The sequence below is a fragment of the Hypanus sabinus genome, chromosome 4, assembly GCF_030144855.1.
Source record: "Hypanus sabinus isolate sHypSab1 chromosome 4, sHypSab1.hap1, whole genome shotgun sequence".
NCBI classification, from domain to species: domain Eukaryota; kingdom Metazoa; phylum Chordata; class Chondrichthyes; order Myliobatiformes; family Dasyatidae; genus Hypanus; species Hypanus sabinus.
Genome location: NC_082709.1, coordinates 95,183,629 through 95,471,986, shown reverse-complemented (window position 1 = coordinate 95,471,986; position 288,358 = coordinate 95,183,629).

Below are 288,358 nucleotides of genomic sequence, written 5' to 3'. Positions count from 1 at the left end.
AGAAGGTAATGTAACTGAAAGTAATTTCTGGAGAATAGGTAGCACACTCATAAAATTGGATGCAGACAACTCTAAATCATATGGTTAGTGTGCTAACAATGTTTACATCATGTTAGCATATAGTAGTTATTAGCAAAATTGAACTGAACACTCCATTGTGTTGAATGCATTACTTTCTATTCAGTGCATTCTGTGGTAAGGGTGCTTACATAACTACTCTGGGTGGTTTGGAACTGTATAGATATTGCATGTAGAGTGCTCAGTGCCATGGAATACTCCAATGCAAGCTGAATTCAGTCACCTACCTGGTACCATTTACAGTGAAACAGCCATTGACGTGTTTCAATTCTGCAAAGGCTAAAGTTCCACTGTGTAGAGAAGGTAATGTTACTGAAAGTAATTTCTGGAGAATAGGTAGCACACTCATAAAATTGGATGCAGACAACACTAAATCATATGGGTAGTATAATAACAATGTTTACATCATGTTAGCACATAGTAGTTATCAGCAAAATTGAACTTAACACTCCTTTGTGTTGACTGCATTACTTTCTATTTAATGCATTCTGTGGTAAGTGTGCGTACATAACTACTCTGGGTGGTTTGGAACTGTATAGATATTGCATGTAGAGTGCTCAGTGCCATGGAATACTCCAATGCAAGCTGAATTCAGTAACCTACCTGGTACCATTTAGAGTGGAACAGCCATTGACTTGGTTTATTTCTGCAAAGGCTAAAGTTCCACTGTGTAGAGAAGGTAATGTAACTGAAAGTAATTTCTGGAGAATAGGTAGCACACTCATAAAATTGGATGCAGACATCTCTAATTCATATGTTTAGAGTGCTAACAATGTTTACATCATGTTAGCACATAGCAGGTATCAGCAAAATTGAACTGTACACTCCATTGAGTTGAATGCATTACTTTCTATTCAATGCATTCTGTGGTAAGGTTGCGTACATAACTACTCTGGGTGGTTTGGAACTGTATAGATATTGCATGTAGAGTGCTCAGTGCCATGGAATACTCCAATGCACGCTGAATTCAGTAACCTACCTGTTACCATTTAGAGTGGAACAGCCATTGACTTGGTTTACTTCTGCAAAGGCTAAAGTTCCTCTGTGTAGAGAAGGTAATGATACTGAAAGTAACTTCTGGAGAATAGGTAGCACACTCATAAAATTGGATGCAGACAACTCTAAATCATATTGTTAGTGTGCTTACAATGTTTACATCATGTTAGCACATAGTAGTTATCAGCAAAATTGATCTGTACACTCCATTGAGTTGAATGCATTACTTTCTATTCAATGCATTCTGTGGTAAGGGTGCGTACATAACTAGTCTGTGTGGTTTGGAACTGTATAGATATTGCATGTAGAGTGCTCAGGGCCATGGAATACTCAAATGCAAGCTGAATTCAGTAACCTACCTCGTACCATTTACAGTGAAACAGCCATTGACGTGTTTCAATTCTGCAAAGGCTAAAGTTCCACTGTGTAGAGAAGGTAATGTAACTGAAAGTAATTTCTGGAGAATAGGTAGCACACTCATAAAATTGGATGCAGACAACTCTAAATCATATGGTTAGTGTGCTAACAATGTTTACATCATGTTAGCATATAGTAGTTATTAGCAAAATTGAACTGAACACTCCATTGTGTTGAATGCATTACTTTCTATTCAGTGCATTCTGTGGTAAGGGTGCTTACATAACTACTCTGGGTGGTTTGGAACTGTATAGATATTGCATGTAGAGTGCTCAGTGCCATGGAATACTCCAATGCAAGCTGAATTCAGTCACCTACCTGGTACCATTTACAGTGAAACAGCCATTGACGTGTTTCAATTCTGCAAAGGCTAAAGTTCCACTGTGTAGAGAAGGTAATGTTACTGAAAGTAATTTCTGGAGAATAGGTAGCACACTCATAAAATTGGATGCAGACAACACTAAATCATATGGGTAGTATAATAACAATGTTTACATCATGTTAGCACATAGTAGTTATCAGCAAAATTGAACTTAACACTCCTTTGTGTTGACTGCATTACTTTCTATTTAATGCATTCTGTGGTAAGTGTGCGTACATAACTACTCTGGGTGGTTTGGAACTGTATAGATATTGCATGTAGAGTGCTCAGTGCCATGGAATACTCCAATGCAAGCTGAATTCAGTAACCTACCTGGTACCATTTAGAGTGGAACAGCCATTGACTTGGTTTATTTCTGCAAAGGCTAAAGTTCCACTGTGTAGAGAAGGTAATGTAACTGAAAGTAATTTCTGGAGAATAGGTAGCACACTCATAAAATTGGATGCAGACATCTCTAATTCATATGTTTAGAGTGCTAACAATGTTTACATCATGTTAGCACATAGCAGGTATCAGCAAAATTGAACTGTACACTCCATTGAGTTGAATGCATTACTTTCTATTCAATGCATTCTGTGGTAAGGTTGCGTACATAACTACTCTGGGTGGTTTGGAACTGTATAGATATTGCATGTAGAGTGCTTAGTGCCATGGAATACTCCAATGCAAGCTGAATTCAGTAACCTACCTGTTAACATTTAGAGTGTACAAACCATTTACTTGGTTTACTTCTGCAAAGGCTAAAGTTCCACTGTGTAGAGAAGGGAATGATACTGAAGGTAACTTCTGGAGAATAGGTAGCACACTCATAAAATTGGTTGCAGACATCTCTGAATCATACGGTTAGTGTTCTAACAATGTTTACATCATGTTAGCACAAAGTACCTATCAGCAAAATTGAACTGTACACTCCATTGACTTGAATGCATTACTTTCTTTTCAATGCATTCAATGGTAAGGTTGTGTACATAACAACTGTGGGTGGTTTGGAACTGTATAGATATTGCATGTAGAGTGCTCAGTGCCATGAAATACTCCAATGCAAGCTGAATTCAGTAACCTACCTGGTACCATTTAGAGTGGAACAGCCATTGACTTGGTTTACTTCTGCAAAGGCTAAAGTTCCACTGTGTAGAGAAGGTAATGATACTGAAGGTAACTTCTGGAGAATAGGTAGCACACTCATAAAATTGGTTGCAGACATCTCTGAATCATATGGTTAGTGTTCTAACAATGTTTACATCATGTTAGCACATAGTAGGTATCAGCAAAATTGAACTGTACACTAAATTGAGTTGAATGCATTACTTTGTATTCAAAGCATTCCGTGGTAAGGTTGTGTACATAACTACTCTGGGTGATTTGGAACTGTATAGATATTGCATGTAGAGTGCTGAGGGCCATGGAATACTCAAATGCAAGCTGAATTCAGTAACCGAACTGGTACCATTTACAGTGAAACAGCCATTGACGTGTTTCAATTCTGCAAAGGCTAACGTTCCACTGTGTAGAGGTAATGTTACTGAACGTAATTTCTGGAGGATAGGTAGCACACTCATAGAATTCGGTGCATACAACTCTAAATCATATGGGTAGTATAATAACAATACTTACATCATGTTAGCACATAGTAGGTATCAGCAAAATTGAACTGAACACTCCATTGTGTTGAATGCATTACTTTCGATTCAATGCATTCAATGGGAAGGTTGTGTACATAACAACTCTGGGTGGTTTGGAACTGTATAGATATTGCATGTAGTGTGCTCAGTGCCATGGAATACTCCAATGCAAGCTGAATTCAGTAACCTACCTGTTAACATTTAGAGTGTACAAACCATTTACTTGGTTTACTTCTGCAAAGGCTAAAGTTCCACTGTGTAGAGAAGGGAATGATACTGAAGGTAACTTCTGGAGAATAGGTAGCACACTCATAAAATTGGTTGCAGACATCTCTGAATCATATGGTTAGTGTTCTAACAATGTTTACATCATGTTAGCACAAAGTACCTATCAGCAAAATTGAACTGTACACTCCATTGACTTGAATGCATTACTTTCTTTTCAATGCATTCAATGGTAAGGTTGTGTACATAACAACTGTGGGTGGTTTGGAACTGTATAGATATTGCATGTAGAGTGCTCAGTGCCATGAAATACTCCAATGCAAGCTGAATTCAGTAACCTACCTGGTACCATTTAGAGTGGAACAGCCATTGACGTGTTTCACTTCTGCAAAGGCTAACGTTCCACTGTGTACAGAAGGTAATGTTACTGAAGGTAACTTCTGGAGAATAGGTAGCACACTCATAAAATTGGTTGCAGACATCTCTGAATCATATGGTTAGTGTTCTAACAATGTTTACATCATGTTAGCACATAGTAGGTATCAGCAAAATTGAACTGTACACTAAATTGAGTTGAATGCATTACTTTGTATTCAAAGCATTCCGTGGTAAGGTTGTGTACATAACAACTCTGGGTGGTTTGGAACTGTATAGATATTGCATGTAGTGTGCTCAGTGCCATGGAATACTCCAATGCAAGCTGAATTCAGTAACCTACCTGTTACCATTTAGAGTGGAACAGCCATTGACTTGGTTACTTCTGCAAAGGCTAAAGTTCCACTGTGTAGAGAAGGTAGTGATACTGAAAGTAACTTCTGGAGCACAGGTAGCACACTCATAAAATTGGATGGAGATAACTCTAAATCATATGTTTAGTGTGCTAACAATGTTTACATCATGTTAGCACATAGCAGTTATCAGCAAAATTGAACTGAACACTCCACTGAGTTGAATGCATTACTTTCTATTCAATGCATTCTGAGGTAAGGTTGTGTACATAACTACTCTGGGTGATTTGGAACTGTATAGATATTGCATGTAGAGTGCTGAGGGCCATGGAATACTCCAATGCAAGCTGAATTCAGTAACCTACCTGTTACCATTTAGAGTGGAACAGCCATTGACTTGGTTTACTTCTGCAAAGGCTAAAGTTCCTCTGTGTAGAGAAGGTAATGATACTGAAAGTAACTTCTGGAGAATAGGTAGCACACTCATAAAATTGGATGCAGACAACTCTAAATCATATTGTTAGTGTGCTTACAATGTTTACATCATGTTAGCACATAGTAGTTATCAGCAAAATTGATCTGTACACTCCATTGAGTTGAATGCATTACTTTCTATTCAATGCATTCTGTGGTAAGGGTGCGTACATAACTAGTCTGTGTGGTTTGGAACTGTATAGATATTGCATGTAGAGTGCTCAGGGCCATGGAATACTCAAATGCAAGCTGAATTCAGTAACCTACCTCGTACCATTTACAGTGAAACAGCCATTGACGTGTTTCAATTCTGCAAAGGCTAAAGTTCCACTGTGTAGAGAAGGTAATGTAACTGAATGTAATTTCTGGAGAATAGGTAGCACACTCATAAAATTGGATGCAGACAACTCTAATTCATATGTTTAGTGTGCTAACAATGTTTACATCATGTTAGCACATAGCAGGTATCAGCAAAATTGAACTGTACACTCCATTGAGTTGAATGCATTACTTTCTATTCAATGCATTCTGTGGTAAGGTTGCGTACATAACTACTCTGGGTGGTTTGGAACTGTATAGATATTGCATGTAGAGTGCTCAGTGCCATGGAATACTCCAATGCAAGCTGAATTCAGTAACCTACCTGTTAACATTTAGAGTGTACAAACCATTTACTTGGTTTACTTCTGCAAAGGCTAAAGTTCCACTGTGTAGAGAAGGGAATGATACTGAAGGTAACTTCTGGAGAATAGGTAGCACACTCATAAAATTGGTTGCAGACATCTCTGAATCATATGGTTAGTGTTCTAACAATGTTTACATCATGTTAGCACAAAGTACCTATCAGCAAAATTGAACTGTACACTCCATTGACTTGAATGCATTACTTTCTTTTCAATGCATTCAATGGTAAGGTTGTGTACATAACAACTGTGGGTGGTTTGGAACTGTATAGATATTGCATGTAGAGTGCTCAGTGCCATGAAATACTCCAATGCAAGCTGAATTCAGTAACCTACCTGGTACCATTTAGAGTGGAACAGCCATTGACTTGGTTTACTTCTGCAAAGGCTAAAGTTCCTCTGTGTAGAGAAGGTAATGATACTGAAAGTAACTTCTGGAGAATAGGTAGCACACTCATAAAATTGGATGCAGACATCTCTGAATCATATGGTTAGTGTTCTAACAATGTTTACATCATGTTAGCACATAGTACCTATCAGCAAAATTGAACTGTACACTAAATTGAGTTGAATGCATTACTTTGTATTCAAAGCATTCCGTGGTAAGGTTGTGTACATAACTACTCTGGGTGATTTGGAACTGTATAGATATTGCATGTAGAGTGCTGAGGGCCATGGAATACTCAAATGCAAGCTGAATTCAGTAACCGAACTGGTACCATTTACAGTGAAACAGCCATTGACGTGTTTCAATTCTGCAAAGGCTAACGTTCCACTGTGTAGAGGTAATGTTACTGAACGTAATTTCTGGAGGATAGGTAGCACACTCATAGAATTCGGTGCATACAACTCTAAATCATATGGGTAGTATAATAACAATAATTACATCATGTTAGCACATAGTAGGTATCAGCAAAATTGAACTGAACACTCCATTGTGTTGAATGCATTACTTTCGATTCAATGCATTCAATGGGAAGGTTGTGTACATAACAACTCTGGGTGGTTTGGAACTGTATAGATATTGCATGTAGTGTGCTCAGTGCCATGGAATACTCCAATGCAAGCTGAATTCAGTAACCTACCTGTTACCATTTAGAGTGGAACAGCCATTGACTTGGTTTACTTCTGCAAAGGCTAAAGTTCCACTGTGTAGAGAAGGTAATGATACTGAAAGTAACTTCAGGAGCATAGGTAGCACACTCATAAAATTGGATGCAGATAACTCTAAATCATATGTTTAGTGTGCTAACAATGTTTACATCATGTTAGCACATAGCAGTTATCAGCAAAATTGAACTGAACACTCCACTGAGTTGAATGCATTACTTTCTATTCAATGCATTCTGAGGTAAGGTTGTGTACATAACTACTCTGGGTGATTTGGAACTGTATAGATATTGCATGTAGAGTGCTGAGGGCCATGGAATACTCCAATGCAAGCTGAATTCAGTAACCTACCTGTTACCATTTAGAGTGGAACAGCCATTGACTTGGTTTACTTCTGCAAAGGCTAAAGTTCCTCTGTGTAGAGAAGGTAATGATACTGAAAGTAACTTCTGGAGAATAGGTAGCACACTCATAAAATTGGATGCAGACAACTCTAAATCATATTGTTAGTGTGCTTACAATGTTTACATCATGTTAGCACATAGTAGTTATCAGCAAAATTGATCTGTACACTCCATTGAGTTGAATGCATTACTTTCTATTCAATGCATTCTGTGGTAAGGGTGCGTACATAACTAGTCTGTGTGGTTTGGAACTGTATAGATATTGCATGTAGAGTGCTCAGGGCCATGGAATACTCAAATGCAAGCTGAATTCAGTAACCTACCTCGTACCATTTACAGTGAAACAGCCATTGACGTGTTTCAATTCTGCAAAGGCTAAAGTTCCACTGTGTAGAGAAGGTAATGTAACTGAAAGTAATTTCTGGAGAATAGGTAGCACACTCATAAAATTGGATGCAGACAACTCTAAATCATATGGTTAGTGTGCTAACAATGTTTACATCATGTTAGCATATAGTAGTTATTAGCAAAATTGAACTGAACACTCCATTGTGTTGAATGCATTACTTTCTATTCAGTGCATTCTGTGGTAAGGGTGCTTACATAACTACTCTGGGTGGTTTGGAACTGTATAGATATTGCATGTAGAGTGCTCAGTGCCATGGAATACTCCAATGCAAGCTGAATTCAGTAACCTACCTGTTAACATTTACAGTGAAACAGCCATTGACGTGTTTCAATTCTGCAAAGGCTAAAGTTCCACTGTGTAGAGAAGGTAATGTTACTGAAAGTAATTTCTGGAGAATAGGTAGCACACTCATAAAATTGGATGCAGACAACACTAAATCATATGGTTAGTGTTCTAACAATGTTTACATCATGTTAGCACAAAGTACCTATCAGCAAAATTGAACTGTACACTCCATTGACTTGAATGCATTACTTTCTTTTCAATGCATTCAATGGTAAGGTTGTGTACATAACAACTGTGGGTGGTTTGGAACTGTATAGATATTGCATGTAGAGTGCTCAGTGCCATGAAATACTCCAATGCAAGCTGAATTCAGTAACCTACCTGGTACCATTTAGACTCGAACAGCCATTGACTTGGTTTACTTCTGCAAAGGCTAAAGTTCCACTGTGTAGAGAAGGTAATGATACTGAAGGTAACTTCTGGAGAATAGGTAGCACACTCATAAAATTGGTTGCAGACATCTCTGAATCATATGGTTAGTGTTCTAACAATGTTTACATCATGTTAGCACATAGTACCTATCAGCAAAATTGAACTGTACACTAAATTGAGTTGAATGCATTACTTTGTATTCAAAGCATTCCGTGGTAAGGTTGTGTACATAACTACTCTGGGTGATTTGGAACTGTATAGATATTGCATGTAGAGTGCTGAGGGCCATGGAATACTCAAATGCAAGCTGAATTCAGTAACCGAACTGGTACCATTTACAGTGAAACAGCCATTGACGTGTTTCAATTCTGCAAAGGCTAACGTTCCACTGTGTAGAGGTAATGTTACTGAACGTAATTTCTGGAGGATAGGTAGCACACTCATAGAATTCGGTGCATACAACTCTAAATCATATGGATAGTATAATAACAATAATTACATCATGTTAGCACATAGTAGGTATCAGCAAAATTGAACTGAACACTCCATTGTGTTGAATGCATTACTTTCTATTCAATGCATTCTGTGGTAAGGATGCGTACATAACTACTCTGGGTGGTTTGGAACTGTATAGATATTGCATGTAGAGTGCTCAGTGCCATGGAATACTCCAATCCAAGCTGAATTCAGTCACCTACCTGGTACCATTTAGAGTGGAACAGCCATTGACTTGGTTTACTTCTGCAAAGGCTAAAGTTCCACTGTGTAGAAAAGGTAATGATACTGAAAGTAACTTCTGGAGCATAGGTAGCACACTCATAAAATTGGTTGCAGACAACTCTAAATCATATGGTTAGTGTGCTTACAATGTTTACATCATGTTAGCACATAGTAGTTATCAGCAGAATTGAACTGTACACTCCATTGAGTTGAATGCATTACTTTCTATTCAATGCATTCTGAGGTACGTTTGCGTACATAACTACTCTGGGTGGTTTGGAACTGTATAGATATTGCATGTAGAGTGCTCAGTGCCATGGAATACTCCAATGCACGCTGAATTCAGTAACCTACCTGTTACCATTTAGAGTGGAACAGCCATTGACTTGGTTTACTTCTGCAAAGGCTAAAGTTCCTCTGTGTAGAGAAGGTAATGATACTGAAAGTAACTTCTGGAGAATAGGTAGCACACTCATGAAATTGGATGCTGACAACTCTAAATCATATTGTTAGTGTGCTTACAATGTTTACATCATGTTAGCACATAGTAGTTATCAGCAAAATTGATCTGTACACTCCATTGAGTTGAATGCATTACTTTCTATTCAATGCATTCTGTGGTAAGGGTGCGTACATAACTAGTCTGTGTGGTTTGGAACTGTATAGATATTGCATGTAGAGTGCTCAGGGCCATGGAATACTCAAATGCAAGCTGAATTCAGTAACCTACCTCGTACCATTTACAGTGAAACAGCCATTGACGTGTTTCAATTCTGCAAAGGCTAAAGTTCCACTGTGTAGAGAAGGTAATGTAACTGAAAGTAATTTCTGGAGAATAGGTAGCACACTCATAAAATTGGATGCAGACAACTCTAAATCATATGGTTAGTGTGCTAACAATGTTTACATCATGTTAGCATATAGTAGTTATTAGCAAAATTGAACTGAACACTCCATTGTGTTGAATGCATTACTTTCTATTCAGTGCATTCTGTGGTAAGGGTGCTTACATAACTACTCTGGGTGGTTTGGAACTGTATAGATATTGCATGTAGAGTGCTCAGTGCCATGGAATACTCCAATGCAAGCTGAATTCAGTCACCTACCTGGTACCATTTACAGTGAAACAGCCATTGACGTGTTTCAATTCTGCAAAGGCTAAAGTTCCACTGTGTAGAGAAGGTAATGTTACTGAAAGTAATTTCTGGAGAATAGGTAGCACACTCATAAAATTGGATGCAGACAACACTAAATCATATGGGTAGTATAATAACAATGTTTACATCATGTTAGCACATAGTAGTTATCAGCAAAATTGAACTTAACACTCCTTTGTGTTGACTGCATTACTTTCTATTTAATGCATTCTGTGGTAAGTGTGCGTACATAACTACTCTGGGTGGTTTGGAACTGTATAGATATTGCATGTAGAGTGCTCAGTGCCATGGAATACTCCAATGCAAGCTGAATTCAGTAACCTACCTGGTACCATTTAGAGTGGAACAGCCATTGACTTGGTTTATTTCTGCAAAGGCTAAAGTTCCACTGTGTAGAGAAGGTAATGTAACTGAAAGTAATTTCTGGAGAATAGGTAGCACACTCATAAAATTGGATGCAGACAACTCTAATTCATATGTTTAGAGTGCTAACAATGTTTACATCATGTTAGCACATAGCAGGTATCAGCAAAATTGAACTGTACACTCCATTGAGTTGAATGCATTACTTTCTATTCAATGCATTCTGTGGTAAGGTTGCGTACATAACTACTCTGGGTGGTTTGGAACTGTATAGATATTGCATGTAGAGTGCTTAGTGCCATGGAATACTCCAATGCAAGCTGAATTCAGTAACCTACCTGTTAACATTTAGAGTGTACAAACCATTTACTTGGTTTACTTCTGCAAAGGCTAAAGTTCCACTGTGTAGAGAAGGGAATGATACTGAAGGTAACTTCTGGAGAATAGGTAGCACACTCATAAAATTGGTTGCAGACATCTCTGAATCATATGGTTAGTGTTCTAACAATGTTTACATCATGTTAGCACAAAGTACCTATCAGCAAAATTGAACTGTACACTCCATTGACTTGAATGCATTACTTTCTTTTCAATGCATTCAATGGTAAGGTTGTGTACATAACAACTGTGGGTGGTTTGGAACTGTATAGATATTGCATGTAGAGTGCTCAGTGCCATGAAATACTCCAATGCAAGCTGAATTCAGTAACCTACCTGGTACCATTTAGAGTGGAACAGCCATTGACTTGGTTTACTTCTGCAAAGGCTAAAGTTCCACTGTGTAGAGAAGGTAATGATACTGAAGGTAACTTCTGGAGAATAGGTAGCACACTCATAAAATTGGTTGCAGACATCTCTGAATCATATGGTTAGTGTTCTAACAATGTTTACATCATGTTAGCACATAGTACCTATCAGCAAAATTGAACTGTACACTAAATTGAGTTGAATGCATTACTTTGTATTCAAAGCATTCCGTGGTAAGGTTGTGTACATAACTACTCTGGGTGATTTGGAACTGTATAGATATTGCATGTAGAGTGCTGAGGGCCATGGAATACTCAAATGCAAGCTGAATTCAGTAACCGAACTGGTACCATTTACAGTGAAACAGCCATTGACGTGTTTCAATTCTGCAAAGGCTAACGTTCCACTGTGTAGAGGTAATGTTACTGAACGTAATTTCTGGAGAATAGGTAGCACACTCATAAAATTGGATGCAGACAACTCTAAATCATATGGTTAGTGTGCTAACAATGTTTACATCATGTTAGCATATAGTAGTTATTAGCAAAATTGAACTGAACACTCCATTGTGTTGAATGCATTACTTTCTATTCAGTGCATTCTGTGGTAAGGGTGCTTACATAACTACTCTGGGTGGTTTGGAACTGTATAGATATTGCATGTAGAGTGCTCAGTGCCATGGAATACTCCAATGCAAGCTGAATTCAGTCACCTACCTGGTACCATTTACAGTGAAACAGCCATTGACGTGTTTCAATTCTGCAAAGGCTAAAGTTCCACTGTGTAGAGAAGGTAATGTTACTGAAAGTAATTTCTGGAGAATAGGTAGCACACTGATAAAATTGGATGCAGACAACACTAAATCATATGGGTAGTATAATAACAATGTTTACATCATGTTAGCACATAGTCGTTATCAGCAAAATTGAACTTAACACTCCTTTGTGTTGACTGCATTACTTTCTATTTAATGCATTCTGTGGTAAGTGTGCGTACATAACTACTCTGGGTGGTTTGGAACTGTATAGATATTGCATGTAGAGTACTCAGTGCCATGGAATACTCCAATGCAAGCTGAATTCAGTAACCTACCTGGTACCATTTAGAGTGGAACAGCCATTGACTTGGTTTATTTCTGCAAAGGCTAAAGTTCCACTGTGTAGAGAAGGTAATGATACTGAAAGTAACTTCTGAAGCATAGGTAGCACACTCATAAAATTGGTTGCAGACAACTCTAAATCATATGTTTAGTGTGCTAACAATGTTTACATCATGTTAGCACATAGCAGTTATCAGCAAAATTGAACTGAACACTCCTTTGAGTTGAATGCATTACTTTCTATTCAATGCATTCTGAGGTAAGGTTGTGTACATAACTACTCTGGGTGATTTGGAACTGTATAGATATTGCATGTAGAGTGCTCAGGGCAATGGAATACTCAAATGCAAGCTGAATTCAGTAACCTACCTGGTACCATTTACAGTGAAACAGCCATTGACGTGTTTCAATTCTGCAAAGGCTAAAGTTCCACTGTGTAGAGAAGGTAATGATACTGAAAGTAACTTCTGGAGCATAGGTAGCACACTCATAAAATTGGTTGCAGACAACTGTAAATCATATGGTTAGTGTACTAACAATGTTTACATCATGTTAGCACATAGTAGTTATCAGCAAAATTGAACTGAACACTCCATTGTGTTGACTGCATTACTTTCTATTCAATGCATTCTGAGGTAAGGTTGTGTACATAACTACTCTGGGTGATTTGGATATAGATATTGCATGTAGAGCGCTCAGGGCCATGGAATACTCAAATGCAAGCTGAATTCAGTAACCTACCTGGTACCATTTACAGTGAAACAGCCATTGACGTGTTTCAATTCTGCAAAGGCTAAAGTTCCACTGTGTAGAGAAGGTAATGTTACTGAAAGTAATTTCTGGAGAATAGGTAGCACACTCATAAAATTGAATGCAGACAACTCCAAATCATATGGTTAGTGTGCTAACAATGTTTACATCATGTTAGCACATAGTAGTTATCAGCAAAATTGAACTTAACACTCCATTGTGTTGACTGCATTACTTTCTATTCAATGCATTCTGAGGTAAGGTTGTGTACATAACTACTCTGGGTGATTTGGAACTGTATAGATATTGCATGTAGAGCGCTCAGGGCCATGGAATACTCAAATGCAAGCTGAATTCAGTAACCTACCTGGTACCATTTACAGTGAAACAGCCATTGACGTGTTTCAATTCTGCAAAGGCTAAAGTTCCACTGTGTAGAGAAGGTAATGTAACTGAAAGTAATTTCTGGAGAATAGGTAGCACACTCATAAAATTGGATGCAGACAACTCTAATTCATATGTTTAGTGTGCTAACAATGTTTACATCATGTTAGCACATAGCAGTTATCAGCAAAATTGAACTGTACACTCCATTGAGTTGAATGCATTACTTTCTATTCAGTGCATTCTGTGTTAAGGGTGCTTACATAACTACTCTGGGTGGTTTGGAACTGTATAGATATTGCATGTAGAGTGCTCAGTGCCATGGAATACTCCAATGCAAGCTGAATTCAGTCACCTACCTGGTACCATTTACAGTGAAACAGCCATTGACGTGTTTCAATTCTGCAAAGGCTAAAGTTCCACTGTGTAGAGAAGGTAATGTTACTGAAAGTAATTTCTGGAGAATAGGTAGCACACTCATAAAATTGGATGCAGACAACTCTAAATCATATGGGTAGTATAATAACAATGTTTACATCATGTTAGCACATAGTAGTTATCAGCAAAATTGAACTTAACACTCCATTGTGTTGACTGCATTACTTTCTATTTAATGCATTCTGTGGTAAGTGTGCGTACATAACTACTCTGGGTGGTTTGGAACTGTATAGATATTGCATGTAGAGTGCTCAGTGCCATGGAATACTCCAATGCAAGCTGAATTCAGTAACCTACCTGGTACCATTTAGAGTGGAACAGCCATTGACTTGGTTTATTTCTGCAAAGGCTAAAGTTCCACTGTGTAGAGAAGGTAATGATACTGAAAGTAACTTCTGAAGCATAGGTAGCACACTCATAAAATTGGTTGCAGACAACTCTAAATCATATGTTTAGTGTGCTAACAATGTTTACATCATGTTAGCACATAGCAGTTATCAGCAAAATTGAACTGAACACTCCTTTGAGTTGAATGCATTACTTTCTATTCAATGCATTCTGAGGTAAGGTTGTGTACATAACTACTCTGGGTGATTTGGAACTGTATAGATATTGCATGTAGAGTGCTCAGGGCAATGGAATACTCAAATGCAAGCTGAATTCAGTAACCTACCTGGTACCATTTACAGTGAAACAGCCATTGACGTGTTTCAATTCTGCAAAGGCTAAAGTTCCACTGTGTAGAGAAGGTAATGATACTGAAAGTAACTTCTGGAGCATAGGTAGCACACTCATAAAATTGGTTGCAGACAACTGTAAATCATATGGTTAGTGTACTAACAATGTTTACATCATGTTAGCACATAGTAGTTATCAGCAAAATTGAACTGAACACTCCATTGTGTTGACTGCATTACTTTCTATTCAATGCATTCTGAGGTAAGGTTGTGTACATAACTACTCTGGGTGATTTGGATATAGATATTGCATGTAGAGCGCTCAGGGCCATGGAATACTCAAATGCAAGCTGAATTCAGTAACCTACCTGGTACCATTTACAGTGAAACAGCCATTGACGTGTTTCAATTCTGCAAAGGCTAAAGTTCCACTGTGTAGAGAAGGTAATGTTACTGAAAGTAATTTCTGGAGAATAGGTAGCACACTCATAAAATTGAATGCAGACAACTCCAAATCATATGGTTAGTGTGCTAACAATGTTTACATCATGTTAGCACATAGTAGTTATCAGCAAAATTGAACTTAACACTCCATTGTGTTGACTGCATTACTTTCTATTCAATGCATTCTGAGGTAAGGTTGTGTACATAACTACTCTGGGTGATTTGGAACTGTATAGATATTGCATGTAGAGCGCTCAGGGCCATGGAATACTCAAATGCAAGCTGAATTCAGTAACCTACCTGGTACCATTTACAGTGAAACAGCCATTGACGTGTTTCAATTCTGCAAAGGCTAAAGTTCCACTGTGTAGAGAAGGTAATGTAACTGAAAGTAATTTCTGGAGAATAGGTAGCACACTCATAAAATTGGATGCAGACAACTCTAATTCATATGTTTAGTGTGCTAACAATGTTTACATCATGTTAGCACATAGCAGTTATCAGCAAAATTGAACTGTACACTCCATTGAGTTGAATGCATTACTTTCTATTCAGTGCATTCTGTGTTAAGGGTGCTTACATAACTACTCTGGGTGGTTTGGAACTGTATAGATATTGCATGTAGAGTGCTCAGTGCCATGGAATACTCCAATGCAAGCTGAATTCAGTCACCTACCTGGTACCATTTACAGTGAAACAGCCATTGACGTGTTTCAATTCTGCAAAGGCTAAAGTTCCACTGTGTAGAGAAGGTAATGTTACTGAAAGTAATTTCTGGAGAATAGGTAGCACACTCATAAAATTGGATGCAGACAACTCTAAATCATATGGGTAGTATAATAACAATGTTTACATCATGTTAGCACATAGTAGTTATCAGCAAAATTGAACTTAACACTCCATTGTGTTGACTGCATTACTTTCTATTTAATGCATTCTGTGGTAAGTGTGCGTACATAACTACTCTGGGTGGTTTGGAACTGTATAGATATTGCATGTAGAGTGCTCAGTGCCATGGAATACTCCAATGCAAGCTGAATTCAGTAACCTACCTGGTACCATTTAGAGTGGAACAGCCATTGACTTGGTTTATTTCTGCAAAGGCTAAAGTTCCACTGTGTAGAGAAGGTAATGATACTGAAAGTAACTTCTGAAGCATAGGTAGCACACTCATAAAATTGGTTGCAGACAACTCTAAATCATATGGGTAGTATAATAACAATGTTTACATCATGTTAGCACATAGTAGGTATCAGCAAAATTGAACTTAACACTCCATTGTGTTGACTGCATTACTTTCTATTCAATGCATTCTGAGGTAAGGTTGTGTACATAACTACTCTGGGTGATTTGGAACTGTATAGATATTGCATGTAGAGCGCTCAGGGCCATGGAATACTCAAATGCAAGCTGAATTCAGTAACCTACCTGGTACCATTTACAGTGAAACAGCCATTGACGTGTTTCAATTCTGCAAAGGCTAACGTTACACTGTGTAGAGAAGGTAATGTTACTGAAAGTAATTTCTGGAGGATAGGTAGCACACTCATAGAATTCGGTGCATACAACTCTAAATCATATGGGTAGTATAATAACAATAATTACATCATGTTAGCACATAGTAGGTATCAGCAAAATTGAACTGAACACTCCATTGTGTTGAATGCATTACTTTCGATTCAATGCATTCAATGGTAAGGTTGTGTACATAACAACTCTGGGTGGTTTGGAACTGTATAGATATTGCATGTAGTGTGCTCAGTGCCATGGAATACTCCAATGCAAGCTGAATTCAGTAACCTACATGTTACCATTTAGAGTGGAACAGCCATTGACTTGGTTTACTTCTGCAAAGGCTAAAGTTCCACTGTGTAGAGAAGGTAATGATACTGAAAGTAACTTCTGGAGCTTAGGTAGCACACTCATAAAATTGGATGCAGATAACTCTAAATCATATGTTTAGTGTGCTAACAATGTTTACATCATGTTAGCACATAGCGGTTATCAGCAAAATTGAACTGAACACTCCACTGAGTTGAATGCAGTACTTTCTATTCAATGCATTCTGAGGTAAGGTTGTGTACATAACTACTCTGGGTGATTTGGAACTGTATAGATATTGCATGTAGAGTGCTGAGGGCCATGGAATACTCCAATGCAAGCTGAATTCAGTAACCTACCTGTTACCATTTAGAGTGGAACAGCCATTGACTTGGTTTACTTCTGCAAAGGCTAAAGTTCCTCTGTGTAGAGAAGGTAATGATACTGAAAGTAACTTCTGGAGAATAGGTAGCACACTCATAAAATTGGATGCAGACAACTCTAAATCATATTGGTAGTGTGCTTACAATGTTTACATCATGTTAGCACATAGTAGTTATCAGCAAAATTGATCTGTACACTCCATTGAGTTGAATGCATTACTTTCTATACAATGCATTCTGTGGTAAGGGTGCGTACATAACTAGTCTATGTGGTTTGGAACTGTATAGATATTGCATGTAGAGTGCTCAGGGCCATGGAATACTCAAATGCAAGCTGAATTCAGTAACCTACCTCGTACCATTTACAGTGAAACAGCCATTGACGTGTTTCAATTCTGCAAAGGCTAAAGTTCCACTGTGTAGAGAAGGTAATGTAACTGAAAGTAATTTCTGGAGAATAGGTAGCACACTCATAAAATTGGATGCAGACAACTCTAAATCATATGGTTAGTGTGCTAACAATGTTTACATCATGATAGCACATAGTAGTTATTAGCAAAATTGAACTGAACACTCCATTGTGTTCAATGCATTACTTTCTATTGTGCATTCGGTGGTAAGGGTGCTTACATAACTACTCTGGGTGGTTTGGAACTGTATAGATATTGCATGTAGAGTGCTCACTGCCATGGAATACTCCAATGCAAGCTGAATTCAGTAACCTACCTGGTAGCATTTAGAGTGGAACAGCCATTGACTTGGTTTACTTCTGCAAAGGCTTAAGTTCCACTGTGTCGAGAAGGTAATGATACTGAAAGTAACTTCTGGAGCATAGGTAGCACACTCATAAAATTGGTTGCAGACAACTCTAAATCATATGGTTAGTGTACTAACAATGTTTAAATTATGTTAGCACATAGTAGTTATCTGCAAAATTGAACTGAACACTCGATTGAGTTGAATGCATTACTTTCTATTCAATGCATTCTGAGGTAAGGTTGTGTACATAACTACTCTGGGTGATTTGGAACTGTATAGATATTGCATGTAGAGTGCTCAGTGCCATGGAATACAATGCAAGCTGAATTCAGTAACCTACCTGGTACCATTTAGAGTGGAACAGCCATTGACTTGGTTTACTTCTGCAAAGGCTAAAGTTCCACTGTTTAGAGAAGGTAATGATACTGAAAGTAACTTCTGGAGCATAGGTAGCACACTCATAAAATTGGTTGCAGACAACTCTAAATCATATGGTTAGTGTACTAACAATGTTTACATCATGTTAGCACATAGTAGTTATCAGCAAAATTGAACTGAACACTCCATTGTGTTGACTGCATTACTTTCTATTCAATGCATTCTGTGGTAAGGATGCGTACATAACTACTCTGGGTGGTTTGGAACTGTATAGATATTGCATGTAGAGTGCTCAGTGCCATGGAATACTCTAATGCAAGCTGAATTCAGTAACCTACCTGGTACCATTTAGAGTGGAACAGCCATTGACGTGTTTCAATTCTGCAAAGGCTAAAGTTCCACTGTGTAGAGAAGGTAATGTTACTGAAAGTAATTTCTGGAGAATAGGTAGCACACTCATAAAATTGGATGCAGACAACTCCAAATCATATGGGTTGTATAATAACAATGTTTACATCATGTTAGCACATAGTAGGTATCAGCAAAATTCAACTGAACACTACATTGTGTTGAATGCATTACTTTCTATTCAATGCATTCTGAGGTAAGGTTGTGTACATAACTACTCTGGGTGATTTGGAACTGTATAGATATTGCATGTAGAGTGCTCAGTGCCATGGAATACTCCAATGCAAGCTGAATTCAGTAACCTACCTGGTACCATTTAGAGTGGAACAGCCATTGACTTGGTTTACTTCTGCAAAGGCTAAAGTTCCACTGTTTAGAGAAGGCAATGATACTGAAAGTAACTTCTGGAGCATAGGTAGCACACTCATAAAATTGGTTGCAGACAACTCTAAATCATATGTTTAGTGTGCTAACAATTTTACATCATGTTAGCACATAGCAGTTATCAGCAAAATTGAACTGAACACTCCATTGAGTTGAATGCATTACTTTCTATTCAATGCATTCTGAGGTAAGGTTGTGTACATAACTACTCTGGGTGATTTGGAACTGTATAGATATTGCATGTAGAGTGCTCAGGGCAATGGAATACTCAAATGCAAGCTGAATTCAGTAACCTACCTGGTACCATTTACAGTGAAACAGCCATTGACGTGTTTCAATTCTGCAAAGGCTAAAGTTCCACTGTGTAGAGAAGGTAATGATACTGAAAGTAACTTCTGGAGCATAGGTAGCACACTCATAAAATTGGTTGCAGACAACTCTAAATCATATGGTTAGTGTACTAACAATGTTTACATCATGTTAGCACATAGTAGTTATCAGCAAAATTGAACTGAACACTCCATTGTGTTGACTGCATTACTTTCTATTCAATGCATTCTGTGGTAAGGATGCGTACATAACTACTCTGGGTGGTTTGGAACTGTATAGATATTGCATGTAGAGTGCTCAGTGCCATGGAATACTCCAATGCAAGCTGAATTCAGTAACCTACCTGGTACCATTTAGAGTGGAACAGCCATTGACTTGGTTTACTTCTGCAAAGGCTAAAGTTCCACGTGTAGAGAAGGTAATGATACTGAAAGTAACTTCTGGAGCATAGGTAGCACACTCATAAAATTGGTTGCAGACAACTCTAAATCATATGGTTAGTGTACTAACAATGTTTACATTATGTTAGCACATAGTAGTTATCAGCAAAATTGAACTGAACACTCCATTGAGTTGAATGCATTACTTTCTATTCAATGCATTCTGAGGTAAGGTTGTGTACATAACTACTCTGGGTGATTTGGAACTGTATAGATATTGCATGTAGAGCGCTCAGGGCCATGGAATACTCAAATGCAAGCTGAATTCAGTAACCTACCTGGTACCATTTACAGTGAAACAGCCATTGACGTGTTTCAATTCTGCAAAGGCTAAAGTTCCACTGTGTAGAGAAGGTAATGTTACTGAAAGTAATTTCTGGAGAATAGGTAGCACACTCATAAAATTGGATGCAGACAACTCTAAATCATATGGTTAGTGTGCTAACAATGTTTACATCATGATAGCACATAGTAGTTATTAGCAAAATTGAACTGAACACTCCATTGTGTTGAATGCATTACTTTCTATTGTGCATTCGGTGGTAAGGGTGCTTACATAACTACTCTGGGTGGTTTGGAACTGTATAGATATTGCATGTAGAGTGCTCACTGCCATGGAATACTCCAATGCAAGCTGAATTCAGTAACCTACCTGGTAGCATTTAGAGTGGAACAGCCATTGACTTGGTTTACTTCTGCAAAGGCTTAAGTTCCACTGTGTCGAGAAGGTAATGATACTGAAAGTAACTTCTGGAGCATAGGTAGCACACTCATAAAATTGGTTGCAGACAACTCTAAATCATATGGTTAGTGTACTAACAATGTTTAAATTATGTTAGCACATAGTAGTTATCTGCAAAATTGAACTGAACACTCGATTGAGTTGAATGCATTACTTTCTATTCAATGCATTCTGAGGTAAGGTTGTGTACATAACTACTCTGGGTGATTTGGAACTGTATAGATATTGCATGTAGAGGGCTCAGTGCCATGGAATACAATGCAAGCTGAATTCAGTAACCTACCTGGTACCATTTAGAGTGGAACAGCCATTGACTTGGTTTACTTCTGCAAAGGCTAAAGTTCCACTGTTTAGAGAAGGTAATGATACTGAAAGTATTTCTGGAGCATAGGTAGCACACTCATAAAATTGGTTGCAGACAACTCTAAATCATATGGTTAGTGTACTAACAATGTTTACATCATGTTAGCACATAGTAGTTATCAGCAAAATTGAACTGAACACTCCATTGTGTTGACTGCATTACTTTCTATTCAATGCATTCTGTGGTAAGGATGCGTACATAACTACTCTGGGTGGTTTGGAACTGTATAGATATTGCATGTAGAGTGCTCAGTGCCATGGAATACTCCAATGCAAGCTGAATTCAGTAACCTACCTGGTACCATTTAGAGTGGAACAGCCATTGACTTGGTTTATTTCTGCAAAGGCTAAAGTTCCACTGTGTAGAGAAGGTAATGATACTGAAAGTAACTTCTGAAGCATAGGTAGCACACTCATAAAATTGGTTGCAGACAACTCTAAATCATATGGGTAGTATAATAACAATGTTTACATCATGTTAGCACATAGTAGGTATCAGCAAAATTGAACTTAACACTCCATTGTGTTGACTGCATTACTTTCTATTCAATGCATTCTGAGGTAAGGTTGTGTACATAACTACTCTGGGTGATTTGGAACTGTATAGATATTGCATGTAGAGCGCTCAGGGCCATGGAATACTCAAATGCAAGCTGAATTCAGTAACCTACCTGGTACCATTTACAGTGAAACAGCCATTGACGTGTTTCAATTCTGCAAAGGCTAACGTTACACTGTGTAGAGAAGGTAATGTTACTGAAAGTAATTTCTGGAGGATAGGTAGCACACTCATAGAATTCGGTGCATACAACTCTAAATCATATGGGTAGTATAATAACAATAATTACATCATGTTAGCACATAGTAGGTATCAGCAAAATTGAACTGAACACTCCATTGTGTTGAATGCATTACTTTCGATTCAATGCATTCAATGGTAAGGTTGTGTACATAACAACTCTGGGTGGTTTGGAACTGTATAGATATTGCATGTAGTGTGCTCAGTGCCATGGAATACTCCAATGCAAGCTGAATTCAGTAACCTACCTGTTACCATTTAGAGTGGAACAGCCATTGACTTGGTTTACTTCTGCAAAGGCTAAAGTTCCACTGTGTAGAGAAGGTAATGATACTGAAAGTAACTTCTGGAGCTTAGGTAGCACACTCATAAAATTGGATGCAGATAACTCTAAATCATATGTTTAGTGTGCTAACAATGTTTACATCATGTTAGCACATAGCGGTTATCAGCAAAATTGAACTGAACACTCCACTGAGTTGAATGCAGTACTTTCTATTCAATGCATTCTGAGGTAAGGTTGTGTACATAACTACTCTGGGTGATTTGGAACTGTATAGATATTGCATGTAGAGTGCTGAGGGCCATGGAATACTCCAATGCAAGCTGAATTCAGTAACCTACCTGTTACCATTTAGAGTGGAACAGCCATTGACTTGGTTTACTTCTGCAAAGGCTAAAGTTCCTCTGTGTAGAGAAGGTAATGATACTGAAAGTAACTTCTGGAGAATAGGTAGCACACTCATAAAATTGGATGCAGACAACTCTAAATCATATTGGTAGTGTGCTTACAATGTTTACATCATGTTAGCACATAGTAGTTATCAGCAAAATTGATCTGTACACTCCATTGAGTTGAATGCATTACTTTCTATACAATGCATTCTGTGGTAAGGGTGCGTACATAACTAGTCTATGTGGTTTGGAACTGTATAGATATTGCATGTAGAGTGCTCAGGGCCATGGAATACTCAAATGCAAGCTGAATTCAGTAACCTACCTGGTACCATTTAGAGTGGAACAGCCATTGACTTGGTTTACTTCTGCAAAGGCTAAAGTTCCACTGTTTAGAGAAGGTAATGATACTGAAAGTATTTCTGGAGCATAGGTAGCACACTCATAAAATTGGTTGCAGACAACTCTAAATCATATGGTTAGTGTACTAACAATGTTTACATCATGTTAGCACATAGTAGTTATCAGCAAAATTGAACTGAACACTCCATTGTGTTGACTGCATTACTTTCTATTCAATGCATTCTGTGGTAAGGATGCGTACATAACTACTCTGGGTGGTTTGGAACTGTATAGATATTGCATGTAGAGTGCTCAGTGCCATGGAATACTCCAATGCAAGCTGAATTCAGTAACCTACCTGGTACCATTTAGAGTGGAACAGCCATTGACTTGGTTTATTTCTGCAAAGGCTAAAGTTCCACTGTGTAGAGAAGGTAATGATACTGAAAGTAACTTCTGAAGCATAGGTAGCACACTCATAAAATTGGTTGCAGACAACTCTAAATCATATGGGTAGTATAATAACAATGTTTACATCATGTTAGCACATAGTAGGTATCAGCAAAATTGAACTTAACACTCCATTGTGTTGACTGCATTACTTTCTATTCAATGCATTCTGAGGTAAGGTTGTGTACATAACTACTCTGGGTGATTTGGAACTGTATAGATATTGCATGTAGAGCGCTCAGGGCCATGGAATACTCAAATGCAAGCTGAATTCAGTAACCTACCTGGTACCATTTACAGTGAAACAGCCATTGACGTGTTTCAATTCTGCAAAGGCTAACGTTACACTGTGTAGAGAAGGTAATGTTACTGAAAGTAATTTCTGGAGGATAGGTAGCACACTCATAGAATTCGGTGCATACAACTCTAAATCATATGGGTAGTATAATAACAATAATTACATCATGTTAGCACATAGTAGGTATCAGCAAAATTGAACTGAACACTCCATTGTGTTGAATGCATTACTTTCGATTCAATGCATTCAATGGTAAGGTTGTGTACATAACAACTCTGGGTGGTTTGGAACTGTATAGATATTGCATGTAGTGTGCTCAGTGCCATGGAATACTCCAATGCAAGCTGAATTCAGTAACCTACCTGTTACCATTTAGAGTGGAACAGCCATTGACTTGGTTTACTTCTGCAAAGGCTAAAGTTCCACTGTGTAGAGAAGGTAATGATACTGAAAGTAACTTCTGGAGCTTAGGTAGCACACTCATAAAATTGGATGCAGATAACTCTAAATCATATGTTTAGTGTGCTAACAATGTTTACATCATGTTAGCACATAGCGGTTATCAGCAAAATTGAACTGAACACTCCACTGAGTTGAATGCAGTACTTTCTATTCAATGCATTCTGAGGTAAGGTTGTGTACATAACTACTCTGGGTGATTTGGAACTGTATAGATATTGCATGTAGAGTGCTGAGGGCCATGGAATACTCCAATGCAAGCTGAATTCAGTAACCTACCTGTTACCATTTAGAGTGGAACAGCCATTGACTTGGTTTACTTCTGCAAAGGCTAAAGTTCCTCTGTGTAGAGAAGGTAATGATACTGAAAGTAACTTCTGGAGAATAGGTAGCACACTCATAAAATTGGATGCAGACAACTCTAAATCATATTGGTAGTGTGCTTACAATGTTTACATCATGTTAGCACATAGTAGTTATCAGCAAAATTGATCTGTACACTCCATTGAGTTGAATGCATTACTTTCTATACAATGCATTCTGTGGTAAGGGTGCGTACATAACTAGTCTATGTGGTTTGGAACTGTATAGATATTGCATGTAGAGTGCTCAGGGCCATGGAATACTCAAATGCAAGCTGAATTCAGTAACCTACCTCGTACCATTTACAGTGAAACAGCCATTGACGTGTTTCAATTCTGCAAAGGCTAAAGTTCCACTGTGTAGAGAAGGTAATGTAACTGAAAGTAATTTCTGGAGAATAGGTAGCACACTCATAAAATTGGATGCAGACAACTCTAAATCATATGGTTAGTGTGCTAACAATGTTTACATCATGATAGCACATAGTAGTTATTAGCAAAATTGAACTGAACACTCCATTGTGTTGAATGCATTACTTTCTATTGTGCATTCGGTGGTAAGGGTGCTTACATAACTACTCTGGGTGGTTTGGAACTGTATAGATATTGCATGTAGAGTGCTCACTGCCATGGAATACTCCAATGCAAGCTGAATTCAGTAACCTACCTGGTAGCATTTAGAGTGGAACAGCCATTGACTTGGTTTACTTCTGCAAAGGCTTAAGTTCCACTGTGTCGAGAAGGTAATGATACTGAAAGTAACTTCTGGAGCATAGGTAGCACACTCATAAAATTGGTTGCAGACAACTCTAAATCATATGGTTAGTGTACTAACAATGTTTAAATTATGTTAGCACATAGTAGTTATCTGCAAAATTGAACTGAACACTCGATTGAGTTGAATGCATTACTTTCTATTCAATGCATTCTGAGGTAAGGTTGTGTACATAACTACTCTGGGTGATTTGGAACTGTATAGATATTGCATGTAGAGTGCTCAGTGCCATGGAATACAATGCAAGCTGAATTCAGTAACCTACCTGGTACCATTTAGAGTGGAACAGCCATTGACTTGGTTTACTTCTGCAAAGGCTAAAGTTCCACTGTTTAGAGAAGGTAATGATACTGAAAGTAACTTCTGGAGCATAGGTAGCACACTCATAAAATTGGTTGCAGACAACTCTAAATCATATGGTTAGTGTACTAACAATGTTTACATCATGTTAGCACATAGTAGTTATCAGCAAAATTGAACTGAACACTCCATTGTGTTGACTGCATTACTTTCTATTCAATGCATTCTGTGGTAAGGATGCGTACATAACTACTCTGGGTGGTTTGGAACTGTATAGATATTGCATGTAGAGTGCTCAGTGCCATGGAATACTCTAATGCAAGCTGAATTCAGTAACCTACCTGGTACCATTTAGAGTGGAACAGCCATTGACGTGTTTCAATTCTGCAAAGGCTAAAGTTCCACTGTGTAGAGAAGGTAATGTTACTGAAAGTAATTTCTGGAGAATAGGTAGCACACTCATAAAATTGGATGCAGACAACTCCAAATCATATGGGTAGTATAATAACAATGTTTACATCATGTTAGCACATAGTAGGTATCAGCAAAATTCAACTGAACACTACATTGTGTTGAATGCATTACTTTCTATTCAATGCATTCTGAGGTAAGGTTGTGTACATAACTACTCTGGGTGATTTGGAACTGTATAGATATTGCATGTAGAGTGCTCAGTGCCATGGAATACTCCAATGCAAGCTGAATTCAGTAACCTACCTGGTACCATTTAGAGTGGAACAGCCATTGACTTGGTTTACTTCTGCAAAGGCTAAAGTTCCACTGTTTAGAGAAGGCAATGATACTGAAAGTAACTTCTGGAGCATAGGTAGCACACTCATAAAATTGGTTGCAGACAACTCTAAATCATATGTTTAGTGTGCTAACAATCTTTACATCATGTTAGCACATAGCAGTTATCAGCAAAATTGAACTGAACACTCCATTGAGTTGAATGCATTACTTTCTATTCAATGCATTCTGAGGTAAGGTTGTGTACATAACTACTCTGGGTGATTTGGAACTGTTTAGATATTGCATGTAGAGTGCTCAGGGCAATGGAATACTCAAATGCAAGCTGAATTCAGTAACCTACCTGGTACCATTTACAGTGAAACAGCCATTGACGTGTTTCAATTCTGCAAAGGCTAAAGTTCCACTGTGTAGAGAAGCTAATGATACTGAAAGTAACTTCTGGAGCATAGGTAGCACACTCATAAAATTGGTTGCAGACAACTCTAAATCATATGGTTAGTGTACTAACAATGTTTACATCATGTTAGCACATAGTAGTTATCAGCAAAATTGAACTGAACACTCCATTGTGTTGACTGCATTACTTTCTATTCAATGCATTCTGTGGTAAGGATGCGTACATAACTACTCTGGGTGGTTTGGAACTGTATAGATATTGCATGTAGAGTGCTCAGTGCCATGGAATACTCCAATGCAAGCTGAATTCAGTAACCTACCTGGTACCATTTAGAGTGGAACAGCCATTGACTTGGTTTACTTCTGCAAAGGCTAAAGTTCCACGTGTAGAGAAGGTAATGATACTGAAAGTAACTTCTGGAGCATAGGTAGCACACTCATAAAATTGGTTGCAGACAACTCTAAATCATATGGTTAGTGTACTAACAATGTTTACATTATGTTAGCACATAGTAGTTATCAGCAAAATTGAACTGAACACTCCATTGAGTTGAATGCATTACTTTCTATTCAATGCATTCTGAGGTAAGGTTGTGTACATAACTACTCTGGGTGATTTGGAACTGTATAGATATTGCATGTAGAGCGCTCAGGGCCATGGAATACTCAAATGCAAGCTGAATTCAGTAACCTACCTGGTACCATTTACAGTGAAACAGCCATTGACGTGTTTCAATTCTGCAAAGGCTAAAGTTCCACTGTGTAGAGAAGGTAATGTTACTGAAAGTAATTTCTGGAGAATAGGTAGCACACTCATAAAATTGGATGCAGACAACTCTAAATCATATGGTTAGTGTGCTAACAATGTTTACATCATGATAGCACATAGTAGTTATTAGCAAAATTGAACTGAACACTCCATTGTGTTGAATGCATTACTTTCTATTGTGCATTCGGTGGTAAGGGTGCTTACATAACTACTCTGGGTGGTTTGGAACTGTATAGATATTGCATGTAGAGTGCTCACTGCCATGGAATACTCCAATGCAAGCTGAATTCAGTAACCTACCTGGTAGCATTTAGAGTGGAACAGCCATTGACTTGGTTTACTTCTGCAAAGGCTTAAGTTCCACTGTGTCGAGAAGGTAATGATACTGAAAGTAACTTCTGGAGCATAGGTAGCACACTCATAAAATTGGTTGCAGACAACTCTAAATCATATGGTTAGTGTACTAACAATGTTTAAATTATGTTAGCACATAGTAGTTATCTGCAAAATTGAACTGAACACTCGATTGAGTTGAATGCATTACTTTCTATTCAATGCATTCTGAGGTAAGGTTGTGTACATAACTACTCTGGGTGATTTGGAACTGTATAGATATTGCATGTAGAGTGCTCAGTGCCATGGAATACAATGCAAGCTGAATTCAGTAACCTACCTGGTACCATTTAGAGTGGAACAGCCATTGACTTGGTTTACTTCTGCAAAGGCTAAAGTTCCACTGTTTAGAGAAGGTAATGATACTGAAAGTAACTTCTGGAGCATAGGTAGCACACTCATAAAATTGGTTGCAGACAACTCTAAATCATATGGTTAGTGTACTAACAATGTTTACATCATGTTAGCACATAGTAGTTATCAGCAAAATTGAACTGAACACTCCATTGTGTTGACTGCATTACTTTCTATTCAATGCATTCTGTGGTAAGGATGCGTACATAACTACTCTGGGTGGTTTGGAACTGTATAGATATTGCATGTAGAGTGCTCAGTGCCATGGAATACTCTAATGCAAGCTGAATTCAGTAACCTACCTGGTACCATTTAGAGTGGAACAGCCATTGACGTGTTTCAATTCTGCAAAGGCTAAAGTTCCACTGTGTAGTGAAGGTAATGTTACTGAAAGTAATTTCTGGAGAATAGGTAGCACACTCATAAAATTGGATGCAGACAACTCCAAATCATATGGGTAGTATAATAACAATGTTTACATCATGTTAGCACATAGTAGGTATCAGCAAAATTCAACTGAACACTACATTGTGTTGAATGCATTACTTTCTATTCAATGCATTCTGAGGTAAGGTTGTGTACATAACTACTCTGGGTGATTTGGAACTGTATAGATATTGCATGTAGAGTGCTCAGTGCCATGGAATACTCCAATGCAAGCTGAATTCAGTAACCTACCTGGTACCATTTAGAGTGGAACAGCCATTGACTTGGTTTACTTCTGCAAAGGCTAAAGTTCCACTGTTTAGAGAAGGCAATGATACTGAAAGTAACTTCTGGAGCATAGGTAGCACACTCATGAAATTGGTTGCAGACAACTCTAAATCATATGTTTAGTGTGCTAACAATCTTTACATCATGTTAGCACATAGCAGTTATCAGCAAAATTGAACTGAACACTCCATTGAGTTGAATGCATTACTTTCTATTCAATGCATTCTGAGGTAAGGTTGTGTACATAACTACTCTGGGTGATTTGGAACTGTATAGATATTGCATGTAGAGTGCTCAGGGCAATGGAATACTCAAATGCAAGCTGAATTCAGTAACCTACCTGGTACCATTTACAGTGAAACAGCCATTGACGTGTTTCAATTCTGCAAAGGCTAAAGTTCCACTGTGTAGAGAAGGTAATGATACTGAAAGTAACTTCTGGAGCATAGGTAGCACACTCATAAAATTGGTTGCAGACAACTCTAAATCATATGGTTAGTGTACTAACAATGTTTACATCATGTTAGCACATAGTAGTTATCAGCAAAATTGAACTGAACACTCCATTGTGTTGACTGCATTACTTTCTATTCAATGCATTCTGTGGTAAGGATGCGTACATAACTACTCTGGGTGGTTTGGAACTGTATAGATATTGCATGTAGAGTGCTCAGTGCCATGGAATACTCCACTGCAAGCTGAATTCAGTAACCTACCTGGTACCATTTAGAGTGGAACAGCCATTGACTTGGTTTACTTCTGCAAAGGCTAAAGTTCCACGTGTAGAGAAGGTAATGATACTGAAAGTAACTTCTGGAGCATAGGTAGCACACTCATAAAATTGGTTGCAGACAACTCTAAATCATATGGTTAGTGTACTAACAATGTTTACATTATGTTAGCACATAGTAGTTATCAGCAAAATTGAACTGAACACTCCATTGAGTTGAATGCATTACTTTCTATTCAATGCATTCTGAGGTAAGGTTGTGTACATAACTACTCTGGGTGATTTGGAACTGTATAGATATTGCATGTAGAGCGCTCAGGGCCATGGAATACTCAAATGCAAGCTGAATTCAGTAACCTACCTGGTACCATTTACAGTGAAACAGCCATTGACGTGTTTCAATTCTGCAAAGGCTAAAGTTCCACTGTGTAGAGAAGGTAATGTTACTGAAAGTAATTTCTGGAGAATAGGTAGCACACTCATAAAATTGGATGCAGACAACTCCAAATCATATGGTTAGTGTGCTAACAATGTTTACATCATGTTAGCACATAGTAGTTATCAGCAAAATTGAACTTAACACTCCATTGAGTTGAATGCATTACTTTCTATTCAATGCATTCTGTGGTAAGGTTGTGTACATAACTACTCTGGGTGATTTGGAACTGTATTGATATTGCATGTAGAGCGCTCAGGGCCATGGAATACTCAAATGCAAGCTGAATTCAGTAACCTACCTGGTACCATTTACAGTGAAAAAGCCATTGACGTGTTTCAATTCTGCAAAGGCTAAAGTTCCACTGTGCAGAGAAGGTAATGTTACTGAAAGTAATATCTGGAGAACAGGTAGCACACTCATAAAATTGGATGCAGACAACTCTAAATCATATGGTTAGTGTGCTAACAATGTTTACATCATGTTAGCACATAGTAGTTATCAGCAAAATTGAACTGAACACTCCATTGAGTTGAATGCATTACTTTCTATTCAATGCATTCTGAGGTAAGGTTGTGTACATAACTACTCTGGGTGATTAGGAACTGTATAGATATTGCATGTAGAATGCTGAGGGCCATGGAATACTCAAATGCAAGCTGAATTCAGTAACCTACCTGGTACCATTTACAGTGAAACAGCCATTGACGTGTTTCAATTCTGCAAAGGCTAAATTTCCACTGTGTAGAGAAGGTAATGATACTGAAAGTAACTTCTGAAGCATAGGTAGCACACTCATAAAATTGGTTGCAGACAACTCTAAATCATATGGGTAGTATAATAACAATGTTTACATCATGTTAGCACATAGTAGGTATCAGCAAAATTGAACTGAACACTACATTGTGTTGAATGCATTACTTTCTATTCAATGCATTCTGAGGTAAGGTTGTGTACATAACTACTCTGGGTGATTTGGAACTGTATAGATATTGCATGTAGAGTGCTCAGTGCCATGGAATACTCCAATGCAAGCTGAATTCAGTAACCTACCTGGTACCATTTAGAGTGGAACAGCCATTGACTTGGTTTACTTCTGCAAAGGCTAAAGTTCCACTGTTTAGAGAAGGCAACGATACTGAAAGTAACTTCTGGAGCATAGGTAGCACACTCATAAAATTGGTTGCAGACAACTCTAAATCATATGTTTAGTGTGCTAACAATGTTTACATCATGTTAGCACATAGCAGTTATCAGCAAAATTGAACTGAACACTCCATTGTGTTGATTGCATTACTTTCTATTCAATGCATTCTGTGGTAAGGATGCGTACATAACTACTCTGGGTGGTTTGGAACTGTATAGATATTGCATGTAGAGTGCTCAGTGCCATGGAATACTCCAATGCAAGCTGAATTCAGTAACCTACCTGGTACCATTTAGAGTGGAACAGCCATTGACTTGGTTTACTTCTGCAAAGGCTAAAGTTCCACGTGTAGAGAAGGTAATGATACTGAAAGTAACTTCTGGAGCATAGGTAGCACACTCATAAAATTGGATGCAGATAACTCTAAATCATATGTTTAGTGTGCTAACAATGTTTACATCATGTTAGCACATAGCAGTTATCAGCAAAATTGAACTGAACACTCCACTGAGTTGAATGCATTACTTTCTATTCAATGCATTCTGAGGTAAGGTTGTGTACATAACTACTCTGGGTGATTTGGAACTGTATAGATATTGCATGTAGAGTGCTGAGGGCCATGGAATACTCCAATGCAAGCTGAATTCAGTAACCTACCTGTTACCATTTAGAGTGGAACAGCCATTGACTTGGTTTACTTCTGCAAAGGCTAAAGTTCCTCTGTGTAGAGAAGGTAATGATACTGAAAGTAACTTCTGGAGAATAGGTAGCACACTCATAAAATTGGATGCAGACAACTCTAAATCATATTGGTAGTGTGCTTACAATGTTTACATCATGTTAGCACATAGTAGTTATCAGCAAAATTGATCTGTACACTCCATTGAGTTGAATGCATTACTTTCTATTCAATGCATTCTGTGGTAAGGGTGCGTACATAACTAGTCTGTGTGGTTTGGAACTGTATAGATATTGCATGTAGAGTGCTCACTGCCATGGAATACTCCAATGCAAGCTGAATTCAGTAACCTACCTGGTACTATTTAGAGTGGAACAGCCATTGACTTGGTTTACTTCTGCAAAGGCTTAAGTTCCACTGTGTAGAGAAGGTAATGATACTGAAAGTAACTTCTGGAGCATAGGTAGCACACTCATAAAATTGGTTGCAGACAACTCTAAATCATATGGTTAGTGTACTAACAATGTTTAAATTATGTTAGCACATAGTAGTTATCTGCAAAATTGAACTGAACACTCGATTGAGTTGAATGCATTACTTTCTATTCAATGCATTCTGAGGTAAGGTTGTGTACATAACTACTCTGGGTGATTTGGAACTGTATAGATATTGCATGTAGAGTGCTCAGTGCCATGGAATACAATGCAAGCTGAATTCAGTAACCTACCTGGTACCATTTAGAGTGGAACAGCCATTGACTTGGTTTACTTCTGCAAAGGCTAAAGTTCCACTGTTTAGAGAAGGTAATGATACTGAAAGTAACTTCTGGAGCATAGGTAGCACACTCATAAAATTGGTTGCAGACAACTCTAAATCATATGTTTAGTGTGCTAACAATGTTTACATCATGTTAGCACATAGCAGTTATCAGCAAAATTGAACTGAACACTCCATTGAGTTGAATGCATTACTTTCTATTCAATGCATTCTGAGGTAAGGTTCTGTACATAACTACTCTGGGTGATTTGGAACTGTATAGATATTGCATGTAGAGTGCTCAGGGCAATGGAATAATCAAATGCAAGCTGAATTCAGTAACCTACCTGGTACCATTTACAGTGAAACAGCCATTGACGTGTTTCAATTCTGCAAAGGCTAAAGTTCCACTGTGTAGAGAAGGTAATGATTCTGAAAGTAACTTCTGGAGCATAGGTAGCACACTCATAAAATTGGTTGCAGACAACTCTAAATCATATGGTTAGTGTACTAACAATGTTTACATCATGTTAGCACATAGTAGTTATCAGCAAAATTGAACTGAACACTCCATTGTGTTGACTGCATTACTTTCTATTCAATGCATTCTGTGGTAAGGATGCGTACATAACTACTCTGGGTGGTTTGGAACTGTATAGATATTGCATGTAGAGTGCTCAGTGCCATGGAATACTCTAATGCAAGCTGAATTCAGTAACCTACCTGGTACCATTTAGAGTGGAACAGCCATTGACGTGTTTCAATTCTGCAAAGGCTAAAGTTCCACTGTGTAGAGAAGGTAATGTTACTGAAAGTAATTTCTGGAGAATAGGTAGCACACTCATAAAATTGGATGCAGACAACTCCAAATCATATGGTTAGTGTGCTAACAATGTTTACATCATGTTAGCACATAGTAGGTATCAGCAAAATTGAACGTAACACTCCATTGTGTTGACTGCATTACTTTCTATTCAATGCATTCTGTGGTAAGGGTGCGTACATAACTACTCTGGGTGGTTTGGAACTGTATAGATATTGCATGTAGAGTGCTCAGTGCCATGGAATACTCCAATGCAAGCTGAATTCAGTAACCTACCTGGTACCATTTAGAGTGGAACAGCCATTGACTTGGTTTACTTCTGCAAAGGCTAAAGTTCCACTGTGTAGAGAAGGTAATGATACTGAAAGTAACTTCTGAAGCATAGGTAGCACACTCATAAAATTGGTTGCAGACAACTCTAAATCATATGGGTAGTATAATAACAATGTTTACATCATGTTAGCACATAGTAGGTATCAGCAAAATTGAACTGAACAGTACATTGTGTTGAATGCATTACTTTCTATTCAATGCATTCTGAGGTAAGGTTGTGTACATAACTACTCTGGGTGATTTGGAACTGTATAGATATTGCATGTAGAGTGCTCAGTGCCATGGAATACTCCAATGCAAGCTGAATTCAGTAACCTACCTGGTACCATTTAGAGTGGAACAGCCATTGACTTGGTTTACTTCTGCAAAGGCTAAAGTTCCACTGTTTAGAGAAGGCAACGATACTGAAAGTAACTTCTGGAGCATAGGTAGCACACGCATAAAATTGGTTGCAGACAACTCTAAATCATATGTTTAGTGTGCTAACAATGTTTACATCATGTTAGCACATAGCAGTTATCAGCAAAATTGAACTGAACACTCCATTGTGTTGATTGCATTACTTTCTATTCAATGCATTCTGTGGTAAGGATGCGTACATAACTACTCTGGGTGGTTTGGAACTGTATAGATATTGCATGTAGAGTGCTCAGTGCCATGGAATACTCCAATGCAAGCTGAATTCAGTAACCTACCTGGTACCATTTAGAGTGGAACAGCCATTGACTTGGTTTACTTCTGCAAAGGCTAAAGTTCCACGTGTAGAGAAGGTAATGATACTGAAAGTAACTTCTGGAGCATAGGTAGCACACTCATAAAATTGGATGCAGATAACTCTAAATCATATGTTTAGTGTGCTAACAATTTTTACATCATGTTAGCACATAGCAGTTATCAGCAAAATTGAACTGAACACTCCACTGAGTTGAATGCATTACTTTCTATTCAATGCATTCTGAGGTAAGGTTGTGTACATAACTACTCTGGGTGATTTGGAACTGTATAGATATTGCATGTAGAGTGCTGAGGGCCATGGAATACTCCAATGCAAGCTGAATTCAGTAACCTACCTGTTACCATTCAGAGTGGAACAGCCATTGACTTGGTTTACTTCTGCAAAGGCTAAAGTTCCTCTGTGTAGAGAAGGTAATGATACTGAAAGTAACTTCTGGAGAATAGGTAGCACACTCATAAAATTGGATGCAGACAACTCTAAATCATATTGGTAGTGTGCTTACAATGTTTACATCATGTTAGCACATAGTAGTTATCAGCAAAATTGATCTGTACACTCCATTGAGTTGAATGCATTACTTTCTATTCAATGCATTCTGTGGTAAGGGTGCGTACATAACTAGTCTGTGTGGTTTGGAACTGTATAGATATTGCATGTAGAGTGCTCACTGCCATGGAATACTCCAATGCAAGCTGAATTCAGTAACCTACCTGGTAGCATTTAGAGTGGAACAGCCATTGACTTGGTTTACTTCTGCAAAGGCTTAAGTTCCACTGTGTCGAGAAGGTAATGATACTGAAAGTAACTTCTGGAGCATAGGTAGCACACTCATAAAATTGGTTGCAGACAACTCTAAATCATATGGTTAGTGTACTAACAATGTTTAAATTATGTTAGCACATAGTAGTTATCTGCAAAATTGAACTGAACACTCGATTGAGTTGAATGCATTACTTTCTATTCAATGCATTCTGAGGTAAGGTTGTGTACATAACTACTCTGGGTGATTTGGAACTGTATAGATATTGCATGTAGAGTGCTCAGTGCCATGGAATACAATGCAAGCTGAATTCAGTAACCTACCTGGTACCATTTAGAGTGGAACAGCCATTGACTTGGTTTACTTCTGCAAAGGCTAAAGTTCCACTGTTTAGAGAAGGTAATGATACTGAAAGTAACTTCTGGAGCATAGGTAGCACACTCATAAAATTGGTTGCAGACAACTCTAAATCATATGTTTAGTGTGCTAACAATGTTTACATCATGTTAGCACATAGCAGTTATCAGCAAAATTGAACTGAACACTCCATTGAGTTGAATGCATTACTTTCTATTCAATGCATTCTGAGGTAAGGTTCTGTACATAACTACTCTGGGTGATTTGGAACTGTATAGATATTGCATGTAGAGTGCTCAGGGCAATGGAATAATCAAATGCAAGCTGAATTCAGTAACCTACCTGGTACCATTTACAGTGAAACAGCCATTGACGTGTTTCAATTCTGCAAAGGCTAAAGTTCCACTGTGTAGAGAAGGTAATCATTCTGAAAGTAACTTCTGGAGCATAGGTAGCACACTCATAAAATTGGTTGCAGACAACTCTAAATCATATGGTTAGTGTACTAACAATGTTTACATCATGTTAGCACATAGTAGTTATCAGCAAAATTGAACTGAACACTCCATTGTGTTGACTGCATTACTTTCTATTCAATGCATTCTGTGGTAAGGATGCGTACATAACTACTCTGGGTGGTTTGGAACTGTATAGATATTGCATGTAGAGTGCTCATTGCCATGGAATACTCTAATGCAAGCTGAATTCAGTAACCTACCTGGTACCATTTAGAGTGGAACAGCCATTGACGTGTTTCAATTCTGCAAAGGCTAAAGTTCCACTGTGTAGAGAAGGTAATGTTACTGAAAGTAATTTCTGGAGAATAGGTAGCACACTCATAAAATTGGATGCAGACAACTCCAAATCATATGGTTAGTGTGCTAACAATGTTTACATCATGTTAGCACATAGTAGGTATCAGCAAAATTGAACGTAACACTCCATTGTGTTGACTGCATTACTTTCTATTCAATGCATTCTGTGGTAAGGGTGCGTACATAACTACTCTGGGTGGTTTGGAACTGTATAGATATTGCATGTAGAGTGCTCAGCGCCATGGAATACTCCAATGCAAGCTGAATTCAGTAACCTACCTGGTACCATTTAGAGTGGAACAGCCATTGACTTGGTTTACTTCTGCAAAGGCTAAAGTTCCACTGTGTAGAGAAGGTAATGATACTGAAAGTAACTTCTGAAGCATAGGTAGCACACTCATAAAATTGGTTGCAGACAACTCTAAATCATATGGGTAGTATAATAACAATGTTTACATCATGTTAGCACATAGCAGTTATCAGCAAAATTGAACTGGAGACTACATTGTGTTGAATGCATTACTTTCTATTCAATGCATTCTGAGGTAAGGTTGTGTACATAACTACTATGGGTGATTTGGAACTGTATAGATATTGCATGTAGAGTGCTCAGGGCAATGGAATACTCAAATGCAAGCTGAATTCAGTAACCTACCTGGTACCATTTACAGTGAAACAGCCATTGACGTGTTTCAATTCTGCAAAGGCTAAAGTTCCACTGTGTAGAGAAGGTAATGATACTGAAAGTAACTTCTGGAGCATAGGTAGCACACTCATAAAATTGGTTGCAGACAACTCTAAATCATATGTTTAGTGTGCTAACAATGTTTACATCATGTTAGCACATAGCAGTTATCAGCAAAATTGAACTGAACACTCCATTGAGTTGAATGCATTACTTTCTATTCAATGCATTCTGTGGTAAGGATGCGTACATAACTACTCTGGGTGGTTTGGAACTGTATAGATATTGCATGTAGAGTGCTCAGAGCCATGGAATACTCCAATGCAAGCTGAATTCAGTAACCTACCTGGTACCATTTAGAGTGGAACAGCCATTGACTTGGTTTACTTCTGCAAAGGCTAAAGTTCCACGTGTAGAGAAGATAATGATACTGAAAGTAACTTCTGGAGCATAGGTAGCACACTCATAAAATTGGTTGCAGACAACTCTAAATCATATGGTTAGTGTACTAACAATGTTTACATTATGTTAGCACATAGTAGTTATCAGCAAAATTGAACTGAACACTCCATTGAGTTGAATGCATTACTTTCTATTCAATGCATTCTGAGGTAAGGTTGTGTACATAACTACTCTGGGTGATTTGGAACTGTATAGATATTGCATGTAGAGTGCTCAGTGCCATGGAATACTCCAATGCAAGCTGAATTCAGTAACCTACCTGGTACCATTTAGAGTGGAACAGCCATTGACTTGGTTTACTTCTGCAAAGGCTAAAGTTCCACTGTTTAGAGAAGGTAATGATACTGAAAGTAACTTCTGGAGCATAGGTAGCACACTCATAAAATTGTTTGCAGACAACTCTAAATCATATGTTTAGTGTGCTAACAATGTTTACATCATGTTAGCACATAGCAGTTATCAGCAAAATTGAACTGAACACTCCATTGAGTTGAATGCATTACTTTCTATTCAATGCATTCTGAGGTAAGGTTGTGTACATAACTACTCTGGGTGATTTGGAACTGTATAGATATTGCATGTAGAGTGCTCAGGGCAATGGAATACTCAAATGCAAGCTGAATTCAGTAACCTACCTGGTACCATTTACAGTGAAACAGCCATTGACGTGTTTCAATTCTGCAAAGGCTAAAGTTCCACTGTGTAGGGAAGGTAATGATACTGAAAGTAACTTCTGGAGCATAGGTAGCACACTCATAAAATTGGTTGCAGACAACTCTAAATCATATGGTTAGTGTACTAACAATGTTTACATTATGTTAGCACATAGTAGTTATCAGCAAAATTGAACTGAACACTCCATTGAGTTGAATGCATTACTTTCTATTCAATGCATTCTGAGGTAAGGTTGTGTACATAACTACTCTGGGTGATTTGGAACTGTATAGATATTGCATGTAGAGCGCTCAGGGCCATGGAATACTCAAATGCAAGCTGAATTCAGTAACCTACCTGGTACCATTTACAGTGAAACAGCCATTGACGTGTTTCAATTCTGCAAAGGCTAAAGTTCCACTGTGTAGAGAAGGTAATGTTACTGAAAGTAATTTCTGGAGAATAGGTAGCACACTCATAAAATTGGATGCAGACAACTCCAAATCATATGGTTATTGTGCTAACAATGTTTACATCATGTTAGCACATAGTAGTTATCAGCAAAACTGAACTTAACACTCCATTGTGTTGACTGCATTACTTTCTATTCAATGCATTCTGTGGTAAGGGTGCGTACATAACTACTCTGGGTGGTTTGGAACTGTATAGATATTGCATGTAGAGTGCTCAGTGCCATGGAATACTCCAATGCAAGCTGAATTCAGTAACCTACCTGGTACCATTTAGAGTGGAACAGCCATTGACTTGGTTTACTTCTGCAAAGGCTAAAGTTCCACTGTGTAGAGAAGGTAATGATACTGAAAGTAACTTCTGAAGCATAGGTAGCACACTCATAAAATTGGATGCAGACAACTCTAAATCATATGGTTAGTGTGCTAACAATGTTTACATCATGTTAGCACATAGTAGTTATCAGCAAAATTGAACTGAACACTCCATTGAGTTGAATGCATTACTTTCTATTCAATGCATTCTGAGGTAAGGTTGTGTACATAACTACTCTGGGTGATTTGGAACTGTATACATATTGCATGTAGAGTGCTGAGGGCCATGGAATACTCAAATGCAAGCTGAATTCAGTAACCTACCTGGTACCATTTACAGTGAAACAGCCATTGACGTTTTTCAATTCTGCAAAGGCTAAAGTTCCACTGTGTAGAGAAGGTAATGTTACTGAAAGTAATTTCTGGAGAATAGGTAGCAGACTCATAAAATTGGATGCAGACAACTCCAAACATATGGTTAGTGTGCTAACAATGTTTACATCATGTTAGCACATAGTAGTTATCAGCAAAATTGAACGGAACACTCCATTGTGTTGACTGCATTACTTTCTATTCAATGCATTCTGTGGTAAGGATGCGTACATAACTACTCTGGGTGGTTTGGAACTGTATAGATATTGCATGTAGAGTGCTCAGAGCCATGGAATACTCCAATGCAAGCTGAATTCAGTAACCTACCTGGTACCATTTAGAGTGGAACAGCCATTGACTTGGTTTACTTCTGCAAAGGCTAAAGTTCCACGTGTAGAGAAGGTAATGATACTGAAAGTAACTTCTGGAGCATAGGTAGCACACTCATAAAATTGGTTGCAGACAACTCTAAATCATATGGTTAGTGTACTAACAATGTTTACATTATGTTAGCACATAGTAGTTATCAGCAAAATTGAACTGAACACTCCATTGAGTTGAATGCATTACTTTCTATTCAATGCATTCTGAGGTAAGGTTGTGTACATAACTACTCTGGGTGATTTGGAACTGTATAGATATTGCATGTAGATTGCTCAGTGCCATGGAATACTCCAATGCAAGCTGAATTCAGTAACCTACCTGTTACCATTTAGAGTGGAACAGCCATTGACTTGGTTTACTTCTGCAAAGGCTAAAGTTCCTCAGTATAGAGAAGGTAATGATACTGAAAGTAACTTCTGGAGAATAGGTAGCACACTAATTAACTTGTTTGCAGACAACTCTAAATCATATGGTTAGTGCGCTTACAATGTTTACTTCATGTTAGCACATAGTAGTTATCAGTAAAATTGAACTTACACTCCATTGTGTTGACTTCATTACTTTCTATTCAATGCATTCTGTGTTAAGGTTCTGTACATAACTACTCTGGCTGATTTAGAACTGTATAGATATTGCATGTAGAGTGCTCAGGGCCATGGAATACTCAAATGCATCTGAATTCAGTAACCTAACTGGTACCATTTACAGTGAAACAGCCATTGACGTGTTTCAATTCTGCAAAGGCTAAAGTTCCACTGTGTAGAGAAGGTAATGATACTGAAAGTAACTTCTGGAGCATAGGTAGCACACTCATAAAATTGGTTGCAGACAACTCTAAATCATATGGTTAGTGTACTAACAATGTTTACATTAATTTAGCACATAGTAGTTATCAGCAAAATTGAACTGAACACTCCATTGAGTTGAATGCATTACTTTCTATTCAATGCATTCTGAGGTAAGGTTGTGTACATAACTACTCTGGGTGATTTGGAACTGTATAGATATTGCATGTAGAGTGCTGAGGGCCATGGTATACTCAAATGCAAGCTGAATTCAGTAACCTACCTGGTACCATTTACAGTGAAACAGCCATTGACGTGTTTCAATTCTGCAAAGGCTAAAGTTCCACTGTGTAGAGAAGGTAATGTTACTGAAAGTAATTTCTGGAGAATAGGTAGCACACTCATAAAATTGGATGCAGACAACTCCAAATCATATGGTTAGTGTGCTAACAATGTTTACATCATGTTAGCACATAGTAGTTATCAGCAAAATTGAACTTAACACTCCATTGTGTAGACTGCATTACTTTCTATTCAATGCATTCTGTGGTAAGGATGCGTACATAACTACTCTGGGTGGTTTGGAACTGTATAGATATTGCATGTAGAGTGCTCAGTGCCATGGAATACTCCAATGCAAGCTGAATTCAGTAACCTACCTGATACCATTTAGAGTGGAACAGCCATTGACTTGGTTTACTTCTGCAAAGGCAAACGTTCCACGTGTAGAGAAGGTAATGATACTGAAAGTAACTTCTGCAGCATAGGTAGCACACTCATAAAATTGGTTGCAGACAACTCTAAATCATATGGTTAGTGTACTAACAATGTTTACATTATGTTAGCACATAGTAGTTATCAGCAAAATTGAACTGAACACTCCATTGAGTTGAATGCATTACTTTCTATTCAATGCATTCTGAGGTAAGGTTGTGTACATAACTACTCTGGGTGATTTGGAACTGTATTGATATTGCATGTAGAGCGCTCAGGGCCATGGAATACTCAAATGCAAGCTGAATTCAGTAACCTACCTGGTACCATTCACAGTGAAAAAGCCATTGACGTGTTTTAATTCTGCAAAGGCTAAAGTTCCACTGTGTAGAGAAGGTAATGTTACTGAAAGTAATTTCTGGAGAACAGGTAGCACACTCATAAAATTGGATGCAGACAACTCTAAATCATATGGTTAGTGTGCTAACAATGTTTACATCATGTTAGCACATAGTAGTTATCAGCAAAATTGAACTGAACACTCCATTGAGTTGAATGCATTACTTTCTATTCAATGCATTCTGAGGTAAGGATGTGTACATAACTACTCTGGGTGATTTGGAACTGTATTGATATTGCATGTAGAGCGCTCAGGGCCATGGAATACTCAAAAGCAAGCATGAATTCAGTAACCTACCTGGTACCATTTACAGTGAAAAAGCCATTGACGTGTTTCAATTCTGCAAAGGCTAAAGTCCCACTGTGTAGAGAAGGTAGTGTTACTGAAAGTAATTTCTGGAGAACAGGTAGCACACTCATAAAATTGGATGCAGACAACTCTAAATCATATGGTTAGTGTGCTAACAATGTTTACATCATGTTAGCACATAGTAGTTATCAGCAAAGTTGAACTGAACACTCCATTGAGTTGAATGCATTACTTTCTATTCAATGCATTCTGAGGTAAGGTTGTGTACATAACTACTCTGGGTGATTAGGAACTGTTTAGATATTGCATGTAGAGTGCTGAGGGCCATGGAATACTCAAATGCAAGCTGAATTCAGTAACCTACCTGGTACCATTTACAGTGAAACAGCCATTGACGTGTTTCAATTCTGCAAAGGCGAAAGTTCCACTGTGTAGAGAAGGTAATGTTACTGAAAGTAATTTCTGGAGAATAGGTAGCACACTCATAAAATTGGATGCAGACAACTCCAAATCATATGGTTAGTGTGCTAACAATGTTTACATCACGTTAGCACATAGTAGTTATCAGCAAAATTGAACTTAACACTCCATTGTGTTGACTGCATAACTTTCTATTCAATGCATTCTGTGGTAAGGGTGCGTACATAACTACTCTGGGTGGTTTGGAACTGTATAGATATTGCATGTAGAGTGCTCAGTGCCATGGAATACTCCAATGCAAGCTGAATTCAGTAACCTACCTGGTACCATTTAGAGTGGAACAGCCATTGAATTGGTTTACTTCCGCAAAGGCTAAAGTTCCACTGTGTAGAGAAGGTAATGATACTGAAAGTAACTTCTGAAGCATAGGTAGCACACTCATAAAATTGGTTGCAGACAACTCTAAATCATATGGGTAGTATAATAACAATGTTTACATCATGTTAGCACATAGTAGGTATCAGCAAATTTGAACTGAACACTCCATTGTGTTGAATGCATTACTTTCTATTCAATGCATTCTGAGGTAAGGTTGTGTACATAACTACTCTGGGTGATTTGGAACTGTATAGATATTGCATGTAGATTGCTCAGTGCCATGGAATACTCCAATGCAAACTGAATTCAGTAACCTACCTGGTACCATTTAGAGTGGAACAGCCATTGACTTGGTTTACTTCTGCAAAGGCTAAAGTTCCACTGTTTAGAGAAGGTAATGATACTGAATGTAACTTCTGGAGCATAGGTAGCACACTCATAAAATTGTTTGCAGACAACTCTAAATCATATGTTTAGTGTGCTAACAATGTTTACATCATGTTAGCACATAGCAGTTATCAGCAAAATTGAACTGAACACTCCATTGAGTTGAATGCATTACTTTCTATTCAATGCATTCTGAGGTAAGGTTGTGTACATAACTACTCTGGGTGATTTGGAACTGTATAGATATTGCATGTAGAGTGCTCAGGGCAATTGAATACTCAAATGCAAGCTGAATTCAGTAACCTACCTGGTACAATTTACAGTGAAACAGCCATTGACGTGTTTCAATTCTGCAAAGGCTAAAGTTCCACTGTGTAGAGAAGGTAATGATACTGAAAGTAACTTCTGGAGCATAGGTAGCAGACTCATAAAATTGGTTGCAGACAACTCTAAATCATATGGTTAGTGTACTAACAATGTTTACATCATGTTAGCACATAGTAGTTATCAGCAAAATTGAACTGAACACTCCATTGTGTTGACTGCATTACTTTCTATACAATGCATTCTGTGGTAAGGATGCGTACATAACTACTCTGGGTGGTTTGGAACTGTATAGATATTGCATGTAGAGTGCTCAGTGCCATGGAATACTCCAATGCAAGCTGAATTCAGTAACCTACCTGGTACCATTTAGAGTGGAACAGCCATTGACTTGGTTTACTTCTGCAAAGGCTAAAGTTCCACGTGTAGAGAAGGTAATGATACTGAAAGTAACTTCTGAAGCATAGGTAGCACACTCATAAAATTGGTTGCAGACAACTCTAAATCATATGGGTAGTATAATAACAATGTTTACATCATGTTAGCACATAGTAGGTATCAGCAAATTTGAACTGAACACTCCATTGTGTTGAATGCATTACTTTCTATTCAATGCATTCTGAGGTAAGGTTGTGTACATAACTACTCTGGGTGATTTGGAACTGTATAGATATTGCATGTAGATTGCTCAGTGCCATGGAATACTCCAATGCAAACTGAATTGAGTAACCTACCTGGTACCATTTAGAGTGGAACAGCCATTGACTTGGTTTACTTCTGCAAAGGCTAAAGTTCCACTGTTTAGAGAAGGTAATGATACTGAATGTAACTTCTGGAGCATAGGTAGCACACATAAAATTGTTTGCAGACAACTCTAAATCATATGTTTAGTGTGCTAACAATGTTTACATCATGTTAGCACATAGCAGTTATCAGCAAAATTGAACTGAACACTCCATTGAGTTGAATGCATTACTTTCTATTCAATGCATTCTGAGGTAAGGTTGTGTACATAACTACTCTGGGTGATTTGGAACTGTATAGATATTGCATGTAGAGTGCTCAGGGCAATTGAATACTCAAATGCAAGCTGAATTCAGTAACCTACCTGGTACCATTTACAGTGAAACAGCCATTGACGTGTTTCAATTCTGCAAAGGCTAAAGTTCCACTGTGTAGAGAAGGTAATGATACTGAAAGTAACTTCTGGAGCATAGGTAGCAGACTCATAAAATTGGTTGCAGACAACTCTAAATCATATGGTTAGTGTACTAACAATGTTTACATCATGTTAGCACATAGTAGTTATCAGCAAAATTGAACTGAACACTCCATTGTGTTGACTGCATTACTTTCTATACAATGCATTCTGAGGTAAGGATGCGTACATAACTACTCTGGGTGGTTTGGAACTGTATAGATATTGCATGTAGAGTGCTCAGTGCCATGGAATACTCCAATGCAAGCTGAATTCAGTAACCTACCTGGTACCATTTAGAGTGGAACAGCCATTGACTTGGTTTACTTCTGCAAAGGCTAAAGTTCCACGTGTAGAGAAGGTAATGATACTGAAAGTAATTTCTGGAGAATAGGTAGCACACTCATAAAATTGGATGCAGACAACTCCGAATCATATGGTTAGTGTGCTAACAATGTTTACATCACGTTAGCACATAGTAGTTATCAGCAAAATTGAACTTAACACTCCATTGTGTTGACTGCATTACTTTCTATTCAATGCATTCTGTGGTAAGGGTGCGTACATAACTACTCTGGGTGGTTTGGAACTGTATAGATATTGCATGTAGAGTGCTCAGTGCCATGGAATACTCCAATGCAAGCTGAATTCAGTAACCTACCTGGTACCATTTAGAGTGGAACAGCCATTGAATTGGTTTACTTCTGCAAAGGCTAAAGTTCCACTGTGTAGAGAAGGTAATGATACTGAAAGTAACTTCTGAAGCATAGGTAGCACACTCATAAAATTGGTTGCAGACAACTCTAAATCATATGGGTAGTATAATAACAATGTTTACATCATGTTAGCACATAGTAGGTATCAGCAAATTTGAACTGAACACTCCATTGTGTTGAATGCATTACTTTCTATTCAATGCATTCTGAGGTAAGGTTGTGTACATAACTACTCTGGGTGATTTGGAACTGTATAGATATTGCATGTAGATTGCTCAGTGCCATGGAATACTCCAATGCAAACTGAATTCAGTAACCTACCTGGTACCATTTAGAGTGGAACAGCCATTGACTTGGTTTACTTCTGCAAAGGCTAAAGTTCCACTGTGTAGAGAAGGTAATGATACTGAATGTAACTTCTGGAGCATAGGTAGCACACTCATAAAATTGTTTGCAGACAACTCTAAATCATATGTTTAGTGTGCTAACAATGTTTACATCATGTTAGCACATAGCAGTTATCAGCAAAATTGAACTGAACACTCCATTGAGTTGAATGCATTACTTTCTATTCAATGCATTCTGAGGTAAGGTTGTGTACATAACTACTCTGGGTGATTTGGAACTGTATAGATATTGCATGTAGAGTGCTCAGTGCCATGGAATACTCCAATGCAAGCTGAATTCAGTAACCTACCTGGTACCATTTAGAGTGGAACAGCCATTGACTTGGTTTACTTCTGCAAAGGCTAAAGTTCCACGTGTAGAGAAGGTAATGATACTGAAAGTAACTTCTGGAGCATAGGTAGCACACTCATAAAATTGGTTGCAGACAACTCTAAATCATATGGTTAGTGTACTAACAATGTTTACATTATGTTAGCACATAGTAGTTATCAGCAAAATTGAACTTAACACTCCATTGTGTTGACTGCATTACTTTCTATTCAATGCATTCTGTGGTAAAGGTGATTACATAACTACTCTGGGTGGTTTGGAACTGTATAGATATTGCATGTAGAGTGCTCAGTGCCATGGAATACTCCAATGCAAGCTGAATTCAGTAACCTACCTGGTACCATTTAGAGTGGAACAGCCATTGACTTGGTTTACTTCTGCAAAGGCTAAAGTTCCACTGTGTAGAGAAGGTAATGATACTGAAAGTAACTTCTGAAGCATAAGTAGCACACTCATAAAATTGGTTGTAGACAACTCTAAATCATATGGGTAGTATAATAACAATGTTTACATCATGTTAGCACATAGTAGGTATCAGCAAAATTGAACTGAACACTACATTGTGTTGAATGCATTACTTTCTATTCAATGCATTCTGAGGTAAGGTTGTGTACATAACTACTCTGGGTGATTTGGAACTGTATAGATATTGCATGTAGAGTGCTCAGTGCCATGGAATACTCCAATGCAAATCGAATTCAGTAACCTACCTGGTACCATTTAGAGTGGAACAGCCATTGACTTGGTTTACTTCTGCAAAGGCTAAAGTTCCACTGTGTAGAGAAGGTAATGATACTGAAAGTAACTTCTGGAGCATAGGTAGCACACTCATAAAATTGGTTGCAGACAACTCTAAATCATATGGTTAGTGTACTAACAATGTTTAAATTATGTTAGCTCATAGTAGTTATCTGCAAAATTGAACTGAACACTCGATTGAGTTGAATGCATTACTTTCTATTCAATGCATTCTGAGGTAAGGTTGTGTAGATAACTACTCTGGGTGATTTGGAACTGTATAGATATTGCATGTAGAGTGCTCAGGGCCATGGAATACTCAAATGCAAACTGAATTCAGTAACCTATCTGGTACCATTTACAGTGAAACAGCCATTGACTTGGTTTACTTCTGCAAAGGCTAAAGTTCCACTGTTTAGAGAAGGTAATGATACTGAAAGTAACTTCTGGAGAATAGTTAGCACACTCATAAAATTGGTTGCAGACAACTCTAAATCATATGTTTAGTGTGCTAACAATGGTTACATCATGTTAGCACATAGCAGTTATCAGCAAAATTGAACTGAACACTCCATTGAGTTGAATGCATTACTTTCTATTCAATGCATTCTGAGGTAAGGTTGTGTACATAACTACTCTGGGTGATTTGGAACTGTATAGATATTGCATGTAGAGTGCTCAGGGCCATGGAATACTCAAATGCAAGCTGAATTCAGTAACCTACCTGGTTCCATTTACAGTGAAACAGCCATTGACGTGTTTCAATTCTGCAAAGGCTAAAGTTCCACTGTGTAGAGAAGGTAATGATACTGAAAGTAACTTCTGGAGCATAGGTAGCAGACTCATAAAATTGGTTGCAGACAACTCTAAATCATATGGTTAGTGTGCTAACAATGTTTACATCATGTTAGCACATAGCAGTTATCAGCAAAATTGAACTGAACACTCCATTGAGTTGAATGCATTACTTTCTATTCAATGCATTCTGAGGTAAGGTTGTGTACATAACTACTCTGGGTGATTTGGAACTGTATAGATATTGCATGTAGAGTGCTCAGGGGAATGGAATACTCAAATGCAAGCTGAATTCAGTAACCTACCTGGTTCCATTTACAGTGAAACAGCCATTGACGTGTTTCAATTCTGCAAAGGCTAAAGTTCCACTGTGTAGAGAAGGTAATGATACTGAAAGTAACTTCTGGAGCATAGGTAGCAGACTCATAAAATTGGTTGCAGACAACTCTAAATCATATGGTTAGTGTACTAACAATGTTTACATCATGTTAGCACATAGTAGTTATCAGCAAAATTGAACTGAACACTCCATTGTGTTGACTGCATTACTTTCTATACAATGCATTCTGTGGTAAGGATGCGTACATAACTACTCTGGGTGATTTGGAACTGTATAGATATTGCATGTAGATTGCTCAGTGCCATGGAATACTCCAATGCAAACTGAATTCAGTAACCTACCTGGTACCATTTAGAGTGGAACAGCCATTGACTTGGTTTACTTCTGCAAAGGCTAAAGTTCCACTGTTTAGAGAAGGTAATGATACTGAATGTAACTTCTGGAGCATAGGTAGCACACTCATAAAATTGGTTGCAGACAACTCTAAATCATATGTTTAGTGTGCTAACAATGTTTACATCATGTTAGCACATAGCAGTTATCAGCAAAATTGAACTGAACACTCCATTGAGTTGAATGCATTACTTTCTATTCAATGCATTCTGAGGTAAGGTTGTGTACATAACTACCCTGGGTGATTAGGAACTGTATAGATATTGCATGTAGAGTGCTGAGGGCCATGGAATACTCAAATGCAAGCTGAATTCAGTAACCTACCTGGTACCATTTACAGTGAAACAGCCATTGACGTGTTTCAATTCTGCAAAGGCTAAAGTTCCACTGTGTAGAGAAGGTAATGTTACTGAAAGTAATTTCTGGAGAATACGTAGCACACTCATAAAATTGGATGCAGACAACTCCAAATCATATGGTTAGTGTGCTAACAATGTTTACATCATGTTAGCACATAGTAGTTATCAGCAAAATTGAACTTAACACTCCATTGTGTTGACTGCATTACTTTCTATTCAATGCATTCTGTGGTAAGGGTGCGTACATAACTACTCTGGGTGGTTTGGAACTGTATAGATATTGCATGTAGAGTGCTCAGTGCCATGGAATACTCCAATGCAAGCTGAATTCAGTAACCTACCTGGTACCATTTAGAGTGGAACAGCCATTGAATTGGTTTACTTCTGCAAAGGCTAAAGTTCCACTGTGTAGAGAAGGTAATGATACTGAAAGTAACTTCTGAAGCATAGGTAGCACACTCATAAAATTGGTTGCAGACAACTCTAAATCATATGGGTAGTATAATAACAATGTTTACATCATGTTAGCACATAGTAGGTATCAGCAAATTTGAACTGAACACTCCATTGTGTTGAATGCATTACTTTCTATTCAATGCATTCTGAGGTAAGGTTGTGTAGATAACTACTCTGGGTGATTTGGAACTGTATAGATATTGCATGTAGAATGCTCAGGGCCATGGAATACTCAAATGCAAGCTGAATTCAGTAACCTATCTGGTACCATTTACAGTGAAACAGCCATTGACTTGGTTTACTTCTGCAAAGGCTAAAGTTCCACTGTTTAGAGAAGGTAATGATACTGAAAGTAACTTCTGGAGAATAGGTAGCACACTCATAAAATTGGTTGCAGACAACTCTAAATCATATGTTTAGTGTGCTAACAATGGTTACATCATGTTAGCACATAGCAGTTATCAGCAAAATTGAACTGAACACTCCATTGAGTTGAATGCATTACTTTCTATTCAATGCATTCTGTGGTAAGGGTGCGTACATAAGTACTCTGGGTGGTTTGGAACTGTATAGATATTGCATGTAGAGTGCTCAGTGCCATGGAATACTCCAATGCAAGCTGAATTCAGTAACCTACCTGGTACCATTTAGAGTGGAACAGCCATTGAATTGGTTTACTTCTGCAAAGGCTAAAGTTCCACTGTGTAGAGAAGGTAATGATACTGAAAGTAACTTCTGAAGCATAGGTAGCACACTCATAAAATTGGTTGCAGACAACTCTAAATCATATGGGTAGTATAATAACAATGTTTACATCATGTTAGCACATAGTAGGTATCAGCAAATTTGAACTGAACACTCCATTGTGTTGAATGCATTACTTTCTATTCAATGCATTCTGAGGTAAGGTTGTGTACATAACTACTCTGGGTGATTTGGAACTGTATAGATATTGCATGTAGATTGCTCAGTGCCATGGAATACTCCAATGCAAACTGAATTCAGTAACCTAACTGGTACCATTTAGAGTGGAACAGCCATTGACTTGGTTTACTTCTGCAAAGGCTAAAGTTCCACTGTTTAGAGAAGGTAATGATACTGAATGTAACTTCTGGAGCATAGGTAGCACACTCATAAAATTGGTTGCAGACAACTCTAAATCATATGTTTAGTGTGCTAACAATGTTTACATCATGTTAGCACATAGCAGTTATCAGCAAAATTGAACTGAACACTCCATTGAGTTGAATGCATTACTTTCTATTCAATGCATTCTGAGGTAAGGTTGTGTACATAACTACTCTGGGTGATTTGGAACTGTATAGATATTGCATGTAGAGTGCTCAGGGCAATGGAATACTCAAATGCAAGCTGAATTCAGTAACCTACCTGGTTCCATTTACAGTGAAACAGCCATTGACGTGTTTCAATTCTGCAAAGGCTAAAGTTCCACTGTGTAGAGAAGGTAATGATACTGAAAGTAACTTCTGGAGCATAGGTAGCAGACTCATAAAATTGGTTGCAGACAACTCTAAATCATATGGTTAGTGTACTAACAATGTTTACATCATGTTAGCACATAGTAGTTATCAGCAAAATTGAACTGAACACTCCATTGTGTTGACTGCATTACTTTCTATACAATGCATTCTGTGGTAAGGATGCGTACATAACTACTCTGGGTGATTTGGAACTGTATAGATATTGCATGTAGATTGCTCAGTGCCATGGAATACTCCAATGCAAACTGAATTCAGTAACCTACCTGGTACCATTTAGAGTGGAACAGCCATTGACTTGGTTTACTTCTGCAAAGGCTAAAGTTCCACTGTTTAGAGAAGGTAATGATACTGAATGTAACTTCTGGAGCATAGGTAGCACACTCATAAAATTGGTTGCAGACAACTCTAAATCATATGTTTAGTGTGCTAACAATGTTTACATCATGTTAGCACATAGCGGTTATCAGCAAAATTGAACTGAACACTCCATTGAGTTGAATGCATTACTTTCTATTCAATGCATTCTGAGGTAAGGTTGTGTACATAACTACTCTGGGTGATTTGGAACTGTATAGATATTGCATGTAGAGTGCTCAGGGGAATGGAATACTCAAATGCAAGCTGAATTCAGTAACCTACCTGGTTCCATTTACAGTGAAACAGCCATTGACGTGTTTCAATTCTGCAAATGCTAAAGTTCCACTGTGTAGAGAAGGTAATGATACTGAAAGTAACTTCTGGAGCATAGGTAGCAGACTCATAAAATTGGTTGCAGACAACTCTAAATCATATGGTTAGTGTACTAACAATGTTTACATCATGTTAGCACATAGTAGTTATCAGCAAAATTGAACTGAACACTCCATTGTGTTGACTGCATTACTTTCTATACAATGCATTGTGTGGTAAGGATGCGTACATAACTACTCTGGGTGGTTTGGAACTGTATAGATATTGCATGTAGAGTGCTCAGTGCCATGGAATACTCCAATGCAAGCTGAATTCAGTAACCTCCCTGGTACCATTTAGAGTGGAACAGCCATTGACTTGGTTTACTTCTGCAAAGGCTAAAGTTCCACGTGTAGAGAAGGTAATGATACTGAAAGTAACTTCTGGAGCATAGGTAGCACACTCATAAAATTGGTTGCAGACAACTCTAAATCATATGGTTAGTGTACTAACAATGTTTACATTATGTTAGCACATAGTAGTTATCAGCAACATTGAACTGAACACTCCATTGAGTTGAATGCTTTACTTTCTATTCAATGCATTCTGAGGTAAGGTTGTGTACATAACTACCCTGGGTGATTAGGAACTGTATAGATATTGCATGTAGAGTGCTCAGGGCCATGGAATACTCAAATGCAAGCTGAATTCAGTAACCTACCTGGTACCATTTACAGTGAAACAGCCATTGACGTGTTTCAATTCTGCAAAGGCTAAAGTTCCACTGTGTAGAGAAGGTAATGATACTGAAAGTAACTTCTGGAGCATAGGTAGCAGACTCATAAAATTGGTTGCAGACAACTCTAAATCATATGGTTAGTGTACTAACAATGTTTACATCATGTTAGCACATAGTAGTTATCAGCAAAACTGAACTGAACACTCCATTGTGTTGACTGCATTACTTTCTATACAATGCATTCTGTGGTAAGGATGCGTACATAACTACTCTGGGTGGTTTGGAACTGTATAGATATTGCATGTAGAGTGCTCAGTGCCATGGAATACTCCAATGCAAGCTGAATTCAGTAACCTACCTGGTACCATTTAGAGTGGAACAGCCATTGACTTGGTTTACTTCTGCAAAGGCTAAAGTTCCACGTGTAGAGAAGGTAATGATACTGAAAGTAACTTCTGGAGCATAGGTAGCACACTCATAAAATTGGTTGCAGACAACTCTAAATCATATGGTTAGTGTACTAACAATGTTTACATTATGTTAGCACATAGTAGTTATCAGCAAAATTGAACTGAACACTCCATTGAGTTGAATGCATTACTTTCTATTCAATGCATTCTGAGGTAAGGTTGTGTACATAACTACTCTGGGTGATTTGGAACTGTATAGATATTGCATGTAGAGCGCTCAGGGCCATGGAATACTCAAATGCAAGCTGAATTCAGTAACCTACCTGGTACCATTTACAGTGAAACAGCCATTGACGTGTTTCAATTCTGCAAAGGCTAAAGTTCCACTGTGTAGAGAAGGTAATGTTACTGAAAGTAATTTCTGGAGAATAGGTAGCACACTCATAAAATTGGATGCAGACAACTCTAAATCATATGGTTAGTGTGCTAACAATGTTTACATCATGTTAGCACATAGTAGTTATCAGCAAAATTGAACTTAACACCATTGTGTTGACTGCATTACTTTCTATTCAATGCATTCTGTGGTAAAGGTGCGTACATAACTACTCTGGGTGGTTTGGAACTGTATAGATATTGCATGTAGAGTGCTCAGTGCCATGGAATACTCCAATGCAAGCTGAATTCAGTAACCTACCTGGTACCATTTAGAGTGGAACAGCCATTGACTTGGTTTACTTCTGCAAAGGCTAAAGTTCCACTGTGTAGAGAAGGTAATGATACTGAAAGTAACTTCTGAAGCATAAGTAGCACACTCATAAAATTGGTTGTAGACAACTCTAAATCATATGGGTAGTATAATAACAATGTTTACATCATGTTAGCACATAGTAGGTATCAGCAAAATTGAACTGAACACTACATTGTGTTGAATGCATTACTTTCTGTTCAATGCATTCTGAGGTAAGGTTGTGTACATAACTACTCTGGGTGATTTGGAACTGTATAGATATTGCATGTAGAGTGCTCAGTGCCATGGCATACTCCAATGCAAATCGAATTCAGTAACCTACCTGGTACCATTTAGAGTGGAACAGCCATTGACTTGGTTTACTTCTGCAAAGGCTAAAGTTCCACTGTGTAGAGAAGGTAATGATACTGAAAGTAACTTCTGGAGCATAGGTAGCACACTCATAAAATTGGTTGCAGACAACTCTAAATCATATGGTTAGTGTACTAACAATGTTTAAATTATGTTAGCTCATAGTAGTTATCTGCAAAATTGAACTGAACACTCGATTGAGTTGAATGCATTACTTTCTATTCAATGCATTCTGAGGTAAGGTTGTGTAGATAACTACTCTGGGTGATTTGGAACTGTATAGATATTGCATGTAGAGTGCTCAGGGCCATGGAATACTCAAATGCAAGCTGAATTCAGTAACCTATCTGGTACCATTTACAGTGAAACAGCCATTGACTTGGTTTACTTCTGCAAAGGCTAAAGTTCCACTGTTTAGAGAAGGTAATGATACTGAAAGTAACTTCTGAAGCATAGGTAGCACACTCATAAAATTGGTTGCAGACAACTCTAAATCATATGGGTAGTGTGCTAACAATGCTTACATCATGTTAGCACATAGCAGTTATCAGCAAAATTGAACTGAACACTCCATTGAGTTGAATGCATTACTTTCTATTCAATGCATTCTGAGGTAAGGTTGTGTACATAACTACTCTGGGTGATTTGGAACTGTATAGATATTGCATGTAGAGTGCTCAGGGCCATGGAATACTCAAATGCAAGCTGAATTCAGTAACCTACCTGGTACCATTTAGAGTGGAACAGCCATTGAATTGGTTTACTTCTGCAAAGGCTAAAGTTCCACTGTGTAGAGAAGGTAATGATACTGAAAGTAACTTCTGAAGCATAGGTAGCACACTCATAAAATTGGTTGCAGACAACTCTAAATCATATGGGTAGTATAATAACAATGTTTACATCATGTTAGCACATAGTAGGTATCAGCAAATTTGAACTGAACACTCCATTGTGTTGAATGCATTACTTTCTATTCAATGCATTCTGAGGTAAGGTTGTGTACATAACTACTCTGGGTGATTTGGAACTGTATAGATATTGCATGTAGATTGCTCAGTGCCATGGAATACTCCAATTCAAACTGAATTCAGTAACCTACCTGGTACCATTTAGAGTGGAACAGCCATTGACTTGGTTTACTTCTGCAAAGGCTAAAGTTCCACTGTTTAGAGAAGGTAATGATACTGAATGTAACTTCTGGAGCATAGGTAGCACACTCATAAAATTGGTTGCAGACAACTCTAAATCATATGTTTAGTGTGCTAACAATGTTTACATCATGTTAGCACATAGCAGTTATCAGCAAAATTGAACTGAACACTCACTCCATTGAGTTGAATGCATTACTTTCTATTCAATGCATTCTGAGGTAAGGTTGTGTACATAACTACTCTGGGTGATTTGGAACTGTATAGATATTGCATGTAGAGCGCTCAGGGCCATGGAATACTCAAATGCAAGCTGAATTCAGTAACCTACCTGGTACCATTTACAGTGAAACAGCCATTGACGTGTTTCAATTCTGCAAAGGCTAAAGTTCCACTGTGTAGAGAAGGTAATGTTACTGAAAGTAATTTCTGGAGAATAGGTAGCACACTCATAAAATTGGATGCAGACAACTCTAAATCATATGGTTAGTGTGCTAACAATGTTTACATCATGTTAGCACATAGTAGTTATCAGCAAAATTGAACTTAACACCATTGTGTTGACTGCATTACTTTCTATTCAATGCATTCTGTGGTAAAGGTGCGTACATAACTACTCTGGGTGGTTTGGAACTGTATAGATATTGCATGTAGAGTGCTCAGTACCATGGAATACTCCAATGCAAGCTGAATTCAGTAACCTACCTGGTACCATTTAGAGTGGAACAGCCATTGACTTGGTTTACTTCTGCAAAGGCTAAAGTTCCACTGTGTAGAGAAGGTAATGATACTGAAAGTAACTTCTGAAGCATAAGTAGCACACTCATAAAATTGGTTGTAGACAACTCTAAATCATATGGGTAGTATAATAACAATGTTTACATCATGTTAGCACATAGTAGGTATCAGCAAAATTGAACTGAACACTACATTGTGTTGAATGCATTACTTTCTGTTCAATGCATTCTGAGGTAAGGTTGTGTACATAACTACTCTGGGTGATTTGGAACTGTATAGATATTGCATGTAGAGTGCTCAGTGCCATGGCATACTCCAATGCAAATCGAATTCAGTAACCTACCTGGTACCATTTAGAGTGGAACAGCCATTGACTTGGTTTACTTCTGCAAAGGCTAAAGTTCCACTGTTTAGAGAAGGTAATGATACTGAATGTAACTTCTGGAGCATAGGTAGCACACTCATAAAATTGGTTGCAGACAACTCTAAATCATATGTTTAGTGTGCTAACAATGTTTACATCATGTTAGCACATAGCAGTTATCAGCAAAATTGAACTGAACACTCACTCCATTGAGTTGAATGCATTACTTTCTATTCAATGCATTCTGAGGTAAGGTTGTGTACATAACTACTCTGGGTGATTTGGAACTGTATAGATATTGCATGTAGAGCGCTCAGGGCCATGGAATACTCAAATGCAAGCTGAATTCAGTAACCTACCTGGTACCATTTACAGTGAAACAGCCATTGAGGTGTTTCAATTCTGCAAAGGCTAAAGTTCCACTGTGTAGAGAAGGTAATGTTACTGAAAGTAATTTCTGGAGAATAGGTAGCACACTCATAAAATTGGATGCAGACAACTCTAAATCATATGGTTAGTGTGCTAACAATGTTTACATCATGTTAGCACATAGTAGTTATCAGCAAAATTGAACTTAACACCATTGTGTTGACTGCATTACTTTCTATTCAATGCATTCTGTGGTAAAGGTGCGTACATAACTACTCTGGGTGGTTTGGAACTGTATAGATATTGCATGTAGAGTGCTCAGTGCCATGGAATACTCCAATGCAAGCTGAATTCAGTAACCTACCTGGTACCATTTAGAGTGGAACAGCCATTGACTTGGTTTACTTCTGCAAAGGCTAAAGTTCCACTGTGTAGAGAAGGTAATGATACTGAAAGTAACTTCTGAAGCATAAGTAGCACACTCATAAAATTGGTTGTAGACAACTCTAAATCATATGGGTAGTATAATAACAATGTTTACATCATGTTAGCACATAGTAGGTATCAGCAAAATTGAACTGAACACTACATTGTGTTGAATGCATTACTTTCTGTTCAATGCATTCTGAGGTAAGGTTGTGTACATAACTACTCTGGGTGATTTGGAACTGTATAGATATTGCATGTAGAGTGCTCAGTGCCATGGCATACTCCAATGCAAATCGAATTCAGTAACCTACCTGGTACCATTTAGAGTGGAACAGCCATTGACTTGGTTTACTTCTGCAAAGGCTAAAGTTCCACTGTGTAGAGAAGGTAATGATACTGAAAGTAACTTCTGGAGCATAGGTAGCACACTCATAAAATTGGTTGCAGACAACTCTAAATCATATGGTTAGTGTACTAACAATGTTTAAATTATGTTAGCTCATAGTAGTTATCTGCAAAATTGAACTGAACACTCGATTGAGTTGAATGCATTACTTTCTATTCAATGCATTCTGAGGTAAGGTTGTGTAGATAACTACTCTGGGTGATTTGGAACTGTATAGATATTGCATGTAGAGTGCTCAGGGCCATGGAATACTCAAATGCAAGCTGAATTCAGTAACCTATCTGGTACCATTTACAGTGAAACAGCCATTGACTTGGTTTACTTCTGCAAAGGCTAAAGTTCCACTGTTTAGAGAAGGTAATGATACTGAAAGTAACTTCTGAAGCATAGGTAGCACACTCATAAAATTGGTTGCAGACAACTCTAAATCATATGGGTAGTGTGCTAACAATGCTTACATCATGTTAGCACATAGCAGTTATCAGCAAAATTGAACTGAACACTCCATTGAGTTGAATGCATTACTTTCTATTCAATGCATTCTGAGGTAAGGTTGTGTACATAACTACTCTGGGTGATTTGGAACTGTATAGATATTGCATGTAGAGTGCTCAGGGCCATGGAATACTCAAATGCAAGCTGAATTCAGTAACCTACCTGGTACCATTTAGAGTGGAACAGCCATTGAATTGGTTTACTTCTGCAAAGGCTAAAGTTCCACTGTGTAGAGAAGGTAATGATACTGAAAGTAACTTCTGAAGCATAGGTAGCACACTCATAAAATTGGTTGCAGACAACTCTAAATCATATGGGTAGTATAATAACAATGTTTACATCATGTTAGCACATAGTAGGTATCAGCAAATTTGAACTGAACACTCCATTGTGTTGAATGCATTACTTTCTATTCAATGCATTCTGAGGTAAGGTTGTGTACATAACTACTCTGGGTGATTTGGAACTGTATAGATATTGCATGTAGATTGCTCAGTGCCATGGAATACTCCAATTCAAACTGAATTCAGTAACCTACCTGGTACCATTTAGAGTGGAACAGCCATTGACTTGGTTTACTTCTGCAAAGGCTAAAGTTCCACTGTTTAGAGAAGGTAATGATACTGAATGTAACTTCTGGAGCATAGGTAGCACACTCATAAAATTGGTTGCAGACAACTCTAAATCATATGTTTAGTGTGCTAACAATGTTTACATCATGTTAGCACATAGCAGTTATCAGCAAAATTGAACTGAACACTCACTCCATTGAGTTGAATGCATTACTTTCTATTCAATGCATTCTGAGGTAAGGTTGTGTACATAACTACTCTGGGTGATTTGGAACTGTATAGATATTGCATGTAGAGCGCTCAGGGCCATGGAATACTCAAATGCAAGCTGAATTCAGTAACCTACCTGGTACCATTTACAGTGAAACAGCCATTGACGTGTTTCAATTCTGCAAAGGCTAAAGTTCCACTGTGTAGAGAAGGTAATGTTACTGAAAGTAATTTCTGGAGAATAGGTAGCACACTCATAAAATTGGATGCAGACAACTCTAAATCATATGGGTAGTATAATAACAATGTTTACATCATGTTAGCACATAGTAGGTATCAGCAAAATTGAACTGAACACTACATTGTGTTGAATGCATTACTTTCTGTTCAATGCATTCTGAGGTAAGGTTGTGTACATAACTACTCTGGGTGATTTGGAACTGTATAGATATTGCATGTAGAGTGCTCAGTGCCATGGCATACTCCAATGCAAATCGAATTCAGTAACCTACCTGGTACCATTTAGAGTGGAACAGCCATTGACTTGATTTACTTCTGCAAAGGCTAAAGTTCCACTGTGTAGAGAAGGTAATGATACTGAAAGTAACTTCTGGAGCATAGGTAGCACACTCATAAAATTGGTTGCAGACAACTCTAAATCATATGGTTAGTGTACTAACAATGTTTAAATTATGTTAGCTCATAGTAGTTATCTGCAAAATTGAACTGAACACTCGATTGAGTTGAATGCATTACTTTCTATTCAATGCATTCTGAGGTAAGGTTGTGTAGATAACTACTCTGGGTGATTTGGAACTGTATAGATATTGCATGTAGAGTGCTCAGGGCCATGGAATACTCAAATGCAAGCTGAATTCAGTAACCTATCTGGTACCATTTACAGTGAAACAGCCATTGACTTGGTTTACTTCTGCAAAGGCTAAAGTTCCACTGTTTAGAGAAGGTAATGATACTGAAAGTAACTTCTGAAGCATAGGTAGCACACTCATAAAATTGGTTGCAGACAACTCTAAATCATATGGGTAGTGTGCTAACAATGCTTACATCATGTTAGCACATAGCAGTTATCAGCAAAATTGAACTGAACACTCCATTGAGTTGAATGCATTACTTTCTATTCAATGCATTCTGAGGTAAGGTTGTGTACATAACTACTCTGGGTGATTTGGAACTGTATAGATATTGCATGTAGAGTGCTCAGGGCCATGGAATACTCAAATGCAAGCTGAATTCAGTAACCTACCTGGTACCATTTAGAGTGGAACAGCCATTGAATTGGTTTACTTCTGCAAAGGCTAAAGTTCCACTGTGTAGAGAAGGTAATGATACTGAAAGTAACTTCTGAAGCATAGGTAGCACACTCATAAAATTGGTTGCAGACAACTCTAAATCATATGGGTAGTATAATAACAATGTTTACATCATGTTAGCACATAGTAGGTATCAGCAAATTTGAACTGAACACTCCATTGTGTTGAATGCATTACTTTCTATTCAATGCATTCTGAGGTAAGGTTGTGTACATAACTACTCTGGGTGATTTGGAACTGTATAGATATTGCATGTAGATTGCTCAGTGCCATGGAATACTCCAATTCAAACTGAATTCAGTAACCTACCTGGTACCATTTAGAGTGGAACAGCCATTGACTTGGTTTACTTCTGCAAAGGCTAAAGTTCCACTGTTTAGAGAAGGTAATGATACTGAATGTAACTTCTGGAGCATAGGTAGCACACTCATAAAATTGGTTGCAGACAACTCTAAATCATATGTTTAGTGTGCTAACAATGTTTACATCATGTTAGCACATAGCAGTTATCAGCAAAATTGAACTGAACACTCACTCCATTGAGTTGAATGCATTACTTTCTATTCAATGCATTCTGAGGTAAGGTTGTGTACATAACTACTCTGGGTGATTTGGAACTGTATAGATATTGCATGTAGAGCGCTCAGGGCCATGGAATACTCAAATGCAAGCTGAATTCAGTAACCTACCTGGTACCATTTACAGTGAAACAGCCATTGACGTGTTTCAATTCTGCAAAGGCTAAAGTTCCACTGTGTAGAGAAGGTAATGTTACTGAAAGTAATTTCTGGAGAATAGGTAGCACACTTATAAAATTGGATGCAGACAACTCTAAATCATATGGTTAGTGTCCTAACAATGTTTACATCATGTTAGCACATAGTAGTTATCAGCAAAATTGAACTTAACACCATTGTGTTGACTGCATTACTTTCTATTCAATGCATTCTGTGGTAAAGGTGCGTACATAACTACTCTGGGTGGTTTGGAACTGTATAGATATTGCATGTAGAGTGCTCAGTACCATGGAATACTCCAATGCAAGCTGAATTCAGTAACCTACCTGGTACCATTTAGAGTGGAACAGCCATTGACTTGGTTTACTTCTGCAAAGGCTAAAGTTCCACTGTGTAGAGAAGGTAATGATACTGAAAGTAACTTCTGAAGCATAAGTAGCACACTCATAAAATTGGTTGTAGACAACTCTAAATCATATGGGTAGTATAATAACAATGTTTACATCATGTTAGCACATAGTAGGTATCAGCAAAATTGAACTGAACACTCCATTGTGTTGAATGCATTACTTTCTATTGTGCATTCGGTGGTAAGGGTGCTTACATAACTACTCTGGGTGGTTTGGAACTGTATAGATATTGCATGTAGAGTGCTCAGGGCAATGGAATACTCAAATGCAAGCTGAATTCAGTAACCTACCTGGTACCATTTAGAGTGGAACAGCCATTGACTTGGTTTACTTCTGCAAAGGCTAAAGTTCCACGTGTAGAGAAGGTAATGATACTGAAAGTAACTTCTGGAGCATAGGTAGCACACTCATAAAATTGGTTGCAGACAACTCTAAATCATATGGTTAGTGTACTAACAATGTTTACATTATGTTAGCACATAGTAGTTATCTGCAAAATTGAACTGAACACTCCATTGATTTGAATGCATTACTTTCTATTCAATGCATTCTGAGGTAGGGTTGTGTACATAACTACTCTGGGTGATTTGGAACTGTATAGATATTGCATGTAGAGCGCTCAGGGCCATGGAATACTCAAATGCAAGCTGAATTCAGTAACCTACCTGGTACCATTTACAGTGAAACAGCCATTGACGTGTTTCAATTCTGCAAAGGCTAAACTTCCACTGTGTAGAGAAGGTAATGTTACTGAAAGTAATTTCTGGAGAATAGGTAGCACACTGATAAAATTGGATGCAGACAACTCCAAATCATATGGTTAGTGTGCTAACAATGTTTACATCATGTTAGCACATAGTAGTTATCAGCAAAATTGAACTTAACACTCCATTGTGTTGACTGCATTACTTTCTATTCAATGCATTCTGTGGTAAGGGTGCGTACATAACTACTCTGGGTGGTTTGGAACTGTATAGATATTGCATGTAGAGTGCTCAGTGCCATGGAATACTCCAATGCAAGCTGAATTCAGTAACCTACCTGGTACCATTTAGAGTGGAACAGCCATTGACTTGGTTTACTTCTGCAAAGGCTAAAGTTCCACGTGTAGAGAAGGTAATGATACTGAAAGTAACTTCTGGAGCATAGGTAGCACACTCATAAAATTGGTTGCAGACAACTCTAAATCATATGGTTAGTGTACTAACAATGTTTACATCATGTTAGCACATAGTAGGTATCAGCAAAATTGAACTGAACACTCCATTGATTTGAATGCATTACTTTCTATTCAATGCATTCTGAGGTAGGGTTGTGTACATAACTACTCTGGGTGATTTGGAACTGTATAGATATTGCATGTAGAGCGCTCAGGGCCATGGAATACTCAAATGCAAGCTGAATTCAGTAACCTACCTGGTACCATTTACAGTGAAACAGCCATTGACGTGTTTCAATTCTGCAAAGGCTAAACTTCCACTGTGTAGAGAAGGTAATGTTACTGAAAGTAATTTCTGGAGAATAGGTAGCACACTCATAAAATTGGATGCAGACTACTCCAAATCATATGGTTAGTGTGCTAACAATGTTTACATCATGTTAGCACATAGTAGTTATCAGCAAAATTGAACTTAACACTCCATTGTGTTGACTGCATTACTTTCTATTCAATGCATTCTGTGGTAAGGGTGCGTACATAACTACTCTGGGTGGTTTGGAACTGTATAGATATTGCATGTAGAGTGCTCAGTGCCATGGAATACTCCAATGCAAGCTGAATTCAGTAACCTACCTGGTACCATTTAGAGTGGAACAGCCATTGACTTGGTTTACTTCTGCAAAGGCTAAAGTTCCACTGTGTAGAGAAGGTAATGATACTGAAAGTAACTTCTGAAGCATAAGTAGCACACTCATAAAATTGGTTGCAGACAACTCTAAATCATATGGGTAGTATAATAACAATGTTTACATCATGTTAGCACATAGTAGGTATCAGCAAATTTGAACTGAACACTCCATTGTGTTGAATGCATTACTTTCTATTCAATGCATTCTGAGGTAAGGTTGTGTACATAACTACTCTGGGTGATTTGGAACTGTATAGATATTGCATGTAGAGTGCTCAGGGCCATGGAATACTCAAATGCAAGCTGAATTCAGTAACCTTTCTGGTACCATTTACAGTGAAACAGCCATTGACTTGGTTTACTTCTGCAAAGGCTAAAGTTCCACTGTTTAGAGAAGGTAATGATACTGAAAGTAACTTCTGGAGCATAGGTAGCACACTCATAAAATTGGTTGCAGACAACTCTAAATCATATGGTTAGTGTACTAACAATGTTTACATTATGTTAGCAGATAGTAGTTATCAGCAAAATTGAACTGAACACTCCATTGATTTGAATGCATTACTTTCTATTCAATGCATTCTGAGGTAGGATTGTGTACATAACTACACTGGGTGATTTGGAACTGTATAGATATTGCATGTAGAGCGCTCAGGGCCATGGAATACTCAAATGCAAGCTGAATTCAGTAACCTACCTGGTACCATTTACAGTGAAACAGCCATTGACGTGTTTCAATTCTGCAAAGGCTAAACTTCCACTGTGTAGAGAAGGTAATGTTACTGAAAGTAATTTCTGGAGAATAGGTAGCACACTCATAAAATTGGATGCAGACAACTCCAAATCATATGGTTAGTGTGCTAACAATGTTTACATCATGTTAGCACATAGTAGTTATCAGCAAAATTGAACTTAACACTCCATTGTGTTGACTGCATTACTTTCTATTCAATGCATTCTGTGGTAAGGGTGCGTACATAACTACTCTGGGTGGTTTGGAACTGTATAGATATTGCATGTAGAGTGCTCAGTGCCATGGAATACTCCAATTCAAACTGAATTCAGTAACCTACCTGGTACCATTTAGAGTGGAACAGCCATTGACTTGGTTTACTTCTGCAAAGGCTAAAGTTCCACTGTTTAGAGAAGGTAATGATACTGAATGTAACTTCTGGAGCATAGGTAGCACACTCATAAAATTGGTTGCAGACAACTCTAAATCATATGTTTAGTGTGCTAACAATGTTTACATCATGTTAGCACATAGCAGTTATCAGCAAAATTGAACTGAACACTCCATTGAGTTGAATGCATTACTTTCTATTCAATGCATTCTGAGGTAAGGTTGTGTACATAACTACTCTGGGTGATTTGGAACTGTATAGATATTGCATGTAGAGTGCTCAGGGCAATGGAATACTCAAATGCAAGCTGAATTCAGTAACCTACCTGGTACCATTTACAGTGAAACAGCCATTGACGTGTTTCAATTCTGCAAAGGCTAAAGTTCCACAGTGTAAAGAAGGTAATGATACTGAAAGTAACTTCTGGAGCATAGGTAGCAGACTCATAAAATTGGTTGCAGACAACTCTAAATCATATGGTTAGTGTACTAACAATGTTTACATCATGTTAGCACATAGTAGTTATCAGCAAAACTGAACTGAACACTCCATTGTGTTGACTGCATTACTTTCTATACAATGCATTCTGTGGTAAGGATGCGTACATAACTACTCTGGGTGGTTTGGAACTGTATAGATATTGCATGTAGAGTGCTCAGTGCCATGGAATACTCCAATGCAAGCTGAATTCAGTAACCTACCTGGTACCATTTAGAGTGGAACAGCCATTGACTTGGTTTACTTCTGCAAAGGCTAAAGTTCCACGTGTAGAGAAGGTAATGATACTGAAAGTAACTTCTGGAGCATAGGTAGCACACTCATAAAATTGGTTGCAGACAACTCTAAATCATATGGTTAGTGTACTAACAATGTTTACATCATGTTAGCACATAGTAGTTATCAGCAAAACTGAACTGAACACTCCATTGTGTTGACTGCATTACTTTCTATACAATGCATTCTGTGGTAAGGATGCGTACATAACTACTCTGGGTGGTTTGGAACTGTATAGATATTGCATGTAGAGTGCTCAGTGCCATGGAATACTCCAATGCAAGCTGAATTCAGTAACCTACCAGGTACCATTTACAGTGAAACAGCCATTGACGTGTTTCAATTCTGCAAAGGCTAAAGTTCCACTGTGTAGAGAAGGTAATGTTACTGAAAGTAATTTCTGGAGAATAGGTAGCACACTCATAAAATTGGATGCAGACAACTCCAAATCATATGGTTAGTGTGCTAACAATGTTTACATCATGTTAGCACATAGTAGTTATCAGCAAAATTGAACTTAACACTCCATTGTGTTGACTGCATTACTTTCTATTCAATGCATTCTGTGGTAAAGGTGCGTACATAACTACTCTGGGTGGTTTGGAACTGTATAGATATTGCATGTAGAGTGCTCAGTGCCATGGAATACTCCAATGCAAGCTGAATTCAGTAACCTACCTGGTACCATTTACAGTGGAACAGCCATTGACTTGGTTTACTTCTGCAAAGGCTAAAGTTCCACTGTGTAGAGAAGGTAATGATACTGAAAGTAACTTCTGAAGCATAAGTAGCACACTCATAAAATTGGTTGTAGACAACTCTAAATCATATGGGCAGTATAGTAACAATGTTTACATCATGTTAGCACATAGTAGGTATCAGCAAAATTGAACTGAACACTACATTGTGTTGAATGCATTACTTTCTATTCAATGCATTCTGAGGTAAGGTTGTGTACATAACTACTCTGGGTGATTTGGAACTGTATAGATATTGCATGTAGAGTGCTCAGTGCCATGGAATACTCCAATGGAAGCTGAATTCAGTAACCTACCTGGTACCATTTAGAGTGGAACAGCCATTGACTTGGTTTACTTCTGCAAAGGCTTAAGTTCCACTGTTTAGAGAAGGTAATGATACTGAAAGTAACTTCTGGAGCATAGGTAGCACACTCATAAAATTGGTTGCAGACAACTCTAAATCATATGTTTAGTGTGCTAACAATGGTTACATCATGTTAGCACATAGCAGTTATCAGCAAAATTGAACTGAACACTCCATTGAGTTGAATGCATTACTTTCTATTCAATGCATTCTGAGGTAAGGTTGTGTACATAACTACTCTGGGTGATTTGGAACTGTATAGATATTGCATGTAGAGTGCTCAGGGCAATGGAATACTCAAATGCAAGCTGAATTCAGTAACCTACCTGGTACCATTTAGAGTGGAACAGCCATTGACTTGGTTTACTTCTGCAAAGGCTAAAGTTCCACGTGTAGAGAAGGTAATGATACTGAAAGTAACTTCTGGAGCATAGGTAGCACACTCATAAAATTGGTTGCAGACAACTCTAAATCATATGGTTAGTGTACTAACAATGTTTACATTATGTTAGCACATAGTAGTTATCAGCAAAATTGAACTGAACACTCCATTGATTTGAATGCATTACTTTCTATTCAATGCATTCTGAGGTAGGGTTGTGTACATAACTACTCTGGGTGATTTGGAACTGTATAGATATTGCATGTAGAGCGCTCAGGGCCATGGAATACTCAAATGCAAGCTGAATTCAGTAACCTACCTGGTACCATTTACAGTGAAACAGCCATTGACGTGTTTCAATTCTGCAAAGGCTAAAGTTCCACTGTGTAGAGAAGGTAATGTTACTGAAAGTAATTTCTGGAGAATAGGTAGCACACTCATAAAATTGGATGCAGACAACTCCAAATCATATGGTTAGTGTGCTAACAATGTTTACATCATGTTAGCACATAGTAGTTATCAGCAAAATTGAACTTAACACTCCATTGTGTTGACTGCATTACTTTCTATTCAATGCATTCTGTGGTAAGGGTGCGTACATAACTACTCTGGGTGGTTTGGAACTGTATAGATATTGCATGTAGAGTGCTCAGTGCCATGGAATACTCCAATGCAAGCTGAATTCAGTAACCTACCTGGTACCATTTAGAGTGGAACAGCCATTGACTTGGTTTACTTCTGCAAAGGCTAAAGTTCCACGTGTAGAGAAGGTAATGATACTGAAAGTAACTTCTGGAGCATAGGTAGCACACTCATAAAATTGGTTGCAGACAACTCTAAATCATATGGTTAGTGTACTAACAATGTTTACATTATGTTAGCACATAGTAGTTATCAGCAAAATTGAACTGAACACTCCATTGATTTGAATGCATTACTTTCTATTCTATGCATTCTGAGGTAGGGTTGTGTACATAACTACTCTGGGTGATTTGGAACTGTATAGATATTGCATGTAGAGCGCTCAGGGCCATGGAATACTCAAATGCAAGCTGAATTCAGTAACCTACCTGGTACCATTTACAGTGAAACAGCCATTGACGTGTTTCAATTCTGCAAAGGCTAAACTTCCACTGTGTAGAGAAGGTAATGTTACTGAAAGTAATTTCTGGAGAATAGGTAGCACACTCATAAAATTGGATGCAGACTACTCCAAATCATATGGTTAGTGTGCTAACAATGTTTACATCATGTTAGCACATAGTAGTTATCAGCAAAATTGAACTTAACACTCCATTGTGTTGACTGCATTACTTTCTATTCAATGCATTCTGTGGTAAGGGTGCGTACATAACTACTCTGGGTGGTTTGGAACTGTATAGATATTGCATGTAGAGTGCTCAGTGCCATGGAATACTCCAATGCAAGCTGAATTCAGTAACCTACCTGGTACCATTTAGAGTGGAACAGCCATTGACTTGGTTTACTTCTGCAAAGGCTAAAGTTCCACTGTGTAGAGAAGGTAATGATACTGAAAGTAACTTCTGAAGCATAAGTAGCACACTCATAAAATTGGTTGCAGACAACTCTAAATCATATGTTTAGTGTGCTAACAATGGTTACATCATGTTAGCACATAGCAGTTATCAGCAAAATTGAACTGAACACTCCATTGAGTTGAATGCATTACTTTCTATTCAATGCATTCTGTGGTAAGGGTGCGTACATAACTACTCTGGGTGGTTTGGAACTGTATAGATATTGCATGTAGAGTGCTCAGTGCCATGGAATACTCCAATGCAAGCTGAATTCAGTAACCTGCCTGGTACCATTTAGAGTGGAACAGCCATTGAATTGGTTTACTTCTGCAAAGGCTAAAGTTCCACTGTGTAGAGAAGGTAATGATACTGAAAGTAACTTCTGAAGCATAGGTAGCACACTCATAAAATTGGTTGCAGACAACTCTAAATCATATGGGTAGTATAATAACAATGTTTACATCATGTTAGCACATAGTAGGTATCAGCAAATTTGAACTGAACACTCCATTGTGTTGAATGCATTACTTTCTATTCAATGCATTCTGAGGTAAGGTTGTGTACATAACTACTCTGGGTGATTTGGAACTGTATAGATATTGCATGTAGAGTGCTCAGGGCCATGGAATACTCAAATGCAAGCTGAATTCAGTAACCTTTCTGGTACCATTTACAGTGAAACAGCCATTGACTTGGTTTACTTCTGCAAAGGCTAAAGTTCCACTGTTTAGAGAAGGTAATGTTACTGAAAGTAACTTCTGGAGCATAGGTAGCACACTCATAAAATTGGTTGCAGACAACTCTAAATCATATGGTTAGTGTACTAACAATGTTTACATTATGTTAGCAGATAGTAGTTATCAGCAAAATTGAACTGAACACTCCATTGATTTGAATGCATTACTTTCTATTCAATGCATTCTGAGGTAGGATTGTGTACATAACTACACTGGGTGATTTGGAACTGTATAGATATTGCATGTAGAGCGCTCAGGGCCATGGAATACTCAAATGCAAGCTGAATTCAGTAACCTACCTGGTACCATTTACAGTGAAACAGCCATTGACGTGTTTCAATTCTGCAAAGGCTAAACTTCCACTGTGTAGAGAAGGTAATGTTACTGAAAGTAATTTCTGGAGAATAGGTAGCACACTGATAAAATTGGATGCAGACAACTCCAAATCATATGGTTAGTGTGCTAACAATGTTTAATCATGTTAGCACATAGTAGTTATCAGCAAAATTGAACTTAACACTCCATTGTGTTGACTGCATTACTTTCTATTCAATGCATTCTGTGGTAAGGGTGCGTACATAACTACTCTGGGTGGTTTGGAACTGTATAGATATTGCATGTAGAGTGCTCAGTGCCATGGAATACTCCAATGCAAGCTGAATTCAGTAACCTACCTGGTACCATTTAGAGTGGAACAGCCATTGACTTGGTTTACTTCTGCAAAGGCTAAAGTTCCACTGTGTAGAGAAGGTAATGATACTGAAAGTAACTTCTGAAGCATAAGTAGCACACTCATAAAATTGGTTGCAGACAACTCTAAATCATATGTTTAGTGTGCTAACAATGGTTACATCATGTTAGCACATAGCAGTTATCAGCAAAATTGAACTGAACACTCCATTGAGTTGAATGCATTACTTTCTATTCAATGCATTCTGTGGTAAGGGTGCGTACATAACTACTCTGGGTGGTTTGGAACTGTATAGATATTGCATGTAGAGTGCTCAGTGCCATGGAATACTCCAATGCAAGCTGAATTCAGTAACCTGCCTGGTACCATTTAGAGTGGAACAGCCATTGAATTGGTTTACTTCTGCAAAGGCTAAAGTTCCACTGTGTAGAGAAGGTAATGTTACTGAAAGTAATTTCTGAAGCATAGGTAGCACACTCATAAAATTGGTTGCAGACAACTCTAAATCATATGGGTAGTATAATAACAATGTTTACATCATGTTAGCACATAGTAGGTATCAGCAAATTTGAACTGAACACTCCATTGTGTTGAATGCATTACTTTCTATTCAATGCATTCTGAGGTAAGGTTGTGTACATAACTACTCTGGGTGATTTGGAACTGTATAGATATTGCATGTAGAGTGCTCAGGGCCATGGAATACTCAAATGCAAGCTGAATTCAGTAACCTATCTGGTACCATTTACAGTGAAAAAGCCATTGACGTGTTTCAATTCTGCAAAGGCTAAAGTTCCACTGTGTAGAGAAGGTAATGTTACTGAAAGTAACTTCTGGAGAATAGGTAGCACACTCATAAAATTGGTTGCAGACAACTCTACATCATATGGTTAGTGTGCTAACAATGTTTACATCATGTTAGCACATAGCAGTTATCAGCAAAATTGAACTGTACACTCCATTGCGTTGAATGCATTACTTTCTATTCAATGCATTCTGTGGTAAGGTTGTGCATATAACTGTTCTGGGTGGTTTGGAACTGTATAGATATTGCATGTAGAGTGCTCAGTGCCATGGAATACTCCAATGCAAGCTGAATTCAGTAACCTACCTGTTACCATTTAGAGTGGAACAGCCATTGACTTGGTTTACTTCTGCAAAGGCTAAAGTTCCACTGTGTAGAGAAGGTAATGATACTGAAAGTAACTTCTGGAGAATAGGTAGGACACTCATAAAATTGGTTGCAGACATCTCTGAATCATATGGTTAGTGTTCTAACAATGTTTACGTCATTTCAGCACATAGTAGTTATCAGCAAAATTGAACTGAACACTCCATTGAGTTGAATGCATTACTTTCTATTCAATGCATTCTGAGGTAAGGCTGTGTACATAACTACTCCGGGTGATTTGGAACTATATAGTTATTGCATGTAGAGTGCTCAGTGCCATGGAATACTCCAATGCCAGCTGAATTCAGTAACCTACCTGGTACCATTTACATTGGAACAGCCATTGACTTGGTTTAATTCTGCAAACTCTAAAGTTCCACTCTGTAGAGAAGGTAATGTTACTGAAAGTAACTTCTGGAGAATAGGTAGCACACTCATAAAATTGGTGGCAGACAACTCTAAAGCATATGGTTAGTATAATAACAATGATTACATCATGTTAGCACATAGCATATATTAACAAAATTGAACTGAACACTCCATTGTGTTGAATGCATTACTTTCTATTCAATGCATTCTGTGGTAAGTTTGAGTACATAACTACTCTGGGTGGTTTGGTACTGTATAGATATTGCATGTGGAGTGCACAGTGCCATGGAATACTCCAATGCAAGCTGAATTCAGTAACCTACCTGTTACCATTTAGAGTGTAACAGCCATTGACTTGGTTTAATTCTGCAAACGCTAAAGTTCCACTCTGTAGAGAAGGTAATGTTACTGAAAGTAACTTCTGGAGAATAGGTAGCACACTCATAAAATTGGTGGCAGACAACTCTAAATCATATGGTTAGTATAATAACAATGATTACATCATGTTAGCACATAGCAGATATTAGCAAAATTGAACTGAACACTCCATTGTGTAGAAAGCATTACTTTCTATTCAATGCATTCTAAGTTTGAGTACATAACTACTCTGGGTGGTTTGGTACTGTATAGATATTGCATGTGGAGTGCACAGTGCCATGGAATACTCCAATGCAAGCTGAATTCAGTAACCTACCTGGTACCATTTACATTGGAACAGCCATTGACTTGGTTTACTTCTGCAAACGCTAAAGTTCCACTCTGTAGAGAAGGTAATGTTACTGAAAGTAACTTCTGGAGAATAGGTTGCACACTTATAAAATTGGTGGCAGACAACTCTAAAGCATATGGTTAGTATAATAACAATGATTACATCATGTTAGCACATAGCAGATATCAGCAAAATTGAACTGAACACTCCATTGTGTTGAATGCATTACTTTCTATTCAATGCATTCTGTGGTAAGTTTGAGTACATAACTACTCTGGGTGGTTTGGAACTGTATAGATATTGCATGTGGAGTGCTCAGTGCCATGGAATACTCCAATGCAAGCTGAATTCAGTAACCTACCTGTTACCATTTAGAGTGGAACAGCCATTGACTTGGTTTACTTCTGCAAAGGCTAAAGTTCCACTGTGTAGAGAAGGTAATGATATTGAAAGTAACTTCTGGATAATAGGTAGGACACTCATAAAATTGGTTGCAGACATCTCTGAATCATATGGTTAGTGTTCTAACAATGTTTACGTCATTTCAGCACATAGTACCTATCAGCAAAATTGAACTGTACACTCCATTGCGTTGAATGCATTACTTTGTATTCAAAGCATTCCGTGGTAAGGTTGTGTACATAACTACTCAGGGTGATTTGGAACTGTACAGATATTGCATGGAGAGTGCTCAGGGCCATGGAATACTCCAATGCAATCTGAATTCAGTAACCTACCTGTTACCATTTAGAGTGTAACAGCCATTGACTTGGTTTACTTCTGCAAAGGCTAAAGTTCCACTGTGTAGAGAAGGTAATGTTACTGAAAGTAACTCCTGGAGCATAGGTAGCACACTGATAAAATTGGTTGCAGACAACTCTAAATCATATGGTTAGTGTTCTAACAATGTTTACATTATGTTAGCACATAGTAGTTATCAGCAAAATGGAACTGAACACTCCATTGAGTTGAATGCATTACTTTCTATTCAAAGCATTCTGAGGTAAGGTTGTGTAAATAACTACTCTGGGTGATTTGGAACTATATAGATATTGCATGTAGAGTGCTCAGGGCCATGGAATACTCAAATCAAAACTGAATTCAGTAACCTACCTGGTACCATTTACACTGAAACAGCCATTGACGTGTTTCAATTCTGCAAAGGCTAAAGTTCCACTGTGTAGAGAAGGTAATGTTACTGAAAGTAACTCCTGGAGCATAGGTAGCACACTGATAAAATTGGTTGCAGACAACTCTAAATCATATGGTTAGTGTTCTAACAATGTTTACATTATGTTAGCACATAGTAGTTATCAGCAAAATGGAACTGAACACTCCATTGAGTTGAATGCATTACTTTCTATTCAAAGCATTCTGTGGTAAGGTTGTGTACATAACTAGTCTGGGTGATTTGGAACTGTATAGATATTGCATGTAGAGTGCTCAGTGCCATGGAATACTCCAATGCAAGCTGAATTCAGTAACCTATCTGGTAGCATTTACAGTGAAAAAGCCATTGACGTGTTTCAATTCTGCAAAGGCTAAAGTTCCACTGTGTAGAGAAGGTAATGTTACTGAAAGTAACTTCTGGAGAATAGGTAGCACACTCATAAAATTGGTTGCAGACAACTGTACATCATATGGTTAGTATAATAACAATGATTACATCATGTTAGCACATAGCAGTTATCAGCAAAATTGAACTGTACACTCCACTGCGTTGAATGCATTACTTTCTATTCAATGCATTCTCTGGTAAGGTTGTGCATATAACTGTTCTGGGTGGTTTGGAACTGTATAGATATTGCATGTAGAGTGCTCAGTGCCATGGAATACTCCAATGCAAGCTGATTTCAGTAACCTACCTGTTACCATTTAGAGTGGAACAGCCATTGACTTTGTTTACTTCTGCAAAGGCTAAAGTTCCACTGTGTAGAGAAGGTAATGATACTGAAAGTAACTACTGGAGAATAGGTAGGACATAAAATTGGTTGCAGACATCTCTGAATCATATGGTTAGTGTTCTAACAATGTTTACGTCATTTCAGCACATAGTAGTTATCAGCAAAATTGAACTGAACACTCCATTGAGTTGAATGCATTACTTTCTATTGAATGCATTCTGAGGTAAGGCTGTGTACATAACTACTCCGGGTGATTTGGAACTATATAGTTATTGCATGTAGAGTGCTCAGTGCCATGGAATACTCCAATGCAAGCTGAATTCAGTAACCTACCTGGTACCATTTACATTGGAACAGCCATTGACGTGGTTTACTTCTGCAAACGCTAAAGTTCCACTCTGTAGAGAAGGTAATGTTACTGAAAGTAACTTCTGGAGAATAGGTAGCACACTCATAAAATTGGTGGCAGACAACTCTAAATCATATAGTTAGTATAATAACAATGATTACATCATGTTAGCACATAGCAGATATCAGCAAAATTGAACTGAACACTCCATTGTGTTGAATGCATTACTTTCTATTCAATGCATTCTGTGGTAAGTTTGAGTACATAACTACTCTGGGTGGTTTGGAACTGTATAGATATTGCATGTGGAGTGCTCAGTGCCATGGAATACTCCAATGCAAGCTGAATTCAGTAACCTACCTGTTACCATTTAGAGTGGAACAGCCATTGACTTGGTTTACTTCTGCAAAGGCTAAAGTTCCACTGTGTAGAGAAAGTAATGATACTGAAAGTAACTTCTGGAGAATAGGTAGGACACTCATAAAATTGGTTGCAGACATCTCTGAATCATATGGTTAGTGTTCTAACAATGTTTACGTCATTTCAGCACATAGTACCTATCAGCAAAATTGAACTGTACACTCCATTGCGTTGAATGCATTACTTTGTATTCAAAGCATTCCGTGGTAAGGTTGTGTACATAACTACTCAGGGTGATTTGGAACTGTACAGATATTGCATGGAGAGAGTGCTCAGGGCCATGGAATACTCCAATGCAATCTGAATTCAGTAACCTACCTGTTATCATTTAGAGTGTAACAGCCATTGACTTGGTTTACTTCTGCAAAGGCTAAAGTTCCACTGTGTAGAGAAGGTAATGTTACTGAAAGTAACTCCTGGAGCATAGGTAGCACACTGATAAAATTGGTTGCAGACAACTCTAAATCATATGGTTAGTGTTCTAACAATGTTTACATTATGTTAGCACATAGTAGTTATCAGCAAAATGGAACTGAACACTCCATTGAGTTGAATGCATTACTTTCTATTCAAAGCATTCTGAGGTAAGGTTGTGTAAATAACTACTCTGGGTGATTTGGAACTGTATAGATATTGCATGTAGAGTGCTCAGGGCCATGGAATACTCAAATCCAAACTGAATTCAGTAACCTACCTGGTACCATTGACACTGAAACAGCCATTGACGTGTTTCAATTCTGCAAAGGCTAAAGTTCCACTGTGTAGAGAAGGTAATGTTACTGAAAGTAACTTCTGGAGCATAGGTAGCAGTCTCATAAAATTGGTTGCAGACAACTCTAAATCATATGTTTAGTGTACTAACAATGTTTACATCATGTTAGCACATAGTAGTTATCAGCAAAACTGAACTGAACACTCCATTGTGTTGACTGCATTACTTTCTATACAATGCATTCTGTGGTAAGGATGCGTACATAACTACTCTGGGTGGTTTGGAACTGTATAGATATTGCATGTAGAGTGCTCAGTGCCATGGAATACTCCAATGCAAGCTGAATTCAGTAACCTACCTGGTACCATTTAGAGTGGAACAGCCATTGACTTGGTTTACTTCTGCAAAGGCTAAAGTTCCACGTGTAGAGAAGGTAATGATACTGAAAGTAACTTCTGGAGCATAGGTAGCACACTCATAAAATTGGTTGCAGACAACTCTAAATCATATGGTTAGTGTACTAACAATGTTTACATTATGTTAGCACATAGTAGTTATCAGCAAAATTGAACTGAACACTCCATTGATTTGAATGCATTACTTTCTATTCAATGCATTCTGAGGTAGGGTTGTGTACATAACTACTCTGGGTGATTTGGAACTGTATAGATATTGCATGTAGAGCGCTCAGGGCCATGGAATACTCAAATGCAAGCTGAATTCAGTAACCTACCTGGTACCATTTACAGTGAAACAGCCATTGACGTGTTTCAATTCTGCAAAGGCTAAACTTCCACTGTGCAGAGAAGGTAATGTTACTGAAAGTAATTTCTGGAGAATAGGTAGCACACTCATAAAATTGGATGCAGACTACTCCAAATCATATGGTTAGTGTGCTAACAATGTTTACATCATGTTAGCACATAGTAGTTATCAGCAAAATTGAACTTAACACTCCATTGTGTTGACTGCATTACTTTCTATTCAATGCATTCTGTGGTAAGGGTGCGTACATAACTACTCTGGGTGGTTTGGAACTGTATAGATATTGCATGTAGAGTGCTCAGTGCCATGGAATACTCCAATGCAAGCTGAATTCAGTAACCTACCTGGTACCATTTAGAGTGGAACAGCCATTGACTTGGTTTACTTCTGCAAAGGCTAAAGTTCCACTGTGTAGAGAAGGTAATGATACTGAAAGTAACTTCTGAAGCATAAGTAGCACACTCATAAAATTGGTTGCAGACAACTCTAAATCATATGTTTAGTGTGCTAACAATGGTTACATCATGTTAGCACATAGCAGTTATCAGCAAAATTGAACTGAACACTCCATTGAGTTGAATGCATTACTTTCTATTCAATGCATTCTGTGGTAAGGGTGCGTACATAACTACTCTGGGTGGTTTGGAACTGTATAGATATTGCATGTAGAGTGCTCAGTGCCATGGAATACTCCAATGCAAGCTGAATTCAGTAACCTGCCTGGTACCATTTAGAGTGGAACAGCCATTGAATTGGTTTACTTCTGCAAAGGCTAAAGTTCCACTGTGTAGAGAAGGTAATGATACTGAAAGTAACTTCTGAAGCATAGGTAGCACACTCATAAAATTGGTTGCAGACAACTCTAAATCATATGGGTAGTATAATAACAATGTTTACATCATGTTAGCACATAGTAGGTATCAGCAAATTTGAACTGAACACTCCATTGTGTTGAATGCATTACTTTCTATTCAATGCATTCTGAGGTAAGGTTGTGTACATAACTACTCTGGGTGATTTGGAACTGTATAGATATTGCATGTAGAGTGCTCAGGGCCATGGAATACTCAAATGCAAGCTGAATTCAGTAACCTTTCTGGTACCATTTACAGTGAAACAGCCATTGACTTGGTTTACTTCTGCAAAGGCTAAAGTTCCACTGTTTAGAGAAGGTAATGATACTGAAAGTAACTTCTGGAGCATAGGTAGCACACTCATAAAATTGGTTGCAGACAACTCTAAATCATATGGTTAGTGTACTAACAATGTTTACATTATGTTAGCAGATAGTAGTTATCAGCAAAATTGAACTGAACACTCCATTGATTTGAATGCATTACTTTCTATTCAATGCATTCTGAGGTAGGATTGTGTACATAACTACACTGGGTGATTTGGAACTGTATAGATATTGCATGTAGAGCGCTCAGGGCCATGGAATACTCAAATGCAAGCTGAATTCAGTAACCTACCTGGTACCATTTACAGTGAAACAGCCATTGACGTGTTTCAATTCTGCAAAGGCTAAACTTCCACTGTGTAGAGAAGGTAATGTTACTGAAAGTAATTTCTGGAGAATAGGTAGCACACTGATAAAATTGGATGCAGACAACTCCAAATCATATGGTTAGTGTGCTAACAATGTTTACATCATGTTAGCACATAGTAGTTATCAGCAAAATTGAACTTAACACTCCATTGTGTTGACTGCATTACTTTCTATTCAATGCATTCTGTGGTAAGGGTGCGTACATAACTACTCTGGGTGGTTTGGAACTGTATAGATATTGCATGTAGAGTGCTCAGTGCCATGGAATACTCCAATGCAAGCTGAATTCAGTAACCTACCTGGTACCATTTAGAGTGGAACAGCCATTGACTTGGTTTACTTCTGCAAAGGCTAAAGTTCCACTGTGTAGAGAAGGTAATGATACTGAAAGTAACTTCTGAAGCATAAGTAGCACACTCATAAAATTGGTTGCAGACAACTCTAAATCATATGTTTAGTGTGCTAACAATGGTTACATCATGTTAGCAGATAGCAGTTATCAGCAAAATTGAACTGAACACTCCATTGAGTTGAATGCATTACTTTCTATTCAATGCATTCTGTGGTAAGGCTGTGTACATAACTACTCCGGGTGATTTGGAACTATATAGTTATTGCATGTAGAGTGCTCAGTGCCATGGAATACTCCAATGCAAGCTGAATTCAGTAACCTACCTGGTACCATTTACATTGGAACAGCCATTGACTTGGTTTAATTCTGCAAACTCTAAAGTTCCACTCTGTAGAGAAGGTAATGTTACTGAAAGTAACTTCTGGAGAATAGGTAGCACACTCATAAAATTGGTGGCAGACAACTCTAAATCATATGGTTAGTATAATAACAATGATTACATCATGTTAGCACATAGCATATATTAACAAAATTGAACTGAACACTCCATTGTGTTGAATGCATTACTTTCTATTCAATGCATTCTGTGGTAAGTTTGAGTACATAACTACTCTGGGTGGTTTGGTACTGTATAGATATTGCATGTGGAGTGCACAGTGCCATGGAATACTCCAATGCAAGCTGAATTCAGTAACCTACCTGTTACCATTTAGAGTGGAACAGCCATTGACTTGGTTTACTTCTGCAAAGGCTAAAGTTCCACTGTGTAGAGAAGGTAATGATACTGAAAGTAACTTCTGGAGAATAGGTAGGACACTCATAAAATTGGTTGCAGACATCTCTGAATCATATGGTTAGTGTTCTAACAATGTTTACGTCATTTCAGCACATAGTACCTATCAGCAAAATTGAACTGTACACTCCATTGCGTTGAATGCATTACTTTGTATTCAAAGCATTCCGTGGTAAGGTTGTGTACATAACTACTCAGGGTGATTTGGAACTGTACAGATATTGCATGGAGAGTGCTCAGGGCCATGGAATACTCCAATGCAATCTGAATTCAGTAACCTACCTGTTACCATTTAGAGTGTAACAGCCATTGACTTGGTTTAATTCTGCAAACGCTAAAGTTCCACTCTGTAGAGAAGGTAATGTTACTGAAAGTAACTTCTGGAGAATAGGTAGCACACTCATAAAATTGGTGGCAGACAACTCTAAATCATATGGTTAGTATAATAACAATGATTACATCATGTTAGCACATAGCAGATATTAGCAAAATTGAACTGAACACTCCATTGTGTAGAACGCATTACTTTCTATTCAATGCATTCTAAGTTTGAGTACATAACTACTCTGGGTGGTTTGGTACTGTATAGATATTGCATGTGGAGTGCACAGTGCCATGGAATACTCCAATGCAAGCTGAATTCAGTAACCTACCTGGTACCATTTACATTGGAACAGCCATTGACTTGGTTTACTTCTGCAAACGCTAAAGTTCCACTCTGTAGAGAAGGTAATGTTACTGAAAGTAACTTCTGGAGAATAGGTTGCACACTTATAAAATTGGTGACAGACAACTCTAAAGCATATGGTTAGTATAATAACAATGATTACATCATGTTAGCACATAGCAGATATCAGCAAAATTGAACTGAACACTCCATTGTGTTGAATGCATTACTTTCTATTCAATGCATTCTGTGGTAAGTTTGAGTACATAACTACTCTGGGTGGTTTGGAACTGTATAGATATTGCATGTAGAGTGCTCAGTGCCATGGAATACTCCAATGCAAGCTGAATTCAGTAACCTATCTGGTAGCATTTACAGTGAAAAAGCCATTGACGTGTTTCAATTCTGCAAAGGCTAAAGTTCCACTGTGTAGAGAAGGTAATGTTACTGAAAGTAACTTCTGGAGAATAGGTAGCACACTCATAAAATTGGTTGCAGACAACTGTACATCATATGGTTAGTGTGCTAACAATGTTTACATCATGTTAGCACATAGCAGTTATCAGCAAAATTGAACTGTACACTCCATTGCGTTGAATGCATTACTTTCTATTCAATGCATTCTCTGGTAAGGTTGTGCATATAACTGTTCTGGGTGGTTTGGAACTGTATAGATATTGCATGTAGAGTGCTCAGTGCCATGGAATACTCCAATGCAAGCTGAATTCAGTAACCTACCTGTTACCATTTAGAGTGGAACAGCCATTGACTTTGTTTACTTCTGCAAAGGCTAAAGTTCCACTGTGTAGAGAAGGTAATGATACTGAAAGTAACTACTGGAGAATAGGTAGGACATAAAATTGGTTGCAGACATCTCTGAATCATATGGTTAGTGTTCTAACAATGTTTACGTCATTTCAGCACATAGTAGTTATCAGCAAAATTGAACTGAACACTCCATTGAGTTGAATGCATTACTTTCTATTGAATGCATTCTGAGGTAAGGCTGTGTACATAACTACTCCGGGTGATTTGGAACTATATAGTTATTGCATGTAGAGTGCTCAGTGCCATGGAATACTCCAATGCAAGCTGAATTCAGTAACCTACCTGGTACCATTTACATTGGAACAGCCATTGACGTGGTTTACTTCTGCAAACGCTAAAGTTCCACTCTGTAGAGAAGGTAATGTTACTGAAAGTAACTTCTGGAGAATAGGTAGCACACTCATAAAATTGGTGGCAGACAACTCTAAATCATATTGTTAGTATAATAACAATGATTACATCATGTTAGCACATAGCAGATATCAGCAAAATTGAACTGAACACTCCATTGTGTTGAATGCATTACTTTCTATTCAATGCATTCTGTGGTAAGTTTGAGTACATAACTACTCTGGGTGGTTTGGAACTGTATAGATATTGCATGTGGAGTGCTCAGTGCCATGGAATACTCCAATGCAAGCTGAATTCAGTAACCTACCTGTTACCATTTAGAGTGGAACAGCCATTGACTTGGTTTACTTCTGCAAAGGCTAAAGTTCCACTGTGTAGAGAAGGTAATGATACTGAAAGTAACTTCTGGAGAATAGGTAGGACACTCATAAAATTGGTTGCAGACATCTCTGAATCATATGGTTAGTGTTCTAACAATGTTTACGTCATTTCAGCACATAGTACCTATCAGCAAAATTGAACTGTACACTCCATTGCGTTGAATGCATTACTTTGTATTCAAAGCATTCCGTGGTAAGGTTGTGTACATAACTACTCAGGGTGATTTGGAACTGTACAGATATTGCATGGAGAGTGCTCAGGGCCATGGAATACTCCAATGCAATCTGAATTCAGTAACCTACCTGTTACCATTTAGAGTGTAACAGCCATTGACTTGGTTTAATTCTGCAAACGCTAAAGTTCCACTCTGTAGAGAAGGTAATGTTACTGAAAGTAACTTCTGGAGAATAGGTAGCACACTCATAAAATTGGTGGCAGACAACTCTAAATCATATGGTTAGTATAATAACAATGATTACATCATGTTAGCACATAGCAGATATTAGCAAAATTGAACTGAACACTCCATTGTGTAGAACGCATTACTTTCTATTCAATGCATTCTAAGTTTGAGTACATAACTACTCTGGGTGGTTTGGTACTGTATAGATATTGCATGTGGAGTGCACAGTGCCATGGAATACTCCAATGCAAGCTGAATTCAGTAACCTACCTGGTACCATTTACATTGGAACAGCCATTGACTTGGTTTACTTCTGCAAACGCTAAAGTTCCACTCTGTAGAGAAGGTAATGTTACTGAAAGTAACTTCTGGAGAATAGGTTGCACACTTATAAAATTGGTGACAGACAACTCTAAAGCATATGGTTAGTATAATAACAATGATTACATCATGTTAGCACATAGCAGATATCAGCAAAATTGAACTGAACACTCCATTGTGTTGAATGCATTACTTTCTATTCAATGCATTCTGTGGTAAGTTTGAGTACATAACTACTCTGGGTGGTTTGGAACTGTATAGATATTGCATGTAGAGTGCTCAGTGCCATGGAATACTCCAATGCAAGCTGAATTCAGTAACCTATCTGGTAGCATTTACAGTGAAAAAGCCATTGACGTGTTTCAATTCTGCAAAGGCTAAAGTTCCACTGTGTAGAGAAGGTAATGTTACTGAAAGTAACTTCTGGAGAATAGGTAGCACACTCATAAAATTGGTTGCAGACAACTGTACATCATATGGTTAGTGTGCTAACAATGTTTACATCATGTTAGCACATAGCAGTTATCAGCAAAATTGAACTGTACACTCCATTGCGTTGAATGCATTACTTTCTATTCAATGCATTCTCTGGTAAGGTTGTGCATATAACTGTTCTGGGTGGTTTGGAACTGTATAGATATTGCATGTAGAGTGCTCAGTGCCATGGAATACTCCAATGCAAGCTGAATTCAGTAACCTACCTGTTACCATTTAGAGTGGAACAGCCATTGACTTTGTTTACTTCTGCAAAGGCTAAAGTTCCACTGTGTAGAGAAGGTAATGATACTGAAAGTAACTACTGGAGAATAGGTAGGACATAAAATTGGTTGCAGACATCTCTGAATCATATGGTTAGTGTTCTAACAATGTTTACGTCATTTCAGCACATAGTAGTTATCAGCAAAATTGAACTGAACACTCCATTGAGTTGAATGCATTACTTTCTATTGAATGCATTCTGAGGTAAGGCTGTGTACATAACTACTCCGGGTGATTTGGAACTATATAGTTATTGCATGTAGAGTGCTCAGTGCCATGGAATACTCCAATGCAAGCTGAATTCAGTAACCTACCTGGTACCATTTACATTGGAACAGCCATTGACGTGGTTTACTTCTGCAAACGCTAAAGTTCCACTCTGTAGAGAAGGTAATGTTACTGAAAGTAACTTCTGGAGAATAGGTAGCACACTCATAAAATTGGTGGCAGACAACTCTAAATCATATTGTTAGTATAATAACAATGATTACATCATGTTAGCACATAGCAGATATCAGCAAAATTGAACTGAACACTCCATTGTGTTGAATGCATTACTTTCTATTCAATGCATTCTGTGGTAAGTTTGAGTACATAACTACTCTGGGTGGTTTGGAACTGTATAGATATTGCATGTGGAGTGCTCAGTGCCATGGAATACTCCAATGCAAGCTGAATTCAGTAACCTACCTGTTACCATTTAGAGTGGAACAGCCATTGACTTGGTTTACTTCTGCAAAGGCTAAAGTTCCACTGTGTAGAGAAAGTAATGATACTGAAAGTAACTTCTGGAGAATAGGTAGGACACTCATAAAATTGGTTGCAGACATCTCTGAATCATATGGTTAGTGTTCTAACAATGTTTACGTCATTTCAGCACATAGTACCTATCAGCAAAATTGAACTGTACACTCCATTGCGTTGAATGCATTACTTTGTATTCAAAGCATTCCGTGGTAAGGTTGTGTACATAACTACTCAGGGTGATTTGGAACTATATAGTTATTGCATGTAGAGTGCTCAGTGCCATGGAATACTCCAATGCAAGCTGAATTCAGTAACCTACCTGGTACCATTTACATTGGAACAGCCATTGACGTGGTTTACTTCTGCAAACGCTAAAGTTCCACTCTGTAGAGAAGGTAATGTTACTGAAAGTAACTTCTGGAGAATAGGTAGCACACTCATAAAATTGGTGGCAGACAACTCTAAATCATATAGTTAGTATAATAACAATGATTACATCATGTTAGCACATAGCAGATATCAGCAAAATTGAACTGAACACTCCATTGTGTTGAATGCATTACTTTCTATTCAATGCATTCTGTGGTAAGTTTGAGTACATAACTACTCTGGGTGGTTTGGAACTGTATAGATATTGCATGTGGAGTGCTCAGTGCCATGGAATACTCCAATGCAAGCTGAATTCAGTAACCTACCTGTTACCATTTAGAGTGGAACAGCCATTGACTTGGTTTACTTCTGCAAAGGCTAAAGTTCCACTGTGTAGAGAAAGTAATGATACTGAAAGTAACTTCTGGAGAATAGGTAGGACACTCATAAAATTGGTTGCAGACATCTCTGAATCATATGGTTAGTGTTCTAACAATGTTTACGTCATTTCAGCACATAGTACCTATCAGCAAAATTGAACTGTACACTCCATTGCGTTGAATGCATTACTTTGTATTCAAAGCATTCCGTGGTAAGGTTGTGTACATAACTACTCAGGGTGATTTGGAACTGTACAGATATTGCATGGAGAGAGTGCTCAGGGCCATGGAATACTCCAATGCAATCTGAATTCAGTAACCTACCTGTTATCATTTAGAGTGTAACAGCCATTGACTTGGTTTACTTCTGCAAAGGCTAAAGTTCCACTGTGTAGAGAAGGTAATGTTACTGAAAGTAACTCCTGGAGCATAGGTAGCACACTGATAAAATTGGTTGCAGACAACTCTAAATCATATGGTTAGTGTTCTAACAATGTTTACATTATGTTAGCACATAGTAGTTATCAGCAAAATGGAACTGAACACTCCATTGAGTTGAATGCATTACTTTCTATTCAAAGCATTCTGAGGTAAGGTTGTGTAAATAACTACTCTGGGTGATTTGGAACTGTATAGATATTGCATGTAGAGTGCTCAGGGCCATGGAATACTCAAATCCAAACTGAATTCAGTAACCTACCTGGTACCATTGACACTGAAACAGCCATTGACGTGTTTCAATTCTGCAAAGGCTAAAGTTCCACTGTGTAGAGAAGGTAATGTTACTGAAAGTAACTCCTGGAGCATAGGTAACACACTGATAAAATTGGTTGCAGACAACTCTAAATCATATGGTTAGTGTTCTAACAATGTTTACATTATGTTAGCACATAGTAGTTATCAGCAAAATGGAACTGAACACTCCATTGAGTTGAATGCATTACTTTCTATTCAAAGCATTCTGTGGTAAGTTTGTGTACATAACTAGTCTGGGTGATTTGGAACTGTATAGATATTGCATGTAGAGTGCTCAGTGCCATGGAATACTCCAATGCAAGCTGAATTCAGTAACCTATCTGGTAGCATTTACAGTGAAAAAGCCATTGACGTGTTTCAATTCTGCAAAGGCTAAAGTTCCACTGTGTAGAGAAGGTAATGTTACTGAAAGTAACTTCTGGAGAATAGGTAGCACACTCATAAAATTGGTTGCAGACAACTCTACATCATATGGTTAGTGTGCTAACAATGTTTACATCATGTTAGCACATAGCAGTTATCAGCAAAATTGAACTGTACACTCCATTGCGTTGAATGCATTACTTTCTATTCAATGCATTCTGTGGTAAGGTTGTGCATATAACTGTTCTGGGTGGTTTGGAACTGTATAGATATTGCATGTAGAGTGCTCAGTGCCATGGAATACTCCAATGCAAGCTGAATTCAGTAACCTACCAGTTACCATTTAGAGTAGAACAGCCATTGACTTGGTTTAATTCTGCAAAGGCTAAAGTTCCACTGTGTAGAGAAGGTAATGTTACTGAAAGTAATTTCTGGAGTATAGGTAGCACACTCATAGAATTGGGTGCAGACAACTCTAAATCATATGGGTAGTATAATAACAATGATTACATCATGTTAGCACATAGCAGATATCAGCAAAATTGAACTGAACACTCCATTGTGTTGAATGCATTACTTTTTATTCAATGCATTCTGTGGTAAGTTTGAGTACATAACTACTCTGGGTGGTTTGGAAATGTATAGATATTGCATGTGGAGTGCTCAGTGCCATGGAATACTCCAATGCAAGCTGAATTCAGTAACCTACCTGTTACCATTTAGGGTGGAACAGCCATTGACTTGGTTTACTTCTGCAAAGGCTAAAGTTCCACTGTGTAGAGAAGGTAATGATACTGAAAGTAACTTCTGGAGAATAGGTAGGACACTCATAAAATTGGTTGCAGACATCTCTGAATCATATGGTTAGTGTTCTAACAATGTTTACGTCATTTCAGCACATAGTACCTATCAGCAAAATTGAACTGTACACTCCATTGCGTTGAATGCATTACTTTGTATTCAAAGCATTCCGTGGTAAGGTTGTGTACATAACTACTCAGGGTGATTTGGAACTGTACAGATATTGCATGGAGAGTGCTCAGGGCCATGGAATACTCCAATGCAATCTGAATTCAGTAAACTACCTGTTACCATTTAGAGTGTAACAGCCATTGACTTGGTTTACTTCTGCAAAGGCTAAAGTTCCACTGTGTAGAGAAGGTAATGTTACTGAAAGTAACTCCTGGAGCATAGGTAGCACACTGATAAAATTGGTTGCAGACAACTCTAAATCATATGGTTAGTGTTCTAACAATGTTTACATTATGTTAGCACATAGTAGTTATCAGCAAAATGGAACTGAACACTCCATTGAGTTGAATGCATTACTTTCTATTCAAAGCATTCTGAGGTAAGGTTGTGTACATAACTACTCAGGCTGGTTTGGAACGGTATAGATATTGCATGTAGGGTGCTCAGTGCCATGGAATACTCCAATGCAAGCTGAATTCAGTAACCTACCTGGTACCATTTACACTGGAACAGCCATTGACTTGGTTTACTTCTGCAAAGGCTAAAGTTCCACTGTGTAGAGAAGGTAATGTTACTGAAAGTAACTCCTGGAGCATAGTTAGCACACTGATAAAATTGGTTGCAGACAACTCTAAATCATATGGTTAGTGTTCTAACAATGTTTACATTATGTTAGCACATAGTAGTTATCAGCAAAATGGAACTGAACACTCCATTGAGTTGAATGCATTACTTTCTATTCAAAGCATTCTGTGGTAAGGTTGTGTACATAACTAGTCTGGGTGATTTGGAACGGTATAGATATTGCATGTAGAGTGCTCAGTGCCATGGAATACTCCAATGCAAGCTGAATTCAGTAACCTATCTGGTAGCATTTACAGTGAAACAGCCATTGACGTGTTTCAATTCTGCAAAGGCTAAAGTTCCACTGTGTAGAGAAGGTAATGTTACTGAAAGTAACTTCTGGAGAATAGGTAGCACACTCATAAAATTGGTTGCAGACAACTCTACATCATATGGTTAGTGTGCTAACAATGTTTACATCATGTTAGCACATAGCAGTTATCAGCAAAATTGAACTGTACACTCCATTGCGTTGAATGCATTACTTTCTATTCAATGCATTCTGTGGTAAGGTTGTGCATATAACTATTCTGGGTGGTTTGGAACTGTATAGATATTGCATGTAGAGTGCTCAGTGCCATGGAATACTCCAATGCAAGCTGAATTCAGTAACCTACCTGTTACCATTTAGAGTGGAACAGCCATTGACTTGGTTTACTTCTGCAAAGGCTAAAGTTCCACTGTGTAGAGAAGGTAATGATACTGAAAGTAACTTCTGGAGAATAGGTAGGACACTCATAAAATTGGTTGCAGACATCTCTGAATCATATGGTTAGTGTTCTAACAATGTTTACGTCATTTCAGCACATAGTACCTATCAGCAAAATTGAACTGAACACTCCATTGAGTTGAATGCATTACTTTCTATTCAATGCATTCTGAGGTAAGGCTGTGTACATAACTACTCCGGGTGATTTGGAACTATATAGTTATTGCATGTAGAGTGCTCAGTGCCATGGAATACTCCAATGCAAGCTGAATTCAGTAACCTACCTGGTACCATTTACATTGGAACAGCCATTGACTTGGTTTAATTCTGCAAACGCTAAAGTTCCACTCTGTAGAGAAGGTAATGTTACTGAAAGTAACTTCTGGAGAATAGGTAGCACACTCATAAAATTGGTGGCAGACAACTCTAAATCATATGGTTAGTATAATAACAATGATTACATCATGTTAGCACATTGCAGATATTAGCAAAATTGAACTGAACACTCCATTGTGTTGAATGCATTACTTTCTATTCAATGCATTCTCTGGTAAGTTTGATTACATAACTACTCTGGGTGGTTTGGTACTGTATAGATATTGCATGTGGAGTGCACAGTGCCATGGAATACTCCAATGCAAGCTGAATTCAGTAACCTACCTGGTACCATTTACATTGGAACAGCCATTGACTTGGTTTACTTCTGCAAACGCTAAAGTTCCACTCTGTAGAGAAGGTAATGTTACTGAAAGTAACTTCTGGAGAATAGGTAGCACACTCATAAAATTGGTGGCAGACAACTCTAAATCATATGGTTAGTATAATAACAATGATTACATCATGTTAGCACATAGCAGATATCAGCAAAATTGAACTGAACACTCCATTGTGTTGAATGCATTACTTTCTATTCAATGCATTCTGTGGTAAGTTTGAGTACATAACTACTACTCTGGGTGGTTTGGAACTGTATAGATATTGCATGTGGAGTGCTCAGTGCCATGGAATACTCCAATCCAAACTGAATTCAGTAACCTACCTGGTACCATTTACACTGAAACAGCCATTGACGTGTTTCAATTCTGCAAAGGCTAAAGTTCCACTGTGTAGAGAAGGTAATGTTACTGAAAGTAACTCCTGGAGCATAGGTAGCACACTGATAAAATTGGTTGCAGACAACTCTAAATCATATGGTTAGTGTTCTAACAATGTTTACATTATGTTAGCACATAGTAGTTATCAGCAAAATGGAACTGAACACTCCATTGAGTTGAATGCATTACTTTCTATTCAAAGCATTCTGTGGTAAGGTTGTGTACATAACTAGTCTGGGTGATTTGGAACTGTATAGATATTGCATGTAGAGTGCTCAGTGCCATGGAATACTCCAATGCAAGCTGAATTCAGTAACCTATCTGGTAGCATTTACAGTGAAAAAGCCATTGACGTGTTTCAATTCTGCAAAGGCTAAAGTTCCACTGTGTAGAGAAGGTACTGTTACTGAAAGTAACTTCTGGAGAATAGGTAGCACACTCATAAAATTGGTTGCAGACAACTCTACATCATATGGTTAGTGTGCTAACAATGTTTACATCATGTTAGCACATAGCAGTTATCAGCAAAATTGAACTGTACACTCCATTGCGTTGAATGCATTACTTTCTATTCAATGCATTCTGTGGTAAGGTTGTGCATATAACTGTTCTGGGTGGTTTGGAACTGTATAGATATTGCATGTAGAGTGCTCAGTGCCATGGAATACTACAATGCAAGCTGAATTCAGTAACCTACCTCGTACCATTTACAGTGAAACAGCCATTGACGTGTTTCAATTCTGCAAAGGCTAAAGTTCCACTGTGTAGAGAAAGTAATGTAACTGAAAGTAATTTCTGGAGAATAGGTAGCACACTCATAAAATTGGATGCAGACAACTCCAAATCATATGGTTAGTATAATAACAATGATTACATCATGTTAGCACATAGCAGATATCAGCAAAATTGAACTGAACACTCCATTGTGTTGAATGCATTACTTTCTATTCAATGCATTCTGTGGTAAGTTTGAGTACATAACTACTCTGGGTGGTTTGGAACTGTATAGATATTGCATGTAGAGCGCTCAGGGCCATGGAATACTCAAATGCAAGCTGAATTCAGTAACCTACCTGGTACCATTTACAGTGAAACAGCCATTGACGTGTTTCAATTCTGCAAAGGCTAAACTTCCACTGTGTAGAGAAGGTAATGTTACTGAAAGTAATTTCTGGAGAATAGGTAGCACACTCATAAAATTGGATGCAGACTACTCCAAATCATATGGTTAGTGTGCTAACAATGTTTACATCATGTTAGCACATAGTAGTTATCAGCAAAATTGAACTTAACACTCCATTGTGTTGACTGCATTACTTTCTATTCAATGCATTCTGTGGTAAGGGTGCGTACATAACTACTCTGGGTGGTTTGGAACTGTATAGATATTGCATGTAGAGTGCTCAGTGCCATGGAATACTCCAATGCAAGCTGAATTCAGTAACCTACCTGGTACCATTTAGAGTGGAACAGCCATTGACTTGGTTTACTTCTGCAAAGGCTAAAGTTCCACTGTGTAGAGAAGGTAATGATACTGAAAGTAACTTCTGAAGCATAAGTAGCACACTCATAAAATTGGTTGCAGACAACTCTAAATCATATGTTTAGTGTGCTAACAATGGTTACATCATGTTAGCACATAGCAGTTATCAGCAAAATTGAACTGAACACTCCATTGAGTTGAATGCATTACTTTCTATTCAATGCATTCTGTGGTAAGGGTGCGTACATAACTACTCTGGGTGGTTTGGAACTGTATAGATATTGCATGTAGAGTGCTCAGTGCCATGGAATACTCCAATGCAAGCTGAATTCAGTAACCTGCCTGGTACCATTTAGAGTGGAACAGCCATTGAATTGGTTTACTTCTGCAAAGGCTAAAGTTCCACTGTGTAGAGAAGGTAATGATACTGAAAGTAACTTCTGAAGCATAGGTAGCACACTCATAAAATTGGTTGCAGACAACTCTAAATCATATGGGTAGTATAATAACAATGTTTACATCATGTTAGCACATAGTAGGTATCAGCAAATTTGAACTGAACACTCCATTGTGTTGAATGCATTACTTTCTATTCAATGCATTCTGAGGTAAGGTTGTGTACATAACTACTCTGGGTGATTTGGAACTGTATAGATATTGCATGTAGAGTGCTCAGGGCCATGGAATACTCAAATGCAAGCTGAATTCAGTAACCTTTCTGGTACCATTTACAGTGAAACAGCCATTGACTTGGTTTACTTCTGCAAAGGCTAAAGTTCCACTGTTTAGAGAAGGTAATGATACTGAAAGTAACTTCTGGAGCATAGGTAGCACACTCATAAAATTGGTTGCAGACAACTCTAAATCATATGGTTAGTGTACTAACAATGTTTACATTATGTTAGCAGATAGTAGTTATCAGCAAAATTGAACTGAACACTCCATTGATTTGAATGCATTACTTTCTATTCAATGCATTCTGAGGTAGGATTGTGTACATAACTACACTGGGTGATTTGGAACTGTATAGATATTGCATGTAGAGCGCTCAGGGCCATGGAATACTAAAATGCAAGCTGAATTCAGTAACCTACCTGGTACCATTTACAGTGAAACAGCCATTGACGTGTTTCAATTCTGCAAAGGCTAAACTTCCACTGTGTAGAGAAGGTAATGTTACTGAAAGTAATTTCTGGAGAATAGGTAGCACACTGATAAAATTGGATGCAGACAACTCCAAATCATATGGTTAGTGTGCTAACAATGTTTACATCATGTTAGCACATAGTAGTTATCAGCAAAATTGAACTTAACACTCCATTGTGTTGACTGCATTACTTTCTATTCAATGCATTCTGTGGTAAGGGTGCGTACATAACTACTCTGGGTGGTTTGGAACTGTATAGATATTGCATGTAGAGTGCTCAGTGCCATGGAATACTCCAATGCAAGCTGAATTCAGTAACCTACCTGGTACCATTTAGAGTGGAACAGCCATTGACTTGGTTTACTTCTGCAAAGGCTAAAGTTCCACTGTGTAGAGAAGGTAATGATACTGAAAGTAACTTCTGAAGCATAAGTAGCACACTCATAAAATTGGTTGCAGACAACTCTAAATCATATGTTTAGTGTGCTAACAATGGTTACATCATGTTAGCACATAGCAGTTATCAGCAAAATTGAACTGAACACTCCATTGAGTTGAATGCATTACTTTCTATTCAATGCATTCTGTGGTAAGGGTGCGTACATAACTACTCTGGGTGGTTTGGAACTGTATAGATATTGCATGTAGAGTGCTCAGTGCCATGGAATACTCCAATGCAAGCTGAATTCAGTAACCTGCCTGGTACCATTTAGAGTGGAACAGCCATTGAATTGGTTTACTTCTGCAAAGGCTAAAGTTCCACTGTGTAGAGAAGGTAATGTTACTGAAAGTAATTTCTGAAGCATAGGTAGCACACTCATAAAATTGGTTGCAGACAACTCTAAATCATATGGGTAGTATAATAACAATGTTTACATCATGTTAGCACATAGTAGGTATCAGCAAAATTGAACTGAACACTCCATTGTGTTGAATGCATTACTTTCTATTCAATGCATTCTGTGGTAAGTTTGAGTACATAACTACTCTGGGTGGTTTGGAACTGTATAGATATTGCATGTGGAGTGCTCAGTGCCATGGAATACTCCAATGCAAGCTGAATTCAGTAACCTACCTGTTACCATTTAGAGTGGAACAGCCATTGACTTGGTTTACTTCTGCAAAGGCTAAAGTTCCACTGTGTAGAGAAGGTAATGATATTGAAAGTAACTTCTGGATAATAGGTAGGACACTCATAAAATTGGTTGCAGACATCTCTGAATCATATGGTTAGTGTTCTAACAATGTTTACGTCATTTCAGCACATAGTACCTATCAGCAAAATTGAACTGTACACTCCATTGCGTTGAATGCATTACTTTGTATTCAAAGCATTCCGTGGTAAGGTTGTGTACATAACTACTCAGGGTGATTTGGAACTGTACAGATATTGCATGGAGAGTGCTCAGGGCCATGGAATACTCCAATGCAATCTGAATTCAGTAACCTACCTGTTACCATTTAGAGTGTAACAGCCATTGACTTGGTTTACTTCTGCAAAGGCTAAAGTTCCACTGTGTAGAGAAGGTAATGTTACTGAAAGTAACTCCTGGAGCATAGGTAGCACACTGATAAAATTGGTTGCAGACAACTCTAAATCATATGGTTAGTGTTCTAACAATGTTTACATTATGTTAGCACATAGTAGTTATCAGCAAAATGGAACTGAACACTCCATTGAGTTGAATGCATTACTTTCTATTCAAAGCATTCTGAGGTAAGGTTGTGTAAATAACTACTCTGGGTGATTTGGAACTATATAGATATTGCATGTAGAGTGCTCAGGGCCATGGAATACTCAAATCAAAACTGAATTCAGTAACCTACCTGGTACCATTTACACTGAAACAGCCATTGACGTGTTTCAATTCTGCAAAGGCTAAAGTTCCACTGTGTAGAGAAGGTAATGTTACTGAAAGTAACTCCTGGAGCATAGGTAGCACACTGATAAAATTGGTTGCAGACAACTCTAAATCATATGGTTAGTGTTCTAACAATGTTTACATTATGTTAGCACATAGTAGTTATCAGCAAAATGGAACTGAACACTCCATTGAGTTGAATGCATTACTTTCTATTCAAAGCATTCTGTGGTAAGGTTGTGTACATAACTAGTCTGGGTGATTTGGAACTGTATAGATATTGCATGTAGAGTGCTCAGTGCCATGGAATACTCCAATGCAAGCTGAATTCAGTAACCTATCTGGTAGCATTTACAGTGAAAAAGCCATTGACGTGTTTCAATTCTGCAAAGGCTAAAGTTCCACTGTGTAGAGAAGGTAATGTTACTGAAAGTAACTTCTGGAGAATAGGTAGCACACTCATAAAATTGGTTGCAGACAACTGTACATCATATGGTTAGTGTGCTAACAATGTTTACATCATGTTAGCACATAGCAGTTATCAGCAAAATTGAACTGTACACTCCATTGCGTTGAATGCATTACTTTCTATTCAATGCATTCTGTGGTAAGGTTGTGCATATAACTGTTCTGGGTGGTTTGGAACTGTATAGATATTGCATGTAGAGTGCTCAGTGCCATGGAATACTCCAATGCAAGCTGAATTCAGTAACCTACCTGTTACCATTTAGAGTGGAACAGCCATTGACTTTGTTTACTTCTGCAAAGGCTAAAGTTCCACTGTGTAGAGAAGGTAATGATACTGAAAGTAACTACTGGAGAATAGGTAGGACATAAAATTGGTTGCAGACATCTCTGAATCATATGGTTAGTGTTCTAACAATGTTTACGTCATTTCAGCACATAGTAGTTATCAGCAAAATTGAACTGAACACTCCATTGAGTTGAATGCATTACTTTCTATTGAATGCATTCTGAGGTAAGGCTGTGTACATAACAACTCCGGGTGTTTTGGAACTATATAGTTATTGCATGTAGAGTGCTCAGTGCCATGGAATACTCCAATGCAAGCTGAATTCAGTAACCTACCTGGTACCATTTACATTGGAACAGCCATTGACGTGGTTTACTTCTGCAAACGCTAAAGTTCCACTCTGTAGAGAAGGTAATGTTACTGAAAGTAACTTCTGGAGAATAGGTAGCACACTCATAAAATTGGTGGCAGACAACTCTAAATCATATAGTTAGTATAATAACAATGATTACATCATGTTAGCACATAGCAGATATCAGCAAAATTGAACTGAACACTCCATTGTGTTGAATGCATTACTTTCTATTCAATGCATTCTGTGGTAAGTTTGAGTACATAACTACTCTGGGTGGTTTGGAACTGTATAGATATTGCATGTGGAGTGCTCAGTGCCATGGAATACTCCAATGCAAGCTGAATTCAGTAACCTACCTGTTACCATTTAGAGTGGAACAGCCATTGACTTGGTTTACTTCTGCAAAGGCTAAAGTTCCTCTGTGTAGAGAAAGTAATGATACTGAAAGTAACTTCTGGAGAATAGGTAGGACACTCATAAAATTGGTTGCAGACATCTCTGAATCATATGGTTAGTGTTCTAACAATGTTTACGTCATTTCAGCACATAGTACCTATCAGCAAAATTGAACTGTACACTCCATTGCGTTGAATGCATTACTTTGTATTCAAAGCATTCCGTGGTAAGGTTGTGTACATAACTACTCAGGGTGATTTGGAACTGTACAGATATTGCATGGAGAGAGTGCTCAGGGCCATGGAATACTCCAATGCAATCTGAATTCAGTAACCTACCTGTTATCATTTAGAGTGTAACAGCCATTGACTTGGTTTACTTCTGCAAAGGCTAAAGTTCCACTGTGTAGAGAAGGTAATGTTACTGAAAGTAACTCCTGGAGCATAGGTAGCACACTGATAAAATTGGTTGCAGACAACTCTAAATCATATGGTTAGTGTTCTAACAATGTTTACATTATGTTAGCACATAGTAGTTATCAGCAAAATGGAACTGAACACTCCATTGAGTTGAATGCATTACTTTCTATTCAAAGCATTCTGAGGTAAGGTTGTGTAAATAACTACTCTGGGTGATTTGGAACTGTATAGATATTGCATGTAGAGTGCTCAGGGCCATGGAATACTCAAATCCAAACTGAATTCAGTAACCTACCTGGTACCATTGACACTGAAACAGCCATTGACGTGTTTCAATTCTGCAAAGGCTAAAGTTCCACTGTGTAGAGAAGGTAATGTTACTGAAAGTAACTTCTGGAGCATAGGTAGCAGTCTCATAAAATTGGTTGCAGACAACTCTAAATCATATGGTTAGTGTACTAACAATGTTTACATCATGTTAGCACATAGTAGTTATCAGCAAAACTGAACTGAACACTCCATTGTGTTGACTGCATTACTTTCTATACAATGCATTCTGTGGTAAGGATGCGTACATAACTACTCTGGGTGGTTTGGAACTGTATAGATATTGCATGTAGAGTGCTCAGTGCCATGGAATACTCCAATGCAAGCTGAATTCAGTAACCTACCTGGTACCATTTAGAGTGGAACAGCCATTGACTTGGTTTACTTCTGCAAAGGCTAAAGTTCCACGTGTAGAGAAGGTAATGATACTGAAAGTAACTTCTGGAGCATAGGTAGCACACTCATAAAATTGGTTGCAGACAACTCTAAATCATATGGTTAGTGTACTAACAATGTTTACATTATGTTAGCACATAGTAGTTATCAGCAAAATTGAACTGAATACTCCATTGATTTGAATGCATTACTTTCTATTCAATGCATTCTGAGGTAGGGTTGTGTACATAACTACTCTGGGTGATTTGGAACTGTATAGATATTGCATGTAGAGCGCTCAGGGCCATGGAATACTCAAATGCAAGCTGAATTCAGTAACCTACCTGGTACCATTTACAGTGAAACAGCCATTGACGTGTTTCAATTCTGCAAAGGCTAAACTTCCACTGTGTAGAGAAGGTAATGTTACTGAAAGTAATTTCTGGAGAATAGGTAGCACACTCATAAAATTGGATGCAGACTACTCCAAATCATATGGTTAGTGTGCTAACAATGTTTACATCATGTTAGCACATAGTAGTTATCAGCAAAATTGAACTTAACACTCCATTGTGTTGACTGCATTACTTTCTATTCAATGCATTCTGTGGTAAGGGTGCGTACATAACTACTCTGGGTGGTTTGGAACTGTATAGATATTGCATGTAGAGTGCTCAGTGCCATGGAATACTCCAATGCAAGCTGAATTCAGTAACCTACCTGGTACCATTCAGAGTGGAACAGCCATTGACTTGGTTTACTTCTGCAAAGGCTAAAGTTCCACTGTGTAGAGAAGGTAATGATACTGAAAGTAACTTCTGAAGCATAAGTAGCACACTCATAAAATTGGTTGCAGACAACTCTAAATCATATGTTTAGTGTGCTAACAATGGTTACATCATGTTAGCACATAGCAGTTATCAGCAAAATTGAACTGAACACTCCATTGAGTTGAATGCATTACTTTCTATTCAATGCATTCTGTGGTAAGGGTGCGTACATAACTACTCTGGGTGGTTTGGAACTGTATAGATATTGCATGTAGAGTGCTCAGTGCCATGGAATACTCCAATGCAAGCTGAATTCAGTAACCTGCCTGGTACCATTTAGAGTGGAACAGCCATTGAATTGGTTTACTTCTGCAAAGGCTAAAGTTCCACTGTGTAGAGACGGTAATGATACTGAAAGTAACTTCTGAAGCATAGGTAGCACACTCATAAAATTGGTTGCAGACAACTCTAAATCATATGGGTAGTATAATAACAATGTTTACATCATGTTAGCACATAGTAGGTATCAGCAAATTTGAACTGAACACTCCATTGTGTTGAATGCATTACTTTCTATTCAATGCATTCTGAGGTAAGGTTGTGTACATAACTACTCTGGGTGATTTGGAACTGTATAGATATTGCATGTAGAGTGCTCAGGGCCATGGAATACTCAAATGCAAGCTGAATTCAGTAACCTTTCTGGTACCATTTACAGTGAAACAGCCATTGACTTGGTTTACTTCTGCAAAGGCTAAAGTTCCACTGTTTAGAGAAGGTAATGATACTGAAAGTAACTTCTGGAGCATAGGTAGCACACTCATAAAATTGGTTGCAGACAACTCTAAATCATATGGTTAGTGTACTAACAATGTTTACATTATGTTAGCAGATAGTAGTTATCAGCAAAATTGAACTGAACACTCCATTGATTTGAATGCATTACTTTCTATTCAATGCATTCTGAGGTAGGATTGTGTACATAACTACACTGGGTGATTTGGAACTGTATAGATATTGCATGTAGAGCGCTCAGGGCCATGGAATACTCAAATGCAAGCTGAATTCAGTAACCTACCTGGTACCATTTACAGTGAAACAGCCATTGACGTGTTTCAATTCTGCAAAGGCTAAACTTCCACTGTGTAGAGAAGGTAATGTTACTGAAAGTAATTTCTGGAGAATAGGTAGCACACTGATAAAATTGGATGCAGACAACTCCAAATCATATGGTTAGTGTGCTAACAATGTTTACATCATGTTAGCACATAGTAGTTATCAGCAAAATTGAACTTAACACTCCATTGTGTTGACTGCATTACTTTCTATTCAATGCATTCTGTGGTAAGGGTGCGTACATAACTACTCTGGGTGGTTTGGAACTGTATAGATATTGCATGTAGAGTGCTCAGTGCCATGGAATACTCCAATGCAAGCTGAATTCAGTAACCTGCCTGGTACCATTTAGAGTGGAACAGCCATTGAATTGGTTTACTTCTGCAAAGGCTAAAGTTCCACTGTGTAGAGAAGGTAATGTTACTGAAAGTAATTTCCGAAGCATAGGTAGCACACTCATAAAATTGGTTGCAGACAACTCTAAATCATATGGGTAGTATAATAACAATGTTTACATCATGTTAGCACATAGTAGGTATCAGCAAATTTGAACTGAACACTCCATTGTGTTGAATGCATTACTTTCTATTCAATGCATTCTGAGGTAAGGTTGTGTACATAACTACTCTGGGTGATTTGGAACTGTATAGATATTGCATGTAGAGTGCTCAGGGCCATGGAATACTCAAATGCAAGCTGAATTCAGTAACCTATCTGGTACCATTTACAGTGAAAAAGCCATTGACGTGTTTCAATTCTGCAAAGGCTAAAGTTCCACTGTGTAGAGAAGGTAATGATACTGAAAGTAACTTCTGGAGAATAGGTAGGACACTCATAAAATTGGTTGCAGACATCTCTGAATCATATGGTTAGTGTTCTAACAATGTTTACGTCATTTCAGCACATAGTAGTTATCAGCAAAATTGAACTGAACACTCCATTGAGTTGAATGCATTACTTTCTATTCAATGCATTCTGAGGTAAGGCTGTGTACATAACTACTCCGGGTGATTTGGAACTATATAGTTATTGCATGTAGAGTGCTCAGTGCCATGGAATACTCCAATGCAAGCTGAATTCAGTAACCTACCTGGTACCATTTACATTGGAACAGCCATTGACTTGGTTTAATTCTGCAAACTCTAAAGTTCCACTCTGTAGAGAAGGTAATGTTACTGAAAGTAACTTCTGGAGAATAGGTAGCACACTCATAAAATTGGTGGCAGACAACTCTAAATCATATGGTTAGTATAATAACAATGATTACATCATGTTAGCACATAGCATATATTAACAAAATTGAACTGAACACTCCATTGTGTTGAATGCATTACTTTCTATTCAATGCATTCTGTGGTAAGTTTGAGTACATAACTACTCTGGGTGGTTTAGTACTGTATAGATATTGCATGTGGAGTGCACAGTGCCATGGAATACTCCAATGCAAGCTGAATTCAGTAACCTACCTGTTACCATTTAGAGTGGAACAGCCATTGACTTGGTTTACTTCTGCAAAGGCTAAAGTTCCACTGTGTAGAGAAGGTAATGATACTGAAAGTAACTTCTGGAGAATAGGTAGGACACTCATAAAATTGGTTGCAGACATCTCTGAATCATATGGTTAGTGTTCTAACAATGTTTACGTCATTTCAGCACATAGTACCTATCAGCAAAATTGAACTGTACACTCCATTGCGTTGAATGCATTACTTTGTATTCAAAGCATTCCGTGGTAAGGTTGTGTACATAACTACTCAGGGTGATTTGGAACTGTACAGATATTGCATGGAGAGTGCTCAGGGCCATGGAATACTCCAATGCAATCTGAATTCAGTAACCTACCTGTTACCATTTAGAGTGTAACAGCCATTGACTTGGTTTAATTCTGCAAACGCTAAAGTTCCACTCTGTAGAGAAGGTAATGTTACTGAAAGTAACTTCTGGAGAATAGGTAGCACACTCATAAAATTGGTGGCAGACAACTCTAAATCATATGGTTAGTATAATAACAATGATTACATCATGTTAGCACATAGCAGATATTAGCAAAATTGAACTGAACACTCCATTGTGTAGAAAGCATTACTTTCTATTCAATGCATTCTAAGTTTGAGTACATAACTACTCTGGGTGGTTTGGTACTGTATAGATATTGCATGTGGAGTGCACAGTGCCATGGAATACTCCAATGCAAGCTGAATTCAGTAACCTACCTGGTACCATTTACATTGGAACAGCCATTGACTTGGTTTACTTCTGCAAACGCTAAAGTTCCACTCTGTAGAGAAGGTAATGTTACTGAAAGTAACTTCTGGAGAATAGGTTGCACACTTATAAAATTGGTGACAGACAACTCTAAAGCATATGGTTAGTATAATAACAATGATTACATCATGTTAGCACATAGCAGATATCAGCAAAATTGAACTGAACACTCCATTGTGTTGAATGCATTACTTTCTATTCAATGCATTCTGTGGTAAGTTTGAGTACATAACTACTCTGGGTGGTTTGGAACTGTATAGATATTGCATGTGGAGTGCTCAGTGCCATGGAATACTCCAATGCAAGCTGAATTCAATAACCTACCTGTTACCATTTAGAGTGGAACAGCCATTGACTTGGTTTACTTCTGCAAAGGCTAAAGTTCCACTGTGTAGAGAAGGTAATGTTACTGAAAGTAACTTCCGGAGCATAGGTAGCAGTCTCATAAAATTGGTTGCAGACAACTCTAAATCATATGGTTAGTGTCCTAACAATGTTTACATCATGTTAGCACATAGTAGTTATCAGCAAAACTGAACTGAACACTCCATTGTGTTGACTGCATTACTTTCTATACAATGCATTCTGTGGTAAGGATGCGTACATAACTACTCTGGGTGGTTTGGAACTGTATAGATATTGCATGTAGAGTGCTCAGTGCCATGGAATACTCCAATGCAAGCTGAATTCAGTAACCTACCTGGTACCATTTAGAGTGGAACAGCCATTGACTTGGTTTACTTCTGCAAAGGCTAAAGTTCCACGTGTAGAGAAGGTAATGATACTGAAAGTAACTTCTGGAGCATAGGTAGCACACTCATAAAATTGGTTGCAGACAACTCTAAATCATATGGTTAGTGTACTAACAATGTTTACATTATGTTAGCACATAGTAGTTATCAGCAAAATTGAACTGAACACTCCATTGAGTTGAATGCATTACTTTCTATTCAATGCATTCTGAGGTAAGGTTGTGTACATAACTACTCTGGGTGATTTGGAACTGTATAGATATTGCATGTAGAGCGCTCAGGGCCATGGAATACTCAAATGCAAGCTGAATTCAGTAACCTACCTGGTACCATTTACAGTGAAACAGCCATTGACGTGTTTCAATTCTGCAAAGGCTAAAGTTCCACTGTGTAGAGAAGGTAATGTTACTGAAAGTAATTTCTGGAGAATAGGTAGCACACTCATAAAATTGGATGCAGACAACTCCAAATCATATGGGTAGTATAATAACAATGTTTACATCATGTTAGCACATAGTAGGTATCAGCAAATTTGAACTGAACACTCCATTGTGTTGAATGCATTACTTTCTATTCAATGCATTCTGAGGTAAGGTTGTGTACATAACTACTCTGGGTGATTTGGAACTGTATAGATATTGCATGTAGATTGCTCAGTGCCATGGAATACTCCAATTCAAACTGAATTCAGTAACCTACCTGGTACCATTTAGAGTGGAACAGCCATTGACTTGGTGTACTTCTGCAAAGGCTAAAGTTCCACTGTTTAGAGAAGGTAATGATACTGAATGTAACTTCTGGAGCATAGGTAGCACACTCATAAAATTGGTTGCAGACAACTCTAAATCATATGTTTAGTGTGCTAACAATGTTTACATCATGTTAGCACATAGCAGATATTAGCAAAATTGAACTGAACACTCCATTGTGTAGAAAGCATTACTTTCTATTCAATGCATTCTAAGTTTGAGTACATAACTACTCTGGGTGGTTTGGTACTGTATAGATATTGCATGTGGAGTGCACAGTGCCATGGAATACTCCAATGCAAGCTGAATTCAGTAACCTACCTGGTACCATTTACATTGGAACAGCCATTGACTTGGTTTACTTCTGCAAACGCTAAAGTTCCACTCTGTAGAGAAGGTAATGTTACTGAAAGTAACTTCTGGAGAATAGGTTGCACACTTATAAAATTGGTGACAGACAACTCTAAAGCATATGGTTAGTATAATAACAATGATTACATCATGTTAGCACATAGCAGATATCAGCAAAATTGAACTGAACACTCCATTGTGTTGAATGCATTACTTTCTATTCAATGCATTCTGTGGTAAGTTTGAGTACATAACTACTCTGGGTGGTTTGGAACTGTATAGATATTGCATGTGGAGTGCTCAGTGCCATGGAATACTCCAATGCAAGCTGAATTCAATAACCTACCTGTTACCATTTAGAGTGGAACAGCCATTGACTTGGTTTACTTCTGCAAAGGCTAAAGTTCCACTGTGTAGAGAAGGTAATGTTACTGAAAGTAACTTCTGGAGCATAGGTAGCAGTCTCATAAAATTGGTTGCAGACAACTCTAAATCATATGGTTAGTGTACTAACAATGTTTACATCATGTTAGCACATAGTAGTTATCAGCAAAACTGAACTGAACACTCCATTGTGTTGACTGCATTACTTTCTCTACAATGCATTCTGTGGTAAGGATGCGTACATAACTACTCTGGGTGGTTTGGAACTGTATAGATATTGCATGTAGAGTGCTCAGTGCCATGGAATACTCCAATGCAAGCTGAATTCAGTAACCTACCTGGTACCATTTAGAGTGGAACAGCCATTGACTTGGTTTACTTCTGCAAAGGCTAAAGTTCCACGTGTAGAGAAGGTAATGATACTGAAAGTAACTTCTGGAGCATAGGTAGCACACTCATAAAATTGGTTGCAGACAACTCTAAATCATATGGTTAGTGTACTAACAATGTTTACATTATGTTAGCACATAGTAGTTATCAGCAAAATTGAACTGAACACTCCATTGAGTTGAATGCATTACTTTCTATTCAATGCATTCTGAGGTAAGGTTGTGTACATAACTACTCTGGGTGATTTGGAACTGTATAGATATTGCATGTAGAGCGCTCAGGGCCATGGAATACTCAAATGCAAGCTGAATTCAGTAACCTACCTGGTACCATTTACAGTGAAACAGCCATTGACGTGTTTCAATTCTGCAAAGGCTAAAGTTCCACTGTGTAGAGAAGGTAATGTTACTGAAAGTAATTTCTGGAGAATAGGTAGCACACTCATAAAATTGGATGCAGACAACTCCAAATCATATGGGTAGTATAATAACAATGTTTACATCATGTTAGCACATAGTAGGTATCAGCAAATTTGAACTGAACACTCCATTGTGTTGAATGCATTACTTTCTATTCAATGCATTCTGAGGTAAGGTTGTGTACATAACTACTCTGGGTGATTTGGAACTGTATAGATATTGCATGTAGATTGCTCAGTGCCATGGAATACTCCAATTCAAACTGAATTCAGTAACCTACCTGGTACCATTTAGAGTGGAACAGCCATTGACTTGGTGTACTTCTGCAAAGGCTAAAGTTCCACTGTTTAGAGAAGGTAATGATACTGAATGTAACTTCTGGAGCATAGGTAGCACACTCATAAAATTGGTTGCAGACAACTCTAAATCATATGTTTAGTGTGCTAACAATGTTTACATCATGTTAGCACATAGCAGATATTAGCAAAATTGAACTGAACACTCCATTGTGTAGAAAGCATTACTTTCTATTCAATGCATTCTAAGTTTGAGTACATAACTACTCTGGGTGGTTTGGTACTGTATAGATATTGCATGTGGAGTGCACAGTGCCATGGAATACTCCAATGCAAGCTGAATTCAGTAACCTACCTGGTACCATTTACATTGGAACAGCCATTGACTTGGTTTACTTCTGCAAACGCTAAAGTTCCACTCTGTAGAGAAGGTAATGTTACTGAAAGTAACTTCTGGAGAATAGGTTGCACACTTATAAAATTGGTGACAGACAACTCTAAAGCATATGGTTAGTATAATAACAATGATTACATCATGTTAGCACATAGCAGATATCAGCAAAATTGAACTGAACACTCCATTGTGTTGAATGCATTACTTTCTATTCAATGCATTCTGTGGTAAGTTTGAGTACATAACTACTCTGGGTGGTTTGGAACTGTATAGATATTGCATGTGGAGTGCTCAGTGCCATGGAATACTCCAATGCAAGCTGAATTCAATAACCTACCTGTTACCATTTAGAGTGGAACAGCCATTGACTTGGTTTACTTCTGCAAAGGCTAAAGTTCCACTGTGTAGAGAAGGTAATGTTACTGAAAGTAACTTCTGGAGCATAGGTAGCAGTCTCATAAAATTGGTTGCAGACAACTCTAAATCATATGGTTAGTGTACTAACAATGTTTACATCATGTTAGCACATAGTAGTTATCAGCAAAACTGAACTGAACACTCCATTGTGTTGACTGCATTACTTTCTATACAATGCATTCTGTGGTAAGGATGCGTACATAACTACTCTGGGTGGTTTGGAACTGTATAGATATTGCATGTAGAGTGCTCAGTGCCATGGAATACTCCAATGCAAGCTGAATTCAGTAACCTACCTGGTACCATTTAGAGTGGAACAGCCATTGACTTGGTTTACTTCTGCAAAGGCTAAAGTTCCACGTGTAGAGAAGGTAATGATACTGAAAGTAACTTCTGGAGCATAGGTAGCACACTCATAAAATTGGTTGCAGACAACTCTAAATCATATGGTTAGTGTACTAACAATGTTTACATTATGTTAGCACATAGTAGTTATCAGCAAAATTGAACTGAACACTCCATTGAGTTGAATGCATTACTTTCTATTCAATGCATTCTGAGGTAAGGTTGTGTACATAACTACTCTGGGTGATTTGGAACTGTATAGATATTGCATGTAGAGCGCTCAGGGCCATGGAATACTCAAATGCAAGCTGAATTCAGTAACCTACCTGGTACCATTTACAGTGAAACAGCCATTGACGTGTTTCAATTCTGCAAAGGCTAAAGTTCCACTGTGTAGAGAAGGTAATGTTACTGAAAGTAATTTCTGGAGAATAGGTAGCACACTCATAAAATTGGATGCAGACAACTCCAAATCATATGGGTAGTATAATAACAATGTTTACATCATGTTAGCACATAGTAGGTATCAGCAAATTTGAACTGAACACTCCATTGTGTTGAATGCATTACTTTCTATTCAATGCATTCTGAGGTAAGGTTGTGTACATAACTACTCTGGGTGATTTGGAACTGTATAGATATTGCATGTAGATTGCTCAGTGCCATGGAATACTCCAATTCAAACTGAATTCAGTAACCTACCTGGTACCATTTAGAGTGGAACAGCCATTGACTTGGTGTACTTCTGCAAAGGCTAAAGTTCCACTGTTTAGAGAAGGTAATGATACTGAATGTAACTTCTGGAGCATAGGTAGCACACTCATAAAATTGGTTGCAGACAACTCTAAATCATATGTTTAGTGTGCTAACAATGTTTACATCATGTTAGCACATAGCAGTTATCAGCAAAATTGAACTGAACACTCCATTGAGTTGAATGCATTACTTTCTATTCAATGCATTCTGAGGTAAGGTTGTGTACATAACTACTCTGGGTGATTTGGAACTGTATAGATATTGCATGTAGAGTGCTCAGGGCAATGGAATACTCAAATGCAAGCTGAATTCAGTAACCTACCTGGTACCATTTACAGTGAAACAGCCATTGACGTGTTTCAATTCTGCAAAGGCTAAAGTTCCACAGTGTAAAGAAGGTAATGATACTGAAAGTAACTTCTGGAGCATAGGTAGCAGACTCATAAAATTGGTTGCAGACAACTCTAAATCATATGGTTAGTGTACTAACAATGTTTACATCATGTTAGCACATAGCAGTTATCAGCAAAATTGAACTGTACACTCCATTGCGTTGAATGCATTACTTTCTATTCAATGCATTCTGTGGTAAGGTTGTGCATATAACTATTCTGGGTGGTTTGGAACTGTATAGATATTGCATGTAGAGTGCTCAGTGCCATGGAATACTCCAATGCAAGCTGAATTCAGTAACCTACCTGTTACCATTTAGAGTGGAACAGCCATTGACTTGGTTTACTTCTGCAAAGGCTAAAGTTCCACTGTGTAGAGAAGGTAATGATACTGAAAGTAACTTCTGGAGAATAGGTAGGACACTCATAAAATTGGTTGCAGACATCTCTGAATCATATGGTTAGTGTTCTAACAATGTTTACGTCATTTCAGCACATAGTACCTATCAGCAAAATTGAACTGTACACTCCATTGCGTTGAATGCATTACTTTGTATTCAAAGCATTCCGTGGTAAGGTTGTGTACATAACTACTCAGGGTGATTTGGAACTGTACAGATATTGCATGGAGAGTGCTCAGGGCCATGGAATACTCCAATGCAATCTGAATTCAGTAACCTACCTGTTACCATTTAGAGTGTAACAGCCATTGACTTGGTTTAATTCTGCAAACGCTAAAGTTCCACTCTGTAGAGAAGGTAATGTTACTGAAAGTAACTTCTGGAGAATAGGTAGCACACTCATAAAATTGGTGGCAGACAACTCTAAATCATATGGTTAGTATAATAACAATGATTACATCATGTTAGCACATAGCAGATATTAGCAAAATTGAACTGAACACTCCATTGTGTAGAAAGCATTACTTTCTATTCAATGCATTCTAAGTTTGAGTACATAACTACTCTGGGTGGTTTGGTACTGTATAGATATTGCATGTGGAGTGCACAGTGCCATGGAATACTCCAATGCAAGCTGAATTCAGTAACCTACCTGGTACCATTTACATTGGAACAGCCATTGACTTGGTTTACTTCTGCAAACGCTAAAGTTCCACTCTGTAGAGAAGGTAATGTTACTGAAAGTAACTTCTGGAGAATAGGTTGCACACTTATAAAATTGGTGGCAGACAACTCTAAAGCATATGGTTAGTATAATAACAATGATTACATCATGTTAGCACATAGCAGATATCAGCAAAATTGAACTGAACACTCCATTGTGTTGAATGCATTACTTTCTATTCAATGCATTCTGTGGTAAGTTTGAGTACATAACTACTCTGGGTGGTTTGGAACTGTATAGATATTGCATGTGGAGTGCTCAGTGCCATGGAATACTCCAATGCAAGCTGAATTCAATAACCTACCTGTTACCATTTAGAGTGGAACAGCCATTGACTTGGTTTACTTCTGCAAAGGCTAAAGTTCCACTGTGTAGAGAAGGTAATGTTACTGAAAGTAACTTCTGGAGCATAGGTAGCAGTCTCATAAAATTGGTTGCAGACAACTCTAAATCATATGGTTAGTGTACTAACAATGTTTACATCATGTTAGCACATAGTAGTTATCAGCAAAACTGAACTGAACACTCCATTGTGTTGACTGCATTACTTTCTATACAATGCATTCTGTGGTAAGGATGCGTACATAACTACTCTGGGTGGTTTGGAACTGTATAGATATTGCATGTAGAGTGCTCAGTGCCATGGAATACTCCAATGCAAGCTGAATTCAGTAACCTACCTGGTACCATTTAGAGTGGAACAGCCATTGACTTGGTTTACTTCTGCAAAGGCTAAAGTTCCACGTGTAGAGAAGGTAATGATACTGAAAGTAACTTCTGGAGCATAGGTAGCACACTCATAAAATTGGTTGCAGACAACTCTAAATCATATGGTTAGTGTACTAACAATGTTTACATTATGTTAGCACATAGTAGTTATCAGCAAAATTGAACTGAACACTCCATTGAGTTGAATGCATTACTTTCTATTCAATGCATTCTGAGGTAAGGTTGTGTACATAACTACTCTGGGTGATTTGGAACTGTATAGATATTGCATGTAGAGCGCTCAGGGCCATGGAATACTCAAATGCAAGCTGAATTCAGTAACCTACCTGGTACCATTTACAGTGAAACAGCCATTGACGTGTTTCAATTCTGCAAAGGCTAAAGTTCCACTGTGTAGAGAAGGTAATGTTACTGAAAGTAATTTCTGGAGAATAGGTAGCACACTCATAAAATTGGATGCAGACAACTCCAAATCATATGGGTAGTATAATAACAATGTTTACATCATGTTAGCACATAGTAGGTATCAGCAAATTTGAACTGAACACTCCATTGTGTTGAATGCATTACTTTCTATTCAATGCATTCTGAGGTAAGGTTGTGTACATAACTACTCTGGGTGATTTGGAACTGTATAGATATTGCATGTAGATTGCTCAGTGCCATGGAATACTCCAATTCAAACTGAATTCAGTAACCTACCTGGTACCATTTAGAGTGGAACAGCCATTGACTTGGTTTACTTCTGCAAAGGCTAAAGTTCCACTGTTTAGAGAAGGTAATGATACTGAATGTAACTTCTGGAGCATAGGTAGCACACTCATAAAATTGGTTGCAGACAACTCTAAATCATATGTTTAGTGTGCTAACAATGTTTACATCATGTTAGCACATAGCAGTTATCAGCAAAATTGAACTGAACACTCCATTGAGTTGAATGCATTACTTTCTATTCAATGCATTCTGAGGTAAGGTTGTGTACATAACTACTCTGGGTGATTTGGAACTGTATAGATATTGCATGTAGAGTGCTCAGGGCAATGGAATACTCAAATGCAAGCTGAATTCAGTAACCTACCTGGTACCATTTACAGTGAAACAGCCATTGACGTGTTTCAATTCTGCAAAGGCTAAAGTTCCACAGTGTAAAGAAGGTAATGATACTGAAAGTAACTTCTGGAGCATAGGTAGCAGACTCATAAAATTGGTTGCAGACAACTCTAAATCATATGGTTAGTGTACTAACAATGTTTACATCATGTTAGCACATAGTAGTTATCAGCAAAACTGAACTGAACACTCCATTGTGTTGACTGCATTACTTTCTATACAATGCATTCTGTGGTAAGAATGCGTACATAACTACTCTGGGTGGTTTGGAACTGTATAGATATTGCATGTAGAGTGCTCAGTGCCATGGAATACTCCAATGCAAGCTGAATTCAGTAACCTACCTGGTACCATTTAGAGTGGAACAGCCATTGACTTGGTTTACTTCTGCAAAGGCTAAAGTTCCACGTGTAGAGAAGATAATGATACTGAAAGTAACTTCTGGAGCATAGGTAGCACACTCATAAAATTGGTTGCAGACAACTCTAAATCATATGGTTAGTGTACTAACAATGTTTACATCATGTTAGCACATAGTAGTTATCAGCAAAACTGAACTGAACACTCCATTGTGTTGACTGCATTACTTTCTATACAATGCATTCTGTGGTAAGGATGCGTACATAACTACTCTGGGTGGTTTGGAACTGTATAGATATTGCATGTAGAGTGCTCAGTGCCATGGAATACTCCAATGCAAGCTGAATTCAGTAACCTGCCTGGTACCATTTAGAGTGGAACAGCCATTGAATTGGTTTACTTCTGCAAAGGCTAAAGTTCCACTGTGTAGAGAAGGTAATGATACTGAAAGTAACTTCTGAAGCATAGGTAGCACACTCATAAAATTGGTTGCAGACAACTCTAAATCATATGGGTAGTATAATAACAATGTTTACATCATGTTAGCACATAGTAGGTATCAGCAAATTTGAACTGAACACTCCATTGTGTTGAATGCATTACTTTCTATTCAATGCATTCTGAGGTAAGGTTGTGTACATAACTACTCTGGGTGATTTGGAACTGTATAGATATTGCATGTAGAGTGCTCAGGGCCATGGAATACTCAAATGCAAGCTGAATTCAGTAACCTTTCTGGTACCATTTACAGTGAAACAGCCATTGACTTGGTTTACTTCTGCAAAGGCTAAAGTTCCACTGTTTAGAGAAGGTAATGATACTGAAAGTAACTTCTGGAGCATAGGTAGCACACTCATAAAATTGGTTGCAGACAACTCTAAATCATATGGTTAGTGTACTAACAATGTTTACATTATGTTAGCAGATAGTAGTTATCAGCAAAATTGAACTGAACACTCCATTGATTTGAATGCATTACTTTCTATTCAATGCATTCTGAGGTAGGATTGTGTACATAACTACACTGGGTGATTTGGAACTGTATAGATATTGCATGTAGAGCGCTCAGGGCCATGGAATACTCAAATGCAAGCTGAATTCAGTAACCTACCTGGTACCATTTACAGTGAAACAGCCATTGACGTGTTTCAATTCTGCAAAGGCTAAACTTCCACTGTGTAGAGAAGGTAATGTTACTGAAAGTAATTTCTGGAGAATAGGTAGCACACTGATAAAATTGGATGCAGACAACTCCAAATCATATGGTTAGTGTGCTAACAATGTTTACATCATGTTAGCACATAGTAGTTATCAGCAAAATTGAACTTAACACTCCATTGTGTTGACTGCATTACTTTCTATTCAATGCATTCTGTGGTAAGGGTGCGTACATAACTACTCTGGGTGGTTTGGAACTGTATAGATATTGCATGTAGAGTGCTCAGTGCCATGGAATACTCCAATGCAAGCTGAATTCAGTAACCTACCTGGTACCATTTAGAGTGGAACAGCCATTGACTTGGTTTACTTCTGCAAAGGCTAAAGTTCCACTGTGTAGAGAAGGTAATGATACTGAAAGTAACTTCTGAAGCATAAGTAGCACACTCATAAAATTGGTTGCAGACAACTCTAAATCATATGTTTAGTGTGCTAACAATGGTTACATCATGTTAGCACATAGCAGTTATCAGCAAAATTGAACTGAACACTCCATTGAGTTGAATGCATTACTTTCTATTCAATGCATTCTGTGGTAAGGGTGCGTACATAACTACTCTGGGTGGTTTGGAACTGTATAGATATTGCATGTAGAGTGCTCAGTGCCATGGAATACTCCAATGCAAGCTGAATTCAGTAACCTGCCTGGTACCATTTAGAGTGGAACAGCCATTGAATTGGTTTACTTCTGCAAAGGCTAAAGTTCCACTGTGTAGAGAAGGTAATGTTACTGAAAGTAATTTCTGAAGCATAGGTAGCACACTCATAAAATTGGTTGCAGACAACTCTAAATCATATGGGTAGTATAATAACAATGTTTACATCATGTTAGCACATAGTAGGTATCAGCAAATTTGAACTGAACACTCCATTGTGTTGAATGCATTACTTTCTATTCAATGCATTCTGAGGTAAGGTTGTGTACATAACTACTCTGGGTGATTTGGAACTGTATAGATATTGCATGTAGAGTGCTCAGGGCCATGGAATACTCAAATGCAAGCTGAATTCAGTAACCTATCTGGTACCATTTACAGTGAAAAAGCCATTGACGTGTTTCAATTCTGCAAAGGCTAAAGTTCCACTGTGTAGAGAAGGTAATGATACTGAAAGTAACTTCTGGAGAATAGGTAGGACACTCATAAAATTGGTTGCAGACATCTCTGAATCATATGGTTAGTGTTCTAACAATGTTTACGTCATTTCAGCACATAGTAGTTATCAGCAAAATTGAACTGAACACTCCATTGAGTTGAATGCATTACTTTCTATTCAATGCATTCTGAGGTAAGGCTGTGTACATAACTACTCCGGGTGATTTGGAACTATATAGTTATTGCATGTAGAGTGCTCAGTGCCATGGAATACTCCAATGCAAGCTGAATTCAGTAACCTACCTGGTACCATTTACATTGGAACAGCCATTGACTTGGTTTAATTCTGCAAACTCTAAAGTTCCACTCTGTAGAGAAGGTAATGTTACTGAAAGTAACTTCTGGAGAATAGGTAGCACACTCATAAAATTGGTGGCAGACAACTCTAAATCATATGGTTAGTATAATAACAATGATTACATCATGTTAGCACATAGCATATATTAACAAAATTGAACTGAACACTCCATTGTGTTGAATGCATTACTTTCTATTCAATGCATTCTGTGGTAAGTTTGAGTACATAACTACTCTGGGTGGTTTAGTACTGTATAGATATTGCATGTGGAGTGCACAGTGCCATGGAATACTCCAATGCAAGCTGAATTCAGTAACCTACCTGTTACCATTTAGAGTGGAACAGCCATTGACTTGGTTTACTTCTGCAAAGGCTAAAGTTCCACTGTGTAGAGAAGGTAATGATACTGAAAGTAACTTCTGGAGAATAGGTAGGACACTCATAAAATTGGTTGCAGACATCTCTGAATCATATGGTTAGTGTTCTAACAATGTTTACGTCATTTCAGCACATAGTACCTATCAGCAAAATTGAACTGTACACTCCATTGCGTTGAATGCATTACTTTGTATTGAAAGCATTCCGTGGTAAGGTTGTGTACATAACTACTCAGGGTGATTTGGAACTGTACAGATATTGCATGGAGAGTGCTCAGGGCCATGGAATACTCCAATGCAATCTGAATTCAGTAACCTACCTGTTACCATTTAGAGTGTAACAGCCATTGACTTGGTTTAATTCTGCAAACGCTAAAGTTCCACTCTGTAGAGAAGGTAATGTTACTGAAAGTAACTTCTGGAGAATAGGTAGCACACTCATAAAATTGGTGGCAGACAACTCTAAATCATATGGTTAGTATAATAACAATGATTACATCATGTTAGCACATAGCAGATATTAGCAAAATTGAACTGAACACTCCATTGTGTAGAAAGCATTACTTTCTATTCAATGCATTCTAAGTTTGAGTACATAACTACTCTGGGTGGTTTGGTACTGTATAGATATTGCATGTGGAGTGCACAGTGCCATGGAATACTCCAATGCAAGCTGAATTCAGTAACCTACCTGGTACCATTTACATTGGAACAGCCATTGACTTGGTTTACTTCTGCAAACGCTAAAGTTCCACTCTGTAGAGAAGGTAATGTTACTGAAAGTAACTTCTGGAGAATAGGTTGCACACTTATAAAATTGGTGACAGACAACTCTAAAGCATATGGTTAGTATAATAACAATGATTACATCATGTTAGCACATAGCAGATATCAGCAAAATTGAACTGAACACTCCATTGTGTTGAATGCATTACTTTCTATTCAATGCATTCTGTGGTAAGTTTGAGTACATAACTACTCTGGGTGGTTTGGAACTGTATAGATATTGCATGTGGAGTGCTCAGTGCCATGGAATACTCCAATGCAAGCTGAATTCAATAACCTACCTGTTACCATTTAGAGTGGAACAGCCATTGACTTGGTTTACTTCTGCAAAGGCTAAAGTTCCACTGTGTAGAGAAGGTAATGTTACTGAAAGTAACTTCTGGAGCATAGGTAGCAGTCTCATAAAATTGGTTGCAGACAACTCTAAATCATATGGTTAGTGTACTAACAATGTTTACATCATGTTAGCACATAGTAGTTATCAGCAAAACTGAACTGAACACTCCATTGTGTTGACTGCATTACTTTCTATACAATGCATTCTGTGGTAAGGATGCGTACATAACTACTCTGGGTGGTTTGGAACTGTATAGATATTGCATGTAGAGTGCTCAGTGCCATGGAATACTCCAATGCAAGCTGAATTCAGTAACCTACCTGGTACCATTTAGAGTGGAACAGCCATTGACTTCGTTTACTTCTGCAAAGGCTAAAGTTCCACGTGTAGAGAAGGTAATGATACTGAAAGTAACTTCTGGAGCATAGGTAGCACACTCATAAAATTGGTTGCAGACAACTCTAAATCATATGGTTAGTGTACTAACAATGTTTACATTATGTTAGCACATAGTAGTTATCAGCAAAATTGAACTGAACACTCCATTGAGTTGAATGCATTACTTTCTATTCAATGCATTCTGAGGTAAGGTTGTGTACATAACTACTCTGGGTGATTTGGAACTGTATAGATATTGCATGTAGAGCGCTCAGGGCCATGGAATACTCAAATGCAAGCTGAATTCAGTAACCTACCTGGTACCATTTACAGTGAAACAGCCATTGACGTGTTTCAATTCTGCAAAGGCTAAAGTTCCACTGTGTAGAGAAGGTAATGTTACTGAAAGTAATTTCTGGAGAATAGGTAGCACACTCATAAAATTGGATGCAGACAACTCCAAATCATATGGGTAGTATAATAACAATGTTTACATCATGTTAGCACATAGTAGGTATCAGCAAATTTGAACTGAACACTCCATTGTGTTGAATGCATTACTTTCTATTCAATGCATTCTGAGGTAAGGTTGTGTACATAACTACTCTGGGTGATTTGGAACTGTATAGATATTGCATGTAGATTGCTCAGTGCCATGGAATACTCCAATTCAAACTGAATTCAGTAACCTACCTGGTACCATTTAGAGTGGAACAGCCATTGACTTGGTGTACTTCTGCAAAGGCTAAAGTTCCACTGTTTAGAGAAGGTAATGATACTGAATGTAACTTCTGGAGCATAGGTAGCACACTCATAAAATTGGTTGCAGACAACTCTAAATCATATGTTTAGTGTGCTAACAATGTTTACATCATGTTAGCACATAGCAGTTATCAGCAAAATTGAACTGAACACTCCATTGAGTTGAATGCATTACTTTCTATTCAATGCATTCTGAGGTAAGGTTGTGTAAATAACTACTCTGGGTGATTTGGAACTGTATAGATATTGCATGTAGAGTGCTCAGGGCAATGGAATACTCAAATGCAAGCTGAATTCAGTAACCTACCTGGTACCATTTACAGTGAAACAGCCATTGACGTGTTTCAATTCTGCAAAGGCTAAAGTTCCACAGTGTAAAGAAGGTAATGATACTGAAAGTAACTTCTGGAGCATAGGTAGCAGACTCATAAAATTGGTTGCAGACAACTCTAAATCATATGGTTAGTGTACTAACAATGTTTACATCATGTTAGCACATAGCAGTTATCAGCAAAATTGAACTGTACACTCCATTGCGTTGAATGCATTACTTTCTATTCAATGCATTCTGTGGTAAGGTTGTGCATATAACTATTCTGGGTGGTTTGGAACTGTATAGATATTGCATGTAGAGTGCTCAGTGCCATGGAATACTCCAATGCAAGCTGAATTCAGTAACCTACCTGTTACCATTTAGAGTGGAACAGCCATTGACTTGGTTTACTTCTGCAAAGGCTAAAGTTCCACTGTGTAGAGAAGGTAATGATACTGAAAGTAACTTCTGGAGAATAGGTAGGACACTCATAAAATTGGTTGCAGACATCTCTGAATCATATGGTTAGTGTTCTAACAATGTTTACGTCATTTCAGCACATAGTACCTATCAGCAAAATTGAACTGTACACTCCATTGCGTTGAATGCATTACTTTGTATTCAAAGCATTCCGTGGTAAGGTTGTGTACATAACTACTCAGGGTGATTTGGAACTGTACAGATATTGCATGGAGAGTGCTCAGGGCCATGGAATACTCCAATGCAATCTGAATTCAGTAACCTACCTGTTACCATTTAGAGTGTAACAGCCATTGACTTGGTTTAATTCTGCAAACGCTAAAGTTCCACTCTGTAGAGAAGGTAATGTTACTGAAAGTAACTTCTGGAGAATAGGTAGCACACTCATAAAATTGGTGGCAGACAACTCTAAATCATATGGTTAGTATAATAACAATGATTACATCATGTTAGCACATAGCAGATATTAGCAAAATTGAACTGAACACTCCATTGTGTAGAAAGCATTACTTTCTATTCAATGCATTCTAAGTTTGAGTACATAACTACTCTGGGTGGTTTGGTACTGTATAGATATTGCATGTGGAGTGCACAGTGCCATGGAATACTCCAATGCAAGCTGAATTCAGTAACCTACCTGGTACCATTTACATTGGAACAGCCATTGACTTGGTTTACTTCTGCAAACGCTAAAGTTCCACTCTGTAGAGAAGGTAATGTTACTGAAAGTAACTTCTGGAGAATAGGTTGCACACTTATAAAATTGGTGACAGACAACTCTAAAGCATATGGTTAGTATAATAACAATGATTACATCATGTTAGCACATAGCAGATATCAGCAAAATTGAACTGAACACTCCATTGTGTTGAATGCATTACTTTCTATTCAATGCATTCTGTGGTAAGTTTGAGTACATAACTACTCTGGGTGGTTTGGAACTGTATAGATATTGCATGTGGAGTGCTCAGTGCCATGGAATACTCCAATGCAAGCTGAATTCAATAACCTACCTGTTACCATTTAGAGTGGAACAGCCATTGACTTGGTTTACTTCTGCAAAGGCTAAAGTTCCACTGTGTAGAGAAGGTAATGTTACTGAAAGTAACTTCTGGAGCATAGGTAGCAGTCTCATAAAATTGGTTGCAGACAACTCTAAATCATATGGTTAGTGTACTAACAATGTTTACATCATGTTAGCACATAGTAGTTATCAGCAAAACTGAACTGAACACTCCATTGTGTTGACTGCATTACTTTCTATACAATGCATTCTGTGGTAAGGATGCGTACATAACTACTCTGGGTGGTTTGGAACTGTATAGATATTGCATGTAGAGTGCTCAGTGCCATGGAATACTCCAATGCAAGCTGAATTCAGTAACCTACCTGGTACCATTTAGAGTGGAACAGCCATTGACTTGGTTTACTTCTGCAAAGGCTAAAGTTCCACGTGTAGAGAAGGTAATGATACTGAAAGTAACTTCTGGAGCATAGGTAGCACACTCATAAAATTGGTTGCAGACAACTCTAAATCATATGGTTAGTGTACTAACAATGTTTACATTATGTTAGCACATAGTAGTTATCAGCAAAATTGAACTGAACACTCCATTGAGTTGAATGCATTACTTTCTATTCAATGCATTCTGAGGTAAGGTTGTGTACATAACTACTCTGGGTGATTTGGAACTGTATAGATATTGCATGTAGAGCGCTCAGGGCCATGGAATACTCAAATGCAAGCTGAATTCAGTAACCTACCTGGTACCATTTACAGTGAAACAGCCATTGACGTGTTTCAATTCTGCAAAGGCTAAAGTTCCACTGTGTAGAGAAGGTAATGTTACTGAAAGTAATTTCTGGAGAATAGGTAGCACACTCATAAAATTGGATGCAGACAACTCCAAATCATATGGGTAGTATAATAACAATGTTTACATCATGTTAGCACATAGTAGGTATCAGCAAATTTGAACTTAACACTCCATTGTGTTGAATGCATTACTTTCTATTCAATGCATTCTGAGGTAAGGTTGTGTACATAACTACTCTGGGTGATTTGGAACTGTATAGATATTGCATGTAGATTGCTCAGTGCCATGGAATACTCCAATTCAAACTGAATTCAGTAACCTACCTGGTACCATTTAGAGTGGAACAGCCATTGACTTGGTTTACTTCTGCAAAGGCTAAAGTTCCACTGTTTAGAGAAGGTAATGATACTGAATGTAACTTCTGGAGCATAGGTAGCACACTCATAAAATTGGTTGCAGACAACTCTAAATCATATGTTTAGTGTGCTAACAATGTTTACATCATGTTAGCACATAGCAGTTATCAGCAAAATTGAACTGAACACTCCATTGAGTTGAATGCATTACTTTCTATTCAATGCATTCTGAGGTAAGGTTGTGTACATAACTACTCTGGGTGATTTGGAACTGTATAGATATTGCATGTAGAGTGCTCAGGGCAATGGAATACTCAAATGCAAGCTGAATTCAGTAACCTACCTGGTACCATTTACAGTGAAACAGCCATTGACGTGTTTCAATTCTGCAAAGGCTAAAGTTCCACAGTGTAAAGAAGGTAATGATACTGAAAGTAACTTCTGGAGCATAGGTAGCAGACTCATAAAATTGGTTGCAGACAACTCTAAATCATATGGTTAGTGTACTAACAATGTTTACATCATGTTAGCACATAGTAGTTATCAGCAAAACTGAACTGAACACTCCATTGTGTTGACTGCATTACTTTCTATACAATGCATTCTGTGGTAAGGATGCGTACATAACTACTCTGGGTGGTTTGGAACTGTATAGATATTGCATGTAGAGTGCTCAGTGCCATGGAATACTCCAATGCAAGCTGAATTCAGTAACCTACCTGGTACCATTTAGAGTGGAACAGCCATTGACTTGGTTTACTTCTGCAAAGGCTAAAGTTCCACGTGTAGAGAAGGTAATGATACTGAAAGTAACTTCTGGAGCATAGGTAGCACACTCATAAAATTGGTTGCAGACAACTCTAAATCATATGGTTAGTGTACTAACAATGTTTACATCATGTTAGCACATAGTAGTTATCAGCAAAACTGAACTGAACACTCCATTGTGTTGACTGCATTACTTTCTATACAATGCCTTCTGTGGTAAGGATGCGTACATAACTACTCTGGGTGGTTTGGAACTGTATAGATATTGCATGTAGAGTGCTCAGTGCCATGGAATACTCCAATGCAAGCTGAATTCAGTAACCTACCAGGTACCATTTACAGTGAAACAGCCATTGACGTGTTTCAATTCTGCAAAGGCTAAAGTTCCACTGTGTAGAGAAGGTAATGTTACTGAAAGTAATTTCTGGAGAATAGGTAGCACACTCATAAAATTGGATGCAGACAACTCCAAATCATATGGTTAGTGTGCTAACAATGTTTACATCATGTTAGCACATAGTAGTTATCAGCAAAATTGAACTTAACACTTCATTGTGTTGACTGCATTACTTTCTATTCAATGCATTCTGTGGTAAGGTTGTGTACATAACTACTCTGGGTGATTTGGAACTGTATAGATATTGCATGTAGAGTGCTCAGTGCCATGGAATACTCCAATGGAAGCTGAATTCAGTAACCTACCTGGTACCATTTAGAGTGGAACAGCCATTGACTTGGTTTACTTCTGCAAAGGCTAAAGTTCCACGTGTAGAGAAGGTAATGATACTGAAAGTAACTTCTGGAGCATAGGTAGCACACTCATAAAATTGGTTGCAGACAACTCTAAATCATATGGTTAGTGTACTAACAATGTTTACATTATGTTAGCACATAGTAGTTATCAGCAAAATTGAACTGAACACTCCATTGATTTGAATGCATTACTTTCTATTCAATGCATTCTGAGGTAGGGTTGTGTACATAACTACTCTGGGTGATTTGGAACTGTATAGATATTGCATGTAGAGCGCTCAGGGCCATGGAATACTCAAATGCAAGCTGAATTCAGTAACCTACCTGGTACCATTTACAGTGAAACAGCCATTGACGTGTTTCAATTCTGCAAAGGCTAAACTTCCACTGTGTAGAGAAGGTAATGTTACTGAAAGTAATTTCTGGAGAATAGGTAGCACACTCATAAAATTGGATGCAGACAACTCCAAATCATATGGTTAGTGTGCTAACAATGTTTACATCATGTTAGCACATAGTAGTTATCAGCAAAATTGAACTTAACACTCCATTGTGTTGACTGCATTACTTTCTATTCAATGCATTCTGTGGTAAGGGTGCGTACATAACTACTCTGGGTGGTTTGGAACTGTATAGATATTGCATGTAGAGTGCTCAGTGCCATGGAATACTCCAATGCAAGCTGAATTCAGTAACCTACCTGGTACCATTTAGAGTGGAACAGCCATTGACTTGGTTTACTTCTGCAAAGGCTAAAGTTCCACGTGTAGAGAAGGTAATGATACTGAAAGTAACTTCTGGAGCATAGGTAGCACACTCATAAAATTGGTTGCAGACAACTCTAAATCATATGGTTAGTGTACTAACAATGTTTACATTATGTTAGCACATAGTAGTTATCAGCAAAATTGAACTGAACACTCCATTGATTTGAATGCATTACTTTCTATTCAATGCATTCTGAGGTAGGGTTGTGTACATAACTACTCTGGGTGATTTGGAACTGTATAGATATTGCATGTAGAGCGCTCAGGGCCATGGAATACTCAAATGCAAGCTGAATTCAGTAACCTACCTGGTACCATTTACAGTGAAACAGCCATTGACGTGTTTCAGTTCTGCAAAGGCTAAACTTCCACTGTGTAGAGAAGGTAATGTTACTGAAAGTAATTTCTGGAGAATAGGTAGCACACTCATAAAATTGGATGCAGACAACTCCAAATCATATGGTTAGTGTGCTAACAATGTTTACATCATGTTAGCACATAGTAGTTATCAGCAAAATTGAACTTAACACTCCATTGTGTTGACTGCATTACTTTCTATTCAATGCATTCTGTGGTAAGGGTGCGTACATAACTACTCTGGGTGGTTTGGAACTGTATAGATATTGCATGTAGAGTGCTCAGTGCCATGGAATACTCCAATGCAAGCTGAATTCAGTAACCTACCTGGTACCATTTAGAGTGGAACAGCCATTGACATGGTTTACTTCTGCAAAGGCTAAAGTTCCACTGTGTAGAGAAGGTAATGATACTGAAAGTAACTTCTGAAGCATAAGTAGCACACTCATAAAATTGGTTGCAGACAACTCTAAATCATATGTTTAGTGTGCTAACAATGGTTACATCATGTTAGCACATAGCAGTTATCAGCAAAATTGAACTGAACACTCCATTGAGTTGAATGCATTACTTTCTATTCAATGCATTCTGTGGTAAGGGTGCGTACATAACTACTCTGGGTGGTTTGGAACTGTATAGATATTGCATGTAGAGTGCTCAGTGCCATGGAATACTCCAATGCAAGCTGAATTCAGTAACCTGCCTGGTACCATTTAGAGTGGAACAGCCATTGAATTGGTTTACTTCTGCAAAGGCTAAAGTTCCACTGTGTAGAGAAGGTAATGATACTGAAAGTAACTTCTGAAGCATAGGTAGCACACTCATAAAATTGGTTGCAGACAACTCTAAATCATATGGGTAGTATAATAACAATGTTTACATCATGTTAGCACATAGTAGGTATCAGCAAATTTGAACTGAACACTCCATTGTGTTGAATGCATTACTTTCTATTCAATGCATTCTGAGGTAAGGTTGTGTACATAACTACTCTGGGTGATTTGGAACTGTATAGATATTGCATGTAGAGTGCTCAGGGCCATGGAATACTCAAATGCAAGCTGAATTCAGTAACCTTTCTGGTACCATTTACAGTGAAACAGCCATTGACTTGGTTTACTTCTGCAAAGGCTAAAGTTCCACTGTTTAGAGAAGGTAATGATACTGAAAGTAACTTCTGGAGCATAGGTAGCACACTCATAAAATTGGTTGCAGACAACTCTAAATCATATGGTTAGTGTACTAACAATGTTTACATTATGTTAGCAGATAGTAGTTATCAGCAAAATTGAACTGAACACTCCATTGATTTGAATGCATTACTTTCTATTCAATGCATTCTGAGGTAGGATTGTGTACATAACTACACTGGGTGATTTGGAACTGTATAGATATTGCATGTAGAGCGCTCAGGGCCATGGAATACTCAAATGCAAGCTGAATTCAGTAACCTACCTGGTACCATTTACAGTGAAACAGCCATTGACGTGTTTCAATTCTGCAAAGGCTAAACTTCCACTGTGTAGAGAAGGTAATGTTACTGAAAGTAATTTCTGGAGAATAGGTAGCACACTGATAAAATTGGATGCAGACAATTCCAAATCATATGGTTAGTGTGCTAACAATGTTTACATCATGTTAGCACATAGTAGTTATCAGCAAAATTGAACTTAACACTCCATTGTGTTGACTGCATTACTTTCTATTCAATGCATTCTGTGGTAAGGGTGAGTACATAACTACTCTGGGTGGTTTGGAACTGTATAGATATTGCATGTAGAGTGCTCAGTGCCATGGAATACTCCAATGCAAGCTGAATTCAGTAACCTACCTGGTACCATTTAGAGTGGAACAGCCATTGACTTGGTTTACTTCTGCAAAGGCTAAAGTTCCACTGTGTAGAGAAGGTAATGATACTGAAAGTAACTTCTGAAGCATAAGTAGCACACTCATAAAATTGGTTGCAGACAACTCTAAATCATATGTTTAGTGTGCTAACAATGGTTACATCATGTTAGCACATAGCAGTTATCAGCAAAATTGAATTGAACACTCCATTGAGTTGAATGCATTACTTTCTATTCAATGCATTCTGTGGTAAGGGTGCGTACATAACTACTCTGGGTGGTTTGGAACTGTATAGATATTGCATGTAGAGTGCTCAGTGCCATGGAATACTCCAATGCAAGCTGAATTCAGTAACCTGCCTGGTACCATTTAGAGTGGAACAGCCATTGAATTGGTTTACTTCTGCAAAGGCTAAAGTTCCACTGTGTAGAGAAGGTAATGTTACTGAAAGTAATTTCTGAAGCATAGGTAGCACACTCATAAAATTGGTTGCAGACAACTCTAAATCATATGGGTAGTATAATAACAATGTTTACATCATGTTAGCACATAGTAGGTATCAGCAAATTTGAACTGAACACTCCATTGTGTTGAATGCATTACTTTCTATTCAATGCATTCTGAGGTAAGGTTGTGTACATAACTACTCTGGGTGATTTGGAACTGTATAGATATTGCATGTAGAGTGCTCAGGGCCATGGAATACTCAAATGCAAGCTGAATTCAGTAACCTATCTGGTACCATTTACAGTGAAAAAGCCATTGACGTGTTTCAATTCTGCAAAGGCTAAAGTTCCACTGTGTAGAGAAGGTAATGTTACTGAAAGTAACTTCTGGAGAATAGGTAGCACACTCATAAAATTGGTTGCAGACAACTCTACATCATATGGTTAGTGTGCTAACAATGTTTACATCATGTTAGCACATAGCAGTTATCAGCAAAATTGAACTGTACACTCCATTGCGTTGAATGCATTACTTTCTATTCAATGCATTCTGTGGTAAGGTTGTGCATATAACTGTTCTGGGTGGTTTGGAACTGTATAGATATTGCATGTAGAGTGCTCAGTGCCATGGAATACTCCAATGCAAGCTGAATTCAGTAACCTACCTGTTACCATTTAGAGTGGAACAGCCATTGACTTGGTTTACTTCTGCAAAGGCTAAAGTTCCACTGTGTAGAGAAGGTAATGATACTGAAAGTAACTTCTGGAGAATAGGTAGGACACTCATAAAATTGGTTGCAGACATCTCTGAATCATATGGTTAGTGTTCTAACAATGTTTACGTCATTTCAGCACATAGTACCTATCAGCAAAATTGAACTGAACACTCCATTGAGTTGAATGCATTACTTTCTATTCAATGCATTCTGAGGTAAGGCTGTGTACATAACTACTCCGGGTGATTTGGAACTATATAGTTATTGCATGTAGAGTGCTCAGTGCCATGGAATACTCCAATGCAAGCTGAATTCAGTAACCTACCTGGTACCATTTACATTGGAACAGCCATTGACTTGGTTTAATTCTGCAAACTCTAAAGTTCCACTCTGTAGAGAAGGTAATGTTACTGAAAGTAACTTCTGGAGAATAGGTAGCACACTCATAAAATTGGTGGCAGACAACTCTAAATCATATGGTTAGTATAATAACAATGATTACATCATGTTAGCACATAGCATATATTAACAAAATTGAACTGAACACTCCATTGTGTTGAATGCATTACTTTCTATTCAATGCATTCTGTGGTAAGTTTGAGTACATAACTACTCTGGGTGGTTTGGTACTGTATAGATATTGCATGTGGAGTGCACAGTGCCATGGAATACTCCAATGCAAGCTGAATTCAGTAACCTACCTGTTACCATTTAGAGTGGAACAGCCATTGACTTGGTTTACTTCTGCAAAGGCTAAAGTTCCACTGTGTAGAGAAGGTAATGATACTGAAAGTAACTTCTGGAGAATAGGTAGGACACTCATAAAATTCGTTGCAGACATCTCTGAATCATATGGTTAGTGTTCTAACAATGTTTACGTCATTTCAGCACATAGTACCTATCAGCAAAATTGAACTGTACACTCCATTGCGTTGAATGCATTACTTTGTATTCAAAGCATTCCGTGGTAAGGTTGTGTACATAACTACTCAGGGTGATTTGGAACTGTACAGATATTGCATGGAGAGTGCTCAGGGCCATGGAATACTCCAATGCAATCTGAATTCAGTAACCTACCTGTTACCATTTAGAGTGTAACAGCCATTGACTTGGTTTAATTCTGCAAACGCTAAAGTTCCACTCTGTAGAGAAGGTAATGTTACTGAAAGTAACTTCTGGAGAATAGGTAGCACACTCATAAAATTGGTGGCAGACAACTCTAAATCATATGGTTAGTATAATAACAATGATTACATCATGTTAGCACATAGCAGATATTAGCAAAATTGAACTGAACACTCCATTGTGTAGAAAGCATTACTTTCTATTCAATGCATTCTAAGTTTGAGTACATAACTACTCTGGGTGGTTTGGTACTGTATAGATATTGCATGTGGAGTGCACAGTGCCATGGAATACTCCATTGCAAGCTGAATTCAGTAACCTACCTGGTACCATTTACATTGGAACAGCCATTGACTTGGTTTACTTCTGCAAACGCTAAAGTTCCACTCTGTAGAGAAGGTAATGTTACTGAAAGTAACTTCTGGAGAATAGGTAGCACACTTATAAAATTGGTGGCAGACAACTCTAAAGCATATGGTTAGTATAATAACAATGATTACATCATGTTAGCACATAGCAGATATCAGCAAAATTGAACTGAACACTCCATTGTGTTGAATGCATTACTTTCTATTCAATGCATTCTGTGGTAAGTTTGAGTACATAACTACTCTGGGTGGTTTGGAACTGTATAGATATTGCATGTGCAGTGCTCAGTGCCATGGAATACTCCAATGCAAGCTGAATTCAGTAACCTATCTGGTAGCATTTACAGTGAAAAAGCCATTGACTTTGTTTACTTCTGCAAAGGCTAAAGTTCCACTGTGTAGAGAAGGTAATGATACTGAAAGTAACTACTGGAGAATAGGTAGGACACTCATAAAATTGGTTGCAGACATCTCTGAATCATATGGTTAGTGTTCTAACAATGTTTACGTCATTTCAGCACATAGTAGTTATCAGCAAAATTGAACTGAACACTCCATTGAGTTGAATGCATTACTTTCTATTGAATGCATTCTGAGGTAAGGCTGTGTACATAACTACTCCGGGTGATTTGGAACTATATAGTTATTGCATGTAGAGTGCTCAGTGCCATGGAATACTCCAATGCAAGCTGAATTCAGTAACCTACCTGGTACCATTTACATTGGAACAGCCATTGACGTGGTTTACTTCTGCAAACGCTAAAGTTCCACTCTGTAGAGAAGGTAATGTTACTGAAAGTAACTTCTGGAGAATAGGTAGCACACTCATAAAATTGGTGGCAGACAACTCTAAATCATATAGTTAGTATAATAACAATGATTACATCATGTTAGCACATAGCAGATATCAGCAAAATTGAACTGAACACTCCATTGTGTTGAATGCATTACTTTCTATTCAATGCATTCTGTGGTAAGTTTGAGTACATAACTACTCTGGGTGGTTTGGAACTGTATAGATATTGCATGTGGAGTGCTCAGTGCCATGGAATACTCCAATGCAAGCTGAATTCAGTAACCTACCTGTTACCATTTAGAGTGGAACAGCCATTGACTTGGTTTACTTCTGCAAAGGCTAAAGTTCCACTGTGTAGAGAAAGTAATGATACTGAAAGTAACTTCTGGAGAATAGGTAGGACACTCATAAAATTGGTTGCAGACATCTCTGAATCATATGGTTAGTGTTCTAACAATGTTTACGTCATTTCAGCACATAGTACCTATCAGCAAAATTGAACTGTACACTCCATTGCGTTGAATGCATTACTTTGTATTCAAAGCATTCCGTGGTAAGGTTGTGTACATAACTACTCAGGGTGATTTGGAACTGTACAGATATTGCATGGAGAGAGTGCTCAGGGCCATGGAATACTCCAATGCAATCTGAATTCAGTAACCTACCTGTTATCATTTAGAGTGTAACAGCCATTGACTTGGTTTACTTCTGCAAAGGCTAAAGTTCCACTGTGTAGAGAAGGTAATGTTACTGAAAGTAACTCCTGGAGCATAGGTAGCACACTGATAAAATTGGTTGCAGACAACTCTAAATCATATGGTTAGTGTTCTAACAATGTTTACATTATGTTAGCACATAGTAGTTATCAGCAAAATGGAACTGAACACTCCATTGAGTTGAATGCATTACTTTCTATTCAAAGCATTCTGAGGTAAGGTTGTGTAAATAACTACTCTGGGTGATTTGGAACTGTATAGATATTGCATGTAGAGTGCTCAGGGCCATGGAATACTCAAATCCAAACTGAATTCAGTAACCTACCTGGTACCATTGACACTGAAACAGCCATTGACGTGTTTCAATTCTGCAAAGGCTAAAGTTCCACTGTGTAGAGAAGGTAATGTTACTGAAAGTAACTCCTGGAGCATAGGTAACACACTGATAAAATTGGTTGCAGACAACTCTACATCATATGGTTAGTGTGCTAACAATGTTTACATCATGTTAGCACATAGCAGTTATCAGCAAAATTGAACTGTACACTCCATTGCGTTGAATGCATTACTTTCTATTCAATGCATTCTGTGGTAAGGTTGTGCATATAACTGTTCTGGGTGGTTTGGAACTGTATAGATATTGCATGTAGAGTGCTCAGTGCCATGGAATACTCCAATGCAAGCTGAATTCAGTAACCTACCTGTTACCATTTAGAGTAGAACAGCCATTGACTTGGTTTAATTCTGCAAAGGCTAAAGTTCCACTGTGTAGAGAAGGTAATGTTACTGAAAGTAATTTCTGGAGTATAGGTAGCACACTCATAGAATTGGGTGCAGACAACTCTAAATCATATGGGTAGTATAATAACAATGATTACATCATGTTAGCACATAGCAGATATTAGCAAAATTGAACTGAACACTCCATTGTGTTGAATGCATTACTTTTTATTCAATGCATTCTGTGGTAAGTTTGAGTACATAACTACTCTGGGTGGTTTGGAACTGTATAGATATTGCATGTGGAGTGCTCAGTGCCATGGAATACTCCAATGCAAGCTGAATTCAGTAACCTACCTGTTACCATTTAGGGTGGAACAGCCATTGACTTGGTTTACTTCTGCAAAGGCTAAAGTTCCACTGTGTAGAGAAGGTAATGATACTGAAAGTAACTTCTGGAGAATAGGTAGGACACTCATAAAATTGGTTGCAGACATCTCTGAATCATATGGTTAGTGTTCTAACAATGTTTACGTCATTTCAGCACATAGTACCTATCAGCAAAATTGAACTGTACACTCCATTGCGTTGAATGCATTACTTTGTATTCAAAGCATTCCGTGGTAAGGTTGTGTACATAACTACTCAGGGTGATTTGGAACTGTACAGATATTGCATGGAGAGTGCTCAGGGCCATGGAATACTCCAATGCAATCTGAATTCAGTAAACTACCTGTTACCATTTAGAGTGTAACAGCCATTGACTTGGTTTACTTCTGCAAAGGCTAAAGTTCCACTGTGTAGAGAAGGTAATGTTACTGAAAGTAACTCCTGGAGCATAGGTAGCACACTGATAAAATTGGTTGCAGACAACTCTAAATCATATGGTTAGTGTTCTAACAATGTTTACATTATGTTAGCACATAGTAGTTATCAGCAAAATGGAACTGAACACTCCATTGAGTTGAATGCATTACTTTCTATTCAAAGCATTCTGAGGTAAGGTTGTGTACATAACTACTCAGGCTGGTTTGGAACGGTATAGATATTGCATGTAGGGTGCTCAGTGCCATGGAATACTCCAATGCAAGCTGAATTCAGTAACCTACCTGGTACCATATACACTGGAACAGCCATTGACTTGGTTTACTTCTGCAAAGGCTAAAGTTCCACTGTGTAGAGAAGGCAATGTTACTGAAAGTAACTTCTGGAGAATAGGTAGCACACTCATAAAATTGGTGGCAGACAACTCTAAATCATATGGTTAGTGTGCTAACAATGTTTACATCATGTTAGCACATAGTAGATATCAGCAAAATTGTACTGTACACTCCATTGAGTTGAATGCATTACTTTCTGTTCAATGCATTCTGTGGTAAGGTTGTGTACATAACTAATCTGGGTGGTTTGGAACAGTGTAGATATTGCATGTAGGGTGCTCGGTGCCATGGAATACTCCAATGCAAGCTGAATTCAGTAACCTACCTGGTAGCATTTACAGTGGAACAGCCATTGACTTGGTTTAATTCTGCAAACGCTAAAGTTCCACTGTGTAGAGAAGGTAATGTTACTGAAAGTAACTTCTGGAGCATAGGTAGCACACTGATAAAATTGGTTGCAGACAACTCTAAATCATATGGTTAGTGTTCTAACAATGTTTACATTATGTTAGCACATAGTAGTTATCAGCAAAATGGAACAGAACACTCCATTGAGTTGAATGCATTACTTTCTATTCAAAGCATTCTGTGGTAAGGTTGTGTACATAACTAGTCTGGGTGATTTGGAACGGTATAGATATTGCATGTAGAGTGCTCAGTGCCATGGAATACTCCAATGCAAGCTGAATTCAGTAACCTATCTGGTAGCATTTACAGTGAAACAGCCATTGACGTGTTTCAATTCTGCAAAGGCTAAAGTTCCACTGTGTAGAGAAGGTAATGTTACTGAAAGTAACTTCTGGAGAATAGGTAGCACACTCATAAAATTGGTTGCAGACAACTCTACATCATATGGTTAGTGTGCTAACAATGTTTACATCATGTTAGCACATAGCAGTTATCAGCAAAATTGAACTGTACACTCCATTGCGTTGAATGCATTACTTTCTATTCAATGCATTCTGTGGTAAGGTTGTGCATATAACTATTCTGGGTGGTTTGGAACTGTATAGATATTGCATGTAGAGTGCTCAGTGCCATGGAATACTCCAATGCAAGCTGAATTCAGTAACCTACCTGTTACCATTTAGAGTGGAACAGCCATTGACTTGGTTTACTTCTGCAAAGGCTAAAGTTCCACTGTGTAGAGAAGGTAATGATACTGAAAGTAACTTCTGGAGAATAGGTAGGACACTCATAAAATTGGTTGCAGACATCTCTGAATCATATGGTTAGTGTTCTAACAATGTTTACGTCATTTCAGCACATAGTACCTATCAGCAAAATTGAACTGAACACTCCATTGAGTTGAATGCATTACTTTCTATTCAATGCATTCTGAGGTAAGGCTGTGTACATAACTACTCCGGGTGATTTGGAACTATATAGTTATTGCATGTAGAGTGCTCAGTGCCATGGAATACTCCAATGCAAGCTGAATTCAGTAACCTACCTGGTACCATTTACATTGGAACAGCCATTGACTTGGTTTAATTCTGCAAACGCTAAAGTTCCACTCTGTAGAGAAGGTAATGTTACTGAAAGTAACTTCTGGAGAATAGGTAGCACACTCATAAAATTGGTGGCAGACAACTCTAAATCATATGGTTGGTATAATAACAATGATTACATCATGTTAGCACATAGCAGATATTAGCAAAATTGAACTGAACACTCCATTGTGTTGAATGCATTACTTTCTATTCAATGCATTCTCTGGTAAGTTTGATTACATAACTACTCTGGGTGGTTTGGTACTGTATAGATATTGCATGTGGAGTGCACAGTGCCATGGAATACTCCAATGCAAGCTGAATTCAGTAACCTACCTGGTACCATTTACATTGGAACAGCCATTGACTTGGTTTACTTCTGCAAACGCTAAAGTTCCACTCTGTAGAGAAGGTAATGTTACTGAAAGTAACTTCTGGAGAATAGGTAGCACACTCATAAAATTGGTGGCAGACAACTCTAAATCATATGGTTAGTATAATAACAATGATTACATCATGTTAGCACATAGCAGATATCAGCAAAATTGAACTGAACACTCCATTGTGTTGAATGCATTACTTTCTATTCAATGCATTCTGTGGTAAGTTTGAGTACATAACTACTACTCTGGGTGGTTTGGAACTGTATAGATATTGCATGTGGAGTGCTCAGTGCCATGGAATACTCCAATCCAAACTGAATTCAGTAACCTACCTGGTACCATTTACACTGAAACAGCCATTGACGTGTTTCAATTCTGCAAAGGCTAAAGTTCCACTGTGTAGAGAAGATACTGTTACTGAAAGTAACTTCTGGAGAATAGGTAGCACACTCATAAAATTGGTTGCAGACAACTCTACATCATATGGTTAGTGTGCTAACAATGTTTACATCATGTTAGCACATAGCAGTTATCAGCAAAATTGACTGTACACTCCATTGCGTTGAATGCATTACTTTCTATTCAATGCATTCTGTGGTAAGGTTGTGCATATAACTGTTCTGGGTGGTTTGGAACTGTATAGATATTGCATGTAGAGTGCTCAGTGCCATGGAATACTACAATGCAAGCTGAATTCAGTAACCTACCTCGTACCATTTACAGTGAAACAGCCATTGACGTGTTTCAATTCTGCAAAGGCTAAAGTTCCACTGTGTAGAGAAAGTAATGTAACTGAAAGTAATTTCTGGAGAATAGGTAGCACACTCATAAAATTGGATGCAGACAACTCCAAATCATATGGTTAGTATAATAACAATGATTACATCATGTTAGCACATAGCAGATATCAGCAAAATTGAACTGAACACTCCATTGTGTTGAATGCATTACTTTCTATTCAATGCATTCTGTGGTAAGTTTGAGTACATAACTACTCTGGGTGGTTTGGAACTGTATAGATATTGCATGTGGAGTGCTCAGTGCCATGGAATACTCCAATGCAAGCTGAATTCAGTAACCTACCTGTTACCATTTAGAGTGGAACAGCCATTGACTTGGTTTACTTCTGCAAAGGCTAAAGTTCCACTGTGTAGAGAAGGTAATGATATTGAAAGTAACTTCTGGATAATAGGTAGGACACTCATAAAATTGGTTGCAGACATCTCTGAATCATATGGTTAGTGTTCTAACAATGTTTACGTCATTTCAGCACATAGTACCTATCAGCAAAATTGAACTGTACACTCCATTGCGTTGAATGCATTACTTTGTATTCAAAGCATTCCGTGGTAAGGTTGTGTACATAACTACTCAGGGTGATTTGGAACTGTACAGATATTGCATGGAGAGAGTGCTCAGGGCCATGGAATACTCCAATGCAATCTGAATTCAGTAACCTACCTGTTATCATTTAGAGTGTAACAGCCATTGACTTGGTTTACTTATGCAAAGGCTAAAGTTCCACTGTGTAGAGAAGGTAATGTTACTGAAAGTAACTCCTGGAGCATAGGTAGCACACTGATAAAATTGGTTGCAGACAACTCTAAATCATATGGTTAGTGTTCTAACAATGTTTACATTATGTTAGCACATAGTAGTTATCAGCAAAATGGAACTGAACACTCCATTGAGTTGAATGCATTACTTTCTATTCAAAGCATTCTGAGGTAAGGTTGTGTAAATAACTACTCTGGGTGATTTGGAACTGTATAGATATTGCATGTAGAGTGCTCAGGGCCATGGAATACTCAAATCCAAACTGAATTCAGTAACCTACCTGGTACCATTGACACTGAAACAGCCATTGACGTGTTTCAATTCTGCAAAGGCTAAAGTTCCACTGTGTAGAGAAGGTAATGTTACTGAAAGTAACTCCTGGAGCATAGGTAACACACTGATAAAATTGGTTGCAGACAACTCTACATCATATGGTTAGTGTGCTAACAATGTTTACATCATGTTAGCACATAGCAGTTATCAGCAAAATTGAACTGTACACTCCATTGCGTTGAATGCATTACTTTCTATTCAATGCATTCTGTGGTAAGGTTGTGCATATAACTGTTCTGGGTGGTTTGGAACTGTATAGATATTGCATGTAGAGTGCTCAGTGCCATGGAATACTCCAATGCAAGCTGAATTCAGTAACCTACCTGTTACCATTTAGAGTAGAACAGCCATTGACTTGGTTTAATTCTGCAAAGGCTAAAGTTCCACTGTGTAGAGAAGGTAATGTTACTGAAAGTAATTTCTGGAGTATAGGTAGCACACTCATAGAATTGGGTGCAGACAACTCTAAATCATATGGGTAGTATAATAACAATGATTACATCATGTTAGCACATAGCAGATATCAGCAAAATTGAACTGAACACTCCATTGTGTTGAATGCATTACTTTTTATTCAATGCATTCTGTGGTAAGTTTGAGTACATAACTACTCTGGGTGGTTTGGAACTGTATAGATATTGCATGTGGAGTGCTCAGTGCCATGGAATACTCCAATGCAAGCTGAATTCAGTAACCTACCTGTTACCATTTAGGGTGGAACAGCCATTGACTTGGTTTACTTCTGCAAAGGCTAAAGTTCCACTGTGTAGAGAAGGTAATGATACTGAAAGTAACTTCTGGAGAATAGGTAGGACACTCATAAAATTGGTTGCAGACATCTCTGAATCATATGGTTAGTGTTCTAACAATGTTTACGTCATTTCAGCACATAGTACCTATCAGCAAAATTGAACTGTACACTCCATTGCGTTGAATGCATTACTTTGTATTCAAAGCATTCCGTGGTAAGGTTGTGTACATAACTACTCAGGGTGATTTGGAACTGTACAGATATTGCATGGAGAGTGCTCAGGGCCATGGAATACTCCAATGCAATCTGAATTCAGTAAACTACCTGTTACCATTTAGAGTGTAACAGCCATTGACTTGGTTTACTTCTGCAAAGGCTAAAGTTCCACTGTGTAGAGAAGGTAATGTTACTGAAAGTAACTCCTGGAGCATAGGTAGCACACTGATAAAATTGGTTGCAGACAACTCTAAATCATATGGTTAGTGTTCTAACAATGTTTACATTATGTTAGCACATAGTAGTTATCAGCAAAATGGAACTGAACACTCCATTGAGTTGAATGCATTACTTTCTATTCAAAGCATTCTGAGGTAAGGTTGTGTACATAACTACTCAGGCTGGTTTGGAACGGTATAGATATTGCATGTAGGGTGCTCAGTGCCATGGAATACTCCAATGCAAGCTGAATTCAGTAACCTACCTGGTACCATATACACTGGAACAGCCATTGACTTGGTTTACTTCTGCAAAGGCTAAAGTTCCACTGTGTAGAGAAGGCAATGTTACTGAAAGTAACTTCTGGAGAATAGGTAGCACACTCATAAAATTGGTGGCAGACAACTCTAAATCATATGGTTAGTGTGCTAACAATGTTTACATCATGTTAGCACATAGTAGATATCAGCAAAATTGTACTGTACACTCCATTGAGTTGAATGCATTACTTTCTGTTCAATGCATTCTGTGGTAAGGTTGTGTACATAACTAATCTGGGTGGTTTGGAACAGTGTAGATATTGCATGTAGGGTGCTCGGTGCCATGGAATACTCCAATGCAAGCTGAATTCAGTAACCTACCTGGTAGCATTTACAGTGGAACAGCCATTGACTTGGTTTAATTCTGCAAACGCTAAAGTTCCACTGTGTAGAGAAGGTAATGTTACTGAAAGTAACTTCTGGAGCATAGGTAGCACACTGATAAAATTGGTTGCAGACAACTCTAAATCATATGGTTAGTGTTCTAACAATGTTTACATTATGTTAGCACATAGTAGTTATCAGCAAAATGGAACAGAACACTCCATTGAGTTGAATGCATTACTTTCTATTCAAAGCATTCTGTGGTAAGGTTGTGTACATAACTAGTCTGGGTGATTTGGAACGGTATAGATATTGCATGTAGAGTGCTCAGTGCCATGGAATACTCCAATGCAAGCTGAATTCAGTAACCTATCTGGTAGCATTTACAGTGAAACAGCCATTGACGTGTTTCAATTCTGCAAAGGCTAAAGTTCCACTGTGTAGAGAAGGTAATGTTACTGAAAGTAACTTCTGGAGAATAGGTAGCACACTCATAAAATTGGTTGCAGACAACTCTACATCATATGGTTAGTGTGCTAACAATGTTTACATCATGTTAGCACATAGCAGTTATCAGCAAAATTGAACTGTACACTCCATTGCGTTGAATGCATTACTTTCTATTCAATGCATTCTGTGGTAAGGTTGTGCATATAACTATTCTGGGTGGTTTGGAACTGTATAGATATTGCATGTAGAGTGCTCAGTGCCATGGAATACTCCAATGCAAGCTGAATTCAGTAACCTACCTGTTACCATTTAGAGTGGAACAGCCATTGACTTGGTTTACTTCTGCAAAGGCTAAAGTTCCACTGTGTAGAGAAGGTAATGATACTGAAAGTAACTTCTGGAGAATAGGTAGGACACTCATAAAATTGGTTGCAGACATCTCTGAATCATATGGTTAGTGTTCTAACAATGTTTACGTCATTTCAGCACATAGTACCTATCAGCAAAATTGAACTGAACACTCCATTGAGTTGAATGCATTACTTTCTATTCAAAGCATTCTGAGGTAAGGTTGTGTACATAACTACTCAGGCTGGTTTGGAACGGTATAGATATTGCATGTAGGGTGCTCAGTGCCATGGAATACTCCAATGCAAGCTGAATTCAGTAACCTACCTGGTACCATTTACACTGGAACAGCCATTGACTTGGTTTACTTCTGCAAAGGCTAAAGTTCCACTGTGTAGAGAAGGCAATGTTACTGAAAGTAACTTCTGGAGAATAGGTAGCACACTCATAAAATTGGTGGCAGACAACTCTAAATCATATGGTTAGTGTGCTAACAATGTTTACATCATGTTAGCACATAGTAGATATCAGCAAAATTGTACTGTACACTCCATTGAGTTGAATGCATTACTTTCTGTTCAATGCATTCTGTGGTAAGGTTGTGTACATAACTAATCTGGGTAGTTTGGAACAGTGTAGATATTGCATGTAGGGTGCTCGGTGCCATGGAATACTCTAATGCAAGCTGAATTCAGTAACCTACCTGGTAGCATTTACAGTGGAACAGCCATTGACTTGGTTTAATTCTGCAAACGCTAAAGTTCCACTGTGTAGAGAAGGTAATGTTACTGAAAGTAACTCCTGGAGCATAGTTAGCACACTGATAAAATTGGTTGCAGACAACTCTAAATCATATGGTTAGTGTTCTAACAATGTTTACATTATGTTAGCACATAGTAGTTATCAGCAAAATGGAACTGAACACTCCATGAGTTGAATGCATTACTTTCTATTCAAAGCATTCTGTGGTAAGGTTGTGTACATAACTAGTCTGGGTGATTTGGAACGGTATAGATATTGCATGTAGAGTGCTCAGTGCCATGGAATACTCCAATGCAAGCTGAATTCAGTAACCTATCTGGTAGCATTTACAGTGAAACAGCCATTGACGTGTTTCAATTCTGCAAAGGCTAAAGTTCCACTGTGTAGAGAAGGTAATGTTACTGAAAGTAACTTCTGGAGAATAGGTAGGACACTCATAAAATTGGTTGCAGACAACTCTACATCATATGGTTAGTGTGCTAACAATGTTTACATCATGTTAGCACATAGCAGTTATCAGCAAAATTGAACTGTACACTCCATTGCGTTGAATGCATTACTTTCTATTCAATGCATTCTGTGGTAAGGTTGTGCATATAACTATTCTGGGTGGTTTGGAACTGTATAGATATTGCATGTAGAGTGCTCAGTGCCATGGAATACTCCAATGCAAGCTGAATTCAGTAACCTACCTGTTACCATTTAGAGTGGAACAGCCATTGACTTGGTTTACTTCTGCAAAGGCTAAAGATCCACTGTGTAGAGAAGGTAATGATACTGAAAGTAACTTCTGGAGAATAGGTAGGACACTCATAAAATTGGTTGCAGACATCTCTGAATCATATGGTTAGTGTTCTAACAATGTTAACGTCATTTCAGCACATAGTACCTATCAGCAAAATTGAACTGAACACTCCATTGAGTTGAATGCATTACTTTCTATTCAATGCATTCTGAGGTAAGGCTGTGTACATAACTACTCCGGGTGATTTGGAACTATATAGTTATTGCATGTAGAGTGCTCAGTGCCATGGAATACTCCAATGCAAGCTGAATTCAGTAACCTACCTGGTACCATTTACATTGGAACAGCCATTGACTTGGTTTAATTCTGCAAAGGCTAAAGTTCCACTGTGTAGAGAAGGTAATGTTACTGAAAGTAATTTCTGGAGTATAGGTAGCACACTCATAGAATTGGGTGCAGACAACTCTAAATCATATGGGTAGTATAATAACAATGATTACATCATGTTAGCACATAGCAGATATCAGCAAAATTGAACTGAACACTCCATTGTGTTGAATGCATTACTTTTTATTCAATGCATTCTGTGGTAAGTTTGAGTACATAACTACTCTGGGTGGTTTGGAACTGTATAGATATTGCATGTGGAGTGCTCAGTGCCATGGAATACTCCAATGCAAGCTGAATTCAGTAACCTACCTGTTACCATTTAGGGTGGAACAGCCATTGACTTGGTTTACTTCTGCAAAGGCTAAAGTTCCACTGTGTAGAGAAGGTAATGATACTGAAAGTAACTTCTGGAGAATAGGTAGGACACTCATAAAATTGGTTGCAGACATCTCTGAATCATATGGTTAGTGTTCTAACAATGTTTACGTCATTTCAGCACATAGTACCTATCAGCAAAATTGAACTGTACACTCCATTGCGTTGAATGCATTACTTTGTATTCAAAGCATTCCGTGGTAAGGTTGTGTACATAACTACTCAGGGTGATTTGGAACTGTACAGATATTGCATGGAGAGTGCTCAGGGCCATGGAATACTCCAATGCAATCTGAATTCAGTAAACTACCTGTTACCATTTAGAGTGTAACAGCCATTGACTTGGTTTACTTCTGCAAAGGCTAAAGTTCCACTGTGTAGAGAAGGTAATGTTACTGAAAGTAACTCCTGGAGCATAGGTAGCACACTGATAAAATTGGTTGCAGACAACTCTAAATCATATGGTTAGTGTTCTAACAATGTTTACATTATGTTAGCACATAGTAGTTATCAGCAAAATGGAACTGAACACTCCATTGAGTTGAATGCATTACTTTCTATTCAAAGCATTCTGAGGTAAGGTTGTGTACATAACTACTCAGGCTGGTTTGGAACGGTATAGATATTGCATGTAGGGTGCTCAGTGCCATGGAATACTCCAATGCAAGCTGAATTCAGTAACCTACCTGGTACCATTTACACTGGAACAGCCATTGACTTGGTTTACTTCTGCAAAGGCTAAAGTTCCACTGTGTAGAGAAGGCAATGTTACTGAAAGTAACTTCTGGAGAATAGGTAGCACACTCATAAAATTGGTGGCAGACAACTCTAAATCATATGGTTAGTGTGCTAACAATGTTTACATCCTGTTAGCACATAGTAGATATCAGCAAAATTGTACTGTGCACTCCATTGAGTTGAATGCATTACTTTCTGTTCAATGCATTCTGTGGTAAGGTTGTGTACATAACTAATCTGGGTGGTTTGGAACAGTGTAGATATTGCATGTAGGGTGCTCGGTGCCATGGAATACTCCAATGCAAGCTGAATTCAGTAACCTACCTGGTAGCATTTACAGTGGAACAGCCATTGACTTGGTTTAATTCTGCAAACGCTAAAGTTCCACTGTGTAGAGAAGGTAATGTTACTGAAAGTAACTCCTGGAGCATAGGTAGCACACTGATAAAATTGGTTGCAGACAACTCTAAATCATATGGTTAGTGTTCTAACAATGTTTACATTATGTTAGCACATAGTAGTTATCAGCAAAATGGAACTGAACACTCCATTGAGTTGAATGCATTACTTTCTATTCAATGCATTCTGTGGTAAGGTTGTGCATATCACTGTTCTCGGTGGTTTGGAACTGTATAGATATTGCATGTAGAGTGCTCAGTGCCATGGAATACTCCAATGCAAGCTGAATTCAGTAACCTACCTGTTACCATTTAGAGTAGAACAGCCATTGACTTGGTTTACTTCTGCAAAGGCTAAAGTTCCACTGTGTAGAGAAGGTAATGATACTGAAAGTAACTTCTGGAGAATAGGTAGGACACTCATAAAATTGGTTGCAGACATCTCTGAATCATATGGTTAGTGTTCTAACAATGTTTACGTCATTTCAGCACATAGTAGTTATCAGCAAAATTGAACTGAACACTCCATGGAGTTGAATGCATTACTTTCTATTCAATGCATTCTGAGGTAAGGCTGTGTACATAACTACTCCGGGTGATTTGGAACTATATAGTTATTGCATGTAGAGTGCTCAGTGCCATGGAATACTCCAATGCAAGCTGAATTCAGTAACCTACCTGGTACCATTTACATTGGAACAGCCATTGACTTGGTTTAATTCTGCAAAGGCTAAAGTTCCACTGTGTAGAGAAGGTAATGTTACTGAAAGTAATTTCTGGAGTATAGGTAGCACACTCATAGAATTGGGTGCAGACAACTCTAAATCATATGGGTAGTATAATAACAATGATTACATCATGTTAGCACATAGCAGATATCAGCAAAATTGAACTGAACACTCCATTGTGTTGAATGCATTACTTTTTATTCAATGCATTCTGTGGTAAGTTTGAGTACATAACTACTCTGGGTGGTTTGGAACTGTATAGATATTGCATGTGGAGTGCTCAGTGCCATGGAATACTCCAATGCAAGCTGAATTCAGTAACCTACCTGTTACCATTTAGGGTGGAACAGCCATTGACTTGGTTTACTTCTGCAAAGGCTAAAGTTCCACTGTGTAGAGAAGGTAATGATACTGAAAGTAACTTCTGGAGAATAGGTAGGACACTCATAAAATTGGTTGCAGACATCTCTGAATCATATGGTTAGTGTTCTAACAATGTTTACGTCATTTCAGCACATAGTACCTATCAGCAAAATTGAACTGTACACTCCATTGCGTTGAATGCATTACTTTGTATTCAAAGCATTCCGCGGTAAGGTTGTGTACATAACTACTCAGGGTGATTTGGAACTGTACAGATATTGCATGGAGAGTGCTCAGGGCCATGGAATACTCCAATGCAATCTGAATTCAGTAAACTACCTGTTACCATTTAGAGTGTAACAGCCATTGACTTGGTTTACTTCTGCAAAGGCTAAAGTTCCACTGTGTAGAGAAGGTAATGTTACTGAAAGTAACTCCTGGAGCATAGGTAGCACACTGATAAAATTGGTTGCAGACAACTCTAAATCATATGGTTAGTGTTCTAACAATGTTTACATTATGTTAGCACATAGTAGTTATCAGCAAAATGGAACTGAACACTCCATTGAGTTGAATGCATTACTTTCTATTCAAAGCATTCTGAGGTAAGGTTGTGTACATAACTACTCAGGCTGGTTTGGAACGGTATAGATATTGCATGTAGGGTGCTCAGTGCCAAGGAATACTCCAATGCAAGCTGAATTCAGTAACCTACCTGGTACCATTTACACTGGAACAGCCATTGACTTGGTTTACTTCTGCAAAGGCTAAAGTTCCACTGTGTAGAGAAGGCAATGTTACTGAAAGTAACTTCTGGAGAATAGGTAGCACACTCATGAAATTGGTGGCAGACAACTCTAAATCATATGGTTAGTGTGCTAACAATGTTTACATCATGTTAGCACATAGTAGATATCAGCAAAATTGTACTGTACACTCCATTGAGTTGAATGCATTACTTTCTGTTCAATGCATTCTGTGGTAAGGTTGTGTACATAACTAATCTGGGTGGTTTGGAACAGTGTAGATATTGCATGTAGGGTGCTCGGTGCCATGGAATACTCCAATGCAAGCTGAATTCAGTAACCTACCTGGTAGCATTTACAGTGGAACAGCCATTGACTTGGTTTAATTCTGCAAACGCTAAAGTTCCACTGTGTAGAGAAGGTAATGTTACTGAAAGTAACTCCTGGAGCATAGTTAGCACACTGATAAAATTGGTTGCAGACAACTCTAAATCATATGGTTAGTGTTCTAACAATGTTTACATTATGTTAGCACATAGTAGTTATCAGCAAAATGGAACTGAACACTCCATGAGTTGAATGCATTACTTTCTATTCAAAGCATTCTGTGGTAAGGTTGTGTACATAACTAGTCTGGGTGATTTGGAACGGTATAGATATTGCATGTAGAGTGCTCAGTGCCATGGAATACTCCAATGCAAGCTGAATTCAGTAACCTATCTGGTAGCATTTACAGTGAAACAGCCATTGACGTGTTTCAATTCTGCAAAGGCTAAAGTTCCACTGTGTAGAGAAGGTAATGTTACTGAAAGTAACTTCTGGAGAATAGGTAGCACACTCATAAAATTGGTTGCAGACAACTCTACATCATATGGTTAGTGTGCTAACAATGTTTACATCATGTTAGCACATAGCAGTTATCAGCAAAATTGAACTGTACACTCCATTGCGTTGAATGCATTACTTTCTATTCAATGCATTCTGTGGTAAGGTTGTGCATATAACTATTCTGGGTGGTTTGGAACTGTATAGATATTGCATGTAGAGTGCTCAGTGCCATGGAATACTCCAATGCAAGCTGAATTCAGTAACCTACCTGTTACCATTTAGAGTGGAACAGCCATTGACTTGGTTTACTTCTGCAAAGGCTAAAGATCCACTGTGTAGAGAAGGTAATGATACTGAAAGTAACTTCTGGAGAATAGGTAGGACACTCATAAAATTGGTTGCAGACATCTCTGAATCATATGGTTAGTGTTCTAACAATGTTAACGTCATTTCAGCACATAGTACCTATCAGCAAAATTGAACTGAACACTCCATTGAGTTGAATGCATTACTTTCTATTCAATGCATTCTGAGGTAAGGCTGTGTACATAACTACTCCGGGTGATTTGGAACTATATAGTTATTGCATGTAGAGTGCTCAGTGCCATGGAATACTCCAATGCAAGCTGAATTCAGTAACCTACCTGGTACCATTTACATTGGAACAGCCATTGACTTGGTTTAATTCTGCAAAGGCTAAAGTTCCACTGTGTAGAGAAGGTAATGTTACTGAAAGTAATTTCTGGAGTATAGGTAGCACACTCATAGAATTGGGTGCAGACAACTCTAAATCATATGGGTAGTATAATAACAATGATTACATCATGTTAGCACATAGCAGATATCAGCAAAATTGAACTGAACACTCCATTGTGTTGAATGCATTACTTTTTATTCAATGCATTCTGTGGTAAGTTTGAGTACATAACTACTCTGGGTGGTTTGGAACTGTAAAGATATTGCATGTGGAGTGCTCAGTGCCATGGAATACTCCAATGCAAGCTGAATTCAGTAACCTACCTGTTACCATTTAGGGTGGAACAGCCATTGACTTGGTTTACTTCTGCAAAGGCTAAAGTTCCACTGTGTAGAGAAGGTAATGATACTGAAAGTAACTTCTGGAGAATAGGTAGGACACTCATAAAATTGGTTGCAGACATCTCTGAATCATATGGTTAGTGTTCTAACAATGTTTACGTCATTTCAGCACATAGTACCTATCAGCAAAATTGAACTGTACACTCCATTGCGTTGAATGCATTACTTTGTATTCAAAGCATTCCGTGGTAAGGTTGTGTACATAACTACTCAGGGTGATTTGGAACTGTACAGATATTGCATGGAGAGTGCTCAGGGCCATGGAATACTCCAATGCAATCTGAATTCAGTAAACTACCTGTTACCATTTAGAGTGTAACAGCCATTGACTTGGTTTACTTCTGCAAAGGCTAAAGTTCCACTGTGTAGAGAAGGTAATGTTACTGAAAGTAACTCCTGGAGCATAGGTAGCACACTGATAAAATTGGTTGCAGACAACTCTAAATCATATGGTTAGTGTTCTAACAATGTTTACATTATGTTAGCACATAGTAGTTATCAGCAAAATGGAACTGAACACTCCATTGAGTTGAATGCATTACTTTCTATTCAAAGCATTCTGAGGTAAGGTTGTGTACATAACTACTCAGGCTGGTTTGGAACGGTATAGATATTGCATGTAGGGTGCTCAGTGCCATGGAATACTCCAATGCAAGCTGAATTCAGTAACCTACCTGGTACCATTTACAGTGAAACAGCCATTGACGTGTTTCAATTCTGCAAAGGCTAAAGTTCCACTGTGTAGAGAAGGTAATGTTACTGAAAGTAACTTCTGGAGAATAGGTAGCACACTCATAAAATTGGTTGCAGACAACTCTACATCATATGGTTAGTGTGCTAACAATGTTTACATCATGTTAGCACATAGCAGTTATCAGCAAAATTGAACTGTACACTCCATTGCGTTGAATGCATTACTTTCTATTCAATGCATTCTGTGGTAAGGTTGTGCATATAACTATTCTGGGTGGTTTGGAACTGTATAGATATTGCATGTAGAGTGCTCAGTGCCATGGAATACTCCAATGCAAGCTGAATTCAGTAACCTACCTGTTACCATTTAGAGTGGAACAGCCATTGACTTGGTTTACTTCTGCAAAGGCTAAAGTTCCACTGTGTAGAGAAGGTAATGATACTGAAAGTAACTTCTGGAGAATAGGTAGGACACTCATAAAATTGGTTGCAGACATCTCTGAATCATATGGTTAGTGTTCTAACAATGTTTACGTCATTTCAGCACATAGTACCTATCAGCAAAATTGAACTGTACACTCCATTGCGTTGAATGCATTACTTTGTATTCAAAGCATTCCGCGGTAAGGTTGTGTACATAACTACTCAGGGTGATTTGGAACTGTACAGATATTGCATGGAGAGTGCTCAGGGCCATGGAATACTCCAATGCAATCTGAATTCAGTAAACTACCTGTTACCATTTAGAGTGTAACAGCCATTGACTTGGTTTACTTCTGCAAAGGCTAAAGTTCCACTGTGTAGAGAAGGTAATGTTACTGAAAGTAACTCCTGGAGCATAGGTAGCACACTGATAAAATTGGTTGCAGACAACTCTAAATCATATGGTTAGTGTTCTAACAATGTTTACATTATGTTAGCACATAGTAGTTATCAGCAAAATGGAACTGAACACTCCATTGAGTTGAATGCATTACTTTCTATTCAAAGCATTCTGAGGTAAGGTTGTGTACATAACTACTCAGGCTGGTTTGGAACGGTATAGATATTGCATGTAGGGTGCTCAGTGCCAAGGAATACTCCAATGCAAGCTGAATTCAGTAACCTACCTGGTACCATTTACACTGGAACAGCCATTGACTTGGTTTACTTCTGCAAAGGCTAAAGTTCCACTGTGTAGAGAAGGCAATGTTACTGAAAGTAACTTCTGGAGAATAGGTAGCACACTCATGAAATTGGTGGCAGACAACTCTAAATCATATGGTTAGTGTGCTAACAATGTTTACATCATGTTAGCACATAGTAGATATCAGCAAAATTGTACTGTACACTCCATTGAGTTGAATGCATTACTTTCTGTTCAATGCATTCTGTGGTAAGGTTGTGTACATAACTAATCTGGGTGGTTTGGAACAGTGTAGATATTGCATGTAGGGTGCTCGGTGCCATGGAATACTCCAATGCAAGCTGAATTCAGTAACCTACCTGGTAGCATTTACAGTGGAACAGCCATTGACTTGGTTTAATTCTGCAAACGCTAAAGTTCCACTGTGTAGAGAAGGTAATGTTACTGAAAGTAACTCCTGGAGCATAGTTAGCACACTGATAAAATTGGTTGCAGACAACTCTAAATCATATGGTTAGTGTTCTAACAATGTTTACATTATGTTAGCACATAGTAGTTATCAGCAAAATGGAACTGAACACTCCATGAGTTGAATGCATTACTTTCTATTCAAAGCATTCTGTGGTAAGGTTGTGTACATAACTAGTCTGGGTGATTTGGAACGGTATAGATATTGCATGTAGAGTGCTCAGTGCCATGGAATACTCCAATGCAAGCTGAATTCAGTAACCTATCTGGTAGCATTTACAGTGAAACAGCCATTGACGTGTTTCAATTCTGCAAAGGCTAAAGTTCCACTGTGTAGAGAAGGTAATGTTACTGAAAGTAACTTCTGGAGAATAGGTAGCACACTCATAAAATTGGTTGCAGACAACTCTACATCATATGGTTAGTGTGCTAACAATGTTTACATCATGTTAGCACATAGCAGTTATCAGCAAAATTGAACTGTACACTCCATTGCGTTGAATGCATTACTTTCTATTCAATGCATTCTGTGGTAAGGTTGTGCATATAACTATTCTGGGTGGTTTGGAACTGTATAGATATTGCATGTAGAGTGCTCAGTGCCATGGAATACTCCAATGCAAGCTGAATTCAGTAACCTACCTGTTACCATTTAGAGTGGAACAGCCATTGACTTGGTTTACTTCTGCAAAGGCTAAAGATCCACTGTGTAGAGAAGGTAATGATACTGAAAGTAACTTCTGGAGAATAGGTAGGACACTCATAAAATTGGTTGCAGACATCTCTGAATCATATGGTTAGTGTTCTAACAATGTTAACGTCATTTCAGCACATAGTACCTATCAGCAAAATTGAACTGAACACTCCATTGAGTTGAATGCATTACTTTCTATTCAATGCATTCTGAGGTAAGGCTGTGTACATAACTACTCCGGGTGATTTGGAACTATATAGTTATTGCATGTAGAGTGCTCAGTGCCATGGAATACTCCAATGCAAGCTGAATTCAGTAACCTACCTGGTACCATTTACATTGGAACAGCCATTGACTTGGTTTAATTCTGCAAAGGCTAAAGTTCCACTGTGTAGAGAAGGTAATGTTACTGAAAGTAATTTCTGGAGTATAGGTAGCACACTCATAGAATTGGGTGCAGACAACTCTAAATCATATGGGTAGTATAATAACAATGATTACATCATGTTAGCACATAGCAGATATCAGCAAAATTGAACTGAACACTCCATTGTGTTGAATGCATTACTTTTTATTCAATGCATTCTGTGGTAAGTTTGAGTACATAACTACTCTGGGTGGTTTGGAACTGTAAAGATATTGCATGTGGAGTGCTCAGTGCCATGGAATACTCCAATGCAAGCTGAATTCAGTAACCTACCTGTTACCATTTAGGGTGGAACAGCCATTGACTTGGTTTACTTCTGCAAAGGCTAAAGTTCCACTGTGTAGAGAAGGTAATGATACTGAAAGTAACTTCTGGAGAATAGGTAGGACACTCATAAAATTGGTTGCAGACATCTCTGAATCATATGGTTAGTGTTCTAACAATGTTTACGTCATTTCAGCACATAGTACCTATCAGCAAAATTGAACTGTACACTCCATTGCGTTGAATGCATTACTTTGTATTCAAAGCATTCCGTGGTAAGGTTGTGTACATAACTACTCAGGGTGATTTGGAACTGTACAGATATTGCATGGAGAGTGCTCAGGGCCATGGAATACTCCAATGCAATCTGAATTCAGTAAACTACCTGTTACCATTTAGAGTGTAACAGCCATTGACTTGGTTTACTTCTGCAAAGGCTAAAGTTCCACTGTGTAGAGAAGGTAATGTTACTGAAAGTAACTCCTGGAGCATAGGTAGCACACTGATAAAATTGGTTGCAGACAACTCTAAATCATATGGTTAGTGTTCTAACAATGTTTACATTATGTTAGCACATAGTAGTTATCAGCAAAATGGAACTGAACACTCCATTGAGTTGAATGCATTACTTTCTATTCAAAGCATTCTGAGGTAAGGTTGTGTACATAACTACTCAGGCTGGTTTGGAACGGTATAGATATTGCATGTAGGGTGCTCAGTGCCATGGAATACTCCAATGCAAGCTGAATTCAGTAACCTACCTGGTACCATTTACAGTGAAACAGCCATTGACGTGTTTCAATTCTGCAAAGGCTAAAGTTCCACTGTGTAGAGAAGGTAATGTTACTGAAAGTAACTTCTGGAGAATAGGTAGCACACTCATAAAATTGGTTGCAGACAACTCTACATCATATGGTTAGTGTGCTAACAATGTTTACATCATGTTAGCACATAGCAGTTATCAGCAAAATTGAACTGTACACTCCATTGCGTTGAATGCATTACTTTCTATTCAATGCATTCTGTGGTAAGGTTGTGCATATAACTATTCTGGGTGGTTTGGAACTGTATAGATATTGCATGTAGAGTGCTCAGTGCCATGGAATACTCCAATGCAAGCTGAATTCAGTAACCTACCTGTTACCATTTAGAGTGGAACAGCCATTGACTTGGTTTACTTCTGCAAAGGCTAAAGTTCCACTGTGTAGAGAAGGTAATGATACTGAAAGTAACTTCTGGAGAATAGGTAGGACACTCATAAAATTGGTTGCAGACATCTCTGAATCATATGGTTAGTGTTCTAACAATGTTAACGTCATTTCAGCACATAGTACCTATCAGCAAAATTGAACTGAACACTCCATTGAGTTGAATGCATTACTTTCTATTCAATGCATTCTGAGGTAAGGCTGTGTACATAACTACTCCGGGTGATTTGGAACTATATAGTTATTGCATGTAGAGTGCTCAGTGCCATGGAATACTCCAATGCAAGCTGAATTCAGTAACCTACCTGGTACCATTTACATTGGAACAGCCATTGACTTGGTTTAATTCTGCAAAGGCTAAAGTTCCACTGTGTAGAGAAGGTAATGTTACTGAAAGTAATTTCTGGAGTATAGGTAGCACACTCATAGAATTGGGTGCAGACAACTCTAAATCATATGGGTAGTATAATAACAATGATTACATCATGTTAGCACATAGCAGATATCAGCAAAATTGAACTGAACACTCCATTGTGTTGAATGCATTACTTTTTATTCAATGCATTCTGTGGTAAGTTTGAGTACATAACTACTGTGGGTGGTTTGGAACTGTATAGATATTGCATGTGGAGTGCTCAGTGCCATGGAATACTCCAATGCAAGCTGAATTCAGTAACCTACCTGTTACCATTTAGGGTGGAACAGCCATTGACTTGGTTTACTTCTGCAAAGGCTAAAGTTCCACTGTGTAGAGAAGGTAATGATACTGAAAGTAACTTCTGGAGAATAGGTAGGACACTCATAAAATTGGTTGCAGACATCTCTGAATCATATGGTTAGTGTTCTAACAATGTTTACGTCATTTCAGCACATAGTACCTATCAGCAAAATTGAACTGTACACTCCATTGCGTTGAATGCATTACTTTGTATTCAAAGCATTCCGTGGTAAGGTTGTGTACATAACTACTCAGGGTGATTTGGAACTGTACAGATATTGCATGGAGAGTGCTCAGGGCCATGGAATACTCCAATGCAATCTGAATTCAGTAAACTACCTGTTACCATTTAGAGTGTAACAGCCATTGACTTGGTTTACTTCTGCAAAGGCTAAAGTTCCACTGTGTAGAGAAGGTAATGTTACTGAAAGTAACTCCTGGAGCATAGGTAGCACACTGATAAAATTGGTTGCAGACAACTCTAAATCATATGGTTAGTGTTCTAACAATGTTTACATTATGTTAGCACATAGTAGTTATCAGCAAAATGGAACTGAACACTCCATTGAGTTGAATGCATTACTTTCTATTCAAAGCATTCTGAGGTAAGGTTGTGTACATAACTACTCAGGCTGGTTTGGAACGGTATAGATATTGCATGTAGGGTGCTCAGTGCCATGGAATACTCCAATGCAAGCTGAATTCAGTAACCTACCTGGTACCATTTACACTGGAACAGCCATTGACTTGGTTTACTTCTGCAAAGGCTAAAGTTCCACTGTGTAGAGAAGGCAATGTTACTGAAAGTAACTTCTGGAGAATAGGTAGCACACTCATGAAATTGGTGGCAGACAACTCTAAATCATATGGTTAGTGTGCTAACAATGTTTACATCATGTTAGCACATAGTAGATATCAGCAAAATTGTACTGTACACTCCATTGAGTTGAATGCATTACTTTCTGTTCAATGCATTCTGTGGTAAGGTTGTGTACATAACTAATCTGGGTGGTTTGGAACAGTGTAGATATTGCATGTAGGGTGCTCGGTGCCATGGAATACTCCAATGCAAGCTGAATTCAGTAACCTACCTGGTAGCATTTACAGTGGAACAGCCATTGACTTGGTTTAATTCTGCAAACGCTAAAGTTCCACTGTGTAGAGAAGGTAATGTTACTGAAAGTAACTCCTGGAGCATAGTTAGCACACTGATAAAATTGGTTGCAGACAACTCTAAATCATATGGTTAGTGTTCTAACAATGTTTACATTATGTTAGCACATAGTAGTTATCAGCAAAATGGAACTGAACACTCCATGAGTTGAATGCATTACTTTCTATTCAAAGCATTCTGTGGTAAGGTTGTGTACATAACTAGTCTGGGTGATTTGGAACGGTATAGATATTGCATGTAGAGTGCTCAGTGCCATGGAATACTCCAATGCAAGCTGAATTCAGTAACCTATCTGGTAGCATTTACAGTGAAACAGCCATTGACGTGTTTCAATTCTGCAAAGGCTAAAGTTCCACTGTGTAGAGAAGGTAATGTTACTGAAAGTAACTTCTGGAGAATAGGTAGCACACTCATAAAATTGGTTGCAGACAACTCTACATCATATGGTTAGTGTGCTAACAATGTTTACATCATGTTAGCACATAGCAGTTATCAGCAAAATTGAACTGTACACTCCATTGCGTTGAATGCATTACTTTCTATTCAATGCATTCTGTGGTAAGGTTGTGCATATAACTATTCTGGGTGGTTTGGAACTGTATAGATATTGCATGTAGAGTGCTCAGTGCCATGGAATACTCCAATGCAAGCTGAATTCAGTAACCTACCTGTTACCATTTAGAGTGGAACAGCCATTGACTTGGTTTACTTCTGCAAAGGCTAAAGTTCCACTGTGTAGAGAAGGTAATGATACTGAAAGTAACTTCTGGAGAATAGGTAGGACACTCATAAAATTGGTTGCAGACATCTCTGAATCATATGGTTAGTGTTCTAACAATGTTAACGTCATTTCAGCACATAGTACCTATCAGCAAAATTGAACTGAACACTCCATTGAGTTGAATGCATTACTTTCTATTCAATGCATTCTGAGGTAAGGCTGTGTACATAACTACTCCGGGTGATTTGGAACTATATAGTTATTGCATGTAGAGTGCTCAGTGCCATGGAATACTCCAATGCAAGCTGAATTCAGTAACCTACCTGGTACCATTTACATTGGAACAGCCATTGACTTGGTTTAATTCTGCAAACGCTAAAGTTCCACTCTGTAGAGAAGGTAATGTTACTGAAAGTAACTTCTGGAGAATAGGTAGCACACTCATAAAATTGGTGGCAGACAACTCTAAATCATATGGTTAGTATAATAACAATGATTACATCATGTTAGCACATAGCAGATATTAGCAAAATTGAACTGAACACTCCATTGTGTTGAATGCATTACTTTCTATTCAATGCATTCTCTGGTAAGTTTGATTACATAACTACTCTGGGTGGTTTGGTACTGTATAGATATTGCATGTGGAGTGCACAGTGCCATGGAATACTCCAATGCAAGCTGAATTCAGTAACCTTCCTGGTACCATTTACATTGGAACAGCCATTGACTTGGTTTACTTCTGCAAACGCTAAAGTTCCACTCTGTAGAGAAGGTAATGTTACTGAAAGTAACTTCTGGAGAATAGGTAGCACACTCATAAAATTGGTGGCAGACAACTCTAAATCATATGGTTAGTATAATAACAATGATTACATCATGTTAGCACATAGCAGATATCAGCAAAATTGAACTGAACACTCCATTGTGTTGAAAGCATTACTTTCTATTCAATGCATTCTGTGGTAAGTTTGAGTACATAACTACTACTCTGGGTGGTTTGGAACTGTATAGATATTGCATGTGGAGTGCTCAGTGCCATGGAATACTCCAATCCAAACTGAATTCAGTAACCTACCTGGTACCATTTACACTGAAACAGCCATTGACGTGTTTCAATTCTGCAAAGGCTAAAGTTCCACTGTGTAGAGAAGGTAATGTTACTGAAAGTAACTCCTGGAGCATAGGTAGCACACTGATAAAATTGGTTGCAGACAACTCTAAATCATATGGTTAGTGTTCTAACAATGTTTACATTATGTTAGCACATAGTAGTTATCAGCAAAATGGAACTGAACACTCCATTGAGTTGAATGCATTACTTTCTATTCAAAGCATTCTGTGGTAAGGTTGTGTACATAACTAGTCTGGGTGATTTGGAACTGTATAGATATTGCATGTAGAGTGCTCAGTGCCATGGAATACTCCAATGCAAGCTGAATTCAGTAACCTATCTGGTAGCATTTACAGTGAAAAAGCCATTGACGTGTTTCAATTCTGCAAAGGCTAAAGTTCCACTGTGTAGAGAAGGTAATGTTACTGAAAGGAATTTCTGGAGTATAGGTAGCACACTCATAGAATTGGTTGCAGACATCTCTGAATCATATGGTTAGTGTTCTAACAATGTTTACGTCATTTCAGCACATAGTACCTATCAGCAAAATTGAACTGTACACTCCATTGCGTTGAATGCATTACTTTGTATTCAAAGCATTCCGTGGTAAGGTTGTGTACATAACTACTCAGGGTGATTTGGAACTGTACAGATATTGCATGGAGAGTGCTCAGGGCCATGGAATACTCCAATGCAATCTGAATTCAGTAACCTACCTGTTACCATTTAGAGTGTAACAGCCATTGACTTGGTTTACTTCTGCAAAGGCTAAAGTTCCACTGTGTAGAGAAGGTAATGTTACTGAAAGTAACTCCTGGAGCATAGGTAGCACACTGATAAAATTGGTTGCAGACAACTCGAAATCATATGGTTAGTGTTCTAACAATGTTTACATTATGTTAGCACATAGTAGTTATCAGCAAAATGGAACTGAACACTCCATTGAGTTGAATGCATTACTTTCTATTCAAAGCATTCTGAGGTAAGGTTGTGTAAATAACTACTCTGGGTGATTTGGAACTGTATAGATATTGCATGTAGAGTGCTCAGTGCCATGGAATACTCCAATGCAAGCTGAATTCAGTAACCTATCTGGTAGCATTTACAGTGAAAAAGCCATTGACGTGTTTCAATTCTGCAAAGGCTAAAGTTCCACTGTGTAGAGAAGGTAATGTTACTGAAAGTAACTTCTGGAGAATAGGTAGCACACTCATAAAATTGGTTGCAGACAACTGTACATCATATGGTTAGTGTGCTAACAATGTTTACATCATGTTAGCACATAGCAGTTATCAGCAAAATTGAACTGTACACTCCATTGCGTTGAATGCATTACTTTCTATTCAATGCATTCTGTGGTAAGGTTGTGCATATAACTGTTCTGGGTGGTTTGGAACTGTATAGATATTGCATGTAGAGTGCTCAGTGCCATGGAATACTCCAATGCAAGCTGAATTCAGTAACCTACCTGTTACCATTTAGAGTGGAACAGCCATTGACTTTGTTTACTTCTGCAAAGGCTAAAGTTCCACTGTGTAGAGAAGGTAATGATACTGAAAGTAACTACTGGAGAATAGGTAGGACACTCATAAAATTGGTTGCAGACATCTCTGAATCATATGGTTAGTGTTCTAACAATGTTTACGTCATTTCAGCACATAGTAGTTATCAGCAAAATTGAACTCAACACTCCATTGAGTTGAATGCATTACTTTCTATTGAATGCATTCTGAGGTAAGGCTGTGTACATAACTACTCCGGGTGATTTGGAACTATATAGTTATTGCATGTAGAGTGCTCAGTGCCATGGAATACTCCAATGCAAGCTGAATTCAGTAACCTACCTGGTACCATTTACATTGGAACAGCCATTGACGTGGTTTACTTCTGCAAACGCTAAAGTTCCACTCTGTAGAGAAGGTAATGTTACTGAAAGTAACTTCTGGAGAATAGGTAGCACACTCATAAAATTGGTGGCAGACAACTCTAAATCATATAGTTAGTATAATAACAATGATTACATCATGTTAGCACATAGCAGATATCAGCAAAATTGAACTGAACACTCCATTGTGTTGAATGCATTACTTTCTATTCAATGCATTCTGTGGTAAGTTTGAGTACATAACTACTCTGGGTGGTTTGGAACTGTATAGATATTGCATGTGGAGTGCTCAGTGCCATGGAATACTCCAATGCAAGCTGAATTCAGTAACCTACCTGTTACCATTTAGAGTGGAACAGCCATTGACTTGGTTTACTTCTGCAAAGGCTAAAGTTCCACTGTGTAGAGAAAGTAATGATACTGAAAGTAACTTCTGGAGAATAGGTAGGACACTCATAAAATTGGTTGCAGACATCTCTGAATCATATGGTTAGTGTTCTAACAATGTTTACGTCATTTCAGCACATAGTACCTATCAGCAAAATTGAACTGTACACTCCATTGCGTTGAATGCATTACTTTGTATTCAAAGCATTCCGTGGTAAGGTTGTGTACATAACTACTCAGGGTGATTTGGAACTGTACAGATATTGCATGGAGAGAGTGCTCAGGGCCATGGAATACTCCAATGCAATCTGAATTCAGTAACCTACCTGTTATCATTTAGAGTGTAACAGCCATTGACTTGGTTTACTTCTGCAAAGGCTAAAGTTCCACTGTGTAGAGAAGGTAATGTTACTGAAAGTAACTCCTGGAGCATAGGTAGCACACTGATAAAATTGGTTGCAGACAACTCTAAATCATATGGTTAGTGTTCTAACAATGTTTACATTATGTTAGCACATAGTAGTTATCAGCAAAATGGAACTGAACACTCCATTGAGTTGAATGCATTACTTTCTATTCAAAGCATTCTGAGGTAAGGTTGTGTAAATAACTACTCTGGGTGATTTGGAACTGTATAGATATTGCATGTAGAGTGCTCAGGGCCATGGAATACTCAATTCCAAACTGAATTCAGTAACCTACCTGGTACCATTGACACTGAAACAGCCATTGACGTGTTTCAATTCTGCAAAGGCTAAAGTTCCACTGTGTAGAGAAGGTAATGTTACTGAAAGTAACTCCTGGAGCATAGGTAGCACACTGATAAAATTGGTTGCAGACAACTCTAAATCATATGGTTAGTGTTCTAACAATGTTTACATTATGTTAGCACATAGTAGTTATCAGCAAAATGGAACTGAACACTCCATTGAGTTGAATGCATTACTTTCTATTCAAAGCATTCTGTGGTAAGTTTGTGTACATAACTAGTCTGGGTGATTTGGAACTGTATAGATATTGCATGTAGAGTGCTCAGTGCCATGGAATACTCCAATGCAAGCTGAATTCAGTAACCTATCTGGTAGCATTTACAGTGAAAAAGCCATTGACGTGTTTCAATTCTGCAAAGGCTAAAGTTCCACTGTGTAGAGAAGGTAATGTTACTGAAAGTAACTTCTGGAGAATAGGTAGCACACTCATAAAATTGGTTGCAGACAACTCTACATCATATGGTTAGTGTGCTAACAATGTTTACATCATGTTAACACATAGCAGTTATCAGCAAAATTGAACTGTACACTCCATTGCGTTGAATGCATTACTTTCTATTCAATGCATTCTGTGGTAAGGTTGTGCATATAACTGTTCTGGGTGGTTTGGAACTGTATAGATATTGCATGTAGAGTGCTCAGTGCCATGGAATACTCCAATGCAAGCTGAATTCAGTAACCTACCTGTTACCATTTAGAGTAGAACAGCCATTGACTTGGTTTACTTCTGCAAAGGCTAAAGTTCCACTGTGTAGAGAAGGTAATGATACTGAAAGTAACTTCTGGAGAATAGGTAGGACACTCATAAAATTGGTTGCAGACATCTCTGAATCATATGGTTAGTGTTCTAACAATGTTTACGTCATTTCAGCACATAGTAGTTATCAGCAAAATTGAACTGAACACTCCATTGAGTTGAATGCATTACTTTCTATTCAATGCATTCTGAGGTAAGGCTGTGTACATAACTACTCCGGGTGATTTGGAACTATATAGTTATTGCATGTAGAGTGCTCAGTGCCATGGAATACTCCAATGCAAGCTGAATTCAGTAACCTACCTGGTACCATTTACATTGGAACAGCCATTGACTTGGTTTAATTCTGCAAAGGCTAAAGTTCCACTGTGTAGAGAAGGTAATGTTACTGAAAGTAATTTCTGGAGTATAGGTAGCACACTCATAGAATTGGGTGCAGACAACTCTAAATCATATGGGTAGTATAATAACAATGATTACATCATGTTAGCACATAGCAGATATCAGCAAAATTGAACTGAACACTCCATTGTGTTGAATGCATTACTTTTTATTCAATGCATTCTGTGGTAAGTTTGAGTACATAACTACTCTGGGTGGTTTGGAACTGTATAGATATTGCATGTGGAGTGCTCAGTGCCATGGAATACTCCAATGCAAGCTGAATTCAGTAACCTACCTGTTACCATTTAGGGTGGAACAGCCATTGACTTGGTTTACTTCTGCAAAGGCTAAAGTTCCACTGTGTAGAGAAGGTAATGATACTGAAAGTAACTTCTGGAGAATAGGTAGGACACTCATAAAATTGGTTGCAGACATCTCTGAATCATATGGTTAGTGTTCTAACAATGTTTACGTCATTTCAGCACATAGTACCTATCAGCAAAATTGAACTGTACACTCCATTGCGTTGAATGCATTACTTTGTATTCAAAGCATTCCGTGGTAAGGTTGTGTACATAACTACTCAGGGTGATTTGGAACTGTACAGATATTGCATGGAGAGTGCTCAGGGCCATGGAATACTCCAATGCAATCTGAATTCAGTAAACTACCTGTTACCATTTAGAGTGTAACAGCCATTGACTTGGTTTACTTCTGCAAAGGCTAAAGTTCCACTGTGTAGAGAAGGTAATGTTACTGAAAGTAACTCCTGGAGCATAGGTAGCACACTGATAAAATTGGTTGCAGACAACTCTAAATCATATGGTTAGTGTTCTAACAATGTTTACATTATGTTAGCACATAGTAGTTATCAGCAAAATGGAACTGAACACTCCATTGAGTTGAATGCATTACTTTCTATTCAAAGCATTCTGAGGTAAGGTTGTGTACATAACTACTCAGGCTGGTTTGGAACGGTATAGATATTGCATGTAGGGTGCTCAGTGCCATGGAATACTCCAATGCAAGCTGAATTCAGTAACCTACCTGGTACCATTTACACTGGAACAGCCATTGACTTGGTTTACTTCTGCAAAGGCTAAAGTTCCACTGTGTAGAGAAGGCAATGTTACTGAAAGTAACTTCTGGAGAATAGGTAGCACACTCATAAAATTGGTGGCAGACAACTCTAAATCATATGGTTAGTGTGCTAACAATGTTTACATCATGTTAGCACATAGTAGATATCAGCAAAATTGTACTGTACACTCCATTGAGTTGAATGCATTACTTTCTGTTCAATGCATTCTGTGGTAAGGTTGTGTACATAACTAATCTGGGTGGTTTGGAACAGTGTAGATATTGCATGTAGGGTGCTCGGTGCCATGGAATACTCCAATGCAAGCTGAATTCAGTAACCTACCTGGTAGCATTTACAGTGGAACAGCCATTGACTTGGTTTAATTCTGCAAACGCTAAAGTTCCACTGTGTAGAGAAGGTAATGTTACTGAAAGTAACTCCTGGAGCATAGTTAGCACACTGATAAAATTGGTTGCAGACAACTCTAAATCATATGGTTAGTGTTCTAACAATGTTTACATTATGTTAGCACATAGTAGTTATCAGCAAAATGGAACTGAACACTCCATTGAGTTGAATGCATTACTTTCTATTCAATGCATTCTGTGGTAAGGTTGTGCATATAACTGTTCTGGGTGGTTTGGAACTGTATAGATATTGCATGTAGAGTGCTCAGTGCCATGGAATACTCCAATGCAAGCTGAATTCAGTAACCTACCTGTTACCATTTAGAGTAGAACAGCCATTGACTTGGTTTACTTCTGCAAAGGCTAAAGTTCCACTGTGTAGAGAAGGTAATGATACTGAAAGTAACTTCTGGAGAATAGGTAGGACACTCATAAAATTGGTTGCAGACATCTCTGAATCATATGGTTAGTGTTCTAACAATGTTTACGTCATTTCAGCACATAGTAGTTATCAGCAAAATTGAACTGAACACTCCATGGAGTTGAATGCATTACTTTCTATTCAATGCATTCTGAGGTAAGGCTGTGTACATAACTACTCCGGGTGATTTGGAACTATATAGTTATTGCATGTAGATTGCTCAGTGCCATGGAATACTCCAATGCAAGCTGAATTCAGTAACCTACCTGGTACCATTTACATTGGAACAGCCATTGACTTGGTTTAATTCTGCAAAGGCTAAAGTTCCACTGTGTAGAGAAGGTAATGTTACTGAAAGTAATTTCTGGAGTATAGGTAGCACACTCATAGAATTGGGTGCAGACAACTCTAAATCATATGGGTAGTATAATAACAATGATTACATCATGTTAGCACATAGCAGATATCAGCAAAATTGAACTGAACACTCCATTGTGTTGAATGCATTACTTTTTATTCAATGCATTCTGTGGTAAGTTTGAGTACATAACTACTCTGGGTGGTTTGGAACTGTATAGATATTGCATGTGGAGTGCTCAGTGCCATGGAATACTCCAATGCAAGCTGAATTCAGTAACCTACCTGTTACCATTTAGGGTGGAACAGCCATTGACTTGGTTTACTTCTGCAAAGGCTAAAGTTCCACTGTGTAGAGAAGGTAATGATACTGAAAGTAACTTCTGGAGAATAGGTAGGACACTCATAAAATTGGTTGCAGACATCTCTGAATCATATGGTTAGTGTTCTAACAATGTTTACGTCATTTCAGCACATAGTACCTATCAGCAAAATTGAACTGTACACTCCATTGCGTTGAATGCATTACTTTGTATTCAAAGCATTCCGTGGTAAGGTTGTGTACATAACTACTCAGGGTGATTTGGAACTGTACAGATATTGCATGGAGAGTGCTCAGGGCCATGGAATACTCCAATGCAATCTGAATTCAGTAAACTACCTGTTACCATTTAGAGTGTAACAGCCATTGACTTGGTTTACTTCTGCAAAGGCTAAAGTTCCACTGTGTAGAGAAGGTAATGTTACTGAAAGTAACTCCTGGAGCATAGGTAGCACACTGATAAAATTGGTTGCAGACAACTCTAAATCATATGGTTAGTGTTCTAACAATGTTTACATTATGTTAGCACATAGTAGTTATCAGCAAAATGGAACTGAACACTCCATTGAGTTGAATGCATTACTTTCTATTCAAAGCATTCTGAGGTAAGGTTGTGTACATAACTACTCAGGCTGGTTTGGAACGGTATAGATATTGCATGTAGGGTGCTCAGTGCCATGGAATACTCCAATGCAAGCTGAATTCAGTAACCTACCTGGTACCATTTACACTGGAACAGCCATTGACTTGGTTTACTTCTGCAAAGGCTAAAGTTCCACTGTGTAGAGAAGGCAATGTTACTGAAAGTAACTTCTGGAGAATAGGTAGCACACTCATAAAATTGGTGGCAGACAACTCTAAATCATATGGTTAGTGTGCTAACAATGTTTACATCATGTTAGCACATAGTAGATATCAGCAAAATTGTACTGTACACTCCATTGAGTTGAATGCATTACTTTCTGTTCAATGCATTCTGTGGTACGGTTGTGTACATAACTAATCTGGGTGGTTTGGAACAGTGTAGATATTGCATGTAGGGTGCTCGGTGCCATGGAATACTCCAATGCAAGCTGAATTCAGTAACCTACCTGGTAGCATTTACAGTGGAACAGCCATTGACTTGGTTTAATTCTGCAAACGCTAAAGTTCCACTGTGTAGAGAAGGTAATGTTACTGAAAGTAACTCCTGGAGCATAGTTAGCACACTGATAAAATTGGTTGCAGACAACTCTAAATCATATGGTTAGTGTTCTAACAATGTTTACATTATGTTAGCACATAGTAGTTATCAGCAAAATGGAACTGAACACTCCATGAGTTGAATGCATTACTTTCTATTCAAAGCATTCTGTGGTAAGGTTGTGTACATAACTAGTCTGGGTGATTTGGTACTGTATAGATATTGCATGTGGAGTGCACAGTGCCATGGAATACTCCAATGCAAGCTGAATTCAGTAACCTACCTGTTACCATTTACATTGGAACAGCCATTGACTTGGTTTAATTCTGCAAACGCTAAAGTTCCACTCTGTAGAGAAGGTAATGTTACTGAAAGTAACTTCTGGAGAATAGGTAGCACACTCATAAAATTGGTGGCAGACAACTCTAAATCATATGGTTAGTATAATAACAATGATTACATCATGTTAGCACATAGCAGATATTAGCAAAATTGAACTGAACACTCCATTGTGTTGAATGCATTACTTTCTATTCAATGCATTCTGTGGTAAGTTTGAGTACATAACTACTACTCTGGGTGGTTTGGAACTGTATAGATATTGCATGTGGAGTGCTCAGTGCCATGGAATACTCCAATCCAAACTGAATTCAGTAACCTACCTGGTACCATTTACACTGAAACAGCCATTGACGTGTTTCAATTCTGCAAAGGCTAAAGTTCCACTGTGTAGAGAAGGTAATGTTACTGAAAGTAACTCCTGGAGCATAGGTAGCACACTGATAAAATTGGTTGCAGACAACTCTAAATCATATGGTTAGTGTTCTAACAATGTTTACATTATGTTAGCACATAGTAGTTATCAGCAAAATGGAACTGAACACTCCATTGAGTTGAATGCATTACTTTCTATTCAAAGCATTCTGTGGTAAGGTTGTGTACATAACTAGTCTGGGTGATTTGGAACTGTATAGATATTGCATGTAGAGTGCTCAGTGCCATGGAATACTCCAATGCAAGCTGAATTCAGTAACCTATCTGGTAGCATTTACAGTGAAAAAGCCATTGACGTGTTTCAATTCTGCAAAGGCTAAAGTTCCACTGTGTAGAGAAGGTACTGTTACTGAAAGTAACTTCTGGAGAATAGGTAGCACACTCATAAAATTGGTTGCAGACAACTCTACATCATATGGTTAGTGTGCTAACAATGTTTACATCATGTTAGCACATAGCAGTTATCAGCAAAATTGAACTGTACACTCCATTGCGTTGAATGCATTACTTTCTATTCAATGCATTCTGTGGTAAGGTTGTGCATATAACTGTTCTGGGTGGTTTGGAACTGTATAGATATTGCATGTAGAGTGCTCAGTGCCATGGAATACTCCAATGCAAGCTGAATTCAGTAACCTACCGGTTACCATTTAGAGTGGAACAGCCATTGACTTGGTTTACTTCTGCAGAGGCTAAAGTTCCACTGTGTAGAGAAGGTAATGTTACTGAAAGTAAGTTCTGGAGAATAGGTAGCACACTCATAAAATTGGTTGCTGACAACTCTACATCATATGGTTAGTGTGCTAACAATGTTTACATCATGTTAGCACATAGTAGTTATCAGCAAAATTGAACTGTACACTCCATTGAGTTGAATGCATTACTTTCTATTCAATGCATTCTGTGGTAAGGTTGTGTACATAACTACTCTGAGTGGTTTGGAACTGTGTAGATTTTGCATGTAGAGTGCTCAGTGCCATGGAATACTCCAATGCAAGCTGAATTCAGTAACCTACCTGTTACCATTTAGAGTGGAACAGCCATTGACTTGGTTTACTTCTGCAGAGGCTAAAGTTCCACTGTGTAGAGAAGGTAATGTTACTGAAAGTAAGTTCTGGAGAATAGGTAGCACACTCATAAAATTGGTTGCAGACAACTCTAAATCATATGGTTAGTGTGCTAACAATGTTTACATCATGTTAGCACATAGTAGTTATCAGCAGAATTGAACTGTACACTCCATTGAGTTGAATGCATTACTTTCTATTCAATGCATTCTGTGGTAAGGTTGTGTACATAACTAGTCTGGGTGATTTGGAACTGTATAGATATTGCATGTAGAGTGCTCAGTGCCATGGAATACTCCAATGGAAGCTGAATTCAGTAACCTACCTGGTACCATTTACAGTGGAACAGCCATTGACTTGGTTTAATTCTGCAAAGGCTAAAGTTCCACTGTGTAGAGAAGGTAATGTTACTGAAAGTAACTTCTGGAGCATAGGTAGCACACTGATAAAATTGGTTGCAGACAACTCTAAATCATATGGGTAGTGTACTAACAATGTTTACATTATGTTAGCACATAGTAGTTATCAGCAAAATTGAACTGAACACTCCATTGAGTTGAATGCATTACTTCCTATTCAATGCATTCTGAGGTAAGGTTGTGTACATAACTACTCTGGGTGATTTGGAACTATATAGTTATTGCATGTAGAGTGCTCAGGGCCATGGAATACTCAAATGCAAGCTGAATTCAGTAACCTATCTGGTAGCATTTACAGTGAAACAGCCATTGACGTGTTTCAATTCAGCAAAGGCTAAAGTTCCACTGTGTAGAGAAGGTAATGTTACTGAAAGTAACTTCTGGAGAATAGGTAGGACACTCATAAAATTGGTTGCAGACAACTCTAAATCATATGGTTAGTATAATAACAATGATTACATCATGTTAGCACATAGCAGATATCAGCAAAATTGAACTGAACACTCCATTGTGTTGAATGCATTACTTTCTATTCAATGCATTCTGTGGTAAGTTTGAGTACATAACTACTCTGGGTGGTTTGGAACTGTATAGATATTGCATGTGGAGTGCTCAGTGCCATGGAATACTCCAATGCAAGCTGAATTCAGTAACCTACCTGTTACCATTTAGAGTGGAACAGCCATTGACTTGGTTTACTTCTGGAAAGGCTAAAGTTCCACTGTGTAGAGAAGGTAATGATACTGAAAGTAACTTCTGGAGAATAGGTAGGACACTCATAAAATTGGATGCAGACATCTCTGAATCATATGGTTAGTGTTCTAACAATGTTTACGTCATTTCAGCACATAGTACCTATCAGCAAAATTGAACTGTACACTCCATTGCGTTGAATGCATTACTTTGTATTCAAAGCATTCCGTGGTAAGGTTGTGTACATAACTACTCAGGGTGATTTGGAACTGTACAGATATTGCATGGAGAGTGCTCAGGGCCATGGAATACAATGCAATCTGAATTCAGTAACCTACCTGTTACCATTTAGAGTGTAACAGCCATTGACTTCGTTTACTTCTGCAAAGGCTAAAGTTCCACTGTGTAGAGAAGGTAATGTTACTGAAAGTAACTCCTGGAGCATAGGTAGCACACTGATAAAATTGGTTGCAGACAACTCTAAATCATATGGTTAGTGTTCTAACAATGTTTACATTATGTTAGCACATAGTAGTTATCAGCAAAATGGAACTGAACACTCCATTGAGTTGAATGCATTACTTTCTATTCAAAGCATTCTGTGGTAAGGTTGTGTACATAACTAGTCTGGGTGATTTGGAACTGTATAGCTATTGCATGTAGAGTGCTCAGTGCCATGGAATACTCCAATGCAAGCTGAATTCAGTAACCTATCTGGTAGCATTTACAGTGAAAAAGCCATTGACGTGTTTCAATTCTGCAAAGGCTAAAGTTCCACTGTGTAGAGAAGGTAATGTTACTGAAAGTAACTTCTGGAGAATAGGTAGCACACTCATAAAATTGGTTGCAGACAACTCTACATCATATGGTTAGTGTGCTAACAATGTTTACATCATGTTAGCACATAGTAGTTATCAGCAAAATTGAACTGTACACTCCATTGAGTTGAATGCATTACTTTCTATTCAATGCATTCTGTGGTAAGGTTGTGTACATAACTACTCTGAGTGGTTTGGAACTGTGTAGATTTTGCATGTAGAGTGCTCAGTGCCATGGAATACTCCAATGCAAGCTGAATTCAGTAACCTACCTGTTACCATTTAGAGTGGAACAGCCATTGACTTGGTTTACTTCTGCAGAGGCTAAAGTTCCACTGTGTAGAGAAGGTAATGTTACTGAAAGTAAGTTCTGGAGAATAGGTAGCACACTCATAAAATTGGTTGCAGACAACTCTAAATCATATGGTTAGTGTGCTAACAATGTTTACATCATGTTAGCACATAGTAGTTATCAGCAGAATTGAACTGTACACTCCATTGAGTTGAATGCATTACTTTCTATTCAATGCATTCTGTGGTAAGGTTGTGTACATAACTAGTCTGGGTGATTTGGAACTGTATAGATATTGCATGTAGAGTGCTCAGTGCCATGGAATACTCCAATGGAAGCTGAATTCAGTAACCTACCTGGTACCATTTACAGTGGAACAGCCATTGACTTGGTTTAATTCTGCAAAGGCTAAAGTTCCACTGTGTAGAGAAGGTAATGTTACTGAAAGTAACTTCTGGAGCATAGGTAGCACACTGATAAAATTGGTTGCAGACAACTCTAAATCATATGGGTAGTGTACTAACAATGTTTACATTATGTTAGCACATAGTAGTTATCAGCAAAATTGAACTGAACACTCCATTGAGTTGAATGCATTACTTCCTATTCAATGCATTCTGAGGTAAGGTTGTGTACATAACTACTCTGGGTGATTTGGAACTATATACTTATTGCATGTAGAGTGCTCAGGGCCATGGAATACTCAAATGCAAGCTGAATTCAGTAACCTATCTGGTAGCATTTACAGTGAAACAGCCATTGACGTGTTTCAATTCAGCAAAGGCTAAAGTTCCACTGTGTAGAGAAGGTAATGTTACTGAAAGTAACTTCTGGAGAATAGGTAGGACACTCATAAAATTGGTTGCAGACAACTCTAAATCATATGGTTAGTATAATAACAATGATTACATCATGTTAGCACATAGCAGATATCAGCAAAATTGAACTGAACACTCCATTGTGTTGAATGCATTACTTTCTATTCAATGCATTCTGTGGTAAGTTTGAGTACATAACTACTCTGGGTGGTTTGGAACTGTATAGATATTGCATGTGGAGTGCTCAGTGCCATGGAATACTCCAATGCAAGCTGAATTCAGTAACCTACCTGTTACCATTTAGAGTGGAACAGCCATTGACTTGGTTTACTTCTGCAAAGGCTAAAGTTCCACTGTGTAGAGAAGGTAATGATACTGAAAGTAACTTCTGGAGAATAGGTAGGACACTCATAAAATTGGATGCAGACATCTCTGAATCATATGGTTAGTGTTCTAACAATGTTTACGTCATTTCAGCACATAGTACCTATCAGCAAAATTGAACTGTACACTCCATTGCGTTGAATGCATTACTTTGTATTCAAAGCATTCCGTGGTAAGGTTGTGTACATAACTACTCAGGGTGATTTGGAACTGTACAGATATTGCATGGAGAGTGCTCAGGGCCATGGAATACAATGCAATCTGAATTCAGTAACCTACCTGTTACCATTTAGAGTGTAACAGCCATTGACTTCGTTTACTTCTGCAAAGGCTAAAGTTCCACTGTGTAGAGAAGGTAATGTTACTGAAAGTAACTCCTGGAGCATAGGTAGCACACTGATAAAATTGGTTGCAGACAACTCTAAATCATATGGTTAGTGTTCTAACAATGTTTACATTATGTTAGCACATAGTAGTTATCAGCAAAATGGAACTGAACACTCCATTGAGTTGAATGCATTACTTTCTATTCAAAGCATTCTGTGGTAAGGTTGTGTACATAACTAGTCTGGGTGATTTGGAACTGTATAGCTATTGCATGTAGAGTGCTCAGTGCCATGGAATACTCCAATGCAAGCTGAATTCAGTAACCTATCTGGTAGCATTTACAGTGAAAAAGCCATTGACGTGTTTCAATTCTGCAAAGGCTAAAGTTCCACTGTGTAGAGAAGGTAATGTTACTGAAAGTAACTTCTGGAGAATAGGTAGCACACTCATAAAATTGGTTGCAGACAACTCTACATCATATGGTTAGTGTGCTAACAATGTTTACATCATGTTAGCACATAGCAGTTATCAGCAAAATTGAACTGTACACTCCATTGCGTTGAATGCATTACTTTCTATTCAATGCATTCTGTGGTAAGGTTGTGCATATAACTGTTCTGGGTGGTTTGGAACTGTATAGATATTGCATGTAGAGTGCTCAGTGCCATGGAATACTCCAATGCAAGCTGAATTCAGTAACCTACCTGTTACCATTTAGAGTAGAACAGCCATTGACTTGGTTTACTTCTGCAAAGGCTAAAGTTCGACTGTGTAGAGAAGGTAATGATACTGAAAGTAACTTCTGGAGAATAGGTAGGACACTCATAAAATTGGTTGCAGACATCTCTGAATCATATGGTTAGTGTTCTAACAATGTTTACGTCATTTCAGCACATAGTAGTTATCAGCAAAATTGAACTGAACACTCCATTGAGTTGAATGCATTACTTTCTATTCAATGCATTCTGAGGTAAGGCTGTGTACATAACTACTCCGGGTGATTTGGAACTATATAGTTATTGCATGTAGAGTGCTCAGTGCCATGGAATACTCCAATGCAAGCTGAATTCAGTAACCTACCTGGTACCATTTACAGTGGAACAGCCATTGACTTGGTTTAATTCTGCAAACGCTAAAGTTCCACTGTGTAGAGAAGGTAATGTTACTGAAAGTAATTTCTGGAGTATAGGTAGCACACTGATAAATTTGTTTGCAGACAACTCTAAATCATATGGTTAGTGTACTAACAATGATTACATTATGTTAGCAGATAGTAGTTATCAGCAAAATTGAACTGAACACTACATTGAGTTGAATGCATTACTTTCTATTCAATGCATTCTGAGGTAAGGTTGTGTACATAACTACTCTGAGTGATTTGGAACTGTATAGATATTGCATGTAGAGTGCTCAGGGCCATGGAATACTCAAATGCAAGCTGAATTCAGTAACCTACCTGGTACCATTTACAGTGAAACAGCCATTGCCGTGTTTCAATTCTGCAAAGGCTAAAGTTCCACTGTGTATAGAAGGTAATGTTACTGAAAGGAATTTCTGGAGTATAGGTAGCACACTCATAGAATTGGCTGCAGACAACTCTGAATCATTTGGGTAGTATAATAACAATGATTACATCATGTTAGCACATAGTAGTTATCAGCAAAATTGAACTGTACACTCCATTGAGTTGAATGCATTACTTTCTATTCAATGCATTCTGAGGTAAGGTTGTGTACATAACTACTCTGAGTGATTTGGAACTGTATAGATATTGCATGTAGAGTGCTCAGGGCCATGGAATACTCAAATGCAAGCTGAATTCAGTAACCTACCTGGTACCATTTACAGTGAAACAGCCATTGCCGTGTTTCAATTCTGCAAAGGCTAAAGTTCCACTGTGTATAGAAGGTAATGTTACTGAAAGGAATTTCTGGAGTATAGGTAGCACACTCATAGAATTGGCTGCAGACAACTCTGAATCATTTGGGTAGTATAATAACAATGATTACATCATGTTAGCACATAGTAGTTATCAGCAAAATTGAACTGTACACTCCATTGAGTTGAATGCATTACTTTCTATTCAATGCATTCTGAGGTAAGGTTGTGTACATAACTACTCTGGGTGGTTTGGAACAGTGTAGATATTGCATGTAGAGTGCTCAGTGCCATGGAATACTCCAATGCAAGCTGAATTCAGTAACCTACCTGGTACCATTTAGAGTGGAACAGCCATTGACTTGGTTTACTTCTGCAAAGTCTAAAGTTCCACTGTTTAGAGAAGGTAATGATAATGAAAGTAACTTCTGGAGCATAGGTAGCACACTCATAAAATTGGTTGCAGACAACTCTAAATCATATGGTTAGTGTACTAACAAAGTTTACATTATGTTAGCACATAGTAGTTATCAGCAGAATTGAACTGTACACTCCATTGAGTTGAATGCATTACTTTCTATTCAATGCATTCTGTGGTAAGGTTGTGTACATAACTAGTCTGGGTGATTTGGAACTGTATAGATATTGCATGTAGAGTGCTCAGTGCCATGGAATACTCCAATGGAAGCTGAATTCAGTAACCTACCTGGTACCATTTACAGTGGAACAGCCATTGACTTGGTTTAATTCTGCAAAGGCTAAAGTTCCACTGTGTAGAGAAGGTAATGTTACTGAAAGTAACTTCTGGAGCATAGGTAGCACACTGATAAAATTGGTTGCAGACAACTCTAAATCATATGGGTAGCGTACTAACAATGTTTACATTATGTTAGCACATAGTAGTTATCAGCAAAATTGAACTGAACACTCCATTGAGTTGAATGCATTACTTCCTATTCAATGCATTCTGAGGTAAGGTTGTGTACATAACTACTCTGGGTGATTTGGAACTATATACTTATTGCATGTAGAGTGCTCAGGGCCATGGAATACTCAAATGCAAGCTGAATTCAGTAACCTATCTGGTAGCATTTACAGTGAAACAGCCATTGACGTGTTTCAATTCAGCAAAGGCTAAAGTTCCACTGTGTAGAGAAGGTAATGTTACTGAAAGTAACTTCTGGAGAATAGGAAGGACACTCATAAAATTGGTTGCAGACAACTCAAAATCATATGGTTAGTATAATAACAATGATTACATCATGTTAGCACATAGCAGATATCAGCAAAATTGAACTGAACACTCCATTGTGTTGAATGCATTACTTTCTATTCAATGCATTCTGTGGTAAGTTTGAGTACATAACTACTCTGGGTGGTTTGGAACTGTATAGATATTGCATGTGGAGTGCTCAGTGCCATGGAATACTCCAATGCAAGCTGAATTCAGTAACCTACCTGTTACCATTTAGAGTGGAACAGCCATTGACTTGGTTTACTTCTGCAAAGGCTAAAGTTCCACTGTGTAGAGAAGGTAATGATACTGAAAGTAACTTCTGGAGAATAGGTAGGACACTCATAAAATTGGTTGCAGACATCTCTGAATCATATGGTTAGTGTTCTAACAATGTTTACGTCATTTCAGCACATAGTACCTATCAGCAAAATTGAACTGTACACTCCATTGCGTTGAATGCATTACTTTCTATTCAAAGCATTCCGTGGTAAGGTTGTGTACATAACTACTCAGGGTGATTTGGAGCTGTACAGATATTGCATGGAGAGTGCTCAGGGCCATGGAATACTCCAATGCAATCTGAATTCAGTAAACTACCTGTTACCATTTAGAGTGTAACAGCCATTGACTTGGTTTACTTCTGCAAAGGCTAAAGTTCCACTGTGTAGAGAAGGTAATGTTACTGAAAGTAACTCCTGGAGCATAGGTAGCACACTGATAAAATTGGTTGCAGACAACTCTAAATCTTATGGTTAGTGTTCTAACAATGTTTACATTATGTTAGCACATAGTAGTTATCAGCAAAATGGAACTGAACACTCCATTGAGTTGAATGCATTACTTTCTATTCAAAGCATTCTGAGGTAAGGTTGTGTACATAACTACTCAGGCTGGTTTGGAACAGTGTAGATATTGCATGAAGAGTGCTCAGGGCCATGGAATACTCCAATGCAAGCTGAATTCAGTAACCTACCTGGTACCATTTACAGTGGAACAGCCATTGACTTGGTTTAATTCTGCAAACGCTAAAGTTCCACTGTGTAGAGAAGGTAATGTTACTGAAAGTAATTTCTGGAGTATAGGTAGCACACTGATAAATTTGTTTGCAGACAACTCTAAATCATATGGTTAGTGTACTAACAATGATTACATTATGTTAGCAGATAGTAGTTATCAGCAAAATTGAACTGAACACTACATTGAGTTGAATGCATTACTTTCTATTCAATGCATTCTGAGGTAAGGTTGTGTACATAACTACTCTGAGTGATTTGGAACTGTATAGATATTGCATGTAGAGTGCTCAGGGCCATGGAATACTCAAATGCAAGCTGAATTCAGTAACCTACCTGGTACCATTTACAGTGAAACAGCCATTGCCGTGTTTCAATTCTGCAAAGGCTAAAGTTCCACTGTGTATAGAAGGTAATGTTACTGAAAGGAATTTCTGGAGTATAGGTAGCACACTCATAGAATTGGCTGCAGACAACTCTGAATCATTTGGGTAGTATAATAACAATGATTACATCATGTTAGCACATAGTAGTTATCAGCAAAATTGAACTGTACACTCCATTGAGTTGAATGCATTACTTTCTATTCAATGCATTCTGAGGTAAGGTTGTGTACATAACTACTCTGGGTGGTTTGGAACAGTGTAGATATTGCATGTAGAGTGCTCAGTGCCATGGAATACTCCAATGCAAGCTGAATTCAGTAACCTACCTGTTACCATTTAGAGTGGAACAGCCATTGACTTGGTTTACTTCTGGAAAGGCTAAAGTTCCACTGTGTAGAGAAGGTAATGATACTGAAAGTAACTTCTGGAGAATAGGTAGGACACTCATAAAATTGGATGCAGACATCTCTGAATCATATGGTTAGTGTTCTAACAATGTTTACGTCATTTCAGCACATAGTACCTATCAGCAAAATTGAACTGTACACTCCATTGCGTTGAATGCATTACTTTGTATTCAAAGCATTCCGTGGTAAGGTTGTGTACATAACTACTCAGGGTGATTTGGAACTGTACAGATATTGCATGGAGAGTGCTCAGGGCCATGGAATACAATGCAATCTGAATTCAGTAACCTACCTGTTACCATTTAGAGTGTAACAGCCATTGACTTCGTTTACTTCTGCAAAGGCTAAAGTTCCACTGTGTAGAGAAGGTAATGTTACTGAAAGTAACTCCTGGAGCATAGGTAGCACACTGATAAAATTGGTTGCAGACAACTCTAAATCATATGGTTAGTGTTCTAACAATGTTTACATTATGTTAGCACATAGTAGTTATCAGCAAAATGGAACTGAACACTCCATTGAGTTGAATGCATTACTTTCTATTCAAAGCATTCTGTGGTAAGGTTGTGTACATAACTAGTCTGGGTGATTTGGAACTGTATAGCTATTGCATGTAGAGTGCTCAGTGCCATGGAATACTCCAATGCAAGCTGAATTCAGTAACCTATCTGGTAGCATTTACAGTGAAAAAGCCATTGACGTGTTTCAATTCTGCAAAGGCTAAAGTTCCACTGTGTAGAGAAGGTAATGTTACTGAAAGTAACTTCTGGAGAATAGGTAGCACACTCATAAAATTGGTTGCAGACAACTCTACATCATATGGTTAGTGTGCTAACAATGTTTACATCATGTTAGCACATAGCAGTTATCAGCAAAATTGAACTGTACACTCCATTGCGTTGAATGCATTACTTTCTATTCAATGCATTCCGTGGTAAGGTTGTGTACATAACTACTCAGGGTGATTTGGAGCTGTACAGATATTGCATGGAGAGTGCTCAGGGCCATGGAATACTCCAATGCAATCTGAATTCAGTAAACTACCTGTTACCATTTAGAGTGTAACAGCCATTGACTTGGTTTACTTCTGCAAAGGCTAAAGTTCCACTGTGTAGAGAAGGTAATGTTACTGAAAGTAACTCCTGGAGCATAGGTAGCACACTGATAAAATTGGTTGCAGACAACTCTAAATCTTATGGTTAGTGTTCTAACAATGTTTACATTATGTTAGCACATAGTAGTTATCAGCAAAATGGAACTGAACACTCCATTGAGTTGAATGCATTACTTTCTATTCAAAGCATTCTGAGGTAAGGTTGTGTACATAACTACTCAGGCTGGTTTGGAACAGTGTAGATATTGCATGAAGAGTGCTCAGGGCCATGGAATACTCCAATGCAAGCTGAATTCAGTAACCTACCTGGTACCATTTACAGTGGAACAGCCATTGACTTGGTTTAATTCTGCAAACGCTAAAGTTCCACTGTGTAGAGAAGGTAATGTTACTGAAAGTAATTTCTGGAGTATAGGTAGCACACTGATAAATTTGTTTGCAGACAACTCTAAATCATATGGTTAGTGTACTAACAATGATTACATTATGTTAGCAGATAGTAGTTATCAGCAAAATTGAACTGAACACTACATTGAGTTGAATGCATTACTTTCTATTCAATGCATTCTGAGGTAAGGTTGTGTACATAACTACTCTGAGTGATTTGGAACTGTATAGATATTGCATGTAGAGTGCTCAGGGCCATGGAATACTCAAATGCAAGCTGAATTCAGTAACCTACCTGGTACCATTTACAGTGAAACAGCCATTGCCGTGTTTCAATTCTGCAAAGGCTAAAGTTCCACTGTGTATAGAAGGTAATGTTACTGAAAGGAATTTCTGGAGTATAGGTAGCACACTCATAGAATTGGCTGCAGACAACTCTGAATCATTTGGGTAGTATAATAACAATGATTACATCATGTTAGCACATAGTAGTTATCAGCAAAATTGAACTGTACACTCCATTGAGTTGAATGCATTACTTTCTATTCAATGCATTCTGAGGTAAGGTTGTGTACATAACTACTCTGGGTGGTTTGGAACAGTGTAGATATTGCATGTAGAGTGCTCAGTGCCATGGAATACTCCAATGCAAGCTGAATTCAGTAACCTACCTGTTACCATTTAGAGTGGAACAGCCATTGACTTGGTTTACTTCTGGAAAGGCTAAAGTTCCACTGTGTAGAGAAGGTAATGATACTGAAAGTAACTTCTGGAGAATAGGTAGGACACTCATAAAATTGGATGCAGACATCTCTGAATCATATGGTTAGTGTTCTAACAATGTTTACGTCATTTCAGCACATAGTACCTATCAGCAAAATTGAACTGTACACTCCATTGCGTTGAATGCATTACTTTGTATTCAAAGCATTCCGTGGTAAGGTTGTGTACATAACTACTCAGGGTGATTTGGAACTGTACAGATATTGCATGGAGAGTGCTCAGGGCCATGGAATACAATGCAATCTGAATTCAGTAACCTACCTGTTACCATTTAGAGTGTAACAGCCATTGACTTCGTTTACTTCTGCAAAGGCTAAAGTTCCACTGTGTAGAGAAGGTAATGTTACTGAAAGTAACTCCTGGAGCATAGGTAGCACACTGATAAAATTGGTTGCAGACAACTCTAAATCATATGGTTAGTGTTCTAACAATGTTTACATTATGTTAGCACATAGTAGTTATCAGCAAAATGGAACTGAACACTCCATTGAGTTGAATGCATTACTTTCTATTCAAAGCATTCTGTGGTAAGGTTGTGTACATAACTAGTCTGGGTGATTTGGAACTGTATAGCTATTGCATGTAGAGTGCTCAGTGCCATGGAATACTCCAATGCAAGCTGAATTCAGTAACCTATCTGGTAGCATTTACAGTGAAAAAGCCATTGACGTGTTTCAATTCTGCAAAGGCTAAAGTTCCACTGTGTAGAGAAGGTAATGTTACTGAAAGTAACTTCTGGAGAATAGGTAGCACACTCATAAAATTGGTTGCAGACAACTCTACATCATATGGTTAGTGTGCTAACAATGTTTACATCATGTTAGCACATAGCAGTTATCAGCAAAATTGAACTGTACACTCCATTGCGTTGAATGCATTACTTTCTATTCAATGCATTCCGTGGTAAGGTTGTGTACATAACTACTCAGGGTGATTTGGAGCTGTACAGATATTGCATGGAGAGTGCTCAGGGCCATGGAATACTCCAATGCAATCTGAATTCAGTAAACTACCTGTTACCATTTAGAGTGTAACAGCCATTGACTTGGTTTACTTCTGCAAAGGCTAAAGTTCCACTGTGTAGAGAAGGTAATGTTACTGAAAGTAACTCCTGGAGCATAGGTAGCACACTGATAAAATTGGTTGCAGACAACTCTAAATCTTATGGTTAGTGTTCTAACAATGTTTACATTATGTTAGCACATAGTAGTTATCAGCAAAATGGAACTGAACACTCCATTGAGTTGAATGCATTACTTTCTATTCAAAGCATTCTGAGGTAAGGTTGTGTACATAACTACTCAGGCTGGTTTGGAACAGTGTAGATATTGCATGAAGAGTGCTCAGGGCCATGGAATACTCCAATGCAAGCTGAATTCAGTAACCTACCTGGTACCATTTACAGTGGAACAGCCATTGACTTGGTTTAATTCTGCAAACGCTAAAGTTCCACTGTGTAGAGAAGGTAATGTTACTGAAAGTAATTTCTGGAGTATAGGTAGCACACTGATAAATTTGTTTGCAGACAACTCTAAATCATATGGTTAGTGTACTAACAATGATTACATTATGTTAGCAGATAGTAGTTATCAGCAAAATTGAACTGAACACTACATTGAGTTGAATGCATTACTTTCTATTCAATGCATTCTGAGGTAAGGTTGTGTACATAACTACTCTGAGTGATTTGGAACTGTATAGATATTGCATGTAGAGTGCTCAGGGCCATGGAATACTCAAATGCAAGCTGAATTCAGTAACCTACCTGGTACCATTTACAGTGAAACAGCCATTGCCGTGTTTCAATTCTGCAAAGGCTAAAGTTCCACTGTGTATAGAAGGTAATGTTACTGAAAGGAATTTCTGGAGTATAGGTAGCACACTCATAGAATTGGCTGCAGACAACTCTGAATCATTTGGGTAGTATAATAACAATGATTACATCATGTTAGCACATAGTAGTTATCAGCAAAATTGAACTGTACACTCCATTGAGTTGAATGCATTACTTTCTATTCAATGCATTCTGAGGTAAGGTTGTGTACATAACTACTCTGGGTGGTTTGGAACAGTGTAGATATTGCATGTAGAGTGCTCAGTGCCATGGAATACTCCAATGCAAGCTGAATTCAGTAACCTACCTGGTACCATTTAGAGTGGAACAGCCATTGACTTGGTTTACTTCTGCAAAGTCTAAAGTTCCACTGTTTAGAGAAGGTAATGATACTGAAAGTAACTTCTGGAGCATAGGTAGCACACTCATAAAATTGGTTGCAGACAACTCTAAATCATATGGTTAGTGTACTAACAAAGTTTACATTATGTTAGCACATAGTAGTTATCAGCAGAATTGAACTGTACACTCCATTGAGTTGAATGCATTACTTTCTATTCAATGCATTCTGTGGTAAGGTTGTGTACATAACTAGTCTGGGTGATTTGGAACTGTATAGATATTGCATGTAGAGTGCTCAGTGCCATGGAATACTCCAATGGAAGCTGAATTCAGTAACCTACCTGGTACCATTTACAGTGGAACAGCCATTGACTTGGTTTAATTCTGCAAAGGCTAAAGTTCCACTGTGTAGAGAAGGTAATGTTACTGAAAGTAACTTCTGGAGAATAGGTAGCACACTGATAAAATTGGTTGCAGACAACTCTAAATCATATGGGTAGTGTACTAACAATGTTTACATTATGTTAGCACATAGTAGTTATCAGCAAAATTGAACTGAACACTCCATTGAGTTGAATGCATTACTTCCTATTCAATGCATTCTGAGGTAAGGTTGTGTACATAACTACTCTGGGTGATTTGGAACTATATACTTATTGCATGTAGAGTGCTCAGGGCCATGGAATACTCAAATGCAAGCTGAATTCAGTAACCTATCTGGTAGCATTTACAGTGGAACAGCCATTGACTTGGTTTACTTCTGGAAAGGCTAAAGTTCCACTGTGTAGAGAAGGTAATGATACTGAAAGTAACTTCTGGAGAATAGGTAGGACACTCATAAAATTGGATGCAGACATCTCTGAATCATATGGTTAGTGTTCTAACAATGTTTACGTCATTTCAGCACATAGTACCTATCAGCAAAATTGAACTGTACACTCCATTGCGTTGAATGCATTACTTTGTATTCAAAGCATTCCGTGGTAAGGTTGTGTACATAACTACTCAGGGTGATTTGGAACTGTACAGATATTGCATGGAGAGTGCTCAGGGCCATGGAATACAATGCAATCTGAATTCAGTAACCTACCTGTTACCATTTAGAGTGTAACAGCCATTGACTTCGTTTACTTCTGCAAAGGCTAAAGTTCCACTGTGTAGAGAAGGTAATGTTACTGAAAGTAACTCCTGGAGCATAGGTAGCACACTGATAAAATTGGTTGCAGACAACTCTAAATCATATGGTTAGTGTTCTAACAATGTTTACATTATGTTAGCACATAGTAGTTATCAGCAAAATGGAACTGAACACTCCATTGAGTTGAATGCATTACTTTCTATTCAAAGCATTCTGTGGTAAGGTTGTGTACATAACTAGTCTGGGTGATTTGGAACTGTATAGCTATTGCATGTAGAGTGCTCAGTGCCATGGAATACTCCAATGCAAGCTGAATTCAGTAACCTATCTGGTAGCATTTACAGTGAAAAAGCCATTGACGTGTTTCAATTCTGCAAAGGCTAAAGTTCCACTGTGTAGAGAAGGTAATGTTACTGAAAGTAACTTCTGGAGAATAGGTAGCACACTCATAAAATTGGTTGCAGACAACTCTACATCATATGGTTAGTGTGCTAACAATGTTTACATCATGTTAGCACATAGCAGTTATCAGCAAAATTGAACTGTACACTCCATTGCGTTGAATGCATTACTTTCTATTCAATGCATTCTGTGGTAAGGTTGTGCATATAACTGTTCTGGGTGGTTTGGAACTGTATAGATATTGCATGTAGAGTGCTCAGTGCCATGGAATACTCCAATGCAAGCTGAATTCAGTAACCTACCTGTTACCATTTAGAGTAGAACAGCCATTGACTTGGTTTACTTCTGCAAAGGCTAAAGTTCGACTGTGTAGAGAAGGTAATGATTCTGAAAGTAACTTCTGGAGAATAGGTAGGACACTCATAAAATTGGTTGCAGACATCTCTGAATCATATGGTTAGTGTTCTAACAATGTTTACGTCATTTCAGCACATAGTAGTTATCAGCAAAATTGAACTGAACACTCCATTGAGTTGAATGCATTACTTTCTATTCAATGCATTCTGAGGTAAGGCTGTGTACATAACTACTCCGGGTGATTTGGAACTATATAGTTATTGCATGTAGAGTGCTCAGTGCCATGGAATACTCCAATGCAAGCTGAATTCAGTAACCTACCTGTTACCATTTAGAGTGGAACAGCCATTGACTTGGTTTACTTCTGCAAAGGCTAAAGTTCCACTGTGTAGAGAAGGTAATGATACTGAAAGTAACTTCTGGAGAATAGGTAGGACACTCATAAAATTGGTTGCAGACATCTCTGAATCATATGGTTAGTGTTCTAACAATGTTTACGTCATTTCAGCACATAGTACCTATCAGCAAAATTGAACTGTACACTCCATTGCGTTGAATGCATTACTTTCTATTCAAAGCATTCCGTGGTAAGGTTGTGTACATAACTACTCAGGGTGATTTGGAACTGTACAGATATTGCATGGAGAGTGCTCAGGGCCATGGAATACTCCAATGCAATCTGAATTCAGTAAACTACCTGTTACCATTTAGAGTGTAACAGCCATTGACTTGGTTTACTTCTGCAAAGGCTAAAGTTCCACTGTGTAGAGAAGGTAATGTTACTGAAAGTAACTCCTGGAGCATAGGTAGCACACTGATAAAATTGGTTGCAGACAACTCTAAATCTTATGGTTAGTGTTCTAACAATGTTTACATTATGTTAGCACATAGTAGTTATCAGCAAAATGGAACTGAACACTCCATTGAGTTGAATGCATTACTTTCTATTCAAAGCATTCTGAGGTAAGGTTGTGTACATAACTACTCAGGCTGGTTTGGAACAGTGTAGATATTGCATGAAGAGTGCTCAGGGCCATGGAATACTCCAATGCAAGCTGAATTCAGTAACCTACCTGGTACCATTTACAGTGGAACAGCCATTGACTTGGTTTAATTCTGCAAACGCTAAAGTTCCACTGTGTAGAGAAGGTAATGTTACTGAAAGTAATTTCTGGAGTATAGGTAGCACACTGATAAATTTGTTTGCAGACAACTCTAAATCATATGGTTAGTGTACTAACAATGATTACATTATGTTAGCAGATAGTAGTTATCAGCAAAATTGAACTGAACACTACATTGAGTTGAATGCATTACTTTCTATTCAATGCATTCTGAGGTAAGGTTGTGTACATAACTACTCTGAGTGATTTGGAACTGTATAGATATTGCATGTAGAGTGCTCAGGGCCATGGAATACTCAAATGCAAGCTGAATTCAGTAACCTACCTGGTACCATTTACAGTGAAACAGCCATTGCCGTGTTTCAATTCTGCAAAGGCTAAAGTTCCACTGTGTAGAGAAGGTAATGTTACTGAAAGTAACTTCTGGAGAATAGGTAGCACACTCAGAAAATTGGTTGCAGACAACTCTACATCATATGGTTAGTGTGCTAACAATGTTTACATCATGTTAGCACATAGCAGTTATCAGCAAAATTGAACTGTACACTCCATTGCGTTGAATGCATTACTTTCTATTCAATGCATTCTGTGGTAAGGTTGTGCATATAACTATTCTGGGTGGTTTGGAACTGTATAGATACTGCATGTAGAGTGCTCAGTGCCATGGAATACTCCAATGCAAGCTGAATTCAGTAACCTACCTGTTACCATTTAGAGTGGAACAGCCATTGACTTGGTTTACTTCTGCAAAGGCTAAAGTTCCACTGTGTAGAGAAGGTAATGTTACTGAAAGTAACTTCTGGAGAATAGGTAGCACACTCATAAAATTGGTGGCAGACAACTCTAAATCATATGGTTAGTATAATAACAATGATTACATCATGTTAGCACATAGCAGATATCAGCAAAATTGAACTGAACACTCCATTGTGTTGAATGCATTACTTTCTATTCAATGCATTCTGTGGTAAGTTTGAGTACATAACTACTACTCTGGGTGGTTTGGAACTGTATAGATATTGCATGTGGAGTGCTCAGTGCCATGGAATACTCCAATCCAAACTGAATTCAGTAACCTACCTGGTACCATTTACACTGAAACAGCCATTGACGTGTTTCAATTCTGCAAAGGCTAAAGTTCCACTGTGTAGAGAAGGTAATGTTACTGAAAGTAACTCCTGGAGCATAGGTAGCACACTGATAAAATTGGTTGCAGACAACTCTAAATCATATGGTTAGTGTTCTAACAATGTTTACATTATGTTAGCACATAGTAGTTATCAGCAAAATGGAACTGAACACTCCATTGAGTTGAATGCATTACTTTCTATTCAAAGCATTCTGTGGTAAGGTTGTGTACATAACTAGTCTGGGTGATTTGGAACTGTATAGATATTGCATGTAGAGTGCTCAGTGCCATGGAATACTCCAATGCAAGCTGAATTCAGTAACCTATCTGGTAGCATTTACAGTGAAAAAGCCATTGACGTGTTTCAATTCTGCAAAGGCTAAAGTTCCACTGTGTAGAGAAGGTACTGTTACTGAAAGTAACTTCTGGAGAATAGGTAGCACACTCATAAAATTGGTTGCAGACAACTCTACATCATATGGTTAGTGTGCTAACAATGTTTACATCATGTTAGCACATAGCAGTTATCAGCAAAATTGAACTGTACACTCCATTGCGTTGAATGCATTACTTTCTATTCAATGCATTCTGTGGTAAGGTTGTGCATATAACTGTTCTGGGTGGTTTGGAACTGTATAGATATTGCATGTAGAGTGCTCAGTGCCATGGAATACTCCAATGCAAGCTGAATTCAGTAACCTACCGGTTACCATTTAGAGTGGAACAGCCATTGACTTGGTTTACTTCTGCAGAGGCTAAAGTTCCACTGTGTAGAGAAGGTAATGTTACTGAAAGTAAGTTCTGGAGAATAGGTAGCACACTCATAAAATTGGTTGCTGACAACTCTACATCATATGGTTAGTGTGCTAACAATGTTTACATCATGTTAGCACATAGTAGTTATCAGCAAAATTGAACTGTACACTCCATTGAGTTGAATGCATTACTTTCTATTCAATGCATTCTGTGGTAAGGTTGTGTACATAACTACTCTGAGTGGTTTGGAACTGTGTAGATTTTGCATGTAGAGTGCTCAGTGCCATGGAATACTCCAATGCAAGCTGAATTCAGTAACCTACCTGTTACCATTTAGAGTGGAACAGCCATTGACTTGGTTTACTTCTGCAGAGGCTAAAGTTCCACTGTGTAGAGAAGGTAATGTTACTGAAAGTAAGTTCTGGAGAATAGGTAGCACACTCATAAAATTGGTTGCAGACAACTCTAAATCATATGGTTAGTGTGCTAACAATGTTTACATCATGTTAGCACATAGTAGTTATCAGCAGAATTGAACTGTACACTCCATTGAGTTGAATGCATTACTTTCTATTCAATGCATTCTGTGGTAAGGTTGTGTACATAACTAGTCTGGGTGATTTGGAACTGTATAGATATTGCATGTAGAGTGCTCAGTGCCATGGAATACTCCAATGGAAGCTGAATTCAGTAACCTACCTGGTACCATTTACAGTGGAACAGCCATTGACTTGGTTTAATTCTGCAAAGGCTAAAGTTCCACTGTGTAGAGAAGGTAATGTTACTGAAAGTAACTTCTGGAGCATAGGTAGCACACTGATAAAATTGGTTGCAGACAACTCTAAATCATATGGGTAGTGTACTAACAATGTTTACATTATGTTAGCACATAGTAGTTATCAGCAAAATTGAACTCAACACTCCATTGAGTTGAATGCATTACTTCCTATTCAATGCATTCTGAGGTAAGGTTGTGTACATAACTACTCTGGGTGATTTGGAACTATATAGTTATTGCATGTAGAGTGCTCAGGGCCATGGAATACTCAAATGCAAGCTGAATTCAGTAACCTATCTGGTAGCATTTACAGTGAAACAGCCATTGACGTGTTTCAATTCAGCAAAGGCTAAAGTTCCACTGTGTAGAGAAGGTAATGTTACTGAAAGTAACTTCTGGAGAATAGGTAGGACACTCATAAAATTGGTTGCAGACAACTCTAAATCATATGGTTAGTATAATAACAATGATTACATCATGTTAGCACATAGCAGATATCAGCAAAATTGAACTGAACACTCCATTGTGTTGAATGCATTACTTTCTATTCAATGCATTCTGTGGTAAGTTTGAGTACATAACTACTCTGGGTGGTTTGGAACTGTATAGATATTGCATGTGGAGTGCTCAGTGCCATGGAATACTCCAATGCAAGCTGAATTCAGTAACCTACCTGTTACCATTTAGAGTGGAACAGCCATTGACTTGGTTTACTTCTGCAAAGGCTAAAGTTCCACTGTGTAGAGAAGGTAATGATACTGAAAGTAACTTCTGGAGAATAGGTAGGACACTCATAAAATTGGATGCAGACATCTCTGAATCATATGGTTAGTGTTCTAACAATGTTTACGTCATTTCAGCACATAGTACCTATCAGCAAAATTGAACTGTACACTCCATTGCGTTGAATGCATTACTTTGTATTCAAAGCATTCCGTGGTAAGGTTGTGTACATAACTACTCAGGGTGATTTGGAACTGTACAGATATTGCATGGAGAGTGCTCAGGGCCATGGAATACAATGCAATCTGAATTCAGTAACCTACCTGTTACCATTTAGAGTGTAACAGCCATTGACTTCGCTTACTTCTGCAAAGGCTAAAGTTCCACTGTGTAGAGAAGGTAATGTTACTGAAAGTAACTCCTGGAGCATAGGTAGCACACTGATAAAATTGGTTGCAGACAACTCTAAATCATATGGTTAGTGTTCTAACAATGTTTACATTATGTTAGCACATAGTAGTTATCAGCAAAATGGAACTGAACACTCCATTGAGTTGAATGCATTACTTTCTATTCAAAGCATTCTGTGGTAAGGTTGTGTACATAACTAGTCTGGGTGATTTGGAACTGTATAGCTATTGCATGTAGAGTGCTCAGTGCCATGGAATACTCCAATGCAAGCTGAATTCAGTAACCTATCTGGTAGCATTTACAGTGAAAAAGCCATTGACGTGTTTCAATTCTGCAAAGGCTAAAGTTCCACTGTGTAGAGAAGGTAATGTTACTGAAAGTAACTTCTGGAGAATAGGTAGCACACTCATAAAATTGGTTGCAGACAACTCTACATCATATGGTTAGTGTGCTAACAATGTTTACATCATGTTAGCACATAGCAGTTATCAGCAAAATTGAACTGTACACTCCATTGCGTTGAATGCATTACTTTCTATTCAATGCATTCTGTGGTAAGGTTGTGCATATAACTGTTCTGGGTGGTTTGGAACTGTATAGATATTGCATGTAGAGTGCTCAGTGCCATGGAATACTCCAATGCAAGCTGAATTCAGTAACCTACCTGTTACCATTTAGAGTAGAACAGCCATTGACTTGGTTTACTTATGCAAAGGCTAAAGTTCGACTGTGTAGAGAAGGTAATGATACTGAAAGTAACTTCTGGAGAATAGGTAGGACACTCATAAAATTGGTTGCAGACATCTCTGAATCATATGGTTAGTGTTCTAACAATGTTTACGTCATTTCAGCACATAGTAGTTATCAGCAAAATTGAACTGAACACTCCATTGAGTTGAATGCATTACTTTCTATTCAATGCATTCTGAGGTAAGGCTGTGTACATAACTACTCCGGGTGATTTGGAACTGTATAGATATTGCATGTAGAGTGCTCAGTGCCATGGAATACTCCAATGCAAGCTGAATTCAGTAACCTATCTGGTAGCATTTACAGTGAAAAAGCCATTGACGTGTTTCAATTCTGCAAAGGCTAAAGTTCCACTGTGTAGAGAAGGTACTGTTACTGAAAGTAACTTCTGGAGAATAGGTAGCACACTCATAAAATTGGTTGCAGACAACTCTACATCATATGGTTAGTGTGCTAACAATGTTTACATCATGTTAGCACATAGCAGTTATCAGCAAAATTGAACTGTACACTCCATTGCGTTGAATGCATTACTTTCTATTCAATGCATTCTGTGGTAAGGTTGTGCATATAACTGTTCTGGGTGGTTTGGAACTGTATAGATATTGCATGTAGAGTGCTCAGGGCCATGGAATACTCAAATGCAAGCTGAATTCAGTAACCTACCTGGTACCATTTACAGTGAAACAGCCATTGCCGTGTTTCAATTCTGCAAAGGCTAAAGTTCCACTGTGTATAGAAGGTAATGTTACTGAAAGGAATTTCTGGAGTATAGGTAGCACACTCATAGAATTGGCTGCAGACAACTCTGAATCATTTGGGTAGTATAATAACAATGATTACATCATGTTAGCACATAGTAGTTATCAGCAAAATTGAACTGTACACTCCATTGAGTTGAATGCATTACTTTCTATTCAATGCATTCTGAGGTAAGGTTGTGTACATAACTACTCTGGGTGGTTTGGAACAGTGTAGATATTGCATGTAGAGTGCTCAGTGCCATGGAATACTCCAATGCAAGCTGAATTCAGTAACCTACCTGGTACCATTTAGAGTGGAACAGCCATTGACTTGGTTTACTTCTGCAAAGGCTAAAGTTCCACTGTTTAGAGAAGGTAATGATACTGAAAGTAACTTCTGGAGCATAGGTAGCACACTCATAAAATTGGTTGCAGACAACTCTAAATCATATGGTTAGTGTACTAACAAAGTTTACATTATGTTAGCACATAGTAGTTATCAGCAGAATTGAACTGTACACTCCATTGAGTTGAATGCATTACTTTCTATTCAATGCATTCTGTGGTAAGGTTGTGTACATAACTAGTCTGGGTGATTTGGAACTGTATAGATATTGCATGTAGAGTGCTCAGTGCCATGGAATACTCCAATGGAAGCTGAATTCAGTAACCTACCTGGTACCATTTACAGTGGAACAGCCATTGACTTGGTTTAATTCTGCAAAGGCTAAAGTTCCACTGTGTAGAGAAGGTAATGTTACTGAAAGTAACTTCTGGAGCATAGGTAGCACACTGATAAAATTGGTTGCAGACAACTCTAAATCATATGGGTAGTGTACTAACAATGTTTACATTATGTTAGCACATAGTAGTTATCAGCAAAATTGAACTGAACACTCCATTGAGTTGAATGCATTACTTCCTATTCAATGCATTCTGAGGTAAGGTTGTGTACATAACTACTCTGGGTGATTTGGAACTATATACTTATTGCATGTAGAGTGCTCAGGGCCATGGAATACTCAAATGCAAGCTGAATTCAGTAACCTATCTGGTAGCATTTACAGTGAAACAGCCATTGACGTGTTTCAATTCAGCAAAGGCTAAAGTTCCACTGTGTAGAGAAGGTAATGTTACTGAAAGTAACTTCTGGAGAATAGGTAGGACACTCATAAAATTGGTTGCAGACAACTCTAAATCATATGGTTAGTATAATAACAATGATTACATCATGTTAGCACATAGCAGATATCAGCAAAATTGAACTGAACACTCCATTGTGTTGAATGCATTACTTTCTATTCAATGCATTCTGTGGTAAGTTTGAGTACATAACTACTCTGGGTGGTTTGGAACTGTATAGATATTGCATGTGGAGTGCTCAGTGCCATGGAATACTCCAATGCAAGCTGAATTCAGTAACCTACCTGTTACCATTTAGAGTGGAACAGCCATTGACTTGGTTTACTTCTGCAAAGGCTAAAGTTCCACTGTGTAGAGAAGGTAATGATACTGACAGTAACTTCTGGAGAATAGGTAGGACACTCATAAAATTGGTTGCAGACATCTCTGAATCATATGGTTAGTGTTCTAACAATGTTTACGTCATTTCAGCACATAGTACCTATCAGCAAAATTGAACTGTACACTCCATTGCGTTGAATGCATTACTTTCTATTCAAAGCATTCCGTGGTAAGGTTGTGTACATAACTACTCAGGGTGATTTGGAACTGTACAGATATTGCATGGAGAGTGCTCAGTGCCATGGAATACTCCAATGCAAGCTGAATTCAGTAACCTACCTGTTACCATTTAGAGTGGAACAGCCATTGACTTGGTTTACTTCTGCAAAGGCTAAAGTTCCACTGTGTAGAGAAGGTAATGTTACTGAAAGTAACTCCTGGAGCATAGGTAGCACACTGATAAAATTGGTTGCAGACAACTCTAAATCTTATGGTTAGTGTTCTAACAATGTTTACATTATGTTAGCACATAGTAGTTATCAGCAAAATGGAACTGAACACTCCATTGAGTTGAATGCATTACTTTCTATTCAAAGCATTCTGAGGTAAGGTTGTGTACATAACTACTCAGGCTGGTTTGGAACAGTGTAGATATTGCATGAAGAGTGCTCAGGGCCATGGAATACTCCAATGCAAGCTGAATTCAGTAACCTACCTGGTACCATTTACAGTGGAACAGCCATTGACTTGGTTTAATTCTGCAAACGCTAAAGTTCCACTGTGTAGAGAAGGTAATGTTACTGAAAGTAATTTCTGGAGTATAGGTAGCACACTGATAAATTTGTTTGCAGACAACTCTAAATCATATGGTTAGTGTACTAACAATGATTACATTATGTTAGCAGATAGTAGTTATCAGCAAAATTGAACTGAACACTACATTGAGTTGAATGCATTACTTTCTATTCAATGCATTCTGAGGTAAGGTTGTGTACATAACTACTCTGGGTGGTTTGGAACAGTGTAGATATTGCATGTAGAGTGCTCAGGGCCATGGAATACTCCAATGCAAGCTGAATTCAGTAACCTACCTGGTACCATTTAGAGTGGAACAGCCATTGACTTGGTTTACTTCTGCAAAGTCTAAAGTTCCACTGTGTAGAGAAGGTAATGTTACTGAAAGTAACTTCTGGAGCATAGGTAGCACACTGATAAAATTGGTTGCAGACAACTCTAAATCATATGGTTAGTATAATAACAATGATTACATCATGTTAGCACATAGCAGATATCAGCAAAATTGAACTGAACACTCCATTGTGTTGAATGCATTACTTTCTATTCAATGCATTCTGTGGTAAGTTTGAGTACATAACTACTCTGGGTGGTTTGGAACTGTATAGATATTGCATGTGCAGTGCTCAGTGCCATGGAATACTCCAATGCAAGCTGAATTCAGTAACCTACCTGTTACCATTTAGAGTGGAACAGCCATTGACTTGGTTTACTTCTGCAAAGGCTAAAGTTCCACTGTGTAGAGAAGGTAATGATACTGAAAGTAACTTCTGGAGAATAGGTAGGACACTCATAAAATTGGATGCAGACATCTCTGAATCATATGGTTAGTGTTCTAACAATGTTTACGTCATTTCAGCACATAGTACCTATCAGCAAAATTGAACTGTACACTCCATTGCGTTGAATGCATTACTTTGTATTCAAAGCATTCCGTGGTAAGGTTGTGTACATAACTACTCAGGGTGATTTGGAACTGTACAGATATTGCATGGAGAGTGCTCAGGGCCATGGAATACAATGCAATCTGAATTCAGTAACCTACCTGTTACCATTTAGAGTGTAACAGCCATTGACTTCGTTTACTTCTGCAAAGGCTAAAGTTCCACTGTGTAGAGAAGGTAATGTTACTGAAAGTAACTCCTGGAGCATAGGTAGCACACTGATAAAATTGGTTGCAGACAACTCTAAATCATATGGTTAGTGTTCTAACAATGTTTACATTATGTTAGCACATAGTAGTTATCAGCAAAATGGAACTGAACACTCCATTGAGTTGAATGCATTACTTTCTATTCAAAGCATTCTGTGGTAAGGTTGTGTACATAACTAGTCTGGGTGATTTGGAACTGTATAGCTATTGCATGTAGAGTGCTCAGTGCCATGGAATACTCCAATGCAAGCTGAATTCAGTAACCTATCTGGTAGCATTTACAGTGAAAAAGCCATTGACGTGTTTCAATTCTGCAAAGGCTAAAGTTCCACTGTGTAGAGAAGGTAATGTTACTGAAAGTAACTTCTGGAGAATAGGTAGCACACTCATAAAATTGGTTGCAGACAACTCTACATCATATGGTTAGTGTGCTAACAATGTTTACATCATGTTAGCACATAGCAGTTATCAGCAAAATTGAACTGTACACTCCATTGCGTTGAATGCATTACTTTCTATTCAATGCATTCTGTGGTAAGGTTGTGCATATAACTGTTCTGGGTGGTTTGGAACTGTATAGATATTGCATGTAGAGTGCTCAGTGCCATGGAATACTCCAATGCAAGCTGAATTCAGTAACCTACCTGTTACCATTTAGAGTAGAACAGCCATTGACTTGGTTTACTTCTGCAAAGGCTAAAGTTCGACTGTGTAGAGAAGGTAATGATTCTGAAAGTAACTTCTGGAGAATAGGTAGGACACTCAAAATTGGTTGCAGACATCTCTGAATCATATGGTTAGTGTTCTAACAATGTTTACGTCATTTCAGCACATAGTAGTTATCAGCAAAATTGAACTGAACACTCCATTGAGTTGAATGCATTACTTTCTATTCAATGCATTCTGAGGTAAGGCTGTGTACATAACTACTCCGGGTGATTTGGAACTATATAGTTATTGCATGTAGAGTGCTCAGTGCCATGGAATACTCCAATGCAAGCTGAATTCAGTAACCTACCTGTTACCATTTAGAGTGGAACAGCCATTGACTTGGTTTACTTCTGCAAAGGCTAAAGTTCCACTGTGTAGAGAAGGTAATGATACTGAAAGTAACTTCTGGAGAATAGGTAGGACACTCATAAAATTGGTTGCAGACATCTCTGAATCATATGGTTAGTGTTCTAACAATGTTTACGTCATTTCAGCACATAGTACCTATCAGCAAAATTGAACTGTACACTCCATTGCGTTGAATGCATTACTTTCTATTCAAAGCATTCCGTGGAAAGGTTGTGTACATAACTACTCAGGGTGATTTGGAACTGTACAGATATTGCATGGAGAGTGCTCAGGGCCATGGAATACAATGCAATCTGAATTCAGTAAACTACCTGTTACCATTTAGAGTGTAACAGCCATTGACTTGGTTTACTTCTGCAAAGGCTAAAGTTCCACTGTGTAGAGAAGGTAATGTTACTGAAAGTAACTCCTGGAGCATAGGTAGCACACTGATAAAATTGGTTGCAGACAACTCTAAATCTTATGGTTAGTGTTCTAACAATGTTTACATTATGTTAGCACATAGTAGTTATCAGCAAAATGGAACTGAACACTCCATTGAGTTGAATGCATTACTTTCTATTCAAAGCATTCTGAGGTAAGGTTGTGTACATAACTACTCAGGCTGGTTTGGAACAGTGTAGATATTGCATGAAGAGTGCTCAGGGCCATGGAATACTCCAATGCAAGCTGAATTCAGTAACCTACCTGGTACCATTTACAGTGGAACAGCCATTGACTTGGTTTAATTCTGCAAACGCTAAAGTTCCACTGTGTAGAGAAGGTAATGTTACTGAAAGTAATTTCTGGAGTATAGGTAGCACACTGATAAATTTGTTTGCAGACAACTCTAAATCATATGGTTAGTGTACTAACAATGATTACATTATGTTAGCAGATAGTAGTTATCAGCAAAATTGAACTGAACACTACATTGAGTTGAATGCATTACTTTCTATTCAATGCATTCTGAGGTAAGGTTGTGTACATAACTACTCTGAGTGATTTGGAACTGTATAGATATTGCATGTAGAGTGCTCAGGGCCATGGAATACTCAAATGCAAGCTGAATTCAGTAACCTACTTGGTACCATTTACAGTGAAACAGCCATTGCCGTGTTTCAATTCTGCAAAGGCTAAAGTTCCACTGTGTATAGAAGGTAATGTTACTGAAAGGAATTTCTGGAGTATAGGTAGCACACTCATAGAATTGGCTGCAGACAACTCTGAATCATTTGGGTAGTATAATAACAATGATTACATCATGTTAGCACATAGTAGTTATCAGCAAAATTGAACTGTACACTCCATTGAGTTGAATGCATTACTTTCTATTCAATGCATTCTGAGGTAAGGTTGTGTACATAACTACTCTGGGTGGTTTGGAACAGTGTAGATATTGCATGTAGAGTGCTCAGTGCCATGTAATACTCCAATGCAAGCTGAATTCAGTAACCTACCTGGTACCATTTAGAGTGGAACAGCCATTGACTTGGTTTACTTCTGCAAAGTCTAAAGTTCCACTCTGTAGAGAAGGTAATGTTACTGAAAGTAACTTCTGGAGAATAGGTTGCACACTTATAAAATTGGTGACAGACAACTCTAAAGCATATGGTTAGTATAATAACAATGATTACATCATGTTAGCACATAGCAGATATCAGCAAAATTGAACTGAACACTCCATTGTGTTGAATGCATTACTTTCTATTCAATGCATTCTGTGGTAAGTTTGAGTACATAACTACTCTGGGTGGTTTGGAACTGTATAGATATTGCATGTGCAGTGCTCAGTGCCATGGAATACTCCAATGCAAGCTGAATTCAGTAACCTACCTGTTACCATTTAGAGTGGAACAGCCATTGACTTGGTTTACTTCTGCAAAGGCTAAAGTTCCACTGTGTAGAGAAGGTAATGATACTGAAAGTAACTTCTGGAGAATAGGTAGGACACTCATAAAATTGGATGCAGACATCTCTGAATCATATGGTTAGTGTTCTAACAATGTTTACGTCATTTCAGCACATAGTACCTATCAGCAAAATTGAACTGTACACTCCATTGCGTTGAATGCATTACTTTGTATTCAAAGCATTCCGTGGTAAGGTTGTGTACATAACTACTCAGGGTGATTTGGAACTGTACAGATATTGCATGGAGAGTGCTCAGGGCCATGGAATACAATGCAATCTGAATTCAGTAACCTACCTGTTACCATTTAGAGTGTAACAGCCATTGACTTCGTTTACTTCTGCAAAGGCTAAAGTTCCACTGTGTAGAGAAGGTAATGTTACTGAAAGTAACTCCTGGAGCATAGGTAGCACACTGATAAAATTGGTTGCAGACAACTCTAAATCATATGGTTAGTGTTCTAACAATGTTTACATTATGTTAGCACATAGTAGTTATCAGCAAAATGGAACTGAACACTCCATTGAGTTGAATGCATTACTTTCTATTCAAAGCATTCTGTGGTAAGGTTGTGTACATAACTAGTCTGGGTGATTTGGAACTGTATAGCTATTGCATGTAGAGTGCTCAGTGCCATGGAATACTCCAATGCAAGCTGAATTCAGTAACCTATCTGGTAGCATTTACAGTGAAAAAGCCATTGACGTGTTTCAATTCTGCAAAGGCTAAAGTTCCACTGTGTAGAGAAGGTAATGTTACTGAAAGTAACTTCTGGAGAATAGGTAGCACACTCATAAAATTGGTTGCAGACAACTCTACATCATATGGTTAGTGTGCTAACAATGTTTACATCATGTTAGCACATAGCAGTTATCAGCAAAATTGAACTGTACACTCCATTGCGTTGAATGCATTACTTTCTATTCAATGCATTCTGTGGTAAGGTTGTGCATATAACTGTTCTGGGTGGTTTGGAACTGTATAGATATTGCATGTAGAGTGCTCAGTGCCATGGAATACTCCAATGCAAGCTGAATTCAGTAACCTACCTGTTACCATTTAGAGTAGAACAGCCATTGACTTGGTTTACTTCTGCAAAGGCTAAAGTTCGACTGTGTAGAGAAGGTAATGATTCTGAAAGTAACTTCTGGAGAATAGGTAGGACACTCAAAATTGGTTGCAGACATCTCTGAATCATATGGTTAGTGTTCTAACAATGTTTACGTCATTTCAGCACATAGTAGTTATCAGCAAAATTGAACTGAACACTCCATTGAGTTGAATGCATTACTTTCTATTCAATGCATTCTGAGGTAAGGCTGTGTACATAACTACTCCGGGTGATTTGGAACTATATAGTTATTGCATGTAGAGTGCTCAGTGCCATGGAATACTCCAATGCAAGCTGAATTCAGTAACCTACCTGTTACCATTTAGAGTGGAACAGCCATTGACTTGGTTTACTTCTGCAAAGGCTAAAGTTCCACTGTGTAGAGAAGGTAATGATACTGAAAGTAACTTCTGGAGAATAGGTAGGACACTCATAAAATTGGTTGCAGACATCTCTGAATCATATGGTTAGTGTTCTAACAATGTTTACGTCATTTCAGCACATAGTACCTATCAGCAAAATTGAACTGTACACTCCATTGCGTTGAATGCATTACTTTCTATTCAAAGCATTCCGTGGTAAGGTTGTGTACATAACTACTCAGGGTGATTTGGAACTGTACAGATATTGCATGGAGAGTGCTCAGGGCCTTGGAATACAATGCAATCTGAATTCAGTAAACTACCTGTTACCATTTAGAGTGTAACAGCCATTGACTTGGTTTACTTCTGCAAAGGCTAAAGTTCCACTGTGTAGAGAAGGTAATGTTACTGAAAGTAACTCCTGGAGCATCGGTAGCACACTGATAAAATTGGTTGCAGACAACTCTAAATCTTATGGTTAGTGTTCTAACAATGTTTACATTATGTTAGCACATAGTAGTTATCAGCAAAATGGAACTGAACACTCCATTGAGTTGAATGCATTACTTTCTATTCAAAGCATTCTGAGGTAAGGTTGTGTACATAACTACTCAGGCTGGTTTGGAACAGTGTAGATATTGCATGAAGAGTGCTCAGGGCCATGGAATACTCCAATGCAAGCTGAATTCAGTAACCTACCTGGTACCATTTACAGTGGAACAGCCATTGACTTGGTTTAATTCTGCAAACGCTAAAGTTCCACTGTGTAGAGAAGGTAATGTTACTGAAAGTAATTTCTGGAGTATAGGTAGCACACTGATAAATTTGTTTGCAGACAACTCTAAATCATATGGTTAGTGTACTAACAATGATTACATTATGTTAGCAGATAGTAGTTATCAGCAAAATTGAACTGAACACTACATTGAGTTGAATGCATTACTTTCTATTCAATGCATTCTGAGGTAAGGTTGTGTACATAACTACTCTGAGTGATTTGGAACTGTATAGATATTGCATGTAGAGTGCTCAGGGCCATGGAATACTCAAATGCAAGCTGAATTCAGTAACCTACCTGGTACCATTTACAGTGAAACAGCCATTGCCGTGTTTCAATTCTGCAAAGGCTAAAGTTCCACTGTGTATAGAAGGTAATGTTACTGAAAGGAATTTCTGGAGTATAGGTAGCACACTCATAGAATTGGCTGCAGACAACTCTGAATCATTTGGGTAGTATAATAACAATGATTACATCATGTTAGCACATAGTAGTTATCAGCAAAATTGAACTGTACACTCCATTGAGTTGAATGCATTACTTTCTATTCAATGCATTCTGAGGTAAGGTTGTGTACATAACTACTCTGGGTGGTTTGGAACAGTGTAGATATTGCATGTAGAGTGCTCAGTGCCATGTAATACTCCAATGCAAGCTGAATTCAGTAACCTACCTGGTACCATTTAGAGTGGAACAGCCATTGACTTGGTTTACTTCTGCAAAGTCTAAAGTTCCACTGTTTAGAGAAGGTAATGATACTGAAAGTAACTTCTGGAGCATAGGTAGCACACTCATAAAATTGGTTGCAGACAACTCTAAATCATATGGTTAGTGTACTAACAAAGTTTACATTATGTTAGCACATAGTAGTTATCAGCAGAATTGAACTGTACACTCCATTGAGTTGAATGCATTACTTTCTATTCAATGCATTCTGTGGTAAGGTTGTGTACATAACTAGTCTGGGTGATTTGGAACTGTATAGATATTGCATGTAGAGTGCTCAGTGCCATGGAATACTCCAATGGAAGCTGAATTCAGTAACCTACCTGGTACCATTTACAGTGGAACAGCCATTGACTTGGTTTAATTCTGCAAAGGCTAAAGTTCCACTGTGTAGAGAAGGTAATGTTACTGAAAGTAACTTCTGGAGCATAGGTAGCACACTGATAAAATTGGTTGCAGACAACTCTAAATCATATGGGTAGTGTACTAACAATGTTTACATTATGTTAGCACATAGTAGTTATCAGCAAAATTGAACTGAACACTCCATTGAGTTGAATGCATTACTTCCTATTCAATGCATTCTGAGGTAAGGTTGTGTACATAACTACTCTGGGTGATTTGGAACTATATACTTATTGCATGTAGAGTGCTCAGGGCCATGGAATACTCAAATGCAAGCTGAATTCAGTAACCTATCTGGTAGCATTTACAGTGAAACAGCCATTGACGTGTTTCAATTCAGCAAAGGCTAAAGTTCCACTGTGTAGAGAAGGTAATGTTACTGAAAGTAACTTCTGGAGAATAGGTAGGACACTCATAAAATTGGTTGCAGACAACTCTAAATCATATGGTTAGTATAATAACAATGATTACATCATGTTAGCACATAGCAGATATCAGCAAAATTGAACTGAACACTCCATTGTGTTGAATGCATTACTTTCTATTCAATGCATTCTGTGGTAAGTTTGAGTACATAACTACTCTGGGTGGTTTGGAACTGTATAGATATTGCATGTGGAGTGCTCAGTGCCATGGAATACTCCAATGCAAGCTGAATTCAGTAACCTACCTGTTACCATTTAGAGTGGAACAGCCATTGACTTGGTTTACTTCTGCAAAGGCTAAAGTTCCACTGTGTAGAGAAGGTAATGATACTGAAAGTAACTTCTGGAGAATAGGTAGGACACTCATAAAATTGGATGCAGACATCTCTGAATCATATGGTTAGTGTTCTAACAATGTTTACGTCATTTCAGCACATAGTACCTATCAGCAAAATTGAACTGTACACTCCATTGCGTTGAATGCATTACTTTGTATTCAAAGCATTCCGTGGTAAGGTTGTGTACATAACTACTCAGGGTGATTTGGAACTGTACAGATATTGCATGGAGAGTGCTCAGGGCCATGGAATACAATGCAATCTGAATTCAGTAACCTACCTGTTACCATTTAGAGTGTAACAGCCATTGACTTCGTTTACTTCTGCAAAGGCTAAAGTTCCACTGTGTAGAGAAGGTAATGTTACTGAAAGTAACTCCTGGAGCATAGGTAGCACACTGATAAAATTGGTTGCAGACAACTCTAAATCATATGGTTAGTGTTCTAACAATGTTTACATTATGTTAGCACATAGTAGTTATCAGCAAAATGGAACTGAACACTCCATTGAGTTGAATGCATTACTTTCTATTCAAAGCATTCTGTGGTAAGGTTGTGTACATAACTAGTCTGGGTGATTTGGAACTGTATAGCTATTGCATGTAGAGTGCTCAGTGCCATGGAATACTCCAATGCAAGCTGAATTCAGTAACCTATCTGGTAGCATTTACAGTGAAAAAGCCATTGACGTGTTTCAATTCTGCAAAGGCTAAAGTTCCACTGTGTAGAGAAGGTAATGTTACTGAAAGTAACTTCTGGAGAATAGGTAGCACACTCATAAAATTGGTTGCAGACAACTCTACATCATATGGTTAGTGTGCTAACAATGTTTACATCATGTTAGCACATAGCAGTTATCAGCAAAATTGAACTGTACACTCCATTGCGTTGAATGCATTACTTTCTATTCAATGCATTCTGTGGTAAGGTTGTGCATATAACTGTTCTGGGTGGTTTGGAACTGTATAGATATTGCATGTAGAGTGCTCAGTGCCATGGAATACTCCAATGCAAGCTGAATTCAGTAACCTACCTGTTACCATTTAGAGTAGAACAGCCATTGACTTGGTTTACTTCTGCAAAGGCTAAAGTTCGACTGTGTAGAGAAGGTAATGATACTGAAAGTAACTTCTGGAGAATAGGTAGGACACTCATAAAATTGGTTGCAGACATCTCTGAATCATATGGTTAGTGTTCTAACAATGTTTACGTCATTTCAGCACATAGTAGTTATCAGCAAAATTGAACTGAACACTCCATTGAGTTGAATGCATTACTTTCTATTCAATGCATTCTGAGGTAAGGCTGTGTACATAACTACTCCGGGTGATTTGGAACTATATAGTTATTGCATGTAGAGTGCTCAGTGCCATGGAATACTCCAATGCAAGCTGAATTCAGTAACCTACCTGGTACCATTTACAGTGGAACAGCCATTGACTTGGTTTAATTCTGCAAACGCTAAAGTTCCACTGTGTAGAGAAGGTAATGTTACTGAAAGTAATTTCTGGAGTATAGGTAGCACACTGATAAATTTGTTTGCAGACAACTCTAAATCATATGGTTAGTGTACTAACAATGTTTACATTATGTTAGCAGATAGTAGTTATCAGCAAAATTGAACTGAACACTACATTGAGTTGAATGCATTACTTTCTATTCAATGCATTCTGAGGTAAGGTTGTGTACATAACTACTCTGAGTGATTTGGAACTGTATAGATATTGCATGTAGAGTGCTCAGGGCCATGGAATACTCAAATGCAAGCTGAATTCAGTAACCTACCTGGTACCATTTACAGTGAAACAGCCATTGCCGTGTTTCAATTCTGCAAAGGCTAAAGTTCCACTGTGTATAGAAGGTAATGTTACTGAAAGGAATTTCTGGAGTATAGGTAGCACACTCATAGAATTGGCTGCAGACAACTCTGAATCATTTGGGTAGTATAATAACAATGATTACATCATGTTAGCACATAGTAGTTATCAGCAAAATTGAACTGTACACTCCATTGAGTTGAATGCATTACTTTCTATTCAATGCATTCTGAGGTAAGGTTGTGTACATAACTACTCTGGGTGGTTTGGAACAGTGTAGATATTGCATGTAGAGTGCTCAGTGCCATGGAATACTCCAATGCAAGCTGAATTCAGTAACCTACCTGGTACCATTTAGAGTGGAACAGCCATTGACTTGGTTTACTTCAGCAAAGTCTAAAGTTCCACTGTTTAGAGAAGGTAATGATACTGAAAGTAACTTCTGGAGCATAGGTAGCACACTCATAAAATTGGTTGCAGACTACTCTAAATCATATGGTTAGTGTACTAACAAAGTTTACATTATGTTAGCACATAGTAGTTATCAGCAGAATTGAACTGTACACTCCATTGAGTTGAATGCATTACTTTCTATTCAATGCATTCTGTGGTAAGGTTGTGTACATAACTAGTCTGGGTGATTTGGAACTGTATAGATATTGCATGTAGAGTGCTCAGTGCCATGGAATACTCCAATGGAAGCTGAATTCAGTAACCTACCTGGTACCATTTACAGTGGAACAGCCATTGACTTGGTTTAATTCTGCAAAGGCTAAAGTTCCACTGTGTAGAGAAGGTAATGTTACTGAAAGTAACTTCTGGAGCATAGGTAGCACACTGATAAAATTGGTTGCAGACAACTCTAAATCATATGGGTAGTGTACTAACAATGTTTACATTATGTTAGCACATAGTAGTTATCAGCAAAATTGAACTGAACACTCCATTGAGTTGAATGCATTACTTCCTATTCAATGCATTCTGAGGTAAGGTTGTGTACATAACTACTCTGGGTGATTTGGAACTATATACTTATTGCATGTAGAGTGCTCAGGGCCATGGAATACTCAAATGCAAGCTGAATTCAGTAACCTATCTGGTAGCATTTACAGTGAAACAGCCATTGACGTGTTTCAATTCAGCAAAGGCTAAAGTTCCACTGTGTAGAGAAGGTAATGTTACTGAAAGTAACTTCTGGAGAATAGGTAGGACACTCATAAAATTGGTTGCAGACAACTCTAAATCATATGGTTAGTATAATAACAATGATTACATCATGTTAGCACATAGCAGATATCAGCAAAATTGAACTGAACACTCCATTGTGTTGAATGCATTACTTTCTATTCAATGCATTCTGTGGTAAGTTTGAGTACATAACTACTCTGGGTGGTTTGGAACTGTATAGATATTGCATGTGGAGTGCTCAGTGCCATGGAATACTCCAATGCAAGCTGAATTCAGTAACCTACCTGTTACCATTTAGAGTGGAACAGCCATTGACTTGGTTTACTTCTGCAAAGGCTAAAGTTCCACTGTGTAGAGAAGGTAATGATACTGAAAGTAACTTCTGGAGAATAGGTAGGACACTCATAAAATTGGTTGCAGACATCTCTGAATCATATGGTTAGTGTTCTAACAATGTTTACGTCATTTCAGCACATAGTACCTATCAGCAAAATTGAACTGTACACTCCATTGCGTTGAATGCATTACTTTCTATTCAAAGCATTCCGTGGTAAGGTTGTGTACATAACTACTCAGGGTGATTTGGAACTGTACAGATATTGCATGGAGAGTGCTCAGTGCCATGGAATACTCCAATGCAAGCTGAATTCAGTAACCTACCTGTTACCATTTAGAGTGGAACAGCCATTGACTTGGTTTACTTCTGCAAAGGCTAAAGTTCCACTGTGTAGAGAAGGTAATGTTACTGAAAGTAACTCCTGGAGCATAGGTAGCACACTGATAAAATTGGTTGCAGACAACTCTAAATCTTATGGTTAGTGTTCTAACAATGTTTACATTATGTTAGCACATAGTAGTTATCAGCAAAATGGAACTGAACACTCCATTGAGTTGAATGCATTACTTTCTATTCAAAGCATTCTGAGGTAAGGTTGTGTACATAACTACTCAGGCTGGTTTGGAACAGTGTAGATATTGCATGAAGAGTGCTCAGGGCCATGGAATACTCCAATGCAAGCTGAATTCAGTAACCTACCTGGTACCATTTACAGTGGAACAGCCATTGACTTGGTTTAATTCTGCAAACGCTAAAGTTCCACTGTGTAGAGAAGGTAATGTTACTGAAAGTAATTTCTGGAGTATAGGTAGCACACTGATAAATTTGTTTGCAGACAACTCTAAATCATATGGTTAGTGTACTAACAATGATTACATTATGTTAGCAGATAGTAGTTATCAGCAAAATTGAACTGAACACTACATTGAGTTGAATGCATTACTTTCTATTCAATGCATTCTGAGGTAAGGTTGTGTACATAACTACTCTGAGTGATTTGGAACTGTATAGATATTGCATGTAGAGTGCTCAGGGCCATGGAATACTCAAATGCAAGCTGAATTCAGTAACCTACCTGGTACCATTTACAGTGAAACAGCCATTGCCGTGTTTCAATTCTGCAAAGGCTAAAGTTCCACTGTGTATAGAAGGTAATGTTACTGAAAGGAATTTCTGGAGTATAGGTAGCACACTCATAGAATTGGCTGCAGACAACTCTGAATCATTTGGGTAGTATAATAACAATGATTACATCATGTTAGCACATAGTAGTTATCAGCAAAATTGAACTGTACACTCCATTGAGTTGAATGCATTACTTTCTATTCAATGCATTCTGAGGTAAGGTTGTGTACATAACTACTCTGGGTGGTTTGGAACAGTGTAGATATTGCATGTAGAGTGCTCAGTGCCATGGAATACTCCAATGCAAGCTGAATTCAGTAACCTACCTGGTACCATTTAGAGTGGAACAGCCATTGACTTGGTTTACTTCTGCAAAGTCTAAAGTTCCACTGTTTAGAGAAGGTAATGATACTGAAAGTAACTTCTGGAGCATAGGTAGCACACTCATAAAATTGGTTGCAGACAACTCTAAATCATATGGTTAGTGTACTAACAAAGTTTACATTATGTTAGCACATAGTAGTTATCAGCAGAATTGAACTGTACACTCCATTGAGTTGAATGCATTACTTTCTATTCAATGCATTCTGTGGTAAGGTTGTGTACATAACTAGTCTGGGTGATTTGGAACTGTATAGATATTGCATGTAGAGTGCTCAGTGCCATGGAATACTCCAATGGAAGCTGAATTCAGTAACCTACCTGGTACCATTTACAGTGGAACAGCCATTGACTTGGTTTAATTCTGCAAAGGCTAAAGTTCCACTGTGTAGAGAAGGTAATGTTACTGAAAGTAACTTCTGGAGCATAGGTAGCACACTGATAAAATTGGTTGCAGACAACTCTAAATCATATGGTTAGTATAATAACAATGATTACATCATGTTAGCACATAGCAGATATCAGCAAAATTGAACTGAACACTCCATTGTGTTGAATGCATTACTTTCTATTCAATGCATTCTGTGGTAAGTTTGAGTACATAACTACTCTGGGTGGTTTGGAACTGTATAGATATTGCATGTGCAGTGCTCAGTGCCATGGAATACTCCAATGCAAGCTGAATTCAGTAACCTACCTGTTACCATTTAGAGTGGAACAGCCATTGACTTGGTTTACTTCTGCAAAGGCTAAAGTTCCACTGTGTAGAGAAGGTAATGATACTGAAAGTAACTTCTGGAGAATAGGTAGGACACTCATAAAATTGGATGCAGACATCTCTGAATCATATGGTTAGTGTTCTAACAATGTTTACGTCATTTCAGCACATAGTACCTATCAGCAAAATTGAACTGTACACTCCATTGCGTTGAATGCATTACTTTGTATTCAAAGCATTCCGTGGTAAGGTTGTGTACATAACTACTCAGGGTGATTTGGAACTGTACAGATATTGCATGGAGAGTGCTCAGGGCCATGGAATACAATGCAATCTGAATTCAGTAACCTACCTGTTACCATTTAGAGTGTGACAGCCATTGACTTCGTTTACTTCTGCAAAGGCTAAAGTTCCACTGTGTAGAGAAGGTAATGTTACTGAAAGTAACTCCTGGAGCATAGGTAGCACACTGATAAAATTGGTTGCAGACAACTCTAAATCATATGGTTAGTGTTCTAACAATGTTTACATTATGTTAGCACATAGTAGTTATCAGCAAAATGGAACTGAACACTCCATTGAGTTGAATGCATTACTTTCTATTCAAAGCATTCTGTGGTAAGGTTGTGTACATAACTAGTCTGGGTGATTTGGAACTGTATAGCTATTGCATGTAGAGTGCTCAGTGCCATGGAATACTCCAATGCAAGCTGAATTCAGTAACCTATCTGGTAGCATTTACAGTGAAAAAGCCATTGACGTGTTTCAATTCTGCAAAGGCTAAAGTTCCACTGTGTAGAGAAGGTAATGTTACTGAAAGTAACTTCTGGAGCATAGGTAGCACACTGATAAAATTGGTTGCAGACAACTCTAAATCATATGGTTAGTATAATAACAATGATTACATCATGTTAGCACATAGCAGATATCAGCAAAATTGAACTGAACACTCCATTGTGTTGAATGCATTACTTTCTATTCAATGCATTCTGTGGTAAGTTTGAGTACATAACTACTCTGGGTGGTTTGGAACTGTATAGATATTGCATGTGCAGTGCTCAGTGCCATGGAATACTCCAATGCAAGCTGAATTCAGTAACCTACCTGTTACCATTTAGAGTGGAACAGCCATTGACTTGGTTTACTTCTGCAAAGGCTAAAGTTCCACTGTGTAGAGAAGGTAATGATACTGAAAGTAACTTCTGGAGAATAGGTAGGACACTCATAAAATTGGATGCAGACATCTCTGAATCATATGGTTAGTGTTCTAACAATGTTTACGTCATTTCAGCACATAGTACCTATCAGCAAAATTGAACTGTACACTCCATTGCGTTGAATGCATTACTTTGTATTCAAAGCATTCCGTGGTAAGGTTGTGTACATAACTACTCAGGGTGATTTGGAACTGTACAGATATTGCATGGAGAGTGCTCAGGGCCATGGAATACAATGCAATCTGAATTCAGTAACCTACCTGTTACCATTTAGAGTGTGACAGCCATTGACTTCGTTTACTTCTGCAAAGGCTAAAGTTCCACTGTGTAGAGAAGGTAATGTTACTGAAAGTAACTCCTGGAGCATAGGTAGCACACTGATAAAATTGGTTGCAGACAACTCTAAATCATATGGTTAGTGTTCTAACAATGTTTACATTATGTTAGCACATAGTAGTTATCAGCAAAATGGAACTGAACACTCCATTGAGTTGAATGCATTACTTTCTATTCAAAGCATTCTGTGGTAAGGTTGTGTACATAACTAGTCTGGGTGATTTGGAACTGTATAGCTATTGCATGTAGAGTGCTCAGTGCCATGGAATACTCCAATGCAAGCTGAATTCAGTAACCTATCTGGTAGCATTTACAGTGAAAAAGCCATTGACGTGTTTCAATTCTGCAAAGGCTAAAGTTCCACTGTGTAGAGAAGGTAATGTTACTGAAAGTAACTTCTGGAGAATAGGTAGCACACTCATAAAATTGGTTGCAGACAACTCTACATCATATGGTTAGTGTGCTAACAATGTTTACATCATGTTAGCACATAGCAGTTATCAGCAAAATTGAACTGTACACTCCATTGCGTTGAATGCATTACTTTCTATTCAATGCATTCTGTGGTAAGGTTGTGCATATAACTGTTCTGGGTGGTTTGGAACTGTATAGATATTGCATGTAGAGTGCTCAGTGCCATGGAATACTCCAATGCAAGCTGAATTCAGTAACCTACCTGTTACCATTTAGAGTAGAACAGCCATTGACTTGGTTTACTTCTGCAATGGCTAAAGTTCGACTGTGTAGAGAAGGTAATGATTCTGAAAGTAACTTCTGGAGAATAGGTAGGACACTCAAAATTGGTTGCAGACATCTCTGAATCATATGGTTAGTGTTCTAACAATGTTTACGTCATTTCAGCACATAGTAGTTATCAGCAAAATTGAACTGAACACTCCATTGAGTTGAATGCATTACTTTCTATTCAATGCATTCTGAGGTAAGGCTGTGTACATAACTACTCCGGGTGATTTGGAACTATATAGTTATTGCATGTAGAGTGCTCAGTGCCATGGAATACTCCAATGCAAGCTGAATTCAGTAACCTACCTGTTACCATTTAGAGTGGAACAGCCATTGACTTGGTTTACTTCTGCAAAGGCTAAAGTTCCACTGTGTAGAGAAGGTAATGATACTGAAAGTAACTTCTGGAGAATAGGTAGGACACTCATAAAATTGGTTGCAGACATCTCTGAATCATATGGTTAGTGTTCTAACAATGTTTACGTCATTTCAGCACATAGTACCTATCAGCAAAATTGAACTGTACACTCCATTGCGTTGAATGCATTACTTTCTATTCAAAGCATTCCGTGGTAAGGTTGTGTACATAACTACTCAGGGTGATTTGGAACTGTACAGATATTGCATGGAGAGTGCTCAGGGCCATGGAATACAATGCAATCTGAATTCAGTAAACTACCTGTTACCATTTAGAGTGTAACAGCCATTGACTTGGTTTACTTCTGCAAAGGCTAAAGTTCCACTGTGTAGAGAAGGTAATGTTACTGAAAGTAACTCCTGGAGCATAGGTAGCACACTGATAAAATTGGTTGCAGACAACTCTAAATCTTATGGTTAGTGTTCTAACAATGTTTACATTATGTTAGCACATAGTAGTTATCAGCAAAATGGAACTGAACACTCCATTGAGTTGAATGCATTACTTTCTATTCAAAGCATTCTGAGGTAAGGTTGTGTACATAACTACTCAGGCTGGTTTGGAACAGTGTAGATATTGCATGAAGAGTGCTCAGGGCCATGGAATACTCCAATGCAAGCTGAATTCAGTAACCTACCTGGTACCATTTACAGTGGAACAGCCATTGACTTGGTTTAATTCTGCAAACGCTAAAGTTCCACTGTGTAGAGAAGGTAATGTTACTGAAAGTAATTTCTGGAGTATAGGTAGCACACTGATAAATTTGTTTGCAGACAACTCTAAATCATATGGTTAGTGTACTAACAATGATTACATTATGTTAGCAGATAGTAGTTATCAGCAAAATTGAACTGAACACTACATTGAGTTGAATGCATTACTTTCTATTCAATGCATTCTGAGGTAAGGTTGTGTACATAACTACTCTGAGTGATTTGGAACTGTATAGATATTGCATGTAGAGTGCTCAGGGCCATGGAATACTCAAACGCAAGCTGAATTCAGTAACCTACCTGGTACCATTTACAGTGAAACAGCCATTGCCGTGTTTCAATTCTGCAAAGGCTAAAGTTCCACTGTGTATAGAAGGTAATGTTACTGAAAGGAATTTCTGGAGTATAGGTAGCACACTCATAGAATTGGCTGCAGACAACTCTGAATCATTTGGGTAGTATAATAACAATGATTACATCATGTTAGCACATAGTAGTTATCAGCAAAATTGAACTGTACACTCCATTGAGTTGAATGCATTACTTTCTATTCAATGCATTCTGAGGTAAGGTTGTGTACATAACTACTCTGGGTGGTTTGGAACAGTGTAGATATTGCATGTAGAGTGCTCAGTGCCATGTAATACTCCAATGCAAGCTGAATTCAGTAACCTACCTGGTACCATTTAGAGTGGAACAGCCATTGACTTGGTTTACTTCTGCAAAGTCTAAAGTTCCACTGTTTAGAGAAGGTAATGATACTGAAAGTAACTTCTGGAGCATAGGTAGCACACTCATAAAATTGGTTGCAGACAACTCTAAATCATATGGTTAGTGTACTAACAAAGTTTACATTATGTTAGCACATAGTAGTTATCAGCAGAATTGAACTGTACACTCCATTGAGTTGAATGCATTACTTTCTACTCAATGCATTCTGTGGTAAGGTTGTGTACATAACTAGTCTGGGTGATTTGGAACTGTATAGATATTGCATGTAGAGTGCTCAGTGCCATGGAATACTCCAATGGAAGCTGAATTCAGTAACCTACCTGGTACCATTTACAGTGGAACAGCCATTGACTTGGTTTAATTCTGCAAAGGCTAAAGTTCCACTGTGTAGAGAAGGTAATGTTACTGAAAGTAACTTCTGGAGCATAGGTAGCACACTGATAAAATTGGTTGCAGACAACTCTAAATCATATGGGTAGTGTACTAACAATGTTTACATTATGTTAGCACATAGTAGTTATCAGCAAAATTGAACTGAACACTCCATTGAGTTGAATGCATTACTTCCTATTCAATGCATTCTGAGGTAAGGTTGTGTACATAACTACTCTGGGTGATTTGGAACTATATACTTATTGCATGTAGAGTGCTCAGGGCCATGGAATACTCAAATGCAAGCTGAATTCAGTAACCTATCTGGTAGCATTTACAGTGAAACAGCCATTGACGTGTTTCAATTCAGCAAAGGCTAAAGTTCCACTGTGTAGAGAAGGTAATGTTACTGAAAGTAACTTCTGGAGAATAGGTAGGACACTCATAAAATTGGTTGCAGACAACTCTAAATCATATGGTTAGTATAATAACAATGATTACATCATGTTAGCACATAGCAGATATCAGCAAAATTGAACTGAACACTCCATTGTGTTGAATGCATTACTTTCTATTCAATGCATTCTGTGGTAAGTTTGAGTACATAACTACTCTGGGTGGTTTGGAACTGTATAGATATTGCATGTGGAGTGCTCAGTGCCATGGAATACTCCAATGCAAGCTGAATTCAGTAACCTACCTGTTACCATTTAGAGTGGAACAGCCATTGACTTGGTTTACTTCTGCAAAGGCTAAAGTTCCACTGTGTAGAGAAGGTAATGATACTGAAAGTAACTTCTGGAGAATAGGTAGGACACTCATAAAATTGGATGCAGACATCTCTGAATCATATGGTTAGTGTTCTAACAATGTTTACGTCATTTCAGCACATAGTACCTATCAGCAAAATTGAACTGTACACTCCATTGCGTTGAATGCATTACTTTGTATTCAAAGCATTCCGTGGTAAGGTTGTGTACATAACTACTCAGGGTGATTTGGAACTGTACAGATATTGCATGGAGAGTGCTCAGGGCCATGGAATACAATGCAATCTGAATTCAGTAACCTACCTGTTACCATTTAGAGTGTAACAGCCATTGACTTCGTTTACTTCTGCAAAGGCTAAAGTTCCACTGTGTAGAGAAGGTAATGTTACTGAAAGTAACTCCTGGAGCATAGGTAGCACACTGATAAAATTGGTTGCAGACAACTCTAAATCATATGGTTAGTGTTCTAACAATGTTTACATTATGTTAGCACATAGTAGTTATCAGCAAAATGGAACTGAACACTCCATTGAGTTGAATGCATTACTTTCTATTCAAAGCATTCTGTGGTAAGGTTGTGTACATAACTAGTCTGGGTGATTTGGAACTGTATAGCTATTGCATGTAGAGTGCTCAGTGCCATGGAATACTCCAATGCAAGCTGAATTGAGTAACCTATCTGGTAGCATTTACAGTGAAAAAGCCATTGACGTGTTTCAATTCTGCAAAGGCTAAAGTTCCACTGTGTAGAGAAGGTAATGTTACTGAAAGTAACTTCTGGAGAATAGGTAGCACACTCATAAAATTGGTTGCAGACAACTCTACATCATATGGTTAGTGTGCTAACAATGTTTACATCATGTTAGCACATAGCAGTTATCAGCAAAATTGAACTGTACACTCCATTGCGTTGAATGCATTACTTTCTATTCAATGCATTCTGTGGTAAGGATGTGCATATAACTGTTCTGGGTGGTTTGGAACTGTATAGATATTGCATGTAGAGTGCTCAGTGCCATGGAATACTCCAATGCAAGCTGAATTCAGTAACCTACCTGTTACCATTTAGAGTAGAACAGCCATTGACTTGGTTTACTTCTGCAAAGGCTAAAGTTCGACTGTGTAGAGAAGGTAATGATTCTGAAAGTAACTTCTGGAGAATAGGTAGGACACTCATAAAATTGGTTGCAGACATCTCTGAATCATATGGTTAGTGTTCTAACAATGTTTACGTCATTTCAGCACATAGTAGTTATCAGCAAAATTGAACTGAACACTCCATTGAGTTGAATGCATTACTTTCTATTCAATGCATTCTGAGGTAAGGCTGTGTACATAACTACTCCGGGTGATTTGGAACTATATAGTTATTGCATGTAGAGTGCTCAGTGCCATGGAATACTCCAATGCAAGCTGAATTCAGTAACCTACCTGTTACCATTTAGAGTGGAACAGCCATTGACTTGGTTTACTTCTGCAAAGGCTAAAGTTCCACTGTGTAGAGAAGGTAATGATACTGAAAGTAACTTCTGGAGAATAGGTAGGACACTCATAAAATTGGTTGCAGACATCTCTGAATCATATGGTTAGTGTTCTAACAATGTTTACGTCATTTCAGCACATAGTACCTATCAGCAAAATTGAACTGTACACTCCATTGCGTTGAATGCATTACTTTCTATTCAAAGCATTCCGTGGTAAGGTTGTGTACATAACTACTCAGGGTGATTTGGAACTGTACAGATATTGCATGGAGAGTGCTCAGGGCCATGGAATACTCCAATGCAATCTGAATTCAGTAAACTACCTGTTACCATTTAGAGTGTAACAGCCATTGACTTGGTTTACTTCTGCAAAGGCTAAAGTTCCACTGTGTAGAGAAGGTAATGTTACTGAAAGTAACTCCTGGAGCATAGGTAGCACACTGATAAAATTGGTTGCAGACAACTCTAAATCTTATGGTTAGTGTTCTAACAATGTTTACATTATGTTAGCACATAGTAGTTATCAGCAAAATGGAACTGAACACTCCATTGAGTTGAATGCATTACTTTCTATTCAAAGCATTCTGAGGTAAGGTTGTGTACATAACTACTCAGGCTGGTTTGGAACAGTGTAGATATTGCATGAAGAGTGCTCAGGGCCATGGAATACTCCAATGCAAGCTGAATTCAGTAACCTACCTGGTACCATTTACAGTGGAACAGCCATTGACTTGGTTTAATTCTGCAAACGCTAAAGTTCCACTGTGTAGAGAAGGTAATGTTACTGAAAGTAATTTCTGGAGTATAGGTAGCACACTGATAAATTTGTTTGCAGACAACTCTAAATCATATGGTTAGTGTACTAACAATGATTACATTATGTTAGCAGATAGTAGTTATCAGCAAAATTGAACTGAACACTACATTGAGTTGAATGCATTACTTTCTATTCAATGCATTCTGAGGTAAGGTTGTGTACATAACTACTCTGAGTGATTTGGAACTGTATAGATATTGCATGTAGAGTGCTCAGGGCCATGGAATACTCAAACGCAAGCTGAATTCAGTAACCTACCTGGTACCATTTACAGTGAAACAGCCATTGCCGTGTTTCAATTCTGCAAAGGCTAAAGTTCCACTGTGTAGAGAAGGTAATGTTACTGAAAGTAACTCCTGGAGCATAGGTAGCACACTGATAAAATTGGTTGCAGACAACTCTAAATCTTATGGTTAGTGTTCTAACAATGTTTACATTATGTTAGCACATAGTAGTTATCAGCAAAATGGAACTGAACACTCCATTGAGTTGAATGCATTACTTTCTATTCAAAGCATTCTGAGGTAAGGTTGTGTACATAACTACTCAGGCTGGTTTGGAACAGTGTAGATATTGCATGAAGAGTGCTCAGGGCCATGGAATACTCCAATGCAAGCTGAATTCAGTAACCTACCTGGTACCATTTACAGTGGAACAGCCATTGACTTGGTTTAATTCTGCAAACGCTAAAGTTCCACTGTGTAGAGAAGGTAATGTTACTGAAAGTAATTTCTGGAGTATAGGTAGCACACTGATAAATTTGTTTGCAGACAACTCTAAATCATATGGTTAGTGTACTAACAATGATTACATTATGTTAGCAGATAGTAGTTATCAGCAAAATTGAACTGAACACTACATTGAGTTGAATGCATTACTTTCTATTCAATGCATTCTGAGGTAAGGTTGTGTACATAACTACTCTGAGTGATTTGGAACTGTATAGATATTGCATGTAGAGTGCTCAGGGCCATGGAATACTCAAACGCAAGCTGAATTCAGTAACCTACCTGGTACCATTTACAGTGAAACAGCCATTGCCGTGTTTCAATTCTGCAAAGGCTAAAGTTCCACTGTGTATAGAAGGTAATGTTACTGAAAGGAATTTCTGGAGTATAGGTAGCACACTCATAGAATTGGCTGCAGACAACTCTGAATCATTTGGGTAGTATAATAACAATGATTACATCATGTTAGCACATAGTAGTTATCAGCAAAATTGAACTGTACACTCCATTGAGTTGAATGCATTACTTTCTATTCAATGCATTCTGAGGTAAGGTTGTGTACATAACTACTCTGGGTGGTTTGGAACAGTGTAGATATTGCATGTAGAGTGCTCAGTGCCATGGAATACTCCAATGCAAGCTGAATTCAGTAACCTACCTGGTACCATTTAGAGTGGAACAGCCATTGACTTGGTTTACTTCTGCAAAGTCTAAAGTTCCACTGTTTAGAGAAGGTAATGATACTGAAAGTAACTTCTGGAGCATAGGTAGCACACTCATAAAATTGGTTGCAGACAACTCTAAATCATATGGTTAGTGTACTAACAAAGTTTACATTATGTTAGCACATAGTAGTTATCAGCAAAATTGAACTAAACACTCCATTGAGTTGAATGCATTACTTTCTATTCAATGCATTTGAGGTAAGGTTGTGTACATAACTACTCTGGGTGGTTTGGAACAGTGTAGATATTGCATGTAGAGTGCTCAGTGCCATGGAATACTACAATGCAAGCTGAATTCAGTAACCTACCTGGTACCATTTACATTGGAACAGCCATTGACTTGGTTTAATTCTGCAAACACTAAAGTTCCACTGTGTATAGAAGGTAATGTTACTGAAAGGAATTTCTGGAGTATAGGTAGCACACTCATAGAATTGGCTGCAGACAACTCTGAATCATTTGGGTAGTATAATAACAATGATTACATCATGTTAGCACATAGTAGTTATCAGCAAAATTGAACTCTACACTCCATTGAGTTGAATGCATTACTTTCAATTCAAAGCTTTCCGTGGTAAGGTTGTGTACATAACTACTCTGGGTGATTTGGAACTGTATAGATATTGCATGGAGAGTGCTCAGGGCCATGGAATACTCCAATGCAAGGTGAATTCAGTAACCTACCTGTTACCAATTAGAGTGTAACAGCCATTGACTTGGTTTACTTATGCAAAGGCTAAAGTTCCACTGTGTAGAGCAGGTAATGTTACTGAAAGTAACTTCTGGAGAATAGGTAGCACACTCATAAAATTGGTGGCAGACAACTCTAAATCATATGGTTAGTGTGCTAACAATGTTTACATCATGTTAGCACATAGTAGATATCAGCAAAATTGAACAGTACACTCCATTGAGTTGAATGCATTACTTTCTGTTCAATGCATTCTGTGGTAAGGTTGTGTACATAACTACTCTGGGTGGTTTGGAACAGTGTAGATATTGCATGTAGAGTGCTCAGTGCCATGGAATACTACAATGCAAGCTGAATTCAGTAACCTACCTGGTACCATTTACATTGGAACTGCCATTGACTTGGTTTAATTCTGCAAACACTAAAGTTCCACTGTGTATAGAAGGTAATGTTACTGAAAGGATTTTCTGGAGTATAGGTAGCACACTCATAGAATTGGCTGCAGACAACTCTAAATCATTTGGGTAGTATAATAACAATGATTACATCATGTTAGCACATAGTAGATATCAGCAAAATTGAACAGTACACTCCATTGAGTTGAATGCATTACTTTCTGTTCAATGCATTCTGTGGTAAGGTTGTGTACATAACTACTCTGGGTGGTTTGGAACAGTGTAGATATTGCATGTAGAGTGCTCAGTGCCATGGAATACTACAATGCAAGCTGAATTCAGTAACCTACCTGGTACCATTTACATTGGAACTGCCATTGACTTGGTTTAATTCTGCAAACACTAAAGTTCCACTGTGTATAGAAGGTAATGTTACTGAAAGGATTTTCTGGAGTATAGGTAGCACACTCATAGAATTGGCTGCAGACAACTCTAAATCATTTGGGTAGTATAATAACAATGATTACATCATGTTAGCACATAGTAGTTATCAGCAAAATTGAACTGTACACTCCATTGAGTTGAATGCATTACTTTCTATTCAATGCATTCTGTGGTAAGGTTGTGTACATAACTACTCTGGGTGGTTTGGAACAGTGTAGATATTGCATGTAGAGTGCTCAGTGCCATGGAATACTCCAATGCAAGCTGAATTCAGTAACCTACCTGTTACCATTTAGAGTGGAACAGCCATTGACTTGGTTTACTTCTGCAGAGGCTAAAGTTCCACTGTGTAGAGAAGGTAATGTTACTGAAAGTAACTTCTGGAGAATAGGTAGCACACTCATAAAATTGGTTGCAGACAACTCTGAATCATATGGTTAGTGTTCTAACAAGGTTTACATCATTTTAGCTCATAGTACCTATCAGCAAAATTGAACTGTACACTCCATTGAGTTGAATGCATTACTTTCTATTCAATGCATTCTGTGGTAAGGTTGTGTACATAACTACTCTGGGTGGTTTGGAACAGTGTAGATATTGCATGTAGAGTGCTCAGTGCCATGGAATACTCCAATGCAAGCTGAATTCAGTAACCTACCTGGTACCATTTACATTGGAACAGCCATTGACTTGGTTTAATTCAGCAAACGCTAAAGTTCCACTCTGTAGAGAAGGTAATGTTACTGAAAGTAACTTCTGGAGAATAGTTAGCACACTCATAAAATTGGTGGCAGACAACTCTAAATCATATGGTTAGTGTGCTAACAATGTTTACATCATGTTAGCACATAGTAGATATCAGCAAAATTGAACTGTACACTCCATTGAGTTGAATGCATTACTTTCTGTTCAATGCATTCTGTGGTAAGGTTGTGTACATAACTACTCTTGGTGGTTTGGAACAGTGTAGATATTGCATGTAGAGTGCTCAGAGCCATGGAATACTACAATGCAAGCTGAATTCAGTAACCTACCTGGTACCATTTACAGTGGAACAGCCATTGACTTGGTTTAATTCTGCAAAGGCTAAAGTTCCACTGTGTAGAGAAGGTAATGTTACTGAAAGTAATTTCTGGAGTATAGGTAGCACACTCATAAAATTGGTTGCAGACATCTCTGAATCATATGGTTAGTGTTCTAACAATGTTTACGTCATTTCAGCACATAGTACCTATCAGCAAAATTGAACTGTACACTCCATTGCGTTGAATGCATTACTTTCTATTCAAAGCATTCCGTGGTAAGGTTGTGTACATAACTACTCAGGGTGATTTGGAACTGTACAGATATTGCATGGAGAGTGCTCAGGGCCATGGAATACTCCAATGCAATCTGAATTCAGTAAACTACCTGTTACCATTTAGAGTGTAACAGCCATTGACTTGGTTTACTTCTGCAAAGGCTAAAGTTCCACTGTGTAGAGAAGGTAATGTTACTGAAAGTAACTCCTGGAGCATAGGTAGCACACTGATAAAATTGGTTGCAGACAACTCTAAATCTTATGGTTAGTGTTCTAACAATGTTTACATTATGTTAGCACATAGTAGTTATCAGCAAAATGGAACTGAACACTCCATTGAGTTGAATGCATTACTTTCTATTCAATGCATTCTGAGGTAAGGTTGCGTACATAACTACTCAGGCTGGTTTGGAACGGTATAGATATTGCATGTAGGGTGCTCAGTGCCATGGAATACTCCAATGCAAGCTGAATTCAGTAACCTACCTGGTACCATTTACACTGGAACAGCTATTGACTTGGTTTACTTCTGCAAAGGCTAAAGTTCCACTGTGTAGAGAAGGCAATGTTACTGAAAGTAACTTCTGGAGAATAGGTAGCACACTCATAAAATTGGTGGCAGACAACTCTAAATCATATGGTTAGTGTGCTAACAATGTTTACATCATGTTAGCACATAGTAGGTATCAGCAAAATTGAACTGAATACTCCATTGAGTTGAATGCATTAGTTTCTATTCAATGCATTCTGTGGTAAGGTTGTGTACATAACTACTCAGGCTGGTTTGGAACGGTAAAGATATTGCATGTAGAGTGCTCAGAGCCATGGAATACTCCAATGCAAGCTGAATTCAGTAACATACCTCATACCATTTACATTGAAACAGCCATTGACTTGGTTTAATTCTGCAAACGCTAAAGTTCCACTGTGTAGAGAAGGTAATGTTACTTCAGGAGAATAGGTAGCACCCTCATAAAATTGGCGGCAGACAACTCTAAATCATATGGGTAGTGTGCTAACAATGTTTACATCATGTTAGCACATAGTAGATATCAGCAAAATTGAACAGTACACTCCATTGAGTTGAATGCATTACCTTCTGTTCAATGCATTCTGTGGTAAGGTTGTGTACATAACTACTCTGGGTGGTTTGGAACAGTGTAGATATTGCATGTAGAGTGCTCAGTGCCATGGAATACTACAATGCAAGCTGAATTCAGTAACCTACCTGGTACCATTTACATTGGAACAGCCATTGACTTGGTTTAATTCTGCAAACACTAAAGTTCCACTGTGCATAGAAGGTAATGTTACTGAAAGGAATTTCTGGAGTATAGGTAGCACACTCATAGAATTGGCTGCAGACAACTCTGAATCATTTGGGTAGTATAATAACAATGATTACATCATGTTAGCTCATAGTAGTTATCAGCAAAATTGAACTGTACACTCCATTGAGTTGAATGCATTACTTTCTATTCAATGCATTCTGAGGTATGGTTGTGTACATAACTACTCTGGGTGGTTTGGAACAGTGTAGATATTGCATGTAGAGTGCTCAGTGCCATGGAATACTCCAATGCAAGCTGAATTCAGTAACCTACCTGGTACCATTTACACTGGAACAGCCATTGACTTGGTTTACTTCTGCAAAGGCTAAAGTTCCACTGTGTAGAGAAGGCAATGTTACTGAAAGTAACTTCTGGAGAATAGGTAGCACACTCATAAAATTGGTGGCAGACAACTCTAAATCATATGGTTAGTGTGCTAACAATGTTTACATCATGTTAGCACATAGTAGATATCAGCAAAATTGTACTGTACACTCCATTGAGTTGAATGCATTACTTTCTGTTCAATGCATTCTGTGGTAAGGTTGTGTACATAACTAATCTGGGTGGTTTGTAACAGTGTAGATATTGCATGAAGAGTGCTCAGGGCCATGGAATACTCCAATGCAAGCTGAATTCAGTAACCTACCTGGTACCATTTACAGTGGAACAGCCATTGACTTGGTTTAATTCTGCAAACGCTAAAGTTCCACTGTGTAGAGAAGGTAATGTCACTGAAAGTAACTTCTGGAGAATAGTTAGCACACTCATAAAATTGGTGGCAGACAACTCTAAATCATATGGTTAGTGTGCTAACAATGTTTACATCATGTTAGCACATAGTAGATATCAGCAAAATTGAACTGTACACTCCATTGAGTTGAATGCATTACTTTCTGTTCAATGCATTCTGTGGTAAGGTTGTGTACATAACTACTCTTGGTGGTTTGGAACAGTGTAGATATTGCATGTAGAGTGCTCAGAGCCATGGAATACTACAATGCAAGCTGAATTCAGTAACCTACCTGGTACCATTTACAGTGGAACAGCCATTGACTTGGTTTAATTCTGCAAAGGCTAAAGTTCCACTGTGTAGAGAAGGTAATGTTACTGAAAGTAATTTCTGGAGTATAGGTAGCACACTCATAGAATTGGCTGCAGACAACTCTGAATCATTTGGGTAGTATAATAACAATGTTTACATCATGTTAGCACATAGTAGGTATCAGCAAAATTGAACTGAATACTCCATTGAGTTGAATGCATTAGTTTCTATTCAATGCATTCTGTGGTAAGGTTGTGTACATAACTACTCAGGCTGGTTTGGAACGGTAAAGATATTGCATGTAGAGTGCTCAGAGCCATGGAATACTCCAATGCAAGCTGAATTCAGTAACATACCTCATACCATTTACATTGAAACAGCCATTGACTTGGTTTAATTCTGCAAACGCTAAAGTTCCACTGTGTAGAGAAGGTAATGTTACTTCAGGAGAATAGGTAGCACCCTCATAAAATTGGCGGCAGACAACTCTAAATCATATGGGTAGTGTGCTAACAATGTTTACATCATGTTAGCACATAGTAGATATCAGCAAAATTGAACAGTACACTCCATTGAGTTGAATGCATTACCTTCTGTTCAATGCATTCTGTGGTAAGGTTGTGTACATAACTACTCTGGGTGGTTTGGAACAGTGTAGATATTGCATGTAGAGTGCTCAGTGCCATGGAATACTACAATGCAAGCTGAATTCAGTAACCTACCTGGTACCATTTACATTGGAACAGCCATTGACTTGGTTTAATTCTGCAAACACTAAAGTTCCACTGTGCATAGAAGGTAATGTTACTGAAAGGAATTTCTGGAGTATAGGTAGCACACTCATAGAATTGGCTGCAGACAACTCTGAATCATTTGGGTAGTATAATAACAATGATTACATCATGTTAGCTCATAGTAGTTATCAGCAAAATTGAACTGTACACTCCATTGAGTTGAATGCATTACTTTCTATTCAATGCATTCTGAGGTATGGTTGTGTACATAACTACTCTGGGTGGTTTGGAACAGTGTAGATATTGCATGTAGAGTGCTCAGTGCCATGGAATACTCCAATGCAAGCTGAATTCAGTAACCTACCTGGTACCATTTACACTGGAACAGCCATTGACTTGGTTTACTTCTGCAAAGGCTAAAGTTCCACTGTGTAGAGAAGGCAATGTTACTGAAAGTAACTTCTGGAGAATAGGTAGCACACTCATAAAATTGGTGGCAGACAACTCTAAATCATATGGTTAGTGTGCTAACAATGTTTACATCATGTTAGCACATAGTAGATATCAGCAAAATTGTACTGTACACTCCATTGAGTTGAATGCATTACTTTCTGTTCAATGCATTCTGTGGTAAGGTTGTGTACATAACTAATCTGGGTGGTTTGTAACAGTGTAGATATTGCATGAAGAGTGCTCAGGGCCATGGAATACTCCAATGCAAGCTGAATTCAGTAACCTACCTGGTACCATTTACAGTGGAACAGCCATTGACTTGGTTTAATTCTGCAAACGCTAAAGTTCCACTGTGTAGAGAAGGTAATGTTACTGAAAGTAACTTCTGGAGAATAGTTAGCACACTCATAAAATTGGTGGCAGACAACTCTAAATCATATGGTTAGTGTGCTAACAATGTTTACATCATGTTAGCACATAGTAGATATCAGCAAAATTGAACTGTACACTCCATTGAGTTGAATGCATTACTTTCTGTTCAATGCATTCTGTGGTAAGGTTGTGTACATAACTACTCTTGGTGGTTTGGAACAGTGTAGATATTGCATGTAGAGTGCTCAGAGCCATGGAATACTACAATGCAAGCTGAATTCAGTAACCTACCTGGTACCATTTACAGTGGAACAGCCATTGACTTGGTTTAATTCTGCAAAGGCTAAAGTTCCACTGTGTAGAGAAGGTAATGTTACTGAAAGTAATTTCTGGAGTATAGGTAGCACACTCATAGAATTGGGTGCAGACAACTCTAAATCATATGGGTAGTATAATAACAATGATTACATCATGTTAGCACATAGCAGATATCAGCAAAATTGAACTGAACACTCCATTGTGTTGAATGCATTACTTTCTATTCAATGCATTCTGTGGTAAGTTTGAGTACATAACTACTCTGGGTGGTTTGGAACTGTATAGATATTGCATGTGGAGTGCTCAGTGCCATGGAATACTCCAATGCAAGCTGAATTCAGTAACCTACCTGTTACCATTTAGAGTGGAACAGCCATTGACTTGGTTTACTTCTGCAAAGGCTAAAGTTCCACTGTGTAGAGAAGGTAATGATACTGAAAGGATTTTCTGGAGTATAGGTAGCACACTCATAGAATTGGCTGCAGACAACTCTAAATCATTTGGGTAGTATAATAACAATGATTACATCATGTTAGCACATAGTCGATATCAGCAAAATTGAACAGTACACTCCATTGAGTTGAATGCATTACTTTCTGTTCAATGCATTCTGTGGTAAGGTTGTGTACATAACTACTCTGGGTGGTTTGGAACAGTGTAGATATTGCATGTAGAGTGCTCAGTGCCATGGAATACTACAATGCAAGCTGAATTCAGTAACCTACCTGGTACCATTTACATTGGAACTGCCATTGACTTGGTTTAATTCTGCAAACACTAAAGTTCCACTGTGTATAGAAGGTAATGTTACTGAAAGTAACTTCTGGAGAATAGTTAGCACACTCATAAAATTGGTGGCAGACAACTCTAAATCATATGGTTAGTGTGCTAACAATGTTTACATCATGTTAGCACATAGTAGATATCAGCAAAATTGAACTGTACACTCCATTGAGTTGAATGCATTACTTTCTGTTCAATGCATTCTGTGGTAAGGTTGTGTACATAACTACTCTTGGTGGTTTGGAACAGTGTAGATATTGCATGTAGAGTGCTCAGAGCCATGGAATACTACAATGCAAGCTGAATTCAGTAACCTACCTGGTACCATTTACAGTGGAACAGCCATTGACTTGGTTTAATTCTGCAAAGGCTAAAGTTCCACTGTGTAGAGAAGGTAATGTTACTGAAAGTAATTTCTGGAGTATAGGTAGCACACTCATAAAATTGGTTGCAGACATCTCTGAATCATATGGTTAGTGTTCTAACAATGTTTACGTCATTTCAGCACATAGTACCTATCAGCAAAATTGAACTGTACACTCCATTGCGTTGAATGCATTACTTTCTATTCAAAGCATTCCGTGGTAAGGTTGTGTACATAACTACTCAGGGTGATTTGGAACTGTACAGATATTGCATGGAGAGTGCTCAGGGCCATGGAATACTCCAATGCAATCTGAATTCAGTAAACTACCTGTTACCATTTAGAGTGTAACAGCCATTGACTTGGTTTACTTCTGCAAAGGCTAAAGTTCCACTGTGTAGAGAAGGTAATGTTACTGAAAGTAACTCCTGGAGCATAGGTAGCACACTGATAAAATTGGTTGCAGACAACTCTAAATCTTATGGTTAGTGTTCTAACAATGTTTACATTATGTTAGCACATAGTAGTTATCAGCAAAATGGAACTGAACACTCCATTGAGTTGAATGCATTACTTTCTATTCAATGCATTCTGAGGTAAGGTTGCGTACATAACTACTCAGGCTGGTTTGGAACGGTATAGATATTGCATGTAGGGTGCTCAGTGCCATGGAATACTCCAATGCAAGCTGAATTCAGTAACCTACCTGGTACCATTTACACTGGAACAGCCATTGACTTGGTTTACTTCTGCAAAGGCTAAAGTTCCACTGTGTAGAGAAGGCAATGTTACTGAAAGTAACTTCTGGAGAATAGGTAGCACACTCATAAAATTGGTGGCAGACAACTCTAAATCATATGGTTAGTGTGCTAACAATGTTTACATCATGTTAGCACATAGTAGATATCAGCAAAATTGTACTGTACACTCCATTGAGTTGAATGCATTACTTTCTGTTCAATGCATTCTGTGGTAAGGTTGTGTACATAACTAATCTGGGTGGTTTGGAACAGTGTAGATATTGCATGAAGAGTGCTCAGGGCCATGGAATACTCCAATGCAAGCTGAATTCAGTAACCTACCTGGTACCATTTACAGTGGAACAGCCATTGACTTGGTTTAATTCTGCAAACGCTAAAGTTCCACTGTGTAGAGAAGGTAATGTTACTGAAAGTAATTTCTGGAGTATAGGTAGCACACTGATAAATTTGTTTGCAGACAACTCTAAATCATATGGTTAGTGTACTAACAATGATTACATTATGTTAGCAGATAGTAGTTATCAGCAAAATTGAACTGAACACTACATTGAGTTGAATGCATTACTTTCTATTCAATGCATTCTGAGGTAAGGTTGTGTACATAACTACTCTGGGTGATTTGGAACTGTATAGATATTGCATGTAGAGTGCTCAGGGCCATGGAATACTCAAATGCAAGCTGAATTCAGTAACCTACCTGGTACCATTTACAGTGAAACAGCCATTGCCGTGTTTCAATTCTGCAAAGGCTAACGTTCCACTGTGTAGAGAAGGTAATGTTACTGAAAGTAACTTCTGGAGAATAGGTAGCACACTCATGAAATTGGTGGCAGACAACTCTAAATCATATGGTTAGTGTGCTAACAATGTTTACATCATGTTAGCACATAGTAGGTATCAGCAAAATTGAACTGAATACTCCATTGAGTTGAATGCATTAGTTTCTATTCAATGCATTCTGTGGTAAGGTTGTGTACATAACTACTCAGGCTGGTTTGGAACGGTAAAGATATTGCATGTAGAGTGCTCAGAGCCATGGAATACTCCAATGCAAGCTGAATTCAGTAACATACCTCATACCATTTACATTGAAACAGCCATTGACTTGGTTTAATTCTGCAAACGCTAAAGTTCCACTGTGTAGAGAAGGTAATGTTACTTCAGGAGAATAGGTAGCACCCTCATAAAATTGGCGGCAGACAACTCTAAATCATATGGGTAGTGTGCTAACAATGTTTACATCATGTTAGCACATAGTAGATATCAGCAAAATTGAACAGTACACTCCATTGAGTTGAATGCATTACCTTCTGTTCAATGCATTCTGTGGTAAGGTTGTGTACATAACTACTCTGGGTGGTTTGGAACAGTGTAGATATTGCATGTAGAGTGCTCAGTGCCATGGAATACTACAATGCAAGCTGAATTCAGTAACCTACCTGGTACCATTTACATTGGAACAGCCATTGACTTGGTTTAATTCTGCAAACACTAAAGTTCCACTGTGCATAGAAGGTAATGTTACTGAAAGGAATTTCTGGAGTATAGGTAGCACACTCATAGAATTGGCTGCAGACAACTCTGAATCATTTGGGTAGTATAATAACAATGATTACATCATGTTAGCTCATAGTAGTTATCAGCAAAATTGAACTGTACACTCCATTGAGTTGAATGCATTACTTTCTATTCAATGCATTCTGAGGTATGGTTGTGTACATAACTACTCTGGGTGGTTTGGAACAGTGTAGATATTGCATGTAGAGTGCTCAGTGCCGTGGAATACTCCAATGCAAGCTGAATTCAGTAACCTACCTGGTACCATTTACACTGGAACAGCCATTGACTTGGTTTACTTCTGCAAAGGCTAAAGTTCCACTGTGTAGAGAAGGCAATGTTACTGAAAGTAACTTCTGGAGAATAGGTAGCACACTCATAAAATTGGTGGCAGACAACTCTAAATCATATGGTTAGTGTGCTAACAATGTTTACATCATGTTATCACATAGTAGATATCAGCAAAATTGTACTGTACACTCCATTGAGTTGAATGCATTACTTTCTGTTCAATGCATTCTGTGGTAAGGTTGTGTACATAACTAATCTGGGTGGTTTGTAACAGTGTAGATATTGCATGAAGAGTGCTCAGGGCCATGGAATACTCCAATGCAAGCTGAATTCAGTAACCTACCTGGTACCATTTACAGTGGAACAGCCATTGACTTGGTTTAATTCTGCAAACGCTAAAGTTCCACTGTGTAGAGAAGGTAATGTTACTGAAAGTAACTTCTGGAGAATAGTTAGCACACTCATAAAATTGGTGGCAGACAACTCTAAATCATATGGTTAGTGTGCTAACAATGTTTACATCATGTTAGCACATAGTAGATATCAGCAAAATTGAACTGTACACTCCATTGAGTTGAATGCATTACTTTCTGTTCAATGCATTCTGTGGTAAGGTTGTGTACATAACTACTCTTGGTGGTTTGGAACAGTGTAGATATTGCATGTAGAGTGCTCAGAGCCATGGAATACTACAATGCAAGCTGAATTCAGTAACCTACCTGGTACCATTTACAGTGGAACAGCCATTGACTTGGTTTAATTCTGCAAAGGCTAAAGTTCCACTGTGTAGAGAAGGTAATGTTACTGAAAGTAATTTCTGGAGTATAGGTAGCACACTCATAGAATTGGGTGCAGACAACTCTAAATCATATGGGTAGTATAATAACAATGATTACATCATGTTAGCACATAGCAGATATCAGCAAAATTGAACTGAACACTCCATTGTGTTGAATGCATTACTTTCTATTCAATGCATTCTGTGGTAAGTTTGAGTACATAACTACTCTGGGTGGTTTGGAACTGTATAGATATTGCATGTGGAGTGCTCAGTGCCATGGAATACTCCAATGCAAGCTGAATTCAGTAACCTACCTGTTACCATTTAGAGTGGAACAGCCATTGACTTGGTTTACTTCTGCAAAGGCTAAAGTTCCACTGTGTAGAGAAGGTAATGATACTGAAAGTAACTTCTGGAGAATAGGTAGGACACTCATAAAATTGGTTGCAGACATCTCTGAATCATATGGTTAGTGTTCTAACAATGTTTACGTCATTTCAGCACATAGTACCTATCAGCAAAATTGAACTGTACACTCCATTGCGTTGAATGCATTACTTTCTATTCAAAGCATTCCGTGGTAAGGTTGTGTACATAACTACTCAGGGTGATTTGGAACTGTACAGATATTGCATGGAGAGTGCTCAGGGCCATGGAATACTCCAATGCAATCTGAATTCAGTAAACTACCTGTTACCATTTAGAGTGTAACAGCCATTGACTTGGTTTACTTCTGCAAAGGCTAAAGTTCCACTGTGTAGAGAAGGTAATGTTACTGAAAGTAACTCCTGGAGCATAGGTAGCACACTGATAAAATTGGTTGCAGACAACTCTAAATCTTATGGTTAGTGTTCTAACAATGTTTACATTATGTTAGCACATAGTAGTTATCAGCAAAATGGAACTGAACAGTCCATTGAGTTGAATGCATTACTTTCTATTCAATGCATTCTGAGGTAAGGTTGCGTACATAACTACTCAGGCTGGTTTGGAACGGTATAGATATTGCATGTAGGGTGCTCAGTGCCATGGAATACTCCAATGCAAGCTGAATTCAGTAACCTACCTGGTACCATTTACACTGGAACAGCCATTGACTTGGTTTACTTCTGCAAAGGCTAAAGTTCCACTGTGTAGAGAAGGCAATGTTACTGAAAGTAACTTTTGGAGAATAGGTAGCACACTCATAAAATTGGTGGCAGACAACTCTAAATCATATGGTTAGTGTGCTAACAATGTTTACATCATGTTAGCACATAGTAGATATCAGCAAAATTGTACTGTACACTCCATTGAGTTGAATGCATTACTTTCTGTTCAATGCATTCTGTGGTAAGGTTGTGTACATAACTAATCTGGGTGGTTTGGAACAGTGTAGATATTGCATGAAGAGTGCTCAGGGCCATGGAATACTCCAATGCAAGCTGAATTCAGTAACCTACCTGGTACCATTTACAGTGGAACAGCCATTGACTTGGTTTAATTCTGCAAACGCTAAAGTTCCACTGTGTAGAGAAGGTAATGTTACTGAAAGTAATTTCTGGAGTATAGGTAGCACACTGATAAATTTGTTTGCAGACAACTCTAAATCATATGGTTAGTGTACTAACAATGATTACATTATGTTAGCAGATAGTAGTTATCAGCAAAATTGAACTGTACACTCCATTGAGTTGAATGCATTACTTTCTATTCAATGCATTCTGAGGTAAGGTTGTGTACATAACTACTCTGGGTGATTTGGAACTGTATAGATATTGCATGTAGAGTGCTCAGGGCCATGGAATACTCAAATGCAAGCTGAATTCAGTAACCTACCTGGTACCATTTACAGTGAAACAGCCATTGCCGTGTTTCAATTCTGCAAAGGCTAAAGTTCCACTGTGTAGAGAAGGTAATGTTACTGAAAGTAACTTCTGGAGAATAGGTAGCACACTCATGAAATTGGTGGCAGACAACTCTAAATCATATGGTTAGTGTGCTAACAATGTTTACATCATGTTAGCACATAGTAGGTATCAGCAAAATTGAACTGAATACTCCATTGAGTTGAATGCATTAGTTTCTATTCAATGCATTCTGTGGTAAGGTTGTGTACATAACTACTCAGGCTGGTTTGGAACGGTAAAGATATTGCATGTAGAGTGCTCAGAGCCATGGAATACTCCAATGCAAGCTGAATTCAGTAACCTACCTCATACCATTTACATTGGAACAGCCATTGACTTGGTTTAATTCTGCAAACGCTAAAGTTCCACTGTGTAGAGAAGGTAATGTTACTTCTGGAGAATAGGTAGCACCCTCATAAAATTGGCGGCAGACAACTCTAAATCATATGGGTAGTGTGCAAACAATCTTTACATCATGTTAGCACATAGTAGATATCAGCAAAATTGAACAGTACACTCCATTGAGTTGAATGCATTACCTTCTGTTCAATGCATTCTGTGGTAAGGTTGTGTACATAACTACTCTGGGTGGTTTGGAACAGTATAGATATTGCATGTAGAGTGCTCAGTGCCATGGAATACTACAATGCAAGCTGAATTCAGTAACCTACCTGGTACCATTTACATTGGAACAGCCATTGACTTGGTTTACTTCTGCAAAGGCTAAAGTTCCACTGTGTAGAGAAGGCAATGTTACTGAAAGTAACTTCTGGAGAATAGGTAGCACACTCATAAAATTGGTGGCAGACAACTCTAAATCATATGGGTAGTGTGCTAACAATGTTTACATCATGTTAGCACATAGTAGATATCAGCAAAATTGTACTGTACACTCCTTTGAGTTGAATGCATTACTTTCTGTTCAATGCATTCTGTGGTAAGGTTGTGTACATAACTAATCTGGGTGGTTTGTAACAGTGTAGATATTGCATGAAGAGTGCTCAGGGCCATGGAATACTCCAATGCAAGCTGAATTCAGTAACCTACCTGGTACCATTTACAGTGGAACAGCAATTGACTTGGTTTAATTCTGCAAACGCTAAAGTTCCACTGTGTAGAGAAGGTAATGTTACTGAAAGTAACTTCTGGAGAATAGTTAGCACACTCATAAAATTGGTGGCAGACAACTCTAAATCATATGGTTAGTGTGCTAACAATGTTTACATCATGTTAGCACATAGTAGATATCAGCAAAATTGAACTGTACACTCCATTGAGTTGAATGCATTACTTTCTGTTCAATGCATTCTGTGGTAAGGTTGTGTACATAACTACTCTTGGTGGTTTGGAACAGTGTAGATATTGCATGTAGAGTGCTCAGAGCCATGGAATACTCCAATGCAAGCTGAATTCAGTAACCTACCTGGTACCATTTACAGTGGAACAGCCATTGACTTGGTTTAATTCTGCAAACGCTAAAGTTCCACTGTGTAGAGAAGGTAATGTTACTGAAAGTAATTTCTGGAGTATAGGTAGCACACTCATAGAATTGGGTGCAGACAACTCTAAATCATATGGGTAGTGTTCTAACAATGTTTACATTATGTTAGCACATAGTAGTTATCAGCAAAATTGAACTGAACACTCCATTGAGTTGAATGCATTACTTTCTATTCAATGCATTCTGAGGTAAGGTTGTGTACATAACTACTCAGGCTGGTTTGGAACGGTATAGATATTGCATGTAGGGTGCTCAGTGCCATGGAATACTCCAATGCAAGCTGAATTCAGTAACCTACCTGGTACCATTTACAGTGGAACAGCCATTGACTTGGTTTAATTCTGCAAACGCTAAAGTTCCACTGTGTAGAGAAGGTAATGTTACTGAAAGTAATTTCTGGAGTATAGGTAGCACACTGATAAATTTGTTTGCAGACAACTCTAAATCATATGGTTAGTGTACTAACAATGATTACATTATGTTAGCAGATAGTAGTTATCAGCAAAATTGAACTGAACACTACATTGAGTTGAATGCATTACTTTCTATTCAATGCATTCTGAGGTAAGGTTGTGTACATAACTACTCTGGGTGATTTGGAACTGTATAGATATTGCATGTAGAGTGCTCAGGGCCATGGAATACTCAAATGCAAGCTGAATTCAGTAACCTACCTGGTACCATTTACAGTGAAACAGCCATTGCCGTGTTTCAATTCTGCAAAGGCTAAAGTTCCACTGTGTAGAGAAGGTAATGTTACTGAAAGTAACTTCTGGAGAATAGGTAGCACACTCATGAAATTGGTGGCAGACAACTCTAAATCATATGGTTAGTGTGCTAACAATGTTTACATCATGTTAGCACATAGTAGGTATCAGCAAAATTGAACTGAATACTCCATTGAGTTGAATGCATTAGTTTCTATTCAATGCATTCTGTGGTAAGGTTGTGTACATAACTACTCAGGCTGGTTTGGAACGGTAAAGATATTGCATGTAGAGTGCTCAGAGCCATGGAATACTCCAATGCAAGCTGAATTCAGTAACCTACCTCATACCATTTACATTGGAACAGCCATTGACTTGGTTTAATTCTGCAAACGCTAAAGTTCCACTGTGTAGAGAAGATAATGTTACTTCTGGAGAATAGGTAGCACCCTCATAAAATTGGCGGCAGACAACTAAATCATATGGGTAGTGTGCTAACAATGTTTACATCATGTCAGCACATAGTAGATATCAGCAAAATTGAACAGTACACTCCATTGAGTTGAATGCATTACCTTCTGTTCAATGCATTCTGTGGTAAGGTTGTGTACATAACTACTCTGGGTGGTTTGGAACAGTATAGATATTGCATGTAGAGTGCTCAGTGCCATGGAATACTACAATGCAAGCTGAATTCAGTAACCTACCTGGTACCATTTACTTTGGAACAGCCTTTGACTTGGTTTAATTCTGCAAACACTAAAGTTCCACTGTGCATAGAAGGTAATGTTACTGAAAGGAATTTCTGCAGTATAGGTAGCACACTCATAGAATTGGCTGCAGACAACTCTGAATCATTTGGGTAGTATAATAACAATGATTACATCATGTTAGCACATAGTAGTTATCAGCAAAATTGAACTGTACACTCCATTGAGTTGAATGCATTACTTTCTATTCAATGCATTCTGAGGTAAGGTTGTGTACATAACTACTCTGGGTGATTTGGAACTGTATAGATATTGCATGTAGAGTGCTCAGGGCCATGGAATACTCAAATGCAAGCTGAATTCAGTAACCTACCTGGTACCATTTACAGTGAAACAGCCATTGCCGTGTTTCAATTCTGCAAAGGCAAAAGTTCCACTGTGTAGAGAAGGTAATGTTACTGAAAGTAACTTCTGGAGAATAGGTAGCACACTCATGAAATTGGTGGCAGACAACTCTAAATCATATGGTTAGTGTGCTAACAATGTTTACATCATGTTAGCACATAGTAGGTATCAGCAAAATTGAACTGAATACTCCATTGAGTTGAATGCATTAGTTTCTATTCAATGCATTCTGTGGTAAGGTTGTGTACATAACTACTCAGGCTGGTTTGGAACGGTAAAGATATTGCATGTAGAGTGCTCAGAGCCATGGAATACTCCAATGCAAGCTGAATTCAGTAACCTACCTCATACCATTTACATTGGAACAGCCATTGACTTGGTTTAATTCTGCAAACGCTAAAGTTCCACTGTGTAGAGAAGGTAATGTTACTTCTGGAGAATAGGTAGCACCCTCATAAAATTGGCGGAAGACAACTCTAAATCATATGGGTAGTGTGCTAACAATCTTTACATCATGTTAGCACATAGTAGATATCAGCAAAATTGAACAGTACACTCCATTGAGTTGAATGCATTACCTTCTGTTCAATGCATTCTGTGGTAAGGTTGTGTACATAACTACTCTGGGTGGTTTGGAACAGTATAGATATTGCATGTAGAGTGCTCAGTGCCATGGAATACTACAATGCAAGCTGAATTCAGTAACCTACCTGGTACCATTTACATTGGAACAGCCATTGACTTGGTTTACTTCTGCAAAGGCTAAAGTTCCACTGTGTAGAGAAGGCAATGTTACTGAAAGTAACTTCTGGAGAATAGGTAGCACACTCATAAAATTGGTGGCAGACAACTCTAAATCATATGGTTAGTGTGCTAACAATGTTTACATCATGTTAGCACATAGTAGATATCAGCAAAATTGTACTGTACACTCCTTTGAGTTGAATGCATTACTTTCTGTTCAATGCATTCTGTGGTAAGGTTGTGTACATAACTAATCTGGGTGGTTTGTAACAGTGTAGATATTGCATGAAGAGTGCTCAGGGCCATGGAATACTCCAATGCAAGCTGAATTCAGTAACCTACCTGGTACCATTTACAGTGGAACAGCAATTGACTTGGTTTAATTCTGCAAACGCTAAAGTTCCACTGTGTAGAGAAGGTAATGTTACTGAAAGTAACTTCTGGAGAATAGTTAGCACACTCATAAAATTGGTGGCAGACAACTCTAAATCATATGGTTAGTGTGCTAACAATGTTTACATCATGTTAGCACATAGTAGGTATCAGCAAAATTGAACTGAATACTCCATTGAGTTGAATGCATTAGTTTCTATTCAATGCATTCTGTGGTAAGGTTGTGTACATAACTACTCAGGCTGGTTTGGAACGGTAAAGATATTGCATGTAGAGTGCTCAGAGCCATGGAATACTCCAATGCAAGCTGAATTCAGTAACCTACCTCATACCATTTACATTGGAACAGCCATTGACTTGGTTTAATTCTGCAAACGCTAAAGTTCCACTGTGTAGAGAAGGTAATGTTACTTCTGGAGAATAGGTAGCACCCTCATAAAATTGGCGGCAGACAACTCTAAATCATATGGGTAGTGTGCAAACAATCTTTACATCATGTTAGCACATAGTAGATATCAGCAAAATTGAACAGTACACTCCATTGAGTTGAATGCATTACCTTCTGTTCAATGCATTCTGTGGTAAGGTTGTGTACATAACTACTCTGGGTGGTTTGGAACAGTATAGATATTGCATGTAGAGTGCTCAGTGCCATGGAATACTACAATGCAAGCTGAATTCAGTAACCTACCTGGTACCATTTACATTGGAACAGCCATTGACTTGGTTTACTTCTGCAAAGGCTAAAGTTCCACTGTGTAGAGAAGGCAATGTTACTGAAAGTAACTTCTGGAGAATAGGTAGCACACTCATAAAATTGGTGGCAGACAACTCTAAATCATATGGGTAGTGTGCTAACAATGTTTACATCATGTTAGCACATAGTAGATATCAGCAAAATTGTACTGTACACTCCTTTGAGTTGAATGCATTACTTTCTGTTCAATGCATTCTGTGGTAAGGTTGTGTACATAACTAATCTGGGTGGTTTGTAACAGTGTAGATATTGCATGAAGAGTGCTCAGGGCCATGGAATACTCCAATGCAAGCTGAATTCAGTAACATACCTGGTACCATTTACAGTGGAACAGCAATTGACTTGGTTTAATTCTGCAAACGCTAAAGTTCCACTGTGTAGAGAAGGTAATGTTACTGAAAGTAACTTCTGGAGAATAGTTAGCACACTCATAAAATTGGTGGCAGACAACTCTAAATCATATGGTTAGTGTGCTAACAATGTTTACATCATGTTAGCACATAGTAGATATCAGCAAAATTGAACTGTACACTCCATTGAGTTGAATGCATTACTTTCTGTTCAATGCATTCTGTGGTAAGGTTGTGTACATAACTACTCTTGGTGGTTTGGAACAGTGTAGATATTGCATGTAGAGTGCTCAGAGCCATGGAATACTCCAATGCAAGCTGAATTCAGTAACCTACCTGGTACCATTTACAGTGGAACAGCCATTGACTTGGTTTAATTCTGCAAACGCTAAAGTTCCACTGTGTAGAGAAGGTAATGTTACTGAAAGTAATTTCTGGAGTATAGGTAGCACACTCATAGAATTGGGTGCAGACAACTCTAAATCATATGGGTAGTGTTCTAACAATGTTTACATTATGTTAGCACATAGTAGTTATCAGCAAAATTGAACTGAACACTCCATTGAGTTGAATGCATTACTTTCTATTCAATGCATTCTGAGGTAAGGTTGTGTACATAACTACTCAGGCTGGTTTGGAACGGTATAGATATTGCATGTAGGGTGCTCAGTGCCATGGAATACTCCAATGCAAGCTGAATTCAGTAACCTACCTGGTACCATTTACAGTGGAACAGCCATTGACTTGGTTTAATTCTGCAAACGCTAAAGTTCCACTGTGTAGAGAAGGTAATGTTACTGAAAGTAATTTCTGGAGTATAGGTAGCACACTGATAAATTTGTTTGCAGACAACTCTAAATCATATGGTTAGTGTACTAACAATGATTACATTATGTTAGCAGATAGTAGTTATCAGCAAAATTGAACTGAACACTACATTGAGTTGAATGCATTACTTTCTATTCAATGCATTCTGAGGTAAGGTTGTGTACATAACTACTCTGGGTGATTTGGAACTGTATAGATATTGCATGTAGAGTGCTCAGGGCCATGGAATACTCAAATGCAAGCTGAATTCAGTAACCTACCTGGTACCATTTACAGTGAAACAGCCATTGCCGTGTTTCAATTCTGCAAAGGCTAAAGTTCCACTGTGTAGAGAAGGTAATGTTACTGAAAGTAACTTCTGGAGAATAGGTAGCACACTCATGAAATTGGTGGCAGACAACTCTAAATCATATGGTTAGTGTGCTAACAATGTTTACATCATGTTAGCACATAGTAGGTATCAGCAAAATTGAACTGAATACTCCTTTGAGTTGAATGCATTAGTTTCTATTCAATGCATTCTGTGGTAAGGTTGTGTACATAACTACTCAGGCTGGTTTGGAACGGTAAAGATATTGCATGTAGAGTGCTCAGAGCCATGGAATACTCCAATGCAAGCTGAATTCAGTAACCTACCTCATACCATTTACATTGGAACAGCCATTGACTTGGTTTAATTCTGCAAACGCTAAAGTTCCACTGTGTAGAGAAGATAATGTTACTTCTGGAGAATAGGTAGCACCCTCATAAAATTGGCGGCAGACAACTAAATCATATGGGTAGTGTGCTAACAATGTTTACATCATGTCAGCACATAGTAGATATCAGCAAAATTGAACAGTACACTCCATTGAGTTGAATGCATTACCTTCTGTTCAATGCATTCTGTGGTAAGGTTGTGTACATAACTACTCTGGGTGGTTTGGAACAGTATAGATATTGCATGTAGAGTGCTCAGTGCCATGGAATACTACAATGCAAGCTGAATTCAGTAACCTACCTGGTACCATTTACTTTGGAACAGCCTTTGACTTGGTTTAATTCTGCAAACACTAAAGTTCCACTGTGCATAGAAGGTAATGTTACTGAAAGGAATTTCTGCAGTATAGGTAGCACACTCATAGAATTGGCTGCAGACAACTCTGAATCATTTGGGTAGTATAATAACAATGATTACATCATGTTAGCACATAGTAGTTATCAGCAAAATTGAACTGTACACTCCATTGAGTTGAATGCATTACTTTCTATTCAATGCATTCTGAGGTAAGGTTGTGTACATAACTACTCTGGGTGATTTGGAACTGTATAGATATTGCATGTAGAGTGCTCAGGGCCATGGAATACTCAAATGCAAGCTGAATTCAGTAACCTACCTGGTACCATTTACAGTGAAACAGCCATTGCCGTGTTTCAATTCTGCAAAGGCAAAAGTTCCACTGTGTAGAGAAGGTAATGTTACTGAAAGTAACTTCTGGAGAATAGGTAGCACACTCATGAAATTGGTGGCAGACAACTCTAAATCATATGGTTAGTGTGCTAACAATGTTTACATCATGTTAGCACATAGTAGGTATCAGCAAAATTGAACTGAATACTCCATTGAGTTGAATGCATTAGTTTCTATTCAATGCATTCTGTGGTAAGGTTGTGTACATAACTACTCAGGCTGGTTTGGAACGGTAAAGATATTGCATGTAGAGTGCTCAGAGCCATGGAATACTCCAATGCAAGCTGAATTCAGTAACCTACCTCATACCATTTACATTGGAACAGCCATTGACTTGGTTTAATTCTGCAAACGCTAAAGTTCCACTGTGTAGAGAAGGTAATGTTACTTCTGGAGAATAGGTAGCACCCTCATAAAATTGGCGGAAGACAACTCTAAATCATATGGGTAGTGTGCTAACAATCTTTACATCATGTTAGCACATAGTAGATATCAGCAAAATTGAACAGTACACTCCATTGAGTTTGAATGCATTACCTTCTGTTCAATGCATTCTGTGGTAAGGTTGTGTACATAACTACTCTGGGTGGTTTGGAACAGTATAGATATTGCATGTAGAGTGCTCAGTGCCATGGAATACTACAATGCAAGCTGAATTCAGTAACCTACCTGGTACCATTTACATTGGAACAGCCATTGACTTGGTTTACTTCTGCAAAGGCTAAAGTTCCACTGTGTAGAGAAGGCAATGTTACTGAAAGTAACTTCTGGAGAATAGGTAGCACACTCATAAAATTGGTGGCAGACAACTCTAAATCATATGGTTAGTGTGCTAACAATGTTTACATCATGTTAGCACATAGTAGATATCAGCAAAATTGTACTGTACACTCCTTTGAGTTGAATGCATTACTTTCTGTTCAATGCATTCTGTGGTAAGGTTGTGTACATAACTAATCTGGGTGGTTTGTAACAGTGTAGATATTGCATGAAGAGTGCTCAGGGCCATGGAATACTCCAATGCAAGCTGAATTCAGTAACCTACCTGGTACCATTTACAGTGGAACAGCAATTGACTTGGTTTAATTCTGCAAACGCTAAAGTTCCACTGTGTAGAGAAGGTAATGTTACTGAAAGTAACTTCTGGAGAATAGTTAGCACACTCATAAAATTGGTGGCAGACAACTCTAAATCATATGGTTAGTGTGCTAACAATGTTTACATCATGTTAGCACATAGTAGGTATCAGCAAAATTGAACTGAATACTCCATTGAGTTGAATGCATTAGTTTCTATTCAATGCATTCTGTGGTAAGGTTGTGTACATAACTACTCAGGCTGGTTTGGAACGGTAAAGATATTGCATGTAGAGTGCTCAGAGCCATGGAATACTCCAATGCAAGCTGAATTCAGTAACCTACCTCATACCATTTACATTGGAACAGCCATTGACTTGGTTTAATTCTGCAAACGCTAAAGTTCCACTGTGTAGAGAAGGTAATGTTACTTCTGGAGAATAGGTAGCACCCTCATAAAATTGGCGGCAGACAACTCTAAATCATATGGGTAGTGTGCAAACAATCTTTACATCATGTTAGCACATAGTAGATATCAGCAAAATTGAACAGTACACTCCATTGAGTTGAATGCATTACCTTCTGTTCAATGCATTCTGTGGTAAGGTTGTGTACATAACTACTCTGGGTGGTTTGGAACAGTATAGATATTGCATGTAGAGTGCTCAGTGCCATGGAATACTACAATGCAAGCTGAATTCAGTAACCTACCTGGTACCATTTACATTGGAACAGCCATTGACTTGGTTTACTTCTGCAAAGGCTAAAGTTCCACTGTGTAGAGAAGGCAATGTTACTGAAAGTAACTTCTGGAGAATAGGTAGCACACTCATAAAATTGGTGGCAGACAACTCTAAATCATATGGGTAGTGTGCTAACAATGTTTACATCATGTTAGCACATAGTAGATATCAGCAAAATTGTACTGTACACTCCTTTGAGTTGAATGCATTACTTTCTGTTCAATGCATTCTGTGGTAAGGTTGTGTACATAACTAATCTGGGTGGTTTGTAACAGTGTAGATATTGCATGAAGAGTGCTCAGGGCCATGGAATACTCCAATGCAAGCTGAATTCAGTAACATACCTGGTACCATTTACAGTGGAACAGCAATTGACTTGGTTTAATTCTGCAAACGCTAAAGTTCCACTGTGTAGAGAAGGTAATGTTACTGAAAGTAACTTCTGGAGAATAGTTAGCACACTCATAAAATTGGTGGCAGACAACTCTAAATCATATGGTTAGTGTGCTAACAATGTTTACATCATGTTAGCACATAGTAGATATCAGCAAAATTGAACTGTACACTCCATTGAGTTGAATGCATTACTTTCTGTTCAATGCATTCTGTGGTAAGGTTGTGTACATAACTACTCTTGGTGGTTTGGAACAGTGTAGATATTGCATGTAGAGTGCTCAGAGCCATGGAATACTCCAATGCAAGCTGAATTCAGTAACCTACCTGGTACCATTTACAGTGGAACAGCCATTGACTTGGTTTAATTCTGCAAACGCTAAAGTTCCACTGTGTAGAGAAGGTAATGTTACTGAAAGTAATTTCTGGAGTATAGGTAGCACACTCATAGAATTGGGTGCAGACAACTCTAAATCATATGGGTAGTGTTCTAACAATGTTTACATTATGTTAGCACATAGTAGTTATCAGCAAAATTGAACTGAACACTCCATTGAGTTGAATGCATTACTTTCTATTCAATGCATTCTGAGGTAAGGTTGTGTACATAACTACTCAGGCTGGTTTGGAACGGTATAGATATTGCATGTAGGGTGCTCAGTGCCATGGAATACTCCAATGCAAGCTGAATTCAGTAACCTACCTGGTACCATTTACAGTGGAACAGCCATTGACTTGGTTTAATTCTGCAAACGCTAAAGTTCCACTGTGTAGAGAAGGTAATGTTACTGAAAGTAATTTCTGGAGTATAGGTAGCACACTGATAAATTTGTTTGCAGACAACTCTAAATCATATGGTTAGTGTACTAACAATGATTACATTATGTTAGCAGATAGTAGTTATCAGCAAAATTGAACTGAACACTACATTGAGTTGAATGCATTACTTTCTATTCAATGCATTCTGAGGTAAGGTTGTGTACATAACTACTCTGGGTGATTTGGAACTGTATAGATATTGCATGTAGAGTGCTCAGGGCCATGGAATACTCAAATGCAAGCTGAATTCAGTAACCTACCTGGTACCATTTACAGTGAAACAGCCATTGCCGTGTTTCAATTCTGCAAAGGCTAAAGTTCCACTGTGTAGAGAAGGTAATGTTACTGAAAGTAACTTCTGGAGAATAGGTAGCACACTCATGAAATTGGTGGCAGACAACTCTAAATCATATGGTTAGTGTGCTAACAATGTTTACATCATGTTAGCACATAGTAGGTATCAGCAAAATTGAACTGAATACTCCTTTGAGTTGAATGCATTAGTTTCTATTCAATGCATTCTGTGGTAAGGTTGTGTACATAACTACTCAGGCTGGTTTGGAACGGTAAAGATATTGCATGTAGAGTGCTCAGAGCCATGGAATACTCCAATGCAAGCTGAATTCAGTAACCTACCTCATACCATTTACATTGGAACAGCCATTGACTTGGTTTAATTCTGCAAACGCTAAAGTTCCACTGTGTAGAGAAGATAATGTTACTTCTGGAGAATAGGTAGCACCCTCATAAAATTGGCGGCAGACAACTAAATCATATGGGTAGTGTGCTAACAATGTTTACATCATGTCAGCACATAGTAGATATCAGCAAAATTGAACAGTACACTCCATTGAGTTGAATGCATTACCTTCTGTTCAATGCATTCTGTGGTAAGGTTGTGTACATAACTACTCTGGGTGGTTTGGAACAGTATAGATATTGCATGTAGAGTGCTCAGTGCCATGGAATACTACAATGCAAGCTGAATTCAGTAACCTACCTGGTACCATTTACTTTGGAACAGCCTTTGACTTGGTTTAATTCTGCAAACACTAAAGTTCCACTGTGCATAGAAGGTAATGTTACTGAAAGGAATTTCTGCAGTATAGGTAGCACACTCATAGAATTGGCTGCAGACAACTCTGAATCATTTGGGTAGTATAATAACAATGATTACATCATGTTAGCACATAGTAGTTATCAGCAAAATTGAACTGTACACTCCATTGAGTTGAATGCATTACTTTCTATTCAATGCATTCTGAGGTAAGGTTGTGTACATAACTACTCTGGGTGATTTGGAACTGTATAGATATTGCATGTAGAGTGCTCAGGGCCATGGAATACTCAAATGCAAGCTGAATTCAGTAACCTACCTGGTACCATTTACAGTGAAACAGCCATTGCCGTGTTTCAATTCTGCAAAGGCAAAAGTTCCACTGTGTAGAGAAGGTAATGTTACTGAAAGTAACTTCTGGAGAATAGGTAGCACACTCATGAAATTGGTGGCAGACAACTCTAAATCATATGGTTAGTGTGCTAACAATGTTTACATCATGTTAGCACATAGTAGGTATCAGCAAAATTGAACTGAATACTCCATTGAGTTGAATGCATTAGTTTCTATTCAATGCATTCTGTGGTAAGGTTGTGTACATAACTACTCAGGCTGGTTTGGAACGGTAAAGATATTGCATGTAGAGTGCTCAGAGCCATGGAATACTCCAATGCAAGCTGAATTCAGTAACCTACCTCATACCATTTACATTGGAACAGCCATTGACTTGGTTTAATTCTGCAAACGCTAAAGTTCCACTGTGTAGAGAAGGTAATGTTACTTCTGGAGAATAGGTAGCACCCTCATAAAATTGGCGGCAGACAACTCTAAATCATATGGGTAGTGTGCTAACAATCTTTACATCATGTTAGCACATAGTAGATATCAGCAAAATTGAACAGTACACTCCATTGAGTTGAATGCATTACCTTCTGTTCAATGCATTCTGTGGTAAGGTTGTGTACATAACTACTCTGGGTGGTTTGGAACAGTATAGATATTGCATGTAGAGTGCTCAGTGCCATGGAATACTACAATGCAAGCTGAATTCAGTAACCTACCTGGTACCATTTACATTGGAACAGCCATTGACTTGGTTTACTTCTGCAAAGGCTAAAGTTCCACTGTGTAGAGAAGGCAATGTTACTGAAAGTAACCTCTGGAGAATAGGTAGCACACTCATAAAATTGGTGGCAGACAACTCTAAATCATATGGTTAGTGTGCTAACAATGTTTACATCATGTTAGCACATAGTAGATATCAGCAAAATTGTACTGTACACTCCTTTGAGTTGAATGCATTACTTTCTGTTCAATGCATTCTGTGGTAAGGTTGTGTACATAACTAATCTGGGTGGTTTGTAACAGTGTAGATATTGCATGAAGAGTGCTCAGGGCCATGGAATACTCCAATGCAAGCTGAATTCAGTAACCTACCTGGTACCATTTACAGTGGAACAGCAATTGACTTGGTTTAATTCTGCAAACGCTAAAGTTCCACTGTGTAGAGAAGGTAATGTTACTGAAAGTAACTTCTGGAGAATAGTTAGCACACTCATAAAATTGGTGGCAGACAACTCTAAATCATATGGTTAGTGTGCTAACAATGTTTACATCATGTTAGCACATAGTAGGTATCAGCAAAATTGAACTGAATACTCCATTGAGTTGAATGCATTAGTTTCTATTCAATGCATTCTGTGGTAAGGTTGTGTACATAACTACTCAGGCTGGTTTGGAACGGTAAAGATATTGCATGTAGAGTGCTCAGAGCCATGGAATACTCCAATGCAAGCTGAATTCAGTAACCTACCTCATACCATTTACATTGGAACAGCCATTGACTTGGTTTAATTCTGCAAACGCTAAAGTTCCACTGTGTAGAGAAGGTAATGTTACTTCTGGAGAATAGGTAGCACCCTCATAAAATTGGCGGCAGACAACTCTAAATCATATGGGTAGTGTGCTAACAATGTTTACATCATGTTAGCACATAGTAGATATCAGCAAAATTGTACTGTACACTCCTTTGAGTTGAATGCATTACTTTCTGTTCAATGCATTCTGTGGTAAGGTTGTGTACATAACTAATCTGGGTGGTTTGTAACAGTGTAGATATTGCATGAAGAGTGCTCAGGGCCATGGAATACTCCAATGCAAGCTGAATTCAGTAACATACCTGGTACCATTTACAGTGGAACAGCAATTGACTTGGTTTAATTCTGCAAACGCTAAAGTTCCACTGTGTAGAGAAGGTAATGTTACTGAAAGTAACTTCTGGAGAATAGTTAGCACACTCATAAAATTGGTGGCAGACAACTCTAAATCATATGGTTAGTGTGCTAACAATGTTTACATCATGTTAGCACATAGTAGATATCAGCAAAATTGAACTGTACACTCCATTGAGTTGAATGCATTACTTTCTGTTCAATGCATTCTGTGGTAAGGTTGTGTACATAACTACTCTTGGTGGTTTGGAACAGTGTAGATATTGCATGTAGAGTGCTCAGAGCCATGGAATACTCCAATGCAAGCTGAATTCAGTAACCTACCTGGTACCATTTACAGTGGAACAGCCATTGACTTGGTTTAATTCTGCAAACGCTAAAGTTCCACTGTGTAGAGAAGGTAATGTTACTGAAAGTAATTTCTGGAGTATAGGTAGCACACTCATAGAATTGGGTGCAGACAACTCTAAATCATATGGGTAGTGTTCTAACAATGTTTACATTATGTTAGCACATAGTAGTTATCAGCAAAATTGAACTGAACACTCCATTGAGTTGAATGCATTACTTTCTATTCAATGCATTCTGAGGTAAGGTTGTGTACATAACTACTCAGGCTGGTTTGGAACGGTATAGATATTGCATGTAGGGTGCTCAGTGCCATGGAATACTCCAATGCAAGCTGAATTCAGTAACCTACCTGGTACCATTTACAGTGGAACAGCCATTGACTTGGTTTAATTCTGCAAACGCTAAAGTTCCACTGTGTAGAGAAGGTAATGTTACTGAAAGTAATTTCTGGAGTATAGGTAGCACACTGATAAATTTGTTTGCAGACAACTCTAAATCATATGGTTAGTGTACTAACAATGATTACATTATGTTAGCAGATAGTAGTTATCAGCAAAATTGAACTGAACACTACATTGAGTTGAATGCATTACTTTCTATTCAATGCATTCTGAGGTAAGGTTGTGTACATAACTACTCTGGGTGATTTGGAACTGTATAGATATTGCATGTAGAGTGCTCAGGGCCATGGAATACTCAAATGCAAGCTGAATTCAGTAACCTACCTGGTACCATTTACAGTGAAACAGCCATTGCCGTGTTTCAATTCTGCAAAGGCTAAAGTTCCACTGTGTAGAGAAGGTAATGTTACTGAAAGTAACTTCTGGAGAATAGGTAGCACACTCATGAAATTGGTGGCAGACAACTCTAAATCATATGGTTAGTGTGCTAACAATGTTTACATCATGTTAGCACATAGTAGGTATCAGCAAAATTGAACTGAATACTCCTTTGAGTTGAATGCATTAGTTTCTATTCAATGCATTCTGTGGTAAGGTTGTGTACATAACTACTCAGGCTGGTTTGGAACGGTAAAGATATTGCATGTAGAGTGCTCAGAGCCATGGAATACTCCAATGCAAGCTGAATTCAGTAACCTACCTCATACCATTTACATTGGAACAGCCATTGACTTGGTTTAATTCTGCAAACGCTAAAGTTCCACTGTGTAGAGAAGATAATGTTACTTCTGGAGAATAGGTAGCACCCTCATAAAATTGGCGGCAGACAACTAAATCATATGGGTAGTGTGCTAACAATGTTTACATCATGTCAGCACATAGTAGATATCAGCAAAATTGAACAGTACACTCCATTGAGTTGAATGCATTACCTTCTGTTCAATGCATTCTGTGGTAAGGTTGTGTACATAACTACTCTGGGTGGTTTGGAACAGTATAGATATTGCATGTAGAGTGCTCAGTGCCATGGAATACTACAATGCAAGCTGAATTCAGTAACCTACCTGGTACCATTTACTTTGGAACAGCCTTTGACTTGGTTTAATTCTGCAAACACTAAAGTTCCACTGTGCATAGAAGGTAATGTTACTGAAAGGAATTTCTGCAGTATAGGTAGCACACTCATAGAATTGGCTGCAGACAACTCTGAATCATTTGGGTAGTATAATAACAATGATTACATCATGTTAGCACATAGTAGTTATCAGCAAAATTGAACTGTACACTCCATTGAGTTGAATGCATTACTTTCTATTCAATGCATTCTGAGGTAAGGTTGTGTACATAACTACTCTGGGTGATTTGGAACTGTATAGATATTGCATGTAGAGTGCTCAGGGCCATGGAATACTCAAATGCAAGCTGAATTCAGTAACCTACCTGGTACCATTTACAGTGAAACAGCCATTGCCGTGTTTCAATTCTGCAAAGGCAAAAGTTCCACTGTGTAGAGAAGGTAATGTTACTGAAAGTAACTTCTGGAGAATAGGTAGCACACTCATGAAATTGGTGGCAGACAACTCTAAATCATATGGTTAGTGTGCTAACAATGTTTACATCATGTTAGCACATAGTAGGTATCAGCAAAATTGAACTGAATACTCCATTGAGTTGAATGCATTAGTTTCTATTCAATGCATTCTGTGGTAAGGTTGTGTACATAACTACTCAGGCTGGTTTGGAACGGTAAAGATATTGCATGTAGAGTGCTCAGAGCCATGGAATACTCCAATGCAAGCTGAATTCAGTAACCTACCTCATACCATTTACATTGGAACAGCCATTGACTTGGTTTAATTCTGCAAACGCTAAAGTTCCACTGTGTAGAGAAGGTAATGTTACTTCTGGAGAATAGGTAGCACCCTCATAAAATTGGCGGCAGACAACTCTAAATCATATGGGTAGTGTGCTAACAATCTTTACATCATGTTAGCACATAGTAGATATCAGCAAAATTGAACAGTACACTCCATTGAGTTGAATGCATTACCTTCTGTTCAATGCATTCTGTGGTAAGGTTGTGTACATAACTACTCTGGGTGGTTTGGAACAGTATAGATATTGCATGTAGAGTGCTCAGTGCCATGGAATACTACAATGCAAGCTGAATTCAGTAACCTACCTGGTACCATTTACATTGGAACAGCCATTGACTTGGTTTACTTCTGCAAAGGCTAAAGTTCCACTGTGTAGAGAAGGCAATGTTACTGAAAGTAACCTCTGGAGAATAGGTAGCACACTCATAAAATTGGTGGCAGACAACTCTAAATCATATGGTTAGTGTGCTAACAATGTTTACATCATGTTAGCACATAGTAGATATCAGCAAAATTGTACTGTACACTCCTTTGAGTTGAATGCATTACTTTCTGTTCAATGCATTCTGTGGTAAGGTTGTGTACATAACTAATCTGGGTGGTTTGTAACAGTGTAGATATTGCATGAAGAGTGCTCAGGGCCATGGAATACTCCAATGCAAGCTGAATTCAGTAACCTACCTGGTACCATTTACAGTGGAACAGCAATTGACTTGGTTTAATTCTGCAAACGCTAAAGTTCCACTGTGTAGAGAAGGTAATGTTACTGAAAGTAACTTCTGGAGAATAGTTAGCACACTCATAAAATTGGTGGCAGACAACTCTAAATCATATGGTTAGTGTGCTAACAATGTTTACATCATGTTAGCACATAGTAGATATCAGCAAAATTGAACTGTACACTCCATTGAGTTGAATGCATTACTTTCTGTTCAATGCATTCTGTGGTAAGGTTTTGTACATAACTACTCTTGGTGGTTTGGAACAGTGTAGATATTGCATGTAGAGTGCTCAGAGCCATGGAATACTCCAATGCAAGCTGAATTCAGTAACCTACCTGGTACCATTTACAGTGGAACAGCCATTGACTTGGTTTAATTCTGCAAACGCTAAAGTTCCACTGTGTAGAGAAGGTAATGTTACTGAAAGTAATTTCTGGAGTATAGGTAGCACACTCATAGAATTGGGTGCAGACAACTCTAAATCATATGGGTAGTGTTCTAACAATGTTTACATTATGTTAGCACATAGTAGTTATCATCAAAATTGAACTGAACACTCCATTGAGTTGAATGCATTACTTTCTATTCAATGCATTCTGAGGTAAGGTTGTGTACATAACTACTCAGGCTGGTTTGGAACGGTATAGATATTGCATGTAGGGTGCTCAGTGCCATGGAATACTCCAATGCAAGCTGAATTCAGTAACCTACCTGGTACCATTTACAGTGGAACAGCCATTGACTTGGTTTAATTCTGCAAACGCTAAAGTTCCACTGTGTAGAGAAGGTAATGTTACTGAAAGTAATTTCTGGAGTATAGGTAGCACACTGATAAATTTGTTTGCAGACAACTCTAAATCATATGGTTAGTGTACTAACAATGATTACATTATGTTAGCAGATAGTAGTTATCAGCAAAATTGAACTGAACACTACATTGAGTTGAATGCATTACTTTCTATTCAATGCATTCTGAGGTAAGGTTGTGTACATAACTACTCTGGGTGATTTGGAACTGTATAGATATTGCATGTAGAGTGCTCAGGGCCATGGAATACTCAAATGCAAGCTGAATTCAGTAACCTACCTGGTACCATTTACAGTGAAACAGCCATTGCCGTGTTTCAATTCTGCAAAGGCTAAAGTTCCACTGTGTAGAGAAGGTAATGTTACTGAAAGTAACTTCTGGAGAATAGGTAGCACACTCATGAAATTGGTGGCAGACAACTCTAAATCATATGGTTAGTGTGCTAACAATGTTTACATCATGTTAGCACATAGTAGGTATCAGCAAAATTGAACTGAATACTCCATTGAGTTGAATGCATTAGTTTCTATTCAATGCATTCTGTGGTAAGGTTGTGTACATAACTACTCAGGCTGGTTTGGAACGGTAAAGATATTGCATGTAGAGTGCTCAGAGCCATGGAATACTCCAATGCAAGCTGAATTCAGTAACCTACCTCATACCATTTACATTGGAACAGCCATTGACTTGGTTTAATTCTGCAAACGCTAAAGTTCCACTGTGTAGAGAAGATAATGTTACTTCTGGAGAATAGGTAGCACCCTCATAAAATTGGCGGCAGACAACTAAATCATATGGGTAGTGTGCTAACAATGTTTACATCATGTCAGCACATAGTAGATATCAGCAAAATTGAACAGTACACTCCATTGAGTTGAATGCATTACCTTCTGTTCAATGCATTCTGTGGTAAGGTTGTGTACATAACTACTCTGGGTGGTTTGGAACAGTATAGATATTGCATGTAGAGTGCTCAGTGCCATGGAATACTACAATGCAAGCTGAATTCAGTAACCTACCTGGTACCATTTACTTTGGAACAGCCTTTGACTTGGTTTAATTCTGCAAACACTAAAGTTCCACTGTGCATAGAAGGTAATGTTACTGAAAGGAATTTCTGCAGTATAGGTAGCACACTCATAGAATTGGCTGCAGACAACTCTGAATCATTTGGGTAGTATAATAACAATGATTACATCATGTTAGCACATAGTAGTTATCAGCAAAATTGAACTGTACACTCCATTGAGTTGAATGCATTACTTTCTATTCAATGCATTCTGAGGTAAGGTTGTGTACATAACTACTCTGGGTGGTTTGGAACAGTGTAGATATTGCATGTAGAGTGCTCAGTGCCATGGAATACTCCAATGCAAGCTGAATTCAGTAACCTACCTGTTACCAATTAGAGTGTAACAGCCATTGACTTGGTTTAATTCTGCAAACGCTAAAGTTCCACTGTGTAGAGAAGGTAATGTTACTGAAAGTAACTTCTGGAGAATAGGTAGCACCCTCATAAAATTGGCGGCAGACAACTCTAAATCATATGGGTAGTGTGCTAACAATGTTTACATCATGTTAGCACATAGTAGATATCAGCAAAATTGAACAGTACACTCCATTGAGTTGAATGCATTACCTTCTGTTCAATGCATTCTGTGGTAAGGTTGTGTACATAACTACTCTGGGTGGTTTGGAACAGTGTAGATATTGCATGTAGAGTGCTCAGTGCCATGGAATACTACAATGCAAGCTGAATTCAGTAACCTACCTGGTACCATTTACAGTGGAACAGCCATTGACTTGGTTTAATTCTGCAAACGCTAAAGTTCCACTGTGTAGAGAAGGTAATGTTACTGAAAGTAATTTCTGGAGTATAGGTAGCACACTGATAAATTTGTTTGCAGACAACTCTAAATCATATGGTTAGTGTACTAACAATGATTACATTATGTTAGCAGATAGTAGTTATCAGCAAAATTGAACTGAACACTACATTGAGTTGAATGCATTACTTTCTATTCAATGCATTCTGAGGTAAGGTTGTGTACATAACTACTCTGGGTGATTTGGAACTGTATAGATATTGCATGTAGAGTGCTCAGGGCCATGGAATACTCAAATGCAAGCTGAATTCAGTAACCTACCTGGTACCATTTACAGTGAAACAGCCATTGCCGTGTTTCAATTCTGCAAAGGCTAAAGTTCCACTGTGTAGAGAAGGTAATGTTACTGAAAGTAACTTCTGGAGAATAGGTAGCACACTCATGAAATTGGTGGCAGACAACTCTAAATCATATGGTTAGTGTGCTAACAATGTTTACATCATGTTAGCACATAGTAGGTATCAGCAAAATTGAACTGAATACTCCATTGAGTTGAATGCATTAGTTTCTATTCAATGCATTCTGTGGTAAGGTTGTGTACATAACTACTCAGGCTGGTTTGGAACGGTAAAGATATTGCATGTAGAGTGCTCAGAGCCATGGAATACTCCAATGCAAGCTGAATTCAGTAACCTACCTCATACCATTTACATTGGAACAGCCATTGACTTGGTTTAATTCTGCAAACGCTAAAGTTCCACTGTGTAGAGAAGATAATGTTACTTCTGGAGAATAGGTAGCACCCTCATAAAATTGGCGGCAGACAACTAAATCATATGGGTAGTGTGCTAACAATGTTTACATCATGTCAGCACATAGTAGATATCAGCAAAATAGAACAGTACACTCCATTGAGTTGAATGCATTACCTTCTGTTCAATGCATTCTGTGGTAAGGTTGTGTACATAACTACTCTGGGTGGTTTGGAACAGTATAGATATTGCATGTAGAGTGCTCAGTGCCATGGAATACTACAATGCAAGCTGAATTCAGTAACCTACCTGGTACCATTTACTTTGGAACAGCCTTTGACTTGGTTTAATTCTGCAAACACTAAAGTTCCACTGTGCATAGAAGGTAATGTTACTGAAAGGAATTTCTGCAGTATAGGTAGCACACTCATAGAATTGGCTGCAGACAACTCTGAATCATTTGGGTAGTATAATAACAATGATTACATCATGTTAGCACATAGTAGTTATCAGCAAAATTGAACTGTACACTCCATTGAGTTGAATGCATTACTTTCTATTCAATGCATTCTGAGGTAAGGTTGTGTACATAACTACTCTGGGTGGTTTGGAACAGTGTAGATATTGCATGTAGAGTGCTCAGTGCCATGGAATACTCCAATGCAAGCTGAATTCAGTAACCTACCTGTTACCAATTAGAGTGTAACAGCCATTGACTTGGTTTAATTCTGCAAACGCTAAAGTTCCACTGTGTAGAGAAGGTAATGTTACTGAAAGTAACTTCTGGAGAATAGGTAGCACCCTCATAAAATTGGCGGCAGACAACTCTAAATCATATGGGTAGTGTGCTAACAATGTTTACATCATGTTAGCACATAGTAGATATCAGCAAAATTGAACAGTACACTCCATTGAGTTGAATGCATTACCTTCTGTTCAATGCATTCTGTGGTAAGGTTGTGTACATAACTACTCTGGGTGGTTTGGAACAGTGTAGATATTGCATGTAGAGTGCTCAGTGCCATGGAATACTACAATGCAAGCTGAATTCAGTAACCTACCTGGTACCATTTACATTGGAACAGCCATTGACTTGGTTTAATTCTGCAAACACTAAAGTTCCACTGTGCATAGAAGGTAATGTTACTGAAAGGAATTTCTGGAGTATAGGTAGCACACTCATAGAATTGGCTGCAGACAACTCTGAATCATTTGGGTAGTATAATAACAATGATTACATCATGTTAGCACATAGTAGTTATCAGCAAAATTGAACTGTACACTCCATTGAGTTGAATGCATTACTTTCTATTCAATGCATTCTGAGGTAAGGTTGTGTACATAACTACTCTGGGTGGTTTGGAACAGTGTAGATATTGCATGTAGAGTGCTCAGTGCCATGGAATACTCCAATGCAAGCTGAATTCAGTAACCTACCTGTTACCAATTAGAGTGTAACAGCCATTGACTTGGTTTACTTCTGCAGAGGCTAAAGTTCCACTGTGTAGAGAAGGTAATGTTACTGAAAGTAACTTCTGGAGAATAGGTAGCACACTCATAAAATTGGTTGCAGACAACTCTGAATCATATGGTTAGTGTTCTAACAAGGTTTACATCATTTTAGCACATAGTACCTATCAGCAAAATTGAACTCTACACTCCATTGAGTTGAATGCATTACTTTCTATTCAAAGCTTTCCGTGGTAAGGTTGTGTACATAACTACTCTGGGTGATTTGGAACTGTATAGATATTGCATGGAGAGTGCTCAGGGCCATGGAATACTCCAATGCAAGGTGAATTCAGTAACCTACCTGTTACCAATTAGAGTGTAACAGCCATTGACTTGGTTTACTTATGCAAAGGCTAAAGTTCCACTGTGTAGAGAAGGTAATGTTACTGAAAGTAATTTCTGGAGCATAGGTAGCACACTGATAAAGTTGTTTGCAGACAACTCTAAATCATATGGTTAGTGTACTAACAATGATTACATTATGTTAGCAGATAGTAGTTATCAGCAAAATTGAACTGAACACTACATTGAGTTGAATGCATTACTTTCTATTCAATGCATTCTGAGGTAAGGTTTTGTACATAACTACTCTGGGTGATTTGGAACTGTATAGATATTGCATGTAGAGTGCTCAGGGCCATGGAATACTCAAATGCAAGCTGAATTTAGTAACCTACCTGGTACCATTTAGAGTGAAACAGCCATTGACGTGTTTCAACTCTGCAAAGGCTAAAGTTCCACTGTGTAGAGCAGGTAATGTTACTGAAAGTAACTTCTGGAGAATAGGTAGCACACTCATAAAATTGGTGGCAGACAACTCTAAATCATATGGTTAGTGTGCTAACAATGTTTACATCATGTTAGCACATAGTAGATATCAGCAAAATTGAACAGTACACTCCATTGAGTTGAATGCATTACTTTCTGTTCAATGCATTCTGTGGTAAGGTTGTGTACATAACTACTCTGGGTGGTTTGGAACAGTGTAGATATTGCATGTAGAGTGCTCAGTGCAATGGAATACTACAATGGAAGCTGAATTCAGTAACCTACCTGGTACCATTTACATTGGAACAGCCATTGACTTGGTTTACTTCTGCAAAGGCTAAAGTTCCACTGTGTAGAGAAGGTAATGATACTGAAAGTAAGTTCTGGGGAATAGGTAGGACACTCATAAAATTGGTTGCAGACATCTCTGAATCATATGGTTAGTGTTCTAACAATGTTTACGTCATTTCAGCACATAGTACCTATCAGCAAAATTGAACTGTACACTCCATTGCGTTGAATGCATTACTTTCTATTCAAAGCATTCCGTGGTAAGGTTGTGTACATAACTACTCAGGGTGATTTGGAACTGTACAGATATTGCATGGGGAGTGCTCAGGGCCATGGAATACTCCAATGCAATCTGAATTCAGTAAACTACCTGTTACCATTTAGAGTGTAACAGCCATTGACTTGGTTTACTTCTGCAAAGGCTAAAGTTCCACTGTGTAGAGAAGGTAATGTTACTGAAAGTAACTCCTGGAGCATAGGTAGCACACTGATAAAATTGGTTGCAGACAACTCTAAATCTTATGGTTAGTGTTCTAACAATGTTTACATTATGTTAGCACATAGTAGTTATCAGCAAAATGGAACTGAACACTCCATTGAGTTGAATGCATTACTTTCTATTCAATGCATTCTGAGGTAAGGTTGTGTACATAACTACTCAGGCTGGTTTGGAACGGTATAGATATTGCATGTAGGGTGCTCAGTGCCATGGAATACTCCAATGCAAGCTGAATTCAGTAACCTACCTGGTACCATTTACACTGGAACAGCCATTGACTTGGTTTACTTCTGCAAAGGCTAAAGTTCCACTGTGTAGAGAAGGCAATGTTACTGAAAGTAACTTCTGGAGAATAGGTAGCACACTCATAAAATTGGTGGCAGACAACTCTAAATCATATGGTTAGTGTGCTAACAATGTTTACATCATGTTAGCACATAGTAGATATCAGCAAAATTGTACTGTACACTCCATTGAGTTGAATGCATTACTTTCTGTTCAATGCATTCTGTGGTAAGGTTGTGTACATAACTAATCTGGGTGGTTTGGAACAGTGTAGATATTGCATGAAGAGTGCTCAGGGCCATGGAATACTCCAATGCAAGCTGAATTCAGTAACCTACCTGGTACCATTTACAGTGGAACAGCCATTGACTTGGTTTAATTCTGCAAACGCTAAAGTTCCACTGTGTAGAGAAGGTAATGTTACTGAAAGTAATTTCTGGAGTATAGGTAGCACACTGATAAATTTGTTTGCAGACAACTCTAAATCATATGGTTAGTGTACTAACAATGATTACATTATGTTAGCAGATAGTAGTTATCAGCAAAATTGAACTGAACACTACATTGAGTTGAATGCATTACTTTCTATTCAATGCATTCTGAGGTAAGGTTGTGTACATAACTACTCTGGGTGATTTGGAACTGTATAGATATTGCATGTAGAGTGCTCAGGGCCATGGAATACTCAAATGCAAGCTGAATTCAGTAACCTACCTGGTACTATTTACAGTGAAACAGCCATTGCCGTGTTTCAATTCTGCAAAGGCTAAAGTTCCACTGTGTAGAGAAGGTAATGTTACTGAAAGTAACTTCTGGAGAATAGGTAGCACACTCATGAAATTGGTGGCAGACAACTCTAAATCATATGGTTAGTGTGCTAACAATGTTTACATCATGTTAGCACATAGTAGGTATCAGCAAAATTGAACTGAATACTCCATTGAGTTGAATGCATTAGTTTCTATTCAATGCATTCTGTGGTAAGGTTGTGTACATAACTACTCAGGCTGGTTTGGAACGGTAAAGATATTGCATGTAGAGTGCTCAGAGCCATGGAATACTCCAATGCAAGCTGAATTCAGTAACCTACCTCATACCATTTACATTGGAACAGCCATTGACTTGGTTTACTTCTGCAAAGGCTAAAGTTCCACTGTGTAGAGAAGGTAATGTTACTGAAAGTAACTCCTGGAGCATAGGTAGCACACTGATAAAATTGGTTGCAGACAACTCTAAATCTTATGGTTAGTGTTCTAACAATGTTTACATTATGTTAGCACATAGTAGTTATCAGCAAAATGGAACTGAACACTCCATTGAGTTGAATGCATTACTTTCTATTCAATGCATTCTGAGGTAAGGTTGTGTACATAACTACTCAGGCTGGTTTGGAACGGTATAGATATTGCATGTAGGGTGCTCAGTGCCATGGAATACTCCAATGCAAGCTGAATTCAGTAACCTACCTGGTACCATTTACACTGGAACAGCCATTGACTTGGTTTACTTCTGCAAAGGCTAAAGTTCCACTGTGTAGAGAAGGCAATGTTACTGAAAGTAACTTCTGGAGAATAGGTAGCACACTCATAAAATTGGTGGCAGACTACTCTAAATCATATGGTTAGTGTGCTAACAATGTTTACATCATGTTAGCACATAGTAGATATCAGCAAAATTGTACTGTACACTCCATTGAGTTGAATGCATTACTTTCTGTTCAATGCATTCTGTGGTAAGGTTGTGTACATAACTAATCTGTGTGGTTTGGAACAGTGTAGATATTGCATGAAGAGTGCTCAGGGCCATGGAATACTCCAATGCAAGCTGAATTCAGTAACCTACCTGGTACCATTTACAGTGGAACAGCCATTGACTTGGTTTAATTCTGCAAACGCTAAAGTTCCACTGTGTAGAGAAGGTAATGTTACTGAAAGTAATTTCTGGAGTATAGGTAGCACACTGATAAATTTGTTTGCAGACAACTCTAAATCATATGGTTAGTGTACTAACAATGATTACATTATGTTAGCAGATAGTAGTTATCAGCAAAATTGAACTGAACACTACATTGAGTTGAATGCATTACTTTCTATTCAATGCATTCTGAGGTAAGGTTGTGTACATAACTACTCTGGGTGATTTGGAACTGTATAGATATTGCATGTAGAGTGCTCAGGGCCATGGAATACTCAAATGCAAGCTGAATTCAGTAACCTACCTGGTACCATTTACAGTGAAACAGCCATTGCCGTGTTTCAATTCTGCAAAGGCTAAAGTTCCACTGTGTAGAGAAGGTAATGTTACTGAAAGTAACTTCTGGAGAATAGGTAGCACACTCATGAAATTGGTGGCAGACAACTCTAAATCATATGGTTAGTGTGCTAACAATGTTTACATCATGTTAGCACATAGTAGGTATCAGCAAAATTGAACTGAATACTCCATTGAGTTGAATGCATTAGTTTCTATTCAATGCATTCTGTGGTAAGGTTGTGTACATAACTACTCAGGCTGGTTTGGAACGGTAAAGATATTGCATGTAGAGTGCTCAGAGCCATGGAATACTCCAATGCAAGCTGAATTCAGTAACCTACCTCATACCATTTACATTGGAACAGCCATTGACTTGGTTTAATTCTGCAAACGCTAAAGTTCCACTGTGTAGAGAAGGTAATGTTACTTCTGGAGAATAGGTAGCACCCTCATAAAATTGGCGGCAGACAACTCTAAATCATATGGGTAGTGTGCTAACAATGTTTACATCATGTTAGCACATAGTAGATATCAGCAAAATTGAACAGTACACCCCATTGAGTTGAATGCATTACCTTCTGTTCAATGCATTCTGTGGTAAGGTTGTGTACATAACTACTCTGGGTGGTTTGGAACAGTGTAGATATTGCATGTAGAGTGCTCAGTGCCATGGAATACTACAATGCAAGCTGAATTCAGTAACCTACCTGGTACCATTTACATTGGAACAGCCATTGACTTGGTTTAATTCTGCAAACACTAAAGTTCCACTGTGCATAGAAGGTAATGTTACTGAAAGGAATTTCTGGAGTATAGGTAGCACACTCATAGAATTGGCTGCAGACAACTCTGAATCATTTGGGTAGTATAATAACAATGATTACATCATGTTAGCTCATAGTAGTTATCAGCAAAATTGAACTGTACACTCCATTGAGTTGAATGCATTACTTTCTATTCAATGCATTCTGAGGTATGGTTGTGTACATAACTACTCTGGGTGGTTTGGAACAGTGTAGATATTGCATGTAGAGTGCTCAGTGCCATGGAATACTCCAATGCAAGCTGAATTCAGTAACCTACCTGTTACCAATTAGAGTGTAACAGCCATTGACTTGGTTTACTTCTGCAGAGGCTAAAGTTCCACTGTGTAGAGAAGGTAATGTTACTGAAAGTAACTTCTGGAGAATAGGTAGCACACTCATAAAATTGGTTGCAGACAACTCTGAATCATATGGTTAGTGTTCTAACAAGGTTTACATCATTTTAGCACATAGTACCTATCAGCAAAATTGAACTCTACACTCCATTGAGTTGAATGCATTACTTTCTATTCAAAGCTTTCCGTGGTAAGGTTGTGTACATAACTACTCTGGGTGATTTGGAACTGTATAGATATTGCATGGAGAGTGCTCAGGGCCATGGAATACTGCAATGCAAGGTGAATTCAGTAACCTACCTGTTACCAATTAGAGTGTAACAGCCATTGACTTGGTTTACTTATGCAAAGGCTAAAGTTCCACTGTGTAGAGCAGGTAATGTTACTGAAAGTAACTTCTGGAGAATAGGTAGCACACTCATAAAATTGGTGGCAGACAACTCTAAATCATATGGTTAGTGTGCTAACAATGTTTACATCATGTTAGCACATAGTAGATATCAGCAAAATTGAACAGTACACTCCATTGAGTTGAATGCATTACTTTCTGTTCAATGCATTCTGTGGTAAGGTTGTGTACATAACTACTCTGGGTGGTTTGGAACAGTATAGATATTGCATGTAGAGTGCTCAGTGCCATGGAATACTACAATGCAAGCTGAATTCAGTAACCTACCTGGTACCATTTACTTTGGAACAGCCTTTGACTTGGTTTAATTCTGCAAACACTAAAGTTCCACTGTGCATAGAAGGTAATGTTACTGAAAGGAATTTCTGCAGTATAGGTAGCACACTCATAGAATTGGCTGCAGACAACTCTGAATCATTTGGGTAGTATAATAACAATGATTACATCATGTTAGCACATAGTAGTTATCAGCAAAATTGAACTGTACACTCCATTGAGTTGAATGCATTACTTTCTATTCAATGCATTCTGAGGTAAGGTTGTGTACATAACTACTCTGGGTGGTTTGGAACAGTGTAGATATTGCATGTAGAGTGCTCAGTGCCATGGAATACTCCAATGCAAGCTGAATTCAGTAACCTACCTGTTACCAATTAGAGTGTAACAGCCATTGACTTGGTTTAATTCTGCAAACGCTAAAGTTCCACTGTGTAGAGAAGGTAATGTTACTGAAAGTAACTTCTGGAGAATAGGTAGCACCCTCATAAAATTGGCGGCAGACAACTCTAAATCATATGGGTAGTGTGCTAACAATGTTTACATCATGTTAGCACATAGTAGATATCAGCAAAATTGAACAGTACACTCCATTGAGTTGAATGCATTACCTTCTGTTCAATGCATTCTGTGGTAAGGTTGTGTACATAACTACTCTGGGTAGTTTGGAACAGTGTAGATATTGCATGTAGAGTGCTCAGTGCCATGGAATACTACAATGCAAGCTGAATTCAGTAACCTACCTGGTACCATTTACATTGGAACAGCCATTGACTTGGTTTAATTCTGCAAACACTAAAGTTCCACTGTGCATAGAAGGTAATGTTACTGAAAGGAATTTCTGGAGTATAGGTAGCACACTCATAGAATTGGCTGCAGACAACTCTGAATCATTTGGGTAGTATAATAACAATGATTACATCATGTTAGCACATAGTAGTTATCAGCAAAATTGAACTGTACACTCCATTGAGTTGAATGCATTACTTTCTATTCAATGCATTCTGAGGTAAGGTTGTGTACATAACTACTCTGGGTGGTTTGGAACAGTGTAGATATTGCATGTAGAGTGCTCAGTGCCATGGAATACTCCAATGCAAGCTGAATTCAGTAACCTACCTGTTACCAATTAGAGTGTAACAGCCATTGACTTGGTTTACTTCTGCAGAGGCTAAAGTTCCACTGTGTAGAGAAGGTAATGTTACTGAAAGTAACTTCTGGAGAATAGGTAGCACACTCATAAAATTGGTTGCAGACAACTCTGAATCATATGGTTAGTGTTCTAACAAGGTTTACATCATTTTAGCACATAGTACCTATCAGCAAAATTGAACTCTACACTCCATTGAGTTGAATGCATTACTTTCTATTCAAAGCTTTCCGTGGTAAGGTTGTGTACATAACTACTCTGGGTGATTTGGAACTGTATAGATATTGCATGGAGAGTGCTCAGGGCCATGGAATACTCCAATGCAAGGTGAATTCAGTAACCTACCTGTTACCAATTAGAGTGTAACAGCCATTGACTTGGTTTACTTATGCAAAGGCTAAAGTTCCACTGTGTAGAGATGGTAATGTTACTGAAAGTAATTTCTGGAGCATAGGTAGCACACTGATAAAGTTGTTTGCAGACAACTCTAAATCATATGGTTAGTGTACTAACAATGATTACATTATGTTAGCAGATAGTAGTTATCAGCAAAATTGAACTGAACACTACATTGAGTTGAATGCATTACTTTCTATTCAATGCATTCTGAGGTAAGGTTTTGTACATAACTACTCTGGGTGATTTGGAACTGTATAGATATTGCATGTAGAGTGCTCAGGGCCATGGAATACTCAAATGCAAGCTGAATTTAGTAACCTACTTGGTACCATTTAGAGTGAAACAGCCATTGACGTGTTTCAACTCTGCAAAGGCTAAAGTTCCACTGTGTAGAGCAGGTAATGTTACTGAAAGTAACTTCTGGAGAATAGGTAGCACACTCATAAAATTGGTGGCAGACAACTCTAAATCATATGGTTAGTGTGCTAACAATGTTTACATCATGTTAGCACATAGTAGATATCAGCAAAATTGAACAGTACACTCCATTGAGTTGAATGCATTACTTTCTGTTCAATGCATTCTGTGGTAAGGTTGTGTACATAACTACTCTGGGTGGTTTGGAACAGTGTAGATATTGCATGTAGAGTGCTCAGTGCAATGGAATACTACAATGGAAGCTGAATTCAGTAACCTACCTGGTACCATTTACATTGGAACAGCCATTGACTTGGTTTACTTCTGCAAAGGCTAAAGTTCCACTGTGTAGAGAAGGTAATGATACTGAAAGTAAGTTCTGGGGAATAGGTAGGACACTCATAAAATTGGTTGCAGACATCTCTGAATCATATGGTTAGTGTTCTAACAATGTTTACGTCATTTCAGCACATAGTACCTATCAGCAAAATTGAACTGTACACTCCATTGCGTTGAATGCATTACTTTCTATTCAAAGCATTCCGTGGTAAGGTTGTGTACATAACTACTCAGGGTGATTTGGAACTGTACAGATATTGCATGGGGAGTGCTCAGGGCCATGGAATACTCCAATGCAATCTGAATTCAGTAAACTACCTGTTACCATTTAGAGTGTAACAGCCATTGACTTGGTTTACTTCTGCAAAGGCTAAAGTTCCACTGTGTAGAGAAGGTAATGTTACTGAAAGTAACTCCTGGAGCATAGGTAGCACACTGATAAAATTGGTTGCAGACAACTCTAAATCTTATGGTTAGTGTTCTAACAATGTTTACATTATGTTAGCACATAGTAGTTATCAGCAAAATGGAACTGAACACTCCATTGAGTTGAATGCATTACTTTCTATTCAATGCATTCTGAGGTAAGGTTGTGTACATAACTACTCAGGCTGGTTTGGAACGGTATAGATATTGCATGTAGGGTGCTCAGTGCCATGGAATACTCCAATCCAAGCTGAATTCAGTAACCTACCTGGTACCATTTACACTGGAACAGCCATTGACTTGGTTTACTTCTGCAAAGGCTAAAGTTCCACTGTGTAGAGAAGGCAATGTTACTGAAAGTAACTTCTGGAGAATAGGTAGCACACTCATAAAATTGGTGGCAGACAACTCTAAATCATATGGTTAGTGTGCTAACAATGTTTACATCATGTTAGCACATAGTAGATATCAGCAAAATTGTACTGTACACTCCATTGAGTTGAATGCATTACTTTCTGTTCAATGCATTCTGTGGTAAGGTTGTGTACATAACTAATCTGGGTGGTTTGGAACAGTGTAGATATTGCATGAAGAGTGCTCAGGGCCATGGAATACTCCAATGCAAGCTGAATTCAGTAACCTACCTGGTACCATTTACAGTGGAACAGCCATTGACTTGGTTTAATTCTGCAAACGCTAAAGTTCCACTGTGTAGAGAAGGTAATGTTACTGAAAGTAATTTCTGGAGTATAGGTAGCACACTGATAAATTTGTTTGCAGACAACTCTAAATCATATGGTTAGTGTACTAACAATGATTACATTATGTTAGCAGATAGTAGTTATCAGCAAAATTGAACTGAACACTACATTGAGTTGAATGCATTACTTTCTATTCAATGCATTCTGAGGTAAGGTTGTGTACATAACTACTCTGGGTGATTTGGAACTGTATAGATATTGCATGTAGAGTGCTCAGGGCCATGGAATACTCAAATGCAAGCTGAATTCAGTAACCTACCTGGTACCATTTACAGTGAAACAGCCATTGCCGTGTTTCAATTCTGCAAAGGCTAAAGTTCCACTGTGTAGAGAAGGTAATGTTACTGAAAGTAACTTCTGGAGAATAGGTAGCACACTCATGAAATTGGTGGCAGACAACTCTAAATCATATGGTTAGTGTGCTAACAATGTTTACATCATGTTAGCACATAGTAGGTATCAGCAAAATTGAACTGAATACTCCATTGAGTTGAATGCATTAGTTTCTATTCAATGCATTCTGTGGTAAGGTTGTGTACATAACTACTCAGGCTGGTTTGGAACGGTAAAGATATTGCATGTAGAGTGCTCAGAGCCATGGAATACTCCAATGCAAGCTGAATTCAGTAACCTACCTCATACCATTTACATTGGAACAGCCATTGACTTGGTTTACTTCTGCAAAGGCTAAAGTTCCACTGTGTAGAGAAGGTAATGTTACTGAAAGTAACTCCTGGAGCATAGGTAGCACACTGATAAAATTGGTTGCAGACAACTCTAAATCTTATGGTTAGTGTTCTAACAATGTTTACATTATGTTAGCACATAGTAGTTATCAGCAAAATGGAACTGAACACTCCATTGAGTTGAATGCATTACTTTCTATTCAATGCATTCTGAGGTAAGGTTGTGTACATAACTACTCAGGCTGGTTTGGAACGGTATAGATATTGCATGTAGGGTGCTCAGTGCCATGGAATACTCCAATGCAAGCTGAATTCAGTAACCTACCTGGTACCATTTACACTGGAACAGCCATTGACTTGGTTTACTTCTGCAAAGGCTAAAGTTCCACTGTGTAGAGAAGGCAATGTTACTGAAAGTAACTTCTGGAGAATAGGTAGCACACTCATAAAATTGGTGGCAGACTACTCTAAATCATATGGTTAGTGTGCTAACAATGTTTACATCATGTTAGCACATAGTAGATATCAGCAAAATTGTACTGTACACTCCATTGAGTTGAATGCATTACTTTCTGTTCAATGCATTCTGTGGTAAGGTTGTGTACATAACTAATCTGGGTGGTTTGGAACAGTGTAGATATTGCATGAAGAGTGCTCAGGGCCATGGAATACTCCAATGCAAGCTGAATTCAGTAACCTACCTGGTACCATTTACAGTGGAACAGCCATTGACTTGGTTTAATTCTGCAAACGCTAAAGTTCCACTGTGTAGAGAAGGTAATGTTACTGAAAGTAATTTCTGGAGTATAGGTAGCACACTGATAAATTTGTTTGCAGACAACTCTAAATCATATGGTTAGTGTACTAACAATGATTACATTATGTTAGCAGATAGTAGTTATCAGCAAAATTGAACTGAACACTACATTGAGTTGAATGCATTACTTTCTATTCAATGCATTCTGAGGTAAGGTTGTGTACATAACTACTCTGGGTGATTTGGAACTGTATAGATATTGCATGTAGAGTGCTCAGGGCCATGGAATACTCAAATGCAAGCTGAATTCAGTAACCTACCTGGTACCATTTACAGTGAAACAGCCATTGCCGTGTTTCAATTCTGCAAAGGCTAAAGTTCCACTGTGTAGAGAAGGTAATGTTACTGAAAGTAACTTCTGGAGAATAGGTAGCACACTCATGAAATTGGTGGCAGACAACTCTAAATCATATGGTTAGTGTGCTAACAATGTTTACATCATGTTAGCACATAGTAGGTATCAGCAAAATTGAACTGAATACTCCATTGAGTTGAATGCATTAGTTTCTATTCAATGCATTCTGTGGTAAGGTTGTGTACATAACTACTCAGGCTGGTTTGGAACGGTAAAGATATTGCATGTAGAGTGCTCAGAGCCATGGAATACTCCAATGCAAGCTGAATTCAGTAACCTACCTCATACCATTTACATTGGAACAGCCATTGACTTGGTTTAATTCTGCAAACGCTAAAGTTCCACTGTGTAGAGAAGGTAATGTTACTTCTGGAGAATAGGTAGCACCCTCATAAAATTGGCGGCAGACAACTCTAAATCATATGGGTAGTGTGCTAACAATGTTTACATCATGTTAGCACATAGTAGATATCAGCAAAATTGAACAGTACACCCCATTGAGTTGAATGCATTACCTTCTGTTCAATGCATTCTGTGGTAAGGTTGTGTACATAACTACTCTGGGTGGTTTGGAACAGTGTAGATATTGCATGTAGAGTGCTCAGTGCCATGGAATACTACAATGCAAGCTGAATTCAGTAACCTACCTGGTACCATTTACATTGGAACAGCCATTGACTTGGTTTAATTCTGCAAACACTAAAGTTCCACTGTGCATAGAAGGTAATGTTACTGAAAGGAATTTCTGGAGTATAGGTAGCACACTCATAGAATTGGCTGCAGACAACTCTGAATCATTTGGGTAGTATAATAACAATGATTACATCATGTTAGCTCATAGTAGTTATCAGCAAAATTGAACTGTACACTCCATTGAGTTGAATGCATTACTTTCTATTCAATGCATTCTGAGGTATGGTTGTGTACATAACTACTCTGGGTGGTTTGGAACAGTGTAGATATTGCATGTAGAGTGCTCAGTGCCATGGAATACTCCAATGCAAGCTGAATTCAGTAACCTACCTGTTACCAATTAGAGTGTAACAGCCATTGACTTGGTTTACTTCTGCAGAGGCTAAAGTTCCACTGTGTAGAGAAGGTAATGTTACTGAAAGTAACTTCTGGAGAATAGGTAGCACACTCATAAAATTGGTTGCAGACAACTCTGAATCATATGGTTAGTGTTCTAACAAGGTTTACATCATTTTAGCACATAGTACCTATCAGCAAAATTGAACTCTACACTCCATTGAGTTGAATGCATTACTTTCTATTCAAAGCTTTCCGTGGTAAGGTTGTGTACATAACTACTCTGGGTGATTTGGAACTGTATAGATATTGCATGGAGAGTGCTCAGGGCCATGGAATACTCCAATGCAAGGTGAATTCAGTAACCTACCTGTTACCAATTAGAGTGTAACAGCCATTGACTTGGTTTACTTATGCAAAGGCTAAAGTTCCACTGTGTAGAGCAGGTAATGTTACTGAAAGTAACTTCTGGAGAATAGGTAGCACACTCATAAAATTGGTGGCAGACAACTCTAAATCATATGGTTAGTGTGCTAACAATGTTTACATCATGTTAGCACATAGTAGATATCAGCAAAATTGAACAGTACACTCCATTGAGTTGAATGCATTACTTTCTGTTCAATGCATTCTGTGCTAAGGTTGTGTACATAACTACTCTGGGTGGTTTGGAACAGTGTAGATATTGCATGTAGAGTGCTCAGTGCCATGGAATACTCCAATACAAGCGGAATTCAGTAACCTACCTGTTACCATTTAGAGTGGAACAGCCATTGACTTGGTTTACTTCTGCAGAGGCTAAAGTTCCACTGTGTAGAGAAGGAAATGTTACTGAAAGTAACTTCTGGAGAATAGGTAGCACACTCATAAAATTGGTTGCAGACAACTCTGAATCATATGGTTAGTGTTCTAACAAGGTTTACATCATTTTAGCACATAGTACCTATCAGCAAAATTGAACTCTACACTCCATTGAGTTGAATGCATTACTTTCTATTCAAAGCATTCCGTGGTAAGGTTGTGTACATAACTACTCTGGGTGATTTGGAACTGTATAGATATTGCATGAAGAGTGCTCAGGGCCATGGAATACTCCAATGCAAGCTGAATTCAGTAACCTACCTGTTACCATTTACAGTGGAACAGCCATTGACTTGGTTTACTTATGCAAAGGCTAAAGTTCCACTGTGTAGAGAAGGTAATGTTACTGAAAGTAACTTCTGGAGCATAGGTAGCACACTGATAAAATTGTTTGCAGACAACTCTAAATCATATGGTTAGTGTACTAACAATGATTACATTATGTTAGCAGATAGTAGTTATCAGCAAAATTGAACTGAACACTACATTGAGTTGAATGCATTACTTTCTATTCAATGCATTCTGAGGTAAGGTTGTGTACATAACTACTCTGAGTGATTTGGAACTGTATAGATATTGCATGTAGAGTGCTCAGGGCCATGGAATACTCAAATGCAAGCTGAATTCAGTAACCTACCTGGTACCATTTACAGTGAAACAGCCATTGCCGTGTTTCAATTCTGCAAAGGCTAACGTTCCACTGTGTATAGAAGGTAATGTTACTGAAAGGAATTTCTGGAGTATAGGTAGCACACTCATAGAATTGGCTGCAGACAACTCTGAATCATTTGGGTAGTATAATAACAATGATTACATCATGTTAGCACATAGTAGGTATCAGCAAAATTGAACTCTACACTCCATTGAGTTGAATGCATTACTTTCTATTCAAAGCTTTCCGTGGTAAGGTTGTGTACATAACTACTCTGGGTGATTTGGAACTGTATAGATATTGCATGGAGAGTGCTCAGGGCCATGGAATACTCCAATGCAAGGTGAATTCAGTAACCTACCTGTTACCAATTAGAGTGTAACAGCCATTGACTTGGTTTACTTATGCAAAGGCTAAAGTTCCACTGTGTAGAGCAGGTAATGTTACTGAAAGTAACTTCTGGAGAATAGGTAGCACACTCATAAAATTGGTGGCAGACAACTCTAAATCATATGGTTAGTGTGCTAACAATGTTTACATCATGTTAGCACATAGTAGATATCAGCAAAATTGAACAGTACACTCCATTGAGTTGAATGCATTACTTTCTGTTCAATGCATTCTGTGGTAAGGTTGTGTACATAACTACTCTGGGTGGTTTGGAACAGTGTAGATATTGCATGTAGAGTGCTCAGTGCAATGGAATACTACAATGCAAGCTGAATTCAGTAACCTACCTGGTACCATTTACATTGGAACTGCCATTGACTTGGTTTAATTCTGCAAACACTAAAGTTCCACTGTGTATAGAAGGTAATGTTACTGAAAGGATTTTCTGGAGTATAGGTAGCACACTCATAGAATTGGCTGCAGACAACTCTAAATCATTTGGGTAGTATAATAACAATGATTACATCATGTTAGCACATAGTAGTTATCAGCAAAATTGAACTGTACACTCCATTGAGTTCAATGCATTACTTTCTATTCAATGCATTCTGTGGTAAGGTTGTGTACATAACTACTCTGGGTGGTTTGGAACAGTGTAGATATTGCATGTAGAGTGCTCAGTGCCATGGAATACTCCAATACAAGCGGAATTCAGTAACCTACCTGTTACCATTTAGAGTGGAACAGCCATTGACTTGGTTTACTTCTGCAGAGGCTAAAGTTCCACTGTGTAGAGAAGGAAATGTTACTGAAAGTAACTTCTGGAGAATAGGTAGCACACTCATAAAATTGGTTGCAGACAACTCTGAATCATATGGTTAGTGTTCTAACAAGGTTTACATCATTTTAGCACATAGTACCTATCAGCAAAATTGAACTCTACACTCCATTGAGTTGAATGCATTACTTTCTATTCAAAGCATTCCGTGGTAAGGTTGTGTACATAACTACTCTGGGTGATTTGGAACTGTATAGATATTGCATGAAGAGTGCTCAGGGCCATGGAATACTCCAATGCAAGCTGAATTCAGTAACCTACCTGTTACCATTTACAGTGGAACAGCCATTGACTTGGTTTACTTATGCAAAGGCTAAAGTTCCACTGTGTAGAGAAGGTAATGTTACTGAAAGTAACTTCTGGAGCATAGGTAGCACACTGATAAAATTGTTTGCAGACAACTCTAAATCATATGGTTAGTGTACTAACAATGATTACATTATGTTAGCAGATAGTAGTTATCAGCAAAATTGAACTGAACACTACATTGAGTTGAATGCATTACTTTCTATTCAATGCATTCTGAGGTAAGGTTGTGTACATAACTACTCTGAGTGATTTGGAACTGTATAGATATTGCATGTAGAGTGCTCAGGGCCATGGAATACTCAAATGCAAGCTGAATTCAGTAACCTACCTGGTACCATTTACAGTGAAACAGCCATTGCCGTGTTTCAATTCTGCAAAGGCTAACGTTCCACTGTGTATAGAAGGTAATGTTACTGAAAGGAATTTCTGGAGTATAGGTAGCACACTCATAGAATTGGCTGCAGACAACTCTGAATCATTTGGGTAGTATAATAACAATGATTACATCATGTTAGCACATAGTAGTTATCAGCAAAATTGAACTGTACACTCCATTGAGTTGAATGCATTACTTTCTATTCAATGCATTCTGAGGTAAGGTTGTGTACATAACTACTCTGGGTGGTTTGGAACAGTGTAGATATTGCATGTAGAGTGCTCAGTGCCATGGAATACTCCAATGCAAGCTGAATTCAGTAACCTACCTGGTACCATTTAGAGTGGAACAGCCATTGACTTGGTTTACTTCTGCAAAGTCTAAAGTTCCACTGTTTAGAGAAGGTAATGATACTGAAAGTAACTTCTGGAGCATAGGTAGCACACTCATAAAATTGGTTGCAGACAACTCTGAATCATTTGGGTAGTATAATAACAATGATTACATCATGTTAGCACATAGTAGTTATCAGCAAAATTGAACTGTACACTCCATTGAGTTGAATGCATTACTTTCTATTCAATGCATTCTGAGGTAAGGTTGTGTACATAACTACTCTGGGTGGTTTGGAACAGTGTAGATATTGCATGTAGAGTGCTCAGTGCCATGGAATACTCCAATGCAAGCTGAATTCAGTAACCTACCTGTTACCAATTAGAGTGTAACAGCCATTGACTTGGTTTACTTCTGCAGAGGCTAAAGTTCCACTGTGTAGAGAAGGTAATGTTACTGAAAGTAACTTCTGGAGAATAGGTAGCACACTCATAAAATTGGTTGCAGACAACTCTGAATCATATGGTTAGTGTTCTAACAAGGTTTACATCATTTTAGCACATAGTACCTATCAGCAAAATTGAACTCTACACTCCATTGAGTTGAATGCATTACTTTCTATTCAAAGCTTTCCGTGGTAAGGTTGTGTACATAACTACTCTGGGTGATTTGGAACTGTATAGATATTGCATGGAGAGTGCTCAGGGCCATGGAATACTCCAATGCAAGGTGAATTCAGTAACCTACCTGTTACCAATTAGAGTGTAACAGCCATTGACTTGGTTTACTTATGCAAAGGCTAAAGTTCCACTGTGTAGAGCAGGTAATGTTACTGAAAGTAACTTCTGGAGAATAGGTAGCACACTCATAAAATTGGTGGCAGACAACTCTAAATCATATGGTTAGTGTGCTAACAATGTTTACATCATGTTAGCACATAGTAGATATCAGCAAAATTGAACAGTACACTCCATTGAGTTGAATGCATTACTTTCTGTTCAATGCATTCTGTGGTAAGGTTGTGTACATAACTACTCTGGGTGGTTTGGAACAGTGTAGATATTGCATGTAGAGTGCTCAGGGCCATGGAATACTCAAATGCAAGCTGAATTCAGTAACCTACCTGGTACCATTTACAGTGGAACAGCCATTGACTTGGTTTAATTCTGCAAACGCTAAAGTTCCACTGTGTAGAGAAGGTAATGTTACTGAAAGTAACTTCTGGAGAATAGTTAGCACACTCATAAAATTGGTGGCAGACAACTCTAAATCATATGGTTAGTGTGCTAACAATGTTTACATCATGTTAGCACATAGTAGATATCAGCAAAATTGAACTGTACACTCCATTGAGTTGAATGCATTACTTTCTGTTCAATGCATTCTGTGGTAAGGTTGTGTACATAACTACTCTTGGTGGTTTGGAACAGTGTAGATATTGCATGTAGAGTGCTCAGAGCCATGGAATACTACAATGCAAGCTGAATTCAGTAACCTACCTGGTACCATTTACAGTGGAACAGCCATTGACTTGGTTTAATTCTGCAAAGGCTAAAGTTCCACTGTGTAGAGAAGGTAATGTTACTGAAAGTAATTTCTGGAGTATAGGTAGCACACTCATAGAATTGGGTGCAGACAACTCTAAATCATATGGGTAGTATAATAACAATGATTACATCATGTTAGCACATAGCAGATATCAGCAAAATTGAACTGAACACTCCATTGTGTTGAATGCATTACTTTCTATTCAATGCATTCTGTGGTCAGTTTGAGTACATAACTACTCTGGGTGGTTTGGAACTGTATAGATATTGCATGTGGAGTGCTCAGTGCCATGGAATACTCCAATGCAAGCTGAATTCAGTAACCTACCTGTTACCATTTAGAGTGGAACAGCCATTGACTTGGTTTACTTCTGCAAAGGCTAAAGTTCCACTGTGTAGAGAAGGTAATGATACTGAAAGTAACTTCTGGAGAATAGGTAGGACACTCATAAAATTGGTTGCAGACATCTCTGAATCATATGGTTAGTGTTCTAACAATGTTTACGTCATTTCAGCACATAGTACCTATCAGCAAAATTGAACTGTACACTCCATTGCGTTGAATGCATTACTTTCTATTCAAAGCATTCCGTGGTAAGGTTGTGTACATAACTACTCAGGGTGATTTGGAACTGTACAGATATTGCATGGAGAGTGCTCAGGGCCATGGAATACTCCAATGCAATCTGAATTCAGTAAACTACCTGTTACCATTTAGAGTGTAACAGCCATTGACTTGGTTTACTTCTGCAAAGGCTAAAGTTCCACTGTGTAGAGAAGGTAATGTTACTGAAAGTAACTCCTGGAGCATAGGTAGCACACTGATAAAATTGGTTGCAGACAACTCTAAATCTTATGGTTAGTGTTCTAACAATGTTTACATTATGTTAGCACATAGTAGTTATCAGCAAAATGGAACTGAACAGTCCATTGAGTTGAATGCATTACTTTCTATTCAATGCATTCTGAGGTAAGGTTGTGTACATAACTACTCAGGCTGGTTTGGAACGGTATAGATATTGCATGTAGGGTGCTCAGTGCCATGGAATACTCCAATGCAAGCTGAATTCAGTAACCTACCTGGTACCATTTACACTGGAACAGCCATTGACTTGGTTTACTTCTGCAAAGGCTAAAGTTCCACTGTGTAGAGAAGGCAATGTTACTGAAAGTAACTTCTGGAGAATAGGTAGCACACTCATAAAATTGGTGGCAGACAACTCTAAATCATATGGTTAGTGTGCTAACAATGTTTACATCATGTTAGCACATAGTAGATATCAGCAAAATTGTACTGTACACTCCTTTGAGCTGAATGCATTACTTTCTGTTCAATGCATTCTGTGGTAAGGTTGTGTACATAACTAATCTGGGTGGTTTGTAACAGTGTAGATATTGCATGAAGAGTGCTCAGGGCCATGGAATACTCCAATGCAAGCTGAATTCAGTAACCTACCTGGTACCATTTACAGTGGAACAGCCATTGACTTGGTTTAATTCTGCAAACGCTAAAGTTCCACTGTGTAGAGAAGGTAATGTTACTGAAAGTAACTTCTGGAGAATAGTTAGCACACTCATAAAATTGGTGGCAGACAACTCTAAATCATATGGTTAGTGTGCTAACAATGTTTACATCATGTTAGCACATAGTAGATATCAGCAAAATTGAACTGTACACTCCATTGAGTTGAATGCATTACTTTCTGTTCAATGCATTCTGTGGTAAGGTTGTGTACATAACTACTCTTGGTGGTTTGGAACAGTGTAGATATTGCATGTAGAGTGCTCAGAGCCATGGAATACTCCAATGCAAGCTGAATTCAGTAACCTACCTGGTACCATTTACAGTGGAACAGCCATTTACTTGGTTTAATTCTGCAAACGCTAAAGTTCCACTGTGTAGAGAAGGTAATGTTACTGAAAGTAATTTCTGGAGTATAGGTAGCACACTCATAGAATTGGGTGCAGACAACTCTAAATCATATGGGTAGTATAATAACAATGATTACATCATGTTAGCACATAGCAGATATCAGCAAAATTGAACTGAACACTCCATTGTGTTGAATGCATTACTTTCTATTCAATGCATTCTGTGGTAAGTTTGAGTACATAACTACTCTGGGTGGTTTGGAACTGTATAGATATTGCATGTGGAGTGCTCAGTGCTATGGAATACTCCAATGCAAGCTGAATTCAGTAACCTACCTGTTACCATTTAGAGTGGAACAGCCATTGACTTGGTTTACTTCTGCAAAGGCTAAAGTTCCACTGAGTAGAGAAGGTAATGTTACTGAAAGTAACTCCTGGAGCATAGGTAGCACACTGATAAAATTGGTTGCAGACAACTCTAAATCTTATGGTTAGTGTTCTAACAATGTTTACATTATGTTAGCACATAGTAGTTATCAGCAAAATGGAACTGAACACTCCATTGAGTTGAATGCATTACTTTCTATTCAATGCATTCTGAGGTAAGGTTGTGTACATAACTACTCAGGCTGGTTTGGAACGGTATAGATATTGCATGTAGGGTGCTCAGTGCCATGGAATACTCCAATGCAAGCTGAATTCAGTAACCTACCTGGTACCATTTACAGTGGAACAGCCATTGACTTGGTTTAATTCTGCAAACGCTAAAGTTCCACTGTGTAGAGAAGGTAATGTTACTGAAAGTAATTTCTGGAGTATAGGTAGCACACTGATAAATTTGTTTGCAGACAACTCTAAATCATATGGTTAGTGTACTAACAATGATTACATTATGTTAGCAGATAGTAGTTATCAGCAAAATTGAACTGAACACTACATTGAGTTGAATGCATTACTTTCTATTCAATGCATTCTGAGGTAAGGTTGTGTACATAACTACTCTGGGTGATTTGGAACTGTATAGATATTGCATGTAGAGTGCTCAGGGCCATGGAATACTCAAATGCAAGCTGAATTCAGTAACCTACCTGGTACCATTTACAGTGAAACAGCCATTGCCGTGTTTCAATTCTGCAAAGGCTAAAGTTCCACTGTGTAGAGAAGGTAATGTTACTGAAAGTAACTTCTGGAGAATAGGTAGCACACTCATGAAATTGGTGGCAGACAACTCTAAATCATATGGTTAGTGTGCTAACAATGTTTACATCATGTTAGCACATAGTAGGTATCAGCAAAATTGAACTGAATACTCCATTGAGTTGAATGCATTAGTTTCTATTCAATGCATTCTGTGGTAAGGTTGTGTACATAACTACTCAGGCTGGTTTGGAACGGTAAAGATATTGCATGTAGAGTGCTCAGAGCCATGGAATACTCCAATGCAAGCTGAATTCAGTAACCTACCTCATACCATTTACATTGGAACAGCCATTGACTTGGTTTAATTCTGCAAACGCTAAAGTTCCACTGTGTAGAGAAGATAATGTTACTTCTGGAGAATAGGTAGCACCCTCATAAAATTGGCGGCAGACAACTAAATCATATGGGTAGTGTGCTAACAATGTTTACATCATGTCAGCACATAGTAGATATCAGCAAAATTGAACAGTACACTCCATTGAGTTGAATGCATTACCTTCTGTTCAATGCATTCTGTGGTAAGGTTGTGTACATAACTACTCTGGGTGGTTTGGAACAGTATAGATATTGCATGTAGAGTGCTCAGTGCCATGGAATACTACAATGCAAGCTGAATTCAGTAACCTACCTGGTACCATTTACATTGGAACAGCCATTGACTTGGTTTAATTCTGCAAACACTAAAGTTCCACTGTGCATAGAAGGTAATGTTACTGAAAGGAATTTCTGGAGTATAGGTAGCACACTCATAGAATTGGCTGCAGACAACTCTGAATCATTTGGGTAGTATAATAACAATGATTACATCATGTTAGCACATAGTAGTTATCAGCAAAATTGAACTGTACACTCCATTGAGTTGAATGCATTACTTTCTATTCAATGCATTCTGAGGTAAGGTTGTGTACATAACTACTCTGGGTGGTTTGGAACAGTGTAGATATTGCATGTAGAGTGCTCAGTGCCATGGAATACTCCAATGCAAGCTGAATTCAGTAACCTACCTGTTACCAATTAGAGTGTAACAGCCATTGACTTGGTTTAATTCTGCAAACGCTAAAGTTCCACTGTGTAGAGAAGGTAATGTTACTGAAAGTAACTTCTGGAGAATAGGTAGCACCCTCATAAAATTGGCGGCAGACAACTCTAAATCATATGGGTAGTGTGCTAACAATGTTTACATCATGTTAGCACATAGTAGATATCAGCAAAATTGAACAGTACACTCCATTGAGTTGAATGCATTACCTTCTGTTCAATGCATTCTGTGGTAAGGTTGTGTACATAACTACTCTGGGTGGTTTGGAACAGTGTAGATATTGCATGTAGAGTGCTCAGTGCCATGGAATACTACAATGCAAGCTGAATTCAGTAACCTACCTGGTACCATTTACATTGGAACAGCCATTGACTTGGTTTAATTCTGCAAACACTAAAGTTCCACTGTGCATAGAAGGTAATGTTACTGAAAGGAATTTCTGGAGTATAGGTAGCACACTCATAGAATTGGCTGCAGACAACTCTGAATCATTTGGGTAGTATAATAACAATGATTACATCATGTTAGCACATAGTAGTTATCAGCAAAATTGAACTGTACACTCCATTGAGTTGAATGCATTACTTTCTATTCAATGCATTCTGAGGTAAGGTTGTGTACATAACTACTCTGGGTGGTTTGGAACAGTGTAGATATTGCATGTAGAGTGCTCAGTGCCATGGAATACTCCAATGCAAGCTGAATTCAGTAACCTACCTGTTACCAATTAGAGTGTAACAGCCATTGACTTGGTTTACTTCTGCAGAGGCTAAAGTTCCACTGTGTAGAGAAGGTAATGTTACTGAAAGTAACTTCTGGAGAATAGGTAGCACACTCATAAAATTGGTTGCAGACAACTCTGAATCATATGGTTAGTGTTCTAACAAGGTTTACATCATTTTAGCACATAGTACCTATCAGCAAAATTGAACTCTACACTCCATTGAGTTGAATGCATTACTTTCTATTCAAAGCTTTCCGTGGTAAGGTTGTGTACATAACTACTCTGGGTGATTTGGAACTGTATAGATATTGCATGGAGAGTGCTCAGGGCCATGGAATACTCCAATGCAAGGTGAATTCAGTAACCTACCTGTTACCAATTAGAGTGTAACAGCCATTGACTTGGTTTACTTATGCAAAGGCTAAAGTTCCACTGTGTAGAGAAGGTAATGTTACTGAAAGTAATTTCTGGAGCATAGGTAGCACACTGATAAAGTTGTTTGCAGACAACTCTAAATCATATGGTTAGTGTACTAACAATGATTACATTATGTTAGCAGATAGTAGTTATCAGCAAAATTGAACTGAACACTACATTGAGTTGAATGCATTACTTTCTATTCAATGCATTCTGAGGTAAGGTTGTGTACATAACTACTCTGGGTGATTTGGAACTGTATAGATATTGCATGTAGAGTGCTCAGGGCCATGGAATACTCAAATGCAAGCTGAATTTAGTAACCTACCTGGTACCATTTAGAGTGAAACAGCCATTGACGTGTTTCAACTCTGCAAAGGCTAAAGTTCCACTGTGTAGAGCAGGTAATGTTACTGAAAGTAACTTCTGGAGAATAGGTAGCACACTCATAAAATTGGTGGCAGACAACTCTAAATCATATGGTTAGTGTGCTAACAATGTTTACATCATGTTAGCACATAGTAGATATCAGCAAAATTGAACTGTACACTCCATTGAGTTGAATGCATTACTTTCTGTTCAATGCATTCTGTGGTAAGGTTGTGTACATAACTACTCTGGGTGGTTTGGAACAGTGTAGATATTGCATGTAGAGTGCTCAGTGCAATGGAATACTACAATGCAAGCTGAATTCAGTAACCTACCTGGTACCATTTACATTGGAACTGCCATTGACTTGGTTTAATTCTGCAAACACTAAAGTTCCACTGTGTATAGAAGGTAATGTTACTGAAAGGATTTTCTGGAGTATAGGTAGCACACTCATAGAATTGGCTGCAGACAACTCTAAATCATTTGGGTAGTGTAATAACAATGATTACATCATGTTAGCACATAGTAGTTATCAGCAAAATTGAACTGTACACTCCATTGAGTTCAATGCATTACTTTCTATTCAATGCATTCTGTTTTAAGGTTGTGTACATAACTACTCTGGGTGATTTGGAACTGTATAGATATTGCATGAAGAGTGCTCAGGGCCATGGAATACTCCAATGCAAGCTGAATTCAGTAACCTACCTGTTACCATTTACAGTGGAACAGCCATTGACTTGGTTTACTTATGCAAAGGCTAAAGTTCCACTGTGTAGAGAAGGTAATGTTACTGAAAGTAACTTCTGGAGCATAGGTAGCACACTGATAAAATTGTTTGCAGACAACTCTAAATCATATGGTTAGTGTACTAACAATGATTACATTATGTTAGCAGATAGTAGTTATCAGCAAAATTGAACTGAACACTACATTGAGTTGAATGCATTACTTTCTATTCAATGCATTCTGAGGTAAGGTTGTGTACATAACTACTCTGAGTGATTTGGAACTGTATAGATATTGCATGTAGAGTGCTCAGGGCCATGGAATACTCAAATGCAAGCTGAATTCAGTAACCTACCTGGTACCATTTACAGTGAAACAGCCATTGCCGTGTTTCAATTCTGCAAAGGCTAACGTTCCACTGTGTATAGAAGGTAATGTTACTGAAAGGAATTTCTGGAGTATAGGTAGCACACTCATAGAATTGGCTGCAGACAACTCTGAATCATTTGGGTAGTATAATAACAATGATTACATCATGTTAGCACATAGTAGTTATCAGCAAAATTGAACTGTACACTCCATTGAGTTGAATGCATTACTTTCTATTCAATGCATTCTGAGGTAAGGTTGTGTACATAACTACTCTGGGTGGTTTGGAACAGTGTAGATATTGCATGTAGAGTGCTCAGTGCCATGGAATACTCCAATGCAAGCTGAATTCAGTAACCTACCTGGTACCATTTAGAGTGGAACAGCCATTGACTTGGTTTACTTCTGCAAAGTCTAAAGTTCCACTGTTTAGAGAAGGTAATGATACTGAAAGTAACTTCTGGAGCATAGGTAGCACACTCATAAAATTGGTTGCAGACAACTCTGAATCATTTGGGTAGTATAATAACAATGATTACATCATGTTAGCACATAGTAGTTATCAGCAAAATTGAACTGTACACTCCATTGAGTTGAATGCATTACTTTCTATTCAATGCATTCTGAGGTAAGGTTGTGTACATAACTACTCTGGGTGGTTTGGAACAGTGTAGATATTGCATGTAGAGTGCTCAGTGCCATGGAATACTCCAATGCAAGCTGAATTCAGTAACCTACCTGTTACCAATTAGAGTGTAACAGCCATTGACTTGGTTTACTTCTGCAGAGGCTAAAGTTCCACTGTGTAGAGAAGGTAATGTTACTGAAAGTAACTTCTGGAGAATAGGTAGCACACTCATAAAATTGGTTGCAGACAACTCTGAATCATATGGTTAGTGTTCTAACAAGATTTACATCATTTTAGCACATAGTACCTATCAGCAAAATTGAACTCTACACTCCATTGAGTTGAATGCATTACTTTCTATTCAAAGCTTTCCGTGGTAAGGTTGTGTACATAACTACTCTGGGTGATTTGGAACTGTATAGATATTGCATGGAGAGTGCTCAGGGCCATGGAATACTCCAATGCAAGGTGAATTCAGTAACCTACCTGTTACCAATTAGAGTGTAACAGCCATTGACTTGGTTTACTTATGCAAAGGCTAAAGTTCCACTGTGTAGAGAAGGTAATGTTACTGAAAGTAATTTCTGGAGCATAGGTAGCACACTGATAAAGTTGTTTGCAGACAACTCTAAATCATATGGTTAGTGTACTAACAATGATTACATTATGTTAGCAGATAGTAGTTATCAGCAAAATTGAACTGAACACTACATTGAGTTGAATGCATTACTTTCTATTCAATGCATTCTGAGGTAAGGTTGTGTACATAACTACTCTGGGTGATTTGGAACTGTATAGATATTGCATGTAGAGTGCTCAGGGCCATGGAATACTCAAATGCAAGCTGAATTTAGTAACCTACCTGGTACCATTTAGAGTGAAACAGCCATTGACGTGTTTCAACTCTGCAAAGGCTAAAGTTCCACTGTGTAGAGCAGGTAATGTTACTGAAAGTAACTTCTGGAGAATAGGTAGCACACTCATAAAATTGGTGGCAGACAACTCTAAATCATATGGTTAGTGTGCTAACAATGTTTACATCATGTTAGCACATAGTAGATATCAGCAAAATTGAACTGTACACTCCTTTGAGTTGAATGCATTACTTTCTGTTCAATGCATTCTGTGGTAAGGTTGTGTACATAACTACTCTGGGTGGTTTGGAACAGTGTAGATATTGCATGTAGAGTGCTCAGTGCCATGGAATACTCCAATGCAAGCTGAATTCAGTAACCTACCTGGTACCATTTAGAGTGGAACAGCCATTGACTTGGTTTACTTCTGCAAAGTCTAAAGTTCCACTGTTTAGAGAAGGTAATGATACTGAAAGTAACTTCTGGAGCATAGGTAGCACACTCATAAAATTGGTTGCAGACAACTCTGAATCATTTGGGTAGTATAATAACAATGATTACATCATGTTAGCACATAGTAGTTATCAGCAAAATTGAACTGTACACTCCATTGAGTTGAATGCATTACTTTCTATTCAATGCATTCTGAGGTAAGGTTGTGTACATAACTACTCTGGGTGGTTTGGAACAGTGTAGATATTGCATGTAGAGTGCTCAGTGCCATGGAATACTCCAATGCAAGCTGAATTCAGTAACCTACCTGTTACCAATTAGAGTGTAACAGCCATTGACTTGGTTTACTTCTGCAGAGGCTAAAGTTCCACTGTGTAGAGAAGGTAATGTTACTGAAAGTAACTTCTGGAGAATAGGTAGCACACTCATAAAATTGGTTGCAGACAACTCTGAATCATATGGTTAGTGTTCTAACAAGGTTTACATCATTTTAGCACATAGTACCTATCAGCAAAATTGAACTCTACACTCCATTGAGTTGAATGCATTACTTTCTATTCAAAGCTTTCCGTGGTAAGGTTGTGTACATAACTACTCTGGGTGATTTGGAACTGTATAGATATTGCATGGAGAGTGCTCAGGGCCATGGAATACTCCAATGCAAGGTGAATTCAGTAACCTACCTGTTACCAATTAGAGTGTAACAGCCATTGACTTGGTTTACTTATGCAAAGGCTAAAGTTCCACTGTGTAGAGAAGGTAATGTTACTGAAAGTAATTTCTGGAGCATAGGTAGCACACTGATAAAGTTGTTTGCAGACAACTCTAAATCATATGGTTAGTGTACTAACAATGATTACATTATGTTAGCAGATAGTAGTTATCAGCAAAATTGAACTGAACACTACATTGAGTTGAATGCATTACTTTCTATTCAATGCATTCTGAGGTAAGGTTGTGTACATAACTACTCTGGGTGATTTGGAACTGTATAGATATTGCATGTAGAGTGCTCAGGGCCATGGAATACTCAAATGCAAGCTGAATTTAGTATCCTACCTGGTACCATTTAGAGTGAAACAGCCATTGACGTGTTTCAACTCTGCAAAGGCTAAAGTTCCACTGTGTAGAGCAGGTAATGTTACTGAAAGTAACTTCTGGAGAATAGGTAGCACACTCATAAAATTGGTGGCAGACAACTCTAAATCATATGGTTAGTGTGCTAACAATGTTTACATCATGTTAGCACATAGTAGATATCAGCAAAATTGAACTGTACACTCCTTTGAGTTGAATGCATTACTTTCTGTTCAATGCATTCTGTGGTAAGGTTGTGTACATAACTACTCTGGGTGGTTTGGAACAGTGTAGATATTGCATGTAGAGTGCTCAGTGCCATGGAATACTCCAATACAAGCGGAATTCAGTAACCTACCTGTTACCATTTAGAGTGGAACAGCCATTGACTTGGTTTACTTCTGCAGAGGCTAAAGTTCCACTGTGTAGAGAAGGAAATGTTACTGAAAGTAACTTCTGGAGAATAGGTAGCACACTCATAAAATTGGTTGCAGACAACTCTGAATCATATGGTTAGTGTTCTAACAAGGTTTACATCATTTTAGCACATAGTACCTATCAGCAAAATTGAACTCTACACTCCATTGAGTTGAATGCATTACTTTCTATTCAAAGCATTCCGTGGTAAGGTTGTGTACATAACTACTCTGGGTGATTTGGAACTGTATAGATATTGCATGAAGAGTGCTCAGGGCCATGGAATACTCCAATGCAAGCTGAATTCAGTAACCTACCTGTTACCATTTACAGTGGAACAGCCATTGACTTGGTTTACTTATGCAAAGGCTAAAGTTCCACTGTGTAGAGAAGGTAATGTTACTGAAAGTAACTTCTGGAGCATAGGTAGCACACTGATAAAATTGTTTGCAGACAACTCTAAATCATATGGTTAGTGTACTAACAATGATTACATTATGTGAGCAGATAGTAGTTATCAGCAAAATTGAACTGAACACTACATTGAGTTGAATGCATTACTTTCTATTCAATGCATTCTGAGGTAAGGTTGTGTACATAACTACTCTGAGTGATTTGGAACTGTATAGATATTGCATGTAGAGTGCTCAGGGCCATGGAATACTCAAATGCAAGCTGAATTCAGTAACCTACCTGGTACCATTTACAGTGAAACAGCCATTGCCGTGTTTCAATTCTGCAAAGGTTAACGTTCCACTGTGTATAGAAGGTAATGTTACTGAAAGGAATTTCTGGAGTATAGGTAGCACACTCATAGAATTGGCTGCAGACAACTCTGAATCATTTGGGTAGTATAATAACAATGATTACATCATGTTAGCACATAGTAGTTATCAGCAAAATTGAACTGTACACTCCATTGAGTTGAATGCATTACTTTCTATTCAATGCATTCTGAGGTAAGGTTGTGTACATAACTACTCTGGGTGGTTTGGAACAGTGTAGATATTGCATGTAGAGTGCTCAGTGCCATGGAATACTCCAATGCAAGCTGAATTCAGTAACCTACCTGGTACCATTTAGAGTGGAACAGCCATTGACTTGGTTTACTTCTGCAAAGTCTAAAGTTCCACTGTTTAGAGAAGGTAATGATACTGAAAGTAACTTCTGGAGCATAGGTAGCACACTCATAAAATTGGTTGCAGACAACTCTAAATCATATGGTTAGTGTTCTAACAATGTTTACATTATGTTAGCACATAGTAGTTATCAGCAAAATTGAACTGAACACTCCATTGAGTTGAATGCATTACTTTCTATTCAATGCATTCTGAGGTAAGGTTGTGTACATAACTACTCTGGGTGATTTGGAACTGTATTGATATTGCATGTAGAGCGCTCAGGGCCATGGAATACTCAAATGCAAACTGAATTCAGTAACCTACCTGGTACCATTTACAGTGAAAAAGCCATTGACGTGTTTCAATTCTGCAAAGGCTAAAGTTCCACTGTGTAGAGAAGGTAATGTTACTGAAAGTAATTTCTGGAGAACAGGTAGCACACTCATAAAATTGGATGCAGACAACTCTAAATCATATGGTTAGTGTGCTAACAATGTTTACATCATGTTAGCACATAGTAGTTATCAGCAAAATTGAACTGAACACTCCATTGAGTTGAATGCATTACTTTCTATTCAATGCATTCTGAGGTAAGGTTGTGTACATAACTACTCTGGGTGATTTGGAACTGTATAGATATTGCATGGAGAGTGCTCAGGGCCATGGAATACTCCAATGCAAGGTGAATTCAGTAACCTACCTGTTACCAATTAGAGTGTAACAGCCATTGACTTGGTTTACTTATGCAAAGGCTAAAGTTACACTGTGTAGAGCAGGTAATGTTACTGAAAGTAACTTCTGGAGAATAGGTAGCACACTCATAAAATTGGTGGCAGACAACTCTAAATCATATGGTTAGTGTGCTAACAATGTTTACATCATGTTAGCACATAGTAGATATCAGCAAAATTGAACAGTACACTCCATTGAGTTGAATGCATTACTTTCTGTTCAATGCATTCTGTGGTAAGGTTGTGTACATAACTACTCTGGGTGGTTTGGAACAGTGTAGATATTGCATGTAGAGTGCTCAGTGCCATGGAATACTACAATGCAAGCTGAATTCAGTAACCTACCTGGTACCATTTACATTGGAACTGCCATTGACTTGGTTTAATTCTGCAAACACTAAAGTTCCACTGTGTATAGAAGGTAATGTTACTGAAAGGATTTTCTGGAGTATAGGTAGCACACTCATAGAATTGGCTGCAGACAACTCTAAATCATTTGGGTAGTATAATAACAATGATTACATCATGTTAGCACATAGTAGATATCAGCAAAATTGAACAGTACACTCCATTGAGTTGAATGCATTACTTTCTGTTCAATGCATTCTGTGGTAAGGTTGTGTACATAACTACTCTGGGTGGTTTGGAACAGTGTAGATATTGCATGTAGAGTGCTCAGTGCCATGGAATACTACAATGCAAGCTGAATTCAGTAACCTACCTGGTACCATTTACATTGGAACTGCCATTGACTTGGTTTAATTCTGCAAACACTAAAGTTCCACTGTGTATAGAAGGTAATGTTACTGAAAGGATTTTCTGGAGTATAGGTAGCACACTCATAGAATTGGCTGCAGACAACTCTAAATCATTTGGGTAGTATAATAACAATGATTACATCATGTTAGCACATAGTAGTTATCAGCAAAATTGAACTGTACACTCCATTGAGTTGAATGCATTACTTTCTATTCAATGCATTCTGTGGTAAGTTTGAGTACATAACTACTCTGGGTGGTTTGGAACTGTATAGATATTGCATGTGGAGTGCTCAGGGCCATGGAATACTCCAATGCAATCTGAATTCAGTAAACTACCTGTTACCATTTAGAGTGGAACAGCCATTGACTTGGTTTACTTCTGCAAAGGCTAAAGTTCCACTGTGTAGAGAAGGCAATGTTACTGAAAGTAACTTCTGGAGAATAGGTAGCACACTCATAAAATTGGATGCAGACAACTCCAAATCATATGGTTAGTGTGCTAACAATGTTTACATCATGTTAGCACATAGTAGTTATCAGCAAAATTGAACTGTACACTCCATTGAGTTGAATGCATTACTTTCTATTCAATGCATTCTGAGGTAAGGTTGTGTACATAACTACTCTGGGTGGTTTGGAACAGTGTAGATATTGCATGTAGAGTGCTCAGTGCCATGGAATACTCCAATGCAAGCTGAATTCAGTAACCTACCTGTTACCATTTAGAGTGGAACAGCCATTGACTTGGTTTACTTCTGCAGAGGCTAAAGTTCCACTGTGTAGAGAAGGTAATGTTACTGAAAGTAACTTCTGGAGAATAGGTAGCACACTCATAAAATTGGTTGCAGACAACTCTGAATCATATGGTTAGTGTTCTAACAAGGTTTACATCATTTTAGCACATAGTACCTATCAGCAAAATTGAACTCTACACTCCATTGAGTTGAATGCATTACTTTCAATTCAAAGCTTTCCGTGGTAAGGTTGTGTACATAACTACTCTGGGTGATTTGGAACTGTATAGATATTGCATGGAGAGTGCTCAGGGCCATGGAATACTCCAATGCAAGGTGAATTCAGTAACCTACCTGTTACCAATTAGAGTGTAACAGCCATTGACTTGGTTTACTTATGCAAAGGCTAAAGTTCCACTGTGTAGAGCAGGTAATGTTACTGAAAGTAACTTCTGGAGAATAGGTAGCACACTCATAAAATTGGTGGCAGACAACTCTAAATCATATGGTTAGTGTGCTAACAATGTTTACATCATGTTAGCACATAGTAGATATCAGCAAAATTGAACAGTACACTCCATTGAGTTGAATGCATTACTTTCTGTTCAATGCATTCTGTGGTAAGGTTGTGTACATAACTACTCTGGGTGGTTTGGAACAGTGTAGATATTGCATGTAGAGTGCTCAGTGCCATGGAATACTACAATGCAAGCTGAATTCAGTAACCTACCTGGTACCATTTACATTGGAACTGCCATTGACTTGGTTTAATTCTGCAAACACTAAAGTTCCACTGTGTATAGAAGGTAATGTTACTGAAAGGATTTTCTGGAGTATAGGTAGCACACTCATAGAATTGGCTGCAGACAACTCCAAATCATATGGTTAGTGTGCTAACAATGTTTACATCATGTTAGCACATAGTAGTTATCAGCAAAATTGAACAGTACACTCCATTGAGTTGAATGCATTACTTTCAATTCAAAGCTTTCCGTGGTAAGGTTGTGTACATAACTACTCTGGGTGATTTGGAACTGTATAGATATTGCATGGAGAGTGCTCAGGGCCATGGAATACTCCAATGCAAGGTGAATTCAGTAACCTACCTGTTACCAATTAGAGTGTAACAGCCATTGACTTGGTTTACTTATGCAAAGGCTAGTTCCACTGTGTAGAGCAGGTAATGTTACTGAAAGTAACTTCTGGAGAATAGGTAGCACACTCATAAAATTAGTGGCAGACAACTCTAAATCATATGGTTAGTGTGCTAACAATGTTTACATCATGTTAGCACATAGTAGATATCAGCAAAATTGAACAGTACACTCCATTGAGTTGAATGCATTACTTTCTGTTCAATGCATTCTGTGGTAAGGTTGTGTACATAACTACTCTGGGTGGTTTGGAACAGTGTAGATATTGCATGTAGAGTGCTCAGTGCCATGGAATACTACAATGCAAGCTGAATTCAGTAACCTACCTGGTACCATTTACATTGGAACTGCCATTGACTTGGTTTAATTCTGCAAACACTAAAGTTCCACTGTGTATAGAAGGTAATGTTACTGAAATGATTTTCTGGAGTATAGGTAGCACACTCATAGAATTGGCTGCAGACAACTCTAAATCATTTGGGTAGTATAATAACAATGATTACATCATGTTAGCACATAGTAGATATCAGCAAAATTGAACAGTACACTCCATTGAGTTGAATGCATTACTTTCTGTTCAATGCATTCTGTGGTAAGGTTGTGTACATAACTACTCTGGGTGGTTTGGAACAGTGTAGATATTGCATGTAGAGTGCTCAGTGCCATGGAATACTACAATGCAAGCTGAATTCAGTAACCTACCTGGTACCATTTACATTGGAACTGCCATTGACTTGGTTTAATTCTGCAAACACTAAAGTTCCACTGTGTATAGAAGGTAATGTTACTGAAAGGATTTTCTGGAGTATAGGTAGCACACTCATAGAATTGGCTGCAGACAACTCTAAATCATTTGGGTAGTATAATAACAATGATTACATCATGTTAGCACATAGTAGTTATCAGCAAAATTGAACTGTACACTCCATTGAGTTGAATGCATTACTTTCTATTCAATGCATTCTGTGGTAAGTTTGAGTACATAACTACTCTGGGTGGTTTGGAACTGTATAGATATTGCATGTGGAGTGCTCAGTGCCATGGAATACTCCAATGCAAGCTGAATTCAGTAACCTACCTGTTACCATTTAGAGTGGAACAGCCATTGACTTGGTTTACTTCTGCAAAGGCAAAAGTTCCACTGTGTAGAGAAGGCAATGTTACTGAAAGTAACTTCTGGAGAATAGGTAGCACACTCATAAAATTGGTGGCAGACAACTCTAAATCATATGGTTAGTGTGCTAACAATGTTTACATCATGTTAGCACATAGTAGATATCAGCAAAATTGTACTGTACACTCCATTGAGTTGAATGCATTACTTTCTGTTCAATGCATTCTGTGGTAAGGTTGTGTACATAACTAATCTGGGTGGTTTGGAACAGTGTAGATATTGCATGAAGAGTGCTCAGGGCCATGGAATACTCCAATGCAAGCTGAATTCAGTAACCTACTTGGTACCATTTACAGTGGAACAGCCATTGACTTGGTTTAATTCTGCAAACGCTAAAGTTCCACTGTGTAGAGAAGGTAATGTTACTGAAAGTAATTTCTGAAGTATAGGTAGCACACTCACAAAATTGGTTGCTGACAACTCTAAATCATATGGTTAGTGTGCTAACAATGTTTAGGTCATGTCAGCACATAGTAGGTATCAGCAAAATTGAACTGTACACTCCATTAGGTTGAATGCATTACTTTCTATTCAATGCATTCTGTGGTAAGGTTGCGTACGTAACTACTCTGGGTGCTTTGGAAGTGTATAGATATTGCATGTAGAGTGCTCAGTGCCATGGAATACTCCAATGCAAGCTGAATTCAGTAACCTACCAGGTACCATTTACAGTGAAACAGCCATTGACGTGTTTCAATTCTGCAAAGGCTAATGTTCCACTGTGTAGAGAAGGTAATGTTACTGAAAGTAACTTCTGGAGAATAGGTAGCTTACTCATAAAATTGGTGGCAGACAACTCTAAATCATATGGTTAGTGTGCTAACAATGTTTACATCATGTTAGCACATAGTAGGTATCAGCAAAATTGAACTGAATACTCCATTGAGTTGAATGCATTAGTTTCTATTCAATGCATTCTGTGGTAAGGTTGTGTACATAACTACTCAGGCTGGTTTGGAACGGTAAAGATATTGCATGTAGAGTGCTCAGAGCCATGGAATACTCCAATGCAAGCTGAATTCAGTAACCTACCTCGTACCATTTACATTGGAACAGCCATTGACTTGGTTTACATCTGCAAAGGCTAAAGTTCCACTGTGTAGAGAAGGGAATGTTACTGAAAGTAACTTCTGGAGCATAGGTAGCACACTCACAAAATTGGTTGCTGACAACTCTAAATCATATGGTTAATGTGCTAACAATGTTTAGGTCATGTCAGCACATAGTAGGTATCAGCAAAATTGAACAGTACACTCCATTGAGTTGAATGCATTACTTTCAATTCAAAGCTTTCCGTGGTAAGGTTGTGTACATAACTACTCTGGGTGATTTGGAACTGTATAGATATTGCATGGAGAGTGCTCAGGGCCATGGAATACTCCAATGCAAGGTGAATTCAGTAACCTACCTGTTACCAATTAGAGTGTAACAGCCATTGACTTGGTTTACTTATGCAAAGGCTAGTTCCACTGTGTAGAGCAGGTAATGTTACTGAAAGTAACTTCTGGAGAATAGGTAGCACACTCATAAAATTAGTGGCAGACAACTCTAAATCATATGGTTAGTGTGCTAACAATGTTTACATCATGTTAGCACATAGTAGATATCAGCAAAATTGAACAGTACACTCCATTGAGTTGAATGCATTACTTTCTGTTCAATGCATTCTGTGGTAAGGTTGTGTACATAACTACTCTGGGTGGTTTGGAACAGTGTAGATATTGCATGTAGAGTGCTCAGTGCCATGGAATACTACAATGCAAGCTGAATTCAGTAACCTACCTGGTACCATTTACATTGGAACTGCCATTGACTTGGTTTAATTCTGCAAACACTAAAGTTCCACTGTGTATAGAAGGTAATGTTACTGAAATGATTTTCTGGAGTATAGGTAGCACACTCATAGAATTGGCTGCAGACAACTCTAAATCATTTGGGTAGTATAATAACAATGATTACATCATGTTAGCACATAGTAGATATCAGCAAAATTGAACAGTACACTCCATTGAGTTGAATGCATTACTTTCTGTTCAATGCATTCTGTGGTAAGGTTGTGTACATAACTACTCTTGGTGGTTTGGAACAGTGTAGATATTGCATGTAGAGTGCTCAGTGCCATGGAATACTACAATGCAAGCTGAATTCAGTAACCTACCTGGTACCATTTACATTGGAACTGCCATTGACTTGGTTTAATTCTGCAAACACTAAAGTTCCACTGTGTATAGAAGGTAATGTTACTGAAAGGATTTTCTGGAGTATAGGTAGCACACTCATAGAATTGGCTGCAGACAACTCTAAATCATTTGGGTAGTATAATAACAATGATTACATCATGTTAGCACATAGTAGTTATCAGCAAAATTGAACTGTACACTCCATTGAGTTGAATGCATTACTTTCTATTCAATGCATTCTGTGGTAAGTTTGAGTACATAACTACTCTGGGTGGTTTGGAACTGTATAGATATTGCATGTGGAGTGCTCAGTGCCATGGAATACTCCAATGCAAGCTGAATTCAGTAACCTACCTGTTACCATTTAGAGTGGAACAGCCATTGACTTGGTTTACTTCTGCAAAGGCAAAAGTTCCACTGTGTAGAGAAGGCAATGTTACTGAAAGTAACTTCTGGAGAATAGGTAGCACACTCATAAAATTGGTGGCAGACAACTCTAAATCATATGGTTAGTGTGCTAACAATGTTTACATCATGTTAGCACATAGTAGATATCAGCAAAATTGTACTGTACACTCCATTGAGTTGAATGCATTACTTTCTGTTCAATGCATTCTGTGGTAAGGTTGTGTACATAACTAATCTGGGTGGTTTGGAACAGTGTAGATATTGCATGAAGAGTGCTCAGGGCCATGGAATACTCCAATGCAAGCTGAATTCAGTAACCTACTTGGTACCATTTACAGTGGAACAGCCATTGACTTGGTTTAATTCTGCAAACGCTAAAGTTCCACTGTGTAGAGAAGGTAATGTTACTGAAAGTAATTTCTGGAGTATAGGTAGCACACTCACAAAATTGGTTGCTGACAACTCTAAATCATATGGTTAGTGTGCTAACAATGTTTAGGTCATGTCAGCACATAGTAGGTATCAGCAAAATTGAACTGTACACTCCATTAGGTTGAATGCATTACTTTCTATTCAATGCATTCTGTGGTAAGGTTGCGTACGTAACTACTCTGGGTGCTTTGGAAGTGTATAGATATTGCATGTAGAGTGCTCAGTGCCATGGAATACTCCAATGCAAGCTGAATTCAGTAACCTACCAGGTACCATTTACAGTGAAACAGCCATTGACGTGTTTCAATTCTGCAAAGGCTAATGTTCCACTGTGTAGAGAAGGTAATGTTACTGAAAGTAACTTCTGGAGAATAGGTAGCTTACTCATAAAATTGGTGGCAGACAACTCTAAATCATATGGTTAGTGTGCTAACAATGTTTACATCATGTTAGCACATAGTAGGTATCAGCAAAATTGAACTGAATACTCCATTGAGTTGAATGCATTAGTTTCTATTCAATGCATTCTGTGGTAAGGTTGTGTACATAACTACTCAGGCTGGTTTGGAACGGTAAAGATATTGCATGTAGAGTGCTCAGAGCCATGGAATACTCCAATGCAAGCTGAATTCAGTAACCTACCTCGTACCATTTACATTGGAACAGCCATTGACTTGGTTTACATCTGCAAAGGCTAAAGTTCCACTGTGTAGAGAAGGGAATGTTACTGAAAGTAACTTCTGGAGCATAGGTAGCACACTCACAAAATTGGTTGCTGACAACTCTAAATCATATGGTTAATGTGCTAACAATGTTTAGGTCATGTCAGCACATAGTAGGTATCAGCAAAATTGAACAGTACACTCCATTGAGTTGAATGCATTACTTTCAATTCAAAGCTTTCCGTGGTAAGGTTGTGTACATAACTACTCTGGGTGATTTGGAACTGTATAGATATTGCATGGAGAGTGCTCAGGGCCATGGAATACTCCAATGCAAGGTGAATTCAGTAACCTACCTGTTACCAATTAGAGTGTAACAGCCATTGACTTGGTTTACTTATGCAAAGGCTAGTTCCACTGTGTAGAGCAGGTAATGTTACTGAAAGTAACTTCTGGAGAATAGGTAGCACACTCATAAAATTAGTGGCAGACAACTCTAAATCATATGGTTAGTGTGCTAACAATGTTTACATCATGTTAGCACATAGTAGATATCAGCAAAATTGAACAGTACACTCCATTGAGTTGAATGCATTACTTTCTGTTCAATGCATTCTGTGGTAAGGTTGTGTACATAACTACTCTGGGTGGTTTGGAACAGTGTAGATATTGCATGTAGAGTGCTCAGTGCCATGGAATACTACAATGCAAGCTGAATTCAGTAACCTACCTGGTACCATTTACATTGGAACTGCCATTGACTTGGTTTAATTCTGCAAACACTAAAGTTCCACTGTGTATAGAAGGTAATGTTACTGAAATGATTTTCTGGAGTATAGGTAGCACACTCATAGAATTGGCTGCAGACAACTCTAAATCATTTGGGTAGTATAATAACAATGATTACATCATGTTAGCACATAGTAGATATCAGCAAAATTGAACAGTACACTCCATTGAGTTGAATGCATTACTTTCTGTTCAATGCATTCTGTGGTAAGGTTGTGTACATAACTACTCTTGGTGGTTTGGAACAGTGTAGATATTGCATGTAGAGTGCTCAGTGCCATGGAATACTACAATGCAAGCTGAATTCAGTAACCTACCTGGTACCATTTACATTGGAACTGCCATTGACTTGGTTTAATTCTGCAAACACTAAAGTTCCACTGTGTATAGAAGGTAATGTTACTGAAAGGATTTTCTGGAGTATAGGTAGCACACTCATAGAATTGGCTGCAGACAACTCTAAATCATTTGGGTAGTATAATAACAATGATTACATCATGTTAGCACATAGTAGTTATCAGCAAAATTGAACTGTACACTCCATTGAGTTGAATGCATTACTTTCTATTCAATGCATTCTGTGGTAAGTTTGAGTACATAACTACTCTGGGTGGTTTGGAACTGTATAGATATTGCATGTGGAGTGCTCAGTGCCATGGAATACTCCAATGCAAGCTGAATTCAGTAACCTACCTGTTACCATTTAGAGTGGAACAGCCATTGACTTGGTTTACTTCTGCAAAGGCAAAAGTTCCACTGTGTAGAGAAGGCAATGTTACTGAAAGTAACTTCTGGAGAATAGGTAGCACACTCATAAAATTGGTGGCAGACAACTCTAAATCATATGGTTAGTGTGCTAACAATGTTTACATCATGTTAGCACATAGTAGATATCAGCAAAATTGTACTGTACACTCCATTGAGTTGAATGCATTACTTTCTGTTCAATGCATTCTGTGGTAAGGTTGTGTACATAACTAATCTGGGTGGTTTGGAACAGTGTAGATATTGCATGAAGAGTGCTCAGGGCCATGGAATACTCCAATGCAAGCTGAATTCAGTAACCTACCTGGTACCATTTACAGTGGAACAGCCATTGACTTGGTTTAATTCTGCAAACGCTAAAGTTCCACTGTGTAGAGAAGGTAATGTTACTGAAAGTAATTTCTGGAGTATAGGTAGCACACTCACAAAATTGGTTGCTGACAACTCTAAATCATATGGTTAGTGTGCTAACAATGTTTAGGTCATGTCAGCACATAGTAGGTATCAGCAAAATTGAACTGTACACTCCATTAGGTTGAATGCATTACTTTCTATTCAATGCATTCTGTGGTAAGGTTGCGTACGTAACTACTCTGGGTGCTTTGGAAGTGTATAGATATTGCATGTAGAGTGCTCAGTGCCATGGAATACTCCAATGCAAGCTGAATTCAGTAACCTACCAGGTACCATTTACAGTGAAACAGCCATTGACGTGTTTCAATTCTGCAAAGGCTAATGTTCCACTGTGTAGAGAAGGTAATGTTACTGAAAGTAACTTCTGGAGAATAGGTAGCTTACTCATAAAATTGGTGGCAGACAACTCTAAATCATATGGTTAGTGTGCTAACAATGTTTACATCATGTTAGCACATAGTAGGTATCAGCAAAATTGAACTGAATACTCCATTGAGTTGAATGCATTAGTTTCTATTCAATGCATTCTGTGGTAAGGTTGTGTACATAACTACTCAGGCTGGTTTGGAACGGTAAAGATATTGCATGTAGAGTGCTCAGAGCCATGGAATACTCCAATGCAAGCTGAATTCAGTAACCTACCTCGTACCATTTACATTGGAACAGCCATTGACTTGGTTTACATCTGCAAAGGCTAAAGTTCCACTGTGTAGAGAAGGGAATGTTACTGAAAGTAACTTCTGGAGCATAGGTAGCACACTCACAAAATTGGTTGCTGACAACTCTAAATCATATGGTTAATGTGCTAACAATGTTTAGGTCATGTCAGCACATAGTAGGTATCAGCAAAATTGAACTGAATACTCCATTGAGTTGAATGCATTAGTTTCTATTCAATGCATTCTGTGGTAAGGTTGTGTACATAACTACTCAGGCTCGTTTGGAACGGTATAGATATTGCATGTAGAGTGCTCAGTGCCATGGAATACTCCAATGCAAGCTGAATTCAGTAACCTACCTGGTACCATTTACAGTGGAACAGCCATTGACTTGGTTTAATTCTGCAAAGGCTAAAGTTCCACTGTGTAGAGAAGGTAATGTTACTGAAAGTAATTTCTGGAGCTTAGGTAGCACTCTGATAAAATTGTTTGCAGACAACTCTAAATCATATGGTTAGTGTAAAAAACAATGATTACATTATGTTAGTAGATAGTAGTTATCAGCAAAATTGAACTGAACACTACATTGAGTTGAATGCATTACTTTCTATTCAATGCATTCTGAGGTAAGGTTGTGTACAGAACTACTCTGGGTGATTTGGAACTGTATAGATATTGCATGTAGAGTGCTCAGGGCCATGGAATACTCAAATGCAAGCTGAATTCAGTAACCTACCTGGTACCATTTACAGTGAAACAGCCATTGCCGTGTTTCAATTCTGCAAAGGCTAAAGTTCCGCTGTGTAGAGAAGGGAATGTTACTGAAAGTAACTTCTGGAGCATAGGTAGCACACTCACAAAATTGGTTGCTGACAACTCTAAATCATATGGTTAGTGTTCTAACAAGGTTTACATTATTTTAGCACATAGTACCTATCAGCAAAATTGAACTCTATACTCCATTGAGTTGAATGCATTACTTTCTATTCAAAGCATTCCGTGGTAAGGTTGTGTACATAACTACTCTGGGTGATTTGGAACTGTATAGATATTGCATGGAGAGTGCTCAGGGCCATGGAATACTCCAATGCAAGCTGAATTCAGTAACCTACCTGTTACCATTTAGAGTGTAACAGCCATTGACTTGGTTTACTTATGCAAAGGCTAAAGTTCCACTGTGTAGAGAAGGGAATGTTACTGAAAGTAACTTCTGGAGCTTAGGTAGCACTCTGATAAAATTGTTTGCAGACAACTCTAAATCATATGGTTAGTGTACAAACAATGATTACATTATGTTAGCAGATAGTAGTTATCAGCAAAATTGAACTGAACACTACATTGAGTTGAATGCATTACTTTCTATTCAATGCATTCTGAGGTAAGGTTGTGTACAGAACTACTCTGGGTGATTTGGAACTGTATAGATATTGCATGTAGAGTGCTCAGGGCCATGGAATACACAAATGCAAGCTGAATTCAGTAACCTACCTGGTACCATTTACAGTGAAACAGCCATTGACGTGTTTCAATTCTGCAAAGGCTAAAGTTCCACTGTGTAGAGAAGGTAATGTTACTGAAAGTAACTTCTGGAGAATAGGTAGCACACTCATAAAATTGGTGGCAGACATCTCTAAATCATATGGTTAGTGTGCTAACAATGTTTACATCATGTTAGCACATAGTAGGTATCAGCAAAATTGAACGGAATACTCCATTGAGTTGAATGCATTAGTTTCTATTCAATGCATTCAGTGGTAAGGTTGTGTACATAACTACTCAGGCTGGTTTGGAACGGTAAAGATATTGCATGTAGAGTGCTCAGAGCCATGGAATACTCCAATGCAAGCTGAATTCAGTAACCTACCTCGTACCATTTACATTGGAACAGCCATTGACTTGGTTTAATTCTGCAAACGCTAAAGTTCCACTGTGTAGAGAAGGTAATGTTACTGAAAGTAACTTCTGGAGAATAGGTAGCACACTCATAAAATTGGTTGCAGACAACTCTAAATCATATGCTTAGTGTGCTAACAATGTTTACATCATGTTAGCACATAGTAGTTATCAGCAAAATTGAACTGTACCCTCCATTGAGTTGAATGCATTACTTTCTATTCAATGCATTCTGTGGTAAGGTTGTGTACATAACTATTCTGGGTGATTTGGAACTGTATAGATATTGCATGTAGAGTGCTCAGTGCCATGGAATACTCCAATGCAAGCTGAATTCAGTAACCTACCTGGTACCATCTACAGTGGAACAGCAATTGACTTGGTTTACTTCTGCAAAGGCTAAAGTTCCACTGTGTAGAGAAGGGAATGTTACTGAAAGTAACTTCTGGAGCATAGGTAGCACACTCACAAAATTGGTTGCTGACAACTCTAAATCATATGGTTAGTGTGCTAACAATGTTTAGGTCATGTCAGCACATAGTAGGTATCAGCAAAATTGAACTGTACACTCCATTGAGTTGAATGCATTACTTTCTATTCAATGCATTCTGTGGTAAGGTTGCGTACGTAACTACTCTGGGTGCTTTGGAAGTGTATAGATATTGCATGTAGAGTGCTCAGTGCCATGGAATACTCCAATGCAAGCTGAATTCAGTAACCTACCAGGTACCATTTACAGTGAAACAGCCATTGACGTGTTTCAATTCTGCAAAGGCTAATGTTCCACTGTGTAGAGAAGGTAATGTTACTGAAAGTAACTTCTGGAGAATAGGTAGCTTACTCATAAAATTGGTGGCAGACAACTCTAAATCATATGGTTAGTGTGCTAACAATGTTTACATCATGTTAGCACATAGTAGATATCAGCAAAATTGAACTGTACACTCCATTGAGTTGAATGCATTACTTTCTGTTCAATGCATTCTGTGGTAAGTTTGTGTACATAACTACTCTGGGTGGTTTGGAACAGTGTAGATATTGCATGTAGAGTGCTCAGTGCCATGGAATACTCCAATGCAAGCTGAATTCAGTAACCTACCTGTTACCATTTAGAGTGGAACAGCGATTGACTTGGTTTACTTCTGCAGAGGCTAAAGTTCCACTGTGTAGAGAAGGTAATGTTACAGAAAGTAACTTCTGGAGAATAGGTAGCTTACTCATAAAATTGGTGGCCGACAACTCTAAATCATATGGTTAGTGTGCTAACAATGTTTACATCATGTTAGCACATAGTAGATATCAGCAAAATTGAACTGTACACTCCATTGAGTTGAATGCATTACTTTCTGTTCAATGCATTTTCTGATAACGTTATGTACATAACTACTCAGGCTGGTTTGGAACGGTATAGATATTGCATGTAGAGTGCTCAGTGCCATGGAATACTCCAATGCAAGCTGAATTCAGTAACATACCTGGTACCATCTACAGTGGAACAGCAATTGACTTGGTTTACTTCTGCAAAGGCTAAAGCTCCACTGTGTAGAGAAGGGAATGTTACTGAAAGTACCTTCTGGAGCATAGGTAGCACACTCACAAAATTGGTTGCTGACAACTCTAAATCATATGGTTAGTGTGCTAACAATGTTTAGGTCATGTCAGCACATAGTAGGTATCAGCAAAATTGAACTGTACACTCCATTGAGTTGAATGCATTACTTTCTATTCAATGCATTCTGTGGTAAGGTTGCGTACGTAACTACTCTGGGTGCTTTGGAAGTGTATAGATATTGCATGTAGAGTGCTCAGTGCCATGGAATACTCCAATGCAAGCTGAATTCAGTAACCTACCAGGTACCATTTACAGTGAAACAGCCATTCACGTGTTTCAATTCTGCAAAGGCTAATGTTCCACTGTGTAGAGAAGGTAATGTTACTGAAAGTAACTTCTGGAGAATAGGTAGCTTACTCATAAAATTGGTGGCAGACAACTCTAAATCATATGGTTAGTGTGCTAACAATGTTTACATCATGTTAGCACATAGTAGATCAGCAAAATTGAACTGTACACTCCATTGAGTTGAATGCATTACTTTCTATTCAATGCATTCTGTGGTAAGGTTGTGTACATAACTACTCTGGGTGATTTGGAACGGTATAGATATTGCATGTAGAGTGCTCAGTGCCATGGAATACTCCAATGCAAGCTGAATTCAGTAACCTACCTGGTACCATTTACAGTGGAACAGCCATTGACTTGGTTTACTTCTGCAAAGGCTAAAGTTCCACTGTGTAGAGAAGGTAATGATACTGACAGTAACTTCTGGAGAATAGGTAGCACGCTCATAAAATTGGTGGCAGACAACTCTAAATCATATGGTTAGTGTGCTAACAATGTTTACATCATGTTAGCACATAGTAGATCAGCAAAATTGAACTGTACACTCCATTGAGTTGAATGCATTACTTTCTATTCAATGCATTCTGTGGTAAGGTTGTGTACATAACTACTCTGGGTGATTTGGAACGGTATAGATATTGCATGTAGAGTGCTCAGTGCCATGGAATACTCCAATGCAAGCTGAATTCAGTAACCTACCTGGTACCATTTACAGTGGAACAGCCATTGACTTGGTTTACTTCTGCAAAGGTTAAAGTTCCACTGTGTAGAGAAGGTAATGATACTGACAGTAACTTCTGGAGAATAGGTAGCACGCTCATAAAATTGGTGGCAGAAAACTCTAAATCATATGGTTAGTGTGCTAACAATGTTTACATCATGTTAGCACATAGTAGATAACAGCAAAATTGAACTGTACACTCCATTGAGTTGAATGCATTACTTTCTATTCAATGCATTCTGTGGTAAGGTTGTGTACATAACTACTCTGGGTGATTTGGAACGGTATAGATATTGCATGTAGAGTGCTCAGTGCCATGGAATACTCCAATGCAAGCTGAATTCAGTAACCTACCTGGTCCCATTTACAGTGGAACAGCCATTGACTTGGTTTTCTTCTGCAAAGGCTAAAGTTCCACTGTGTAGAGAAGGTAATGATACTCACAGTAACTTCTGGAGAATAGGTAGCACACTCATAAAATTGGTGGCAGACAACTCTAAATCATATGGGTAGTGTGCTAACAATGTTTACATCATGTTAGCACATAGTAGATATCAGCAAAATTGAACTGTACACTACATTGAGTTGAATGCATTACTTTCTATTCAATGCATTCTGAGGTAAGGTTGTGTACAGAACTACTCTGGGTGATTTGGAACTGTATAGATATTGCATGTAGAGTGCTCAGGGCCATGGAATACACAAATGCAAGCTGAATTCAGTAACCTACCTGGTACCATTTACAGTGAAACAGCCATTGACGTGTTTCAATTCTGCAAAGGCTAAAGTTCCACTGTGTAGAGAAGGTAATGTTACTGAAAGTAACTTCTGGAGAATAGGTAGCACACTCATAAAATTGGTGGCAGACAACTCTAAATCATATGGTTAGTGTGCTAACAATGTTTACATCATGTTAGCACATAGTAGGTATCAGCAAAATTGAACGGAATACTCCATTGAGTTGAATGCATTAGTTTCTATTCAATGCATTCAGTGGTAAGGTTGTGTACATAACTACTCAGGCTGGTTTGGAACGGTAAAGATATTGCATGTAGAGTGCTCAGAGCCATGGAATACTCCAATGCAAGCTGAATTCAGTAACCTACCTCGTACCATTTACATTGGAACAGCCATTGACTTGGTTTAATTCTGCAAACGCTAAAGTTCCACTGTGTAGAGAAGGTAATGTTACTGAAAGTAACTTCTGGAGAATAGGTAGCACACTCATAAAATTGGTTGCAGACAACTCTAAATCATATGCTTAGTGTGCTAACAATGTTTACATCATGTTAGCACATAGTAGTTATCAGCAAAATTGAACTGTACCCTCCATTGAGTTGAATGCATTACTTTCTATTCAATGCATTCTGTGGTAAGGTTGTGTACATAACTATTCTGGGTGATTTGGAACTGTATAGATATTGCATGTAGAGTGCTCAGTGCCATGGAATACTCCAATGCAAGCTGAATTCAGTAACCTACCTGGTACCATCTACAGTGGAACAGCAATTGACTTGGTTTACTTCTGCAAAGGCTAAAGTTCCACTGTGTAGAGAAGGGAATGTTACTGAAAGTAACTTCTGGAGCATAGGTAGCACACTCACAAAATTGGTTGCTGACAACTCTAAATCATATGGTTAGTGTGCTAACAATGTTTAGGTCATGTCAGCACATAGTAGGTATCAGCAAAATTGAACTGTACACTCCATTGAGTTGAATGCATTACTTTCTATTCAATGCATTCTGTGGTAAGGTTGCGTACGTAACTACTCTGGGTGCTTTGGAAGTGTATAGATATTGCATGTAGAGTGCTCAGTGCCATGGAATACTCCAATGCAAGCTGAATTCAGTAACCTACCAGGTACCATTTACAGTGAAACAGCCATTGACGTGTTTCAATTCTGCAAAGGCTAATGTTCCACTGTGTAGAGAAGGTAATGTTACTGAAAGTAACTTCTGGAGAATAGGTAGCTTACTCATAAAATTGGTGGCAGACAACTCTAAATCATATGGTTAGTGTGCTAACAATGTTTACATCATGTTAGCACATAGTAGATATCAGCAAAATTGAACTGTACACTCCATTGAGTTGAATGCATTACTTTCTGTTCAATGCATTCTGTGGTAAGTTTGTGTACATAACTACTCTGGGTGGTTTGGAACAGTGTAGATATTGCATGTAGAGTGCTCAGTGCCATGGAATACTCCAATGCAAGCTGAATTCAGTAACCTACCTGTTACCATTTAGAGTGGAACAGCGATTGACTTGGTTTACTTCTGCAGAGGCTAAAGTTCCACTGTGTAGAGAAGGTAATGTTACAGAAAGTAACTTCTGGAGAATAGGTAGCTTACTCATAAAATTGGTGGCAGACAACTCTAAATCATATGGTTAGTGTGCTAACAATGTTTACATCATGTTAGCACATAGTAGATATCAGCAAAATTGAACTGTACACTCCATTGAGTTGAATGCATTACTTTCTGTTCAATGCATTTTCTGATAACGTTATGTACATAACTACTCAGGCTGGTTTGGAACGGTATAGATATTGCATGTAGAGTGCTCAGTGCCATGGAATACTCCAATGCAAGCTGAATTCAGTAACATACCTGGTACCATCTACAGTGGAACAGCAATTGACTTGGTTTACTTCTGCAAAGGCTAAAGC